Raw genomic sequence first — 271,643 nt, forward strand, 5'->3', positions numbered from 1 at the left:
GCTTTATAAACCCACTTCACGCCAACCCGGGAAATGTCTCTTAAGTTACTGGAGAATTGTACAAACCCATCTGCAGATTCCTGCGAGACGATGGGACGATTTGTGAGACGTTGAGTCACTTTGGCCAGACTCTGAGATGTCCTAACAAGAGCTGCACTAAACCTAAACCCCAGACAGAGAAGAGAAGAGCTGAAGGCAGGACGTCCCAGACGGTGGATCTAAGGAAAAGACCATCCAAAGCCCTAACCACCTACGATAATGAGTCTATAAACACAAGTGCAGGCACGCCAATCTTCCCATAACGTGCGTGCTGCAGACAGTACAGAGGGGACTGTTCTGTTTGGGACGTCCTATAACCGTGCGTGCTGCAGACAGTACAGAGGGGACTGTTCTGTTTGGGACGTCCTAACCGTGCGTGCTGCAGACAGTACAGAGGGGACTGTTCTGTTTGGGACGTCCTCTAAACGTGCGTGCTGCAGACAGTACAGAGGGGACTGTTCTGTTTGGGACGTCCTAACCGTGCGTGCTGCAGACAGTACAGAGGGGACTGTTCTGTTTGGGACGTCTCCTAAACGTGCGTGCTGCAGACAGTACAGAGGGGACTGTTCTGTTTGGGACGTCCTAACCGTGCGTGCTGCAGACAGTACAGAGGGGACTGTTCTGTTTGGGACGTCTCCTAAACGTGCGTGCTGCAGACAGTACAGAGGGGACTGTTCTGTTTGGGACGTCCTAACCGTGCGTGCTGCAGACAGTACAGAGGGGACTGTTCTGTTTGGGACGTCCTAACCGTGCGTGCTGCAGACAGTACAGAGGGGACTGTTCTGTTTGGGACGTCTCCTAACCGTGCGTGCTGCAGACAGTACAGAGGGGACTGTTCTGTTTGGGACGTCCTAAACGTGCGTGCTGCAGACAGTACAGAGGGGACTGTTCTGTTTGGGACGTCCTAACCGTGCGTGCTGCAGACAGTACAGAGGGGACTGTTCTGTTTGGGACGTCCTAACCGTGCGTGCTGCAGACAGTACAGAGGGGACTGTTCTGTTTGGGACGTCTCCTAAACGTGCGTGCTGCAGACAGTACAGAGGGGACTGTTCTGTTTGGGACGTCCTAACCGTGCGTGCTGCAGACAGTACAGAGGGGACTGTTCTGTTTGGGACGTCCTAACCGTGCGTGCTGCAGACAGTACAGAGGGGACTGTTCTGTTTGGGACGTCCTAACCGTGCGTGCTGCAGACAGTACAGAGGGGACTGTTCTGTTTGGGACGTCTCCTAACCGTGCGTGCTGCAGACAGTACAGAGGGGACTGTTCTGTTTGGGACGTCCTAAACGTGCGTGCTGCAGACAGTACAGAGGGGACTGTTCTGTTTGGGACGTCTCGTCAACAGACTACGTGCACTGTGGGACGTACTCTGTTTACACAGGAAGAGATGGCTTTCTATTCCCTCTAAACGCTCTCTCTGCGAGGAGAGGGAAGCATGCGCTCACGCATGAGTGGAGGATTGTTTTTTTTTTTAAATTGCATATGCTTCACATGGCCGCTAGCTGCGAGGGGAGGGGAGGGGAGGGGGGGGGGGGGGACGGGCAGGGGTGGAAGGGTTTGCGTGTCTGGCCCTTCGCCAGTTGACAGCTCAGCTGGATATCAGTGAACACTGCCAACCTCCCCCCCCCCCCCCCCCGCCTCGCAGCGTGTCACTTTGGAATTGTTTCCGCATAGAAAGTTTATTCAACCTCTCTCCCCCCTCTCTCTCTCTCTCTCTCTCTCTCACACAATCTCTCTCTCTTCTCTGTCCCTCTCCTCCCCCTCTCTCCATCCCTCACTCCCTCTCTCTCTCTCTCTCTCTCTCTCTCCCTCTCTCTCTAACAATCTCTCTTGTCTCTCTCCCTCTCTCTCTCTCTCTCTCTCTCTCTCTAACAATCTCTCTTGTCTCTCTGTCTCTCTGTCTCTCCTCCCCCTCTCTCCATCTCTCACTCCCTCCCTCTCTCTCTCTCTCTCTCTCTCTCTCTCTCTCTCGTCTCTCTGTCTCTCTCCCTATCCTCCCCCTCTCTCCATCTCTCACTCCCTCCCTCTCTCTTCTCTGTCTCTCTCCCCCACCTCTGTTTCTCTCTCCTTCTCCCCCTCCCTCTCTCCCCCCTCCCTCTCTCCCCCCTCCACCTCCCCCCCCTCCCCCCCTCCCTCCCCCCCTCCCCCCCCCCCCCCCCCCCCCTCTCTGCTGTGTCATCAGGGGACAGGCAGGTTATTTTCCTGACAGGGCTGAGACTGCTGTGTGATCCCTAATGAACAGCTTGATACCAAGTGGAATTCTCTAACCGTTCCTAAGCCTTTAAATGTGTTGTCCCAACAAGCCCAGCCCACCACTCGCCGGACGGACGGACGGACGGACGGACGGACAGGGGTCAGCGCTCTGTGTGCACACACACACACACACACACACACACACACACACACACACACACACACACAGAGGAGACGGACGGACAGACAGACAGACAGACGGACAGGGGTCAGCGCTCTGTGTGCACATGAGGTGATACCGCACAAGTGTCAAACTGTCAACCAACACACAACAACAACAACAACTTGGAACTGAAAGAATATATATGTTCAAAGATTTGCACCACATTTTCATCATTTTTCAAAAATAGCAGATCTACAAGCTTGTAGCGCGGCACCGATGAGCTTGTAGATCTGCTATTTTCTGGTGATACCGCACAAGTGTCAAACTGTCAACCAACACACAAGAACTTGATCTGAAAAAATATACGTTCAAAGATTTGCACCACATTTTCATGATTTTTCAAAAAATAGCAGACCTACAAGCTCGTAGCTATATGAGCTTGTATTGTAGATCTGCCATTTTTTCAATAGATAAAGCATAATATAATGCTTAAAACACCAACAGGGGTTCCCGTACAGGATGGGTTAATCAAACTAATTGATTACTGTATATAAAAAAGTTCATGATAATTGATCATTTCAGAGAGAAAGCGAGTGAGTGAGTGAGACAGGGGAGGAGAAGGAGAAGAAGGAGGGATAGAAGTGGAAGTAGTCTTAAGTAGGCTTTGGTGTTTTCTCCTGATTACTGTGGCATGGCAAAGTTTACACAAGAGTTCTGGCCCCGTGAGCAGGACCATGGAAGCACAGGGTTCTATAGGGGCAGCGGTGGCCCAACGGTTTGTGGAGCGCTCTTGATATCGGAAGGTCGCTATAGTTCGTATCCCCGGACCGGCACGTTAAAAATGACCACCGCTGAAGTGCCCTTGGACAAGGCATTGAACCCCTACCATGAAATGCTCTATGAGCAGGGCCTGGCTGTAAACCAGTTCTTGAGCTTAGTCCAGTTACCCTGGACCCTTTCTATAGTTGAGCCCTGAGCCCGTGAGCAGGACCATGGAAGCACAGGGCGGCGGGCGGCCTATAGAAACACTCACACACTGACTGCACCTCACAAGGACGACGGGTGAATCTTCTTAGAACTTTGACCAACGGAACGCGTTCCTCCAGCTCCTCAGGCTTTCACCTCGCGTAGTGATGTGGTCTGACTCTGTGTCAGTGTGTCAGGACTCATCACCGTGCATAGTGATGTGGACTGTTTCTATAGACCAGGGGTCCTCAACTAGAAATGATGAAGGTCCACAAATATTTTTTTGAATAAGACCGAGGTCCGGTCCCATGCGCGGCGTCCATCGGAGAGCGGGGCTCTATGCCCGTTTAGTATGGTCAAGCCAAGCTTATACAAATCAGATCGCCTTCCACCCAACCAATAATGGGGTGCAGAGTGCAGGCCCGGAGTGGAACTCCAAATCAGGCCGGGAGTTATACGCCCTGGCAGGCCACACTGCGCGCGCGCATAGCGCGCGCCAGAATTTTGGGGGCCCTTGGGGGACATTTTGGGGGCTTTGCAGCAATTTCACATGAGAAATGTACCATCTGATGTTATTTATATTATTAACTTAAAAAAAAGTTGGGTGGTCCGCGGTCCGGTCGCGGACCGCGGACCGCCAGTTGAGTACCCCTGCTATAGACCGTTCACTGAGGTGTGATTTCAGCGACATTTAGAGGGGCAGGTGCTGCACAAAAAACATTTTCTTTTGTGTTTGTTTTTTTAAAGGGAACATTGCTGTCCAGAGGGCAAAGGGCAGGTGGTGCTCTAGCAGCCCCCTAGTGTCTATCTGTGCACGCCACTGTGTGATTCGCTGTGTCCCTTTAAGCCTCGGTTATTGCGTGCCGGTGCGTGTCGTGCTCCTGCTCATGCAGTGAAATAAATAGCAGATCTACAAGCTTGCCGCCCCGTCCCGAAAGTGGAGCACGGTGAGCTTGCATGTCTGCTGTTTGAGGGCATGCAACGCGCCGGGCGTGCAACCCAAGCCAGTATACATAACCCATTCTGACCGGGCACCCATTTTGGTGTCAGCATCATGTTATGCTTTAGCTATTTAAAAATAGCAGATCTACAAGCTCATATCGCGCCACCGAGTGGCGCGATACGAGCTTGTAGGTCTGCTATTTTTGAAAAATCAAAGAGCGACTGACATTTTTTTAATCTGATCTCAGGTCAGAATGGGTTCATCAGACCAGTGTGTGTCCGGCGGAAACCTCGTATGAATCTGATCTCAGGTCAGAATGGGATAAGTCAGGCCTCTGGCGGGTCACATGCTGCTGCCTGGCCCGGCCTGGCTGAAGTGGAATGGAAAGGAATGCAGAGCCTGCCTACCTTTACTGCACATTACTGGGGCTGGCTGTGATGGACGCCCCCCTCCCTCCCTCTGTGATGGACGCCCCCCCTCCCTCCCCCCCCTCCCTCCCTCTGTGATGGACGCCCCCCCCTCCGTCCCTCTGTGATGGACGCCCCCCTCCCGCCCTCTCTAATTGCCCCTCTTTATTTTTACGCTGACCTCAGATACACTCTAAAAGCACTGGTTCTCTCTTTTTTTAGTTTTTAGTTTTTTTTGAGCAGTGCACACCTGAGGACGATTCTACAAAATGTTGTGTTCTAAATCCTGACAGTTTTCAGAAAAACTCATGTTTCTCATGTCAGTCGTTCAGCGTTCTCAAACAATTTCATGTCAAGGACTCCCAAAAATTTGGCCGCCGACCCCCCATCTGAAAATATGTTGTTACATCATAAATGGTGCATTCATATAGTGCCTTTATCCAAGGCGCTTTACATAGATTGTGCATTACATTCACACACACACATTCATACACCGATGGCGGTGGAAACCATGCAAGGCACCTGCAACCAGCACATCAGGAGCAATTAGGGGTACAGAGACTTGCTCAAGGATACTTCGACACTAACTCTGGGGGAGCCCGGGTTCGAACTGGCAACCTTGCGGTCACTCTACAGACAGGTCATACCTGGTCTCTCCTTCCCCGTTCCTTTGCTCTCGGCCAGCTTCTGGATCAGGCTCTCCACCGACGTGTTCTCCATGTTCCTCACAAACTCATTGTGGACCTACAGCATGCAACACAAAGAGGACATCTCATCAACACGTTTCTATACCAGTGGTTTTCAACCCCTTTCACATAAAAACATAACACAAACCTCTTTTATGGTGCACTATTGCTTTCAGATAATACAGGATACAGGATTGTGTGTGACACTGTGGTCCCATGAAGTAGGCCAGTAGGGAATTCATTTATAAAAATAAAAAAAAGGAAGAAAAAAAAAAAAACGTTGAAATATGGAGATAAATGGAATAATAAATGGACAGCATTTTTTATAGCGCTTTCCTCCAAAGCGCTTTAGAATGTACTTCACATTCACCCACTCACCCATTCACAATTTCACACACACACACACACACACACACACACACACACACACACACACACACACACACACACACACACACACACACACACACACACACACACACACACACACACACACACACACACACACACACACACACACACACACACACACAGATTAGGGGTTCAGAGTCTTGCTCAAGGACACTTCCACACATAGCCAGGAGGAGGAGCCTTCAGCCCTTCAGATAGCTTCAGAGCTACCGCCGCCCCACGAAATACAACGCTTCTGCCCGATAGCAACTATATGTGAATGAATATATATATATACACACATTTATATATATATTTTTTATGTTGAAGGTAGGACTGTTTTCTTGAAAAAGCTATGTTTTTCTATGTCAGTAGTTCTCAAAACACTTTCATGTCACTTTTCACGATAAAAAAATAAAAAAAATAAAAATAGCAGACCTACAAGCTCATAGCGCGCCACTCGGTGGCGCGCTATGAGCTTGTAGATCTGCTATTTTTCAATAGCTAAAGCATAGCATAATGCTAACACCAAAAGGCTGCCGCTTAATCGGTCCAGCGGTTTTGCTCAGAGTCAGCACTGTTTCCCTCCTACAGTCACATGTATGGACACAACATGCTTACATAATACATTCAGCCATCATTCCATCCCGGGTCTCCAGATGCCCCCCAAAAAAAGATAGGATTCTGTTTTGTTTGTTTGTTTGTTTTGTGAAATGTGCAGTTGTGTGTGTGTGTGTTTTTACTGGGGGGGGGAGGGTGGACTTGGATATTATATATGTATATATGTGCGTGATACTGGAAGCCCCCCCCCCCCCCCCCCCTCTCCCCCCACCCCCAGTGTCCCTGTGGCGAGGTGGAGTGCATTAGCCCTTGGTAGATATACAGGGGTGGGGGGGGATGTGGTCGGTTGCCGTGGAGAGAGACAGAAGGAACACTCCTTGTGTGTGTGTGTGTGTGTGTGTGTGTGTGTGTGTGTGTGTGTGTGTGTGTGTGTGAGAGTGTGTGTGTGTGTGTGTGTGTGTGTGTGTGTGTGTGAGAGCCACACGCGAGCTGTCAAGTGCAATGGGGAGGGAGGGAGGGAGGCTGCTGTGGTGGTGGTGAGGTGATCTCATACAGTACATGCTATGTTCTCCATATGCATCTAGATATACACGCGACGCACGCATACACACACACACACACACACACACACACACACACACACACACACACACACACACACACACACACACACACACACCTCCTCTCCAGCTTAATTAACGTTTCCTCACACACACACTGAACATGCATCTGCCTCGTAGACAGACAGAGGCACGCATAGCGCCACTCACACCTGTCTCTGTGTGTGTGTGTGTGTGTGTGTGCACACACACACACACACACGCCATCTCCACTTTACTTCCTGTTGTATCCGTGTGACGTACAGTCTTAGAGTATATATTAATAGAGACAGTTGGTATAGTGCTGACGCCTCACAGCTAGAAGGTCCTGGATTCGATTCCCGCTGGGGGCGTGTTCTCTCCTCCGTGCCCATACCCTAGGCGGGGTTGGCGAAAGGGCCTTTCTGTGTGGAGTTTGCATGTTCTCCCCGTGTCCCCGGCCTATAGGGTAGGTACCCTCACAAAAACATGCAGTAATCCTGGTCACTAAACTGTCTCCCCCTGGCCAGCCTGATGGAGGGGAAAGGAACTGGTTGGAATAACGTGTTCCTTCCACGCGCTACGTCCAACCAGGGAAACTCCCCCCCGTCAGGTGTAAAGGAGCAACTTGGACACTCAGGCATGAAGGAAGCATGAGTTCAAGTCCGTTGCTCTCCCCATGTCCCCCATATAGAGCGTCGCAGTCCCGCCCCCTCGAGAGACCCGGAAAATAAATCCCCGTTCATTTTCCTCATAGACTTTTCAGAAAGTATTTATTTAAAGACGTTTACGCCCACGAACAAAGCCAACTCTTGTCGTGACAAATCATGACAACAAACACAATATTTTGGACCAAACAAATAATTCGTAGGACGCTTATAAGGTCTTTAAATAAATAAGTTTTGAAATGTGGGAAAAATGCATTGGAAACTATTTCCTGGGCCTGGCGTCGTCATGAAAGGGGGGCGGCACTGCGACACTCTATATGGGGATGAGGTTAGCGGAGGGTGTGTAGAGCCCAGGATCACATTAGATAATTGACACAGGGGTGAAAAGTGGGTTACACAATCGTGGGATATATTTTTTTTTTAAAGAACAAAAAGAATCACACCAGTGTGAACCAAGTGGTGCAACTCCCGTCTATTGGTTCTCTGTATCGTTCCAATTTGTATCGTTCCAATTTCTTCTCTGTATCGTTTGCGTCCAGCAGGTGGCAGCCATGTCACATACTTCTCTCGTTCCAATTTCACGCATGCGCACACCACTCGTGCTCATGATACATGATACATGATACATGATACATGCGGACATTGCTGGATGTAGAAGTGGTTGCACCACTTAAAAAAGACAGAGGAAACCCTGAGGCGAAATGGACATAGTGGCCGAACTTGGTATTGCAGCTCGAGCCAGTGCTGGTCCGTTGACTATCATTGCGCACGTTCATGTTATTGGGCCCATGACACTCTGAGAGTGTACACATGGAACCAAATTTGACCAGATTTCAGCTTTTCACAAATATTTAAATCTTCAGAGCGTAAAATTTGGTTTAATTTTACACTCTCAAGAGTTAATGATCTAATAAAACTCTCCATCATTTAGCTGGGGACCACCTGGAACCCCCCTCAAGGACCACTGGTGGTCCCTGTAGCTGGGGACCACCTGGAACCCCCCTCAAGGACCACTGGTGGTCCCTGTAGCTGGGGACCACCTGGAACCCCCCTCAAGGACCACTGGTGGTCCCTGTAGCTGGGGACCACCTGGAACCCCCCTCAAGGACCACTGGTGGTCCCTGTAGCTGGGGACCACCTGGAACCCCCCTCAAGGACCACTGGTGGTCCCTGTAGCTGGGGACCACCTGGAACCCCCCTCAAGGACCACTGGTGGTCCCTGTAGCTGGGGACCACCTGGAACCCCCCTCAAGGACCACTGGTGGTCCCTGTAGCTGGGGACCACCTGGAACCCCCCTCAAGGACCCCTGGTGGTCCCTGTAGCTGGGGACCACCTGGAACCCCCCTCAAGGACCACTGGTGGTCCCCGGACCACTGGTTGAGAACCAATGACCTAGTCAACCCACTGGGCCGAAAACACTGTTCCATACAGACGCACGTTTCTTTAGTTTACGGTAGGATTGTATCATCATCATAACAATAATCTAAAAAATATATACAAAGCATATTGCTGAAATATACAAAGATGTCCCAATTATTTATGGTTCATAAGTTGACATATCCTATTTGAGGAAAGGCTGCTTCTTATTAGGAAGCACAGGGGGAAAAAAACATATCCCATAAACCAAGGATTAGGGTTACACAATGCCATGAATTACTCACAGATGAACTGTGTGTGTGTGTGTGTGTGTGTGTGTGTGTGCGTGCGTGCGTGCTACGTGCGTGTGTGCGCGTGCGTGTGAGCGTGCGTGCGTGCATATGTATATGTTTGTGTGTCATTTTGTTTGTGTATTCTTTAATCTTGCACAAAGAGGTCGCTAGTCTTCGTGACTACAGAGCTGGAGAGACACGTAGTGTTTCTGAATAAACACTCGTCTATAGTCTAATAGCAATGATTACTATCGGAATATAGAGCCGTTTAACACTGTTTTAAAGCTGTTTTTCAGCTAAATGTTTGGCTGACAAACAGCTCACAAGATCTTCCATTTGCGAATGGGTTCGACACATTTTGAAAGATGTCAGTACTTTTACTTTGGAGAGTTAGGGGACATCTCCATTCACTTCATGAGGCCAGTCCAATGGCGGCTCCGTGCGGCTATCAGGGTCGGTCGGCTATGGGGAGCTGAAGGGAGCTATGGGGAGCTGAAGGGAGCTATGGGGAGCTGAAGGGTATTATGGGCACATCTAAGATTCCATGCGCGGCCAAAGGAAGCCGACTCCCGACGTCTTTTCCGGGTTTTTAGACCGCAGGTGGATGGAAAAGAAGCTCCACCCACGCGGCAGGTTTCCATCCACCAGCTGTCTAAAAAAAACGTAAATGACGCAAAACACAGCTTCTTCTGTCCGCGCATGGAATCTAAAGTGTGCCCAGGCTGGAAGAGTGACAAAGTCATGCAGGCCCGGAATAAGTTGGCAGAATGCACTGGACTCAGGCAACGGCCCAGCTTTAATGACCATAAATCCCTTTATTTTAGATAGTTTGTTAGTAATAAGTACTACATAAACATCACAGAGACTTTAGTTGTCACTGTACAATACTTTAAGACAGCTGTCATGTTGCACACACGTGCCGAAAAATTCCTGAGATTTGCGGCGCTCTCGTTGAAAACAATGCATTTCAAACTCCAGCTTGTCACACTAGCTCGAGCGCAGTTTTCTGCCCCCTCAATGACACTCTTCTAGTCTACACCACTCTGCTCTCTGACCTAACCAGCTATAGGCCTCAGCTACTCATGGTGGAGCTCTGTCTCCCCCTGTGGACACAGATGGCACTGCAGCAGCAGCTTAAAAGGGACAGCAGAGTGATCGTGTGCAGTGGTGGGAAAAAGTACTGAAATGTTGTTGTCACTTGTCAGGTAGGCTGGTGTATTTCTGTTAACGCATTCTGACCTGAGATCAGATTCATACAAGGTTTCCGGCGGACACACACTGGTCTGATGAACCCATTCTGACCCGAGATCAGATTCTAAAAATGTCAGTCGTTCTTCGATTTTTCAAAAATAGCAGACCTACAAGCTCGTAGCGCGCCACTCGGTGGCGCGCTATGAGCTTGTAGATCTGCTATTTTTCAATAGATAAAGCATAACATGATGCTAACACCAAAATGGGTGCCCGGTCAGAATGGGTTAAATACATTGACCCACTTATTGACCCACTGAATGGGTGCAAAGTTCCACTGTCCACAAATGGGAGACAAATATTTACAAAAATATGAAAAGAATGCAGGATCTACAAGCTCATATCGCGCCACCGAGTGGCGCGATACGAGCTTGTAGGTCTGCTATTTTTGAAAAAAATCGAAGAACGACTGACATTTTTAGAATCTGATCTCAGGTCAGAATGGGTTCGTCAGACCAGCGTGTGTCCGGCGGAAACCTCGTATGAATCTGATCTCAGGTCAGAATGGGCTAGATGACTAGAAAAACGGAAATCAAAAATGTACCGTCAGAACTCAAAGGTGACGGCTGGAAGGCAGCGCTGCGTTTGGATTGGTGGAGAGAGGAGAGTTTTGATCAGTTTTTAATTGCTCGCTATCAGAGGCAGAATGGAACGCTTCCTGTCTCTCAGTTAGTTGATTACGCAGATCAAAGGCGACACTAATTGACGTGACACACACCGAGCGCGGTGTCAGGTCAACTAGACACCCGCCCCGCCCACAGGAATGTGTAGTGTGTGTGTGTGTGTGTGTGTGTGTGTGTGTGTGTGCTTGTATCACTATATACTTGTATACGGTGTAGTAGAATTTCAGACTTGTGAGGCCATTTGAATGATCAAGATTCAGATTGGGGTAAGCTTATAGATCGTCTATTTTTGGAGAGTGACACCTGCACAGAACCATAGCATAAAATGGAAAGGAAAGGTACTATGTTTACCCAGGGTAACTGGACTAAGCTCAAGAACTTGTTTACAGCCAGGCCCTGCTCATAGAGCATTTCATGGTAGGGGTTCGATGCCTTGTCCAAGGGCACTTCAGCGGTGGTAATTTTAACGTGCCGGTCCGGGGATACGAACTAGCGACCTTCCGATATCAAGACCGCTCCGCTGCCTCTGGACGGGATCTCTTCTCCACTAGTCCCTCCCTAACATTTAGTTCTACTGGATCTCTTCTCCAGTCCCTCCCTAACATTTGTGTTTGACAAAATTGTCAATATATTTAGTCTTAGTTTTAGTAATCATGGCTTAGTTTTTATTTCGTTTTCGTCAGTGAAAAAAGGTAGTCGGTGTACATTATTTTTTGTCTTAGTTTCAAACTGTGACACGAAAAATTGCCAATCTACAGTATAAGCTCACAGTGAATGTGTTATTGTGTTGTGAGCTTGTAAATCTGCTCTTTTCCAGTTTATTTTCCAGCTATTGTCAGCTATACTTTCAATGCGTGCGTAAAATGCTTATGTCCTCATCACAAGTAAACAAACCTGTGTGTGTGTGTGTGTGTGTGTGTGTGTGTGTGTGTGTTTGTGCGTGTGTGTGTGTGTGTGTGTGCGTGCTCACCTCTCCTATTTGAATGTGTGTTTCTTCAACAGACTGTGCGTATGACTGAATGATCTCCTGCATGTGAACGATGTGGCTTTCTTCAATGTCCTGAAATTTCTGAAAAGAAAAACGAGAAAAGAGTCAATTCTTCATGTACAGCATACTGACTTGGCTGTACGGCGGTGTCGCACCACGGAAATCTCACTATTATGGGCTATTTTCAGACTTTAAAATAGAAATATAAATTGTGCGGGCTGGGGATGAGACTTCAAATCAATATCACCATTAATTCAAGACTTTAAGGTTGGGTCTATAATGCATCATAATCACATTCGTAATGCATTCTCTAACATAAGGTCTCCAAACACTCGTTTTGAGCAGTTGAGACGAATAAAGTCCATAACAATTATCCATAATAATATATAAATTATGGATGGGAAGGGGTCAGGACAGGCCTTTTCAGGGAGGGGTCAGAAATGTATTTATGGACATAGAATGATGGTTAATTATGCATGACAACGGTTTGCAACGACCATTAATGTGTGCACAGATATACAGACACAATGTGAACATACACTGTACAGGTCAGAAGAAGTGAATAATATCACGGGTGCAGTACTTAGTTTAGACAGTTTTTGGTTTAGACTAGTCATTGCCATTGGTTAGACCAGTCATTAGTCCTACAACTACAACCTATCTCAAACCCTCACCCTAAACCTAACCTCCCACGGGGCAGCACACCTGTGGGTGTGTCTAACATAGGTACCTACCAATACTGATGAATGTCATTTTGAGATTGAGGCGGAAACGAGTGGAATGGTACTGTAAACCTAACCTTAACCCATGGGGTGAGCACACCTAAACCTAACCTTAACCCATGTCTAACCAATGACTAGTCTAAACTAAGTATGCACCCCTAATATCACAGAATGAACGTCACTGACTGTGCCATAAGATACTGCAGAGGTGTCGCTGAATGGAATGTCAAAGGCAATATCAACACCACCATGTCCCAATGATTATAATATTGTTTAACGAGAAAGGAGAACAGAAACAGACAGACAGACAGACAGACAGACAGACAGACAGACAGACAGACACGAGTTTGAATATTACGGAGATAGGATAGGTTTCTGCCTTGACAGCGACCAAAGTAGCACATCCACAGATTCCACACCCTTCAACATTATGACATTCAGTAGTGGAAAAACTAGTAACACATTCATTCCCGGGGCGAGTGAGCGAGCGGCTGCGCCAGCGAGCGTTCGATCATAATAAAAAACACACACACCACCAACAAAGGAAGTTTCACTTCCCCGTTCGTTCTGTTCCCTAGCTGCCACTTCCTGTGTGCCGTGTGTCAATGTGGGTGGTCTGGTAATGAAGATGCTCCGTGAAAACATGTGACAAACATCTTTGAGCGTGTATGTACAGTATTCTATGTACGGTTGTACCAGACAGTGCAGTTATCTGGGGTGGGCTGCGTCCCAGAGGGTCTTATTAAGACCCTCTGGCTGGGCTGGCTGTCCTCTGGATAAGAGCGTCTTATCAGTGGTCAGAGTGGGCGTGTCACATTTGGCGGTAAACTCCACCAGAACCGTCCACGTCGGGTGGAAACCTCACATCTTTTTTTCAGTAAGACGTTATGGTTGATGTCGGGCAAAAACCTCTTATCTACATATTTTAAAGTGATATTTCACCTTAAAAAACAAAAACAAAACACTTCTGGTCATTTTATCGTCTACTCAGGTTTATGTGAACCCCAGACCAGACCAGACCAGCCCAGACCAAAACTAGACCAAGACCAGAACAGACCCCAGACCGTTTTTAAGTTGCTTGGCTCAGTATTTAGATATTAATTTTAGCTGCCCCGCCCCCCCCTTCCTATACAAACCCATTGTAACTTCAAACTCCATTTTAACCATGATAGATTCATCGAAAACACCTTTTTTCTGGTGACTGATTATTATTTTTATTACTTAGAAAATTGGAAAATCAAAAGCATCAAGGAAAGAATTAATTATTAATTATTATTATAATAATAATAAATTACAAATGCATTGTAATTCATCATAAATGTGATTATAATGCAGAATAATATTAACATACCACTGTTACCAGTGTTAGCATTTAAATAGTCTTACTTTCATTACTTTTGTTCATATAGATCACTTTTCATTATATAGATATTCCACTGTTACTTTCTTAGCTTACGCATGTTTCATGATATTGATAAATGCTTTTATGTGATGTATTCCCATGCTTTTGTTCTTGCTTAAATGTAAGTCGCTCTGGATTAAGAGCGTCTGCTAAATGCCTAAATTGTAAATTGTAAATTGTAAATTGTAAATTGTACACTCTTTCTTGACCAAGTAAGCTAGGGCATTAATTTACGAACAGAACAAAAATCCTAAAAAAAAACCCAACAACAACAACCGTAGAAATATGAAGATACAAGGTTTCTGCTCGTCTCGGGCTCTGTAAACCTAAAACTATAGGACTATAAATAATCACAGTGCGGAGCAGACAGTCCACTCGAGATGATGCATTTCTGACCACAAACATGTACTAAATGGTAAATGGTAAATGGTGCATTTATATAGCGCCTTTATCCAAGGCGCTTTACAGAGATTGTGCATTACATTCACCCATTCTCACACACACATTCATACACCGATGGCAGCGGAAACCATGCAAGGCACCAACCAGCACATCGGGAGCAATTAGGGGTTCAGTGTCTTGCTCAAGGACACTTCGACAGTAACTCTGGGGGAGCCCGGGTTCGAACTGGCAACCTTACGGTTACCATCCAGGCACTCTACCCCTGAACCACCGCCGCCCCTGCATATGGCGCACAGACTACATATGGCGCACGGACACACACACACGTACTACATACTGTATGTACACATGCACGGACACAAACATGTACTACATACTGTGCACGCACGCAGGCACAAACATGTTTTATTACTATACTTATTTTTTAAGATGGCAATTACATAAATGGCATTTTACCTCTTTTTGTTTGGTTGCCATTTTTAAACCTAAAAAAAGGTCCATTCATGCAACAACAACTCACGAGGACGAGGGAAATGGTCCCGACAATGTCTGTCTCTCAAATTCCGCTATATTTGTGGGGACGTTTGGCCCTCACAAAATAATACACACGCACACGTACACGCACACACACACACACACACACACGCACACGCACACAAAGAAAGCCCTTGGCAGTGATATGTCTCTCGGCACAGAGCACACACACATGTGTGTGCGTGCGGTGGTGTTTATACGCGGTGTCCACATGTGCTGCGTTGGAGATGAGCCGTTCGTAACTTGTTTACTGTGATGTGAGGAAGCAGAGCTGCCATGGTGCTCCTCTCTGGGGGGAAAAGTAAAACCTCAGAGGGGTGTGTAAGTGGAACCATCTCCTCTGTGACGGGACGGGAGGCCAGCTGGACAACCTTGTATGTCCACAACATCATCCAGGGCTGGAGAAAGTACTCGCTCGTTTTGGGCCTTTTGGTGTTTTTAAGCATTATGTTATACTTTTTTAGCAAGTTTAGCTATTGAAAAATAGCAGACCTACAAGCTCGTAGCGCTGCACAGATTTTTTTTTAATGGTGAAAATGTGGCACAAATTTGGAATATACTGTATATCCTTTCAGAGCGAACATTTTTAACTCAAATCTTTGCGTCGGGGGGGGGGGGGTCCCTGGAACAACATATTCTTAGAATACATATAATTCTAGGGGTCGGTGACATGAAATTGTTTGAGAACCACTGACATAGAAACATGTTTATCAGAAAACAGGTTTATCAGAAAAACTGTCATGATCTAAATGATTAAAGTATCAATACTGCAATCTAGAAATACTCCGTTCTGAGTAAAAGTCCGGAGTTCAAAATATGCTCGAGTAAAAGCATAAGAAGTATTGAAATAAAAATGTACTTAAAGTAACAAAACGTAACGTAAAAGTAAAGTACTCATTATGCAAGTTTTCATTCAAAAAAGTTAAAGAAAAAAAGAAAATAGCAGATCTACAAGCTGTAGAGTGTAGATGGTCAATTTCCAAATGGCTGAAATGGCTGAAGTGGGTAATGTATGTTTTGTGAATGAAAATCTACAAAGTAAATAAAGTTGTCAAATAATTGTAGTGGAGTAAAACGTACAGTACAGTACAGTAGTAGTGAAGTAGAAGTAAAAGTATTGGAAGTTGTTTCGCTATAAGTACTTAACCCATTCTGACCGGGCACCCATTTTGGTGTCAGCATCATGTTATGCTTTAGCTATTGAAAAATAGCAGATCTACAAGCTCATATCGCGCCACCGAGTGGCACGCTACGAGCTTGTAGGTCTGCTATTTTTGAAAAATCAAAGACACTTTTAGAATCTGATCTCAGGTCAGAATGGGTTAATAATGAAACTGTCAGGATGTAATAGACATTTTTAGAATCTGATCTCAGGTCAGAATGGGTTAAAGTTTAAATGTACTTAGTTAGTTTACACCATCGATGGGTACGGCATTCATTTCCGGGAAAAAAAACTAAAGAAAAGAAAGAAAAACAATAAAATAGTTGAAAATAAAGTAAATACGAGGTTTGCTGGCCGACCGCGACGGCATGCGCTCCACATTGCCTCGATCTGACTTTAGTTTTGGAGTTTTTATCTAATCAGTTTCCTTCAGATGGATCCAATCAGGCCTTTTCCAAAACCATCCCGTTTTAAGGGGAGGAAAAGAACACAAGCTGGAGATGTTGTTATTTGGGCAAGGAACGAGAAAAAAAAACACACACACACACACACACACCACACCACACACACCACACACACACACACACACACGCAAAGAAGCAGTTACCATAGACATGCCAATAAACATTGACATTAGGGGGGGGGGGGGGGGGGTCCCTGGCACAAAACAGTATCAGATGGAGGTTCATTCATGGCCAATTATTGTAAATTAATGTTGTCAGTCTTTGACATGACACAAAGCTTCAGAACAATGGAACTACTGTACCTGTGCCGTCTCTGCCATCTTCAGCTCAAACTCTGACTTGGCGCTGGCGTATTTCTCCACGTAGGACTTGTAGGACTCTGTGGCTTTTTTGGACTTCACTCCAGCCTGTAGTAGATTTGCGTTTTGGACAAAACAAGGGATGAATCATGAGATATACAGTAAGTCAGTGGTTTTCAACCCGTTTCATATCAAAGCCCATTATTTATCCCATTTAGGCCTGACGTCGACATAAAAAAAAGTTCACTCTGAAAGAATATATATTCAAAGGTTTGTGCCGCATTTTCACGATTTTTCAAAAATAGCAGACCTACCAGCTCAGTGGCTTTGTGGTTAAGAGTGTCTGCCCTGAGACTGGGAGGTCGGGGTTCGATCCCCGGCCGGGTCATACCAAAGACTCTAAAAATGGGACCCAGTGCCTCCCTGCTTGACACTCAGCATCAAGGGTTGGATTGGGGGTAAGTCCCTGTGACATACTAGCGTCATGTCCAGGGGGTGTACTTGTACATCAAGCTGCCTCACGCTACAGAAACAGGAGATAGGCTCCTGCCCCTATGGGCCTCATGGCTCGGCAAGGCTACTTACTTTATACTTACTTACTAAAGTATAACAATGCTTAGTTAAAACACCAAAAGGGGTTCCCGTCCAGAATGGGTTATTCTGCATTTGAGCCACGGACCACCATTTTGATGAGATTTATCCTCGCAGACCCAAAACCAAAGAATAATTTGTTTTTCGCTGGATAAGATTTTGTCCACAATTCCATGCTGCATTGACAGTGGTACCATAGGAGATATAAGGCAGATGTTGATGAGAAAAATAATTATTTTACATGGTCTAATTGTGTAGACATCTTGAAAAATGATATAGAATAAAGCACTAATTAACGCAGTGTTTAACAATAATTTAACTCTTGAGAGTGTAAAATGTAAAATGAAACATGATTTGTTTCATGTTACACTCTCAAGAATTAAAAATCTAATAAGGGTCACTACATTATGGTTACCAACTCTCCATCATTTATCTGGGGACCACCTGGAACCCCCTCAAGGACCACCGGTTGGAAACCACTGCAGGAAGTCATAACAATATCACATCATCCCCATTCGGCCTTCTGGGTCCACGTGGCAAAACAGCCGCTAAAAGCTCAGCTTCATTTAACTATCCTAGAGACAGTTTTTAACCGCATCAACTTGAACGCTATTCTGGGATGAACGTGAATGAAAATAATAAGTGCATAATAAACTCAATTTATTTTGTGTGTGTGTGTGCTCGTGCTCGTTTGCGTGCGTGTGTGTGTGACCTTGTCCAGGCTGTGTGTGTGTGCGTGCGTGTGTGACCTTGTCCAGGCTGTGTGTGTGTGTGTGTGTGTGTGTGTGTGTGTGTGTGTGTCTCTAACCTTGTCCAGGTCTCTCTGTGCTGCCCCCTCCTTGCGGAGGCTGTGTGTGTGTGTGTGTGTGTGTGTGTGTGTGTGTGTGTGTGTACCTTGTCCAGGTCTCTCTGTGCTGCCCCCTCCTTGCGGAGCCGTTCCTGCTCAATAGTCTTAGTGTTGTAGAACTCCTTGGACTTCTGCAGCGCTCCAGAGATGCTCTGGATGTTCTGGACCGCCTCCAGAGTGGACGCAACCTCCTCCTTCGTCTGCACACACGCACACGCACGCACACACACACACACACACACACACACACACACACACACACACACACACACACACAAATGTAACACTGCATCTTTTTACGTGTGCATAAACAATGTCTTCATAGACACCCCTAGTCACCCCTAAAGGACCACTTCACCACTTTTCAACCCATCTTCATATAATTGGTCCTCACTAATGTTCATGATAAAATGGCACAATTTGTTTTTCTGTGTCTCATAGGAGGGCTGTGGGCAGTTCAGAAACCCGTCCACCAGTGACATCATCGATGGGGAATCCAAGCTAATAGAAACCGCAGGCTTTCTATTCCTTGCTATAAGTTGCGATAATGGAAGCCATCGTTCTCACGATAAAACAAAATTTGCACGATAATGTCACTGGTGGATGGGTTTCTGAACTGCCCACAGCCCTCCATGAGCCCTCCATTGTTGAGCGGAGTGAGTCTCCCATGGCTTGACCCCCTCCTTTTTTCCCTTTACACAATATTTCTCTGCCAAAAATAGCCCATCTACAAGTTCACGTTGGAATGCAACTTTTTCCTTGAGAGAGACAGGCTGTCCTGCTATGCACAACATTTCCTTGAGAGAGAAATGCATTCTTGCGATGCGCATTGAGAGAGAAATGCATTCTTGCGATGCGCATTGAGAGAGAAATGCATTCTTGCGATGCGCATTGAGAGAGAAATGCATTCTTGCGATGCGCATTGAGAGAGAAATGCATTCTTGCGATGCGCATTGCGCGGCCTTCCCTTGTATTGTGAGATATGCAGTCTTGCTATACAACTTTCCTTAAGAGATTATTTGTGAGGCGAGACAAGAACGCAGACAGACACAGATTCAGACAAGAGATGTTTCACTTTAAGTCTACAGTCACACATCTGTGTCCGGAACCGGTGTCGCCAAGGCAAGCTGAGGCATGTGAATTTCCCATGATGCCTTGCAGGTTGTAGCACTGCCGTGGTGTGATAGTATTCTACATCGCCGCTCTGGCAAGTCCCGGAAAAGATGCGCTGTGAATGTCCAGTAGTCACTTGGAGCCACTTTGAGCGACAGTTGTGGCAAACGCTCACCCCAAAACATGATGTCACGGCCTGGGCCGGCCGAGTGACTCAGGCACTTGACAGCGTGTCGCAAGTTCGAGTCCCGATCCCGACGACCTTTGCTGCATGTCTCCCCCCCCCATCTCTCTCCCTTTCCTGTCAAACTACCCCCCCCCCCACCCCACCCCCAAAATAAATTATATTACGATTCTGTGCATATCTGGTGTACACAACGTCGAGTTGTTATGTCTCAAGTGAACTTCGCACCGCTCAGCATGGCGACTCGCTCGCTTTAGCTCGAGACGTCACACAACAAACCCGCTCCACCATGGCTGCCATAGAACGGACGTGAACAGGGGAGCTGGTACGCCCGCCGTGCATGAAGACAGCCTAAAGGTCTCTGATTTGACATGAAGACAACCTAAAGGTCTCTGATTTGACATGAAGACAACCTAAAGGTCTCTGATTTGACATGAAGACAGCCTAAAGGTCTCTGATTTGACATGAAGACAACCTAAAGGTCTCTGATTTGACATGAAGACAACCTAAAGGTCTCTGATTTGACATGAAGACAACCTAAAGGTCTCTGATTTGACATGAAGACAGCCTAAAGGTCTCTGATTTGACATGAAGACAACCTAAAGGTCTCTTATCTGACGTCAACGGGCCCGTCGGGCCGTACCTTTTTGTGCGCCTTGGCCTGGTCGTCCACATACTTCTGCACCTCCTTGATGAGCTCCTGCAGCTTCCTCACTAGTTCTAGATGGCAGGAGGCCAGCTTCTCTGTGGAGCTCTTGAACACGTCCCACACCGGAGCGAACGTCCTGCCACACACACACACACACACACACACACACACACACACACACACACACACACACACACACACACACACACACACACACACACACACACACACACACACACACACACACACACACACACACACACACACACACACACACACACACACACACACACACACACACACACACACACACACACACACACACACAGGGTTAAAAAAAAAAAAAAACGCTATTGTTTTCTGGGTTAAGTGGGCTATCAATTCTATGCTTCAGACTAGTGGTCTTGGCTGAGGATTCAGTAGAACACATCCAAACATCATTGCAAATGACCACTAGTCTCTTCACTGTATTTTGTAAATACACAAACACACACACACACACACACACACACACACACACGCAACTTCAAGGCTTCAAACAAGCACAGAACATAAAGTTAACCTGAACCCATCTACGCTATAGTGAACTGCATTCACACTTATCTTCCCCCATCTACGCTATAGTGAACTGCATTCACACTTATCTTCCCCCATCTACGCTATAGTGAAGTGCATTCACACTTATCTTCCCCCATCTACGTTATAGTGAACTGCATTCACACTTATCTTCCCCCATCTACGCTATAGTGAAGTGCATTCACACTTATCTTCCCCCATCTACGCTATAGTGAACTGCATTCACACATATCTTCCCCCATCTACTCTATAGTGAACTGCTTTCACACTTATCTTCCCCCATCTACGCTATAGTGAACTGCATTCACACATATCTTCCCCCATCTACGCTATAGTGAACTGCTTTCACACTTATCTTCCCCCATCTACGCTATAGTGAACTGCTTTCACACTTATCTTCCCCCATCTACGCTATAGTGAACTGCAATCACACTTATCTTCCCCCATCTACGCTATAGTGAAGTGCATTCACACTTATCTTCCCCCATCTACGCTATAGTGAACTGCATTCACACTTATCTTCCCCCATCTACGCTATAGTGAAGTGCATTCACACTTATCTTCCCCCATCTATGCTATAGTGAAGTGCATTCACACTTATCTTCCCCCATCTACGCTATAGTGAACTGCATTCACACTTATCTTCCCCCATCTACGCTATAGTGAACTGCATTCACACTTATCTTCCCCCATCTACGCTATAGTGAACTGCAATCACACTTATCTTCCCCCATCTACGCTATAGTGAACTGCATTCACACTTATCTTCCCCCATCTACGCTATAGTGAAGTGCTTTCACACTTATCTTCCCCCATCTACGCTATAGCTTCCACACTTCCACACTTACCCGAGTTGAGAGAAGTTTCCTGCTGACTTGGCGAGTTTGGTCATAGACCTGGCGTAGGCTTCCTCTATAGTACTCCTGGAGGACACAACATGAACAGCATGTGGATGAATAGATCACACAAATATAATGAATGCTCATGCTCATTACAAAATAACATTAAAAACAATGGCAGCAGCACTTTTTTATTTTATATATATGTTTGTTTTTGTGGCTTTCTCCTTTATTTTATATTTTTATGGAGGACAGACAGTAGAGTGACAGGAAATGGGGAGAGAGATGGGGGGGGAAGACATGCAGTAAAGGCCGTCGGGATCGGGAGTTGAACCCGCGGCACACTGCCAGACTGGATTACCAGCCAAGGTGCCTGGACCGCTGAGCCTTTATAAAAAACACAGACAATACATATCAATGAACAAGAATACTGTGCAAGGAAAGGAAGAAGACGGCTGACTTATTTGGAATCCTTTCCTGTATGGAAGAGGCCATCAAACTAAATCATGCGAGGAAGAACTACAGGCGAGGAAGAAATAATATGTTACTTTAGATGTTTCTTGAATATTGGCAAGGAAAATGAGGACTTAACGAGACAGACAGACAGACAGACCACTCGATATTTATCCCTGTTGGCTAAGAGTAGAGAGCTATTAATATATAATTATATATATACACACATATATGTGTGTGTAGATACACGTAAGTGGGGACCACCTGTAACCCCCTTTAAGGACCACTGGTGGTCCCCGGACCACTGGTTGAAAACCACTGAAATATGTAGACTAGAGTGCCAGCCAGCAGACAAAGACTATTGACATTATTACAGTATGTGTGTACAGTCAGTCAACAGCAACACAGTGGAACAATAATGAGCCATATAGACCATCTGTCTGTGGTCAAACATTTACAGCGGTTCACTGAATCACTCAACCCTCCTCCAGGGCCGGGAGGCCCAGGGGGGGACAGTCACAGCACATTTAGATTTTAGTCACAGTCTCTTGAATTATGTTGAATTTAGATTTTAGTCACAGTCTCTTGAATTATGTTGAATTTAGTTTTAGTCACAGTCTCTTGAATTATGTTGAATTTAGATTTTAGTCACAGTCTCTTGAATTATGTTGAATTTAGTTTTAGTCACAGTCTCTTGAATAGTGAGTGTTAACCCATTCTGACCTTTTGAAGTTGACAGTTTTGAAAATCCATTCTGACCTTTTGAAGTTGACAGTTTTGAAAATTACAGTTTTCTGAAAAAGCTATGTTTCTATGTCAGTCGTTCTTCGATTAAAAAAAATAGCAGACCTACAAGCTCGTAGCGCGCCACTCGGTGGCGCGCTATGAGCTTGTAGATCTGCTATTTTTAAATAACTAAAGCATAACAATGCTAACACAAGTCTAGTTTTAGTCGACTAAATATCATACGATTTTAGTCGACTAAATCTACAGTTGATTTTAGTCGACTGAAATGTATTTTGGCGGGCCTTGATGCCGTCGTAATGACTGATTACTGATTTTCACTTGCTGAAAACGCGTTGCAGTGAGCTTGTAGATTGGCTATTTTCAGCATGCAACTAATTGTAAAATTACTTATACAGGATCTCTTATTCTCTAACCCCTTCCTAACATTTGAGTCTAGTTATTTTTTGCTCTTTTTTAAATTATCTTTTTTTTTAGATGTTATCATGTTTATCTTTGATATTTTCATGTAGGTACACCGAGCATTTGTGTACCTTTTCATTTAGCTTCCTTAACCCATTCTGACCGGGCACCCATTTTGGTGTTAGCATCATGTCATGCTTTAGCTATTGAAAAATAGCAGATCTACAAGCTCATATCGCGCCACCGAGTGGCGCGATACGAGCTTGTAGGTCTGCTATTTTTGAAAAGAAATCGAAGAACGACTGACATTTTTAGAATCTGATCTCAGGTCAGAATGGGTTCATCAGACCAGCGTGTGTCCGGCGGAAACCTCGTATGAATCTGATCTCAGGTCAGATTTGTTTTCGGCAGTGGAAAAAGGCAGTCGACGGACATTTTTCTTCTTGGTTTTAGTCGACGGAATAAACACTGGTCCCCCCAGGCAGCTAAATAGGCCCGTTGTATGTTTCGCCTATTCAGAAATAGCGGATCTACAAGCGGTTGTACAACTTGTCCCCTGGTACAACCTCTTTTCAAGTGGGGGTCTGTGGCCGAATTCATATCAATTTGGGGGTCCTTGACGTCATGAACCACTGCTTTTAAGTGTACTCTCATTCTAAAATGAGAGTAAATACTATAATAACTTTAAATATTGATAATAATTATTCTCCAGGATTCACATGCGCCACATAGTGTGTATTATATGAGTTACATTACTGGCATAATAATAATACATAAACGGCGCTGTTATAATGATGACATTAGATGAAATGCACATTTCATGCAATCATTGCAATGTGTTCATTTGGCCATCAGATGGCGCCATCGTGCTGTATTTCAGAGTTCAAAACCCTAGTGAACCTGCACTCAAATGCTCAGTGTAAGTACATGAAAAAAGCAAAGATAAACATGATAACATCTAAAAACAAAAGTAAAGCAAAAAAAAGCTCCTTTCTTTCACCAGTACATTATCTGACAATATCTATAGTCACATCACACATCTGAATGAGCACTTCACCCTGGAGACTAACGTTTATGCAAATACCTAAAAAAGTATTATGCCTCAAATTATTATTATAGTATTATGCCACAAAAATACATCATTTATTTTAAGCTATCTGTAACAAGTTAATTGAACAAATATGACTTGAATCATTTGTCCAATTAGCTGTTGCATACCTAGTATGACTTCATATTATACAGGACATGATGTAAGCCTTTGTCAATGTAGGGGTTTCTGTAATAATTTGTTCTTATGCCTTGACCCGGGGCACAGAACATGGTGCTAATAATCAATCAATCAATGATCCAATCATTTTACAGATAAACAGTACATTAAAAGGTAGGACGTCTGCTCTAAAGAGAGAGAAAGAGAGAGAGAGAGAGAGAGAGAGAGAGAGAGAGAGAGAGAGACAGACACACAGAGACAGAGAGAGACAGAGACAGAGACAGAGACAGAGACAGAGACAGAGACAGAGACAGAGACAGAGACAGAGAGAGAGAGAGAGAGAGAGAGAGAGAGAGAGAGAGAGAGAGAGAGAGAGACAGACACACAGAGACAGAGACAGAGAGAGAGAGAGAGAGAGAGACACACAGACACAGAGACAGAGACAGAGACAGAGACAGAGACAGAGACAGAGAGAGAGAGAGCAATGAGTCCAGATATCACAGATGTGTGTTGGACATGATACCGTTGGCTACGGTGCAGTGATTCTGAAGTGAAACACATGCAGCACATTGTTTTGGAAACCTGTCGTTTCAATGTTTCCATGAGAAACCGCTATTAGATATATATATATATATATATATATATATATATATATATATATATATATATACACACCGTTATATATATATTTATTTATTTTGCTATTCGAAGAAAGAAAATACAAATATACAAGCTCCTAACGAATTGCAATGCAATTTTCAAATGTTGACGATGACATGAAAAGTATTTTCGGAATGGGGATCCCTGGCACATATTGTCTTTCCAGCTGGGTGTCCTCAGCCAAATGCAGATAAATCTGGGCGTTCTTGACATGAATATGTTTGAGAACCAGACAGTGCTCTAAACTAAAGCAGTAGTTTTCAACCCTTTTCAACATCAAGGCCCATTATTTGTTCAGCATTTGAGCCACACGGACCACATTTAGCCTCGCAGACCCAAACCTAAAGAATATATCCACAATTCCATGCTGTATTTATGTTGAGAGATAACAGGCAAACATCGATCAAAAAAACAATTCTTCTACATTCTCTAATTGTGTAGTTACTTCATGTAAAATGAACTTAAGTAATGCAGATGTTTAGCAATAACTTAACTCTTGAGAGTGTAAAATGAAACCAAATGGACCTGTAAGGGTTCATTTGGTTTCATTTTACAACTCTCCATCATTTAGCTGGAGCCCACCTGGAACCCCCTCAAGGACCACTGGTGGTCCCCGGACCACTGGTTAGAGAACCAGCGCTCCAAACTAAACATTTATTCGAGTGTTGAGTCACATTACAAAACAGGTCACCAACAGGTGTGTGCCATTTCCACTGCGTAAACCAGAAGCCACAGAAAGTAATCAGTGCAAGAGAAACAGGACAATCCGGTTAATGGGTCATTGTACTCGACTACCATTAGTTGTGTGACCGGCCATTGTTATTGGCTACATACTGTAGGAGGCATTCTAATGAGTGGCGCTGCATTGTTATTGGCTGGGAGGCATTCTGATGCCGCTTTGTTATTGGCTGCGAGTCTGCGGGAGGCATTCTAATGAGTGGCCATGCATTCTCATTAACCCATTTAGACCCGAGGGCGATTCTACAAATGCCTCCTAAATCCTGACAGATTTCTGAAAAATCCCCCCCCCCCCCAGGAGCAAAGCTTTTTGAGTTAAAAACGTTAGCTCTGAAAGAATATATATTCAAAGATTTGCACCACATTTTCACGATTTTTCGAAAATAGCTAAAGTACAACATCATGCTTTAACACCAAAAGAGGTACCCGCCCAGAATGGGTCACAACGCTACTCCAAACAATTCCACCTTGTATGTTTGCCTTTCCTGTAACCTAGCAACGGCAGCCAGCAGCCGTTTCATTTAGCCTTTTTTTCCCCTGCGTTCTAATCAGAGATATTATTGATTAAAGTGTGATATGATTGTAATAATACACCCCCCCCAGGCCCTCCCGTCATACAATGAGGTATTATGGTCAGTGGTGTGGTATGACTCACCGGTGCCAATATGTCATGGTTTAGTTAGTATGACCTCATTACTGCTCAATAATGTGTAATGCACATTTTGTAATTAACCCAAAATTGTTACCGTATTTGTGCCGAATATCAAATTGATTACCGTATCGAGCCGAATACAAGACGACTCTGATTATAAGACAACCACCCATTTTTCAAGACTCATTATTTTGTGGAAAAAGAACATTGAATGTCAAATAGTCAAGTCCACGACTCCCATGTTTTTTTAGGATATTTCCTAAAATATAGAAAACAAACGTCTTATATTCAGCACAATAGGGTATTTGTTTTATAAATCAAGTCAATCAATTAGTTAATCAATTAGGTTTACAGTCTAGTTGGACTTACCGTTCTCTGATGAACTCTGTGAGCTCCTTGGAGGAGATCTGGCCATGCTTCATGTTGTGGTAGAGCACGTCGAAGCCATTGTTTTTCTCCCCCTGTCGTCCACAGACAGAAAAGAGAGAAAAGAGGAAACACAATGTTGACAGATCAGGATTCAGTTTCCAAAAAGAAACAACCTTAAAATAATCACTTCTTCGTATTCAACAAGTTGTCCCTCTTGCTTATTATTATTTTTACCATGGAGGCCTTCTCAAACAGCACCATGCTCATGGCTTGCATGGTGGCTCCCAGCTGCATTTGGAGCACTTTCTGGTCGACCATAGACATCCCGGCCATGGTTTTCTGACGTTAAAATGCCCTTGTTTCAGAAGCGTGATGAGATAAGACGGGTCTATATAGTACCGACTATGAACCGTCCCTAAAGAAGACCTGCCTGTGTGTTTGAGCAGCAACCACACGGTCTGCTCTGTGAAGGTGTCTGGTAGCACTGAGGGCTTTAAAAAATGCATACAGCACGTACCGTGCCCAATTAATAATGCATAGAACTGTGTGTGTGGGTTTTTTTAAGATAATTAAAAGAATATATAAATTTTAGTGATGCACCGAATATTCGTCCGCAGAAAATATTCGGCAGAAAATGGCTAAAAATGCATTTTCGGCCTATTCGGCTTCGGCCCGAATAGGCAGAAAATATATCACAGAATATTGTATGCAATGAATGCATTCAAAAGAGCTGAATAAATGTTTTATGGACCCGTAATAGTGATTATTAGTTAACTTTTGCCATAACCATTTATTTTGCCATAAATCAGGTAGCTTTAAGGTACGGCCATGACAGAAATGGTAGGAAAAAATGATATATAATATTAATCATATTCGGTATCGGTAGTTTTCGGCCAACTGTTTCCTATATTCGGTATTCTGTTTCGGCCAAGAATTTCCCTTTCGGTGCATCCCTAATACATTTAGCATGCATCATACAACTGAACACACATGCAAAGACGTTATGGTAGAACCAGGGGGCAGTCAGCCAGATATTTCGTGAAGCCTCATTTGAAATCGGTAGTTCATATAATGGCCTGTTGTGGCGCTGGACTGGACCCAAAAAGCCCCATAGCTCCATAGAGGCCCATGTATTTTGGCCCAACTTCACCTAGACTGTATTACCTTAATAAACATGGTCATGAATACTTTCTGCTTCCAGTCACTAGTTTAAAGTCTCATTTCTAATGTCATAATATTCTTTTTGGAAAATTATGGTCCCATTTATTTAAAAAAATGACCATAAAGTCGCGCATGTTCTGAGGGGCGTGGCTACCGTTACAGTCTATGATCGGGATTCCCCTCCCACTCGAGTCAAAATAAAAACCAACGGAGAAGAAGGGGGGAAGTCCCGCCTCGTTGTCTGGGCCAGCCAATGGCCAGCTGGTCCAAAAGGGAGCCAGCCAATGGCCAGCTGGTCCAAAACGGATCTAGAAAGATGGCGACTTACAGAGCATTAGAATGCAAGGGATTTCAGGCTTCATTTTACGTTCATGTTAGACCCGGGGAACGCTTTGTCCATATTTTTTACAGTCTATGGGTAGAACGTACACTGAATTAAATAAAATACAAAACTATCTGAAGGTTATAATCACACGGTCAGCTGCCTGGTACTGTATGTGGAATTCACATATTTTATACATACAATCACAATGCAGTTCTCAACCCTTTAACCCATTCTGACCGGGCACCCATGTTGGTGTTGGCATCATGTTATGCTTTAGCTATTGAAAAATAGCAGATCTACAAGCTCATATCGCGCCACCGAGTGGCGCGATACGAGCTTGTAGGTCTGCTATTTTTGAAAATCGAAGAACGACTGACATTTTTTAGAATCTGATCTCAGGTCAGAATGGGTTCATCAGACCAGTGTGTGTCCAGTGGAAACCTCGTATGAATCTGATCTCAGGTCAGAATGGGTTAAATGTCAAGGACAACCATAACGGGTACAAATAACTGAAACCTTACGCTTACGGGTCCCTGTGTGTGTGTGTGTGTGTGTATATTAATCGTTAAGAAATCGGACCGTTAAGAGGGAACACCAGAAGGGGTTCCCACTTCCCACACAGAATGGGTTAAACATGACATCATGGGCCACTATATGCTCGATAAGCCCAAAGCTAATCGATACCACCGGGTACTCAATAAGCTTGTCATCGGGTACTTTCGGGTTTCGGGTTTCAAGCTCCATCCCTACTAATGACACTATAGTTGTCTATGACATATTATCTGTGAAGGTTTCAGTCCGTTGAGTCCAATCAGAGTCACTTTGGGATTCTATTAAAAAAAACTAAATTTTACGAAAATTGGTGGCAGCTATTCTGGGTTTGCAAAATGAGAGACAGACAGACAGACAGACAGACAGACAGACAGACAGACAGACAGACAGACAGACAGACAAGACATTAAACGGCTATAGCCTCTTCTAGATCCACACTGTAAACAAATTACATCGGTCCAACCAAGTGTGCAAAGACCTTTAATTCTGTGTAGGGAATTATACAATTATAACTAAATTAATGTTTTCACATCGTTCTAGCAGCAAACAACAGTTTGGTGTGAAGCGGATATGATCAGGAACACACCTCATGTTAAACCCTGACAGAGGTAACGAAGGTTCATCCTCATTCCTGTGTGCGTGCGTGTGTGCGTGTGCGTGTGCGCGCGCGTGTGTGTGTGTGTGTGTGTGTGTGTGTGCTGTGCGTGCGTGCGTGCGTGCGTGCGTGCGTGCGTGTGTGTGTGCTGTGCGTGTGTGTGTGTGTGTGCGCGTGCGTGTGCGTGTGTGTGTGTGTGTGTGTGTGTGTGCGTGCGTGCGTGAGAGATATCACAGTGTGGTTCACAACCTCAGCCCAGAATCACTGACTCCACACACACACGTTTCCTGGTTCCTGAAGCCGCTCACAGTCAGCGGTTTGCTGCATCACTTCTGCTTTTAACCCCAGGTTTTTTCCACATAAACAAAACAGATCAATCAGACCAAACCAGATCAAAAGTCAGGAAAACCTCCTGCCAAACATGAAGCAGGCGGTGCTAAATAAGGTTATATTTACCGAGCAAAGACGGGCCAAAAAAAGAAAGAAACTAACTAAAAACAAAATGAGTTAACAGAGTTAACAGAGTTAATTAGATTAACGCAATCAATCCATGCTTGGATGACCCGCCCCCCATACATCCCATAATCCCATCGACTCTGCACTATCTGGATGGGGAGAAAACACATAAAAGGCTGCACAATTTACTGTACATACAGTAGGCAGCGGCTCAAATCACATACTGTACACAGAGCACGACAACGAGACAGATACATCATCCTGCCACACTGGATTTGTTATTAAGAATTAAATAAACATACGTATGTTTTTGTATGTATGCTAAATGCATCAGCCTTTTATCTTTCCATTCCCACAACACTATACAGAAAAAACATGGTTATATTTTGGACATCGAATGGTGATTAATGCTGTGATTTTAATCATTTGCCAGCTCTAAACTAAACATAAACTCTTTTGCCTAGTATATAGGCCACGTTCGTATTGACCTTCACCCTATTTGTGACAATTCAAAAATATTTGTGACAATAAAACATAAAAATAAACATACCGGGTGTTATGACTGCTGTATAAAGCACATCCTGCACCATTGATCTGATACAAAATACAGCAGACACAATCACATTCTTTGATAACAGAGAACAGAGTAACAGAGAGGCCGGGAACACAATGAACATGGCAATAATAAGACCATTAGGCCACAGAACACTAGAGTTCAACTGAGACCAGAGACCAGAGTAACAGAGAGGCCGAGCACACAATGAGGCAATAATAAGGCCACAGAGTTTAACTGAGAACTTGTCTAGAGCAAGCCAGGGGTCTCAACCTTTTCAGGCCGTGATCCCCAAAATAATGATATGTGTGAACTGGGGACCCCCCCCCCCCAACCGGACGAGGAGTTGAGGCATTCAAATTAGCTTCAGCCTTTCGATTTAATTGTGAAAGTAGCAGATCTATACGCTCACAGCAAGCTCACAACGCCTCGCACTGAGGCGTTGTGATCGGCTATTTTCACAATTATTTCAACTATTTCTTATATAATTTGACAATTTGGCCAATGTTTGACCAGTTTTTATAGTTTGTTGATAACATTTGATGCAGTAATGGCCTTATTTTCTTTGTTTTGTTTAGGCATTAAAAAGGTCTTAAAAGTCCTTAAATTGTCACTTCACTGTCATCTGATGACAAACATCATGTGAGGACCCCCTCCCCCCTTGGGGGTCGTGACCCCCAGGTTGAGAACCCCTGGTCTAGACCGCCACCATTATTACTCATGGAATAAAGCTAAATAAAATCTCCTGACTGAACCACTTTGCCCTTGTCTGTGATTTGTGACTAAGTGTGTTCCGTTTCCTTCTTATTTGTGAGGTCCAACTGTCGTCTGTGTGCAAACACAAACCTTGTCCTGCACATTAAATGCCATTGACAATGATTTTGCAACCCATTTTTTTCACCCAGTGTAAATTATCTAATGTAATCCTGGGCGCTACACTTCCTCTGCCAGGCTGGGGGGGGGGGGATCAGACTGACCTCATGCTTCCTTCTATGCATGAGGAGTCCAAGCTGCTTCTTTTCACCCAACAGGGGGAATTTCCCCGGCCGGACGTAGCGCGTGGAAGGAACACGTTATTCCGACCTTTTCCTTTCCCCTCCATCAGGGTGACAAGGGGGAGGCAGTTTAGAAACAGGGGGGCAGTCAGACAGATATTTTGTGAAGCCACTAAGGAAATCGTAGTTCATATAATGGCCTGTTGTGGCGCTGTCATTGGACCCAGAAAAACCCATAGCCCCATAGAAGTCCATGTATTTGGGCCCAACTTCACCTAGACTGTATTACCTTAATAAACATGGTCATGAATACTTTCTGCTTCCAGTCACTAGTTTAAAGTCTAATTTCTAATGTCATAATATTCTTTTTTGAAAATTATGGTCCCATTAATTAAGAAAATTACCATAAAGTCGCGTATGTTCTGAGGGGCGTGGCTACCGTTACAGTCTATGATCGGGATTCCCCTCCCACTCGAGTCAAAATAAAAACCAACGGAGAAGAAGGGGGGAAGTCCCGCCTCGTTGTCTGGGCCAGCCAATGGCCAGCTGGGCCAAAACGGAGCCAGCCAATGGCCAGCTGGGCCCAAACGGATCTAGAAAGATGGCGACTTACAGTGCAGGAATAACAGGCTTCATTTTACGTCCATGTTAGACCCGGGGAACGCTTTGTCCATATTTTTTACAGTCTATGTTTAGAAACCAGGATTACTGCATGTTTTCGCCAACCCCACCTCGGGTACGGGCACTGATGACGCGGAGGAGAGAGCACGCCCCCAGCGCCCGCCCCACAGCGTCCCCAGCGGGAATCGAACCCAGGACCTTCTAGCTGTGAGGCGACAGCACTACTGACTATACCACCGTGCCCCCATGAATGGACAATTTTTTGTGTTTGTGTAAACACAAACATTGCGTAACACAAACATTGAAGACGAAGGTCGCAAATTCTGATTGGCCGGAATGAGATGATATATGATGATGTACGATGATAAGAGCGCCTTCTCACAGCCAACCAGAAATCACAGGTTGAGGTTTTGACCTTTGCTTTGCTTTTTATGACACAATAATTTAATATCAAAAGACCATTCATGCTTCATGGAAGATCATGCTTCAATCTGAAATTCTGAACATGTATGCTATTGCTATAGTTTGACCACTTTAAATAATCTATCATCTTAAAACGATTAACTGTGTGCGACATGCTTCGGAATCCAAACAATCACTCGTGACGACAGAGAACCCATATTTTCTTATAAATGTGAAAAATTTAAGATTAATTGCACACCATTTCTATTTTTTAATAAAATAAAAAAACAGCTGATCTACAAGCTCACACACAACCTCACACACATCTCAATGAGACGTGTGTGAGGTTTTTTTTTTTTTAGAATGTTCCTCTACTGTATATATCGACATGACCAAAATAGAAATAACATGTTAGTATGGAAGTGGTTAAAAAAAAGGAAAGTCAAATCAAACGATGGCCCGATATATATATATATATATAATGGCCAAAACCGATACTGGCTGAAAACAAAACAGGGAAGTGAGGAGGAGAATGCGGGCCGGAGTGAGAGAGCAGTTCAAAACACGGCAGAACAAAGAGTTATGGGAACAGGAAGAAAGTGCATTCTGTGCAGCGTAACATGTTGTGTGGAATGCTCTGTATCAAAGAGCACTAAATACAATACAAACACATGCAGGAAACTGTTTAAGGGCGTTATTCGTTTTTGATATTTTTCTGCCGCCGAAACCTTCTTCACCACATTTCAACTTTGATTTAATTTATTTTGTAATAAATGTTCTACTCAGTTGTACCTGAAATCGAACACTAGATTTGAAATAATTAGTTAAATAAATATTTTAACAATGTAAAGTATTACCAAGAAGTTGCGACAATAACTACACTGGATCCAGGTTCTGTTTCTGTCAATATAGTTTGACATGCAACATTTCTGCTCGACAGCCACGATATATCTGCGAGGAGACTTTTTAGCTGTGTGAACAAGCCTGAAATGGCCTCCATTTGTACGTGAGCTAGCTTAGTTGCGACTGTGACACTGGCCTGAGTTATAGCAGCGGTTCTCTGAAGTGGAGTCCGGGGACCCCCAGGGGTCCTTGAGGGGGTTCCAACTTCCAGGGGGTCCCTGGCATAATGAGTTAAGGAACCACTTCACCCATTTTCAACCTATCAACATATAATCGGTACTCACTAATGTAAAGGTACAGTTTGGTCTACTTGGTCTGTGTCTCAGAGGAGGGCTGTGGACCGTTCAGAAACCTGCCTACCAGTGACATCATCGATGTGGGGAACTGCAGCCAATAGAAACTGCAGCATTTCTTTTCCTGGAAAGTTAGCATGCTATAATAGAAGTTAGTAAAAAAACACAAATAAAAAAACACTTTAAATCTGGTTTGAAATGGCCTAACCTGCCACTGGCAGGCTGAACAACTGTCCACAGCCCTCCTCCGAGACAGTGGATTGCCAAAAATTAGGGATGCACCGAAAGGGAAATTCTTGGCCGAAACCGAATACCGAATATAGGAAACAGTTGGCCCGAAGGCTACTGAGGTTACAACGTTAGGGTCTATATTACGACCTTCATCAGGTGATACCTGATGGAGGTCCGGTACCTATGGCCAGTTACACCTTGGCTAGCGTAGTGCTGGTGGGCAGAAGAAGCGGTTCAAAGACCTTTTAATGAAGACCACGCTGAAGAGAGGCCGGATCAACCCCATCTTCACTGGAGGACCTCGCTTCCTGCCGCAACCTCTGCATGGCGTTCTCACTCACACACAGGGAGTGGAGTATATAGAAAGCCAGCGCTAAGTCGCTAACACACAACACACCGTGCAGCAAAGCCTGCAAAGAGGCATGGCCTCAAGGCCACCCCTGCTCCCCGGCCTCAGAACCACGCCTTTTACATGCCCCGGTCTGCTCCCCGGCCTCAGTACCACGCCTTGTACATGCCCCGGTCTGCTCCCCGGCCTCAGTACCACGCCTTTTACATGCCCCGGTCTGCTCCCCGGCCTCAGTACCACGCCTTTTACATGCCCCGGTCTGCTCCCCGGCCTCAGTACCACGCCTTTTACATGCCCCGGTCTGCTCCCCGGCCTCAGTACCACGCCTTCTACATGCCCCGGTCTGCTCCCCGGCCTCAGTACCACGCCTTCTACATGCCCCGGTCCCCTGCTCCCCGGCCTCAGTACCACGCCTTCTACATGCCCCGGTCTGCTCCCCGGCCTCAGTACCACGCCTTTTACATGCCCCGGTCTGCAACCGCAACTGTGGATCCAGGATGGGACTACAGAGCCACCATTAGACTCACACAGAGGAGAAGGCGGTCATCATCGGACACACGATGCACAACCACAAGCAAGCAGGACATAAGATACCTGATGAAGGTCATAAATAGACCGAAACGTTGTAACTTCAGTAGCCTAATAAACTACTGCTATAAGTCAAGACAGTGTGCGGGACAACATATATATATATATCCCATTCTGACCTGAGATCAGATTCATACGAGGTTTCCACTGGACACACGCTGGTCTGACGAACCCATTCTGACCTGAGATCAGATTCTAGAAATGTCAGTCGCTCTTCGATTTTTCAAAAATAGCAGACCTACAAGCTCGTATCGCGCCACTCGGTGGCGCGATATGAGCTTGTAGATCTGCTATTTTTAAATAGCTAAAGCATAACATGATGCTAATACCAAAATGGGTGCCCGTTCAGAATGGGATAAACTACTGCTATAAGTCAAGACAGTGTGCGGGACAACATATATATATATATATATATATATATGTCCCGCACATAAATTATCACAGATATCACACATCTTCTATGGGAGTCCCTGGCACAAGATATAGGTCGGTGTCCACGGGCCAATTACACGCAATATAATTTGAGAGTTCTTTACTCTTTACTTGAGAGAGTGTGAGAACCACTGGCCTAGATTTGTAAGTAAGCTATTAAACCCAGTGCTGGTGTGAGAGCACTAGCTTGTGACTGAGTGGCTTTCCTTCTTTCATTAGAAGAAGTGAGACAAAAAAGAAAAAGAAAAAAAAAAAGGATAATGATTATTTTCTCTGCATCCACCTGCCACCATAGTGTTACTGTTCAGTTGAAACCTTGTATGTCCAAAACCGTTCCTTTTTTTTTTTAAGAACAGTTAACTCTAAAAAATGAAAATATCAGATCTACAAGCTCACAACATCGCGAGGCATTGTGAGCATGCAGAGCTGCTATTTAAAAAATGTAGCCTATGATGAAGTAGTAGGGCATTTATTTACAAAAACAAACAAAACATAAAACATTGAGATATTGGAGATAAGAGGTTAGTGCCCTACAACAAACCCTAAATGAATGGTTTTGTAGCTGGGCCCAGGGACGTCGCTGACCATTTGGTTGCCCTAGGGCGGCTACTCGTAGGATATCTGTGACCCCCCCCCCACCCTCCCCAACGAGAGTGCTTTGTTTCCTACTACTACTACTACTACTACTTTTGGCGTTTGCGAGGTTATTATGAGGGTCGGCTTGGCACTTTTTTACACATTTTGTTGCCCCCCTCGGTGTGTTTGGCGCATATACGTAAGGAGTCAACGACGGCACTGCCCGGGCCCAGCCAGCGTGGTCTGACGGTCAGTCTGCCAACGTCAGAACAAAGAGACAGTGAAAGGTGCATCCAGCTGTCCTCAACATGATTTGTTTAAATAATTCATGCTGCTCTGTGGGTAGTCAGTCTGGGTAGTCAGCGCCATTTGGCTTCACTCACTCACAGAGACACTTCTTAAGAGCTAATATTTTGTATAGCAAGAGAGGGGCTCTCGCAGTAACAGAAAAACTAAATGTTAACCAATTTTTGGTGTTAGCATTATGTTATGCTTTAGCTATTGAAAAATAGCAGATCTACGAGCTCATAGCGCGCCACCGAGTGGCGCGCTATGAGCTTGTAGGTCTGCAATTTTATTTAAATCGAAGAACGACTGACATAGAAGCATAGCTTTTTCAGAAAACTGTCATTTTCAAACAGTCATTTTTAGAATCTGATCTCAGGCCAAAATGGGTTAAGTATATCAAGCACCACTTGAGTGGACGCTCGCATGGCGCTGGCAAGTAGGTTTCCTCCTCATTGTTATACAATCATCATGTCCCGAGATGTTTTTAATTTAGTTCATTCGGTTTCAGCTTTAATGTTTTAGGAGCTGGCCCAATAATCATCTGAAGACAAAACATTGCCTTGAGTCCAAACTGCAATCTCACCAAATCAAACTTAGGCCTAGATACTCTTTATGAAACTAATCATAAAAGACAATCTTTTTTTTCATAGAAATCTGACGTAATTACAGAAATATATATATATATATATATAAATTCACCAAGTCTCTGTGTGTACTGTGTACGTAACTTCGCGGCCACCAACTTCCAATTCGACACACCCACAGGGAGTGCACTGATAGCCAGTTGTCCAGAACCAACACAAAAGCCTCTGCCCGGGCTCTGGACCTGATCACCCCTATATATATATATCTCCATATATGGAGCTGGCCTGTTCTGCCATCAGAACGATTGTTCTTGACATTTGCACAGACAATAACGTTCCAAACTGTAGGCCAGTGCCCAAGTGGTCCCGCTCGATTTGAGACAATGTAAAGAAGATATACAGTAGTTCTGGTTGTTGAATGGGGTGCTGTGTGTGGCATCATGGAGGTCATGTCAGGCTGCTGAACGTAGTGGCGTGTGTGGCATGGAGGTCATGTCAGGCTGCAGTGCTGCTGATCAAAGGTCATGTTGGGCAGCTGATCTGCATAATACTGGACCGTCTATCTATGGGTACAACAACTAAACTGTCCCGTCGAGAAACGAGTCTCTTCCGGCTTTTTTAAAGAGCTGGTGGATGGAAATGCATCCACCAGCAACTTGACGCAGTGCGAAAAAAAAAAAAAGGCAGCGCTGCCGACGCTACAAGTTGCAGCCGCTCTAAGGCGCTTTATTTGTGTTTACTTTGTTTTTATTCCTTTTTACAGGTCAATACATATTACAGGCAGACAGGCGATTCAGTCAAAACAGTTCATTTTTCTTTTTCTGTTTTTCCCCCTCCCCTGTACCCCACCCCACCCACTCCCCCCGTCCAGAGACAGCAAACAGATGCAAGCCAAGGATAGAGTATATATGCACAAAATGTATATAGAGAAATATGATAGCACACAGAATACAAAAAAACAAAAAAAAACAGAAAACAAAAAAAAAGACAATAAAGGTACAAAGACTGTAATAGTAAAAAATATAGATAAAAAGTCAAAAGTAACCGCAATCGTAATCCCGGTATATTCCGGCCACATCGACCCCAGTCCCCACTAAGGGGTTAGAACATGGGGTCTAGTTACCGGTGTATTCATCTGTGGGAATGTGACGTTTTCAGCATATGAGATAAACGTAGACCAGGTTCTGTCAAACTTCTCTCGTGAGCCATGGACATTATACCTAATTCTCTCCAGCTTTAGCATAGACAGGACTTCTTGGATCCATTGGGCCACAGATGGCGGTTTATCTGCCTTCGAGTTCTTTAATATGAGCCTTCGCTCGGGCCAGCAGTGAGGCGAAAGCAATCGCACTTCTCAGGCGCTTTATTGCCGTTTCTTCGCGCGCATAATGTGCCCACACTGACAATGTTACCGTGGAAGGAAGTGTTGCCAGATTTTGTGCGGGAAACAAGCGACCAGGTCTACGAAAACCAAAGCCCCGAAAAGAAGCAACTAGGCCCCAGACATGATCAGACACGCCAACTACCAATATTTACAAGCAGGTTTATAGAAAAACAAGCCCAAAGTCGCTTGTAATAAGCAGACACGGCAACATCGGTTTCGTGAGACGTTGAAGCCGGCGGCTAAGAGCCAATTAAAGTACTCTAAAGATCAGCCTCTTATTGTAGAAGAATGTATTTATGAGCTTATTACTGTACATTTCTGTCAGAAAATTAAACCAATTACGAGCTGAGAACACGGCATCACCTCTACAGTATATAGACGCTTGCATGGCAATTCTCCTGCCTTGCCTTTCTAGGTTTAGGATGCTGCAAGAAAAGTCTTCTGAAAGAATATATATTCAAAGATTTGCGCCGCATTTTCACACTTTTCCAAAAAATAGCAGACCTACAAGCTCATAGCGCGCCACCGAGTGGCACGCTATGAGCTTGTTGATCTGCTATTTTTCAATAGCTAAAGTATAACATAAATTAATGCTTAGTTAACCCATTCTGACCGGGCACCCATTTTGGTGTCAGCATCATGTTATGCTTTAGCTATTTAAAAATAGCAGATCTACAAGCTCATATCGCGCCACAGAGTGGCGCGATACGAGCTTGTAGGTCTGCTATTTTTTTTAAATGTAAGAGCGACTGACATTTTTTGAATCTGATCTCAGGTCAGAATGGGTTCATCAGACCAGTGTGTGTCCGGCGGAAACCTCGTATGAATCTGATCTCAGGTCAGAATGGGTTAAAACACCAAAAGGGGTTCCCGTCCAGAATGGGTTTTTAAGACAGAAATATGTTGTAAATCCATTTCCGGTGTCATTTTGGAGAATTTGATCAACATCAACCAAAACACAATGAAACGATGTATTTCCACTGAAGTAAAATGTGTCTTAAAATTCATATTTAGATAATGTTTCAGATGTCAAAAATGAAGATGATGGAATGGTGATGGATGATGGTGGTCATGGAAGGAGAACCGTCTGAAAGCTTCATAGGCAAAGAGAATCAACTTCAAAATCTTAAAAAAATGGTCAAAATGACCTCTCAGTCATGCTAGTGTTAAGAGGTGAAGTTAATCCAGCATATTAATTAGAAAATACAATGAACAAGAACATGTTTAATCAATGATAACATTTCATACAATATGTATAGTGGGAGTCCCTGCTTCATCTCTCTCTCGGCTAAAAATAAATAATAATGAATTGTATTTTTATAGCGCTTTTCCAAGTGCTCAAAGCGCTTTACAATGGTTCATTCATTCATACATTGGGAGGTGAAGCGGCGAACAGTCGACGCCAGCGTCCTCACTTCCCACATTCACACACCAATGGTGGAGAGCTCACACCGACCGACTCATTGGAGGCAAAGTAGGGTTCAGTGTCTTGCCCAAGGACACTTCGACAAGTGGACAGGAGGAGCCGGGATTCGAACCGCCGACCCAGGGATCATTGGACGACCTGCTCTACCTCCTGAGCCACAGCCACCCTTATTAAAAATAAATACAAAATAAAAACAACTTGAGGAACGCTGCACTAGGTGTCTGCTGAGTCCAGGAGTTAGTAGACAGGCAGTCTCATTGGCTAACCTCTCTCCCAGGTTCTTAACCTGCACCATAACTAAATCAAACTCTAACCTAATGCCTAAACACGGCCACTGTAACCTTATACCTCCTAACTTATGTTAACCATCTTTAACATAACCGTACACCGTCCGAAACTTAACCATATTTAACCTCCACAGACCAATGCCTAACCCCCAACCCTTTATAACTTACCGTACACCGTCCGAAACTTAACCCATTTTGGGGCGGGAACCCCTTTTGGTGTTAGCATTATGTCATGCATTAGCTATTGAAAAATAGCAGATCTACAAGCTCATATCGCGCCACCGAATGGCGCGCTACGAGCTTGTAGGTCTGCTATTTTTGAAAAATTGAAAAACGACTGACATAGAAACAGCTTTTTCAGAAAACTGTCAGGATGTAGAAGACATTTTTAGAAACTGATCTCAGGTCAGAATGAAAACTGTCAGGATGTAGAAGACATTTTTAGAAACTGATCTCAGGTCAGAATGGGTTAAAGTGGTTCTCAAAGTGTGGTCCGGGGACCCCCAGGGTGACCTGCTCAAAGGGGTTCCCCAGGTCAACGAGACAGACGATCAACACAGCTGCTCACAAGACGTTTGCATGACAACGCTTTTCAAGAATCTTGAAAATATGTGAGGAATTTGGATACTTAGTTTTGACATTTCTTGGGAGTGTCTCAATCTTTTCAGAGAGGGGTCAAACACAGGAACAAACTGAGCCACAACACTAGAGGAAGTGAAAACGATTTGGTACCGCACCCAATATAGAACAATCATGGGTAAATTATCATTGTGTTACTCTGCCACCAAATGTGGAATGCCCTGGCTGACACCATCCATTAAGTCTATAGACCGTTAATGTTTGTTTAGAGCCCTATCCCAGCCAAAGTCTATATGGACTTTAACCCATTTAGACCTGAGGACTATTCTATAAATGTCTTCCAAATCCTGCCAGTTTTCTGAAAAACCTCATGTTTCTACCAGTCAGTGGTTCTCAAAACTATATCATGTCAAGGAGCCCCAGCATTATGTATGTAATTGGCCCCAGACGCCAATCTAAAAAAAAATTGTTCCAGGGACCCCCATATGCGCCACATATTCACGATCTTTCAAAAATAGCAGCTCTACAAGCTCGTTGAGCGGCACTCGGTGCCGCGCTATGAGCTTGTAGATCTGCTATTTTTCAATAGCTAAAGTATAACATAATGCTTAACCCATTTTGACCGGGCACCCATTTTGGTGTTGGCATCATGTTATGCTTTAGCTATTGAAAAATAGCAGATCTACAAGCTCATATCGCGCCACCGAGTGGCGCGATACGAGCTTGTAGGTCTGCTATTTTTGAAAAATCGAAGAACGACTGACATTTCTAGAATCTGATCTCGGGTCAGAATGGGTTCATCAGACCAGTGTGTGTCCGGCGGAAACCTCGTATGAATCTGATCTCAGGTCAGAATGGGTTAAAACACCAAGAGGGAGTTCCCGTGTCATAGTAAATAGGTGCCATGTATATTCTGAAGAAGACATGGAGACTGACAGTCAGTAAGGATACACTGACAAGACCAAGTCTTTTCCACGGACACATAACTGTATGTCCGTGTATGTACAGTACATACGTACGTACGTACTGTACATTGATGGCCCCCCTGATCAAAACGGTTCGAGAACCACACACTGCTGGTCGTGCACAACAAACTGTGGCCTACTGGTGTAGCCTGTGGAACCAGGAAGTCTGCCACTTCTTCTTGGCGCACGCACTGGGGAGGATCCACCATTAAGAGTTTCATATTATGCTCTCTATGGGAGGAACGTTTGCTTTTTAATTGCACCATGAGCACAGAGCACCATGAGCACAGCATGATAAAATAAAATAAAATATATTTTTCTAAGTCTCAGTCTAAGGAGTTTTACTTCTTTTTCTATACGGTGAGCGAGTCTTTTCCAGTCAAAGTTTTCCTTATGTTTTTGAGACCACCGCTACCGTAGTTAAGTTTGAAGAGAGAAAAAAAGGACGAAGAAAGGCGCAACAGTTTTCTCAGTGCCTCTATGGGAGGAACCCAGACCCAGTGACATCATCATCATCATCATCATCACTCAGCCCTGCCCCCGCCCCGGGTCATGTGATTTTAGAGTGGTGTGTGGGAGCGCGGAGCATTGAGCTGTCACAACTCATCAGAACTCACAACAAAGAGAGGCACATACTTGGGCAAATCACACATTAAGCTTGGCTCTCAGTCGCGGTACATGATTTACCGTGTAAATTAACAGAGAAAAAGGGCTCGTCTCTCTGGTTAGTGGTTAGGAATGCTCCGTCATTCATTGGGTAGGAATGCAACGTTGTAGGCTATAGGCTAAATGTAGGTGCCGACCCCGTCTGTCTGCTATCTTGACCCCTGTGACCTTCTATCCCGACTGCAGTTATTATGTAACTATGGACTACTTATGTCTGAAATCTTATATGTAAAAAAAGAAAGAAAAAGAAACCGGTCTTCCAGTGGATTGCATGGATTATTTTAGTCATTGATCTAGTTCATTTCAGTTAATTATTCATAAAACCCACAGACAAAAATAGCAACAAAAGAACCCATACCCTAGCAGATCTGCAAGCTCACGAGTTGCATCGCTGCTACGGTGTGTTCATTTACAAAAAGATAAATAAATTGAAATTGAAATATGGAGAGGCAGCAGTTGTGTTTCTATAGAAACAGAGGATGTTGACCAAAACATCCTCGTCTCTCACTTCTGAGGTCATGATTCTAGTGGTCCACGACACGTCACAAAGACATCCCAAGCAGTGGAAACGAAGAAAAACTATCTAGCAAGATATTAATTTACCGCAACCTCATTATAAGGCTGAGACCTTCCATCAGTTTTCTCTTTTTAAGTTGAAGCTTTTAGCCCTAAAAACGAGCAGAATTTATGTTTATTTAATTTATATGGACATAACAATTGCATTGCTCATTGCACAGTTGTACAAATTGTAGATGCACCGTTTACAGTGTGTTAGCACATGTGCTAATTTTCACCACTTTTCTAAAAAATACAATAACAGCCAATCATATACAAAAAAAAAGAAATACATTAATACTATTTACAGCTAAATTACAATACCCATTACATAATCTCCAATACACGAGTAAATAATGAGTCAGTGATTACTGACTCATTGTAATTACTGACTCATTCGAAATAATGAGTCAGTGATTCATGAATGGTGGAGCTCAAGCACACATGGCTTTGAAGGGTATCTATCAGCTCTACAATCTCTCAACATGTCATGCTGCAATGCGTTGTGGGCTTGTAGATCAGCCATTTTGATTTTTTTTAAATTAAACAAATCAAATGGAAAGAAATCAATTTCGATTTTCTTTTTCATGTTCGGATTTCGTGTCATCGAACAAAGCTTCAAATATTCAACTTTTTTTGGGGGTCAGCCCTAAGTTTAACCTCATATCACCTCATGATTTAAGATAAATTTCAGCAAAGCATCCATCATTCTAACTTACTTTACTGCACAGACTGGGAGACCTGCAGATGCATTGTGGGATGTGTAATGGGGTGCATACTTACTTAGTTTAGACTAGTCATTGGTTAGACATGGGTTAAGGTTAGGTTAATGCACCCTTGCGAACTGAGCGGTGCAACTATACTTTTATATTGTTATAGTTACTGTGTGTGTGTGTGTGTGTGTGCGTGTGTGTGCGCGTGTGTGTGCAGGGGTCAATAGGTCGTAAGGGGTCAAAAGGCCCTTCTCTAAACAGACAGAGGCACGTACGGACAAACAGAGAGACAGGCACAGAGAGGGACAGAGCTACAAAATGGGTATGAGGCAGATAGGACAAATAACTTAAATATAAAACATTTACATAGCTGATCTACAAGCGAACAAAGCATCACTTTGTGACCCGTTCGCTTGTAAATGGCAAGATAATTGCAATTAGACGAGTATGGGCAGGCCTAGAAGAGGCATGACGTTTAAAATGCATCTCGCAATTGGTTGTTGTCAAGTTGTATTTCTTCATAGCAAAAATAGCAGATCTACTAACTCACAACATGTCAAGAAGACGCAATGTGTTGCGAGCTTGTAGAGGTTTTATTTTCGCAAATTCGACGCACACCCCGCATTTCGCCTTGTGCCTGGAGGGACATATATAGCCAACCTGCCTAGCAACCTGGGCGCAGTATGGCATATGTTTTGGCTTCTGCGGGTGAATTTTGATATGAAGTGATTACCCGCGGCGCCGCAGGTTGGGCTATCAAAGGGTAATCATGATTACCCACGGCGCCGCGGGTCATGGCGACAAGGGTGTTAAGAGGTTTAAGTCAAGCACTTTGATGTTGTCTGTTTTAGATCCACAGTAGTTGGCTCCAGGTGCCACATTTTTAATGTAGTAATAATGTTCAGCAAGCAGCAACTATACAGACTAAAGACAATACATATTTTCATGGAAAGAATGAGAATCATGTGAGAATCACACTTGAACAAGAATCGTGCAGCACCACTGCAAACAATTCAGTACAGACCAACTTAACTATCAAACATATCACTCAATGCAACTTTAACACAGCTTAAATATGAGTGTGTGTGTGTGTGTGTGTGTGTGCGTGCACAGTATTAGTATACAGTACTTGCACAGACAGAGATGTGAAACCAATCACACACACACACACACACACACACACACACACACACACACACACACACACACACACACACACACACACACACACACACACACACACACACACACACACACACACACACACACACACACACACACACACACACACACACACACACACACACACACACACACACACACACACACACACACACACAGAAACGGTTGGCTTTCATTGTTTGCGTATGACACTGACAGCTTATTTACTCAAGAGATTCTAGGGGGGGAAAAGATCTCTGTTTGTTAGGACACATAACCTACTAAAACATCAGTATGTCAGCCGGTCTAGCACTGTACAACTCAAACCTACTAAATACAGGTCATATGTTAATTGGAAATAGCCACTCTATAAGCTCACAAAGCATTGCAATGTAACACGTTGCAAGCTTGTATATTGGCCCTAACCCTAGAGCTACACTGGCAAGTAACTCATTATATAATAAACCATTGTTAAGCTCAGTGATCACCTCAATCGCCCAGGACGAAGTTCACCGTCCTTTCTATTAGTAAAGCCCGACGCCCAAGACGAAGTTTCATCCAAAAGACGAAGTTTATTGATATGAAAACGGATCGCATCGCTCCACAGCCTGGAATGGTGCTGCAAGAATTGAGATCAAACAAGTCTCTAGTTTTTTTCATCTTTTTGATCTTAGTTTTTAATCTGTAGTTTTTAATCTGTAGTTGCTGAACATTACTACATTAAAAATGTGGCACCTGGTGGCCAAATACTGTGGCTTTGAACAGACAACATCAAAGCCTGACTCTTAAAGTCTCTCTTGTAGCAAAAACACAAGAGTAACTAATAAAAATGAATTGGACAGCCAACTAGTGCTGCACGATTCTTGAATCTGCGTTTAGGTCTGAATCTAGATCACAATTATTTTTTTTCGATTAATTCGACCAGGAGGAGGAGTCTCTGGACTTGGACTCAAGTACTGGTGGGTTTGAGCACGTCGTCCAGCCCTGCGTCAGAGCTGGGCTCAACGTATTATCCGGGTCATGGCACCAGTGTGACCACCATGCAGCGCTGGTCACATGGTCACACACTGCATGGGCACTGTGTTGTCCAGCACTATGAGGCCTGGCCTGGCTTCAACTTCTGTGTCACTGACCAGAGATTAAAATAAGGTGCATTTTGCATCCCAAAACGAGTTTATAGTTAAGGGACGTAATACAACAACAACCTCTGCATCCACGGGATGCACTACTGTACATTAAAATACTACTGTACAGTAAAAATAATAAATACATTATAGCCAAAATAATATGAAATATGTAGAGCATTTATTGTATTCTAGTTTATTTTGCTAGCTGTAGTTATAAATAATAATCATTTATTCTTCTGTTTTCAACATGAATATAACCACATTATAACCATATGAAATGAAATGGGAGTTAATTAAAAGCTGCAATTTGTAAAAAATGACAAAATATGACTCTTAACGTTGCTGAAGTGCGACTCATCAAATGTCCCTGGGACTCATCTAAAAGACCACCCCTGCATCCATTACATTGAAAACCCATTTACATCTCTGCTGACACATCTGTGTCACCGTATAGCTTTTAACCACTTTAAGTATTTAAAAACTTTAGCTGTTGGAAAAATAGCAGATATACAAGCTCATAGCACGGCACTGAGTGCCACACTACGAGCTTGTAAATCTGCTATTTTTGAAAAATCGTGAAAATGTGTCGCAAATCTTTGAATATTATATTCTTTCACAGTGAACGTTTCTAACTCGTATCTTTGCTTCTGGGAGGTCCCTGGAACAACATTTTTTCAGATGGGCGTCCGTGGCCAAATACAGATAATTCTGGGCGTGCTTTGACAGGCACCACTGACCTGTGTCAGTGACACAGGACCACTGACCTGTGTCAGTGACACAGAAACATCGTTTTTTTAGAATCGGCCTCAGGTCTAAATGGGTTAGAATACTCTTGTTTTTACGCAGAATGTGCCATTTCACACGTTTTTAAAATGTATATCAATATTTTGTTGCAATAAAGTACAAGTAACTAAAAGTAAAAGTACAATATTTGGATCAGGATCTTTAAAAGTCTTTAAACCAGAGAGAAGATTTGTGTGTTTTTTTTACACAAATTCTTTGATACTATAGCTGATGCAAGCGTGCACGCGTTGGGAGCTGGTTGTAGGGTAGTCTATTTTCGAATACGACTGATGAAAACATCTGATTTTGATGCCTACTATATTATCAACTTTTTTTTTCTTTCTGGGGGACCCCCTCAAGGGTCCCTGGGGATCCTTCCCTGGGCCCCACTTTGGGAAGCACAGACTTTAGGAGAACAGAACCTCATTGTATTTGAATTACAGTGATTCACCATGGCCAGTGGATGTGTATAATCAGTTGTCAAATAAGGGGAAGTGGCGCATCGAGTGATGCAACCTTAAGCTGGCAGACAAACTCTACCGCCTTCATGTCTGACGGTTCATTCTTAGAAACTACTTGTTTATTCAGCTGAGAGGAGATTCTGTCCAAACGCTATAGTCCCGACTCACGAGTCAAAAGACTGCAACCAATAAAGCAAAGAGTATCTAAAACAGTGGCTTTCTTTCAACCAGTGGTCCGGGGACCACCAGTGGTCCTTGAGGGGGTGCCATGTGGTCCCCAGCTAAATGATGGAGAGTTGGTAACCAAATGTAATAATAATAATGCTTTATTTGTATAGCACCTTCTAAAAGGGCTTAACCTGTCTGTTTGAAAATGACAGTTTTCTGAAAAAGCTATGTTTCTACGTCAGTCGTTCTTCGATTTTTCAAAAATAGCAGACCTACAAGCTCGTAGTGCGCCACTCGGTGGCGCGCTATGAGCTTGTAGATCTGCTATTTTTCAATAGCTAAAGCATAACATCATGCTAACACCAAAAGGGGTTCCCGCCCAAAAAGGGCTTAAAAGAAAAATATATATAGAAACATAGCATGGATCATAGACACACAAAGACACAATACAATAAAATAAATGTGTCAATAATGCATAAGACCAACAACAGAAGATAACAATTAAAAAAAAAAATCACAAATCACATGGGTAATGGGTTAAACGCAGTAAAAATCTTTAGAGTCTTTAGGAGTGATTTTAAACGGGGCACAGACTCGGCCAGCCTGATCTCCAGGGGCAGGGCGTTCCAGAGTGATGAGTGGTGCACGAATTGCGAATGCCCGGTCGGTCGCCTACAGTTTTTTTTGCAGCCTGATTTTATTGAAAGAAGGGCCTTGCCGGATGATCTTAGCTCGCGAGTTGGCTCGCAAGGGTCGAGTAAGTCAGACCCAAATGGACCCCTTATAGATCTTTAACTCTCGAGAGCGTAACGTGAAACCAAATGGACCGGTACGGGTCGATTGGGTTTCATGTTACGCTCTCAAGAGTTAAGAGTAATTATTGTTAAACATCTGCATTACTTCATTTACAGGAAGTCTACACAATTAGAGAACATAGAAGAATTGTTTTTTTCGATTTTTTGATCAACGTTTGCCTGTTATCTCTCCTATGGTGCCAACATCAATACAGCATGGAATTGTGGACAAAATCTATCCAACGACAACAAAATATTCTTTAGTCTTGGGACTGAGAGGCTAGATCTAATTGAATGGTGATCCGTGACTCAAATGCAAATTGAGTAGTGGGTGGGCCTTGACAAAAAGGTTGAAAAACCACGTGCACTGATCTAAAAGACTACAGAGAAATGATACAGTATGTTTAAAACAGCAGGACTCCTGACTAACATTTTACACAGCAGTGCCACTCCACTGGTTTCTTAAAGTGTCTGCCGTGGCACCCTAGGGTGCCGTGATCAGTTTAACCACTTGGGACCATAGAGTTATATATCTATAGAGAAGACACCCGAGTTCTCCTCCCATCCACTTGCATTAAGTTGCTCAAAAGCGCATGAGGCGGATTCACTCCTCCTTCCTGGTAGGAACAGAGTGCATTCTGGGATTGATTGGTTACAAACACATGAACGCGCTGCCGTTGACTATCATTGTGCCGTTTGTGCGCGTTCACATATGAAACATTCGTTCACGTGTCATGGCCCCAATCACATGAACGCGCTGCCGTTGACTATCATTGTGCCGTTTGTGCGCGTTCACATATGAAACATTCGTTCACGTGTCATGGCCCCAATCACATGAACGCGCTGCCGTTGACTATCATTGTGCCGTTTGTGCGCGTTCACGTATGAAACATTCGTTCACGTGTCATGGCCCCAATCACATGAACGTGCGCACGTGCAACTATTCATTTATTGTTATAGTTACTGTACTCTACTGTGCTCTGTACTGTATTGTAGTGTAACTGTGCAGGAGTCTCCGGGAACATCCAGACCCCCAGGAACGCGTACAGGGTTCTGGGGAGCCACCCCACGTCTGAAACGGTCGAGGAATGACGGAGTTACCATGTGGGGGGGTCCCCAGGGGGGTGGGTGGGGGTCCTGGGTGCTGTACTGGCTACTTTAGCCCATTCTGACCTGAGATCAGATTCATACGAGGTTTCCGCCGGACACACACTGGTCTGATGAACCCATTCTGACCTGAGATCAGATTCTAAAAATGTCAGTCGTTCTTCGATTTTTCCAAAAATAGCAGACCTACAAGCTCGTATGGCGCGATATGAGCTTGTAGATCTGCTATTTTTCAATAGCTAAAGCATAACATGATGCTGACACCAAAATGGGTGCCCGGTCAGAATGGGTTAGGTGTTGCAGTTTTCCATGCTCGGATATACAGACAGAGAGACAGACATACGGACATACAGACAGACATAGCTCCGTAATGGAACGGAGGCACCGCTCCAAAAAACAGAGCTGAGTTGCACTGTACTTACTGTACTTAGTGCCTTCTTTTTCGATCTACACCAAATCTCGTGCAGTCTTATTTACTCGCTACATATGGCACACGATAATATTGAATTGCATTTTTATAGCGCTTTTCCAAGTGCTCAAAGCGCTTTACAATGGTTCATTCATTCATACATTGGGAGGTGAAGCGGCGAACAGTCGACGCCAGCGTCCTGAATTCCCACATTCACACACCAACGGTTGCGAGCTCACACCGACCGACTCATTGGAGGCAATGTAGGGTTCAGTGTCTTGCCCAAGGACACTTTGACATGTGGACAGGAGGAGGAGCCGGGATTCGAACCGCCGACCCAGGGATCATTGGACGACCTGCTTTACCTCCCGAGCCACAGCCACGATACATAGTTCGTACTGAAATATGACAAAACTGTAAAGTGAGATAAAGTAACAATGTATTATGTTATATAGATGTAGCTGTTTACAGAGCTGCCCTGAGCCAAAACATTTTGAGAATGAGTAACTGGTGGTTCTAACTATCTAGCTATATAACTTCATTTTTTATTATACACATGGATTAAAAAGCTGAATAACATTTCACGACAGAAAAATAGTTGCTAGGAAAGGCCAAGTCCTAAATATGTCATTTGTGAAACGGCGTGAAAGGAGCCACCACATACACTAGCACTGTGCGTCCTACACACTTAACACAATTAAATGTAAAACTATGATGTTTTGGTAGCCATACAGCTAACCAGTTGAAGACATTGCAGATTGAGGCGTTATTAACGATTGCAGTTATGAAATATGTGAGATCATTATCATCAGAAATAACTAATGACATATGATGAAAATAGGCCATCTACGAGCTTACAAACACGTCGCACTGCGACGTGTTTGTAAGCTTGTAGATGGCCTAATTTCATGTTGTAAGCTTGTAGATCTAGTCTATTTTCAGTGCAGGACACACTTCTATAGAAGAGTAGACATGATGCTGACTTCTATGGAGTCCAAAAGGACTGAAATCAGTCGTGGCGACTGAGGACTTTAATCCATGTATACATGTTTTGTTTTGTGACTGGCAATGCCGACCACCATCCTGAATACTCCTGGCTGTCACTTTGCACGGGGAGAAGGCTGTCATGCTGGTAGAACTTAGTCTTTATGGCACAAGTCAGAGACATGATGGAAATAAATGCACCGGGTAGGTGGGTAGGTGGGTAGGTAGTACTGTAGGTAGGTACAAGAAGGAACTAAATCGGCCAATTGTTTGAACAAAATAGACTTTAGGATTTAAATCATTATAATAACCACACTAACATGTATAGAGAATCACTGTGTGCATTTTATTTGTACATGCACTCAGCTGAGAATGTGTGAATCAAAGCGTTTGCGTGTGTGTGTGTGTGTGTGTCTGTGTGTCTGTCTGTCTGTGTGAGTCTGACTGTCTGTGTGTGTGTGTGTGTGTGTGTGTGTCCTGCATGTTAAAGCACAGCTGATGAGGCTGTCACTGGCTGCTCTTGTGGCTCATCACAGAGGCACAAAGGGCAGATTGAGGGATCATTGGGTGCGTCCCTTTTTTTTGCTCTCCTCTCTTGCATCAAGTTAACGATGAAAAGAAACCCCCATATTCTTCCTTGTAAAAGAAAAACGGCATTGGACGTAAATAAAAAAAAAAGTACACTTCCAATGTTACTTGACCATATTATGCTTTGGCAAACACAGCGGAATGAATGGACGTTCAACGAAAATAGCATGTCCGTAAGCGTCGTGGTTACGCTGTGTTTGTTGTGAGCTTGTAGATGTACAATGCACTGATTTAAAATGTCCTTGCACCTAAGCTAACGCCCATAGCATATGATGTACACTACAGTATAGATCTGCTGCTAAGATCTCTCTCACACCTTATTTCTTACCTCAGGCGGGGGGGAAATATATCTGCTGCTAAGCTCACGCATCTTATGTCTCCCAGCCCCCAATCCCCCAAAGCCCCCTAGGCCCAGGGCCTAGGCTTGTTTGGTTTCCACTGTGGTCCTCTGTATTCTGAAATATCGTAATCAGTCAGAATCGGTATCGGCAGATATGACCCTGCAAATAATCGGAGCTCGGATATCGGTCATAATTTCATAATCGTGCACCCCTACTTTTTTTGGCTAAGGGCACCACATGCAAATAGCTTTTTTTCATCCACAGGCAGCACCCCTGCCTGAATGACATTGTTATTATTACTTTAGTGCACCTTACATTACATTAACATGTCCCGTGAACGATTCCAGGCCTGGCAGCCAGCAATACGTCGTTTATGACCGGTCGTCAAAGTGTCCTTGAGCAAGACACCGACCTAACCTACAACTGCTCTGCTCTGCAACCCTTGTGGGGAGCTGAAACCGAATCCCCCCCCCCCCCCCCCACCTGTGCGAGTAAGTAGGTCAATATTATTATTTTTATATTATTTATGTCATATTATGGCATGTAAATAAATACCTGCATTGTAAAACTTTCCCTCGTCTCTAGACTAGAGAAAGTAATTCACGAGTAAAAACGTATCTGTTTTATATCCGTTTCTATTACGGCATATTGAAAATAATGTACGTTAATACTTTTTAACGTTTAACCACTTGAACCCCAGTCAACCCCAGTCAACCCGAGTCATCCCAGCATCCCTAGAATAGAGCGTCGCCCCCTCGAGAGACCCGGAGAAGAAATCGCTGTTCATTTTCCTCATAGACTTTTCAGAAAGTATTTATTTAAAGACGTTTACGCCGCGGACAAAGCCAACTCGGATGACAATAAACACAATGTTTTGGGCAAAACAAAGAATTAGAAAGTAGAAAAAAACGGCAGGTTACTTTTTTGTTGTTTTTCTTCTTATAAATTATTTGATCGGCCCAAAACATTGTGTTCATTGTCATGATTTGTCACGATCCGAGTTGGCTTTGTCCGCGGCGAAACCATCTTTACATAAATACTTTAGGAAAAAGCCTATGGAGAAAATTAATGGAAAATCATTTCCTGGGCCACTCGTTGTTCTGAAAGGGGGACTGCGATGCTCTATAGGGATGCTTGGACTACAAAGATAGCTTGTAGAGCTTGTAGATCGGCTATTCTTTGGCACCTGGACTTGTATGACGGCTCCCACTTGCACTACTAGGCCCTCTCCTGTGTTCACTTTTACACCATCTTCGGCGAAATGGCAGATCTACAAGCTGTTCACAACAACGCAACGCATTGTGAGCTGCCTTGTAGATCTGATATTTTCAACAAAGAATAGGGACGGCGTGCGTCCGAGTTAAAAACTAAAAACAAACGAGAAAAAAAGATGACCACGTTCACATCCACATAGATTACAGCATTACTGTACAGTTTGACCGGACTTGGTTTGAGTGTGCAGTTACCTCCTAGAAGTAGAATATGAGGTAGGGATGATGCACGGTATTGATTTTATGAAACCGATATCGATAACGTCCTGCTTCTCAATGTAACGCGCGCAGGATTCGAACTCGGTTCTGCCGCGTGAAAGTCCAACATCGAGATATTAGACTTTTAAAGGTATATTCAGTGATTTCACTCAAAAAACCTTAGGTTTCGTTTTTGGCTGTGGGACCCAGCCTTTCGTCCAATCAGGATAGAGAGTCAAAAACGAAACCTAAGGTTTTTTGACCCCCAGGGGTTAACTGGGGACAGGGAGGAACTCCTTATATGGCCAGCACACTCTATAGTAGGGAGGATTATCACAACAAAACAAAAAAATAAGTGATATTTGAATTAAGTGAAATCACTGAATATACCTTTAAGGTGCTGATCAGATTGAGGCTCTGAGCCACTCTGCTATACACTCACCCCACCTTTTGACCTCACCCCCCCCCCCCCCCCCTTTTGACCTCCTCCCACAGGGAAACACGATCCGGGTCATTCACGGCACCATTGTAACGCCCGGGATACGAACTCGGGTCTCCCGCGTGAAAGTGTAACATCTTAAGCACTAGACCAAAGGGATATCCCTATGGACCAGGGGGGAGATATTAGACTTTTGAGGCCCTCAGGCTGAGGCTCTGAGCCACTCTGCTACATCGAGACCGATACCGATACGAACAACCGATTAAATATACACATAAAAAAAGACATACTAAGTGAGCAGCACGGTACAATTTTAACATGGCTTTGACTTTGAGCAAATACAGTGTACCATTCACACCTATGACACTCTTTAAAGAGAGATCCAGAAACCTCTGGGTGCTTTAATTGTCAGCAGATAAAAAACTAATCATTTAGCACAACTGCAAGCACATGAAAATATATTAAAAGTTATTAATGATGTACAGTACATGGCAGGCCCCGTCTCAGTTCCGTGCATTAAAGTGTGATGTGATGCCTCTTGGAACTATGACTGGTGGCCTTCTGTTGGCACTGTTTCTTTATTGTCTATGTACTGTGTGATCTGTTTGTTTGTATGTTTGTATGTTTTCTGTATCCTGATGATGACTGCTTGGCACAAAACAAATCTCCGAAAAGGACAAAGTATCTATCAATCTATCTATCTATCGGATTTATCGGGACGATGTCACAACTCCTATCCCTATCCACAGCCAGGCACTATTTCAGTGCACAACACGCTTCCAGGCACTATTTCAGTGCATATATAAGCATCGTATCAGAGTTACAAAGGTTAGACAGATAGAGAGACAGGCGTAGATTGAAAGACAGATATACAGGCAGACAGAGGCAGACAGAGAGTCAAAAGATTGAAAGACAGATATACTGTACAGGCAGGCAGGTGCCTGGCAGACAGACGTGGATTATTGTAACTATAGCAGTCAAGACTCAGAATACAGTTTACCATTAGAGTTACAGAGTATTATATATGTGTTTTTTTTCAGGATTACTATTAATGATATAGCCTCTCGTAGATGTAGTTTTATCAAGATTGAAAATGTGAAGAATCGATAAAAACAAATCTTAGGCTAAGACACACACACACACACACACACACACACACACGTAGCTATACAGCTGGCTGCCCTATTATGTGAATGCTACCAGACAGTGTAACAATTGAAACCTGCTACAATGTAGCCACGTCAAGTTGTAACATAATAACCCAGGAAGAAACAACATGAAAGCTGCCCCGGCGAGAGACTTGAAACATTGTAAACACTGTTAGCACATTAACAGCAGCACTAGCAGACATTATTATGACATGTTCCATAAGCCAACAGTTACATTGACAGGACTTTATGTTTGACGTTAAACAACAACAACGTCTCGGTTCAAAACAAATCAAACAATTAAATCGGGACAATTCACTTATCTAAAAAAAAGTTTATTATTACAACATCTGGCCTCTCACTGAAACTTTGTTACGTGACGCAACCACACGGGCCTTGAGTGACGGCCGACGAGAACCAATGGGAAGCGCGGGGCCGACCATAAACATTCCAAGACGGCGCGTGTCAGCCAATGAGGAGGCCGCAGCCAGCTCTCATGTTAGAATGCTTTACCCAAAAAAAGCCCCCCTCCCCTCCCCTCCAGTGGGGTGGGGGGGCACGAACAGAACACACACACACACACACACACACACACACACACACACACACACACACACACACACACACACACACACACACACACACTAGGGGTGAAAAAAACATCAGCCAGCAGGCAGCGACACTTGTGTGACTTAAATTAAAATACGTCTGAAATACCGTAAAAAGAGAACAAACAAACAACACACAAATAAACAAATAAAAAGAACCAGCTGAGTCAATAATTGAACCCGGGGTTGAATAGTTGCAATTCCAGGCTGACATGTAAAGAGAAGGGAACTAGGGAGGAGGCACGCACACACACACACACACACACACACACACACACACACGTAGAGAGAGAGACAATACATAAGAAAAGTGCCACCCGGGGGAGGTTTCTCTCTCTATCCACAATCATAACAACATTAATTAAACACATGAGGAAAAGAACCACCAACAGCAACATAACATACCCAGAAATTCTCCAGGAAGAACGGCGTTATCATGGTGCAGTTTAAGTTGTTATTCCTTCTTCTTGTGTTGTTAAAGAGTCGTGGTGTTGTTATTTTTTGTTGTTTTGTTTTAAAGGAGGAGTACTATTATTGCTCCCACTGCCTGCCGCCGTCCTCCTGTCCTCCCCCCGGTTTGTGTTCTGTCCACTCCGCCTTTTCCCCGAGTTTTTTTCTCCTCCTCCTCCTCCTCCTCCAATGCCCCATGCACCCCCCCTCCTCTCTCTCTCTCTCTCTCTCTCTCTCTCTCTCTCTCCCTTTTCTTCTTCCTCCCCCCCTCCCTTCCACCATGGAGGCTCACTCTCAGGCTCCACCTCTCTCTTGTAACCGTTCAGGAGAAATGAAATAGCCAATCTACAAGCTCACAGCGCCCCGGCGGAGGAGCAGAGATACGGCTTGTAGATTGGCTATTTTCAAAGAGACTGCCCGAGAGAGAGAGAGAGAGAGAGAAAGTGCGACTGGCTTTGAGCACCAGTGCAGAAACAGCGACGACTGGTGGCTAAACATACACACTACTACTACTGGTACATAGACCTGGCAGGTTTGTTAGAAATATTATGCTATACTATATATAAAGTGTGTGTGTGTGTGTGTGTGTGTGTGTGTGTGTGTGTGTGTGTGTGTGTGTGTGTGTGTGTGTGTGTGTGTGTGTGTGTGTGTGTGTGTGTGTGTGTGTGTGTGTGTGTTGGCTCCACCTTCATTAAATAAATGAAAATGAACTACCGGCAAATACATTCTTAAAAATGGTACCCAGAGTTCACAGGACACCACTATTCAATAAAATAGCACCTATAAATCACCCCATACTTGGTCAAACCATACTTGAACACACACACACACACACACACACACACACACACACACTTGCTTGTGGTTGTCCATCGTGTCCGGCTGTATAGTCCGACACACACACACACGTGCAATAATCTACCAAGAAAATCTTCCATCTTACACATTTGCATCGAGCCAGTCTTTTATTTAACTAATAATAACACCACTTAACTGTTAGTCTAACTTGTGGACGATAACCATTAACTAGCTTTTCTTTTTAGATTACTATTTCCAAGAATGATTTACAAAGCAGGATCTCTGCACGAAACCTCAACTGATGTATCTGATGCTATCTTTTCCTTTGCATTTGACAGTCAACAGTCTCTCGCTGGGCCCCTTCTCCTCGCAAACCTGACCTGGTGGGGGCGCTATTCAGCATCTAACTCCTGTTGGAGGTCATTATGTTTATTCCATTACTGCAGGGATCTTCAACAAGGGGTCATCAGGGGGTCATCCCTATTTTGAAGTTAACATTAGCCAAAAATATAGCAGATCTACAAACAGGCGTTGTGAGCCTGTAAAATAAATCTGCTATTGTACTGTACTGTACTGTACTGTCACTGTACTGTCACACCCGAAATCATCATATATACAGTTAATGTGTGTGTGTGTGTGTGTGTGTGTGTGTGTGTGTGTGTGTGTGTTAGGCTGCACAACAGTGACACTTGGTTGTGAAAACCAACCAAACGCTATTTTCGTGCTCGGACACAGCCAGGGACGGACACAGCCAGCCAGCCAGCCAGCCACAGACACACACAGCTGCGTAAGGAAGTGGTTGCACCACTTAAAAAAAGAGAAAACCTAGTACAAGTGTTCGAAATATTGAGGGTTTAAGTGGCTATGACTGTCTGAAAATACACATTAACATGAACCAACTCAAAACAATGCTATGATAATGCTGACAAATTCTATGAAATCTATCTAATTGAAAACGTTTATCTCAAACACAATATGAAGTATAGTGGTGGACCCCCTGCACTACATATTTCTCTCAGCTGAGGGGGTCCTTGGCCTGAAAAACGATGAAGACTTGCTGTATTTGAAAACAGCTTTGTCATTGCAAGAAAGTGCACATACCTGTAATCAGTTATGTATGTAGACAAACAAAACGTGTTTATGTAAACAATTTATTCTGAACATTTTACAGACTCAAGCAATGATAACCATTCACACAAACTACATTGTCTTACAAATATTGTTACAAAATTACTACAGTACAATATAGATTCTTTGCATGATCCAAAATATTTGGTTAGTGAAAAGATGAAAGGCAGACATTCTAATCATGTTTCGAGACTAAATTATAAATCAGGATACAGCATTTCTTTTAAATGACAAATTATATTAGTTGGTGCTGCATAATAAAAGTCGAAATTTTATCTAAAAAGTTGCTTAGTCCAAATTAAATCTGGAAATCACATTATGCCTTTAGTAAGCTGTCATCATAATAGCTTTTTTTGCCAAGTGTCTCTTTTCATCTTCAAATATATAATTGCAAAACCAACAAAAACATATTTGCTCACAAGGCATTTTGTACTTATTATTAGACTTCATACCTACCAAAACTGTTTACAATCACTTGACAAAAGAAATACAAAATATGTGCAAGTTACAATATTTCCAATTCACTGCCCCCTCCCCCCCGGCATCTTGTCATTTAATAATTGCTTGTGCCGTGTGACCTAAGTGTCACATTGCACGTAATACGCATAAATGCCTGTTTAGGAATACTCGCTGATATCAATTTCATGCAATACCTCACTTATAATCTGCCGTACACGACGGAATATAAACTAGACTCCAGTCAGTGGGGGAGGTTTTGTTAAACTATAGTCCACTTGCCAGAATGTGAACCCCGGCATTTTGAGTACCTTAACGTTTTTATGTTGCAAATGTTGAGTATGGGTTCCCAGCATTTAGAAACTGTTGGATCCTAAACTTGCATATGTTGAGCAATTTTCATAATTGGCATAATTTGTGATCATAAAATTAACAACCGATATAAGGCAAAATAAATCTAAATGTCGTCATGCTTTAAGTAACCCCCTAGTTTTCACATGAAAACTAGGGGGTTTTCATGATTCTGAATCCATTCCAAGCATTAGTTTTGCACAAAAAACATTTGTTAAAAATGGCCATAGCCGTTTTTTGTGGGGTTTTTTGTGCAAAAGTAATGCTTGGAATGTATTCAGAACCCCCTAGTTTGACACCTCACATGCTTTGAATTGTTTGCCATAGGTTGTTAATGTGGTATATGGTCACATAATGTGCTAATTGTGCAAATTGCTCAACATAATGCAAGTTGGCATCTGCCAGTTTCTAAATGCTGGGGAGTGGGACCCAAACTCAACATTTCTAGCATAAAACTTTATTATGGTACTCAAAATGTCCGGGTTCACAATGGGGCTCTATGGGCTGGCAAGTAGTTAGTTGGTTAGTTTAACTAACTAACTAAATTAGTTAGTTAGTTAGTTTAACTAACTAACTAAATAGCAAGAAGACCATAAAGGGAGATGGAGAAGAAATAAAAGGCATACATAATGCAGAAGAGAAAAAAGAAACGGTAAACACTGACGACCTGAGGTGACTACAACACATATTCAAGTAGTGAAATAAAACTATTATAACGTATAGCAGCTTTTTCAATTCAGAAATTACAGCACAGACATGGTGATTGTTTTATTCTATATGTGTTTTAAGCCTATTAGGGATGGGACGATATGCAAAATTACAATAATTGCGATTATTAAAAGACGTTATCACAATAACGCCAAAATATGCTTAGAACCTAAAAAGCCACTTTTGTTAATCACTTGAACCCTAGTCGGGTAGGGGGGGGGGGGGGGGGCTTCACCAAAAATAGCAGATCCAGATCTAGATTGAGCTTGCAGATCTGCAATTTTTGGCAGAGTGATTTTTGTGTAGAGTGAAAGAGCATTTTTCTCTATACAGATCCTTAAAGGTCCTTCACAGGTCTGTTTTTATCATGTATAGTGGTATTGGATTTGCAGCTCAACAAAAGCTAATTCGTCTTAGTGCATGACGGAGGACAATTTCACAATGAATTAAAATCTTCACTATACGATTATTGTGAGCTTTGTTTTATCACGATAAAAAGTTGTAACAGTTATCGGCCCACCCCTAAAGCCTATTACTTCTAACCAAATCAAGATTAACGGCACACAGTCCATGAAGCGTTGCTTCGTAATTTCTTTCTTCCTTTTTTTTTCTCTTTTTCTTTTTTGCATGCCAAACCATTTGGAATGTGACACAGACAGACAATCGTTTTCAAACTTCAGGACACAAAAGATGTTTTCGCAACACACGAGCACAAATAAAGCATGTTCATAATATGCTTATGTATTCCATGATGCATTCTGTAGTGGTTTTCCTTTACCCTTGTATATCGTTTCTAAAGTTTTATAAACTTAAAGGTGGTTGCACACCGGCCGCGTTTTTCGGGAAAACCGATGGAGCAACGCCGCAAAAAATCCGAATTCGCATCCGATTCGTGCCCGGTGTGTGGAGACCTTTACTCCACGTTTAGTAGAACAGTACGTTGTTCTCAACCTTCTCAAACTGTGACAGTGTTGGGAATTATAGGAGCCGAGGCATTACATTTTAATTTGACTCGGTTCCACAGATAAACATTGTGAAAATTCAAGCTCACAACAATGCCTCGCAACGTAGATCAGCTATGTTTGCCTTTACTTATATTATTTGACAATTTGGCAATTTCTTTATAGTACAGTTTGTTGATTTATTTTGATGCCGTAATGGTCTTCTTTCATTTCATTTCATTTCCTTTTTTGTATCTTAAAGTCCTTGACACTTGACTTTCATCTGGGGACCCACAAGTTTAGAACCACCACAGTAGCAGACCATTAACAATGAATCATCTGCCAACACTAGTCCACCCATTTTCAACCTCACATTTTGGGACATTTTGGGATATTAGGCAAATTAATTACCGTATTCTATTTTACTTGTTAAAAAAAATTCCAAATAAAATATGTGTTTCTTTCGTGCTAAATTAGCAGATCTATAATCTCACAAGGACTTGTACTACTGTAGGGTTGGCTATTTCTTTTTGCATATAACACGGTGACATCCTATGATGTCATATAAAAACACTGCATTGAGATTTATTTTAGATTGTTCCATTATTGCGTGACGTCATTAAGAAATTCATAGTAATATAGAGATGGTTAATAAATTCTTATGGCCAGACACAGGTTTTTTTTTAAACCCATTCTGACCGGGCACCCATTTTGGTGTTGGCATCATGTTATGCTTTAGCTATTGAAAAATAGCAGATCTACAAGCTCATATCGCGCCACCGAGTGGCGCGATACGAGCTTGTAGGTCTGCTATTTTTTGAAAAATCGAAGAACGACTGACATTTTTTAGAATCTGATCTCAGGTCAGAATGGGTTCATCAGACCAGTGTGTGTCCGGCGGAAACCTCGTATGAATCTGATCTCAGGTCAGAATGGGTTAAATACTGCAATTATCACTCTGACCCGCAGAGAACAAAAAGTGATTGACCCTCCCTCCACGTTAACTGTGACCCTCCCTCCACGTTAACTGCAGCGCCATCATGGAATACATTCAGATTTGCCTTAATTAAAAAAAAACAAAAAACAAAACAAAGACAAAACAAAGACAAATACGAATAATTTCAAGAACTGTTTCACATTATCTGAAAAGAATATGTAAAGCTGTGGGGGAAAACGTTTTAGGGAGAACACTCATGCAGGAGGTATATGACATTGAAACCCATTCAGGACGGGAACCCCTTTTGGTGTTATTACAGTATGTTTACAGTATGTTTTTATGTTATACTTTAGCTATTGAAAAATGTTTTTGTTGTTTTGTTGTTTTTAAATCTTGAAAATGTGGGCGCAAATCGCAACATTTTTTAACTCAAATCTTTGCTTCTGGCGGGGGTCCAACATATTTTCAGATGAGGTGTCCGCGACCAAATACAGATAATTCTGGGGGTCTTTGACATGAGAACCACTGACATAGAAACATAGGGGTTTTTCATAAAACCTTTAGGATCTAAGGTCATTACACACTGGCGAATTAGCGCCGCGATGCGAATAAGCGATCTGAAAATGCGAAATATTGCATGTTGCAGTTCGCCTGCGAATCTCTGCAAAATGCGACACCAGCGCGAACAAATAAAGAGCGAAAACGGTCGCATTTTCGCACATTCGCACATTCACCACTGATGTGGAAGCTTGCATGGACTTCAATTGTTTTTTTTTTAAATGCGAATTATTCGCACAAATATATCGCGTCGCCAATTCGCCAGTGTGTAATGACCTTTAGAAGACATAATTATGTTTAGAATCGGCCTCAGTCCTAAATGGGTTAATTGCCAGCTGTGGCACTATGTAACTTTTTTTTTTTAACAAATAAAATAAAAGTGTGTAAATACAATATAACGTATGCGATTGGGGGTGGTTGTATTTTGTCTCTTCTATTGAAGACATCTATATGGTGTCAAAGGTCATGTCTCACCTATAGACACAGCCGGATCGGACACCAATTCCGACCCGATCCGGTCAAGATTACATTTATCCCCTGAGCAAGCGGGCAGGTTCTATTAACTCAATGGATAGAAGAAGAAATAGTTAAATAGTGCAGCTTTAACTAAATGATTAACCACATGAACCCCCGTATTCTTCTTCTGGGGGGGGGGGGGGGGGGCGAACATTCTGCGCCAAAATAGCGGAACCGGCTATTTAGTGTAACGCATAAACAGGATGGGGCTTTAGTACAGAGCCCGTCTAGAGGATGACTCTGGTCAACTAACTTAAACAGGGTTTAAGGGGATATTAAGAAACCATCATTTATCATTTAATTTCATCTTATTGCAGCTCCCCCTCCCTTCCCTTCCCCACCCACCCAACACCCGCCCACCTTTCCCAATCTATGTCGGGACGTACAGTACGTACTGTAGTACAGGCCAGGGCGACCATCATGCAAGGGGTCAGGCATCCATGTACTGTATACCCCCATAAGAACAACACAATCATCCTACAAATCATGCGTTTAGGACCCAGAAAAGGAGAACCACTAATAACAAAAACTTCCAGTACGCAGAAACAAAACAAAAATAAACTTATGTTTTAAACATTATTTAGATGTTTTTTTTTTTCCGTTAGGGAATCGACAGCCAATATCACAAACACGTCAGTAGGAGGAGTCACGGGACTTAATTGTCCCGTTTGTTGCAACAGTCGAGGAGAGAATTATGACCATTGTTTCTATACCTTTTATGCTATTTCCTCCGGTCCTTAACCGTCCTTCCGTAAGCTCTGACCACAGAAAGCCTTGTAAGCATCTTACACTTTGATATGCTTGCTGAGTGATAAATGTATTTGCACACACACACACACACACAGCGCGCGCACATTTCACAGCACAAAACCGGGTAGAGGGGGATTTACTCGGTTACAAACTGAACGCACACGTTGTCTGGCTAACATTATGGCTAAAGTCTGTTTGTGGATCCGGTCTGGCTACACTATACAGTTGAACACTGTATTTCTCTGCGTTGATAAGGACAAGGACACATTTTCTTATTTGTTTCAAACTTATCGGCTGAAGTAGCTAGAGCCTTAATCACAGAGGCAATGGTGACAATCACAACACAACGGAACACACGTCACTCTACCGCTGTATAGCTTAGCTTCTCATTTTAGATTAAAGCATGCTACCTTAATTAATTGTCCAATTTTAAGTCCCAGAAAGGGACAAAGACAATGTTATGGACTCTAGTAACAATAAAATCAACAGCCTTTGCCCTGATTAACCCATTCTGACCGGGCACCCATTTTGGTGTTGGCATCATGTTATGCTTTAGCTATTGAAAAATAGCAGATCTACAAGCTCATATCGCGCCACCGAGTGGCGCGATACGAGCTTGTAGGTCTGCTATTTTTGAAAAATCGAAGAGCGACTGACATTTTTTTTAATCTGATCTCAGGTCAGAATGGGTTAATAATTAAACTGTCAGGATGTAATAGACATTTTTAGAATCTGATCTCAGGTCAGAATGGGTTAAGAATATTGAGTCTTCGTTGAGACACAATTTGGCTGATAGCTACAGAGAGTGTTGCTCTCTGAACCAGTGTGACCGTTATCAGCTTTAGATACAGTCTACTTTCACTTTAACACATGTATTTATTTATTTATGTTGGACCTTATTAAGCCTAGTTCTATCCCATCAGCGATTTCCTGATTGTTAACCATCTCTTAACTTCTATTATATAATTCAGTGTAATTCAATGCTATATCATTTATCATCAGCATAATTAAGTGCCGGCTAACAGGATTTTATATATAAAAAGGTAATCCTTCTTCCATGAAGAATGATTCCAGCAACAACCCCCATGTACTGTATGTGTTTACCTGTCTTCCCCCCCCACCCACAAAAAAGGCAAATGCTTTGCAGAGGCTTGCAAAACCATTGCCAGTTTACGGTTTGTTTTGTTGTTGTTTTGTCTAGTTTTTTTCTCCATACAGTGTTAATGTTTTAGCCCAAGGCCAATGTTTCTGAACTAAAGTGAAAAGAGAAACGAGTGGCCTCGATCGCTGAATACAATATGGCTCCTGATTGAGATGTGAATTACTTGTTCTGCCAGTTCCATGCCCCGCCCCCTTCCCTGTGCATTGGAGGAGGAGGCGTTGTCCCCGGGAGCTCCGCCCCCATCCAGCAGGCGGTCCCCCTTTACCCAGCAGTCCCCTCCCCCATCCCCAGGCCAGTATAGGGTTAACTGGTGACATGTCCCCTGGTGAAAAGAGGTTCACTACTGTCGTCCCATAGTGAGTCTGACCCTGTGGAAGAGAAGAAAGCATCCGTTAGACCAGTGACACCCAGGGGTGACAATGTAAGGACCTCAACAAAAAGTCATCAAAAATTATCAACAAACTATACTATAAAAACTCTCTCCTGTCACATTACTGTACTCTATCAAATAAATAAGGCAAAAAAAAGCCATACTAAATATCTTTAAAAAAAAAGGGTCAAACATTGGAAAATTAGAAAATAGCCAATCTACAAGCTCACAACAACTCCTTGCGCTGTGAGGTGTTATTTTGTTATTCTCTGACTTGTTGCCCCCACGGGCCAGGGTTTATAGTGATTACATCACAGGGCTTAAAACTCCATGAACTGTAATAAAATCACTGTAAAGCATAAACCATGGCCTCATGGAGCTTGTACAGTAGCTCTTATAGAACGGTGATTGCCAACCGGCAACGCCGTTGGTGCAGTCATAGCTGTGTACACTAAAGCAATAAGCCACAGGAGGTCTCAGGTTACCGGGGATTTTATAACGGGTGAGAGGCGTGGTGAGACACGAGCACAGCGAGTGTCTCAGCGAGTGTCTCCAATTCCTTGTTTTCAGTCAGCCAGTGTGGGGGGAATAGGAGGCGCTTGATGTCTTTACGAGGCCGCCCGGAGCTACATATTCACAGTCATATGAGAGCGGGCGGTGCTTAGACGCCCGCACGACATGGGCTTGTAAGGCAATCAAGTGCTCCCCTTCCCCAGTACAGCTACAGAGCTGCGGGATCAGCTGGGAATGATATAAAGTGATTGAAGGTGTGGATTATCGGTGAGATTTACAACGGTCACGTGACGGTAACCAGCCAATCAGAAGTATTGGGACTAACCGTTTTAGAATGTTCATTTTACAACGGCTTTGAACACGACTCCACCAATCATAATCATGGACCAGAACTATGATGAATGTTATGAGCATAATATGCATAATTATAAACCTTTATAATGAGTGTTGCCTTATAAGTGCATTATAATAATGCATCGACCCGAACCGCAATATACAGTCTTACCCAAATTCTGTTTGAAAACACAATAACATACTAATAATAATAATAATAATAATCTTTTCCCTAGATTGGGCAAACACAAGATTAGTAATAACTGACCCCAAAGAACGGGGCCATTGACCATGGAAGCAGTTAGACCCCGTAGAAGGTTGCCAGGCGTTCCTTCAGGGGCTGGGGGAACTGGTCAGAGAAGCGGCCCCAGTTCTCCTCACCCACCTGGTTCTTAAAGCCATGAAGGATCTGAAAAGGAGCAAAAACAGAACAAAGGCACCACCAGGCAGCACTTCAGACCGACTTCAATTCAATTATTCACTCTCTAAATAGCATCTATTCTATGTTGTATCTTGGAAGGTCACAACCATAAGTAAACCAAAACATTAAAAAAGGTTGAAATGGAAGAAAGGCTAAGCCCTGATTGATGCATCATCGTACGATGATATGTCACACGTTTCCATTATAACCAGAATCACCCCTGAAGGGAGAGCTATCTACGTAATAAAAAATAAACGTTGAAAAGCCAAAATAGCCAATCTACTGTACACAATGCTCACAATGCATTGTGACGCATTGTGAGCTTGTAGATTTGCTTGTGAAGTATATAGTCTAGGTTCAACCCCAGAACTCAGGCAGGGTCAAATTAGGTTCAAACCTGAGCTGGGCCCAAATTAAGTTCTGATAAACCAGCCGTAGTGTATGGAAACAACTCCAAAACCTCAAATACTTGACACAGCACAGCCGCACAGCACAGTTCACTTAAGAGTAGTTAATGTAAAAGAGTCATTAGTTAACCATAATGCCGTGGGTGTGTAGCCTCGCAGTGAGGAAACATGTTTACGAGTAGTTAATGTAAAAGAGTCATTAGTTAACCATAATGCCGTGGGTGTGTAGCCTCGCAGTGAGGAGACGTGTTTACGAGTAGTTAATGTAAAAGAGTCATTAGTTAACCATAATGCCGTGGGTGTGTAGCCTCGCAGTGAGGAGACGTGTTTACGAGTAGTTAATGTAAAAGAGTCATTAGTTAACCATAATGCCTTGGGTGTGTAGCCTCGCAGTGAGGAGACGTGTTTACGAGTAGTTAATGTAAAAGAGTCATTAGTTAACCATAATGCCGTGGGTGTGTGGCCTCGCAGTGAGGAAACGTGTTTACGAGTAGTTAATGTAAAAGAGTCATTAGTTAACCATAATGCCGTGGGTGTGTAGCCTCGCAGTGAGGAGACGTGTTTACCTTGCCGAACATGTCCCTTAGATCATCCTTGGGACTGACCCAGGAGGCCACGGCGTCACAGAAGAATATGAAATCCTAAAAGAGTGAAGCAGGAAGCTGAGGCAACACAGGATTTACTGTACATCAAGGGATTAAAGGTGCAATAAGTGATTTTTGTGTAAGTGCTAGCTCTACATTCTGATAGTAATCGTTGCTATAGACTAGAGTGTTTGTTCAGTGTCTCAAGCTCTAGCAAACGGATAATGTATTTTCATGTCGGGATAGCGATTCTATCCAATCGGGAGACAGAAGTCGTACAGGATAATCAAATTAAATTGGAAATGATGACACAAAGAAATGAGCAGAACACTCAAATTGAAGCTGATAAATGCCAATTTGATCCTCTCCTGATTGGATGAAACTGGCAACCCATGTGAAAATGTATTTTCTGTTTATCAAACTAAAGAGCTGGAGAGACGGTTGCTTAAAAAAACTAGTTTCAACCATAAACAATATCACTCACCCTACCTTTAAACACATTTGTTTTCTTTAGTTCTACCAAGGGGAGTCTCTGGGATACAAGAACGGTCGGTACAACAATCTATTTGGACCCGGTCAAATCCGGTGACATTGTTTGGAACGGTCACCACCAGATATTCCTAAATGTAACCTCAGTAAAACTATGTCTAAACCTAATCTTATTCCTAAACGTAACCTCAGTAAAACTATGTCTAAACCTAACCTTATTCCTAAACGTCAGCTCAGTAAAACTATGTCTAAAACCTAACCTTATACATAAACCTAACCTCAGTAAAACTATGTCTAAACCTAACCTTATTCCTAAACGTAACCTCAGTAAAACTATGTCTAAACCTAACCTTATTCCTAAACGTAACCTCAGTAAAACGATGTCTGAACCTAATCTTATTACCTCAGTAAAAAGAATACAAGAACCCTAAAGTAAAAAAAGGTCTGACTAGGTTGTTGTAGCAAGCGTTCCAGTCTCTGTGGCGTGGCTCACCTGCACTACACCTCCAGGATTCACACTGATCATGGTACAGATGCCGCGGAACGCCGAATCTTTCTCCTCATTGTCTCTTATGTTTCGTAGAGAAGTGCACCTGGTAATAAGCACGACCACATTAAGCACCAACGACAATCCACAGGCCATTAGTGCAAAATTAGTGCAAACAAAATCAGGGATTGTCAGGTTGGAAAACATTCTCATCATTCTTATTGCAGGAAAAGGTTGAGGAAAGGTATAAATGAAATCTAATGCTACATAAGTAAGTTGTATTCATTTAAGTAGTGTATAATTGAGCAACGTCCCTTTTCTACTCCAGCATGTAAACTGCAAATATCAAACTTTCTTGTGAGGAGAAAAAATACTTCTTTCAAATAGCCTAAGAAAGTAGCAAATTTAAGCATGCACATCAAACAGATTTTAAAACAATAGAAACCTTCCTATTATTATTATTATCATTATTAATATTAATATGATTTATTTTTTCATTCATCAAACGATTAGCCTACTTCCTGCACTTTGACAATAACTACGCTATAGCTGTGTCGAGGAGCAAGGCATTCAGCAAAGATCTACTGTATTGGCACTTCGGCAGTTAACCACTTTTTGGTGTTAGCATCATGTCATGCTTTAGCTATTGAAAAATAGCAGATCTACAAGCTCATAGCGCGCCACCGAGTGGCGAGCTACGAGCTTGTAGGTCTGCTATTTTTGAAAAATCGAAGAACGACTGACGTATAAGACATTTTTAGAATCTGATCTCAGGTCAGAATGGAAAACTGTCAGGATGTAGAAGACATTTTTAGAATCTGATCCCAGGTCAGAATGGGTTAAACCCTATATACTTAGTTGACCGGAGTCCCCCAGGGCCCTATACTAGGCCCCCCTCCTGTTTTCATCCACTAGGGTCGATGTGGTTAAATTAAGCTTAGCCTTCGACTAGAGAAGGTTGGGGGTGTTCTAGGATAGGCACATGCAGCTGGACAACCACTAAATAAGAAGGGGATGCTCTCGTTGAACCAGCATGCATGTGACAGTCTGATCCCATGCATCGTGTGGGTTGTTAGCGACAGTTAACAACGACAGAAAAGTGGAACTCAAAACACAAATCAAACGCAATAATACATGACAGTGCTACAGAGGCAAAACAAATCACAAATAGGACCTTGGAAGTAGGACAGGATTAGTAACATGGTTTGGCAATGATTACAAAATCGATTCATTAAAGTAAAACAATATGTGGTAAAGCAAACCAACGGGAAAACAAGAGAAGATTTTCTCTAATAAAGAAAGCGAGAAGGAGGTAGAAGAGGTAGAAGAGGAAGACAGCGACAGGAAAGAGATTATAGGTAAGGGTCCATGTCCACGGAAAGACATTTTGAGAGGAGGAATGTTCTGGATATCAATTAATTTACAGAGCGCTTCTTACTAAGTGCATGGAACCATGTATTGATCCCCATTGGAACCATGTATTGATCCCTGCAGCAAGTCAGTTCAAATCAGTGGTTGCTGTGCTCAAACGATCATAACGTCTGCATTATTAGCACAAACAGCCTCGCTGAAATAACAGTAAACATTGGACTTCTCATGGCTGCGGTCTTAATGAATTGACCAAAATGGAAACATTATATGTTATCCGTTTAACAATCATTGTAAACCGTACCTCTGTACAAATTGCAAACTGTTAATAATGTATTCAGTGGTGGATAGTAACTAAGTGCATTTACTTAAGTACAACAAAAAAATAGTTCAAATAGCCAATCTACATCGACCGGTTGTAGAGCTTGTAGATCAGCTACAGTATTTGTACTATTTTTCTAATGTTTTTCAACAACTGCCCCAAAAAGTGAAGGCATAAGGGTCAAGGTGGCGTGCAAGATCAGATTAGAGTGCCAGCTAAAAAAAATGATAAAAGACAGACTGAACGGCGAGAGCTCTGAGATGCGGACACTCTGTGCTGGGAAGACGAGTGCTCCTCCAGAGCATCTTTATGGCGGAAAAGGCACTGGCATCTAAAAAAATTAAAAAATACAAAGCTTTCTGTGGACATGGCCCCCTGAGAGACATACAGATAGGAAGAGAGAGAGAGAGGAGAGGAGATGAATTAAATAAAAGATTGAATAATACACACCAGGGTCTTATAAACTGCTGTAGCATGGGTGCCACCTCTTGAGGACAAACGTAACCAAGACGACCAATTGTTATTGCTAAATGGTAACGCAATCAACGGTTATACACCACCAAACGCCAACCAAGACATGAGCAATGAAGAGGAGGGGGGGTGGGGTGGTGGGGGGGTAGGGGGGGGGAGAAAAATAAAGAACAAAACAAACAACTCAGAAACAACATAAATCAACAGAATCTGTGTGTGATAGAACAAACAGAAGACTTCACTAGTGTTGATTATTAATACTAGCCCACATAGCTAATGGGCTAATTAACATAAATAATGGGCTAATTAACATAAATAATATGACACTCTAGTGACTAATTTGTATGCCGTCGTATGGCGGTGTCCCACAGGCTGCAAAATAAAAAGAGCCAATCTACAAGCTCAGAAAAGCATTGAGATGCGACGCTTTGCGTGCTTGTAGATGGGCTGTCATTTTGGCCCCGGGGACATTGTCGTGCGACAAAGTACAAATCAGACTAAATAAAACAAAGACGTTTAAGGGAGAACACTGACGACGATATCATGAGGCAAATAATGGGCGTGCCAATTAAATCATCTCAATCAAAACAATAACCTTTATGTTTATAATATACTTAAGTCCGTGACATGTTCAATTAACGTAGCTTCAGAGATGTCTCCCTTAAAACTCACAAAATGTTAATTCTCCCTATTAAACAAACATAAATATGTGGTTGTTGTTTGTCTGCGGGTTTTGAAAGAAATGAAAGATTCCTCCAAGCCAACTACATGGAAGGAGAATAGTGTCCCGTACTGTACAGCCGGTTCTTATGAGGCACAGAGGAAGGAGGAGGAACCTACGTTTAAAAGACACAGAACTATGCAACATTCTCATTAACAAACAGGCATTTATGAACAATCCAATGACACATGCAGAAAGCAGATGATAGGCTAAATTAGAAACAGTTCAGTGCAGGATCAACAGATATCGGAGACAGATGTTAATTAACCTGTGACCTTACTTAGGTTACGCGGGTCTCAACATGTCTTTTGACGCCACTTCCACCGTTTGCTGTGGTATTATGTGACTCACTCCATAGACTTATGGCCAATACATGTTCCTTCCGATGTTTCAAAACTGCCTTAACTACTTTTCCAAAGTGCGCGACACCCACAGCCACGACACTAGAGGGATGGTCTGGTTGTAGCACCCAAATTTAGAACAAACTTTTGTACATTATGGTGTTTGTATTGTAATAACAGATCATTTTGTATGTATGCTATGTTGATGAATTGAATACATGTGGCCACAATGGAAACAAGTTAGTCCCCAGTTTTTTTTTCCTTCGTGTTATACTTTTAGCTTCAATGTCTTACTGTACCATGCACCATTTACATTTCGGATCAATCAATTGATAAATCAATCAATCAAAAAATGCCATCAAGTTCTAGTTACAATATTTTGCCTGATATGCACATCCCCAGTTTTTACGATGCAGGACCCAAAAATGATCAAATGAAGAAAAAAGGGAATGTCCCACACACGATATGTTTGCTCCCCGTCCTGTCTATATTTGAACCAAACATTTCTCCCATCCGGGAAAGCCCTTTTTTCAACAACATATTGCCTCCCTCTCCGGATAAAAGGTTTGGACATGGGAAGCAGCATGTATCGGCCATCAGCATACATTTTAGACCCAGTGGTGGACTAGTCTTGCATAGCCAGACAATCGGAGATCTCTAGCTAGTCATGATCATAACATCTTGTTTGACGATTCATTCTCATACAAATAATCGCAATTTAATTCTGTTTTTGACATGGAAAGGTATAAATAAAAAATACATTTCTGTTTGCATTTTAGGCTTTCTAATCAATACAATTGCACATGGCAGGACAAATAACTAAGCATCCAAAGCCTATTACTCAAATATACAAAAATTACTGACAATGACCGGTACCAATAATCAAAATAAATAATGTACTGTGGCCAAAACAGGCCATACTGTATACTTAATAATTCAATTTTATGCTTTCATACATTTTCAAAGATAATAGCTGACCTAAAGCTCATGTCACACCATCGCAATATACGACGGTATATGCTTTTCCCCCAAAATGTTGGCACAGCATACTAAGCTTGTAGATCTGTGATTTTTTTAAATCGTGAAAATGCTGGCACAAATCTTTGATTATATATTATTTCAGAGCGAACATTTTAACATATTTTCAGATGGGGGTCGGCTAATTACTAATTACTAATTATCATTTTTTGTGTCCTTGACATGAAATCGTTTGAAAACCACTGACAGAAACATAGGGTTTTTCAGAAAACGGTCATGATTTAGATGACATTTGTAGAATCTGTTCTCAGGTCTAAAGTGGTTAAGAGATTGGACAACGATGTTTTTATATGGACGAATGTAAACTATTCTAACGTTTAGGCAAAAATAATTGCTATTGGCTCAGATAATCACGATCAGGAGATTATGTAATAATTGTGACAACTGGTGACATTCAAGTTCAATGTAGGGGATAAAACTACGTGGAAACAATTAGGAGATTCAAAAACTAATTGTATTGGTTTCCAAAGCAGTAGGCATATGCTTGATAGTATATGGTTTTCTCTGTCGTTCAAACCCATACATTGAATGTAATTTCCCTAAACCCAGTGGTTCTCAAAGTTAATAATAATAATAATAATAATAATAATAATAAAAGGTTTGCGAACCACTTCCCTAAACATATCTAGGTGCTTATCTCTGATCGTCTGGCTATGCAAGGCTAGCGGAGGAAGTTCTCTATTCTAGAGCTATAGATTTACACAGTCAATCGTTCCTGTTCATGAGCTAATCTAGTTCTATAATCTAGACATTCTATGAATGATTTGCTAAATTGGTGGCTGTGTATGTATCCTGCATTAAACATTTGCCATTCTTGACAACATTCAACATCTATTGGCAGATATGCATTCACATTTAAAGAACAGTAACTCAAAACAACAAATAAATAAACTGACAACAAACAAACAGGAACACAATCTACAGACTAGTCCCTAATGTTCTCGTAATCGAGCAGGTTACACTTCGCCCTTCAATTAGCTTATTGTTAATTTAAATTGTAATTTAGCACAACTTTCAATTGAATGTGCAGGGCAGAAGTGTAACGGTGATTTATAAAGTCATAGGCGACGTGCCTATACGTATGTCTTTTTTCTCAACACCACAAGAATCAGTTTAGGTATTTCCTTTTTGTATTACTTAAATTAAGAGCAACTATAATCTGCAAATTTACAAACATTATTTTAAGTGTTTAAGGTATAATAATGACTGTAAATGGGGTTGTGGAACACACTCCTCTGTCCTGCCACCTATCTGTGCTCTCTTTCATTCATACAAGCTATACTTAACCTGATGCTGACTCCAGATCAGTTCATTCCAAGCCTGGGCACTTAACATGGCTCGCTTGATTCAAGAACCCAAAAAGTATTGAACCCAAGCCCAAAAGCACCTTCAATCTAACCCTCAGAACCTGTGAGGGCCAGGGCTTGGGGCAGGTTTTCAGATCAATCTAACCCTCAGTACCTGTGAGGGCCAGGGCTTGGGGGCAGGTTTTCAGATCAAGACTAAAGGGTCCAGAGTAGGGTTGCAACTATCAATTATCGTCTTAGCTATTATTCTATCGATTGCATTTTTGAAAGAAAGATTTTATGTATAATATCAACAAAATGATTAACCACTCCAGAAAGGTTTTTTATGCTTCGCCTAGGTTAGTTACCAAATGCACCCTTATTAAATCTTTAACTCTTGAGAGCATACAATGAAACCAAATGGACCCGTACGGGTCCATTTGGTTTCATTTTACGCTCTTAAGAGTTACATTTTCGTTAAACATCAGCATTACTTAATTTCATTTAATTTAATGTCTTATTTAATTAAATGACAATTTATCAATTATTTTCTATGTTGCACCCCTACTCCGGGACAGGGAATGTACTGTTGTGCGTGCGTGTATGCGTGCCTGCGAGCGCTCGCGTGCGTGGTCACCTCCCTCCTGTGTGTGTGTGTGTGTGTGTGTGTGTGTGGCGGCCTGGCTAGCTCAACAGCGCCACCGTGTGGTACCTGTATTCTCCAGCAGAGTCTTTGGGGTGTTTGGCCTGTTAATGATCTCCACCAGCTGTTGCAGCACCACGGCCACATAGGGCTGCATTTCAGCCCCTGCAAAGGTGCCGAGATATAGATTATAGATTAGATAGAGATATAGATTATAGATTAGATCAGGGGTCTGCAACAGGCGGCTCTAGAGCACACCCCTAGTGGCTCCCTGTAGCATTAAAAGTAGCAATAAATTATTTTTCATTTATGGTTTCTGTAGGAGGCCAAACGTGACAAGCATTCTTAATATTTATTCTACACATTTTTACAAAATCGGAAAACTTAACTTAAATTTGCGTCATAGCATGCGACACACTCAGTGCCGTGCCAGCCAGGTGTCTATTATAAACAAACATTTTGCTTGTCAGGCTGCTGCCTGCTACGCTATGGCTTCTACAGGGAGAAAAATAAAGATAGCCGACGGAAAACAGAGGATTTAACAGTTCGTGGACAGAGGCTTTTGCCTTCACAGCCAATGCAGATTGACTGCCTGTATGTTTAATCTGCAGTGAGAAGCTATCAAACAACAAAAAAAGTAATGTTGAACGACATTTCCAGGGAAAGCATGCTAAATTCTGCTAGTTTCGTTGCAACCCGGGAGATAATAAAGCTTGGCAAGCTGCATTACAATGCGTAATTTTCTTTGCGGCTCCAGATAGATTTTGAATTTATTTTTGGTCGAAAATGGCTCTTTCAACATCTTGGGTTGCAGACCCCTGGATTAGATAGAGATATAGGTGCCGAGATATAGATTATAGATTAGATAGAGATATAGATTATGAAAAAGAGTAAAAAGGTGACTGATCATTCAAGAGACAACTCCTAATGGCATGAACACGGTCTGGAAAGCGAGGCAACTCACCCATTTGTATAGAGATCTCTCCGATGGCCCATGTGGCGTTGTTGCACACGGATATCAACTCCGGGTTTAAGTTAGTGCCGAGTATGGGCATGAAATCAGCTGGAGGAGGAAGACGTGAATATGATTTAGGAACCGATCGACGTACAGGGCCATATTAAGCAATATGTTATACTTTAGCTATTGAAAAATAGCAGATCTACAAGCTCATAGCGCGGCACCGAGTGCCATGCTACGAGCTTGTAGGTCTGCTATTTCTTTTTAAATAGTGAAAATGTGGCACAAATCTTTGAATATATTCTTTCAGAGCGAGCATTTTAACTCAAATCTTTGCTTCTGGGTGGTCACTGGAACTACATATTTTCAGATGGGGGTCGGCGGCCAATTTATAATTTTTGAGAACCACTGACATAGAAACATAGGTTTTTAGAAGACATTTGTAGAATCTGGTGTCAGGTGTGTTGATTTTGTCGATTAAAAAACGATGGTGAAAAATGTTCGTCGACGGCCGTTTTTCACTGACGAAAACTAAATGAAAAGTCAAAACTAAATAACAACCAAGCTACGATGACTAAATATATTGTCAATTTTGTCAACAAATAATAACTAGACTAAATGTTAAGGAGAGATTATAGTGGAGAAGAGATGCAGTAGAACTAAAAGACAAGTCATTTAACCCATTCTGACCGGGCACCCATTTTGGTGTCAGCATCATGTTATGCTTTAGCTATTGAAAAATAGCAGATCTACAAGCTCGTATCGCGCCACCGAGTGGCGCAATACGAGCTTGTAGGTCTGCTATTTTTTGAAAAATCGAAGAACGACTGACATTTTTAGAATCTGATCTCAGGTCAGAATGGGTTAATCAGACCAGTGTGTGTCCGGCGGAAAACTCGTATGAATCTGATCTAAGGTCAGAATGGGTTAATGCTTTTAGATCGGCTATTTTCAGCACGCTAGTCTAAAATCAGGCATTATGAATATGATGCCATCAAGGCCTGCCAAAATACAGTTTAGTCAATCTTATGATAACATTTCAGTAGACTAAAATGTGACTAAAACCAAATTAAAATCTATTCAAAAGACTTTGACTAAAACTAAATGAAAAGTTGCTATAAAAATCGACACTATAGCCATAAGTCAGTGACAGTCGGTCACACAGCGGAGAGCAGATCAGTGTGGCTGTATGTAATGGTACTGTACATGGCTGTATGGTACTGTACATGGCTGTATGGTACTGTACATATGGAGATATGGTACTGTACATACCGATGCATGGTTTGACGTGCTGGAAACAAGCTTTGGTCAGATCCCCCAGCAACGCAAACGAACTCTGACGGACCTCTGGCATCTTGTCCTGAATATCGTGAACAGAGAAGAGAACAATTACCGCTATGTTTTGGAGTCCCGCCGAGTGAATGCAAGGGAAACGTTAAGAGTCTTGGGTTACGTTACGTAGTTTACTGATACTGTTAACTCCAAATACTGGCGAGATATCTTCTCACCTGCATGCATGCCATGGCGCATTACTGTGTGTAGTCTTACCTTGCATACATTGGTGCATTAGGGTGAGTTTGTAGTTCTTACCCATAGATAAAGAATTATTTTTGAACTTTTCTGCACTCACTTTTATCTTCAATGTTTTATCTTTGCTCAGCCAATCAAATCATCGCTATATGGGGTGATCAGCCAATCATCAGCCAATGTTTGTGTTCACACAAACCCAGAAAGCTGGGCATTGGAGGGGCAAGCGCAACAAAAAAATAGATGCCTCATTGGCCGCTGCAGTTTCTTTTGAGCCATGTGTGTCGACGGGAAGGCGGCACAATTTACACTCTGGGGGCGGAAGTGCTGAAGGCACGCTACGCCACGCTGCCACTCAAGTGACTACTGGCCAATCACAGCGCATCTTTTCCGGGACTTGTCAGACCCGAACATGCGCTCTGTGACACACGCGGAAGCTTCTGTGAAGCACCAACGCGGACGTTTGCTCTCTCTAGAGAGCATTCGCCCCACAGCCGGATTGGTGCATTAAGGATGTTTGTAGTTCTTACCTGCATGCATTGGTGCATTAAGGGTGTTTGTAGTTCTTATTTGCATGCATTGGTGCATTAAGGGTGTTTGTAGTTCTTACCTGCATGCATTGGTGCATTCAGGGTGTTTGTAGTTCTTACTTGCATGCATTGGTGCATTAAGGGTGTTTGTAGTTCTTACTTGCATGCATTGGTGCATTAAGGGTGTTTGTAGTTCTTACCTGCATGCATTGGTGCATTTGGGTGTATTTGTAGTTCTTACCTGCATGCATTGGTGCATTTGGGTGTATTTGTAGTTCTTACCTGCATGCATTGGTGCATTAGGGTGTTTGTAGTTCTTACCTGCATGCATTGGTACATGAGCGTGAGGATGTTACTCCGGGCGACCAGCTGTTCGATGTTGCCTCCCAGTCCCTCAGCCAGGCCACTGAGCAGGTCCAGAGCTACGATCATGAAGTCCTTGTCGGGGGCCTCGTACTGGTCTGGCTGAGACTGGTGGAGCTGGAACCAGAGGGAGGACATGAGAGAGGAAAATGCTCATGGAAGTATATGTGTTGGAGTCATGTTGTAGAAAGAGGAGGAATAGGATTTATTTCATATGGCATGACATAATAGTTGCTCTATACTAGGGCTAACCTGACGGAGGCTCTCCATACTAACCGAATGCTAAAAGGTAAATTGGCGGTCGCTGCTTTCATATATGGAGTATACGGTTGTCTACGAACATACGCGTAGATAGCACCAGTAGGTACCGTTAGCCTAGCTACGTTTATAAACGTAGATAGCACCAGTAGGTACCGTTAGCCCAGCTACGTTTATAAACGTAGATAGAAGCGAAAAAGTCATAACGGCTGATGTGACCGCTGACACACGCACACACACACACACACACACACACACGCACACACACACACACACACACACACACACACACACACACACACACACACACACACACACACAGCACACACACTCACCACAGCCTGGGCCAGGGTCTTCTGCACCAGGTTGACACAGCGCTGGTAAACGGGCTCACAGTAGGGCAGGAAGCCGCTCTGCAGCGCGGTGGCCACGGAGGACAGGCACTGTAGGGAGGAACCACAAGCTGACAGTCAGTGTGTGTGTGTGTGTGTGTGTGTGTGTGTGTGTGTGTGTGTGTGTGTGTGTGTGTGTGTGTGTGTGTGTGTGTGTGTGTGTGTGTGTGTGTGTGTGTGTGTGTGTGTGTGTGTGTGTGTGTGTCTAACTTTTTGTTTCATCAGAGTCATGACTCTGATGAAGACCGCATAGGTTTTTGTATACTAGCACTTAATAAAAGGCTTAAAATGTCTCCATGCTGCTCCAGTGTCCTCTCCTCCTTGTCCTTGTTCCTGTGATGCACCGGACCAGCCGTGCCAGGCTTGAGGCGTGTTGGTAGACTCCCTCAAACCGTTTCAGACACTCACCTCTAGCAACGGGAAGAGATCTTTGTCTTCATCCTTCAGCTGGTTCCACTTGGCGATGAGTGGAGGCATCAGCATCTCAATGTATTCCTGTCCGCACAACAAGGAGGGATCAGATTATAGCCACACAACCTACATGCTGTAGTGTACACAATGACACAATGGCCAAAAGTGTAATATTGACTGTATATATACAGGTAAATGTAAAACGTGAGTGGAAGATCACATGTATCCTGCACCCTGCGCAATGTACAACAATCAACGTCTGTGTTTTACACCGGCTATTTTGGGCAACGGAGGCGTTTCATGAAGCTTAATACGGGCTTGTCTATAGGTTAGGAACCAAATGGACCCTTATGAGTCTGTACCTCAGAGAGTTCACAAATGGAACCTGATTTATTTGTCTATTTGTTTATTTCACTGCATATTCTCACATTTCCACTGGGATTTCTGGGGCGAATGAATGAGTGTGGCAACAGAGTATTTGGCTTGCAACAGACCCATCTTGTCTCTTTCTGTAATAGTGACATTGTCCTGCATCAGATCATGTGTAACTATCTAAATCAGGTTCTCCAATAGCCTCTTCTGTTGTTGTTTTTTAAACTAAATTAACATTGATACAATATAAATGGGGGTTCCAGAGTTAGAAATGCCATTAAATGGGGGGTCCGTAGCTTAAATGGGGGGTCCGTAGCCTAATAATGCATGTCAAACTGCATGTCCCTGGCATATATTTTCAAATGGGGGTCAATTTGTGTCTAATAATAAGTGTCAATTTGGGGGTCTTTGACGTGAAAAGGTTGGAGTCTGAAGTTGGCCTCGGAAGCAGAGTTCTTACGGGCTTGTTGAGGTGGTGTTAGAACCAGAAGCAGAGTTCTTACGGGCTTGTTGAGGTGGTGTCCCACGCTGTCCGCCAGCGTCCCGATGGCGTCGTAGAGGATCAGCAGGTTCTTGTGCTGGTACTTGTTGAAGGCAAACACCAGCGTGTCCAGGATGTAGGCCAGGTAGGGCACCAGCTCTGTACACGCCTCCTCCTCCAGGGTGGCAAAGGCACTGCGTGTGTGTGTGTGTGTGTGTGTGTGTGTGTGGCCAAGAGAGGACATTAGGAGCTTTATCACTTCAATATCATATAAAGAAGTCACACACAAGTGAACCTGAGTGGTGCAGTATGTGTGTGTGTGTGTGTTGTTTGTCCTACTGTATTTGCCTGTTGTTCCATTATTGAGTCCATTATTCAGTCTTCTGCACTGAATTGTACTGTATTTTATTGCATTGTATTGCATTGTATTGTATTGTATTGTATTGCATTGCATTGCATTGGTAAATGGTAAATGGTGCATTTATATAGCGCCTTTATCCAAGGCGCTTTACAGAGATTGTGCATTACATTCACCCATTCACACACACATTCATACACCGATGGCAGCAGAAACCATGCAAGGCACCAACTAGCACATCGGGAGCAATTAGGGGTTCAGTGTCTTGCTCAAGGACACTTCGACAGTAACTCTGGGGGAGCCCGGGTTTGAACTGGCAACCTTACGGTTGCCATCCAGGCACTCTACCCCTGAGCCACCGCTGCCCGCATTGCATTGCATTGCATTGCATTGCATTGTATTGTATTGTACCCACAGGCTGTCAGGCTGCTGAATGAACAACCTGCCCCATGTTAAGTGTGTGACAGCACATACTGACCTGCAGGCAGCCTCCTGGACCCGTTTGTTAAGTGTGTGACAGCACATACTGACCTGCAGGCAGCCTCCTGGACCTGTTTGTTAAGTGTGTGACAGCACATACTGACCTGCAGGCAGCCTCCTGGACCCGTTTGTTAAGTGTGTGACAGCACATACTGACCTGCAGGCAGCCTCCTGGACCCGTTTGTTAAGTGTGTGACAGCACACATACTGACCTGCAGGCAGCCTCCTGGACCTGTTTGTTAAGTGTGTGACAGCACATACTGACCTGCAGGCAGCCTCCTGGACCCGTTTGTTAAGTGTGTGACAGCACATACTGACCTGCAGGCAGCCTCCTGGACCCCTTTGTTAAGTGTGTGACAGCACATACTGACCTGCAGCCAGCCTCCTGGACCCCTTTGTTAAGTGTGTGACAGCACATACTGACCTGCAGGCAGCCTCCTGGACCCGTTTGTTGCCGTCCAGGATGCGTTTGAGCAGCTCGGTCATGAGGGGCTTCAGGTAGGTGTCTGGAGGCTGGCTGACCACCCAGTGGGCGTAGCGGCTCAGGGTCCAGCAGGTGATGGAGCGCACCAGGGCCTTCCTGTCCGACAGACACTGCACCAGATGGGGGATCAGCTCGGGCAGGTACTGGGTCATGCCCTGCATGCACCCTGGAACACAGAAACGTGAACGACACTTATAGGCAGGCACGTTGAACATGTAACGCCCGGGGATTCCAACTCGGGTCCAACATCTTAACCACAACTTTTTAGGGATCTGAACCAATTCATTTGGTTCAAAATTAGGCAGAGAAAAAAGAACGAAACCGGTTCAACCCCAGTGGAAAAGGGGCCTTTAGATTGATTAGATTAGATGTCGCAGAACCAGGCACATTGTTTCTAACAATTAAAAAGGGGAGTTCTTCCTTGCTACAGTCACAAAGAAATGCTTGCTCTCAGATCTGGCCCAGAAAACCAACATAAAGTCTACCCACTAAGACGGACATCCCTGGTCAGATTGACTTCCGGAGCGAGAACTGTCCTCCGCTCCGAGCCGCTCCGAGCCGCTCAATGCACACGGCACGGCTAATTTACATCATGCTCCAAAAAAGACCGCATGTTGCTGCAACATGCTTCAGGTTTAATTAGCCAATTTCAGGAAGTCAGCATTTTATTTTTCCCCCGTCATTTCTTTCTGCTGAGCGGAGTGGGCATCTGAGTGTAGCCTCGGAGCGAGCACGGAGCGGGGAGCACTCCATGCGTAAATGAAGGTGAGCGCTGAGCGAGCGAGGAGCGGCGTGGGGGGAGATGAACGTGAGCGCGGAGCGAGCGTAACAAAAGCCGTCGAGAGCGAAGAGCGGAATTATCGGCCGCTCCGCTCCGCTCCGCTCACATGCTCTGATTATAAGACGTCCTGGAAATGACGTAAAGATCATCCCCTTATGGGCTGTGAACTGGCCTAGTCCTGAACGTCACCGGAGGACGTCACCATAACGTCACCATGACGTCATTTGGCTTGCTGGGAATGAAAGGTTCTAAAAACGAACAATGTCAGTGAGTGTCGCCGTGGATGATACAGTTATTTATTACAGGGGTCTTTATTACAGGGGTGTTGTGAGCCAAAAACCAGTGCTCTACTGTCAGCGCAGGCACACCTGAGCCACTGCCAAAAGCTGCTGTCTGCCTGTCTCTTCCCGGTTTTTTAGACAGCTGGTGGATGGAAATGAAGCTCCACCCACGCGGCAAAATGCCGCGTCGGCCAGATTCCCGGAAAAGCTTGCCGGAAGAGACGCCGGTAGACACATGGAATCCCAGGTGTGCTTACACCCTGTTTGTCTCTCTCACCCTCTGCGATGGCTCCCAGCACAAGGATGCTAGACTCCTTCACCAATCACCAGCCACTCACCCTCTGCGATGGCTCCCAGCACAAGGATGCTAGACTCCTTCACCAATCACCAGCCACTCACCCTCTGCGATGGCTCCCAGCACCAGGATGCCAGACTCCTTCACCAGCCACTCAGGATGGAACAGCAGCTCTTTGAGCAGAGGCAGGATGTGCAACAGGAGGTCGTCTCTGAACACGTTGGCCAGCACGTCCAGCGCCGCGGCCGAACACTTCCCTATTAGTGACCACACATACACGCACACGCACACGCACACACACACACACACACACACACGCACACACACACACACACACACACACACACACACACACACGCACACACGCACACACACACAACAGAATAACCCATTTAGACCTGACCCCATGCAGAGTTCAAAACATTTGCAATTCTTTGCTCCAAGAATTGGAATTGAACACATTTTCCATGACTTTTCAAAAATAGCAGATCTACAAGTTCATAGTGCGGCACTTGGTTGCCATGCTATGAGCTTGTAGATCTGCCATTTTTCCAACAGCGTGTAAAATAATGGTTGAAGTGGTTTAACCCATTCTGACCGGGCACCCATTTTGGTGTCAGCATCATGTTATGCTTTAGCTATTGAAAAATAGCAGATCTACAAGCTCATAGCGCGCCACCGAGTGGCGCGCTACGAGCTTGTAGGTCTGCTATTTTTGAAAAATCGAAGAACGACTGACATTTTTTAGAATCTGATCTCAGGTCAGAATGGGTTCATCAGACCAGTGTGTGTCCGGCGGAAACCTCGTATGAATCTGATCTCAGGTCAGAATGGGATAAAAGGCTAAGGCGACAGACAGTCACAGATGCGTCCTCCTCAGGTCTAAACACAACGCTCTACTCACGGAGGTTCCAGTCAGAGATGGTGTCAATAAGACCCTCTACTCACGGAGGTTCCAGTCAGAGATGGTGTCAATACAACCCTCTACTCACGGAGGTTCCAGTCAGAGATGGTGTCAATAAGACCCTCTACTCACGGAGGTTCCAGTCAGAGATGGTGTCAATACGACCCTCTACTCACGGAGGTTCCAGTCAGAGATGGTGTCAATACAACCCTCTACTCACGGAGGTTCCAGTCAGAGATGGTGTCAATAAGACCCTCTACTCACGGAGGTTCCAGTCAGAGATGGTGTCAATAAGACCCTCTACTCACGGAGGTTCCAGTCAGAGATGGTGTCAATACGACCCTCTACTCACGGAGGTTCCAGTCAGAGATGGTGTCAATAAGACCCTCTACTCACGGAGGTTCCAGTCAGAGATGGTGTCATTAAGACCCTCTACTCACGGAGGTTCCAGTCAGAGATGGTGTCAATACAACCCTCTACTCACGGAGGTTCCAGTCAGAGATGGTGTCAATACGACCCTCTACTCACGGAGGTTCCAGTCAGAGATGGTGTCAATAAGACCCTCTACTCACGGAGGTTCCAGTCAGAGATGGTGTCATTAAGACCCTCTACTCACGGAGGTTCCAGTCAGAGATGGTGTCAATACGACCCTCTACTCACGGAGGTTCCAGTCAGAGATGGTGTCAATAAGACCCTCTACTCACGGAGGTTCCAGTCAGAGATGGTGTCAGTAAGACGCTCTACTCACGGAGGTTCCAGTCAGAGATGGTGTCAGTAAGACCCTCTACTCACGGAGGTTCCAGTCAGAGATGGTGTCAATAAGACCCTCTACTCACGGAGGTTCCAGTCAGAGATGGTGTCATTAAGACCCTCTACTCACGGAGGTTCCAGTCAGAGATGGTGTCAATAAGACCCTCTACTCACGGAGGTTCCAGTCAGAGATGGTGTCAATAGAACCCTCTACTCACGGAGGTTCCCAGTCAGAGATGGTGTCAATAGAACCCTCTACTCACGGAGGTTCCAGTCAGAGATGGTGTCAATACAACCCTCTACTCACGGAGGTTCCCAGTCAGAGATGGTGTCAATAGAACCCTCTACTCACGGAGGTTCCAGTCAGAGATGGTGTCAATAAGACCCTCTACTCACGGAGGTTCCCAGTCAGAGATGGTGTCAATAAGACCCTCTACTCACGGAGGTTCCAGTCAGAGATGGTGTCAATAAGACCCTCTACTCACGGAGGTTCCAGTCAGAGATGGTGTCAATAAGACCCTCTACTCACGGAGGTTCCAGTCAGAGATGGTGTCAATAGAACCCTCTACTCACGGAGGTTCCCAGTCAGAGATGGTGTCAATAGAACCCTCTACTCACGGAGGTTCCAGTCAGAGATGGTGTCAATAGAACCCTCTACTCACGGAGGTTCCCAGTCAGAGATGGTGTCAATAAGACCCTCTACTCACGGAGGTTCCAGTCAGAGATGGTGTCAATAGAACCCTCTACTCACGGAGGTTCCAGTCAGAGATGGTGTCAATAGAACCCTCTACTCACGGAGGTTCCCAGTCAGAGATGGTGTCAATACAACCCTCTACTCACGGAGGTTCCCAGTCAGAGATGGTGTCAATAGAACCCTCTACTCACGGAGGTTCCAGTCAGAGATGGTGTCAATAAGACCCTCTACTCACGGAGGTTCCCAGTCAGAGATGGTGTCAATAGAACCCTCTACTCACGGAGGTTCCCAGTCAGAGATGGTGTCAATACAACCCTCTACTCACGGAGGTTCCCAGTCAGAGATGGTGTCAATAGAACCCTCTACTCACGGAGGTTCCCAGTCAGAGATGGTGTCAATAGAACCCTCTACTCACGGAGGTTCCAGTCAGAGATGGTGTCAATAGAACCCTCTACTCACGGAGGTTCCAGTCAGAGATGGTGTCAATAGAACCCTCTACTCACGGAGGTTCCAGTCAGAGATGGTGTCAATAGAACCCTCTACTCACGGAGGTTCCAGTCAGAGATGGTGTCAATAGAACCCTCTACTCACGGAGGTTCCAGTCAGAGATGGTGTCAATAAGACCCTCTACTCACGGAGGTTCCCAGTCAGAGATGGTGTCAATACAACCCTCTACTCACGGAGGTTCCAGTCAGAGATGGTGTCAATAAGACCCTCTACTCACGGAGGTTCCAGTCAGAGATGGTGTCAATAAGACCCTCTACTCACGGAGGTTCCAGTCAGAGATGGTGTCAATAAGACCCTCTACTCACGGAGGTTCCAGTCAGAGATGGTGTCAATAAGACCCTCTACTCACGGAGGTTCCCAGTCAGAGATGGTGTCAATACAACCCTCTACTCACGGAGGTTCCCAGTCAGAGATGGTGTCAATACGACCCTCTACTCACGGAGGTTCCAGTCAGAGATGGTGTCAATAGAACCCTCTACTCACGGAGGTTCCAGTCAGAGATGGTGTCAATAAGACCCTCTACTCACGGAGGTTCCAGTCAGAGATGGTGTCAATACAACCCTCTACTCACGGAGGTTCCAGTCAGAGATGGTGTCAATAAGACCCTCTACTCACGGAGGTTCCAGTCAGAGATGGTGTCAATAAGACCCTCTACTCACAGAGGTTCCAGTCAGAGATGGTGTCAATAAGACCCTCTACTCACGGAGGTTCCAGTCAGAGATGGTGTCAATAAGACCCTCTACTCACGGAGGTTCCAGTCAGAGATGGTGTCAATAAGACCCTCTACTCACGGAGGTTCCAGTCAGAGATGGTGTCAATAAGACCCTCTACTCACAGAGGTTCCAGTCAGAGATGGTGTCAATAAGACCCTCTACTCACGGAGGTTCCAGTCAGAGATGGTGTCAATAAGACCCTCTACTCACGGAGGTTCCAGTCAGAGATGGTGTCAATAAGACCCTCTACTCACGGAGGTTCCAGTCAGAGATGGTGTCAATAGAACCCTCTACTCACAGAGGTTCCAGTCAGAGATGGTGTCAATAAGACCCTCTACTCACGGAGGTTCCAGTCAGAGATGGTGTCAATAAGACCCTCTACTCACGGAGGTTCCAGTCAGAGATGGTGTCAATAAGACCCTCTACTCACGGAGGTTCCAGTCAGAGATGGTGTCAATAAGACCCTCTACTCACGGAGGTTCCAGTCAGAGATGGTGTCAGTAAGACCCTCTACTCACGGAGGTTCCAGTCAGAGATGGTGTCAGTAAGACCCTCTACTCACGGAGGTTCCAGTCAGAGATGGTGTCAGTAAGACCCTCTACTCACGGAGGTTCCAGTCAGAGATGGTGTCATCGTCGTCCAGGTCGTCGTCCTCGTCGTCGTCCTCGTCGTCCTCGATGCCGTCTCCCTCGTGCTGCTGCATGGCCACGGTGCGCGAGCGGTGGAAGCGCGGCCGGATGTCCTGCTCGTTGTCGGGGACCGCGTCGTCGTCGTCGTCCTCAATGTCACCCTGTTGTCACACACAGTTATACACGCTGCAGACAGGACCTCGTTTATCATCAGGCAACAACAACCATTGTCGTTTTTTGGCAGTTTTAGTCGTTTTAGTCTCCTGAATCTCTTGAAGTTTATTATTCTTATTATTATCAGAATTTAGTTTTAGTTACATTTTAGTCCACCTTGAATGTTTTGATGTTAGTCTAGTTTTATAGGCGACTAAATGTCATGAGATTTTAGTCGACTAAATATATGGTTGACAAAATCAACACCTGCATCATGTAAAGATGCATCAAACTGTCAAAATGCTCTCCATACTGTAGGTCCTTAACCAATGGGATTGAGCTGGGGGAAGGGGAGCTGTTTTCACCTAATTAATGTATCCATAAATGTATGTAAATCAACTGTAGATTTAGTCGACTAAAACTAGACTAACACTAAAGCATTCCAGGTGACTAAAATGTGACTAAAACTGAATGAGAACTATTCAAAAGACTGTGACTAAAACTAAAAATCAAAAACACCACTGCAGGGCTTCACGGCCATGACTCAGTGTTTGCTGCCTGTCTGTATCCTGATCTGTTAAGACGGCGACTAATTCAATTCAGGCCACGTACAGGACGGCTCTCTCTCACTGCAGACATCAAAGCCCCAAAGCCCTTTGTTGCGGATAATGCTACTGTAGCGGCCAACGCTTCTCTGGTAGCCTAGTGTGGGTCCTGCTCGCTCGGAACCCAGAACTATATCGTACATCAACTCAGTACTACATTATGTTTAGGCCTGTCACAACTCACAAGTATTACATAATCGCCTAATCGTTTGGGATAATCGTAATTCTTTTTTGTATAATCATCATCAATCGTTTCCATGTTGAAGAATGTCCATGGATACATTTTTTTTTTTAAATAGCAGATCTACAACCTTCGTGACACGTCACTTTGTGACATGTTGTAAGCTTGTAGATCCACTATTTCCACTATTTTGTACAAAATGTATAATAAATACATTTATATATCAAATTATTAAATGTGACTTATTGTATATTTAAGTTATTTGTCATATTATCTGTCCTGTGCAATTTGTGATTACGAAGCCTAACAGGCAAACACAAATACAAATTTTAACATTCCAGTGTTGAATTATTTCTGTATTCCTTGAAATTAAATAGGGTTCAGAATCACTGCTTGTTGTGAGCCACTTCGTCCTGGCCTGAGTCGTGGAGCATATCCGACCTTGGAGAGGAGAGACTGACCTTGAGCAAGATGATGTCTATCTCCGAGTACTTCATTCCGTTGACGAGCACTGGAGTGAGCCTGGAGCACGAGACAGACATTGGAGTGTAAGAAGTCGTTCTCAAACATTTTCATGTCACAAGGACCCTCGAAAATATGTAATTGGCCGCCGACCCCCATCTGAAAATATGTTGTTCCCCCCCTGAAGCAGAAGATTTGAGTTAAAAACATTCGCTGTGAAAGAATATATAGTGAAAGATTTGCACCACATTTTCAGGATTTTTCAAAAATAGCACCTCACATCTACAAGCTCGTAGCGCTGCACTCGTAGCGCTGCACTCGTAGCGCTGCACTCGTAGCGCTGCATAGCTAAACTATAATATAATCCTTAAAACACCAAAAGGGGTTCCCGTCCTGAATGGGTTAAATGTCAAGAAATGCCTATAGACCACGCCTAGACCACGCCTATAAACCACGCCTAGACCACGCATCTCTTCCGGGTTTTTAAACAGCTGGTGGATGGAATTGACGAGTCGGCAAAAAAAAGTGCTTTGCTGACGCGTCAAGTTGCAGCCGCGCGCTGCAACGCGTCAATTCCATCTCACCTGCTGTTTGAGAACCAGGAAGAGACGCGCGGTGGTATAAGGCACTTTCTTGACGCCTCTTGACGCCAATATGTGCCGACCACCATTCGTAGAGACAGATGACTAGACTAAACACATCAGGTTCAGGGGCCCGGGGTCAGGGTCCACGGTGCAGCCAGCCAGACAGCCACTCACTCCTTGTGTCATGTGCTAGTGTGGTGGTGTGACTGACAGCTGATCTGGCCCAGGTTCAAAGCCATGTGCTAATGTGGCGGTGTGACAGCTGATCTGGCTCAAGTTCAAGGCCAAGAGGCCGTCTCAGCCACTTGAACCCTATAGCGTCTCTATTCTAGGCATGACATAATGGGAAAAGCTTCGGCCAAAAGTGTGTCGATCGGCAATTATCGGCAGGGAGTGTTTCCCAAACGCCGGGTCGGGACCCATTTGTGGGTCGTGGACTTTTTTTTTGGTTTCCTGCATTTTGTTTTTAATTATTATTACTTCAAAACAGTCGCATGCCGGTGAAAGGAATACCAAGACAACAACAATAATCATAAAGATGGACACATTAACGTTGTGTGTTAAAGGTGTGTGTGAATGGGTGAATAATGGAATGGGTGCGTGTGAATGGGTGAATAATGGAATGGGTGCGTGTGAATGGGTGAATAATGGAATGCACAGCATTGTAAAGCACTTTGGATGAAGGCGCTATATATATAAATACAAGGTTTCTGACCGTCATCATCAGCAACGATATTATGAGCAATCTCAGCCAAGGTCTGCCTGGAGGGCTGTCATTCATTTTATATGCACGGCAAGGTCTCTGTGTGTGTTGTGTGTGTGCGTGCGTGAGTGCGTGGCGTGCGTGCGTGACTGCGTGCGTAGAGCTGAGGTGGTTTATTGTTTTTTCTTTTTTTTTATCATTTTTATCATTTTTATCCCACGATTTTGTAACCCAGTTTTCTTTTCACCCAGTGCCAATTATCTAATGTAATCCTGGGCGCTACACTTCCTCTGCCAACCTGGGGGGGGCAGCGGACTGACCTCATGCCTCCTTCTATGCATGAGGAGTCCAAGCTGCTTCTTTTCACCTGACAGAGGGGAATTCCCCCGGCCGCACGTAGCGCGTGGAAGGGACACGTTATTCCGACCAGTTCCTTTCCCCTCCATCAGGCGCCCCGGCTGGCCAGGGGGAGGTAGTTTTTTAGAGACCAGGATTACGGCATGTTTTTGTGAGGGTATCTACCCTAGGGGACACGGGGAGAACATGCAAACTCCACACAGAAAGAGGTGGTTTATTGTAATGGTTTCTTATAAATAATAATCTAAATCTACAAAGCAACTGTAGTGGAGTAGAAGAAAAACTGTTGAAAAATGATGAAATACTGTGTGTGTGTGTGTGTGTGCGTGCGTGCGTGCGTGCGGTGTCTTACTGGGAGAGGTGTCCACACAGTGCTGTGTGTGTGTGTGTGTGTGTGTGTGTGTGTGTGTGTGTGTGTGTGTGTGTGTGTGTGTGTGTGTGTGTGTGTGTGTGTATGTGTGTGCGTGCGGTGTCTTACTGGGAGAGGTGTCCACACAGTGCTGTGTGTGTGTGTGTGTGTGTGCGCGTGCGTGTCTTACTGGGAGAGGTGTCCACACAGTGCTGTGTGTGTGTGTGTGTGTGTGTGTGTGTGTGTGTGTGTGTGTGTGTGTGTGTGTGTGTGTGTGTGTGTGCGCGCATGCGTGTGTGCGTGTCTTACTGGGAGAGGTGTCCACACAGTGCTGTGTGTGTGTGTGTGTGTGTGTGTGTGTGTGTGTGTGTGTGTGTGTGTGTGTGTGTGTGTGTGTGTGTGTGTGTGTGTGTGTGTGTGTGTGTGTGTGTGCGTGTCTTACTGGGAGAGGTGTCCACACAGAGCGTCCTTGCAGACCGGCTGCTCGGCCAGCGTCAGCCAGAACTCACAGGCCTCCAGAGCTACGTTCTCATCCTGGTCCTGAGTTCTGAGTAGCATGTACTGACACACACACACAACACATGCACACACACACACACACACACACACACACACACACACACACACACACACACACACACACACACACACACACACACACACACACACACACACACACACACACACACACAGGTTCTCAGCAGCATGTACTTACTGACACAAACAACAAACACACAACATACACTTTGATTTGCCTGAAATAATCAGTCATATGTAGTCACAAAATGTTGCATACTCAAAAGGAGCACTTTTCCAACATATGTCTTCATATATTATTTGCTCCCCCAGCCAGGCCAGATGTGGAGAATTTACCTCTATGATGTACTTAATTATTTCTCTGCTAAGCACAAGATATCTCGTGCTTTCCCTCTATACACCCGTTGTCTGCTAAGTACGGGATATCTCGTACATGAAGCTTTACACCAAATCTACTTTTAACTTTGGCCCAGGTTGCTAGGCAACGCCTTCGTCACCCCCAGGACCAGGATTTCTGCGCATCGCCCCCATAGATCTCCAGTCAAAGGCTTAACTACCTTCTGGGGCCACCAGGTAGTGCATGTGTTAGCGTTTACCTCTATGATGTTGTGCATGTGCGGCAGCAGGCGGTCCATTCGGACCTCCAGCAGCATCACCAGGGCTCGGCACACGTTCTTCCTCACCTCGGCCTCCTCGTCCCCGGCCAGAGCAAACAGGTTCTGGGAAGAGGTTCTGGTGTTACCTCATTCACTGCCAAAACCGACTTTGAGCAACTTTTGTCTTTAGTTTTTACGCTAGATGGAACTCTTAACTAACCTATGAGTCACTGTTTGACTCTCATTGAAACCACGAAATCTCGGGATTGCCGAACAACAGCTGCCATCCACTCCCTAGATACTGCACTTTTAGAAACACCTTTATCTCGTCCCTCTAACACGTTGGCCAGCATGGTATTTTCAAGGCTTTGGTTCTCAAAGTGGAGTCCTTGAGGGCGTTCCCGGGGGTCCCCAGCTAAATGATTGGTAACGGGGGTCCGTGGCCTAATGCATATAAAGTGGGTGGGTGTCCTTGTTTGAGAACCACTGTCTTAGACAGTGTCCATCTGAACAGACTGCTAGCGTGGTACAGGGGAGAGGATTTCTAGACTGGACTGGGGTTGCTGTGGCAATGGATAGTCCATGCTAGGGAGATTGACTGGCTCTCCTGATTGGTCAGTCCAACCCTTTGGATTTGCGGATTGGCCAAGCCTCACGTGACGTCGGTGCCGCTGTGCGATATAGAAGGCAGCACACGTTAACACGACAGCATTCTTTGACAGAGCAAGACCCCAAAAGACTTTGGTGCGTGGCATGTTGAGCTGGACAGTTTATGTGAAAGGAGTGGGACCAAAAGGGGTCCATGCTGCTGTGACGGTCGGGCACAAGGTCTACGCCTTCGGTGAGTATTGTGACGGGGCGAACTACCATTATGACCAGATCGATGTGCATGTCTTCAACACAGTGTCTCAGCGCTGGACCAAGTTGGCCCCGGCGACAAACGGAAGAGGAGAACGAGCGCCCGAGGTTCCCTCCATGCGCGACGGCCACACAGCTGTGCTGATAGACGACATCGTCTACATCTGGGGCGGGAGCACGTACACGGATGAGAAGTGCAACGTGCTTTACGGATTCGCCGTCGACACCCACAGATGGTTCAAGCCCAAGGTCTCTGGGACTCTTCCCGAGGAGACAAGTGGCCACTCGGCCTGTGTGTCGGGGGAGGTCATGTATATCTACAGCGGATACAACCGGCTGACCAAATACTACACTAACGACATCTACAAGCTGGACACGACCACGATGGTCTGGTCCTTGATTACACCCAGAGGCACTCTGGCACCTGCTTCAACATATCACTCCGCCACCATGATCGGGGCAAAGATGTTTGTATTTGGGGGCCTAGGGGACCATCAGATCCACTACAACATTGTCCGTGTGTTTGACACAGAGACCAACTGCTGGTCGAGAACTCCTTCTAAACAGTTGCTTCCAGAACGACGCACGTTTCACTCTGCCTTCGCCTACAACGGAGAGCTGTACATATTTGGTGGGCACAACTACCAGCTGGTCCGGATCTTCAGCGATCTGTGGAAGTTCAACCCAGACACCTTCTCCTGGAGGAAGGTTGAGCCCAAGGGGCAAGGCCCGTGTTGGGTGACTAAGATGTGCTGTTGCATGGTGGGAGATCATATCATCCTCTTGGGAGGACACAGATACAGGTCCGTTGCATTGGACAGAGGCTACAATAGGTACACGCCTGCCAACGACCTGTACATCTTAGAGTTAACTCCTAGTCTGGAGGCGATATGCGAGCGGGCGGTTATTAGGTATCGCCTGAAGCAGGTGGGACTCCCACACGACTGGACAGTTTCACTGCAAGGAGGACCAAAAGGAGTCCATGCTGCTGTGGCAGTGGGGCACAAGGTGTATTCCTTTGGAGAGCACTGTGACGGAGAGGACTACAATTACAGTCAGATCCATGTGCACGTCTTCAACACAGTGTCTTTGCGCTGGACGAAGTTGCCCCCGGTGATAGCTAGAAGTGGAGAAAGTGTCCTCGAGGTCCCCTCCATGCGCGACGGCCACACAGCCGTGCTGATAGAAGACTTTATCTACATCTGGGGAGGGTGTACGTACACAGAGGAGTCGTACACAGAGGAGTACTGTAACGTGCTTTATGCGTTTGCCGTCGACACCCACAGATGGTCCAAGCCCAAGGTTTCCGGGCCTGTCCCAGAGGCGACAGGCGGCCACTCGGCCTGTGCGTTGGGGAAGGTCATGTATATATACGGCGGATACAACCGGCTGACCAAATACTACACCAATGACATCTACAAGCTGGACACCACCACAATGGTCTGGGCTTTAATAACTCCCAGAGGCACTCTGGCACCTGCCTCAATATATCACTCGACCACCATCATCGGGACAAAGATGTTTGTATTCGGGGGCCGAGGGGACAATCAGATCGACTACAACAACATCAGTGTGTTCGACACAGAGGCCGACTGCTGGCTGAGAACTCCTTCTACACAGTTGCTTCCAGAACGGCGCACGTGCCATTCAGCGTTCGCCTACGACGGAGAGCTGTACATATTCGGCGGGCACAACTATCAGCTGGTGCGGACTTTCAACGATCTGTGGAAATTCAATCCAGAGACTTTTTCCTGGAAGAAGGTCGAGCCCAAGGGCCAAGGCCCGTGTTGGATAACTAAGATGTGCTGTTGCATGGTGGGAGATCGCATCGTCCTGTTTGGGGGATACCGATACAGGTCCGTTACGGTGAATAGAGGCTACAACAGAAACAAGCCAGCTGACAACCTGTACATTTTAGACTTATGTCCTAGTCTGAAGACGTTATGCAAGATAGCGGTCATTCAACACGTTCTGGAGCACTCTGAACTCCCGCACGACATCAGGTGGGAGCTGGAGGCCATGACGGCCAGCCACAATAGACACAAGATAGGGGCTAATAATGGCATGGCTTCCTTTCTGAATCACTGACATTACATTGATGACATCAGTCTTGACCAAATAGATGGTGGATACCTTCATTCCACCCACATAATAAACAGCAAGCCCACGTACCAAAGGAGAAACAAAAAGATGCTGTGAACGAGTTCCAGGTAATGGAACAGAAGAACAGGAAAGACAAGGAGATTGCCACGTTTGAAAAGGATCCCTTCATTCAGATGGGAAGGAGCAGAGCACAACGATACCCTCCAGGAACTAAGCAGCACCGTAAAGGAGAACAGAGAACGAACTGACATGACTAGAATCTTATCAGGAAGGAATGCTTTGGCCAAATGAACAGACAGTGATGGAAGAGGAAAGAGATATTTTTCTCTTTTTTTCAATTTTCTGTTATTTTTTTCTCCTCTGTTGATCAGCTCTGTCTGACTCAAGTACAATTCATATTTTGTCCAACGCCAGGGTTCGGGCAGTCTTTCCGAACTGTTAGTTCGGAGAGTCGGGACATCTGGAGGTGCACAGGCTCCAAGGAAAGGTTCCAAGGTTTGGAAGGATGTGGATTTGTAGTTATATCGCCTGCCTTTTCCAAAGACGTCTAGACCGTGCTTTAAGTGTCCGTCTGACACTTTCACAAAAAAAAATAATAATAATACGTTTCTATAAACGTCTTTCTCGGGTGGAAACCTCATGTCTAAAAGTGTTACTTTTCAGGATTACTGTAAAAACGCCAAAGTAGCAGATCTACAAGCTCAAGCTCTTGCGGATCTATTACTTTTGATACTTGTGTGTGACGCTGTAGTATGATCAAGTAGCATGTTAATTTACAGTAGGTAAAAAAACAATACAAGTTCAAATAATATTCTAACTTTTTTCTCCCTAAATGAATCATCTCCATATTATGGAAATGAGAGGTTTCTGTACCTCAATGAAGGCGTCGATGTGCAACATCAGAGCCTGAGTCCTGCTGATGATGAACTGGTTAACACAGGCGATGGCATGGGACCTGCAACACGCACACGCACACGCACACGCACACACACACACACACACACACACACACACACACACACACACACACACACACACACACACACACAGTACGGGTGTAACGGTTAATAAAACAAATGGGGGGGGTACATTTTCCTTTTAAGAATGGTGATCAAAAGGCGTAAGCCGCAAAAAAATATCTTAAAAAAAAAAAGAAAAAAAAAAAGAATGGTGATCTACGACTACAAGCTCATCGTATCTAAATGCAACACATTAAAGGGACACTTCACCCTTTTTGCAAAAAAATATATGTTAATGACGTTTAGAAGCTTTAGATCACTTTCCTGGGGGTATTTATGTGTGTAATGTGGTTTTAGTTATTTTAGATTGTAGCAGTGAGCCTGTTGTCTCTGATGTCATGGACACTGGTCTCACTACCTTCCTGGACTACAATTCCCATAATTATTTGGTGCACTGCTCCTCCTTGTGGATAGGGGGAGAGCTGTCTTACTGAGACAACATGTAGTCCAGGAAGGAAGTGAGCCCAGTGACCATGACATCAGAGACAACAGGCTCACTGCTACAATCTAAAATATCTAAAACCACATATTACACACACAAAGATCTCCAGGAAAGTGTTCTAAAGCTTCTAAACGTCATTAACATATATTATTTTGCAAAAAGGGTGAAGTGTCCCTTTAAGCCCTGTTTTAAAGGGCTTAATATGTGGCATTTAGATACGATGAGCGGCTTTGGCTATTCAAAAATAGACAATCTACAAGTAAAGCTCACAAAGTGTTTCATCGCGACTCGTGATCTGCTATAATTTGAAAAGGTTTGACCATACATGGCATCACTTAATGTGGCCCTCTCAGGTTAATACCAGAATACTGATATGGTATTGATTTCAGCTAATTACTAGTATAATTTGTATTATTGTCATTTTTATGTCCAATGTACTTTGTTCATAAAGTTAACATAACTAAATGCATTTGAAATTAAATAAAAAAATTACTTTCAGTATTCCAATTCAAAAATAGCAAAAAATTTAAGATTAAAAATAATAATAATCAGGATTTCAATTAAAATGTAATAATATCTGATCTACAAGCTCAAAACACATTGCACTGCGACACGTTTTGAGCTTGTAGATTGGCTATTTTTGCTTCAATAGCTATATGCAATGTGGCCGCCTGAAGCAGGTGATTGTGGAATTATATTGGCCCTCTCATCGTCAAAGTTGCCCACCCCTGGTTTAGACTGATGATGATAGGTTCTTGGTTTACCATTATTTATTGCAAATTGCTCTGTATTAAGAGTGTCTGCTAAATGCCTAAATTGTAATTACTAAGCTGTAGAGTAGAAATCCATCGCATGCACCTGATTTTGGGGCTGCTGTGCTTGAAGAACTGCAGGAACTTTGGGATCATGATGTTGAGAGGACGGTCAAGGATGTCACTGTCCAGGATCTCTGCAGAGTCCTCACATATCTTCTGGAGGGCCCCGAACGCTCCCTGGAGGACAACGCACGGAACATCGAACGGGTCTATTAGACTATTCATAGTCCAGATTTCGGGTGAAGAGGTGACCACCCTTTGGTTGGTCTCCGCTCGCACAACACATCTCTCTGTTTTTACTAGCCTCTCCGAAAACTATGATTAGGCGTTTAGCAGGTTAGCAAACATTTTTACACCTTCTTCCAGATACAGTATCATCTACAACAGTGGTTCTTCCAGATACAGTATCATCTACAACAGTGGTTCTTCCAGATACAGTATCATATAATCTACAACAGTGGTTCTTCCAGATACAGTATCATATCATCTACAACAGTGGTTCTTCCAGATACAGTATCATATCATCTACAACAGTGGTTCTTCCAGATACAGTATCATATCATCTACAACAGTGGTTCTTCCAGATACAGTATCATATCATCTACAACAGTGGTTCTTCCAGATACAGTATCATCTACAACAGTGGTTCTTCCAGATACAGTATTATCTACAACAGTGGTTCTTCCAGATACAGTATCATATCATCTACAACAGTGGTTCTTCCAGATACAATATCATCTACAACAGTGGTTCTTCCAGATACAGTATCATCTACAACAGTGGTTCTTCCAGATACAGTATCATATCATCTACAACAGTGGTTCTTCCAGATACAGTATCATATCATCTACAACAGTGGTTCTTCCAATCCAGATACAGTATTATCTACAACAGTGGTTCTTCCAGATACAGTATCATATCATCTACAACAGTGGTTCTTCCAATCCAGATACAGTATTATTTACAACAGTGGTTCTTCCAATCCAGATACAGTATTATTTACAACAGTGGTTCTTCCAGATACAGTATCATATCATCTACAACACTGGTTCCCAATTATCTTTCACTCGAGACCCAAAAGAGAAACCAGGACCCAAACTAGTGAAAATAGCAGATCTACATGCTCCTAACACGTCTGCTAATTTCACTACTTCTTTAAACATTTGTTTTCTATCTAATTCATGAAATTTCATTCATTTCAGAACATTCATTTTCTACAACATGCCGTGATGTGTCGTAAGCTTGTAGAACAACTATTTCCGCTACTGTATGTGTCAGTGATTTCTTTGTATATTGTATAAGTTATTTGTCATATCAGCTCAGTGCAATTTGTAATTGACTAACCCAAAAGGCAAACACAAATTGTAACGTTTCAATGATCAATGCATAAAAAACACAATTAAATCGTTAATCGCAATTATTTGTGTGATAATTAATCGTGACAGGCTAGCCCTACCCAGAGCCTTAGATATAGACAAAGCTATATCGACATCGTAACTCTTCTATTAGATGGCTCTGGCCCTATACCTGAATGATCAAATAAGACCGGCGACCTGAGAGACACGACAAGGCGACGATGGAGAGCACAATGTTGTCAATGTTCTCTGTCTTCCTCAGTGACAACAAACCTGGCCCTGACTGGGCGCCACTACTAGCGCACCTGCCGTCCAGCTGTCATTAATCACAACAGCGGAGCTGCTCTTGGGTATCGTCCATCGGTCAGCGCTCTGAGCACTTGGCATTCCACACATTTGCTTCCAGTCTTTTAATAGAACTACGATACAGCGTACCGTACACGTACAGTACAGTGTGGCACCTACAACTCGTTGCAGCGAGCCCATTAAGCCATTTAGACCTGGGAACAAATGTCTTCTAAATACTGACAGTTTTCTGAAAAGCCCTATGTTTCCATGTCAGTCGTTCTCAAACATTTGCATGTCAAGGACCCCCAAGATTATCTGTATTTGGCCGCGGACCCCCATCTGAAAAGTATACACAAAATGCTGTGTATACTGTGTACTGTATGTGAGGAGGACACATTTGCACACACACTCACCTGTAAACCTCCTGTTATGCAAAGTAGACATTTTGGTACTGATGCGTGATCATGGCATTAAAGAAAAATGGCGGAACCAACGCTGTGGTGTCGTGTGAAGCGACCAGTCACACGGTGTGTGTGCCAGGATTGGTCGTATTATAGACACAGCACAGACATACGTAAATATAGGCCTACAGTACAAGTAAGACGCGCAAACGCGTGAAGCGAACGCAGCTCGTGTGTGTGTGGTTGTGTGTGTGTGTGTGTGTGTGTGTGTGTGTGTGTGTGTGCTACAGCTGCGCCCTGTGTGTGTGTGTGTGTGTGCTACAGCTGCGCCCTCTGGTGGCGGGCGGGTGGTGTAACAGCGGGACAGACACACAGACAGACACACACACACACACACACACAGACATTCAGCCCTTGCTGTCATAGTAAGTGGCTCACTGCGTTCGCAATAAACCCCCAGTGATATGCTGAATAATCCAGAAAAGTGCTGTAGCGTATTACTATTCCGACCATATCCGACCCTCAGTTTCCATTAGGACTTATTGAATAATTGTTAGGCATTTAAGCGTATGACGTATGATCATCATCACACTGTACGCCTGTCATGAAGAAAAAGCGGAAACTAGAGCGCTGCCTTACGATCTGACCCAGAGGCCCTTTGCTGTATGACCTTCTCCCCCCCTCTCTCTCTCTCTCTCTCCTCTGCTTTCTCTGACTGTCCACTCTCCACTGACCATGACCTTCTCCCCCCCTCTCTCTCTCTCTCTCTCCTCTGCTTTCTCTGACTGTCCACTCTCCACTGGCCATGACCTTCTCCCCCTCTCTCTCCTCTCCTCTGCTTTCTCTGACTGTCCACTCTCCACTGACCATGACCTTCTCCCCCTCACTCTCCTCTCCTCTCCTCTGCTTTCTCTGACTGTCCACTCTCCACTGACCATGACCTTCTCCCCCTCTCTCTCTCTCCTCTGCTTTCTCTGACTGTCCACTCTCCACTGACCATGACCTTCTCCCCCTCTCTCTCTCTCTCCTCTGCTTTCTCTGAGTGTCCACTCTACACTGACCATGACCTTCTCCCTCTCCTCTCCTCTCCTCTGCTTTCTCTGACTGTCCACTCTCCACTGACCATGACCTTCTCCCTCTCTCTCTCTCTCTCCTCTGCTTTCTCTGACTGTCCACTCTCCACTGACCATGACCTTCTCCCCCTCTCTCTCTCTCTCCTCTGCTTTCTCTGACTGTCCACTCTACACTGACCATGACCTTCTCCCTCTCTCTCTCTCTCTCCTCTGCTTTCTCTGACTGTCCACTCTCCACTGACCATGACCTTCTCCCCCTCTCTCTCTCTCTCTCTCTCTCTCTCCTCTGCTTTCTCTGACTGTCCACTCTCCACTGACCATGACCTTCTCCCCCCCTCTCTCTCTCTCTCCTCTGCTTTCTCTGACTGTCCACTCTCCACTGACCATGACCTTCTCCCCCTCTCTCTATCTCTCCTCTGCTTTCTCTGACTGTCCACTCTCCACTGACCATGACCTTCTCCCCCCTCTCTCTCTCTCTCTCCTCTGCTTTCTCTGACTGTCCACTCTCCACTGACCATGACCTTCTCCCCCCTCTCTCTCCTCTGCTTTCTCTGACTGTCCACTCTCCACTGACCATGACCTTCTCCCCCTCTCTCTCTCCTCTGCTTTCTCTGACTGTCCACTCTCCACTGACCATGACCTTCTCCCCCTCTCTCTCTCTCTCTCTCTCTCCTCTGCTTTCTCTGACTGTCCACTCTCCACTGACCATGACCTTCTCCCCCTCTCTCTCTCTCCTCTCCTCTGCTTTCTCTGATCCAATTATGCTGCTGCTCTGACAAAGCCCTGTCTAATCAGCACAACTGCTGATATTTCTAATGTGATTCATCCGTTCTTCAAACATTCTATTAATGGCTAGGTGTGCTGTCATGGTCATTTCAGCACGGCTGGATAGCCAGTACCACCAGTGGTACTAGAACCAGTGGTACCAGTACCACCAGTGGTACTAGTACCAGTGGCTGGGAACCTCTGGAATAAAGGCTCGAAATTGCCGTAATTTAATTTGTCCTTGCTTTGGAGATCATTCTCTTAATACTTCTTTCACATGTGTGATAATAAAGCAGCCCTGACACCAAGTGAGGTGGAGAAAATGAAAGTGCGTGTGTGTGTGTGTGTGTGTGTGTGTGTGTGTGTGTGTGTGTGTGTGTGTGTGTGTGTGTGTGTGTGTGTGTGTGTGTGTGTGTGTGCGTGCGTGCGTGTGTGTACACGTGTGTGGGTTAGGAGAAATGATTGCAAACACATGACAGCACGGGCAGCAGCAGCAATAACTGCCCCACACAGGAGGGTCATATCACAGTTTATAAATTAACAAAAGCAATCAGTGTTCGCATGAGCAGCAACACTGTTCAGTCAGCTCCTGTTAACACAATGAGTGTACATTATGGATTCATATCACAGCCTGAAGCCACCGCCAGCCAGCATTATGGTATAACCATTTTAGAATGCTATTTTAGGAGCTGTTGCATCTGAGCATGTACTAGTCTACAACACCATGGAGCAGTGTGATATGAACTTGACATTGTCAGCGCTTCAGAGATTAAAATAGGGTGCATTTTGCATCCCAAAACGCAGTTTATAGTTAAGGGATGCAATAAAACAACGACCTCTGCATCCACGGGATGCACTACTGTACTGTTTTTTTATTCTAGTTTATTTTGCTAGCTTTAGTTATAATAATAATTTCTTCTTCTGTTTTCTACATGAATATAACCCCATTATAAGTATAACCATATAAAATGAAATGGGAGGTAAATGCTGCAATTTGTAAAAATATGACTCCTTGTGGGACACATCAAATGTCCCTGGAACTCATTTCTAAAAGACCATCCCTGCATCCCGGGACTCATTACATTGAAAACCTATTTACATCACTGGCGCTTGCACGGAGGCGCACACAAGACACACCGCACGCACGCACGCACGCACGCACGCACGCACACACGCACGTCGCACGCACACACACACACACAGAACGATCAAGGATTAAGATTCCTAGGTCATAACTTTGGAAAAGCGTCCAATGAAGCGTGGACCAGGCTTTACCTCGCATGTGTTGTAGTCCTCTGAGTCCAGCAGCTGGCAGAGTTTGGGCAGAAGGTCTGGCCAGTTCTGGAGCTCTCCCTTGGAGGCCACAGTGGTGATGAGGATACCTATAATATGAATGAGAGGATAGAATTCACTACAGTCAAACTACGGTACACTAGTTTAGCAGGGACGAATCCCATTCCCATAGCCTGGAGGGACCTTCATCCCATGGTCTGGTGGAGGGCCATGGGATGAAGGATGAAGGTATAAAAAGTTAACTACTGTCTCTGGGATGCAAATGGGAACGTCGAGGCTCCGATGTGGATCTGGGACTACCGTAGCTTCCTGATGCCAGTATGCCATCATGTAAAGGTACAGCTCTCCACCAAAAAGAATACTAACGCTGCAACGCTGCAACCATTAATCCATGAATCATAATAGAATGGTAATCGAGTTACTGTTACCTTTTACACAAATTTGTAGCTATTCTTTAATCAAATCTATCAGAATATGAGTAAAGGTAGTACCTTTACTGCCTTTAATCTATTTTGATTTAATTTCTCTTTATATTTGAATAGCAGCCTAATCAGCAGCTGAGCAAAATGTAATAAATGTATTTTTTTAATGAATTACTCACCTGTAATGTCATTTCTGTTAGTTAGAACCTAAAATCTAATATATAAGGTGATAGCTAAATAACAAATAAGTGGCATAAGGAAATCGTATAGGAAATACTACAGGTTACTACACACACACACACACACACACACACACACACACACACACACTGGCGGTGGAATGAAGTGGGGAGATGGGTCGGTTGGAAGGTGTGAAGAGAGGTTGCTGAATCATGTGCACCTGAGGAGAACCGCCGCTGACAGACGGCTGCCCTGGAGCTAAAATTAGCATACTGTATGACTTGATGTCTTTCTCAACATTAGGCCTGACGCTTAATTCCCTGCAACCCGGCGCGACAGTGTACCCACCACCCATTCAACAGGCATTTCTTTCTATCTCTGGGACAACAATTTATATTGTAACATCAATGTTGATTTAACTCTTGAGAGTGTACAAATGGAACCTAATGCACCCGTACACTCTCAGAGTTACAGGCCCATAATGGTCCATTTGGTTCCTAACTATCATGACGCCCCTGGAACTCCCTCAAGGACCCCTGGGGGTCCACGGACCCCACTTTGCGAGCCACTGAACATACGAGAGGGCGAGGTGACGAGGGCGAGGTGCCAGAATCAAAAGGAACTAGATATGTTGTGACTCACCTACAGTTGCCCGGATGAGGGGAGAGGAGTCACCAATGTTCTGAAGGCATTCGCACTTGATGAACTCAGACACGCCACTGGGGAAGTTCTGATAGTGGGCTTTCACATTGTTCTTCAGGATCAATCCACTCAAGGATCTCGTCGGTTCATCTGATGGGCATGAGGAAGGAAAGAGATCAGGGATTCCCAATGACAATGAATGGAGACATTTACGTCATAGTGTCTGAGCAAATAGGCTTAGTGTCCTTTATTGTCCTACACAAACATTAAATTCCCATTGACAATGAATGGATAATTTTACGTCATAGTGTCTGAGCAAATAGGCTTAGTGTCTGTCTACTACTGTACACCGTTCCAATAAGAGCGCCTGTGATTAGGGGCGAGCCATTAACCCATTCTGACCTGAGATCAGATTCATACGAGGTTTCCACTGGGACACACACTGGTCTGATGAACCCATTCTGACCTGAGATCGGATTCTAGAAATGTCAGTCGTTCTTCCATTTTTCAAAAATAGCAGACCTACAAGCTCGTAGCGCGCCACTCGGTGGCGCGATATGAGCTTGTAGATCTGCTATTTTTCAATAGCTAAAGCATAACATGATGCCGACACCAAAATGGGTGCCCGGTCAGAATGGGTTAATACAGACTGACACAAGAAATAATGTGGATATTAAAAACATACCTTCTGATTTCAACTTGGTGAGGACAAATATTAAATAGTTGTTGAAGTCTGGATATTGGTTCAGCTGCTCGAGTCTCTGTAACAATGGTTGAGGAAAACAGTGCACCTACACAGGGAGAGCATGTACGGACGGTCGCAACACAAACGGAGCATGCACCCGATTTTGAGGGGCGCTGCCAATAGCCCCGGCCCCCCTCCTATGCCCAGCTTTGATTGAAGTCAGGACGCAAATTGTGATTGGCTGGAATGAGATGATCTATGATGATGTATGCAGCATCAACCTCTGCATCCGCGGGATGCACTACTGTACTACTGCACAGTAGTTTTTTTATGTTTTTTATTCTAGTTTATTTTTGCATATAGTTATGCTTTAGTTATAATAATCATTTCTTCTTCTGTTTTCTACATGAATATAACCACATTATAACCACATAAAATGAAATGGGAGTTAAATGCCGCAATTTGTAAGAATGGCAAAATACTGTATGACTCATCTAAAAGACTCATTACATTGAAAACCTATTTACATCACTGCAGCATCCCAGAAGGAATACAAAAACATTAGGGTGGTCCTTCATACGGATACAGTATCAGATTCAGGACAGTTTGTGTAGGTTTGTTTAGCTGAATTTATACTGTATGTCCCCAAATGTACTGTATCAGTAATTATAGGCAGAGATCTCTGATTGCGAACGCAGTGAGCCACTTACTATGACAGCAAGGGCTGAATGTCTGTGTGTGTGTCTGTCCCACTGTTACACCACCCGCCCGCCACCAGAGGGCGCAGCTGTAGCACACACACACACAGGGCGCAGCTGTAGCACACACACACACACACACACACACACACACACACACACACACACACACGCACACGCGCACACACACACACACACACACACACACGCACACACAACCACACACACACAAGCTGCGTTCGCTTCACGCGTTTGCGCGTCTTACTTGTCGTCTGGCTATGTTAGACTATAATCATTGTCACGATACTTCTGTGTTGTCAGGCTAGAATCTCTCTCTGTGCGTTCATTATTGTCCTATACCGTCCTTAACTTCACATTGAGGCGAGCAAGTGGTGATACTAATGCTATGGTTGGAGTAAGGAAGAATTAGGAAACGATGTCTAATTTCATATCGATATCATCACGAGTCTCGTGATGTGGTCTCAAATATCGTGGGTGCCTGGCAGCACACAACCTCGCGTCATATACTTTCCACCTCGGAGGAAAGCATGGTCTGTGTTCCTAAATCGCGTGGTCTAGACCGGATGGTAAAATCTTATCTAAAATAATAATAATAAAAATATTATATTCCAGTAAGGTATTCTTTTTTATCCCACGATTTTGTAACCCGTTTTTCACCTCTGTGTCAATTAGCCAGTAAGGTAGTTTAACCCATTTTGACCTGAGATCAGATTCATACGAGGTTTCCACTGGACACACACTGGTCTGATTAACCCATTCTGACCTGAGATCAGATTAAAAAAATGTCAGTCCTTCTTTGATTTTTCAAAAAAATAGCAGACCTACAAGCTCGTATCGCGCCACTCGGTGGCGCGATATGAGCTTGTAGATCTGCTATTTTTCAATAGCTAAAGCATAACATGATGCCGACACCAAAATGGGTGCCCGTTCAGAATGGGTTAAGGTAATTTTTTTTCCAGACGTCGCTTTGTTTTGGTCCCCCCTGTTTGTTTAAAGTCTCGCCAGTCGTTACGAGTTGGAATAAAATATATACCAAACAAACTATTCCAAGGAGTACTTGAAGAAACGTGTCATATTCAAATGCCGCATCAAGGCTTTTAGGCCCTAAAAGTATGATGCCCTTGATGATCACGGGGAATTTTTGATGATAGTGGTGATTCCGGTTTGGTTGTTCCGGCCTGATGATGACTACAAACTACAACATGACGCAGGTTACCATCCACTCTACAAACTACAACATGACGCAGGTTACCATCCACTCTACAAACTACAACATGACGCAGGTTACCATCCACTCTACAAACTACAACATGACGCAGGTTACCATCCACTCTACAAACTACAACATGACGCAGGTTACCATCCACTCTACAAACTACAACATGACGCAGGTTACCATCCACTCTACAAACTACAACATGACGCAGGTTACCATCCACTCTACAAACTACAACATGACGCAGGTTACCATCCACTCTACAAACTACAACATGACGCAGGTTACCATCCACTCCCGACCGGATCATAAACCCGAAAACGGCATGCCTCCCAGGCAGAGATGGGCAGTATTTGAAATACATGTATTTGAAATACGTATTTGAAATACTTTTTTGTATTTTGTAATTTGTATTTCGCTGAGATGGAAGAAATTAGATGTATTTTGTATTTAAATACATTTTTTGACCCAGTATTTGTATTTTGTATCAAAATACATTTTCAATATATTTTGCCCATCAGACATGGGTAGTATTTGAAATACATGTATTTGAAATACGTATTTGAAATACTTTTTTGTATTTTGTAATTTGTATTTCGATGGGGATGGAAGATGTATTTTGTATTTAGATACATTTTTTGACCCAGTATTTGTATTTTGTATCAAAATACATTTTCAATGTATTTTGCCCATCTCTGCTCCCAGGCTGGGCGGCACAGAGACTTAATAGTGCACTGACTGACCAGCTGAGCTCAAGTCTGGCTCCTGTCAAATGTGGCATGTCTCTTCCTATTTCCCATCCCTTTCCTGTCTAACTACACGGTCCTGTCTAATACAAATGCCAAAAAGCCCTAAATTATATCTTAGCCACTTAAACCCTACATACTTTGTTGTCGGAGGACCCAGGGCTTTATACTTGGTCAACTCCTTTTTTTCCCCCTGTATACACTTCACTGAACATAGCCGATCTACAAGCTCACAAAGTGCCACGCTGCGATGTGTTGTGAGCTTGGAGAACGTTAGTTTGCCCAGAATATGGACACTAGGGTTGGCTAAAGGGGGTGCCTGACTGGTAGCTTAGTAGCCTGGGTTCCAGCCTGAATCGATGCTTTCCGTGAATCTGTTTTGTCACTCGCTATACTCAGTCTGGAAACCGTCCTATCTCCAAGGTAGGCGGGACATGTAAATGGGTGAAATCGATCTGTGGTTTCTGTTTGGTCTGTGTGGAAGAAAAAAAAACACCAGTTTGACGTCGTATGACTTGTATCAATGCGCACTGCGCAGCCACTGCACTGTTGCCCTGCAACTTACGTATCATTCTGTAAAACTCACCGCACACAGCCGTCAGGTATTTTGTAGGCTACTACTGAATCTGACATAGTGGACTACTGAATAAATGTAGTGTTTACTTAGTTTTTACCATAGTTTTTGAGAAAAGCATGGCTTGAGAAAAGCTTGATTCTTCCGCACCCGAGTACACTTCAATGTTTTTCACATTGCAGTGATCCGTATCCGAGTACACTTCAATCGGTCCCGACCCGAGACTACCTCCATGCGCTCCCGGAGACGGTTGGGTGACCCGCTCCGGGGAACGGCATGCAGCATTCACACTAACCACAATGTCTGCCAAGTGGTCCCGAGTGCACACCCGGGACCATAGTGTGAATCTGCCCTTAGTGGACTGACCAAGGGCAGGACCCGCATTTTAATCCACCTCCGGCCTTGTCATGTGTCTCCAGTCTCCACTCTCTCTGCCCATAGCTTTCCTGTCTCTCTACACACCTTAAATTAAATGAGAAAACTAAAATATCTTACTTAAATATGACTAAATAAACAAGACTACCGGTATGTCACTGACATTACTCACAGTCACGGTCTAATTAGGATCTATAAATGACGGCTATAAGACCCAAATCTAGTTATAAAGTAGGTCTGTACTGTAGGTCTGAATTTAATTTCAACTCACTATGATTTGTGAAATTGTTTTTTGATTTAATTTAAATCCCTCACACTATATGGCATTATGATACTGGTGGTGATTTGGTGGATGTGACAAAGCTCGACAAATTACACATGATGTCCTTTTAATTATTGTAATATTGAGGAAGTCTATTGTTGAAACGTTGGATTCCTGTTCCTTTTAGTATGTCTTTGCATCGTGGAAAGAGTTGCGCGGTCTCATCCTTCTCAAAACTATTGTAATATTGACATACGTACATTTTTTAAAACAGTATGTATTCTGGCTTTTTTAATACGTATAAATAATATGAAATGTTTTAAATCACAGCGATCAAAGTTACAGTAAACCGAATGACTTCTAAACGGGGCTCATTGGGAATATTATCCGAAAAACAAAATCCTGCCTGCACTTTGTTTTGAACGTTTGAAATTGCTTTTGTGGTGAAGTTGTCATTTGATAGAAAACCACATTATGTTAACTCGTGATCGAGAATTTCCTGTCTCATGTTTTCATTTGTGTGATGTTGAGTCGAGACAGTCTAGTTTCTGTTGCCAGCAAGTGAGAGATGAATGATAACGATGGATAAGGGTTCTTATTACAATGTAACGCTTTGCAGGCGATCACAACGTAAACAGTCTTGAAAGTTACACTACTTTTAGCACGTTCTCATTCCTAGGTATACGGTAGGTATATCAGCTCAATCTCTAGCTATGTTTACAATTTAGACTGTACACTTAAGTACTGTAGGCCTAGCAGAGGTGTTATCCAGAGCGACTTACAATAAGCTAAGTAAACACACACATCAAATAGGCCATAGAGAGACCGTGTATAGTCAGTGCCTCGGTAAACTATAGCATCACATGCTCAGGGGTACACCAAGGAACCAAGAACCAAGCAGTCTAAACAATATAGGCTAAAATAGTATATAGGATATCAGGTAAACAATGAATCTATCTAAATAACATGCTGTCTGTCTTGCTATCTACATTGTATTGTATAATTTGCAGCACAGTGGTCAAAATATTATATCTCCCCATATGTGTGACAACTATAGCTAATAGACAAATGCAGTTAATAAATTCTGTGTGTACCTACACAATAATAAGCACAGTATATATATATATTTTTTTTTTGGGTGCACTGCATGCAACAGCCAGGCTGACCAAGCATGTCAACAAGCACCTATATAGACCGGGCTCCGCATGCCCTTCTAGTAACCTAAAACCATTGCCGTGATGTCACTCGACCAAAAACAAATGATTTGATATCAATTCGGGCTCAACACCATCTAGCCTCGTCCAATAACGAGCGATAGGACCTAATCATCATAGCCGTTAGCTTGTTAGTTACTACTAGGCCAGAATGATGCAGCCATCAGAGTGTCACACACACACTCTTAAGCACATAATACCCACAACACAAGATCCATGACCATGACGCCCGTGCTGTGTGCTGTGCTGTGCTGTGGGCCACTATATAACACTATAGCTATCCCGGGGAAAAGGATACTTGCTGGACCGATCTCTGCGTGGAGGTGTCCGGGGACTGGGACTCTCGGAGCAGCTGAAGGATCTGCTGGAGCCCCTGCTCGTCTGGCTTCCACTCACACTCCATCTTGGCTCGCTGCTGCTGCTGCTGCAGCCTTCACTAAAAAAAAAGAAAAAAAACAGAACCGAAAACACAGTAATATTAACAGAAATGTGTGTCAACATGTCTGTGTCAGGAGGACATGGACACTATAACAGCGCGATTGAAGAGGAAAGGACCGCGTACTTAAAGCTTGACTTGATTTATTAATTAGTTCAACTGTCCGACATGTTTTTGAGTGGAGTATATATTTTGTACTTACACGACATACACGACAATAGTAGAGTTTTTCCTCTGGAATAATAACACAGTCTGTCTGCTCTGCTGGGTGGACGCTATAACATGGGCCTGTGTGTATATACTGTATGTGTGTGTGTGTGTGTGTGTGTGCGTGCGTGCGTATACGTGCGTGTCGTCTGCTGTCAACGCACCAGAGTGGTCACCAGATCTTGCGAGAGAAATAAGCAACCGCGGCTCTATGAAAACAAACAGGCCCAAAATAAGCAGTACGTGCGATCTGTATTGTCTAGTCTCTAATAATCTGTTGTTTAATTTTAGAGCCATATTGGTTCTCAAACATTTTGATGTCAAGGATCCCCCAAATCAATTTGTATTTGGCCACACCCATCTGAAAATACCCCCAAGATTTATTTGGGGAAATAGCAGATATACAAGCTCACGTAGGCCTACGTGTGGTGTTAAATTTTTGTTTTTTGTATTTATGTAGTAGAGTATGTATAAATAATATAATTTATACCATTGGGCAGTTATATTTTGTCTCCCTTCTCTTCTATTTTGATCGTGTCAAAGGTCATGTCTCATCTATAGACACAGACTGGATTTATCCCCTGAGCAAGCAGCTCATTGGTATGATTAGCTCTCTCTCAATGGTAAATATTTTAGCACTTGTGAAGGAAAGCGGTTTCAATCAAATCCAGGGTAGAAGAGGAAAGTTATAGTGCAGCTTTAAACCAAAGAAAGCCCAATTATCCTATTTAGACCTGAGGACGATTCTACAAATGCCTTCTAAATCCTGACAGTTTTCTGAAAAACCCATGTTTCTATGTCAGTCGTTAAGAATTAAAGGCTCTGTTGTCAATACATTACTGGGAGCTTTTAAAACGGTGTGCAGATCTCCTTTCTTACTTTTTTGGATCCTGCACCCGTTCACATTTGTGGATGTGCGCACACCTCTTGACCATTGCACTCTATGTCAGTCGTTCTCAAACATTTTCATGTCAAGTTAAAAACGTCCGCTCTGAAAGAAATTATATTCAAAGATTTTCACAACATTTTCATGATTTTTCAAAAATAGCAGATCTACAAGCTTATTTTTCAATAGCTAAAGTATAACATAATGTTTAAAAGACCAAAGGAATTGACTCCAGACTCCAGACTTCCCAAAACAAACTGGTCAGGCTACTACTAGGCCTCACTCCCAGAACGCACCTGCCCATTTTGACAGGCTGGAATGGCCTAGGGTTGATGACAGTACAGCATCTTGCAATGGGCCTGCATGGTCTACATTCACTACACCAGTAGTTCCCAAAGTGGGGTCCAGGGACCCCCAGGGGTCCTTGAGGGAGTTCCAGGGGTCCCCAGCTAAAGGATAGTTTGGAACCAAATTAACCCTTATGGATCTGTACAATTAACATTGATTGTACAATATAAACTGGGGGTCCCAGAGATAGAAATGCCATTAAACGGGAGTCCTGGCATGTATTTTCTAATGGGGGTCCGTGGGCTAATGAGTGTCAATTTGGGGGTCCTTGACATGAAAGAGTTTGGGAACCACTGCGCTACACCACCATGATACCCCATGTACCTGTCCAAATACTTCCTTAATGTCAACAAAGTCCACACTCGCAGTCGCAACACCAGAAGGAGTTCAACAAACCATGTGTAACCCATATTCGGCTAAGGGACTCAATTAATTTTGCTCCTATATGCCACCAAAATGTGGAACGCCCTACCAACAGTCATTAAAGGTTTTATGACATTCATTTTCATTTATTTTTCTTTTTCTTTTTTCTTTTAGGTTTTATGACCTCAATTACACCCAAAAAACCTGAACTTTGAACATTCAGTGGATTTTCTGTGGTCTGAAGTTTTCTTTGGGGTTTTTTGGGCCTTTTGAGCTACAATGAAAACAGGCAACACAGTGAAACAGTGACATCTGCTGGCAAATCCCATTGACATATATGGGATTTGCAGTAAGTGATGTCACTTACTGCCGGCAAATCAGAGCACCTGTTTGAGCCAGAAAACCCCAGATCACAGAAAATCTACTGAATGTTAAAAGTTCATGTTTTTTGGGTGCAATTGAGATTAGAAAACCTAAAAAAAACCAAGAACAATTCCAAAACCTTTTTTTTAATGTCACAATCCCTTTAAGACATGTGAATGCCTTGACTCCTTCAAAACCGCTCTTAAAGGGCATCCCGGACGGCATGCGATTTGAAACTGGCCCCCGTAAATAAAGTCTGAGTCCCCACCCCTTTCTCCCCGTTACATGTTTTTTCCTTTTTTCCCAGATTGTGATTGGTCGGAATGGGATGATGTATGATGATAAGAGCGCCCCTCACTTCACATGGGTGTGATTTCTTTTAATTATTATTAATGTGTATTTATAAGTGTGTATTTGTAAGTCTGTAACGTCTCTAAATGAATTGAAAATGGTGGACCCTGTTGTAAAGAAGTCTCAGTGCTTTATCATGGTTTGTCCACAAGTAACACTTTTTGTAATGACTTGTGCTTTCATGTGAAATATACCCACTTACTTACTGTGGAAAAAAAATAAATATCAATTAATCAATCACTTTAGAAACAATACGGCCAAAAAAAGCCAAGCCCAAAGTAGCTTATAATAAGCAGACATGGCAACACTGACGCACACGTTCAACTGCTGCACTCCTCTGGGTCCTAGTGTTAGAAGTTCTGTAGAACCATATCATGCAAAAGGACTAGGCTTGCCGTACACTCAGAATACAGAATGCCGAAATCTTAGATATTAAATTAAAAACAAGTCCTTAAATTGTCAGTTCACTGTCCTCTTGACAGTGGACCCCCCTGGGTGTCCTGGCCCACATGTTGAGAGATCCACTGGTAATGGTTTTCAAACTTCTTCATATCAAGGCCCATTATATATTTGGCATTTAAGCCACAGACCAAACTTCGAATATTTTGTTGTGGTTGGATAAGATTTTGTCCACAATTCCATGCTGTATTGAAGTTGGTGGAGTGATACCAGCCAGGCACACGTTGATCAAAATAACAATTATTCTACGTTCCCTAATTGTGTCTACAGACTTCTTGTAAATGATTAAGTAATGCTAATGCAGACGTTTAACTCATGAGAGCGTAAAATGGACAAAAAAAAACAAATTAAACTTTCATTTTAAACTCTCATGAGTTAAATATCTAATTAGGGGCCCATTTGGTTTACCAACTCTCCATCATTTTAGCTGCAGGGGACCACCTAGGCTGGAACCCCCTCCTCAAGGACCACTGGTGGTCCCCGGACCACTGGTTGAAAACCACTGGATACTGTAAGTGTATAGTACTTCCAGTGGGGGGCAGCAAACCTGCCCACCATGGGTGTGTGTGTGTGTGTGTGTGTGTGTGTGTGTGTGTGTGTGTGTGTGTGTGTGTGTGCAATGTGCACGAAGAAGAAGAAGAAGAGAGAAACAGAACAGAAGAAGAAAGCATTCAGTTTAGTGTTAAGTTCTCCTCTCTCTCTCTCCGGCGTGCCTGCGGTATCATAACAACCCCATTTACCAGCTCATATTTAGCCTTTTTTTAATCCCAACGGTCGTGCCAAGTGTTTTTAGGCGACATAAATAACCGGACCTCCAAGTCGACAGCAGCTCTGTGTGGAGATTTTTTAATTTTTAAACTGAAAAAGCCACCCTTCTCTGCCCTCTCTGCTGCCTGGCTGCTGCTACTCTCTGCGCTATTTCACCAGGAAGGAGTTCCTCTGGGTCTGGTTTGGTGGAAGAAGAGGAAATATGAGCTTTCTGTTGTGAGTTTCTTCGTGTTGATTGTGATTATATCTATGAATGTATTAATAAGACTATAGTACACACACACACACAGACCTAACAACACACTGAGCTAAAAGCTAAATGATAGCTATACCCTATACCCGGGGGGGGGGGGTTGTTTTTTTTTAGGACGGGGCTACTTCCTGGATGGCTGGAGCAGCTGATATGATGCACACACACACCGGTCACAGTAACACCAAAACAATAGTTACAATGGAATAGTAACGTGTAACTTACTTGCAGCTGCAGCAGACCTATTATCAAAAGACACAATGGATTGCATTTGGATTCAAGCATTGGTACAGGTCAGTTCCAAAGTCAGGCCTGACTTGACTGTCCTGCATGGCTGTAAATTAAATGTAAATCAAATTAAACTAAATTGGATTAATTAATTTAACTCATGGAGACTGCAAAGAGAATGCAAATTGTTTTTTTTTTCTACATGTAATTTCTGCTGACCTAGTTTTCATCAAAACGCTTTGAAGAGACACATCATGGATTTAAACAGTAGCTCCACACACAGTAAGGCCCCGGTTTGTCTGCAGTTATTTTATAAATTAATTGTAAATTAAATTAAATGATCTCTTGAGTACAAATGTAATCAAATGGACCCTGCTTCCTTCTGATTACATTTTGTACTAGTGTCCCGAGGGCCCAGATTCACAAATAGATCAAATCGAATGATTTATTTCCAAACCACAAAATTGATTTAAAGAAGAAAATAAATCTAATGTTTTTAATCCAAACCTATGACAGCCTTTTTTTTTATATTTACCAATCAGTGCTTCTAATCTCCTTTTACACAATGCACCATAGCAGAGAATCTGGGCGCTTGGTTGGCACAGTGGTAAATGCCTGTGCCAACTGCCCTGGAGCTTGTGTTATGGGTTTGAATTTAATCCATTCTGACCTGAGATCAGATTCATACGAGGTTTCCGCCGGACACACGCTGGTCTGATGAACCCATTCTGACCTGAGATCAGATTCTAAAAATGTCAGTCGTTTTTTTAGATTTTTCAAAAATAGCAGACCTACAAGCTCGTATCGCGCCACTCGGTGGCGCGATATGAGCTTGTAGATCTGCTATTTTTCAATAGCTAAAGCATAACATGATGCCAACACCAAAATGGGTGCCCAGTCAGAATGGGTTAATCCACAGTGTGTACCACTGTGGATTCGTGTCTATACCAGTGCTTTTCAAGTCTTTTCATATCAAGGCCCATTATTTCTTCGGCATTTGAGCCACACGGGTTGTCATAGATTAAAATAACATTTCTTCTACATTCTCTAATTGTGTAGACTTAAGTAATGTAGATGTTTAACAATAATTTAACTCTTGAGAGCGTAAAATGAAATGCTTTCATTTTACACTCTCAACTCAAGAGTTAAAGATCTGTTTGGTTACCAACTCTCCATCATTTAGCTGGGGACTACCTGGAAACCCCCCAAGGACCACTGGTGGTCCCTGGGCCACTGTTTGAAAACCTATTGCTCTATACGGACAAAATTGGCCCGTGTTCGTGGGAGGGAAGCCGGGTAGGGAGGGGGATATTTGTCACTGTATGTACTCCTACGGGCTGGGGGGGGGAGGAGTAGGACGAAGGCTCTTCTACGTCCTCCTGGTGGAACCAGCAGTGACAACACAGACATGTGTGAGAGTGGTTCCAATTGATTCCTAGGAATCAATTGGCATAATGACTAAATTGGGGGAGAAAATGGTGTAAAATGCAAGAAGGAAAAAAAGGTTAAGGAGGAGTAACCAGATTTAATATCGGATTCCCCCAAAAGCACACTTGAATAACTGACAGAAGTCGTGTTTTGCACTTTTGATCATAAAACCTACTATGTGATTCAAAACTATTATTTTGTATACGAGCAAATGAAATGCCCATCAAATTTGACAATGTAAACATAAAAAAAATAAAAATACAGTTTATAATCATGGTAATGACGTTAAGCAAAACTATTTTTTGTTTGTTGCCTTGTCTCATCAAGAAGGTCCCGGGTTCGAACCCTGGCGGGCGGCTCTGGCCTTTCTTTGTGTAGTTGTTAGTCTCTCCGCCGTGCTTGTGTTGGCTTTCCTCCCACACCGGCGTGAATGCATGCTAGGCAGGTACTCCTGCCCGTGCCCTTGACCAAGGTACACAAGGACCAAGGTGCATTACAACTACAACAGAGAGAGCTGTGTGTGTACGGTGGTGGTGGGTGCTCGCGTCATTGCTCCTTAGGATGCAGAGGACACATTTACCCAAGAGGATAATACAGAGCTTGAACAAACGCTCCATCTGTTTGTTCGTTTGTTGTTAATGGGGACAGAACAAAACAAGTGTCCATCTGGCTACATATTAATTTCCTGTCCGAACCTATTATTGGGACATGGATTCTATTGAGTTCCATTGTGCCGTTCCATTCAGACTTTTTGTATACCTGCTATTTCTGAACAAAGATTTTGTGAAAAGTGGTTAAATCTGTCTGTAGGACTTTAGGTACTTTTTGAAACAAAGTATTAACTTTGGCTTGACTAAATAACCGGACCAACAGCTTTTTTTTATTTTCAGAAAAGTTGGACATATAAGATTTCCACGTGACAGCTACGAACTTTGACACATTCTTTCTTTTTTTGGTTGCTGGATTTTGTGACACACGGTTCCCCTATCTGTCTTTAGGCTCATGTCAGCTCAATGACTCATATGCACCTTGCTTAATCAACCAAGCAATTGTTTTTCCTCTTTTTCTTTCTTTCTTTCTTTGCATGTGACTCACACAGTGGAAATCGTTCATCCAAGACGTTCAAGCCTAAGAAGAATATCCCTGAGGGTTCACATCAATATGAGCTGTTGAAGCACGCCGAGGCCACCCTGGGCAGCGGCAACCTGCGCATGGCCGTCATGCTGCCTGAGGGCGAGGATTTGAACGAGTGGGTTGCAGTCAACAGTAAGGGCTAAACATCCACTCCCCTTTTCCATAGATCTCATTCAGTGTTGTTTTTGACAGCAATTGTTTTATTTTAGTTTTAGTCAGTCCCTTGGACAGTTTTCATTTCGTTTTAGTCACCTGGAATGTCTTAGTGTTAGGCTAGTCTTAGTTGACTATAATAATATTTTAGTAGACTAAATGTACAGTTGATTTAGTCGACTAAAATGTATTTTGGCGGGCCTTGATGCCGTCACTTGCTGAGAATAGCAGATCTACAAGCTTGTAGATCTGCTATTTTCAGCATTCAACCATGTGTAAAATGACTTATACTGGATCTCTTGTCCACTAGTCCCTTCCTAACATTTTAGTCTGTTTTTTTATTTGTTGTATGAAATTGCTTAGTTTTCATTTCATTTAAATTTTGTTTTCGTCAGTGGAAAAAAAGGTAGTCGGCGAACATCTTTCGTCATAGTTTTAGTCAACAAAAGCAACACTGCCTCCCCACCACCCGCCTTTTCCGTAGATCTCCAAAACGGCTGGCTACTTATCAGGATTCAAATAAAAAAAACTAGCAGATCTACCCGCTCAAAATGTGTCGTAGATTTGCCTTTAAGGGCGACCATCTCTAAGTCTAAGGCATCTAGAAGTCACATATAATCCCTTTGGCCTTTGGGTGGTGGGTGAAGATCCATTGTGAGTCGCAGGCCCGGAAAACACATGCTAACACAACAGTGATATAATGTTACCATGCATTCTGAAGTTTATTACACACAGAGTAATATATACAGTAGGACAGTAGATCTATGACGTCCTCTAGTAGATTATAGAAACCATGATAAGAAGGAGCAGGAACACGCTTGCATCTCATATCATACTGTACGTACAGTCCGTCCCTCTGATACAGTAGTAGACAATTATATCATGGTTATCAATATGCTTATGCAGCTAAATCACAACACTGTAGTATGCCTAAGTAGGGCATTAATTTATTTACAAACATAAAGCGTAAAAATATGGAGACATGAGGTTTCATGCCCGACACCAACAATCTGCAAGATTGCACTTTATCTACGTACATCAACATCTTTGTCCATAGCTTTCACTTTTGCCGGTTAAACATGTTGCAAAGACACCTAGACTTGTTGAACAAGTTGAACATGTTCACGAGTCAGTCGGCTTAAATCGTACAACAATGAGACGACAAAGGTCAAGTTTACTAAGTATTGGTTTAATGTCTGAGAAACAAACCTAAAACTGATGACAGTGCTGTCAAACAAGTATTTACCGTTTTAATCTGCAACACAATTTTATGCAGTATGTAGTGGGGGTCCCTGCTTAATCTCTATCAGCTAAGGGCTGAAAAAAGGTTGACACACTATTTTAGTGTGTTTGCCAGACCTCTAGTCAGTTGACTTAATCACCACACTACCGCACACAATGTGGTGTTCAGTGATGTAAATAGGTTTTCAATGTAATGGGACCCAGGGGTGGTCTTTTTAGAGCTAGGTCTTGGATTTAATTCAGTGGCTTACATACCGTTAAATGAACATTTCTTTGTGTGTGGTTTTCAGCTGTGGATTTCTTCAACCAGATAAATATGCTCTATGGCACCATCACAGACTTTTGCACTGAGGAAAGCTGTCCGGTCATGTCTGCTGGCCCTAAGTAAGTGCACGGGTTGTGAATGTGTGTGTATAGGAATGTTTCGTTGTTTTTGTGGCATGTACCAGCTTGATGTAAATGAGGTGGTGAAGCCGTTGTCTCTGTCAAATAAATGAGTTTGTACACGGATGGCAGCACTGGTGCTAACATAGTGAATGCTACAGATTTACGTTCTAGTGGTTTTCAAACTTGTTGTACCCACCCGTGGGCCCGTCAGAATCTCAAGTAAAGGCACCCGGTATCCGGAGAACTCGCCAGTTTACCAACTCGCAGCGATTTAGTGCATTTTAATTTTTTACTTCACCTTCATTTAAATTGCATTGGATTGAGAGAGAGAGAGAGAGAGGATAGTTGTTTAGAGTTAACACTAGAGAAAGTAGGAATGCTAAAAGTTTAAACGCCAAAGTACCGAAACAATGTAATTCATTAGTAAACAATATCCTGAAATGGTAGGCCTATACTTATCATTGGTATTCAGTCACATACTCAACTTTTTTTTATCATTATCTAGCTGACCATTTAATTGTACAAAATAATTTGATCACTTTGGAAATGAACTATAAACATCTGTGAGTTTGACATAGATGGATAACTTTATTGTCATTCAGCAGATACATAAAATCATTAAAATGCATTAGAGAACGCATAGTACACTGATGAAGACAGCATGTTAGCATAACTAAGACATTGATGAAGAATGTTCGCCGCGGCGGCGACTTGGTAAACCGGCGAGTTCTCCGGTATCCAGGCACCCTGTATTCAGAGCTGATCTGCAAATGCAGTAGAATGCTTATTACGGTTATTTTTGGGCGGTCGTGACCTGAAAAGTTTAGGAAACTCTTGGTCTACTGACAGAATGCAGTCTAATGGGTGAGATGTGTGTGTGATCTGTCTCATAATGTAGGTACGAATACCACTGGGCAGACGGAACCAACATCAAAAAGCCCATCAAATGCTCTGCTCCCAAATATATCGATTACCTTATGACCTGGGTGCAAGACCAGCTCGACGACGAGACACTGTTCCCATCAAAGATCGGTATGAGTTTATTGAATTGCTGTATGATTATCCCATTCTGACCTGAGATCAGATTCAAAAAATGTCAGTCGCTCTTCAATTTTTCAAAAAAAGCAGACCTACAAGCTCGTATCGCGCCACTCAGTGGCGCGATATGAGCTTGTAGATCTGCTATTTTTAAATAGCTAAAGCATAACATGATGCTGACACCAAAATGGGTGCCCGGTCAGAATGGGTTATTGGTGGCAGCCTGGCAGGCTCCTATTCTGCTGTAGTATAAGCCGCTGTTGTTGTCAGTCAAGTTTGTAGATGGTGCATGAACTAGCGTGCCTTAAATGTAGCAGTTTTAACTTTTGGAACAGATGTACCAAAGCAAATATGATTGATTTCATATTTTGTTCATATGAATGAAGATTCATGTGGACGTACAGTATGTGATCTCATTCAGGTGACTCTTAAGCCGAGTGGAGCCAAGTCTTATGTGCATAGAGGTCTGTTTGGTCCGTCCAACAAAAATGCAATGACAGTGGCATTTCAGGAAATCAAACGCAGTTATTTCAATATGGATGGGTATTCCGCAAGTGATTTGAACATTGTTGTTGTTCTGTTGCCCCGGTAAATGCCTTTTCAGGTCTTACACGTGACTCACTCAACATTGTAAGTAAAATTCTGCACTTTGTTGTATGTATCCCAAGGTGTTCCCTTTAAGCGGAACTTCATGTCTGTGGCCAAGACCATCCTGAAGCGTCTGTTCAGGGTCTACGCCCACATCTACCACCAGCACTTTGACTCCGTCATGCAGCTGCAGGAGGAGGCGCACCTCAACACCTCATTCAAGCACTTCATCTTCTTTGTTCAAGTAAGTAAGGAGTGCTTTGTTGTTCCTCGCCTAGCTAACGCTAGACCTTTCTGGCCTAGGTGGGAGGGCCGCGGCTCATATTTGCGCACACCCTGATTGGTTCAACGAGCTGTCTGTCAGCCCTTGGACCCCCCCCCCCCCCCCCCCTGTGCAGCACAGTTATTGTGTCGACCAGAAGCAGAAACCACTGGTTGCTGGAGTATACCATTCTAACGGACTGTCAAAGTTATTTCCACAGAGTCGGCACACGTTGGTTTTTGTCTTAGACGGTGTGGTGGGTTCTTCAGCCATTCTTCTCATTTTCCTTGCATAGCCTCGTTTGAAGTTCCACTGGTAATGATTTCCTCACAGTGTTATTTTGAGGCGTGCACACCGCTCAGAGCCCTGACGTCACATCATTTGGAGTGATCCCACTTTTAGGCCAGTGCAGCCCATGCGTATCGAGGCTATTCCTCGCCTTAATTGTTATATCAACAACAATGTAAGTCGAATAAAATATTGTAGGCCTCATGAAACGGACACTAGATTAGAAACGAGAACATTTAAGTCTTTACTGTGAAAATAGGAAGACGAGCAATAGCGCTGAACATGTGTTATTGTCGAAGGTAATTACATGAATTGCGGGTGTGTTTCATTTCGGTGTCACTGTGTCCCATCATGGACAGCTCCTGTACTGTTAATTTCATGCTGGCACACAGTATCACCTAAATGAAACACACCCTCAATTAACCATACCTTCAGCTGTGCTTACCTGTCGAAACTGTTTCAGTGAAAATAGTCAAGAATATACTGGCACAGGGACATGGAAATGCATGTAACGGCCAGGCTGACGCACGCCAGTCCCGCATATATGCACACATGTACTTCAACTCTTAACGAGCTTACACTTAAGACGGAGGGTGGAGGTTGGAGGTGAGATTTATTGCAGATGAATTGATTACAGTATGGAGCTGGGATTGAGTGAATGGACAGAGAAGTGACTGACAGTATGATAACAGAATGATAACAGAATGATGACGGTACGAGGAGGAGACAGTGGAGGAGCTTTGGCGTGGGCCCCCTGGGGACGGACCAGAGCCTCGGTTCGGATCCTGCCTGGCGGAGGCAGGGGGGGCTCTTGAGCCTGCCCCCCTGGGGCCGACCTGGTGGAGCCTGCTGCTGGGCGGTCGTCGGGGAGGTGGCGGGTACCTGAACGGAAGCACAGATGAGCGAAGGGAAGTGAGGACCGTTTATAAAGGGGTGCGGACAAGGTAACGCAGATCTGATTGGAGCAGACGGATGATGGAGCATTACAGCTCTAAGTTGAACTAACGTTAACAACTAAAACTTCAACTCTTAACGAGCTTACACTTAAGACGGAGGGTGGAGGTTGGAGGTGAGATTTATTGCAGATGAATTGATTACAGTATGGAGCTGGGATTGAGTGAATGGACAGAGAAGTGACTGACAGTATGATAACAGAATGATAACAGAATGATGACGGTACGAGGAGGAGACAGTGGAGGAGCTTTGGCGTGGGCCCCCTGGGGACGGACCAGAGCCTCGGTTCGGATCCTGCCTGGCGGAGGCAGGGGGGGCTCTTGAGCCTGCCCCCCAAAAGGAATTAAATAGTGCGCGCCTGGAGGAATGGTGCAAACGTCTGGAGGAAGGAGTAAATTAAGGTTTACCTGGAAGGGACTATACAAACGATGTTGGAGAGATTCCCTCGACGAGCCGGGGCCTTTAGCGAGAAGGGATCCGTGGGAGAGTGAGGAAGGCCCCGCGCCGTTGGAGCCTCACGACGGCTGGTGCCGCCGACATGGGAGCCTTCGCGGAAGGGGCTTGTGGGAGAATGGTTAATAGGTATGGTTGGTAGGCGAACAGCCCGATGGTTAGCGAGCCTCTGGATGGTTGGCCGGAAATCGTTTGCCGGCGGAGTCTGTTTGGGATGAGAGTAAGGTTGGTTAGCATGGCATGAATGAAACGTGAATGGAATGATTGTTTAGCAGGCGTCCTCTCGACAGAGGGCAGTGAGTGAGAATTTGATTAGCAGGCGTCCTCTCGACAGAGGGCAGTGAGTGAGAATTTGATTCGCCTGGCGGGACAGGGAGACTCCCGACGGAGGAGGCCTGCGTGGCCGGAGGACGGGTCGACCGTCGTTTTGGAGGAAGTGAGTGGGCGTCCTGGAGAGGGAGAACATGTTTAGAAGAGGGCAGAGGAGGAGGTACCCGCCACCCGACACATCCACCAGTCAATGTAGGTACCGCGCTGGAAGACACCATGGACTTCTGGGCATCGAGCACGGAGGCGGAGGAAGGTCTGACATAGGAGGAGAAGGCGGAGGACGACCAGTGGCCCGAGGCTTGCAGGATCAGGACGGAGACGCTGCTGGCAGCAGCGGTGGTGGCGGCTCCGATTCTCAGGGAGTGGCTGGAGTATAGCGGTCAGGAGGGAGACCACATCTTAGGAGCAGCGAGCGTAGATGGGAGGCGAACTCTCTACGACGACCTCAGACGAGCCCTCCAACGACGACTCCGGTCATCTCGGTCCTTCGTACATCTGGCCAGCTCCTTTGTGCTTCCGCACCGGTATCTTTCTTTAGTGCGTCTGCCTAGGAAGGTGTGGGACGTCCTCTCGATCGACGCCCAGCGTTGGTTCCCGCGGTGCGGCCTTGGCCGGGAGTTCTCGATGGCGGTGGCAGTGACCAGCTAGTCTCCTCACTGCTATCTTCTCTGTTATACTTGGTAATGGCCCGTACGGATGCTCGTTGGTGATGTGCTCATCCTGGTTGATGTCAAGTACCACGGAGACATCCTGGTGCAGCACCCGTCCAGGGATTTCCGTGGGGCGGAAGTGTCCGGCATTCACGGTCGAGGAGGAGGACGGTCTCCGCAGTAGCAGGGAAGAAACTGGTCTTAACGTGGAGGGGGAGGAGCACGGAGGAGAGGTACCTGACCACGGTGCCGGACTAGTAGACGCCATGGATCTCTGGGCATCGAGCGAAAGCTGGGCGTCGTGATGTTTGACGAACGCGGCAGACCCGAGGGGAAAGGTTTGACGAACATAGGTTCTTGGGCTATGGCTGACGCAGTGGACGTGGAACCGAAATTATTAATAGTGATATGGCCGACTGCGGGAAACTATTCCGCTTGGAATTCCCCCCCAAAACTGAAGTGGGAGCGTAGCACGGTGGCCTGAGCTCTCCGAGCAACGGAGGCTGTGAATAGGTTATGGCTTAATCCATTTAGGCCTAAGGCGGATTCTAAAAACGCCTCTGAATCCTGACCTAAGGTTTCTGAAAAACTTCAAATATTTATAAAGCAGCATCGAAATTTTACATTTGAATACTGTACGTACTGTATGGGTTCCCGGCCTGAGGGGGTAAGATACCGATAGGGGTTCCCGCCCGGAAATGGGTTGAGGTGAGTGGTTTGAGACGTTGAGTGGGTGGTTACCTATGAGTTTAGACATTACGGCGCAGTTGAGACGTTGCGGTGCGTGGCTGTCGAGCTTAGCTGGTGCAGTGCATGGCTGCCAGAGAGTTTAGCTGTTGCAGTGCGTGGCTGCCGACTGAGTTTAGCTGTTGCAGTGCATGGCTGCCGACTGAGTTTAGCTGTCACGGTGCGTGGCTGCCGGCTGGGTTTGGCTGCTGCAGTGCGTGGCTGCTGATGGGATTAGGCTGCGGTGGATGGCTGACGAGTTCAGCTCGGTGGGGGTCCGTGTTGAGGCCTAGCCGGGAACCTGGCCTTCCAGGCATGCGTGAACAGTGCTCGTTTCCCTGATGATCGCCGAGCAGGTAGCTGGACAGGAGGGGCACAAGCATGGAGTTAGTATGGTCGGACCGACGTGGCAGTTGGAGTGAGAGTAGAATATTAAGACTTAATTGACGGGAGAAATAATGCAGTTGACGGGTGAGTAACAGAGAAAATCTTAATTAGGTACGGCTCGGTGAGCACGGTCTCGCCATCGAGAAGGTCGACATAGGCGGACCTGAATCCTGAGAGAAGACAGACTATGCGCCCACTGCGCGTGAATGAAGTGGAAAGCGAGCTACGCTTTCTAACCATGTGTTGAACCGAGACGTCAGAGACACGTACTTCCCACGGATTACAACTGGAGATTGAGAACGTGACCCGTGGCGAAAACTCCCATATCTGCTGGGCGAGGTACGACAATGTGCAAACGCGGCAGCAGATTTGAGATTTGCTGTGAAAGGAGAGGAATACCAGATGGAACACGGCCGCCCTGAAGACAAGCCATTTGTATGTTTGCACTATACCTGCGTCGAGTTAGCGTGACTGACGCGTTGAAAGCTCGAGTTAACTAGGTGATGAAAGGTCAAGTGAACGAGCGGTGCCGGCATGAACATTAAATGCCGTGAATGATAGGAACAGAGTGGCGGAAAGAGGGACAATATGGCAAGCATTTTCCCTTCATTGACAATGTAATAATGGAGCGTTCTTGAGGGTCTAACGTCGATCAGGGGGTTAGACATGGAATGAAAACCCGGGAATAAACCACAGCAAAATGTGACTTATTGAGCTGATAGTGGGAGCTCCGACCTGTGAAGCTCACGGCTTGTAGATCAGCTATTTGAACGTGTTCACACTGACCTGGCCTCTCTTCTTCTCCTCTTTTTACTTTGTTTCTTTTCCTCCTCCTTCTCTTTTTTCTCTTTCTCCCTTTCTCTCTTCTCTCTTTTTCTTTTTCCTATGATTACGCTCAACATCTCATCACAATCCACATGATTGAAGCATGAATCCAGAGCACTAGTAGATTGCCGGGGCATGAATGAATGGGGCACCGAGTTGCCATGTTGGAGGAGACAAGCGCCAGGTCCGCGAAAACAAGTCACGAAAACTAACTTGAATCATTATGAAAACGATCCGACAGCGTCAGATAATTTACCAACATGTAACACTGAGGGTGCTTCGAATGAACCGTGGGTTTAAACAACGGCGTCCACCCGGCAAGTGATTAAATAAAACAAGCCTGAGACGCTTATAATGAGCGGACGTGGCAACCTGACGGCACCGGACATGCTCAGAGTAGTCTAGGAGTCTAAGATACGATAGTGGTGACGCTAGTGTAGCGCCGGCCGCAGCTAGAAGAAAATGCAGGCTTTAGACTCTCTTTATAAGGATAGATGACGAGGAGTTTATCATTGGAACGCCACCGGTCGCTCCGTTTATTATTATTCCATCCAACAGCTCATCACAGCCAACACTGGCGCATCACAACACTGCGTCATCAAAGCACGCCAGCCTTCAGGCAAAAGCAAACGATCCTCGAGCCTACACTAGTGTTGACTCCCGTGGCAACGATGGAATGCGGAAGTGCTCGTTCTATCTCGGGGGAAAGTTCCGCCAAGGAACAAAAAGTTTGGAACTAGACAAAGCGTGTCGCCACTCTACACTGTGGACGAACTAAAACGCCGTGTATGATTTTAGACCTGCAGCCTGATCTATGCTACGTTCACAGGATGACCAGTAGCTTACTGCCGTGAAAGCAACGTTTAATGCATGATCGCCCAGACGCCACCTGAAGCAGTAGCGAGACTCGTGGCATGAGGCATTAGCAGCAGTATACACTATACAGCATAAGCAGCCTGTAACGGCAACGCACGACATACAAAGCACTGAGTAGCAGCAAGCAAGCAGGATAAAAGTGGCGATTGCGTGCGGAGGCAGCATCGGAACGGAATCGAAATGAGGCTGTTAGCAGTTACGTTTGTTTGAAGGTTGAACCAATTAGGTGGATAAATAGCAGTGGCGAGCAATTAGAATGATACTGTATCTGATGGAGGCATGCAGGGCCTGGGACGCTGGCGAAACACCCGTCGGTGTGTCCTGGGATGAAAGCTGCGGCCGTGGAGAAGTTTGTTGACTCTTGAACTTGGATGGAAATGACGGACGATGAAGGTGAGCTGCGAGCTCGATCGTGTCTGTGTGCTACCTGTCACCTGAACGGAAGCACAGATGAGCGAAGGGAAGTGAGGACCGTTTATAAAGGGGTGCGGACAAGGTAACGCAGATCTGATTGGAGCAGACGGATGATGGAGCATTACAGCTCTAAGTTGAACTAACGTTAACAACTAAAACTTTTATACCTAGTCCTATTTTAAAGCCTGCGTGCCGTATGCACGGCTCGCGTATCCGCCTGCCTGGTGTAGCTGCCGGTATCATTGCTATCTTCCGAACGCGCTGTACACACGTATAGTCGCATACGTGTGCTTTGAAAAGCCTGGTGTAGCCCAGCCGGTTTGTTTGGACAAAACATATTCTGTATAAGCTCTGTGTGCAGGATGAGTCATCAACATTTTCTTTTTTTAAATAGTTTTCCAGGAAATGACCGAACACTTGAGAGTGTAAAATGAAACCAAATGGACCCTTATAAGGGTCCATTTGGTTTACGCTCTCAAGCGTTCAATTATTGTTAAACATCTGCATTACTTAATTTGACCAGAACAACGCAATTAGAGAATGTAGAATAATTGTATTTTTTTTATCGTTTGCCTGTTATCTCCCCAATGGTACCATGTCAATACAGCATGGAAATGAGGACAAGATCGTTTCCAATGACAACTCTTGGGTCGGAGAGGCTAAATCTCATCAAATGGTGGTCCGCGGACCACCAATCCGAATAAATAATCCGAAATCCCGAATAAATAATGGACCTTGATATGATACGTGTTAAAACACTGCTCTAAAGTGATAAATCAGCTTGTTCTGCTCTTAGCAGGAACTTCCATGTTTAACCCATTCTGACCTGAGATCAGATTCATACGAGGTTTCCGCTGGACACACGCTGGTCTGATTAACCCATTCTGACCTGAGATCAGATTAAAAAAATGTCAGTCGTTCTTCGATTTTTCCAAAAATAGCAGACCTACAAGCTCGTATCGCGCCACTCGGTGGCGCGATATGAGCTTGTAGATCTGCTATTTTTCAATAGCTAAAGCATAACATGATGCCAACACCAAAATGGGTGCCCGGTCAGAATGGGTTAATAAAGGAGAGACAAATCTATATGTAGGAGTTGCATACTTAATGGTTTATTCATACTGTACGTATCTGTTCCTTCTCACTCGTCTCTTTCAGGAGTTCAACCTCATTGACAGGAAAGAGCTGGTCCCGTTGCAGGAGTTGATTGAAAAACTGACGACCAAGGATAGATAAACCACAGCCATGTCATTCTTCTTTCTGTGGTCTCCTATTCATTTTTGCACAGATACCCACCCCACCCTGGCTGTGTGTATGCAGTATATACTATATTTCCATTTGGGGAAATGTTTTTTTTACAAGGCCAGGAACAAGGAAGGGTTTTCGATAGGTTTAAGGCACTACCACTAAGGCTATCAGGGATTACAGACACAATTTAACGAACCACAAAAAAGCAACAACAACATAATAGTTGTACATCTTTGGACAGAACCCCACAACTCATGTTATCAGTGTTGAGTCATGTAGTCATGCTTACATGTAGTACACTAGAGAGGTCCCATCCATTACGTTGACTCTGTGTTTCTGTCAACTGGAGTCATCACAACTAGTCTTGGGCGGTAATTTTTCATACCTTCATCCTGACATTTTACCAGGATATATACGGTAGGATATACGGTATATGACGGTATTTGTGTAAAACAAATATTGACTAAATAAATACAAGCTGAGCTGCTCATGGCAGAAGTCATGGTAGCATGTTGTCTCTGTCGGGTAGAGACCTTGTCCAAACCGGTTAATTTCCATGCAGGAAAATGGAGAACATGTGATCCAATGTAGTTCTCGTTGATACTTCAATATCTTGTTCAATATCTGTAAAACCCACTGGCAGACGTAACCACTTTCAATTTGAAAATGGCAAACATTGCCCATCTGCGAACATACAGCGCGGGTGCGTTGTGTGCTTGTAGAAAAGGCTATTTTGTTTTGCTACTTTTGTGAGACACCATACTATGATGAAGTAGGGCATTAATTCATGAAACAAAGTTGAAATATGGAGGTGCAAGGTTTCTTTCAGACGGCAACGATGTATGACATTGTCTAGCAGAGCCTACAGTGCCATGTCTTTATATCGAATTTACATAGTTGGGCAAGTCCTGACCTGGTGAGACGTGTTGTCGACACAGCAGATGCCGACACGGTCACGTCAGTGGTCAGAGATGATGTGGTGATGGTGACAGACCTGGCCGTTGAATAAACGTGTGGCTAATAAACTACTTTTGTACTTGGAAGTAGTCATAATTCTCAAGACAAAGTTATGTGTGGTCATATTTTTAATGATTCCATATCTAGTCGTATTTATTTAATTCGCTATTAGACCTATAAGAGCAGAAAGGGTTCAAAGGACCGGCTTATTATTTAACTCTCAAATAATGATTTTATATTGTTTGTCTGTCAGTAATATTTTGGGCCGGTATTGAAACTTACATTTGGGGGTTTTCAAAATACTCTTATGCCGTCATACCTTGGTACCGCCCAAGACTAATCACAACACTAGATGCTGTAGGTATGTCCATCCATGCCACATGTTTTCATGTCCAAGCTGACCACAGGTGAGCGTAGGGTGTGAGGAAAGTTGATGAGGAAACATTTACGAAAGTTCTTTTGCTGGTGTAAAAAAACTACTTAGGCCAGTTCTTCAGCAAAACCAATAACTAGTTTCTAAATAAATGAACACTCTATCTTTGTATTTAGAGCTGGATCAGGGTTTCTTAGTTTTCAAATTGGTATTTCCCAAGTATGTCAGTATAGTATACAAGTATGTCAGTATATTAAGATTCCTAAGTGCCTGGCATGGCTTTTAATCACTCCGTATGACTGGCAGGGACAGAAAACCTTCATGCTAGCTGAAGCAGAGGGACTAAACGTGATAGCTAAAGACCATATGATTTAGTTATTTTCTTTACAAAACTATTGATTTGCCATTGGATATTATTTCAGTTGCCCTCCCCATTGTTTGGTCCTGAATGCCTACCTTTGAAGACAACATCTGATCTGATGTACTTTTTTGTCATTTAAATATTTGTATATGTTGAAAATGTACTAGCCATATACTTACCCTAAGGAGTTGTTTTGTTTTATTTAGTTTTCAAAACTCCTTTGCCAAGTGCTGGCTATGATAAATGAATGTGTTGAGAGACCTGGAACGGGGTAGCAGTCTAATACCGTGTAGCACTAGCAGGGGATCAAAGATGGATGGTCTTATCTGGTGTTCTGTACACTATGCTGGTTTGCGCCTCAAATAGTTGAGGATTGAGGCAGTTTCTTTAACCTGATATCCTAGGGTTAAATATGAACCAACTCTTTGGGGGATCTTTAACATTGAACTGTACATAGACTAATGGTTCACACATGGAATATAGAGTATTGCCCTCGAGGTCACAAACTCTGATGTTAAAAGTAGTACTGTTATTGATTATTAATTGGATAATGCTGCATCCCTTGTTCTCTTGAATGGCCGTGAAGCACTTTGAACAATTTCCCTGATCTCTCTCTTTTGCCTGAATGTTCATCCATGATCCCACATAAAGACTGCCTGTGTTATCGATTTTATCATAGTCCCCCCCCCCTCCCGATGAATGTTACTGCAATGCTTAAGCAACACTGCAACGGGCTATTCGGCATATGCAAGTGAGATTTATTCTGCTTATGTATGGTCTGACTTGTGTTGCTGTGCTTTCAGGCAGCATATGCATGAATGAATCTTTTTTCCCCCAAAATGTAAATGTAGTTTACGATCACTATGCAATAATAATTGACAGACATTAGACTCGAAACATAATTCATACGTTTATCCATTCTGCTGTTAATTTGTTTAGCGTAGCTTTTGCTGTGTGTGATAGGAATTAAATTGATTGATCCGACTGCCCCCCCCCCCACCCCCCCCTTATTAAATTGAGGCTCAAAAAGTGTTTGCTATATATTATCTTCCAATTTGTTATTTTCAGGAAGACGTATCAGAAATGCAGACCTGTAAATAACCAAAATTAGACATTTTGATAACCTTTTGGGCAGAGCATGGTGTGTGGTAGCTTATTGGCTAAAGAATGTGTTTTGGATTATAACATTTTTGTCATTTTGTCAACCCTTTCCATTTTGTTTAGATGCTTATGAATGTTCTCAGAAAATCTAGTAGTAAAAGCAGGTAGGCAACCGTAACGCATCTCATCCTTCTGAAATGAACATAGCATAATAGCCTGTTGCCTACTCTTTTCTCCTCGACTGTAATAATGACATTGAAATGTTTGTAAATAATGGCTTGATTGATTATAGGGTTTTCAATGCTACTGAACTGAATTGTGCTGTTTACAAATAAAAGATAGTCTTTGACTCTGTTTTGTAATCCACATTTCTACAAGGACCTTACATTTGTAGTCATGCAAATGAGAGTTAGAAGTTTTTTGCAAAAAATGTAATGCAAATCATTGTGTTTTTTAGGTTAAATGCTTATAATTAGCTCTGGTTAACACTGCCTAAATAGATTTTAACAAGATAAAATATGTCGGTGAATACCCTACTCTATAATTTAAGCTTTTACATGAGACTACAGCAGGGTCTTCAACAAGGTCTGGAACCCCTAGGTCAAGGTCACACTGATAATGATAATGATAGTGCTATCTATGAAAAGGTTTAATCTGCAACACAATTTTACACAATATCTCTCTGTCGGTCTGTGCTTAATCGCTCAGCTAAAGTGTCCTCATTTATTGGCTTGGCATGAAAAAAGTTCCCTGGAATAGAGTAAATCAAAGTATAAATCTGGACTACAGAGATTGGTTGTCGGGGACATCACACGTCATCACGGTGACGTTTGGTTCACGCGACTGTTTTGTAGTTCATTTATATGGTAAGCTTTTCGATTGCATTTTATTTTTTATACTTCTAAAATTATAAAATAGGGATTAATTTGTAAGATCATATTGAAGACGTGTAAGTATTATAAACTCTTATTTTCAGACAAACATGTCAATGTCAAATATGACTTTTTTGTTTCTTGAACCAATTGGGAAGCTTTGGAGAAACCAAGGGGAGGAACCAGGAAGGCTCAGAAACGTCTGGAAAATAGCAGATCTACAAGCTCACAGCGCGTCGCGTTGTGACGCGCTGTGAGCTTGTAGATCTGCTATTTTCGGCATGGGACGCGCCACCAGGCGCAACTTCCGAGGCGGAGCCATCATGCAGAGCTGCGTCAATGACAGCAGCTGCCGCCAAAGTTCAACATTCGCGCTTTGTGTGTTGTCAGTTAGTGTGTGTATACAGTACTGATACTGTATTGTCACCACTGTAATAAACTGTTTTACTTAAAGAGACTTGATCGTTGATAGAAATGACTCCAACACCCCCCAAGAAAACGTGTCCAAGTCCCCTGGAAGACGGCACGGAGAAACGAATAAAGCGCATTTCCATCGAGGGAAACATTGGTAAGTTTTCAATCATTTAATAATAGTAATTATTAATAGCCACATTTATACTTAATAATCGCATGTATGTCGACGTTGCTCGCGGCAGATAGGGCCTATACAAGCGATGTGACATTGGCATTCTTTCTTGTGTTACTATACTGTTCAACTGTTGTTAGTATAATTGTGTGTGTGTGTGTGTGTGTGTGTGTGTGTGTGTGTGTGTGTGTGTGTGTGTGTGTGTGTGTGTGTGTGTGTGTGTGTGTGTTTTTTTTAAATGTGTTGGAAAAAGTCAAATTAAAACAAATTCACCTGGACAAACAACAAATTGGCTTTCCATGTATCTTTTTAGTAGGCCTACGTTTTCTACATGATTATTTTTTCGTTATTACGAGATTGTGTGAGTGAGTAGTAGGCTTTATAAAATATATAACGAAAAAACAACAGCAGTAGCCTAGTAGTTCTGGACCTTCTCATCGCTGTCTGCCCCACTAATGCCCAGGAAAATATATCATACAGAACATAATGAGTATATGCTATTCTGTGAAACCTAAATATGGTTAAATGTAATCAACGTCCTGTCCTGTCCACTCCTCTTCCTCATATCAGCGGCGGGCAAGTCCACGTTCGTGCGCCTCTTGGAACAGCAGAGCTGTGACTGGGAGGTAGTACCGGAACCCATCGCTAGGTGGTGCAATGTCCAAACACAGCACAGTGAATTTGAGGTAGGTTATTGGTTGGTTGGTTGGTTGGTTGATTGATTGATGGAATACTGTATTAACAGTTTGCAGATTGTACATACTATGGTTTACAGCCCTAGGGGCTTAACCCCACAATATAAAAAAGTAAAAGGCATATTAAAATCGTACTCAAGTAAAAAAAAAAACAATAAAAAAAACAATGTCCAGCTGCTTTGATAGCTTGAATAGCCTATTTTTTATTAGATGACAAATGGGCCTACTTAATATTGTAACAATAATAAAAATCGGCAAAGTAACTTTCAACCACACAATATTTGAATGTGAACTGTTCCACCACTGCCTTCATCATCTAACTTCACTCTGTAGCACTCAGTGATGGGATGTGGCTTTTAAAGGTATATTCAGTGATTTCACTTAATTAAAATATCACTTATTTCTTTGTTTTGTTGTGATAATCCTCCCTACTATGGAGTGTGCTGGCCATATAAGGAGTTCCTCCCTGTCCCCAGTTAACCCCTGGGGGTCAAAAAACCTTAGGTTTCGTTTTTTGAGTGAAATCACTGAATATACCTTTAATTGAATGATTGATTGATTGATTCATGTTGCCATGCCTGCCTCCTTGTTGTTGTGAACACAGATTTAGGCCAGATGGGAACCCAATTTGGTATGATTTAGTTTTAGTCTGAGACCCCAACCCATAGAGATTTGTATCATTATGATTTGGCCCAGAAATGTGTCTGTTGGTAGAAAGGGCATTCTGGTCAAAATATTCATTCGTTCACTAATTGTATTTAGTTGTATAACAATGGTGAAGATTAACTATATCAATCCCTTCACTGGGGACCCCCTGGACATTCCCCCACCCCTCCCCACTCAGACAGGGCCCCTGGGGTGTGGGGACCCTTCCCCACTCAGACAGGGCCCCTGGCCCCTGGGGATTCCACATTGAGAACCAGTGGCTTAACCCAATGGCGGAATTTGATCAGATTATCTTTCTTGTTTCTTTTTATCCTTTTAGCCTCACTGTATAATCGTACCACTGTACTACTGTATTTGCAAACGGTTAATAAAGTATTCAATCAATCAATCAATCAATCTTGAAACTGCTGCTAGAATGGAATTGGTCAGTCAGCAATCCCTTGTGGAATGAACTATCTTCTCCCATTCTGGAACAAACTTCCCATTGCAAGTAGAAGTGCAGACTCACTCCCCGTCTTCCATCGTAGATTGGTAATCTGAGGACTCACCTCTTCGGACTCCACTTTAGCCCGCACTTGCCCTAGCCTTGATGGCCTTGCAGGCTTATGCAATGGTTAAATTCTAATTCATATAGTGTGTTATGTAGACAGATGGCAGGTTTATTTGTTGACTAAAGGATGCTATATATACACCCTTTTAGTTTGTATAGTTTCAATGTACAGATTAATATTAGTTTTTTAAACAGTGTAATGAAAAGAATAATAATAATTTGCAATGGTTTATGCAATACCGATGATAAGTTCTTATAGTTTACCTATGATCCTAGATGCCTATTTCTACGCATTTGAGGTATTATTACCTCATGTTTACGTTGCTTGCTTGTACGTAAATCGCTCTGGATTAAGAGTCATTTTGAATGAAATCCCTTCCTGCCGTGCCTTACAAGGTTTCACCCAAATTACTTAAGGAGCCAGAAGAGTCAGTGGGATTCATAATACATAAAGCCAAGGCAGGGAGATTGTGTCTTCAAACTGCATATATAGCATACAGCTGCCATCTGTCCACATGGACCTCCAAGGCACCACCACCACCACCACCACCACCCAGGGCGCCTCGGGCTAGGATTACACACCCTAAGCAACAGATGGTCCATCCCGGACAGATGAACAGATATATCAGTCTTGTGGGGCAACATCCCTGTCGATTCCCCGACACTCAGTCATTCAGTCAGCACTGCAGCAGTCATTTATTACTGCATTATGATGACAAACGTATAAATCTGTCTTGTCTTTCAAATACAATATGGTATTTGAAGCTGTTTGGCTCAAACTCCTTTATGGGTCGGCATGCAGTGGGTCAGGGGTAGAGTGGCCGGTTAGAGCAGCCGGAAGGGAACGGCATGGTCGGTGTCGAAGTGTCCTTGAGCAAGACGCTGAACCCCTAATTGCTCCCGATGTGCAGGTTGGTGCCTTGCATGGTTTCCTCCGCCGTCTGTTTATGAATGTGTGTGTGAATATAATGGACTATATCTATGTAAAGCGCCTTGGATAACAGTGCTATATAAATGCACCATTTACCATTCATGGTTCTGTGACTCTGAGGGCCCCTATATCATTTGACGTTCGCCCAGTGCAATGTTGTTGCGCAAAAATACTGCTTATGACTGAGCGCAGGCCGCGTCCTCTCCCCAACAACACTCACGTTCAAATGGAGGTGGCAGTTCAGCAGCAGGCCCTGAGAATTAAAACAAAAATGGGTGGCCACCGTGGCCTAATGCATATTAAATTGGGGACCCTTGAAATAAAAAAAGGTTGGCAATCACTTTAACTTTTGTTTATTTTTAATACGTTTTTAGTTCATTTTTGGATGAAATGCACAGGTACAGGGCAGGCATACAAAGAAAATGCACACAAAACATAATTCAAATTCTTTGCCAACTGCAATCAGTGGCTTGCCCCTTGCCTAGATAACACTACTAAATCTTATTCAGCTTGTGATGTATAAAACATCATTGTGTTATATTTAAGCAATAGAACACATGAGTTATAGGGCTGTATTTTGCTTGTCTTAAGTACCAGGTCTTATTACCTAACTTGAGTAAACTAAAGACCTGGAGGTGTGATCAATGCCATTTGGCTATTCTGAGTGGCCAAAGAGCATTGATCACGCCTCCAGGTCTTTAGTTTACTCAAGTTAGGTAATAAGACCTGGTACTTAAGACACGCAAAATACAGCCCATAGTGTGTAATATAATAGTACACAACATCACAGAGTGTGTTATGGACTCTACAGCATGAACTTTAGTGTTCTGTTGTTTCATATTGTGGCGTTAATTCCGTTTTCTATTTAGGTGAAACTTTTTGTTCTATTTGTTTAACTTTTGACCGTCTTCCATCTGTCACACGGTATAGGAGTTGACCACATCCCAGAAGAGTGGAGGGAATGTCTTGCAGATGATGTATGAGAAGCCAGAGAGATGGGCTTATACGTTCCAGACCTACGCCTGCATGAGTCGGGTCCGAGCCCAGATCAAGTCCAACAACGGGAAACTCCGAGAGGCTCAGAACCCTGTGCAGTTCTTTGAGCGCTCCATCTACAGTGACAGGTACAGTACTGTATAGGTGCAGTGTCACCAGAACAGAACCAAATGAAACCAGAATCCTACACGATAGAATCCTCAGCTATACGGGCCTGTCGGAGCTGAGTGGGTATATAGAGTAATATCTGGTAATTGGAAGGTCACCGGGTTGACCCTCGACTCACCCAATCTATGTGTCGATGATGTGTCCCGGAGCAAAACCGGGGACTGGCCCATTCTGACCTGAGATCAGATTCATACGAGGTTTCCGCCGGACACACACTGGTCTGATGAACCCATTCTGACCTGAGATCAGATTCTAAAAATGTCAGTCGTTCTTCGATTTTTCAAAAAATAGCAGACCTACAAGCTCGTATCGCGCCACTCGGTGGCGCGATATGAGCTTGTAGATCTGCTATTTTTAAATAGCTAAAGCATAACATGATGCCAACACCAAAATGGGTGCCCGGTCAGAATGGGCTAGGGTAGACAATTCTCCCTTTGCCGTTTAATTTAATTTTGAGTGTCCAAATGCAAAGGTCAATTTGGTTACTTTTGTACACTCTCAGAGTTACAGAAAGATCAATGAACACTGGGGATTTTACTGTATACACTTTTTTTTATTTTTAAACTTAAAACCTGATCTGTGCTAATTGTGCCTCCCACCTCCGTCCCCTGCATTATCATCCTCATCCTACTGTATAGGTACGTCTTTGCAGCCAACCTCTATGAGAGCGAGTGTCTGAACGAGACAGAGTGGTCCATTTATCAGGACTGGCACGGCTGGCTCCACAGCCAGTTCGGCAAGCAGATCCAGCTGGATGGCATCGTTTACCTCCGAGCTGCACCCGAGGTATTACAACTAGAGCTGGGACTCGATTAAAAAAATTAATCTAATTAATCAGAGGCTTTGCAATTCATTAATCTAGATTAATCGCATTTTAATCGCATATCAATATTCAACCCGAACAGCGAGAAACCTTTTTTTTTAAATGTTTTTTGGTATCCCAGTGAATCAACGAATAGTGACTACAGGATACCACTCATTTTCAACATTTTGCTGTCATTAATATACCTGTTGTGGAAATAATAATAAAAAGTCACCCCATTCTGTGTTGCCTAGAACTGGAGGTCTGAAAAAAAATTAGTAACAGTAACAAGTACATCTCAGTGACATCACAAAGCTGTACTTACTTCATATTGTTACTGTTTTTTGTCAGACCTCCAGTTCTAGGCAACACAAAATGGGGTGACTTTTTATTATTTCCAGTTTTCAGTACTATAGAAAAGCGCCCAGTGAGAAACGTTCCGCTGTGAAAAAAAAGGTGCGATTAATTTATCTGTAGTTAATCGCGATTAATTTTTCTGTAGTTAATTAATCTAAATTAATCGCAATTAGTCCCGGCCCTAATTACAACGCTTGTTAAATATCACTGCTTCTTGAAGTGGTGTGTACACTCAGAGTTACAGTTACATTCAATTTGTACACTTTCAGAGCAATGGGGGGGGCCCTTGAAATGAAAATGGTTTGAGAACCACTGTGTTATATGTAGGCCTACTGCACTAGAGTGCGCGAGAGTTAAATATGATTTGATTCGTTTTTTATATGAAATTAAACCAGCAGGTTACAGCTGTTCAAGGATAAACACAACTAAGTCTTAAGACTTATGTCCATTGTGGTTCCTCTCACAAGCAGCACACTTTATTATTAAAGAAATGGCAGTAACATACATAAAAATAAAATACCACCCGTGTGTGTGAAGTGATGGGCGCTCTTATCATCTTACATCATCCATTCATTGTCAATGGGAATTTGTGTGGGACAAACGTAGCCGATTTGCTCGTCCACATATGACGTAAATTATCTTAATGTTAATGAACTTAATGTTTGTGTAAGATGAAAATCTACTAGCGGCCCCCAAAAACCACACATCATGTGAAGTGAGGGGCGCCTGGTAATGTTTGTTTAACCCATTCTGACCTGAGATCAGATTCATACGAGGTTTCAACTGGACACACACTGGTCTGATTAACCCATTCTGACCTGAGATCAGATTCTAAAAATGTCAGTCGTTCTTCGATTTTTCAAAAATAGCAGACCTACAAGCTCGTATCGCGCCACTCGGTGGCGCGATATGAGCTTGTAGATCTGCTATTTTTCAATAGCTAAAGCATAACATGATGCCGACACCAAAATGGGTGCCCGGTCAGAATGGGTTAAAGTTGTCTGTCTCTCGATATGCCCAAATATAGAGATGGTTGACATCATAGTACTGATGTCATAAACTAGCCTCCAAATACTCACAAACAGGCACTGTATAGTAAAATGAAAATGAAAGGAATTGCAGTTAATCTAAGACGATAGCGCTGCAGAGTGAAAGGCTGCATGCAATGGAGCAAAATGGAAGAACCGGGCCTTGCTCAGCTGGAGATGCTATGCTGGCAGCTATACGAGTCTACCGACACGACTGTCCGGCACCAGGCGGAGAAAGCGTTGGCGGAATTCACCAACAGCCCCGATTGTCTGAGCAAATGTCTGCTACTGCTAGAGAGAGGCACCTCGGCCTATCCTCAGCTGCTCGCTGCCACCTGTCTGTCTAAACTCGTGTGCAGAACTAGCAATCCTCTGCCCCTTGAACAGCGCATGGACATCCGGAACTATGTGCTGAACTATCTGGCGGGGCGGCCGAAGTTACCCGCCTCTGTCACCCAAGCCCTCATCCAGCTGTACGCCCGCATCACCAAGCTCGGCTGGTTCGACTGTCGTCAGAAGGACGACTATGTCTTCAGGAATGTCATTGCCGACGTGACGCGCTTCTTGCAGGACAGCGTGGAGCACTGCATCCTGGGAGTCACCATCCTCTGCCAGCTGACCGACGAGATCGATCGCTTTGACAAGACACAGCATACGCTGAAAGAGCACAGGACGATAGCCGTGTCATTTAGAGACGCGTCGCTTTTGGACATTTTCAATTTGTCCTGCAATTTGCTGAAACAGGCGTCGGGGAAGAACCTTAATCTGAACCCCGAGTCTCAGCATGCACTGCTGATGCAGTTGTTGAAGCTGAGCCACAGCTGCCTCAGTTATGATTTCATAGGAAACTTGTATGTGGATTCGGAGCGCTTGGATGGTAAATTCCACAGCGTGCAGATCCCGAGCGTCTGGAAATCGGCATTCCTCGATTCCTCCACCCTAGACCTCTTTTTCAACTTGTATCATTCCACCCCTCCGTCCCTCTCCCCATTGGTGCTGTCATGTCTCGTTCAGATAGTCTCATTTCGGAGGAATCTATTCAGCAGAGAAGAAGGGGAAAAGTTCCTTTCACAGTTAGTGGAGGGAGTTAAGAGAATATTAGAAAACCCCCAGTGTCTGCCAGACCCTGATAATTACCATCAGTTTTGTCGGCTTCTGTCGCAGCTGAAGAGCAACTACCAGCTGGATGACCTGGTAACGGTAAATAACTACCCTGAAGTAATACGCCTCGTAGCCAACTTTACGGTCAGCGGTCTGCAGCACTCAGAGTTTGCACCCAACAGCGTTCACTACCTGCTAGATCTCTGGCAGCGCCTGGTTACGAACCTTCTCCACGTCAAAGACTTCCCGCGTCCACACCTCCTGGACACGTACACGCCCGTGGTCACCAAGGCCTACATCACGTCGCGTCTCGACTCGGTCCACAGGATCCTGAGAGACAACCTCGAGGATCCTCTGGACGACGCCGCCGTCGTTCAAGAACAGATGGAGCAGTTCTCCACCATAGGGAGATATTGTTACGCGGGGACCTGGACGTTGCTGATTCAACTCTTCGACCAGTCGGCTCAGAAGTATCAAGAGCTGCTGCAGTCGAGAACCTCCAACCAGGCAGACATCACCGTTCAGGAGGGTTGGCTGACATGGTTGGTATATATGATCGGAGCCGTGATCGGAGGACGGACTGCGTTCAGCAGTAATGAGGAAACGGACGCCATGGACGGAGAGCTTGCATGTCGCGTGCTCCAGTTGATGAATCTGACAGACTCTCGGTTGGCACAGGCTGGGAACGAGAGGCTCGAGCTGGCCATGCTCAGCTTCTGTGAGCAGTTGAGAAACATCTACATAAATAATCAGGTGCCTAATAAATCCAACCTTTACACGCGGCTATCGGAGGTTCTCGGAATTAATGATCAGAGCATGGTACTTAATGTCTTCATTGGGAAAATCACCACCAATCTGAAATTCTGGGGCCATTCCGAAGCAGCCACATCCAAGACACTTCAGCTACTCCATGCCCTCTCTATAGGGCCCACCAACAGTGTGAGAGAGCTGGCAAAGCTCGATGCTGTGCAGTTCATGTTGAATAACCATGCAAGTGAGAACTTCTCGATCCTCGACAGCCAGTCTAATCTTAGCGACATGCGCTGTCGAACCACTTTCTACACTGCACTTGGACGCCTGGTCATGGTTAACCTAGGTGAGGACGAGAACCAGTTTGAACAGTTCATGCTGCCGCTCACAACCGTGTTTGAATCTGTGGCTCGGATGCTCGCCACCAACCAGCTGGAAGCCAAGAGGGCTTTGGTGGGGCTAGTCCGTGACTTGAGAGGCATTGCCATTGCCTTCACTGGTAAGAACAGCTTCATGATGCTCTTTGACTGGATCTATCCAGCCTACATGCCCGTCCTGCAGCGGGCCATAGAGTTCTGGTGGCACGACCCAGAATGCACCACGCCTGTCCTCAAACTCATGGCAGAGCTCGTTCACAACAAGTTCCAAAGGCTCCAGTTTGGCGTCTCCTCGCCCAACGGGATCCTGCTGTTCAGAGAAATTAGCAAGACGGTCACCACGTACGGGAACCGTATCCTGACCTCGGGGGAGGTACCTAAGGAGCAGGTGTACGCGCTGAAGCTGAAGGGAGTGAGCGTGTGTTTCACCATGCTCAAGGCTGCCCTCGGCGGCAACTACGTCAGCTTCGGAGCGCTCCGTTTCTACCGCGACGATGCTCTCGAGAACGCGCTGCAGACCTTCGTCAAACTGTTTCTGTCCATTCCGCACAGCGACATACTGGAGTATCCCAAGCTCAGCCAGGCATTCTATGCTTTGCTGGAAGTGGTGACTCAGGACCACATGTACTTTGTCGCCGGTCTGGAGTCGCATGCTTTGATTTACATCATGACCTCCATATCGGAAGGGCTTACCGTGATGATGCCCAGCGTGGAAGCCACCACCACCATGACGATGGTGTCGTTAGCGAGCTGCTCCAGTCTGAATCACATCGTAACCTACTTGTTCTGCTTGTTCTCACGCTCTGCCATGAAGAAACGGCCCGCTCCCATGGCGGAAACGGACATCCGCTTCCTACACGTCATGCAGCAGCAAACTGAGATGCTGAAGCAGATGCTCCCCATGGTTCTGAACTTCGTCGTCGTGGACACCTGCCGGAACCGGGACGTTTGGGCCATATCCAGGCCTCTGCTGGGGCTGATCCTGCTTAATGAGGCGTATTTCGAAGACTTGAGGTACAGCATTGTGAACAGCCAGCCTCCGGAGAAGCAGCAACTGATGCTCTTGTGCTTTGAGAATCTCATGAGGGGAATAGAACGCAACCTGCTAACGAGGAATCAGGACAGGTTCACCCAGAACGTGGGCGTATTTGTGCAGGAAGTACAAAAAATCAAGACGTCTATTATGAAACCCCTTCTGTTATAGAGAGGATATATATAGGTTTGTAACAACGTCAGTGAGCTGACACTCCCCAAAGCGCTCTTAACCCTGACTCGTACTATGAGGAAATTCCGATCTACAAGCTCACGACGCATCGCGGATGCGATGCGTTCTGAGCTTGCCCCGTCGCGACACGTCATGTAACAAAGTATAAATTAGGAATTTTCCGTTAGTGCACCCAGAGTGTCCCCTTCTCCCTATACCTCCATCGTTTCTGCACCCCCGTGTGGGGACTGGGGGTGCACCCTGGCTCCACCTTCCCACTTTTAAATGGGACCCTTTCTTATCTTAACCTGCATGCTCAGCAGCCAATTGTGGACATCGATAAATAGATGAATGAACCATTATGGCATAATAGAAAGGATTGACAGCATGAAGAACTTCTTAAAGGTTCAACACAAAATTCCTTGACAATACGCGTTGAGGTACTGTTCTACTAGTGTACGTTTTCATCCTGCTGCTCTATGTTGAAGGTCAGACCATGTATCCCACACATCCTCCTAATCACTGATAACGTAACTCTTAGACATATCCATTATATTTGACTTTACAGACTGTACGTTTGGCGATAGGTGTATATTCATTCATATATTCACTCATTCAGAGATGCAGTGCCCATATCTTCAGAGCAGTATTTTATTCTATCGTTTTATTTATATTTGTGACTGAGGGCCGCTAGCCACTCCTATATACAGGTTTAATGATTGTTTTTAGTTCAATATTTGTTTTAGAAACGCCATTGACAACGAAGAGAGGTTTAATGTTTGTTTTTAGTTCAATGTTTGTTTTAAAGACGCCATTGACAATGAAGGAAAAATGTATGTCATCTTGTCCCCCTAACACGAACATTACATCCCATTAGTTAACAATAAAGAGAATTTAATGTTTGTTTTGACACCGTTTGTTTTACATCATCCATAACATCACCTAATCGTAGCATGATAAGAGCGCCCCTCACTTCACACGGGTGTGATTTTTCTTAGCATGTGACTAAGTTAATTTAGCAGAATCCCACAACTTTTTGTTCACGAGTTGTTCTGTAGTTTATTTTTGATGAATGCTTTCCGGGTTTGTGTGAACACAAACATTGGCTTGTGATTGGCTGATCACCCCATAGCCATGATTTGATTGGCTGAGCAAAAAGTACATATTGAAGATAAAAATGAAGTGATTGGCTGGAATCACATTTTGTGATGATTTGTTTGGCTGAGCACGGAATGTGATTTATGATGATGTATGACGATAAGAGCGCCCCTCACTTCACACGAGTGTGATTTGTATTATTATTTCAAAGGGGGCTGTCTGTGTCTGTGTGTTTGTCCACAGCTAATCTCACATTGTGCGTGCACACTCACTGATACACATTTTTATTCATGTTTTTTATTGAGGGGCGCTAGACCCTCCTATGACCAGCTTTCCGGCTTAGAGTAAACACAAACATTGAAGATAAAAGTGAGGACGCAAATTGTGATTGGCCAGAATGAGATGATTTATGATGACGTGTGATGATAAGACCGCCCCTCACTTAACGGGATGTTCTATACTTTTTTAAACATTTGGGACTCGGTTATCTACAGTATTAGAGAACGTTAAGTTATATGATACCTAATACAAATATTAGATACGTCAAAAACTACTGACGTCTGAGATTACTCCATTTCTTGCTATTATATTTATTTACTCTTACCTTCTGTGTTTCATTCTCTCTGCTGCTACATGTACGTATAACACCTGGGTTTCCCTTTCAGGCTTCAATGTGTTTTTCTCACTCATTGTTCCTTTTGTTTGTTGTGTGTTTTAGAAATGTTTGCATAGGTTGCACACCCGAGGCAGAGAAGAAGAACAAGACATTCCTCTGGAGTACTTGGAAAAGCTCCACTTTAAGCATGAGAGCTGGCTACAGCACAAGACCATGCGGTAAGAAATGCACTCACAATCACCCTAGTTTTTCCACAGAGTTGAATGACTAATTAAATGCATGTACTACATAGTACTATACGTATCTCCAATGTCCAATACTTGTACCTCTACTAAACTACATCTCGGATCCAAATGTGACCCACCTTGGCTGAGGGGCTGCCATTGGAGCTTTGGTCATTTTCGTTTTTTTCATGTCATGCTGCTGGTTCACAAATATTGTACTTATTACTTAATACTCTATTTATTTGAAAACTTTAGTTACTATAGTTACTTTGTAGATTCTGATCATTATTACAAAACATACATTACTCACTTGACATCCGTTTTCAAATGTACATTTCGTCCATTCGAAAATAGCCGATCTACAAGCTCAACATTCCTGCAAAAATGCACAGTTCTCCAATGTCTCTCGCAATGTCAGACAGTGCGTCGTCGGTACCATATACAGTTATATATAAACGAAACGGATGGAACCAGGTCGAGTATTTTTGTTTTAGCAGATTTCTTATGTAAAGCTTGGGAAAAAAAGGCAGAATGTTTAGTTTGTTTGTGTGAAAGGGAGTTTTATTTTATTTCAATATTGAAGCAATGATTTGTATGGTGTGTCCTAAAGTCCATGTGGGCTGGGCACCTCTGGTGCATGACACAAATAAAGAATCTATCTGAAAAAGTACAAAGAAAAGGGAAATTATTATTATGTTTGTGAATTGTGATACATAAGACCTACTACCAGTGCCAAATCTGAGGCTTCAAACCGGTAAGACAACTACGAGATTAAAATAGGTTTCCTGACACTGTGTCTTTGTCTCTTCGAGGGGTTCTTAGAAATGAACAAGGAAATTAAGGAAACACATTATTTCTTTGGCTTTCTTGTGACTTCCTTTAAATGCTCAATTGCTTAAGGAAACGATGATAGCAAAAGAAGCATTGTTGTTTAATGTTTAATTCCACCTCTGACCCACAGCATGGAGTTCCAGTATCTAAACAGTCTGCCAATCCTGACAATGGATGTGGATGACGACTTTAAAGGGAACACGGCCAAGTGTGCCGACATGATTGAGAAGGTGAGAGAATATTAACATTGAAATTAATCAAATATATATATATTGTATATTGATTTTAGAAAAGCAAATGGTTAATTATGTCTTTGAAAATTGTGTTGAAATAGTACATACAGTATATTGTAAGTTGTAAGTATAGGACAATAGTAAACCATTTTGGTGCGGGAACCCCTTTTGGTGTTGGCATTATGTTATGCTTTAGCTATTGAAAAATAGCAGATCTACAAGCTCATAGCGCTATTTTAGAAAATTCGAAGAACGACTGACATAGAAACATAGCTTCAAGACATTTTTTGAATCTGATCTCAGGTCAAAATGGGTTAAAAGTCCTGCTGAATAGATGAATACTGATACATTTGTCCAATGGACAATTATTCTATCAAGTGTTTGGTGTTTTTAATATGTTTATATGTGTATGGAAATACATCCATTTGTAACTCATTTTCCCATTTGTAAATGACGGGCGGTCCACAGCTAAATGAGTCGTTTGGAGCTAACGGGATCCTTACAGTTCTGTAACTCTGAGAGTATACACATGGAACCAAATGGACCCCTGCAGGTGGTTCCATTTGTATAAAATTAAAAGATAAAGGATTTTGCAATGTGTAGGGCTTGTTTAATTGCCCCTACTAGCCTTTCTTTACCTTAGCATACAGTAGATAGCCACACACAGGTTTGACCTCTGTAGGCTGAGGTGTTGCTTGTGTAGCAGTTTGGTGTTGAATAAACACAAGAGTTCTCATGGCAGCTCAACTCCCATTTGACTAGTCATTAGCAAGGAAGCAAACTGTCGCTGTCGGGTGGAAAAACCATGTATACGTCCAAAACAACCCTTACTTATTAGTTAGCTACGGGGGCGGCGGTGGCTCAGGGGTAGAGTGCCTGGATGGTAACCGTAAGGTTGCCAGTTCGAACCCGGGCTCCCCCAGAGTTACTGTCGAAGTGTCCTTGAGCAAGACACTGAACCCCTAATTGCTCCCGATGTGCTAGTTGGTGCCTTGCATGGTTTCCGCTGCCATCGGTGTGAGAATGGGTGAATGTAATGCACAATCTCTGTAAAGCGCCTTGGATAAAGGCGCTATATAAATGCACCATTTACCATTTACCATTTAGCTACAATCTTCTGGAAATTATTTGACAACATATTAGCATATGTAGTCAGAATGGAAGATCAATTAACGGTTGGATTTTGAAACCATTTAGTTTCATAAACATGTAGCTATTTTGTACTCGGATGTCAAATATGTTGCGACAATAACTAACTCTAACTAACTGATTTTATTTTTCCAAAAAATTGTAGATCTGATAATTGTCGATTTATTGCTTTATTTCTCCAGGTGAAGGAGTTCTTAAGCAAGTTGTGAATAAACCACATGCGATGACAATCAATCATTTTTGGAGAAGACAAAGGAGGACGACGTGGAATTAATTTACTTTTTATTAGTGTTATCATATGTTTCACTTTGATTGTTTATATTATTATCGGCAGTGTTTGTTTTTATTTTAAAACCTGATTTAAAAACCATGATTCGGTTGTTGTTGCTGCAACAGCACTACGCGTGAAACGCAACATACAGTACAGTACAGTACATACAGCTACAGTATGAGTAGAACAACAGCGGTTCCCAATCTGTGGGCCGGGGCCCCACTGGTGGGCCGTGAAGATATTGCAAGTGGGTCGCCTAATAAACTGGCCAAAGATTAACATTTTATTGATATTATAACATTAACCCATTCTGGGCGGGAACCCCTTTAGGTGTTTTAAGCATTATGTTATACTTTAGCTATTGAAAGAAAATTATCTACAAGCTCATAGCACGGCACCGAGTGCTGCGCTACGAGCTTGTAGATCTGCTATTTTTGTGGTGCAAATCTTTGAATATATATATTCTTTCAGAGCAAACGCTTTTAACCCAAATCTTTGCTTCTGGGAGGGTCCCTGGAACAACATATTTTCAAATGGAGGTTGGCGGCCAATTACATATAATGTTTGGGGTCTTTGACATGAAATATTGAGCACCACTGATATAGAAACATAGGTTTCTATATCAGCCTAAATGGGTTAAAGAAGCGCTTTGTAACTTTCCTCTTAAAGTTTCCTATTCAAGTGCTGTGATCTTTTTTTTAGCTAAAGCCGGCCTGCTTGTTCGGAGGATAAATTGAATCTTGACCATCAGGTCAAAATCTGTGTCTTTGACACAATCTAAATGTCTCAATAGAAGAGAAGGGAGACCAAATACAGACACCCCGATTGAAAGTGAAATTTGGTCTCCGCATTTGACCCATCTCTTGGAGCAGTGAGTTGATTTGACCACCAATCCAACCCATTGATGCTGAGTACCAAGCAGGGAGGCATTTGGGTCCCTTTTTTTTACAGTCTTTGGTATGATCCGGCCGGGGATCGAACCTCCGACCTCCCAGTTTCAGGGCGGACACTCTAACCACAAGGCCACAACCAGACAGTGTATGAACTGTTAAATTGTACAGTAATCACAAAAATCACATTATATTCATTTCTAAACGTCACATAGTGATACGATAAACAGGAATACGTTAGTTCCAATGATCCAAGCTGGAACAGAATCAATTGATTGATCGTTAAAATAAATATGCTCTGATACAGGAAAGGTTGAGAACCACTGCACTAGACATGTACCTGTATTGGTACTGATTATTAAAGGGACACCCTTTTTGCAAAAAAGATTATATCTTAATGACGTTTAGAAGATTTAGAACACTTTCCTGGGGGTCTTTATGTGTGTAATATGTGGTTTTAGATATTTTTGATTTTAGCAGTGAGCCCCAAGTGTCTGTGATGTCATGGACACTGGGCTCACTTCCTTCCTGGACTACAATTCCCATAATGCTTTTGGTGCACTGCTCCTCCTTGTGGATAGGGGGAGGGCTGTCTTGAGGGTGTAAGCACACTTGAGATTCCATGCGTGGCCAAAAGCCGCTCGTTGCGGGCGTCTCTTCTGGGTTTTTAGACAGCTGGTGGATGGAAATGAAGCTCCACCCACACGGCAGAATGCTGCGTCGGACAGATTCCCGCCATCCGCCAGCTGTCTAAAAACCCGGAAGAGACGCCTGCCGCTCGGAGGCTTTTGGCATCTTCGTGACGCTCAGGTGTGCCTGCGTTGTTACTGAGACAACATGTAGTCCTGGAAGTAAGTGAGCGCAGTGCCCATGACATCACAGACACTGGGGCTCACTGCTAAAATCAAAAATATCTAAAACCACACATTACACACATAAAGACCCCCCCAGGAAAGTGTTCTAAATCTTCTAAATGTAATTTTATTGCAAAAAGGGTGAAGTGTATATTATTTTAAATTATTGGATCAACAGCAGTGCCTTCACCTTTTTGAGGTAGTCTTCAAATGCTTTCTCTAATATGTTGTTGTTGTTGTTTTTTTAACTCAATGTGTGTGTAACTGTAAATGTATACATGCAGGTATAAACCAAATAGTTACAAAGTCTGAAATTCATCCACTTTTAAATGTTTTGGCCATTTTTAATGTGTCACAGCACGTGTAGTAGCTGTCCTGGAAATGAGATCTGTGAAATAAATTATTTTGGAATAAGTATACACTCTGAGGTTTATTTAACGTGGTGTTTTGAAATGTGTGACGTCAAAATAACGAATACCGGAAGACTCGACCCGGTGCTTGGCCGTTTTTCCTCCCGGAATTGTCACCAGTGAGGGGGATAACTTTGTAATATGCTATTGGCTGTTTGTATTCTTTTTGGAAAAATATAAAAAGATACTCCTGTAGAAAGGCTATATTATTTTACTTATATTGACCCTATAAACAATTTAGTATTATTTAGTATATGTAAGGTTTTGCACACTCAAATGGTACCTCGTCAGATAATCCCCACATATCCTACAACAACTTCTGTGAACAGACTTCAATGTAGTAGATTTTCATAAATTATATTTGTACTTAGGCTGTCTGCTGTCATGAAAGTTTATAGTTAGAGAAATTCAAAGTCCAGCCGTCTGCTGTCCAGCCTCTCCCACCCCTCACTGGGGAAAATTCTGGGAGTAAAACAGAAACGGGGCGAGTCATCTTGTTACCAAAATAACACCAGCAGAGAGAGAACCCCATTCACTATAGAACCTGTCTGTCAAGTGCAAAGACCATGCCAGTCCAGAAGGTGGCGCAAGACTCTGCAAGGGATCACATTCACCTAGTAGGTCTTATTATTGGGCTATAATGTACTGTATGCTGCAGCAATCTGTTTCTCAACATTCCTGTCTTAAATCTGCCGGCCTAATTAATCAGTGGTTATCAAACTTCTTCATGTAAAGGACCCCAAAATTGACAAGGACCCCCATTTTTTAAAAGATATGCCTGCAGGGACCACCCCATTAGAGACCCCATGTCCAGCAGTGATTCTCAACCATTTTAATTTCAAGGACCTCCATGTATGACATGCATTAGTTTACGGAGGACCCCCCCCCCCCCCCCCCCCCATTTAGTGGCATTTCTATCTCTGGGACCCCAATTTATATTGTAAAACAAATGTTTTTACTCTGAGAGTGTACAAATTAAGGGTCCATTTGCTCCCTATCTATCATTTAGCTAGGGACCCCCATCAAACCCTGTACACTCAAGACAGACACGCTTCATATATGGCCAGTACAGAACTCATTCCATATGTTGATCTGACCCCCCCATGAAAACCAAGTGCTCTAGATCCCTAAATCAGGGCAAGTGTCTGCATGCCGTGGCACCCTACCATGCCTTGACTCAAGTCCAGTGGTGCCTCCGAACACTTCATCCATTCTGACCTGAGATCAGATTCATACGAGGTTTCCACTGGACACACACTGGTCTGATTAACCCATTCTGACCTGAGATCAGATTCTAGAAATGTCAGTCGCTCTTCGATTTTTCTAAAATAGCAGACCTACAAGCTCGTATCGCGCCACTCGGTGGCGCGATATGAGCTTGTAGATCTGCTATTTTTCAATAGCTAAAGCATAACATGATGCTGACACCAAAATGGGTGCCCGTTCAGAATGGGTTAATATATATAATATAATAACATAATATTTGGAGTCTCTTCACCAAAAACAGTGCAGGTCGCGTGCACGCCACCTCGCCGAGGGTGACGGCAGACATGGTTGCTGGGCGAGCGCTGGCGCTTTTTCATGGGGGGGTCAGATCAACATATGGAATGAGTTCTGTACTGGCCATATATGAAGCGTGTCTGTCTTGAGTGTACAGGGTTTGATGGGGGTCAAACCCTGTACACTCAAGACACGTTGCATAATAAATGATAAGTTGTGACCAACTTGACTTGACACAAGTAGAGTTTGTCCACCACTGGATGTGAGCCAGTTGAAGCTCTTGGCAAACAAAAGTTTACCCTTTTAAAATATATATATATTATTTATCCATGCAGTTGTCTATCTATAATGGTCAGCTGCAATACATATCAGTGTTCTTGCAGTTGGGCCTGTAAATCAGCCATATGGACACTTTTAATATAATTCCATTGGCAAATATGCGCTATAATATAAGTGCAGGTGCATTATATAATGTATATCTTTACACATACATAATACAGTAGGCTGTTGATCCATCTGCACAAGTTGTTGCATAATAAATTGCTTTGTTTTACAAAACACAGAACATTGTGTGTTAATTCCTTTACACACACACACGCACACACACACACACACACACACACACACACACACACACACACACACACACACACACACACACACACACACACACACACACAGTCACACACAGAGAGAGGGGGGGGGGAGAGAGAGAGATGTGATGATGGCATCATTAGAGCTCAGTCTCTACTTTTTGACCTTCACCTCCTCCCACTTGTGTCGCGTCGCGTCACGGTTGGAGGAGGGAGGGAGGATGGTTCTTTAAAAATGGAACAGGACACGCTGCCTGCAGACTGCCTGGTGGTGCACACACAAACGCACACGCACACGCACACGGCTCCCTCACACAATACAACAACTTAACTTCTCTCAGTCGCAGCATGACCAACAGTTTAAACCGGGCGCGATAATATGAGTCTTCAGCGTTTAAATGTAAACATACTTTGGATATTTATAGATAATAATACTAGCGCTTTTACACTAGTCCGACCTAACGAGTCCCACCTAACGAGAGGAGGAATCAGCTGGTGATCTTGCAGGTTTCAAAAGCGCGTAAATCAAACACAACACCGTGTGTGCAGTAGTTTATTCTTTTTATATTTTTTATTTTATTGGACCAACACAAGACGAGATCATTAAGAGGACTGGACAAGCTGGTAACGACTAGTAGCCTACTTTGGTACATCTTTCAACTAAGTTTGACGAGATGAGCGCGGCGGACAAAAGCAAGTGAGTTTCCCCGGCGTTTGCTTTCCCCGTGGAATGTATAGGATCTTCACTTTACACACACCTATTTAACTCTGGTTGTGTGCACAGTGTAACCAAATGGACCCTTTAACGGGTCCATTTGGTTACATTTTGCACGCTGTCCGAGAGCTATACAATCTATATGTGAATTTTTTTAGGCTCATGCATGCTGTGCTTACTGCTTAGTATTGGGTTACATGTGACATCTGGTAAACCAGCCGTACCGGTATATAGCATTGTACTTTGTAAACGACACTTACTTAGCAAAGTTAGCAGTAGGCCTATCATATTCATATATTATAATATTGTCATTCATGATTTAAGTGTACAAACGATATATGTTGTTATAGATTTAGCAGCAGCAGCACGTGCTGCAGCTACAGTATGACTGCCTGATGGGCTGAGCTGTTGCTAATCTGGTCCCCAGAGCCTGTCACAGTCAATTAAAATGACTGTGACACTGTGTGACACTGTGTCTAATAGATCAATGCTTCTCAACCCCCTTTCATATGCAATAAAGGACCCTATTTAGTCCACTGACTGAGTGACCCCGTCCCTTTGATTGAGATTTATTAGTCTCTCTGACAAACCTTAGAATATGTTATCTTTTTATTGTTGGATATGGTTGTGTGACATATGAGTCCATGTCACCACATGAGGCAAAAAATAATTAACTGTTCTTCTCATTGTTGTTCTCTTGTAAATTAAGTAATTATAATACAATGGTGATATTTGGTAACCTACACCAGTGGTCCGGAGACCACCAGTGGTCCCTGAGGAGGTTCCAGGTGGTCCCCAGCTAAATGATGGAGAGTTGGTAACCAAATGGACCCTTGAAGATCCTTAACTCTTGAGAGCGTAAAATGAAACCAAATGGGACAAGAGTTAGATTATTGTTTTAAACATCTGCATTACTTACGTAAATTAACAAGATGCCTATACACTATGAGAGAATGTAGATTTTTATATATTTAAAAAATATTATACAATTATTTAGTTTTGGTAATGAGAGGCTAAATCTCATCAAATGGTGGTCCGTGTGGCTCAAATGCAGAATGAATAATGGACCTTGATGTGAAAAAGGTTGAGAACCACTGCCTACATGGCAACCCCTGACTCACACATGGACCCCATGGGGCCCTTACCCCATTCTGACCTGAGATCAGATTCACATACGAGGTTTCCACTGGACACACATTGGTCTGATTGACCCATTCTGACCTGAGATCAGATTCTAAAAAAAATTCAGTCGTTCTTCGATTTTTCAAAAATAGCAGACCTACAAGCTCGTAGCGCGCCACTCGGTGGCGCGCTATGAGCTTGTAGATCTGCTATTTTTCAATAGCTAAAGCATAACATGATGCCAACACCAAAATGGGTGCCCGGTCAGAATGGGTTAAAGTTGAGAACGACATTGTTGCTTTTTTGAGGGGCGCTAGCCCCTCCTAATATACAGCTTTTGTCCCCACAAAATGTCCGCAACACAAACATGAAATGCCATTGACAATGAAGAGAAAATGTATGTCGTCTTGTCCCCACCCACACGTAGAAATTGGGTCAAATATCCGCCAAATATGACACATTTGTGGCAACAGGCATTTTGATTGGCCAGTATGAGATGATGTACGATGAGAAGAGCGCCCGTCACTAGATTTTTATTTTATTTAGAGCAGTGGTTCTGAGACCGTTTTGGCTCGGCTCTGGTCAACCCCTGCTGTAAATACATTTTGGATCCCCTGTCTGCACCACTGAAGGACATTGTTGTCGGTACATAACGTAGATAAATGTCAATCTTTCCCCCAAAGATACAGTTTTGTCACGAGGAGGAAAACTGGAGAGAATATTTTTTTCCATTACTAGGACAGAGTAGACTGAAAATAACTTTATGCTTGTTAAACCACTAAACCTCAGCATTCCTATTCTGATGAGGAGAACATTCACCAAAAACATTCACTATTTTTGGTGAAGAGACTCCAAATATTATGTAGGGTGCCACGGCATGCAGCCACTTGCCCTGATTTAGGGATCTAGCACTTGGTTCTCAAACATTTTCATGTCAAGGACCCCTAAATTGGCATTATTTTGCCCAGGGACCCCCATAAGAGAAGATTTTCACGGCTCTAGTAGTGACTCTCAACCATTTTAATTTCAGGGACCCTCCCAGTTTGACATGCATTAGTCTACGGAGCCCCCATTGAATGGCATTTCTAACTCTGGGACCCCAATTTATATTGTAAAATCAATGTCGATTTAACGGGTCCATTTGGTTCCATTTGTACACTCTCTGGGTTGGGTTACATTTGTTTCCTATCTATCATTTAGCTGGGGACCCCCTGGAACTCTCTCAAGGACCCCTGGGGGTCCCATGACCCCATTTTGAGAAACACTGATCTAGAGAGAACTAGGCTGGCACATGTAAAGATATTGCTCAAGTGCTCAGGTGATGTGGTCAAGTGTGTGTCACACACACAGTGACACACAGTGACATCCCCAAAAACGTCTACTTCATATGCAGGCCTGCCTCCTATACTACTGCAGGTCAACACGAGTTCGCATATTGCATAATGACCTGGATGACTGTTCCGCGATGATTGTTGACTTAATCTGTTAAATCTGTGTTCATTCACAAGTGGATAAATGAACTCTAATACAGTGGTTCTCAAAGTGCTGTCCTCCCTTGGTGGTCCCTCCCCCCTAGCTACATGATTGATAGTTGGGAACCAAATGGACCATTACAGGGTTGTACCTCTGAGACTGAACAAATGGAAGTAAATGGACCCGGTTACATTGGGTTCCTTTTGTCCTGTTATTGGGGGGGGGGGGTCCTTGAGCTAAAACATTTGAGAACCACCTGGCCTACGGATGCTCTCTTTGCCCCTTGACAGAAGCCAGTGAATGTGAAGTTAATATATGAATCAAATGCATTGTCTATGGCTGAATTGTTCTGGATGAGGCATACTGCTAGAATTGCCCAAAGCCTACTGTATGTACATTGAAATTGAAATTTATTGAAAAGATTTCCAGCACAGGATGAAATCCTCTACGCCAGACTCACAACAGACATAAATACATATTAAAATTCACAAGTACATACATACATAAATACATTCGTATTCTTTTTTCTTTTTCTTTTTTTGTACACTTTAAAACAAACCATGTTCATGTGGACCCGCCCTCTTTGGTTTTTTCTTATATCTTATACATAATACACTTTAAAGTCCCGTATTTACCAGTCTATGACCTTACAAGCCAGCCCTATAGTTATACAAAAAACCTTTTGTTGACCAAAATCTGTCATCAGTACTGTATACATCGTCACTGTGGGGAGAAACCTCTTTACTCTATATCCCTTTCGTAAATCCATCCCTCCATCTTCAACCGCTTATCCGTAGTCGAGTCATGGGGGCACCAGAGAGCTCCAGACTTCCCTCTCCTTTCGTAATTGAACGCCCTAATCGATCATGCGACAGTGTTGCACAAAAGCATCGAAGGTAGCAGTCCCACAGGCCTTTTTTTTTTTTTAACTTGTAGATCTGCTGCTTTTGCTATTTTCTGAATTTCAATCCTGGTAAGTAAAGGTGCGTTCAGACTCTGATTTAAATATTCGCCTCGGTTCGTCCCGTTTGTTCTGCGCCTGCAGGTCGCGCCGCACCCGTTTCACGGCGCTCGTGCAACTGCTCGTCTTTGTATAGACTTACTATAGTAATCGCGCCGCTCTAACCATCCAAGTCTAAACTCACCTTAACAGTTTTGGACAGTTTTCACCCGATAGAGACGAACGTCATGATCTAGTCTCAGCAGGTGTGTGCGCCCACGCGCTGTGTGTGTGACTGTATGTGTGTGTGTGTGTGTGTGTGTGCGTGTGTGTGTGAACCTTTCACAAGAGCAAGGAATTGATGCGCATTCTTCAATGCCTTTGTCTTTTTAGAGGGATTATTATTATGAAATGTCATTAGTCACAGCGCTGCATGTGATATGCTAGTGTGGCATGCATGCTTTTTGTCTGGCGTTTCCTCCTCATATACTGTCTGCACCTTGGGTAGTGTAGGCCGGGGATTCCTTCCTGGCTGTCGCATGAATGATCTTTTGTGCCTCGCAGGACAGTCAGCAGATAAGCGTTTTTTTTCTTTTCTTTTTTACATGTTTCTTCATCATACCTGTTGATCCGTTCCAATGTTCTTTTCAAGTCAAGCCCCAAAGTAAAGGGCACTCATTCCCAGTTCCCATTGTTTAAAGTATTGTGTAAAAAAAGGTTCCCCAATGAATGGGCCTATACTTGAGGTGTGTAGACCTGCACACCTGACCCTTGTTTGTCAATCATCAGTCACTAATTGTACTTGTACTGATCCTGCGTGCGCGCACACACACACGCACACACCGCTGATTTTCCTCCAAAGCAGTACTTGTCTTCAGATTCCTTTATTTGCCATTGTGTAAAACATACTGTAGGAATTTGTTTTGACAATTGTTATGGAACATAGTGCAAACATGTCCGGTGTCGTAGTGCCGGTGGTGACAGTTTGTGGCCGGCTTTTGTAACATTTCGGCAGCAGCAACCTTCTTTGTACTACTTGTCAACCGCTAGTACAGGAAGCACCATGGGCTAACCACCAACCGCTAGTACAGGCAGCACCTTGTTTTAGTACAGTCAGCACCAGGGTCCAAATGGCTCCATGGAAGACTAGGGAGCAAACAGAAGTATAGTTGATACAGCATCACAATCATTTTAAGTTAACCACTTTATCCATGAAAAATGGCAGATATACAAGATCACAGCCTGTCACTTTGTGCCACACTGAGAGCTTGCATATCTCTATTTCTTTTTTTTACTTTTTCATTTTCTTTTACACAAATCTTCTTTTCTGGGGGTCCCTGCCTGTACAAAATCTTTTCAAATGGGGCTCTGCGGCCAAATGCATATTGGCAGAGGGCAGTGGATCTACAAGGCAAGCACACACCGCGTCATGCCGCGTTGACATGTGAACTTGAATTGTTATAATATAGTTGGTTTTTTTGGGGGGTGGGTGGACTACTTCGCTAGGGTTTATGTGGTTATGCTGGTCCCCATTTGATTTCAAATGGGGGTCCGTGGGCTAATTAGTGTCAATTTGGGGGTCCTTGGCATGAAAAGGTTTGAGAACCACTGCTGTAATGATCCTGATCCCTGGAGAGCTGAACCAGTGTCCTCGGCTCTCCGTTCATAACAGCAGGAGGGCTTTACTGCGTCCTGGAGGAGTATAGTGGGAGGCTCACAGTAGATTGAGGACCTACTCGGATCTTAGACCCAAGTAGCCTAAATGTAACAATATACCACAATATAAAAATACTAGTAAAACACCTGTATTCATAATTTAAAAAAGGGAAGATACACAGGCTGTGTCACGCCCATGTTTTAATAGCTGAAGTATAAAATAGGGCTTAAGTGATTCATAATCTAGACGTCAAATAATTGTAGTGGAATAAAAAGTATATTTGTATTGCCTAATGAGATGCATTGGAAGCACAAAACGGTATAACAAAATGGAAATAGTATAAAGTAAAGTGTAAGTGCCTTTAGCGTTTTATTTAACCCATTTAGACCTGAGGCCGATTCTTAAAAAAAAAAAGAAAAAGTTTCACCAGGGCCAACGTTCAACCACCAATCGCCTGACCCTCACTCGGGGTGAGAGCGAGCCATAGCAGGAAATGAAAAACGAGATTCTCTGCAATAACGACGGAGTCCAACTTGTGGTTTTCAACCAGTGCTCCGGGGACCACCAGTGGTCCTTGAGGGGGTTTCCAGCAGCTAAACGATGGAGAGTTGGTAACCAAATGGATCATTATATAGATCTTTAACTCTTGAGAGGGTAAAATGAAACCAAATGGAACCGTAAGGGTCCGTTTGGTTTCATTTTGAGGGGGTCTAGTAGGGGGTCTAGTAGGACTATAGTAAATAACGTAATCACCCTAAATCTTAAAAAAAAAAAAAAAAAAAAAAAACTATTTATTTAGCCACTTGTTCAAATGCCCCCGCCCCCCTGTCAAAAATAGCTAAAAACGAAAGAATGCAGCAAATGGCTTATTTTGCATTCTCATCTTTTACTTTCTCTTACAACCTAAAAACATGAACCCTGGTTGAAAAAAAACTAAATTTGTCCGTTAAGTACTGCCATAGCCTAACAAGTTGCTGCAAATAAATATTAGGCATTCAGTGTGTGTTCTCTGTCTACAGGTCTCCTTGGGGGCGCGTCAGCGTTGCGCTGCATGATATTTATATTCCTCAAAAGTGTCCTTGTTGCCACGCAGCCCTCAGCAGCAGCAGCACGTAGTTACTGTAGCACGGTCCCAGGAGGTTGACTGTACCTGGCTGGTACAGATTTTATGAAATATTACTCATCCTTGTTCCTCTGTAAGGACGTACTGAAGGCCTGGACCGATATACATGTACATGACCTGTTTTTATAGCAGCTCCCAGTCGGCTACAGCAGTGATTCTCAAACCTTTCAGGCCACATCACCCCCCCTCAAAATAATCATATTTGAACTTTAGTTCAGATCTGATCTGATCACATCCATCATCCATCTTTAACCTGTGGCACCCTTCGTTCCAAGGCTAGTGAGTCAATGTGTTTCCTCCAACTGCGCCTTCGTCTGCCCCGGGGTCTCCTCCCAGTGGGACGTGCCTCGAGGACCTCCCTAGGGAGACGCCTAAGAGGCATCCTAACCAGACATCGAGACCTGGCCAAAGCATTTCCGGGGGTCCCCAGCCAAAAATGTTGAGAACCCCTGCTGTACTGTACTTTTCATACTGTACTGTACTGTACAAGCCCTCCTCCCAGGCCTGTGTGTGTGACGCTGCGCAACAGTGCCACCCAGTGGTATTGCTGAGGTGTTTCAGCTGTCCGTGCTCGGACGGACAGTCGGACACAGCCAGCCAGGGACACGCATAGCTACATACCGTAATGGAACGGAGGCACCGCTCAAAGATGGTGTCAGTCAGTCAGTCAGTCAGTCAGTCATAAAGATTGAACTTGAGAAACCAAATCGTATTTGCCTATACAGTCTGAAGAAAGCCTTTTACTCTGCCCGTTTGCCGGTTGTGGTCAGATAATGGTTTCTTTCCATTTCCTGAAGCGGACGACGCACAGAGAAAGGGTTGACCTACACTGTGTCGGTTACACCTCAAGGCACCGTTGTTGTTGTTACTGCATGGGGTTGGTCGAGGCAAAGGCCTTCACAAAGTCAACACAAGAGACACTGTGACTAATTGTGTGTTTGTCACACAGATGCAGTATAAAGGGAGATGCAGGTACGGACATTGTGTGTGCACTACTGCACTGTGCACGTATAGTACCCATTTTGACCTGGGAACGATTCTACAAAATTTTGTAAGAATCGCTATGAAAAAGCTATGTTTCTATGTCAGTCGTTCTTCGATTTTTCAAAAATAGCAGACCTACAAGCTCGTAGTGCGCCACTCGGTTCAATAGCTAAAGCATAACATAATGCTAACACCAAAATGGGTTAAATAATGGTTGATGCCGAGTCTAAACCTTTTACCATGATCAAGCTTCAAGTGCTCCAGTGCTCAAGCTTCAAGTGTTCCAGTTTTGTCAGCTCGTTTTATTTTTGGCTTATTTATATCACTCAACACGTTAATGCTTATCGTGTGTCCTGCTGGATGAGTTCTCTCTGCTGGTAGGATGGAATTGGTATCCCGACCTGAAAATGTATTTCATGTTTACTAAAGAGCTAGAGAGACTGTTGTTAGTTACTAACTGAGTATCACTTGCACCACCTTTTAATTGACCTCGTAATGAAATATTGAGCCCACAACCCACTAAGGAACCCCTTTTGGTGCAATATGTTATACTTAGCTATTGGAAAAATAGCAGATCTACAAGCTCATAGCGTGGCACTCGGTGCCACACTACACGCTTGCTATTTTCTTTAAATCGTGAAAATGTGGCGCAGATCTTTGAATATATATTCTTTCGGAGCGCACATTTTTAGCTCATATCTTTGCTTCTGGGGGGTCCCTGGAACTACATATTTTCAGATGGGGGTCCGTGGCCAAATACAGATAATTCTGGGGTCCTTGACATGAACACTGTCACTGACATAGACATAGGATTCTTTTCAGGATTTAGAAGGTTTAGTGTGCAAATAACCAAAATAATCCTGCTGGGTCAATTTGGTTACATTTGTATGCCATCAGAGTTACAAATGGATAAATTAAAACACAGGAGGATTTGGCTGAGTGTTGCGTCAATTCGTAATTTCTTTGTCGTAGCTTTTGTATTTGAGTGAGTGACGACATTAACCCCCCCTAATCTTGTTTGAACTTTCTTTGACCTTTCCTTACACATGATATGCTGCGTGGGAACTCTGTCTATCTTTCATTGTTTTCTCCTTGAGCGACAATAGAAATAAACGCAGGGTATAAGAAGCTTAGAGGCGTACAGGTATAATATTGGCATAGCTCGACAGACTGGCACCGCGCCAAGCCACTCCTCGTCATCTGTTTGACCGGCTGTATTCTCTACACGCACAGGCAGTAGTGGAAACAGTACTCGCATGTTTTACTTAAGCATAAGTATCAATGCTGCAATGTAGAATACTCTGTAACAAGTCAAAGTCCAGAATTCACAGTTTACTCGAGTAAAAGTACAAAAGTATTGGCATTAAACTTAAAAGTTTAAGTTTTCAAATATAGAGGAATCTTTTCAAATAAATACAAATACCGGCAAACACAAATAGCTATTTGATGGGTACCGGTAACTTGTTTTTGATTAACACAATGAACAAGCAAACGAGTATACACATTCATAAAGTACACAACACGCACTGAATTTTATTTCATTGAACCATCCGAGTTTCTGACAGCTCACCATCCTTCCATTCAGAGCTTCAAACCTCCTACAGAGAAGGAAATCATGGACATAATTATGTGCATGAAAGACACAGCTGCTAGTCATGATGACGTCAGATCTAACTTAATCATTAAAACTAGAAATTCAATTGTTAAGCCTTTGACCCACATTTTCACCAAATCTTTAGAAACTGGAATAATGAAACCCAATGACCTTAACATTGCCAAAGTAGTTCCGGTCTACACATCTGGAGACCATAGTGTATTTAGTAACTACCGCCCTATTTCTGTTCTCCCATGTTTCTCAAAGATTCTGGAGAAATTAGTCTTTAACGGAATGATGGAACATCTGCAGGACCATAACATACTGTACGAACACCAATCTGGATTTAGGAAAAATTCTACAGAAATGGCTATTTTTCAATTGGTTGATAAAATTCATACTGCATTCAATAATAATGCATACGCTTTGGGAATTTTTCTCGACTTATCTAAAGCATTTGATACCTACCCTTGAGCCTACCCTTCTTATATTTATATGTTCACTGTGTTGTTTTTTTATACTGTGCTAAATAAAAAAAAAAAAAAAAAAAGAGGCAATGCATTTATGAGATTACAGAACTGTTACTTTAGAACACGTTTAAAAACATGTTTTAAATCATTACCACAGCCTTGTAGTTAGTGTCCACTGTCCGCCCTGAAACTGGGAGGTCGGGTTTCGAACCCCGGGCCGTGTCATACCAAAGACAGGGGCCCAAATGGGACCCAATGCCTCCCTGCATTAGTGGGTTGGATTGGGGGGTCAAATAAACTAATCAAATGATTCCCGAGCGCAGCTCACCGCTCCAAGAGATGGGTGAAATTGGGGGAACAAATCCCACTGCGGTAACGTGTGTGACAAATCGTATGACTTTGCCTTTGCCTTTGAAAACTCGGACACATCGGCTATACATACAACAGTAATTGCGGTTGTGTTGTGTTGTCAAACTAGTCCGATAATAGCCTGCCTGTACACAGTATTTTGCTAATAATTATGAATTTGTGGCCGCACTGGGCACTACTGGGCAGCACTATGGAGCCAGATGTACACGCTGTGTACCTCCATCTTTCTCCAGGCTAGAGATATGAATGTATAAGAAGACCATGCTGCTCTGAAGGAATGTACAGGTCTCCATCTTTCTCCAGGCTAGAGATATGAATGCATAAGAAGAGCATGCTGCTCTGAGGGAATGTACAGGTCTCCATCTTTCTCCAGGCTAGAGATATGAATGGATATTAAGGAGAGCATGCTGCTCTGTGGGAATGTACAGGTCTCCATCTTTCTCCAGGCTAGAGATATGAATGCATAAGAAGAGCATGCTGCTCTGAGGGAATGTACAGGTCTCCATCTTTCTCCAGGCTAGAGATATGAATGGATATTAAGGAGAGCATGCTGCTCTGTGGGAATGTACAGGTCTCCATCTTTCTCCAGGCTAGAGATATGAATGGATATTAAGCAGAGCATGCTGATCTGAGGGAATGTACAGGTCTCCATCTTTCTCCAGGCTAGAGATATGAATGCATAAGAAGAGCATGATGCTCTGAGGGAATGTACAGGTCTCCATCTTTCTCCAGGCTAGAGATATGAATGGATATTAAGGAGAGCATGCTGCTCTGAGGGAATGTACAGGTCTCCATCTTTCTCCAGACTAGATACATGAATGTATAAGAAGACCATGCTGCTCTGAAGGAATGTACAGGTCTCCATCTTTCTCCAGGCTAGAGATATGAATGTATAAGAAGACCATGCTGCTCTGAGGGAATGTACAGGTCTCCATCTTTCTCCAGGCTAGAGATATGAATGCATAAGAAGAGCATGCTGCTCTGAGGGAATGTACAGGTCTCCATCTTTCTCCAGGCTAGAGATATGAATGCATAAGAAGAGCATGCTGCTCTGAGGGAATGTACAGGTCTCCATCTTTCTCCAGGCTAGAGATATGAATGGATAAGGAGAGCATGCTGCTCTGAGGGAATGTACAGGTCTCCATCTTTCTCCAGGGTATGAATGGATATTAAGGAGAGCATGCTGCTCTGAGGGGGAATGTACAGGTCTCCATCTTTCTCCAGGGTATGAATGGATATTAAGGAGAGCATGCTGCTCTGAGGGAATGTACAGGTCTCCATCTTTCTCCAGGGTATGAATGGATATTAAGGAGAGCATGCTGCTCTGAGGGAATGTACAGGTCTCCATCTTTCTCCAGGATATGAATGGATATTAAGGAGAGCATGCTGCTCTGAGGTCTCCATCTTTCTCCAGGATATGAATGGATATTAAGGAGAGCATGCTGCTCTGAGGTCTCCATCTTTCTCCAGGATATGAATGGATATTAAGGAGAGCATGCTGCTCTGAGGTCTCCATCTTTCTCCAGGGTATGAATGGATATTAAGGAGAGCATGCTGCTCTGAGGTCTCCATCTTTCTCCAGGGTATGAATGGATATTAAGGAGAGCATGCTGCTCTGAGGTCTCCATCTTTCTCCAGGATATGAATGGATATTAAGGAGAGCATGCTGCTCTGAGGAAATGTACAGGTCTCCATCTTTCTCCAGGATATGAATGGATATTAAGGAGAGCATGCTGCTCTGGGGGAATGTACAGGTCTCCATCTTTCTCCAGGATATGAATGGATATTAAGGAGAGCATGCTGCTCTGGGGGAATGTACAGGTCTCCATCTTTCTCCAGGATATGAATGGATATTAAGGAGAGCATGCTGCTCTGAGGAAATGTACAGGTCTTTCTCCAGGATATGAATGGATATTAAGGAGAGCATGATGCTCTGAGGAAATGCGGATGAGCTTAAGTGTTATCAGAGGAACAAGTCGTATCCTTCCTGACTTTGTTTACTGAGTGGTTTGTGGTTTGTGGTCTGGGGAAATCTAAATGTGATTGGATCAGACTTCCTTCGGATACATGGCCAATGCATTTATTCCTTGCACTGTGCCTACACATGTTGCGACCGAAGGTCTCTCACTGTGATGCCCATCGGGGGGATTAGTGGGTCAGTGGGAACTGGGAATCAGGGACGTAGCTGACCATTTGGTTGCCCTACTCGTAGGATATTATTTTGTGCTGCCCCCCCTCCCCTCCTCCAGACGAGAGCGCTTCATGCAATTCCTCATGCAGATCGGCTATTTCATCCGTTTGCGAGGACGGACGCACACACGGCCACTCGTTATTATGCGGCGGAAGCCGCGGGGGAAAATTGTTATTTTGAGGGTCGGCTTAAGGCACTTTTTGGCACATTTTGTTGCCCCTCCTCCCCTCCCCTCGCCGTGTTGCCCTACTCGCAATGCGTATAGGTAGCGACGGCACTGCTGGGAATAGAGAAGATTCTGGTGTCTATTATTCCAGTGGTTCCCTCAAACCTTTTATTTATTTAATTACATTTATTTAAACCCCAGTTTTGGTATGCATTATTGGGCCACGTACGTCCCTGAATGGTGTACTAATTGGAACCCAAAAGTGGTTCCATTTGTACACTTCTCATAGCTAGTCATAGATCTCTATAACGGTCCTTTTAGTTCCTAACTATCAATCATGTATTAGCTGAGGGGACCCCCCCCCCCCCCCCCCTCAAGCAGTCCTGGGTGTCCCCCAACTCCATTTTGAAAGCCACTGGTCTATTAGGTTCTTTGTCAATCACCCCCCCCCCCCCTTCCCCCCCAACCCTTACATACTGTGTAGATCCACAATATTGTTAGATTGATCCATTGATTTTATATAAATCCCTATGGTAATATACCCAGCACATGTAGACCCTGTTTTCGGGCAGGACACATTCACAGTGGTTCTCAAACTTCTCAACCTGTGGGTCGGGAGTCGGGACCCCCACATGATTTTAGGGAGGGTCCACAACTCCTACATTCCAAGTGCTTAATCAGGATTGGGGGAGTTCCCCAGTTCAACCAGAAACGCTACCTGAAGCTCATAGTTTTAGCGCAATATCTCCCCTCACAAAGTGTTGAATGGTATACATTTGGTCTCTCATGCGGAAGAAAAGGTTTTGAATTCCGGCTAGGACATGTCAAGTTATGAAACACTTACTGACACATCTCACCTGTTTGGGTCTGAGATGAGAATATGATATCACAGCAGGCTCTCCAGTAGTAAGTAGAATGGTATGCAGTCATCATTGTGTTGTTGCTGTGAGGCAAGCATTAACGGAATATCCATTTTAACTTCCTTGATGTTGTAAGATCCGGGGTTACAAAATCAACCGAAACTGTGATGAGAAATGTTTGTCGGCTACCTTTATTCACTGATGAAAACTAAATAAAGGTTAAGCTAGGATGACTAAAACTATGTCTTGTAGATCGGCTATCGGCAAGCAAGTGTAAAATAAGCCATTACGACGCCCGTCGAAATTCATTATTGTCTGCAAAATGAACTGTAGATTTAGATGGCAAAATCCTATATTTAGTCACCTAAAACTTTTGAGATTACAAAAATATGACATAATAGGAAATACATTTGTATTCAAAAGACTATGACTAACTTAACTAAATTGGGGGCCATGTTTGGCCTGTACTGTAAATGGTGCATTTATATAGCGCCTTTATCCAAGGCGCTTTACATAGATTGTGCATTACATTCACCCATTTACGCACACATTCATACACCGATGGCAGCGGAAACCATGCAAGGCACCAACCAGCACATCGGGAACAATTCGGGGTTCAGTGTCTTGCTCAAGGACACTTCGACACTAACTCTGGGGGAGCCCGGGTTCGAACTGGCAACCTTGTGGTTCCCCATCCGGCCACTCTACCCCCTGAGCCACCGCCTGCCCTAACTGTACTTTCCTGGACTGGAGCAACCACATTCCTAAAGCTTCCTGGAAGAGACTGCTACATGTGCAGCTAGCTTTATTACCAAAGAGGGGAACTGTCAGTCACTGCCAACAAAGTGCAACGAGGAACTAATCCTAAACCCTTCCGCATACACCAGGAACCTGTGTCTCGCTGTCATCGACACCATAGATAAGGCAGGTCAGAGGTCAGCTCCATTGGGATTAATATGTAGCTAAGGCTGTGTGATCGGCAAGAATGTGGTGAGACGGTGGTGAGACCAGCTATGTTGTATGGTTTAGAGACAGACAGCTATGTTGTATGGTTTAGAGACAGACAGCTACCTGCATGTTGTATGGTTTAGAGACAGACAGCTACCTATATGTTGTATGGTTTAGAGACACAGCTACCTGTATGTTGTATGGTTTAGAGACAGACAGCTACCTGTATGTCGGACCATCGCATGTCACCGCGCTTCGGACCTTTGGTGTGTCGGATCTGCGTGTGCACCCCGATAGGATCGGGAACGAGTAGGATAAGGGATAGTGAGTAGATCGGTAGAAGGATGTTGAGGTTGGAACTGCCAGGCAGGAGGCCTAGAGGAAGGAAGACCAAAGAGAATATTTATGGATGTATTGAAAGAGACATGAAGTTAGTTGGTGTGAGAGAAGAGGAGGCAGAGGACAGGCTGAGATGGAGGCAGATGATTGGCTGTGGCGACCCCTGAAGGGAAACGCTGAAAGGAAAAGAAGAAGGCCGTCACGAATCACAATTACACACATTTAAGTTGACGATTAATTGCCACACTAGTAATAATTGTGATTATCTCAAATCATTTTGATTAGGCGATTATGTAATAATTGTGACAGGCCTATATGTGTACTGTACTGGTACTGTACTCGTACTGTACTGTATTGCATTCATACAGATGGCGTGTGTGTGTGTTGCGCAGCGAGTTGAGAAAACGGGCTTGAAAGGTTCTGTGGACATTACACCTAGCTATTATGTTTAAGCAGCTGTTTCATATTCACATGTCAATTTCAGCTCTGACATTTATTTCAGACATGCTCTAGTATGTGAAGAGTCTGCCTGTGCTATTAACGCATTTTGGATAATAAAAACAGTTTCTGCCCCTCAGTCAAATCTGGTCACATTGATATTAGCATAACCTATACAGTCAGAATGGAAGACAAATAACTAACGGTTGGATTTTGAAAACATTTAGCTGCACAAACATGTAGCTATTTGTACTCAGATTTCAAATACAGTATGGTGTGACAGTGACAGACAGAGAATTCTGTAAATTCGAATCTGGAAGTTATCCGAGTTATATTTTTGTAATGAAATGCTGCATCCTCTGTCACACAATGAATATTATAATATGCCGTGGAGAGGACGACATAATGGATACATGTAAACGACATCTCATTTGAGGAGGTGCAGTGTTGATTTCGTCGACTTAATACTAAGACGAGAAATGTTCGTCGACTACCTTTTTTCACTGATAAAATGGAAACTAAGCTACAATGACTAAAACTAAGACTAAATTATTGACAATTTCATCAACATAAAAACTAGACTAAAACTGTTAAACTGACTAAAAAAGAGATCCAGTATAAGTCATTTTACACTTGGTTGCATGATGAAAATAGACTATCTACAAGCTCACAACGCGTCGCACTGCGAGCTTGTAGATCAAGCTATTTTCAGCAAGTGTAAAATCAGCCATTACGATGGCATCAAGGCCCTCCTAAATAAATTAAGTCGACTAAATCAACTGTCGATTTAGTCGACTAAAATTAAATCTTATGATATTTAGTCGACTAAAACTAGACTTAACACTAAAACATTCCGGATGACTGAAATGTTTCTGAGACTAAATGAAAACTATTCAAAAGACAAAAACAACACAGCAATGGTGCCAGAGTCGGAGACGGAGGGTGTGGGAGTGGCAGGCCCAAATGAAAGAGAATCGATTACTCTTTGTCATGCTGCTATACATGCAGTACAGTGCAGTACAGTACAGTACCGTGGTGGTTTTGAATAGAGGTGATTATCAAGCTTGAGTTTCATGGTAACCTAACATTGACCGTACGGGTCCTAACAGTGGTGGGTCCATAAGGAACTTGGTGTCAGTGATTTCCATGTGGTAAATAAATGATGTTTGGTTATTTAAAACGACAGTCTTTTTCACGTCCTATATCCGAGTCTCCCCACCCGTTTGATTTGGCGTTAACAGTGACCATGCAGTTGGTGACCACATTTATTTATTTAACCCATTTTGGGGCGGGAACCCCTTTTGTTGGCATCATGTCATGCTTTAGCTATTGGAAAATAGCAGATCTACAAGCTCATAGCGCGCCACCGAGTGGCGCTCTATGAGCTTGTAGGTCTGCTATTTTTGAAAAATCGTGAAAATGAGAACCCCTGCTTTACTGTACCCTGTACTATTTGCACCTCATTGTCTAATAAAATGATCAATCAATCAATCAAAACAGAAATCTCTACACGTTGATTTCTTCCAGTGGATAAGAAACCTTACTTGAGTAAAAGTGCAGTACTTAAGTACTGGGAGGTACTTAAAGAACCAAAAGTAGAAACAATATATTCTTTAGTTTTGGGTTTGAGAGGCTAAATCTCATTGAATGCCACAGACGAAAAACAGTCTTAAGTCCACACTATTTATCCATAATGTATAAATGATAGATATAAAGGGGTCAAGACAACGAGGCCTTTTCGTGGAGGGGTCAGAATGAAATTTGGACTTGGGACAGTTTTTCGTCTGTGGTACTGTACTTGGTCCGTGGCTCGAATGCAGAAGAAATAATGTTGACGTGAAAAGGGTTGAAAAATGAAAACCACTGATTTGTTCCCCTTTGTGTCTTTCAGAGCGTCTGAGGAGGATGATCCCGTTCTGGACCGCGGAGCGTCCTTCGTCAAACACGTCTGTGATGCAGAGGAGGTAGAAGGTGAGAGGAGATGATTACGTTTGGGCAGGAACCCCTTTTGGCTTTAGCTTTATGTTATGCTTTAGCTATTGGAAAAATAGCAGATCTACAAGCTCATAGCGCGCCACCGAGTGGCGCGCTACGAGCTTGTAGGTCTGCTATTTTTGAAAAATCAAAAGAACCACTGACATAGAAACATAGCTTTTTCAGAAAACTGTCAGGATGTAGAAGACATTTTTTTAGAATCTGATCTCGGGTCAGAATGGGTTAAGTCTGAGAGAGTGTAAACTGTCAGTGGAGTTTATTTGTTATAGCACATTTCAACAACAAGGCAGTTCAATGTGCTTCATGTGTAAAACATTAAGTAAAGGAAATGCATTATACCAAAATGCACTACTACGGGTATTTCCAATTCAGTAAAAAGGAAGAAGAGAAATAAGTTAAACAAAAAAAACATCTATTTCCCTAGGGAAGTCCTCTTCAGGACATGCATGCTCCTTTTCCTCTGGGGTTGAACCAGTTCTTTTGGTGGAAAAGGAGCCACAGCGAGAGAGGGAAAAAAGCTTTGTAAAAAGACATTTGTATTTTGAATACAGCAAAATCCTGACCTGAGGTCTGGATGGATCAGGATATCGTATTTTGGCCCAGAATTTTATTTTGGCCCAAAACCATATTATACCAGAATATTTTTACGGCTCTAGCAATGATTCTCAACCCGTTTAATTTCAAGGACCCCCAGTTTGACATTCATATTATTCTACAGACCCCCATTTAATGCCATTTCAATTTATATTGTAAAATCAATGTTCATTCAACTCTGAGTGTGCACTCTCAGGCCCAATCCCAATCCGCTCCCTTGCTGACTCAATGAGCCCTGACTTAGCTGCGTGTTAATGTGTTAATGTGAAGTCTGCGAGGGCTTGAGGGATGTCCCATTTGAACTCGGTAAGTCAGTGAGGGCTCAGCCCCGCCCCTTTATCTTCCCTTTGCCAAAGTCAGCATCGATGCTGACTTTGGCTGACTTTGGCAAAGAAATTACCCACAGTTCATAGCGTTACCAGGGGAATGAGGGGGATCCCCCGAATGTCAATCATTTAAGTATGCAAATTAGTTATGTATCGCGGTTAGAATGTCAACAAACACAATAGTGCTTTATCACTGTTCTCAAAGGGAGACGGAATGGAAGGATATAGGCTATATATTTAATAACAATAATAATAATAAGGGAAACATGATGAGAAATGACTAATGAGCTAAGTAAAAGAATATGGAAATGCAATTTATAATGAGTATTATTAAATATGAATATTACAATCCATATCACACAGGAAAGTGTATTTATGAAACTAATAATAAAACAATCAGGCTCTCGGCTTGTATACTAAAATAGACATGATAGACATGTATAAATAGGCCAAGCATGTAGGCACTGGCTGTTTTCTTTATAAAGTGCTGCAAAGTGTTGTGAATGGCGGACTCGTCTTCAAAGTGCTGTCCCATTCCTTCCTTTAACAACAATGTGGAGCCCTTGCAGCCTCTCACCCTCAAGCAGTTTATAGCAGACGTCACTAAAGTCAATGAGGGTTCAGGGCTCAGGGCTTTGAGGGAGGCGATTGGGATTGGGATACTGACCCATATTGGGTCCCATTTGGTTCCAAACGATCATTTAGCTGGGGACCCCCTGGATGGAACTCCCTCAAGGACCCCTGGGGGTCCCTGGTCGACCTCTCCTCTCGTCACAGTCTGTCATGTGACTGCATGGCTACACCATGGCAGATGTCCCCCTTCCATTGCTTCATCCCATAATACTATTACTAGGTATCCCAGTTGGTTCAATGTAATGTTATCTTCCCACTACCGTCAGGATAAGACGGATTAAAATCCAAGACGCTATAGTACAACACAGGAGACAGCATTAATTGTAATCCGGTCACATGGTCATAGATTTGGTTTTTTTGTAAAGACTTTATTTATTGACGGTGTACAAAGTACAACCATCCAATTTATTTTCGTTTTGTTTTTGTTTAAAAACAATACAGGAAAAACTAAAAAAAAAAAAAAAGACAAAGGGAAAAACAAAAGCAAAAAGACAGAAAACAGTCCTTAATTCCCCCAAGCTCTGATATATTGATATGGTGAACAGATTGTATTTAACCCATTTAGACCTGAGATCAGATTCTAAAAATGTCTTCTACATCCTGACAGTTTTCTGAACGAATGTCAGTCGTTCTTCGATTTTGAGCTTGTGGATCTGCTATTTTTCAATAGCTAAAGCATAACATAACACCAAAAGGGCTTCCCGCCCAGAATGGGTTCAAATGCTTCTGTTGTGCTAATAATATAATAATACATGGATGAACTACATACAGTAGAAGCCAGCTACATCAAGCTTCTGGGAAATGTAGTTAAGCTGGTAGCGAGGTGGGTGTTCTATTATTGCCTATATGTCAATAAAAGACCACATCTTTGAGCCAATTACAAATAAATCTTTGAATCTGTATCTGAGTACAGTGTTTCCATATATATTGTGAGAGAAATGAGCAACCAGGTCCATGAAAACGAGCCCAAAAGAAGCAACTATTAGGCGTAGGTGAGGACGCAAATTTTGATTGACCGGAATGAGATGGTGTATATGATGATGTACAATACTAAGGGCTCTGCTCACTTCACACGGGTGTGATTTATAACAAAAACCATCGCATGGATGCACCTGGGACGTATCCTCAGTGATGTATCCTGAGGTCAACGGGGTTCTGGGGTCTGTAGCCAAATATATATTAATCTGCCGTTTTTTTGAGAACAAGAGTTCAACAATAATTACGAAATTTGAAAGCAAGCCTGCCACTACCAACGTTTATGAGCCACTTTACAGAAAGACGAGCACAAAGTCTCTCTGGCAACACTGTGCAAGTCTTCAGTCTTCTGTGTATTCTTCTCCCTGTAGACCTCGCTCTTACTATCCAAAAATTACTTCCTTTAGTCATTTCCTGTAACTAGTCTGCTGTACAAGAGCAATTGTTAGTATTTATTTAAAATCAAAAGGGTTTCTATAACTGTCAACACATTTCCTCTTGGCTTGAATTTTAGGAAATTACCGGGAACGGAATACAATAGAAAAGTAGCTAAAGCAGGTTTCGACTTTTTTAGTTTTTTGGACCATTGTTTAGTACATTTCTCCATCAACGGTAGTAGTAAATCTTTATTTCGGTCCATTTGAAAAAGCAAAAAAATAAAATAAAAATACATGCATACATTAGATACATTAGAGTCCACTTATACAAGTGGGACCGAAAAGGTGTAGGCTGAAGCCGAGGCTTATTTTGCCTACCCTTTTAAGCTTCAAAGAGCTTAATTCATCAGATAAATTGAAAAGAAAAACAAAGAAATCTAGGCAACCCTAGGTTTTAACAAACTAAGACATATCTAAGCAAAAAACTATTTTTACATACTCTAGTTTGAGGAGTAATGAAAGTTCAAAAATTAACTTTCCAGGCACAAAAAATATATATAATTTGATTCTGTGATATAAAAATATAATTTGATTCTGTGACGGTGATGCGGTGGATTACCAGAAATGCAGGGAACAGGGGGGGGGGGGGGGATTAATGACATTTCCTTTTGGTTAATGTAATCTTAACATGATGTAATCTTAACCCATTCTGACCGGGCACCCATTTTGGTGTTGGCATTATGTTATGCTTTAGCTATTGAAAAATAGCAGATCTACAAGCTCATATCGCGCCACCGAGTGGCGCGATACGAGCTTGTAGGTCTGCTATTTTTGAAAAATCGAAGACACTTTTAGAATCTGATCTCAGGTCAGAATGGGTTAATAATGAAACTGACAGGATGTAATAGAATTTTTTAGAATCTGATCTCAGGTCAGAATGGGTTAACATGATGTAATGTGAGCGCGTTGCTTGTCGTCTGCAGGTCACCACACGGTGTACATCGGCGTTCACGTGCCCAAGAGCTACCAGCGCCGGAGACGCCACCGCCGCAGGTCCAGCCACAAGGAGAGGAGGGGGGAGCGGGGGGCGGCGGGGGAGCATGGCGACGAGGACGACGACAAGACGTCGGACGCGGAGAACGCAGACGAGACGGCACGCAGCGTCCCCACCCAGCCGCTCAGTGAGTGTCACTATAACCACCAACTACTGTAGGGTCACGCAGCGTCCCCACCCAGCCGCTCAGTGAGTGTCACTATAACCACCAACTACTGTAGGGTCACGCAGCGTCCCCACCCAGCCGCTCAGTGAGTGTCACTATAACCACCAACTACTGTAGGGTCACGCAGCGTCCCCACCCAGCCGCTCAGTGAGTGTCACTATAACCACCAACTACTGTAGGGTCACGCAGCGTCCCCACCCAGCCGCTCAGTGAGTGTCACTATAACCACCAACTACTGTAGGGTCACGCAGCGTCCCCACCCAGCCGCTCAGTGAGTGTCACTATAACCACCAACTACTGTAGGGTCACGCAGCGTCCCCACCCAGCCGCTCAGTGAGTGTCACTATAACCACCAACTACTGTAGGGTCACGCAGCGTCCCCACCCAGCCGCTCAGTGAGTGTCACTATAACCACCAACTACTGTAGGGTCACGCAGCGTCCCCACCCAGCCGCTCAGTGAGTGTCACTATAACCACCAACTACTGTAGGGTCACGCAGCGTCCCCACCCAGCCGCTCAGTGAGTGTCACTATAACCACCAACTACTGTAGGGTCACGCAGCGTCCCCACCCAGCCGCTCAGTGAGTGTCACTATAACCACCAACTACTGTAGGGTCACGCAGCGTCCCCACCCAGCCGCTCAGTGAGTGTCACTATAACCACCAACTACTGTAGGGTCACACAGCGTCCCCACCCAGCCGCTCAGTGAGTGTCACTATAACCACCAACTACTGTAGGGTCACGCAGCGTCCCCACCCAGCCGCTCAGTGAGTGTCACTATAACCACCAACTACTGTAGGGTCACACAGCATCCCCACCCAGCCGCTCAGTGAGTGTCACTATAACCACCATCTACTGTAGGGTCACACAGCGTCCCCACCCAGCCGCTCAGTGAGTGTCACTATAACCACCAACTACTGTAGGGTCACGCAGCGTCCCCACCCAGCCGCTCAGTGAGTGTCACTATAACCACCAACTACTGTAGGGTCACACAGCGTCCCCACCCAGCCGCTCAGTGAGTGTCACTATAACCACCAACTAATGTAGGGTCACGCAGCGTCCCCACCCAGCCGCTCAGTGAGTGTCACTATAACCAACCAACTAATGTAGGGTCACGCAGCGTCCCCACCCAGCCGCTCAGTGAGTGTCACTATAACCAACCAACTAATGTAGGGTCACGCAGCGTCCCCACCCAACCGCTCAGTGAGTGTCACTATAACCACCAACTACTGTAGGGTCACGCAGCGTCCCCACCCAGCCGCTCAGTGAGTGTCACTATAACCACCAACTACTGTAGGGTCACACAGCATCCCCACCCAGCCGCTCAGTGAGTGTCACTATAACCACCAACTACTGTAGGGTCACACAGCGTCCCCACCCAGCCGCTCAGTGAGTGTCACTATAACCACCAACTACTGTAGGGTCTGGATCCTTTTTAGGTTTAGGACCAGGTTTGGATTCCGCTTCCTCTCAAAATGCACCCTTGAGGTCTATTTGGTTCCATTTTGTACACTCTTACGATGGTCCTTGAAATTCTACAGTTCAGTGATGGTCTTTGACTTTTAGATGGGTCCCAGAGACATTTTATGAGTCCTACTTCAATGACGTTGTAGTACAGTACTGAGTACAGTATTGCATCGAGCGGCGGTGGTTCAGGGGTAGAGTGGCTGGATGGTGACCGCAAGGTTGCCTGTTCGAACCCTGTGGGTCCTCGAGCAAGACACTGAACCCCAAATTGCTCCTGATGTGCTGGTTGGTGCCTTGCATTTGTTTCCGCTGCCATGGGTGTATGAATGTGTGTGAATGGGTGAATTGATGCACTTAACCCATTCTGACCGGGCACCCATTTTGGTGTCGGCATCATGTTATGCTTTAGCTCTTACTCTCAGGTCAGAATGGGTTAATGCACAATCTATGTAAAGCGCCTTGGATAAACCCCCCGAGGGTGACATGATTGCGTCCTTTCTCAATTTAGTGAGACTTGCAGGATATTTACATCCCTGCAGTTTGAGAACGAGCGGTATTGTAATTGCAGAGCTACCAACCTGCACACATTTTGTGTACCAACCACGCAATTCTAGGTGTCTATACGCCTAGAATTGCGTGGTTGGTACACAAAATGTGTGCAGGTTGGCAGCTCTGGAATTGTATAGCAGACCTGAAGTCCACAACCGGTTCTAAAACCGGTTCCCCCGAAACGTAACCACGTCCTCTGGGACCTCCTTAACTTTGGGCCGGGGGGGGGGGGGGGGGGCATAGCTGAATGGCTAGAGAACCCACCTTCCCTGGGAGATCCCAGAGGTCCCAGGTTCGATTCCAGGCCTTATTAGCCACCTCCCACCCCCACACCACGGGAAGAAAAAAAAAAAAAAAAAAAAAAACCTTTGCTACTAACTTCTCACCAAGTTATGCACATAATGCTGACAAAGTATGAATACCTATGCCAAAACCGAGAAGCGGCAGTCTCAGTCAGAACCAAAGGAATCTGTTTGCTAAAACCGGAGAGCTCAAACATGCATAAACATTAAAAACCATTAAGAGAAATTATAGCTTAAAACTTATTTGACATGCATCTCTCGCTCTCTCTCTCTCTCTCCCCCCTTTGTAACACGCTGTAACAAATAACCCTCATGCTTCAAAATTAATTTATTGTCGACGGAGGGACCGCTACTGTACTGTGGGATAGAGGATGGTTTTCTGAGCGTGCAAAGGTTTAGGTGCAACTAGAACAGAACTTTGACATGTTGTAAGTAATGTAGGCCAACAGAACAGCATCCAACAGAACAGCATCCCAACAGGCTGACAGACCGTCCTTAGCATGCTGTTATACTGGTTGAGTTCAGTGTCACACACACACACACACACACACACACACACACACACACACACACACACACACACACACACACACACAGCTAAAGTAGCTGACAAGGTGTAAGAGTGAATGAAGCTGTCTGAAAGCCAGTTTGTGTCCTGAGGAAGTTGGCAGCAATGGAGTTGAAGTTAAGGAGAGAGCCACAGTATTATTAAACCCATTTAAATGCGGGAAAGGCATCCGTGTAATTGTTTGATATTCGCGTCGGCTATTCAAAAATAGCACAAGGTACAAGCTCACAGTTTTCAAAATGTGTGAAAAGTGCTGATTTGTTTTTAAATGCATTTGAATAGAATAACTGGACCCAGGTGCTAATATAAACCGGGGCTCTGTAGAACCTACAGTACAGGGACAGGTGCGTCGGAGCAGGCAACAAGTGCGAATAACGAGAGAAAAGAGGTCCCACACACTGTCTTCACTTATACAGTATAACAGTAGTTTATTAAAGCTAGTTTCGGTCGTATGACCTTCATCAGGTATCTTAACCCATTCTGACCTGAGATCAGATTCATACGAGGTTTCCGCCGGACACACACTGGTCTGATTAACCCATTCTGACCTGAGATCAGATTCTAGAAATGTCAGTCGCTGTTCGATTTTTCAAAAATAGCAGACCTACAAGCTCGTATCGCGCCACTCGGTGGCGCGATATGAGCTTGTAGATCTGCTATTTTTCAATAGCTAAAGCATAACATGATGCCAACACCAAAATGGGTGCCCGGTCAGAATGGGTTAAACCAGGGATCTCAGATTACCACGGAACAGCCACCAGACCAGTGTACTGTACTTTATTTCAAAAGGCCAACCAAACAGATGACATGACATTTTTACAACTCGAGTGCTTATTGACATGTCAACAAAGAGAACACAAGATTCCCTGGAAATAGAAGCCTGGTCACAAGACGACATGTGGATAGACGACTTATAAAGCATGTAAACATATTAAAGATCATCGATGCATTCCTGGCATAGCGTTTTTAATGGCACTCTTAGTGAGCATCTTTGAATTTGCAATGGGCCAAATTAATATGGGACATATAATTGAATAACATTTAGCTGTATGGCGTGTGAGAGTGTGGTGACGGTCGGTAGGATGCAAGTCACTGTTTCCCGTGACTAAGTTCCATCGAGGAGGTCACATGACATCAAGCACATCTGCTCTGCCTTGAAATCAATGTCCTTAATTTGCACTGTGCAGTGTAAACATTTTACACAACTCACGACCACGTGGCTCGTGCACTATACAAATATGACAACGCCATATGACAACGCTGTCATCATTGCAGCTCATCATATAGTAATCAACCCCATCTCACAGAAATCCAGCAAAATACGCCTAGAAAACCCCAGAATCCGTACATATGACATGACTATACTGTTTTGACCACGACGGAGGCGTGGCTTTCACAGTGGCTGGGTCGGGCTGGGTGAGTTCAGTATAGATGTGCTATTTCACCGTGGCTGGGTCGGGGCTGGGTGAGTTCAGTACAGAAGTGCTATTTCACCGTGGCTGGGTGAGTTCAGTACAGATGTGCTATTTCACCGTGGCTGGGTCGTGGCTGGGTGAGTTCAGTACAGAAGTGCTATTTCACCGTGGCTGGGTCGGGGCTGGGTGAGTTCAGTACAGATGTGCTATTTCACCGTGGCTGGGTCGGGGCTGGGTGAGTTCAGTACAGAAGTGCTATTTCACCGTGGCTGGGTCGGGGCTGGGTGAGTTCAGTACAGAAGTGCTATTTCACCGTGGCTGGGTCGGGGATGGGTGAGTTCAGTACAGAAGTGGTGTTTCACCGTGGCTGGGTCGGGGCTGGGTGAGTTCGGGTTTGACATTCTGTCCATATCTGGTTACAACTCGGACGGGGCTGAGTCGGCTCTACCGAACTTCGCACCGCTCGCCGTGGCTACTTGCGGCCCTTTAGGGTCGCTCGGTGGCGTCTCCCGTGGCTCAAGTTCGGTAGAGACGACACCCCTCCGTCATTGTCTACGGGGGAAACACACGTCAAACACACGTCCAGTGGGATCACGAAAAAAGTCTTCGATATTAATGTCACATCACTCGTAAAGAAGAGATGATCAGCCATATGTCGCCTTTTCTGTTGTCTATGGACTTTTATGCTGGCTCCTCGCACCCGTCTTTAGCCTTTAGTTTAGAGAGCACACTTTTCCATCTTTAGAAGGAAAAATCACGCAAACACGGAGAGAACATGCAGACTCCACAGAGGGAACATACAGGGCTCCATTTTCGTCACCGCTAAACCCCTTATCCCTAAACTTCTTTGCCTTTTTTTTTTTTTTTTTTTTTTTTTTTTTTTACTATTTTGCAAAACATTTTTGAATAGTTAAAATGGCCAGTCTACAAGCTCACAACGTGTCTGTCAATGTAGTTTGGCTAGTTGAACTATTCAAAAATGTTTTTCAAAATAGTAAAAAAAAGGCAAAGAAGTTTAGGGATAAGGGGTTCAGTGGTGACGAAATGGAGCCCAAAGACATACAATTACAGACTCCACAGAGACAACATGCAGATTCCACAGAGAAGAACATGGGCCATAGGCCATATAAGGCCAACACATTATAGGCCCTCATTTATCAACGGGGTTATGGGTGTACACCAGGTGTACACAAGGTGTACACCAGGTGTACACAAGGTGTACACCCAAATGTGGGTGTACACCGCGTTGATAAATGAGGGCCATAGACTCCACAGAGACAACATACAGACTCCACCGTCACCACAGAAGTTCACCAGCTATAGGGCAGGCAGGAGGACCTTGCTGCTGCTGTGAGGCTAAACGGCACTAACCACTGAGCCACGTACTGTACTGTACTGTACTGTGCCATGGGTGAAGGAACTGCAGTGTTTGCTGCATGGAACCCCCGGGGGAGGGGAAACTGCTTAAGTGTTTAACCCAGCATGATGACCGCTCAGATGGGTCAGATCGTGTGTGCACAGGGTTGGGTGTCGAGGGTTAAGTGTCTTGCTCAAAGACAATTAAACATATCCTGAACCGAGGGTCAGAACCGCGGTGACCTTCAGATCCCCCAGATGGCCTCTTTTCTAACCCCTCGTCTACGGCTGCCCTTTGTTATCGTTCAGAGTACACCAGCAGTGCTGCTTAACTAGTTAACTTATCATTCAGAGTACACCAGCAGTGCTGCTTAACTAGTTAACTAGTACAGAAAGTAGTGAAGTGTTGACAAGGCTCACGAGGTAGAGTGGCCGTTTGGGAAACCAAAGGTTTCCGGTTCGATCTCCAGGTGCGCCTGGCTTCGTTCTGAAGTGCCCTGGAGCAAGACACTGAAACCACCCGATGGGCAGGTCGATGGTGATTCCTTGTAGTAGCCTTGCAGTGACCAGAAGCCGATCGCTGTTCTTCATGGTGCCTGATTGGCCGAGCGACGCCAACGACATACATACTCTGTCACTGATTGGCCGAACGAAAATAACGGCCCTCACTGAAGACACGCTGGCAGTGGCGGAACAATGAATTAATCAAAGTGTTTCATATGTGAAAAGCACATAATGACACACACACACACACACACACACACACACACACACACACGCACGCACGCACGCACGCACACACAATCGCAGTCAGCGCGTACAGAGACTTTCTGCCGTTTTGCCCTCCAGCTGAATCGACTTAATCCTGTTGATTCTAGCAAACGCTATGAGTCTGGACACTTAGGTTGTCGGTAACGACAACAAAGACCTGGGTTTTCACAGATAACACTGGTTGTGATCAATGCACTTTGGCCACTCAGAATAGCCAAATGGCATTGGTCACGCCTCCAGGTCTTTAGTTTACTCAAGTTAGGGAATAAGACTTGGTACTTAAGACACGCAAAATACAGCCCATAGTGTTGTAAAGTTGGCCTACTTGATAGCCGTAGTAGGCCAATGGTTCTCGATGTCTGAAAATAGCCCATCCGCTCACAACTCATTCACACGTGTTGTGAGCTTGTAGACAATTATTTAATTGTGAGAAAAATCACCCTTGTGTGAAGTGACACTATATAATAATTCGCTGCCACTATATATGTTAGGAGACATGAATGCAGTGTGTTATTGTATAAACACGGTCCGTAGCCTAATGCATGTCAAACTGGGGGGTCCTTGAAATTAAAATGGTTGACGATCACAATCTTCTCTTATGGGGGTCCCTGCCTCCCTGGCATATTGTTTCAAATCGGGGTAATACGCGGGCTAATAATGACATGAAAAAGTTTGAGAACCACAGCTGTACGATACAGGATTTATCTGGGTTTTAAGGCCAGACAGGAGAAGGTATAAGACATCCACACGCTGGTTTAATGCTCTCAAAACGGATTGTGTTTAACCCATTCTGAACGGGCACCCATTTTGGTGTTGGCATCATGTCGTGCTTTAGCTATTGAAAAATAGCAGATCTACAAGCTCGTATCGCGCCACCGAGTGGCGCGATACGAGCTTGTAGGTCTGCTATTTTTGAAAAAAAGAAAAACGACTGACATTTTTAGAATCTGATCTCAGGTCAGAATGGGTTCGTCAGACCAGCGTGTGTCCAGTGGAAACCTCGTATGAATCTGATCTCAGGTCAGAATGGGTTAATGGCACAACGTTTCGACCGTATACACCTAGGTCTTCATCAGGCAAATTATGCAAATAATGATTTGTCTGATAAAGACCAAATAAGGTTTAAATAAAATTAAATAAAATACGTTTTGGGAGATTTAAGCCAGTAGTGTGCAGATCTTTTTACCACCTCCTTGATTCTTGCCTTTCCCAGCAGCACCTGGCCTAAATACAGGTACAAGATATGAGAACGCGCACAATCTCCTCTGTGACCTTGTAGAGGCCAGACACCCTGGCTTGGACAGTAGATGATGAACTCGCTCCCCGATGGGATGTTGGAGGGTGAGTCTATAGCAGGGATGTGCCGATGAGACATTTTGGCCGATGTCGATATGATCTCATTCTTTATTAAAAATGTATAATAATTTAGTAATGGTTAATTCTGAAAAATACATGTAACAGCGTATCTGCACTGAAGGCTTAGGCAAGTCAGATTTAACTTTCATACATTTTTATATTTAATATTGTGAGCTTGTAGATCTGTTCAATTTGTTACTTTAGCCTTGTTTATCAGTAAAGACAGACCGATCAATCGGACCGATTAATTAATTAATCGTTCTGATTGATTAATCGAACCGATGCCGATTAATCTAAAAACAACTAGAATCGGCCGATACTGATGTGTTTGCAGATTAATCTCCCATCACTAGTCTATAGACGTCCTGGTAATGATGCGTGTCCTGTGAAGGTCTATGGTTTATTTTAACTGAACGGGCACCCATTTTGGTGTCAGCATCATGTTATGCTTTAGCTATTGAAAAATAGCAGAACTACAAGCTCATATCGCGCCACCGAGTGGCGCGATACGAGCTTGTAGGTCTGCTATTTTTTGAAAAATCGAAGAGCGACTGACATTTTAGAATCTGATCTCAGGTCAGAATGGGTTAATCAGACCAGTGTGTGTCCAGTGGAAACCTCGTGTGAATCTGATCTCAGGTCAGAATGGGTTAAAGGTAGAGTGACTAGAGTCCTGAAGAGGTCTGTGTCCTGTCTCGTACCCCCGAAAATCAGCGTGCGCTGTGCGCCAGAGCATGTGAGCGGAGCGGCCGATAATTCCGCTCTTCGCTCTCGACGGCTTTTGTTACGCTCGCTCCGCGCTCACGTTCATCTTCCCCCACGCCGCTCCTCGCTCGCTCAGCGCTCACCTTCATTTACGCATGGAGCGCTCCCCGCTCCGTGCTCGCTCCGAGGCTACACTCAGATGCCCGCTCCGCTCAGCAGAAAGAAATGACGGGGGGAAAAATAAAATGCTGTTTTCCTGCAATTGGCTAATTAAACCTGAAGGCCTTCGTTTCAGACCGCATGTTGCAGCAACATGCTGTCTTTTTTGGAGCATGATGTAAATTAGCCGTGCCGTGTGCATGGAGCGGCTCGGAGCGGCTCGGAGCGGAGGACAGTTCTCGCTCCGGAAGTCAATCTGACACATTTAAAAACCCGCTCCGCGCTCACGTCAAAATCCCCCCGCTCCGCTCCTCGCTCGCTCCACGCTCCGCTCCGCTCACATGCTCTGCTGTGCGCACATGTTCCCTTTTTCTTGAGTTCGAGCCCCTGCCCCCTCAGTGCTCTCTGCACTGCCCTGGTCCTGTTTTCCAGTGTCCTGTTGTCCAGTGTCCTCCTGTCCTGTCCTGTTGTCCAGTGTCCTGTTGTCCAGTGTCCTCCTGTCCTGTCATGTTGTCCTGTCCTGTTGTCCTGTTGTCCAGTGTCCTCCTGTCCTGTCCTGTTGTCCTGTGTTCTGTTGTCCTGTCCTGTTGTCCTGTGTCCTGACGTCCTCGTCTTGAGAAGAGTACTGTTGGAGGTCCCGGGGAGCGTTGCTGGATCTGGCTGCTCTCTGGGGGATGCTGTGTCCTTTATACACTCTGTTAAGGTGCTTGTCTCGTCTCTGTGATGTCACAATAAGTCAGGCATATGTCAGACGTCCACGTGTCAGCGAGCACCGTTTATACGGACTCCATGACGGGGATTAGGCTAGCCTGGAAAACCAGATTAATCTAGCCATGCAGCCAGGCTAGACATGGATGTAACGACCATGCCAAAATGGGGCTCTGACCTGTCGGACAAACCAGATAACGTGAAGGCCTTCGTAAAACAACTGCCATAGGCTATGAACTCTATTGTCTAATGGAGCAAATTAGAAGATTATGATGGTGTTTGATGTGTTAAACATGATAACGTGTCGGGCAGAGAGTCACCACACACGCACACACACACACAAACACACACACACACACACACACTAGACAGCGGAAAAGACATTCCGCTGTTGCCCTCCAGCTGAATCGCTTTAATCCTGTTGATTCTAGCAAACGCTATGAGTCTGGACACTTAGGTTGTCGGTAACGACAACAAAGACCTGGGTTTTCACAGATAACACTGGTTGTGAGCCTTTAAGAGGTGAACGGTGTTGTTGTGTACACCGTGCCTTTAAGAGGTGAACGGTGTTGTTGTGTACACCGTGGCGTGTTAAAAGTCATGGTTCCTACGAGTCAGACGGCTAGCTTAGCAAGAGGACAAGAGACCCGCTGTGTCCGCCGGTGTTGTGTCTTGGTCCGCTGATAAATCCCTCGGCGACTATATAAGCTGCACTGCAACGTCTTGTCTACGGTGCATCCGAGATAACATGCCAGTGTTTTCCCTGACATTTGTAAATTCTCAATTTTACATTTTAAGGACCCCCAGTTTGTTATGCATTAGGACACGTACGGACGGACCCCCATTTGATACTTATTTTGTATTTATTTATTAATTAATCTTTGGGACCCCAATATACACTGACCGCAAAGTTAATGCATACAAAGTTAACCCATTTTGACCTGAGATCAGATTCTAAAAATGTCTTCTACATCCTGACAGTTTTCTGAAAAAGCTGTGTTTCTGTGTCAGTCGTTCTTCGATTATTTTTTTTTTAGCAGACCTACAAGCTCAAAGCGCAGATCTACAAGCTCATCAACCGTCACCGAGTGCCGCACTACGAGCTTGTATGTCTGCTATTTTTCAATAGCTAAAGCGTAACATAATGCTAAAGGGGATCCCGCCCCTAAAATGGGTTAATTTAAGTCTTGAGAGTGTTTACATATTTTGTACATTCTCACAGTTAAAGCAAGTATCCATTAGGACACTGTCCTGGTAATCCCCGGACCCGACATTGCTGAGAACCAGTGATTAAGTCCCAACTAGAGTCTGCAACTCTGCGTGTAGAATTAGTTAATAAGTAGTATAGTTATCAGGTTGCTCTTTTCTGTGTGTGGCTGCTGTAAAATATCCGCCTGCTCATGCTGGGACCAGGATTAAAAGCTCCTGGTGACGTGTGTGTCAAGGTGTCATTGTGGAGTCCCAGCACTGAGATATTAACCCATTCTGATCTGAGATTAGATTCATACGAGGTTTCCACTGGACACACACTGGTCTGATTAACCCATTCTGACCCGAGATCACATTCTAAAAATGTCAGTCGTTCTTCGATTTTTCAAAAAATAGCAGACCTACAAGCTCGTATCGCGCCACTCGGTGGCGCGATATGAGCTTGTAGATCTGCTATTTTTCAATAGCTAAAGCATAACATGATGCTGACACCAAAATGGGTTCCCGTTCAGAATGGATTAAAGGAAAGTTTCACAAATAGCACCAGGGTGCTTTACAGCTTAACGTCCTAGTTTGTGACATCATCATGGATTGCACAACCCATTATTCACTGTCCTTTTGAGGTCTTAAAGGTAGGGCGGCAGATAAGGGACAAACTTCATGTTTACATACTGGGTCATATCTCTAAGAGTAGACCACGATATCAGTTGCTTAACCCATTCTGACCGGGCACCCGTTTTGGTGTTGGCATCATGTCATGCTTTAGCTATTGAAAAATAGCAGATCTACAAGCTCATATCGCGCCACCGAGTGGCGCGATACGAGCTTGTAGGTCTGCTATTTTTTGAAAAATCGAAGAACGACTGACATTTTTTTAGAATCTGATCTCAGGTCAGAATGGGTCAATCAGACCAATGTGTGTCCAGTGGAAACCTCGTATGAATCTGATCTCGGGTCAGAATTGGTTAAGAATGCAATCAAAGGGAAATGGTAATGGAAATGATAATGGGTCTCTCCATTACGGGCTGTCTGCGTATGAATGAAGAATCATGACATCACGAGTACAGGACGTTGTTAGTTCTGCATGCTGTATTGACTGTACTTAGTGTAATTTGGCCTTAAACCCTTAACCCATCTAGACCTGTTGTAACCTATACATTGTTATGGGTTTTAGAAGGCGTTCTTAGAATCGGCCTCGGGAGTCTAAATGGGGTTATCCCTCAATCCCTGGAATCCCTCAGGGTATTATAAGAGTGCATTCTCTGTTTTCACTGTTTTCGCTGAAAATGGCCAATCTTGAGCTTGTAGATTGATGCTATTTTTGAACATTTGTAGGAAAGTCCTGAAAGTGTGAGAACAGATTTTTTTTTATAAAGCATTCATAGAATCGCCCCCCCCCCCCCCTCGGGGACCGTCTAAACGTCTAAATATTTCTCCTACATGGCATGTGGCATTTTTTCGTTTTCACCTCATTTAGACCGTTGCAGACTGAGTGAATATACACAGCAGGCTTTAATTAGATCCATCATAGGTCAGTTCTGTGTCTCGGGCATAGACTGTAAAAAATATGGACAAAGCGTTCGCCGGGTCTAACATGGACGTAAAATGAAGCCTGTTATTCCTGCACTGTAAGTCGCCATCTTTCTAGATCCGTTTGGTACCAGCTGGCCATTGGCTGGCTCCGTTTTGGACCAGCTGGCCATTGGCTGCCCAGACAACGAGGCGGGACTTCCCCCCTTCTTCTCCGTTGGTTTTTATTTTGACTCGAGTGGGAGGGGAATCCCGATCATAGACTGTAACGGTAGCCACGCCCCTCAGAACATACGTGATGTTTTTTTTTCTTTATGGTCATTTCTTTAATTAATGGGACCATAATTTTCCAAAAAGAATATTATGACATTAGAAATGAGACTTTAAACTAGTGACTGGAAGCAGAAAGTATTCATGACCATGTTTATTAAGGTAATACAGTCTAGGTGAAGTTGGGCCAAAATACATGGGCCTCTATGGAGCTATGGGGCTTTTTGGGTCCAGTCCAGCGCCACAACAGGCCATTATATGAACTACCGATTTCAAATGAGGCTTCACGAAATATCTGGCTGACTGCCCCCCTGGTCTCGGGAGCTGGAGCGGCGTCGTGTCCAGCCCACCTGTGAGTGCGTTAGTACTAGTGAAAGCTACTTCAGGTCAACGTGACTTCTTGGAAGGGAAGTAACCGGCTTCCTGCATTTGGCAGACATTATTATACGCTGCTGATGGAAAAAAAAAAGGAGAAAGTTCATTCTCATGACGAGAAAGGGTGTGTTGTCAAAGTCCTTTCCTCAACGTTTCCGTCTGGTGTTTTACAGAGAGATCGTGGTAGATTGTAATAGAGTTCTCAAACTCTGCCCGAACCCGACCAGGCCCGACCCGACCCGACATTTTAGGGCCGGGCCGGGCCTAAAATGTATGCTAATCAGTAGGGCCGGGCCGGGCCTGGGGCTCCATGAAAAAAAAAATATATATATTGAATTTGTTTAGAATAATAAAAATAATAGTTCTGTTCTGTCTGTTTGTGTATTTATCTATTATGAAGATGGTGCTGACTGGCGTTTCACTTTTACTCTGTGTAGAGTTCTCAAATTCTGCACAAACCCGACCAGGCCCCACCCGACCTGACATTTTAGGGCCGGTTCGGGCCTAAAATCTATGCTAATTAGTCGGGCCGGGCCGGGCCTAGGGCCTGATCAGTTAGGGCCCAGTTAGGGCCGGGCCTTAATTTTCGGGCCCGATGAGAACTCTAGATTGTAATAACAGATAACTTTTACTGGAGGTTAACCTTGAGTGGGGGTGGGGGGGGGGGGCTTGGCAGGTGAAGGGGCACGCCTTAGCGAAGCATTGTTGAGAGAAGTGCCAATAGAGCCTAGGGGTAAAGAAAGCTCATCGTTCTAATGCCGATCAGCGGTACACATCTTTACCTAGAAGTTAGTTTTCTCTGTGCACATGATCAACTTTAAGCCATTCTGACCTGAGATCAGATTCATACGAGGTTTCCACTGGACACACACTGGTCTGATTGACCCATTCTGACCTGAGATCAGATTCTCAAAAATGTCAGTCGTTCTTCGATTTTTCAAAAATAGCAGACCTACAAGCTCGTAGCGCGCCACTCGGTGGCGCGATATGAGCTTGTAGATCTGCTATTTTTCAATAGATAAAGCACAACATGATGCTGACATCAAAATGGGTGCCCAGTCAGAATGGGTTAAGCCCTACTTCAGGACAATTTTGTATTGTTGCTCAATCACTTATAAAGAACTTCTAAACCGTCTGCCACGTTCAGAGCATCAGCATGGTACATTTTATTTATTTATTAATTTGTTAATTTAGACAATAGTAATGGGACATTACGTTATATATTACAATGTAATTATTCCGGATTTAGCAAAGATGCTCATTTACATCTGCAGTCCCCACACAGAACATAAAATCACACCCGTGTGAACTGAGTGGTGCAACTCCCCTCTCTCTCTCTCACTCTCACTCTCTCTCTCTCTCTCTCTCACATTAGCAGGCAACAGTGCCTGCTAATGCAGGCACCAGTGCACCAGTGGGGGCACAACAGCGCCCCCACTGGTGCTCATAGTCATACTGGTGCTCATATTCACATAGGTAGGTTAACCAACACGGACATTGCTGTTCCTTGGAGTGGTTGCACCACTCAAAAACAGAACAGCCAGACAGTGGAATGCATTACATTAGGAAACAAAGCATAAAACGTTAAACATAATGTACATACAGTACACAAGAACAATGTACAAAGGTACATCTATACTGTATAATGGTTTAGCAGCAGTTTCTATCAGGATGTTGTGCATCGTTTAAAGGACCACTTCACCACTTTTCAACCTATCTTCATTCATATAATAGGTCCTCACTAATAATCATGAAGAAATGGTGCAATTTTTTTCCTACTCGGTCTGTGTCTCATAGGAGGTCTGTGGGCAGTTCAGAAACCGTCTTCCAGTGACATCATCGATGGGGAATACAAGCTAATAGAAACTGCAGGCTTTCTAGTCCTGAAAAGTTGCAATGCGAAAATGGAAGCCATCGTTCTCACGATAATGATTTTTGTAAAAAAATCTTCTTAAAAAAAAAAAATCTGCCTAATGATGATGTCACTGGAGGACGGTTTCTAAACTGCTCACAGCCCTCCTATGACTATGAGACACAGACTGAGTAGAAAAAAATTGTGCAATTTTTTTCCATGATTATTAGTGAGGACTATCTATGAAGATAGGTTGAGAAGTGGTGAAGTGGTCCTTTAACCCATTCTGACCGGGCACCCATTTTGGTGTCGAGTGGCGCGTGGCGCGATACGAGCTTGTAGGTCTGCTATTTTTGAAAAATCGAAGAGCGACTGACATTTTTAGAATCTGATCTCAGGTCAGAATGGGTTCATCAGACCAGTGTGTGTCCGGCGGAAACCTCGTATGAATCTGATCTCAGGTCAGAATGGGTTAAGGTTTCCAACGTACTGTACACGCAGACACACACACACACACACACACACACACAGTCAGAGACACACGGACGGACGGACGGACATGCGGACGGACGGACGGATAGATGAGACACCCACACAGACATCCATCCTGGGATTATCAGTAATATTTCTGGGGGAGGCTTGCAGCTGTGGCAGAGAGAGAGAGGCCGTCTGGGAATCAGAAGGTGGTCTGTTTGACCCCCCCCCCCCCCCCCCCCCCCCCGAGGTCACCCAGTTGACCCGCTGGCTGAAGCAGTTAACCAATTTAGGCCTGACATCGATATTTAAAAAATGTCTTTTTAAAATGTCTTTTTTTTCAGTGGTTCTCAATATTTTATGTCATAGACCCCAAAAATTATATGTAATTGGCCGCCGACCCCCCCATCTGAAAATATGTTGTTCCAGGCAGGGACCCTCCAGAAGCAAAGATTTGAGTTAAAAACGTTCGCTCTGAAAGAATATATATTCAAAGATTAGAGGCACATTTTCACGAGTTTTCCAAAATAGCAGACCTACAAGCTCGTAGATCTGCTATTTTTTACAACAGCTAAAGCATAACATCATTAAAACACCAAAAGGGGTTCCCGCCCAAAATGGGTTAAAAGCAATTTCCCCTCCTCCCCCCGCCCCCCCCCCCCCCCCCCCCATGGGACCAGGAAATACTCCCTTTCCTTTATAGCCACGATTAAACGCTACACCGCCGATTTCAGCTTCGCACAGACAGATGGTCTTTGAGTTACTTACTGCAGTGAGGGAACAGTGGTGTCCGGGGACTTAGGGAAGTGGTTCCCAAACTTTTTCATGTCAAGGACCCCCAAATTGACACTTATTTAACCCGCCTGGCCTGACCCCCATTTGAAAAGATATGCCAGGGACCCCCAATAAGAGATGGTTTTCACGGCTCTAGCAGTGATTCCGAACCCCCCGTTTGTCATGCATGGATGACCCCATGGCATTTCTATCTCCGGGACCCCAATTTATATTGAAAAATCAATGTTGATTTAACTCGGAGTGTAGAAATGTAGTGTAGAGTGTCCATTTGTACACTCTCAGAGTTACAGACCCATAAGGGTCCATTTTGGTTCCAACTATCTATCATTTAGCTTGAGCTTGTAGATCTGCTAATTTCAGAGCACAACACCCTAGCACAACCAAACACAAAATTATCTCTTCTCCACTATAGTCCCTCTCTAACATTTGTCTAGTTTTTTTTTTTTATTGATGAAATTGTCAGTATATTTTATCAGTTTGTTTTTTTCAGGTCCGCCATGCTTTTAGGTGAGTTTTGGGTAGTAGGGAGTCGAGAACCTTGATGTCTGTCTTTTGGTCGGGCATTCGTCATTTTGGCGATGGCACGGTCAAATGCATTTTTAGTTAACCATGAATTTTGCGTTCGTTTTTAGTTTTCGTGAGTGGAAAAAAAGGTAGTTGAAGAACATTTTTCCCTGCTCCTCTCTCTCTGTGCAGTCTCCCCAGCAGAGAGGGAACAGTCGGCCAACACTCGTGGTTGGCCGACTGCCCGTGTGGCAAGTCAATAAAACTTTCGGGGCAGGTGGAATTTGCTTTCAGGTTGCCTGACGGGCAAGTGCGTTTGAGCGGGGAAGAAACTGTTCACTATAAACAACACAACAGACTTTTGGAGATATTAGGCACATTGAGTCATAAATATCACACAACCTCAAGAGCCTCTGAGACCTTAGTGTCAATCCCTGGAACTCCTCTCTCTAGATCCGTCTCTGTGCAGTCTCTCCTCCAAAGTAGAGGGAAGTAGAGTTGGTCCATAACTTGACATGTCTCTCTCTGTCTCTGTCTCTTTGTCTCTCTCTCTCTCTCTGCAGTCTCCCCAGCAGAGAGGATCCGGTTCATCCTGGGCGAGGAAGATGAAGGCCCTCCTCCTCCTCAGCTCTTCACCGAGCTGGACGAGCTGCTGGCGGTGGACGGACAGGAGATGGAGTGGAAGGAGACCGGCAGGTCAGCAGAAACCAAACAAACTCACCCCAATGTTGGTCACGGACAATATTATGCTCACGCAACATTTTGGAAAGAACTTGGGGCCCCTTCTCTACTTCCTTCACAGGTGTTATCGATGATGCTAACGAAGGCTAGCCGTTCCATTCTGGTCAAACAGAGTCAGGGTGCTGCTAATGAAGGCTCTGTTCCATTCTGGTCAAACAGAGTCAGGGTGCTGCTAATGAAGGCTCTGTTCCATTCTGGTCCAACAGAGTCAGGGTGCTGCTTAATGAAGGCTCTGTTCCATTCTGGTCCAACAGAGTCAGGGTGCTGCTAATGAAGGCTCTGTTCCATTCTGGTCAAACAGAGTCAGGGTGCTGCTAATGAAGGCTCTGTTCCATTCTGGTCAAACAGAGTCAGGGTGCTGCTAATGAAGGCTCTGTTCCATTCTGGTCCAACAGAGTCAGGGTGCTGCTAATGAAGGCTCTGTTCCATTCTGGTCAAACAGAGTCAGGGTGCTGCTAATGAAGGCTCTGTTCCATTCTGGTCAAACAGAGTCAGGGTGCTGCTAATGAAGGCTCTGTTCCATTCTGGTCCAACAGAGTCAGGGTGCTGCTAATGAAGGCTCTGTTCCATTCTGGTCAAACAGAGTCAGGGTGCTGCTAATGAAGGCTCTGTTCCATTCTGGTCCAACAGAGTCAGGGTGCTGCTAATGAAGGCTCTGTTCCATTCTGGTCCAACAGAGTCAGGGTGCTGCTAATGAAGGCTCTGTTCCATTCTGGTCAAACAGTCAGGGTGCTGCTAATGAAGCCTCTGTTCCATTCTGGTCAAACAGAGTCAGGGTGCTGCTAATGAAGGCTCTGTTCCATTCTGGTCAAACAGAGTCAGGGTGCTGCTAATGAAGGCTCTGTTCCATTCTGGTCAAACAGAGTCAGGGTGCTGCTAATGAAGGCTCTGTTCCATTCTGGTCAAACAGAGTCAGGGTGCTGCTAATGAAGGCTCTGTTCCATTCTGGTCAAACAGAGTCAGGGTGCTGCTAATGAAGGCTCTGTTCCATTCTGGTCAAACAGAGTCAGGGTGCTGCTAATGAAGGCTCTGTTCCATTCTGGTCCAACAGAGTCAGGGTGCTGCTAATGAAGGCTCTGTTCCATTCTGGTCAAACAGAGTCAGGGTGCTGCTAATGAAGGCTCTGTTCCATTCTGGTCCAACAGAGTCAGGGTGCTGCTAATGAAGGCTCTGTTCCATTCTGGTCAAACAGAGTCAGGGTGCTGCTAATGAAGCCTCTGTTCCATTCTGGTCAAACAGAGTCAGGGTGCTGCTAATGAAGGCTCTGTTCCATTCTGGTCAAACAGAGTCAGGGTGCTGCTAATGAAGGCTCTGTTCCATTCTGGTCAAACAGAGTCAGGGTGATGCTAATGAAGGCTCTGTTCCATTCTGGTCAAACAGAGTCAGGGTGCTGCTAATGAAGGCTCTGTTCCATTCTGGTCAAACAGAGTCAGGGTGCTGCTAATGAAGGCTCTGTTCCATTCTGGTCCAACAGAGTCAGGGTGCTGCTAATGAAGGCTCTGTTCCATTCTGGTCAAACAGAGTCAGGGTGCTGCTAATGAAGGCTCTGTTCCATTCTGGTCAAACAGAGTCGGGGTGCTGCTAATGAAGGCTCTGTTCCATTCTGGTCAAACAGAGTCGGGGTGCTGCTAATGAAGGCTCTGTTCCATTCTGGTCAAACAGAGTCAGGGTGCTGCTAGCCTCGATAGCCAGGCTTTCATTTCGTCTGCGCGAAAGATGAAAGCCTGGAAAAAGCCGTGGGCTGAACAAGTCTAAAAGTGGGAGTCAACCCTTCCGGGTGGGCGTCGCTCTAAATGATGTGACGTAGCGCTGCACTAGGGGGGAGAGGAGGGGCCGGGGGTGACGGACAGATCGATGAGATCCAATCAGGGTGCGCGCATTTCTGAGGCGCGACCCGCCCCTCTAGACGAGAAATGTCTCGCTCTGGGTCAGGCTAGGGTGCTGCTAATGAAGGCTCTGTTCCATTCTGGTCGAACAGAGTCAGGGTGCTGCTAATGAAGGCTCTGTTCCATTCTGGTCCAACAGAGTCAGGGTGCTGCTAATGAAGGCTCTGTTCCATTCTGGTCCAACAGAGTCAGGGTGCTGCTAATGAAGGCTCTGTTCCATTCTGGTCAAACAGAGTCAGGGTGCTGCTAATGAAGGCTCTGTTCCATTCTGGTCCAACAGAGTCAGGGTGCTGCTAATGAAGGCTCTGTTCCATTCTGGTCCAACAGAGTCAGGGTGCTGCTAATGAAGGCTCTGTTCCATTCTGGTCCAACAGAGTCAGGGTGCTGCTAATGAAGGCTCTGTTCCATTCTGGTCCAACAGAGTCAGGGTGCTGCTAATGAAGGCTCTGTTCCATTCTGGTCCAACAGAGTCAGGGTGCTGCTAATGAAGGCTCTGTTCCATTCTGGTCCAACAGAGTCAGGGTGCTGCTAATGAAGGCTCTGTTCCATTCTGGTCAAACAGAGTCAGGGTGCTGCTAATGAAGGCTCTGTTCCATTCTGGTCAAACAGAGTCAGGGTGCTGCTAATGAAGGCTCTGTTCCATTCTGGTCAAACAGAGTCAGGGTGCTGCTAATGAAGGCTCTGTTCCATTCTGGTCAAACAGAGTCAGGGTGCTGCTAATGAAGGCTCTGTTCCATTCTGGTCAAACAGAGTCAGGGTGCTGCTAATGAAGGCTCTGTTCCATTCTGGTCAAACAGAGTCAGGGTGCTGCTAATGAAGGCTCTGTTCCATTATGGTCAAACAGAGTCAGGGTGCTGCTAATGAAGGCTCTGTTCCATTCTGGTCCAACAGAGTCAGGGTGCTGCTAATGAAGGCTCTGTTCCATTCTGGTCCAACAGAGTCAGGGTGATGCTAATGAAGGCTCTGTTCCATTCTGGTCAAACAGAGTCAGGGTGCTGCTAATGAAGGCTCTGTTCCATTCTGGTCCAACAGAGTCAGGGTGATGCTAATGAAGGCTCTGTTCCATTCTGGTCAAACAGAGTCAGGGTGCTGCTAATGAAGGCTCTGTTCCATTCTGGTCAAACAGAGTCAGGGTGCTGCTAATGAAGGCTCTGTTCCATTCTGGTCAAACAGAGTCAAGGTGCTGCTAATGAAGGCTCTGTTCCATTCTGGTCCAACAGAGTCAGGGTGCTGCTAATGAAGGCTCTGTTCCATTCTGGTCCAACAGAGTCAGGGTGATGCTAATGAAGGCTCTGTTCCATTCTGGTCCAACAGAGTCAGGGTGCTGCTAATGAAGGCTCTGTTCCATTCTGGTCAAACAGAGTCAGGGTGCTGCTAATGAAGGCTCTGTTCCATTCTGGTCCAACAGAGTCAGGGTGCTGCTAATGAAGGCTCTGTTCCATTCTGGTCCAACAGAGTCAGGGTGATGCTAATGAAGGCTCTGTTCCATTCTGGTCCAACAGAGTCAGGGTGCTGCTAGCCTGACCTAAGCAGAGACATTTCTGGTCAAGAGGGGCGGGTCGCGCCTCACAAATGCGCGCACCCTGATTGGATCTCATCGATCTGTCCGTCACCCCCGGCCCCTCCTCTCCCCCCTAGTGCAGCGCTACGTCACATCATTTAGAGCGACGCCCACCCGGAAGGGTTGACTCCCACTTTTAGACTGGTTCAGCCCACGGCTTTTTCCAGGCTTTCATCTTTCGCGCAGACGAAATGAAAGCCTGGGTATCGAGGCTAGGGTGCTGCTAATGAAGGCTCTGTTCCATTCTGGTCCAACAGAGTCGGGGTGCTGCTGTTGTGCGCGTTGGAATGACTGGAAACACTCTGCTACACCAGTGGGTCTCAAAGTGTCCTTGAGTGGGTTCAAAATGGATTGGAAATTGGAATAACGTGTTCCTTCCACGCGCTACGTCCAACCCCCCCCCCCTGTCAGGTGACTCCTCCTCATGCATAGTTCAGGAAGCATGAGGTCAGTCCGTTGCTCTCCCCAGGTTAGCAGAGGAAGTGTAGCGCCCAGAATTAGGGTACATTAGGGAGACATTATTTTTGCTAAATCGTGGATGATAAGAAATAAAAAAGAAGGAATCTGTAGAATCATGCCTCAGGTCTTCAGTGGTGAAGGAAGGGAACACTTCACCCATTCTGAACGGGCACCCATTTTGGTGTCAGCATCATGTCATGCTTTAGCTATTTAAAAATAGCAGATCTACAAGCTCATATCGCGCCACCGAGTGGCGCGATACGAGCTTGTAGGTCTGCTATTTTTGAAAAATCGAAGAGCGACTGACATTTCTAGAATCTGATCTCAGGTCAGAATGGGTTCATCAGACCAGTGTGTGTCCGGCGGAAACCTCGTATGAATCTGATCTCAGGTCAGAATGGGTTAAAGCCCACGGCACGGACAGGATTTTAGCTGTGTGTGTGTGCGTGTGGCGCCGTGCGCGTGTGCGCCCTCACTCCCTCCCACTTGAGTGTTATCAGGTGGAGTTATGTGGAGCCACTTCTGTAAATTTAGAACAGAATTTAGGCAGAAGCTCCCATGTGGAATGGACCAGCTACGCACCTCGTTGTCAAACTCTGCACATGGATCTGGAGCTATTAACCCATTCTGACCTGAGATCAGATTCATACGAGGTTTTCCACTGGACACACACTGGTCTGACGAACCCATTCTGACCTGAGATCAGATTCTAAAAATGTCAGTCGTTCTTCGATTTTTTTCAAAAATAGCAGACCTACAAGCTTGTATCGCGCCACTCGGTGGCGCGATATGAGCTTGTAGATCTGCTATTTTTCAATAGCTAAAGCATAACATGATGCCAACACCAAAATGGGTGCCCGTTCAGAATGGGTTAAAGTTGTCTCCTCATTTATATTTATGTGCAATTTATATTTATGTGCAATAGATTATTAGATTATCACATTGTTTACAGTATAGGTCCTCTACTGCAGCCAGAGTGTTATTTATTCACGAAGAAAATGTAATTGGATAATAAATATATTAAATTTTGTTTTGGTCAAAGAGGAACTGACCACAAAATGGTAGTTCCACTTATATTTTCCCAGTGGTGTGTAGAGGGAGGGAGGGAGGGAGATGGCCTTGTGGTTACACAGAACATACCGTTCTGTCAACCGTTGAAGGCTCTGCTTTAATGGTTCCTATATGGACCCGGATAGAATCCAGTGTACTCCAGCCAATGCAGCCAAGTCTATGGACTTTTAATGGTTTTTTTAGAGCCTAATTATAAATTCCCTGTCCCCAGCTATGGACTTGTATATTTGTTGGTTAGAGCCTAATTATAAATTCCCTGTCGCCAGCTACAGCTATGGACTTTAATGTTTGTTTCAGGTATAGTTATGATGACATTGTTTGCCAGCCAAGTCTATGGACTTTTCATGTTTGTTTAGGGATGGCAACACCAGTGTCTCCTCAGCTGTGAATTCTCCCAAACCATCTTGCAGTCGCACACACTCACATTTTTATTCGCACAGACAAAAATGGACGATGAACATTTAAAAGGAGCTAGCACACGCATAACCTCTTGCACGCCAGGACCCCCAGTTTGACATGCATTAGGTTACGGACCCCCATTTAATGGCATTTCTATCTCTTGAGACCCCAATTTATATTGTTAAAATCGATGTCAATTTAACTCTTGAGAGTGTACAAATGGACTCTCAGAGTTACAGACCCATAAGGGTCCATCTGGTTCCAAACTATCATTTAGCTGGGGACCCCCTGGAACTCCCTCAAGGACCCCTGGGGACCCCCTGGAACCTCCCTCAAGGACCCCACTCTTGAGAGCCGCTGCTGTACTGAACTGATGTCTGACTTGGCGGTGTCTTGCGTCCCGGTGTCTGACTCCCATCAACAATCATGTACTGTGTTAAGACTGCGTGAGATAGCGGGTGAATCAGTGAACCCCCTGAGGTTTTTATTTTCCGCCCTCTGCTCTTCAAGATGGCTGGGTCCGAGCGAGGCGTGTGGAGCGTAGCCAGAGGGATGGATACCTTATCCCCAGAGGAAACCCCATCCTCATGGCTCCAGAGAATGGGCCATTGTATAGCGGAGACGTGAGAGGGCATTATTAAAGCAGAGCACCTCAGACATGCCTTCAGGGTTGAGTTATATATGCATGGTCTGAATTAATGCTCCTAAAGACGGGCGGCGCCGTCTTCTGCAGCACGTGTTCCAACGCCAAACGTCACCTGAACTCTAGCCTCAGAAACTCTGATCAGTCAACATGGGTCACAGAACCTTTTATTTTATTTCATCGGTCACGAATAGGAATATTATTTTTTTACTACTACTAAAAAGGAAACGTCTAGTGTATTTTCCAAAAAATAAATACATTTGTTTTTTGTCAAAAGCTTTTCAAAAACATTTCGGAATAGCAGATCTAGCTTGTAGATTGATAGCAGACCTACAAGCTCGTATCGCGCCACCGAGTGGCGCGATACGAGCTTGTAGGTCTGCTATTTTTGAAAAATCGAAGAACGACTGACATTTTTAGAATCTGATCTCAGGTCAGAATGGGTTAATCAGACCAGTGTGTGTCCAGTGAAAACCTCGTATGAATCTGATCTCAGGTCAGAATGGGTTAATGCTTATTGAAAAGTGGTTGATTATATTCATAATGTCTCTCTGGGTACTGGGAAGAGAACACATGTCTCTTTTGGGTCTCCAGCTGAGCGTTTGCTAATCCCTGTTTTTATACATTCTGATCCTGCATCCCGTATTTTCTCTCCATGAACTGTGAACGATTCACAACATGGTGGGATTTGTTGTGTAAAGAAAAGGGAGCTCTCCTTGTCGCCTTTTGTTTGTAGCCCTTATTTGGCTGTAAAAATATATGAAATCCTTTGTTTGGTTTTATTTCTGTCCCGCATTTACTTTCGGCATGGGTAGCTTCCTGGGAAAAAATATAATTCAAGCCTATAACCCTAAACACATTCCTTCTCTCTGTCTCTTTTCTCTCGTCTTTGGTACAAGGATGCTTTATAAACATTTCTGTCTAATTAACGAAAACATTGTTTTTATCATTTTAGAATACAATTGAGACTGGATAATGTTCATGTTTACCCAGGACGGGTTTAGTAGTGCAGGAACCCCCTTTTTTGGGGGTTGTTGACTGTACCTTTACACGTACAGTACACTGAGGTTTTTGTTTTAAGCTGTGCTTGTCTCGCTGTCTCACTTGATGTATTGCCAACTATGTGACTGGGCATTATTTTAACCACATGGACCCTATAGCCACCATGTCCCTCTCCCCAGATGACAGTGAATTAACAATTTAAGGACCCATAAGACCTTAACCCATTTGGGGCGGAACCCCTTTTGGTGTTAGCATTATGTTATGCTTTAGCTATTGAAAAATAGCAGATCTACAAGCTCATAGCGCGCCACCGAGTGGCACGCTACAAGCTTGTAGGTCCGCTATTTTTGAAAAGTCGTGAAATTGCTGCACAAATCTTTGAATATATATTCTTTCAGAAGACCTTTTTTTAATTTCGACGTCCGGTCTAAATGGGTTAAGGGACCATTTAACCTTTAAGGAACATTTAAGGAACCATAAGACCAGAAAGAAAGAAACTGCTTCAAAAGTATAATCAACGGACAGTATAAAAACTGCTCAAACATTGGCCAAATTGTCAAATAATGTAAAAAGAGGCAACATTTTGGTAATAGTCAATCTTGTGATATGGTAGATCTATAACTAGAATCTAGAACTATTTCCACAGTTATCTGTGGAACCGAGTCAAAGTAACTAAATGTACTGCCCCAACTCCTACAATTCCAAGTGCTTAATAAATTGTCAGTGTCCCCAGTTCAAATTAAAGTGACCATTTCTGAGGTGCCGCAGCCAGAGAACTAAAGCTACATCTCTCTGGCCTTTTACTCCTATTCCTGAGGTGTCGCAGCCAGAGAACTAAAGGTACATCTCTGTGTGTCGCAGCCAGAGAACTAAAGGTACATCTCTGTGTGTCGCAGCCAGAGAACTAAAGGTACATCTCTGTGAGGTGTCGCAGCCAGAGAACTAAAGGTACATCTCTGTGAGGTGTCGCAGCCAGAGAACTAAAGGTACATCTCTGTGTGTCGCAGCCAGAGAACTAAAGGTACATCTCTGTGTGTCGCAGCCAGAGAACTAAAGGTACATCTCTGTGAGGTGTCGCAGCCAGAGAACTAAAGGTACATCTCTGTGTGTCACAGCCAGAGAACTAAAGGTACATCTCTGTGTGTCGCAGCCAGAGAACTAAAGGTACATCTCTGTGAGGTGTCGCAGCCAGAGAACTAAAGGTACATCTCTGTGAGGTGTCGCAGCCAGAGAACTAAAGGTACATCTCTGTGAGGTGTCGCAGCCAGAGAACTAAAGGTACATCTCTGTGAGGTGTCGCAGCCAGAGAACTAAAGGTACATCTCTGTGTGTCGCAGCCAGAGAACTAAAGGTACATCTCTGTGAGGTGTCGCAGCCAGAGAACTAAAGGTACATCTCTGTGTGTCACAGCCAGAGAACTAAAGGTACATCTCTGTGTGTCACAGCCAGAGAACTAAAGGTACATCTCTGTGTGTCGCAGCCAGAGAACTAAAGGTACATCTCTGTGAGGTGTCGCAGCCAGAGAACTAAAGGTACATCTCTGTGTGTCACAGCCAGAGAACTAAAGGTACATCTCTGTGTGTCACAGCCAGAGAACTAAAGGTACATCTCTCTGGCCTTTTTTCCTCCACCAGGTGGATCAAGTTTGAGGAGACGGTGGAGGAGGGTGGAGAGCGCTGGAGTAAGCCTCATGTGGCCACGCTGTCCCTCCACAGTCTGATGGAGCTGAAGACCTGCATTGAGAAAGGCACCATCATGCTGGACCTGGAGGCCACCACACTGCCACAGGTCGTCGGTAAGAGGCCTAGCTTTCTTATTGTCATTCATTTCATTTTGATGGCCTGGTGGTGGGTATAATGTACTGTATGTTTTATCCCTGCTCCTGGGCAGGTTAATTAACTCATTTAGACCTGAGCTCATGTTTAGTTTGTTGTCAATGTCTTGCTTCAAACTGAAAGCTGTGTCCTCGTACTCTGTTATAATTCGGTCACTAAATATCTCTTCAGCAGCTGCAGATAGTCGCTCACTGACCAACGACTTGTGTTTTCAGTAGACGGTGTTTGTAGTATTGTAGTGTTTGTAGCCATTTCTCAAAGCTAGCTCTCAGTGAGAGGAGTTCAACACTGATTCCTTGATATTAACGAGATGTTGCATATACCTGTGTATACTGTATATATTCTCATGTACGTGTTCCTCCCCCCTCAGAGCTGCTCACAGACAGTCAGATAGAGAGCGGTCATCTGAAGGCGGACATGAAGGAGAAGGTGATGTTCACGCTGCTCCGGAGGCATCGCCACCAGACCAAGAAGTCCAACCTGCGCTCGCTGGCCGACATCGGCAAGACGGTGTCCAGCGCCAGTCGAATGTTCTCCAACCAGGAGAACGGTAGGTCGTCATGCCGAAGGGAACTTTAATATTGCAGCCATTTAGTTAGTTCTTATGTCGGTTTATGCCACATTCTATATTCTAACGTTTTCTTTAGTTTAGTTTTTTTTTTTTGTTAATTAACATCCTATACTTGGATCATAGTAGGCTTGACTAGTAGTAGTATGCTACTTTTGAATTTTAATCCCAAAAAGTAACGGCAATATTACATTTATCAAAGATTGCATTGCTGCTTATTGTCTTGTAGTAGTAGTACTAGTATATTAATAACATATGAAAGGTATGAAAGTATTCACCTCCCAACAGAACTGCATTAATAGTGTTTGGAAATCAATACTCCGTAACTAGTAATATGCTTTGAATGTCATTCGAGCAACTGTTATCTACAGTATCTGCAGCTACAGTATCTGCTGATTGTTTCTTAGCCTAAGTCTTGACTTATACCTTGTTGCGCACAGTGGTGTGTGTGCTGCGTGTGAACTTATCCGGCCGCTGTACAACACCAGCGTGCCACCAAGTATAAATTAAGCCCAAGCTTTCTTTCTTTTCATTCTTTTTATGCAGCTTTTAATTCTTTCTGCTTTTAATTTTTCAAAAAAAAAAAAAAAGTGACTCCTGTTTCTTATCTCCTTTTCCAATCTTTTCCCCTCTTTTCTCTTCCTCTGTGGGACGTCTCTGTCCTCCTGTCCTGCACCCTGTGGGACATCGCTGTCTCTGTCTCTGTCCTGTTGTCCTGTCCACATTGGGGCATCGGGGGGTTAAAGCGCGCAGCCCCCTGGAACCCTCCGTGCCTTGTATATTCCCCCAAGACCTAGAGGACACGTGTGAGGCGTTCAAGAGAAGCTCCAGCATTGGAGAGAGTAAGTCAGGATACAAGACAAGGGTCACTAGCAGCATCACTCCTACAGGACAGTAGCCTGGGTCACTAGCAGCATCACTCCTACAGGACAGTAGCCTGGGTCACTAGCAGCATCACTCCTACAGGACAGTAGCCTGGGCCACTAGCAGCATCACTCCTACAGGACAGTAGCCTGGGTCACTAGCAGCATCACTCCTACAGGACAGTAGCCTGGGTCACTAGCAGCATCACTCCTACAGGACAGTAGCCTGGGTCATTAGCAGCATCACTCCTACAGGACAGTAGCCTGGGTCACTAGCAGCATCACTCCTACAGGACAGTAGCCTGGGTCACTAGCAGCATCACTCCTACAGGACAGTAGCCTGGGTCACTAGCAGCATCACTCCTACAGGACAGTAGCCTGGGTCATTAGCAGCATCACTCCTACAGGACAGTAGCCTGGGTCACTAGCAGCATCACTCCTACAGGACAGTAGCCTGGGTCACTAGCAGCATCACTCCTACAGGACAGTAGCCTGGGTCACTAGCAGCATCACTCCTACAGGACAGTAGCCTGGGTCACTAGCAGCATCACTCCTACAGGACAGTAGCCTGGGTCACTAGCAGCATCACTCCTACAGGACAGTAGCCTGGGTCACTAGCAGCATCACTCCTACAGGACAGTAGCCTGGGTCACTAGCAGCATCACTCCTACAGGACAGTAGCCTGGGTCACTAGCAGCATCACTCCTACAGGACAGTAGCCTGGGTCACTAGCAGCATCACTCCTACAGGACAGTAGCCTGGGCCACTAGCAGCATCACTCCTACAGGACAGTAGCCTGGGCCATTATCAGCATCACTCCTACAGGACAGTAGCCTGGGCCACTAGCAGCATCACTCCTACAGGACAGTAGCCTGGGTCACTAGCAGCATCACTCCTACAGGACAGTAGCCTGGGTCACTAGCAGCATCACTCCTACAGGACAGTAGCCTGAGTCACTAGCAGCATCACTCCTACAGGACAGTAGCCTGGGCAGCATCACTCCTACAGGACAGTAGCCTGGGCACCATTTCATTTCGGTATATGATCCGGGCGGGAGCGGATGATATCGCTGCCCGTCGACTTACAAAACAACACTACAACATGACGTAGCGATATCATCCGCTCCCGAGCCGTTCATATACCGAAATGAAACAGAGAACAGGCTTTCCTCCAAAGGTCGTGGAAAGCCTGGTGGGCGAGCTTAACAGGACATAGTGTAGTAGCAGGGTTTCAAATATCACGGGTGGGTAAAACAAGATTGGTCTTAAAGGTTTTATGACATTCATTTTCATTTATTTTTCTTTTTCTTTTAGGTTTTATGACCTCAATTACACCCAAAAAACCTGAACTTTGAACATTCAGTGGATTTTCTGTGGTCTGAAGTTTTCTTTGGGGTTTTTTGGGCCTTTTGAGCTACAATGAAAACAGGCAACACAGTGAAAACAGTGACATCTGCTGGCAAATCCCATTGACATATATGGGATTTGCAGTAAGTGATGGCACTTACTGCCGGCAAATCAGAGCACCTGTTTGAGCCAGAAAACCCCAGATCACAGAAAATCTACTGAATGTTAAAAGTTCATATTTGGGTGCAATTGAGATTAGAAAACCTAAAAAAAACAAGAACAATTCCAAAACCTTTTTTTTAATGTCACAATCCCTTTAACCACTTAAACCCTGCTTATAGTTCAAATCCGTAAACGACAGCTATTATTTTTTGTGAATTAATTATTTCTGCACCAAATCCCTCCTCTGTGAATAGCTGAGCTACGGGGCTCGCAGAATAGGGATGCTGAGTGGCATTTAAATGGAACTTGCCTAAACCTGCAGAAACACTTAGTGCGGAAAGGAAACCGTACCTGACATCATTTAGCATGAGATCATCACAGAAGATATACGAGGATGTCCCACAGTACAGTATATCTCTAACCCACAGTCAATAAACAAAAGAAAAAATAGAATATTGTTGAGAATAATGGCCTCAAGCCTTTAATAATTACTGTTGTTGACACGACTGTAAACTTCAGCAAAAATAAAAGATACAATTAACATGCACCTCTGTACTTTGTGGTTACAGCAAACTACACAGAAAGCCTTACTTACCCCGATGACCTTACAACAGGTCCGTTTCGTTAGATCTTATTAACACTGAGAATTTTACACAACTGTTACAACGTTTCTTTATTGTTCGTATCTTGTGTACGGGTACAGTACATGAGAGTAAAACATATTTTGTTCTGCTACAATGTCTGAGGAACCAGAACAATATAATGTAGGAATGTTTGAACAAGAATGAATCCTTGAACCAAAAATCCTCAGTATTATTTTACTAGTGTACACTGTACAGTATATATGTACCTACTGTTCTAGAGCTTTTTTTAAATGAAGTGCCATGTTTTTATTTTCTAGATCGTCATATCGACATTAATTAATTTTAATGACACCACGTGAAAAATTCCAACATTTTGCTTGTCCACAATTAAAAAGTTTTTCCTTTTTTTAAAGATTTTCTTTCACGTTGTTATAATGATCATTAGACTCAGGGCAATAACAGAGTTCAGTTTTAATGAATGTAGAGTGCAGGATGTAATTTACACACAAATGAGAGGGACTTAATTTATTTGACTGCATTTTTTTTAAATAGTTTATTCAAAACCAAAAATACTCTCTCACACACTTGCCAGTGTGCCAGTGATCACCCTCCTTTCTGCCAATGTTGGCACTGGTGCCTAAGGTTGCCTACCCCTGTTCTAGAGAGTTGTCTTTATCTATGGAGTAATTGCATTATTGTCCAGAATATAGTTGTCAACAAGCAACGACACTCCTTCAATATTTCTTACACGTTATGACCTGAGATCGATTCTACAAATTCCTTCTAAATCAGTAGTTCTCACACTGTTCATAATTCAAAATTATATGTGTATATTAAAAAAAAAGATTTCGCCAAAATGGCACAAGTTCCCAGTGTGGCACAAAGTGAGCTTGTAAAGTACAATCTAAAATGCCACAGATGCTCTCCCGTTGAAGACAGGTCTTGTTGTTAAGACTTTTAAGCCTGCCCACAATAAAATGGCACATTAACAATAACAAAAGCAAAGATTAAATTCCATCATAAGCTGCTTTTGGATGTCCAGACAGTGCAGTGGGTTCCACTCAAACATGACCACTTATTTTACAATCGGATAAAATAATAAAAAACTAAAATAAATCCTCCCAGAATTATTGGGAATAGGCCTATAAAGATTTTGTTACAAACAGTGTTATTGTTATGAATATTATTGCAGACGGACTAAGACAAGGAGAGTTTCCAGTGATATCCCCTGAATAAAACAGGGCAGATATCTCTAGAAATGCTCCACATCTCTGTACTGTACGTCTGTGTACAGTACATCTGTAAATCTGTAATCCACATAACTCGAGAACACAAAAAGCTCAGGTCAGGCTCTGCCAGTGCAGGACCTCACCTGTACATCCCATGACGTCACATTGAGATTAGGCGACACACTTCATATTTGGGCATGGCTGACACAGAACTCCATATATACAGTAGGAATAAAGGGACACAGAGAGACGGATACAGACATCTCCATTTATGGGCATAAAAGGGACACAGACAGATGGGTGGAACGGGTACTCTGACGCGGGTACAACGGGTATTGCGTAGCCGGGGTGGGGCATGGACCTCCATCTTTATCGTTACCCACCCGGTGCTCTACAGCCAGGCACCGGTCTGGTTATTGTTCATAAATGACGGCTATCTTTCTGTTATTGATATTTAGGTTGTTGGAATGGGAGCTTCAGTTTTTAACTCTCATTTAAACTCTCCATCTAACGATGTTGTGATTCAAACGGTTTCATTAAGGCTGATGACTGCAGAATTAAAGAACGTCTTACATCTTACATCAAATCTTACATCAGTGTTAAACTATTTGCTTTGCAACTGTCCCCCAAATATTTCTGTTTCTCTTCATCACTTCTCCTGGGAGAAATTAGGGTCTCTTGTCTTTTTCTGCTATTTCTGTCTCTTTATTCAGTATCTTCCAAAAGCAACGATGAGGTCAGAGCTCTTCCGTTGAACCACTTGAACCCTCTATGGCAGTGGTTCCCAAACTTTAACCACTTGAACCCTCTAGGGCAGTGGTTCCCAAGCCGGGACCCAAACTAGCGAAAATACCAGATCTACAAGCTTGTAGATCGGCTATTTTCACTACTTCCTAAACATATGCTTTTTCTAATTTATGGAATTTCTTATTTATATATTTCTTTGATTTCTTCATGAAATTACTGACAAAAAACATTTTTTATTTTATTTTTTGAAATGATAATATTTGAAAGCAATAGAATACATCCGCACCCTGTGTATTTGCTCGGTACATGAGTATTTTCTTATTTAATGAAGCAACGTTTCGGTCCCTCCGGACCTTCCTTTGATGCCTGAGAAAGGTCCGGATGGACCAAAACGTTGCTTCATTAAAGGTATATTCAGTGATTTCACTTAATTCAAATATCACTTATTTTTTTGTTTTGTTGTGATAATCCTCCCTACTATAGAGTGTGCTGGCCATATAAGGAGTTACTCCCTGTCCCCAGTTAACCCCTGGGGGTCAAAAAACCTTAGGTTTCGTTTTTGACTCTCTATCCTGATTGGACGAAAGGCTGGGTCCCACAGCCAAAAACGAAACCTAAGGTTTTTTGAGTGAAATCACTGAATATACCTTTAAATAAGAAAATACTCATGTACAGTGTGTGGGTGTATTCTATTGCTTTCATTGATGTCCACTGGCCTACGCACCTGTGCATACGCCTGATTCCTAGGTGTGCGAAAGTTTTCTCCTACAGACAATAGTTAAATACAAAATGTAAGAAAACAAAAATAAAGGGACCCATAAAAATGTGTCTGCAAACTCACAAATGGGTCCCGACGTTTGGGAAACGTTGCTCTAAACTTAGTAAAAAAAAACAGAACAGAGATGCTGGGGTTCAAGTGTCCTTTTCCATCCTCTACAGGTAGCCCCACCACCGCCCATCGAAACCTCACCTCCACCAGCCTGAGTGACTTCTCAGACAAAGCAGAGAAGGATCAGGTAAGATTTATGGCTTCAAGTATATCTGTGCGTTTACAATGAATCCAACTCAATGACCGACTCTCTTGTGTGGATGTTTATAGCCACTATTCATGCTGTATGTAGTTTGGTGATTCTCAACCTTTTCTTTCAAGAACCCCTAGTTCAATGTGGACAATGTACAATCAGTTGACGAAACGGGAGCGAACTAAACCATAGCCGCTATAGCGCTGTGGTTCGGTTTTAGTATTTTCATATATTCATATTTTAGCTGTCTTTTATAATTGTGTATAGGCTGCACTTCAATACATGAGAGAACATTGAGCGACAGTGAGTGTCCTGTCCTACAACATTACATCATGGGACATTCAAATTAAGTTGACGTGCAGAGGCCGGCATATCAGGATAATGAGGATATCGTTGGCAGCTGTGCATAATACTAGGCTACTTGATCAAATAAGCAATTGAACAGTTAGATGATTTCAGGAGGAATAGACACAGGAGAGCAGGAGAGAGAATAGGAGGCAAAGAATAAGGTAGGCTACCAGAATGCTTTATTTACCCCGGAATGCTTTATTGCCCCCGCGACCCGTAGTCGGGTCCACCAGAGAGCTCCAGACTTCCCTCTCCAGAGCAACATTAGTGACTTCCTCCTGGGGGATCCCGAGACGTTCCAAGGCCAGTGAGTCGATGTAATCCCTCCATCCGCACCTTGGTCTGCCCCGGTCTGTCCATCGAGGACCTCCCTATAGGGAGACCCCCGAGAGGCATCCTAACCAGATGCCCCGAACCACCTAAGCATGGCTCCTTTCCAGGGCGAAGGAGCAGCGGCTCTACTCCGAGTCTCTCCCGTGTGACTGAACTTCTCACCCTAACTCTAAGGGAGATGCCAGCCACCCGTCGGAGAACACCTAAAGATAGTTGTGAATTCTAGATGTGGGTTTCCGGGGACCCCAGTCTAGACTGTAAAGTCCTCTGTGTTCATTTAACTCTGGCAGTGTTCAAAATGTGGTTCCTTTGGTGACATTCCCATCCTTGAGGTATTGAACGTTCTTGCAGGGAGGAGAGCTTCATAGTGCAGTCATTTAGGTTTAACAGAGAAGGGCTATCATCCGCATAGCAGTGGTAAGAGACGCACTTAAAACGGCTATAATTAAAACACATGAGGAGGGGCATGTGTGCAGGGAGAAGAAAAAGGGAACCAAGGATTGAACCCTGGGGCGCACCACAATGTCAACGGAGCAGACAAGGACACATGGTCGTTGACAGCCACAGTAACACTCCTAAATTATGACGAGTAGGAAGCAGACCGGTCTAAAAATGTTCTTCTAAATTCTGGCAGTTTTCTGAAATACCTATGTTTCTGTATCGGTGGTGCTCAATATTTCATGTCAAGGACCCCAAAAATGATATGTAATTGGCCACCGACCACCATCTGAAAATATGTTATTCCAGGAAGGAACCCCTCGGAAGCAAAGATTTTAGTTAAAAATGTTCGCTCTGAAAGAATATATATTCAAAGATTTGAACCCCCAAATTGAGACTAATTACCCCCATTTGAAAATATATGCCAAGGACCCCCATGAGAGAAGGCTCTAGCAGTGATTCTCAACCTGTTTAATTTCAAGGACCCTCAGTTTGACATGCATTAGTCTACGGATCCCCCACTTAATGGCATTTCTATCTCTCTGACCCCCATTTATATTGTAAAATCAATGTTAATTTAACTCAGAGAGTACATTTGGTTCCAGTTGTACACTCTCAGAGTTACAGACCCATAAGGGTCCATTTGGTTCCTAACTATCATTTAGCTGGGGATCCCCTGCCTGACCCCACTTTGGGAACCACTGTTCTATTCTATTGTGTCAGAAGCTGTGCTTCAGTCCAGGAGCAACAGAACGGGAACAACTCCCCAGAGTCAGAAGCTGTGCTTCAGTCCAGGAGCAACAGAAAGGGAACAACTCCCCAGAGTCAGAAGCTGTGCTTCAGTCCAGGAGCAACAGAAAGGGAACTAACTCCCCAGAGTTAGAAGCTGTGCTTCAGTCCAGGAGCAACAGACAGGGAACTAACTCCCCAGAGTCAGAAGCTGTGTTTCAGTCCAGGAGCAACAGAAAGGGAACTACTCCCCAGAGTTAGAAGCTGTGCTTCAGTCCAGGAGCAACATAAAGGGAACAACTCCCCAGAGTCAGAAGCTGTGCTTCAGTCCAGGAGCAACAGAAAGGGAACAACTCCCCAGAGTCAGAAGCTGTGCTTCAGTCCAGGAGCAACAGAAAGGGAACTAACTCCCCAGAGTTAGAAGCTGTGCTTCAGTCCAGGAGCAACAGACAGGGAACTAACTCCCCAGAGTCAGAAGCTGTGTTTCAGTCCAGGAGCAACAGAAAGGGAACTACTCCCCAGAGTTAGAAGTTGTGCTTCAGGGATGTACTGTACTTCAAGCCGCTTCGCAGACACAGGAGATGGACTCCTACCTTATAGGCTGTGTACAGACACAGGAGATAGACTCCTACCTTATAGGCTGTGTACAGACACAGGAGATAGACTCCTACCTTATAGGCCGTGTGGCAAGGCTTACTTCTCTAAAATGTTGGCGAGAAAAGGACGTTTGGATAAGAGTCTGTAATTACTAGGAACTGAAGGGTCAATGGTCCTTTTTTCCCCTCTTGCCAGTGAGGAGGCGAGCATGGCAGCATTCTGCAGGCGCCTACGCTACGCTCTGACTGGTCGACGTCTAGTCTACACACAGGCAGTTAATCTGACTGGTCGATGTCTACACACAGGCAGTTAATCAAGCCTCTGACTGGTCGACGTCTACACACAGGCAGTTAATCAAGCCTCGAGGAGGTGAATGCGTGGATCACCCTCTCTTAACTAGGCATGGAGCTCGTTAATTTGTATTGATAACGAGCACCTCATCGATCAGGCTTATCGAGCCCACTATCGAGCATTTTCTGTCATCTTGTGGAAAGACGGGAGAAGAACTATCTTTTACTATGGCCTTCAAATACAGTACTTTTCTAACAGACTTTTTACGAAGATAATATTGAAGAAACTGTGAACTGGTTCACCCCTTTTGCAACCAGATCTTATTTTAATGACGTTTGGGAGACTTTCCTGGGGTTTTTATGTGGGTAATATGTATTTCAGTATTTCCAAGTGTCCATGGACTACATGTTTGCCCTCTCCCTATCCATTAGGAGGAGCAGTGGACAAAAGCATTATGGGAATTGTAGTCCAGAGAAGGAAGTGAGCCCAGTGTCCATGACATACATCATGGAGTCCGCATGGACACTTACATGGACAAATACTGAAATATCTAAAAAACACTATTATTACCCACATAAAAACCCCCAGGAAAGTGTTTCTTGTCTCCCAAACATCATTAAAATAAGATCTGGTGGTTGCAAAAGGGATGAAGTGTCCCTTTAAACTTTCACCAGGAGTCATCAAACTCCCTTCTTCATATTCTGTGGGTTGGTCTCATCCACCCATGCAGGTTTAATATCTCTGTAGATACTGTACTCTGAGGCTCTGATCAGCACTAGCTCATTAGTACAGTAGGTGTATTTAATGAGCTGCTTTTGGCCCACAGACATACCGTGCAAAGATAAGGCATCGCGAGGTATTCCTCATCGGGCGGGCCTGTTCATTCGTTTGGTCGTTGAGGTAATGGAAAACACAGGAATTACCCTGACGCTAATAGATAATGATGACGTTGGATATTTGTCAAAATGACCTGGCCTTTGATGAACCTCCAAGGCCTTAGTTAACCATCTCTACGAACCCTGGTATCGGCTACACACTCTCTGTGTGTGTGTGTGTGTGTGTGTGTGTGTGTGTGTGTGTGTGTGTGTGTGTGTGTGTGTGTGTGTGTGTGTGTGTGTGTGTGTGTGTGTGTGTGTGTGTGTGTGTGTGTGTGTGTGTGTGTGTGTGTGTGTGTGCGCCGCACTACTGCTCAGCTGATGGGTTTTGATCAAAGCAAAGAATGTGTCCTTTGCGTGTTACAAAGGAGCAACACTCACTAAATTAATAACGGTTCTCTTTTCTGTTTACACACGCTCTGTTGTCTGCAGTGTTGTTTTTGGCAGCAAATTTCGGTTTTAGTCATAGTCTCTTGGTTAGTTTTAATTTAGTTTCAGTCACATTTTAGTCACCTGGAATGTTTTTTGTGTTAGTCTAGTTTTAGTCTTTAGTCAAAATCTACAGTTTATTTCGGCGGGCCTTGACGCCGTCGTAATGACTAATACTGAATATCTTGTCCACTAGTCCCTTCCTAACATTTTAGTCTAGTTATTTGTTGACGAAATCGTCAGTTTATTTAGTCTTTTACCATTTTTAAGTTTATTATATATCCTTTTACTGTACTATTTACATAAACTGTAGATAAAGTGTCAGGCCTCGTTGATCATACAGGTTGGCGCGTACAGTACAGTGCACTATAGCAGACGTGGTTCTCAAAGAGGGCCCTGGGGGACCGCCAGGGGTTTTTGATAATGTATGTCAACACCGTTTCTGTGTCGCCACCACAGCTGAAGAACAAGTTCATGAAGAAGTTGCCCCGCGACGCGGAGGCCTCCAACGTGCTGGTGGGAGAGGTGGACTTCCTGGAGACTCCGTTCGTGGCGTTCGTCCGTCTCCACCAGGCCGTCATGCTGGGAGCTCTGACCGAGGTCCCTGTGCCCACCAGGTGAAAAACCACTCCTCGTTAACACTAGTCATTGATCAATTAACCCATTCTGACCTGAGATCAGATTCATACGAGGTTTCCACTGGACACACACTGGTCTGACGAACCCATTCTGACCTGAGATCAGATTCTAAAAATGTCAGTCGTTCTTCGATTTTTCAAAAATAGCAGACCTACAAGCTCGTATCGCGCCACTCGGTGGCGCGATATGAGCTTGTAGATCTGCTATTTTTCAATAGCTAAAGCACGACATGATGCCAACACCAAAATGGGTGCCCGGTCAGAATGGGTTAATACACACCAAGAACACGTGGCCCCATTCACACTGGCAGCCAAATCTACGTAAAAGTAGCAAAAAAAAAAGCCGATCTACAAGCTCATTGTTTGTTGCATGTGCTGTGAGTGTGAGCATGCAGATATATACGCATATTCATTGCTGTTGGCTGCCATGTGAATATCGTTGCAAAAACCTCCATAATTCAACCTTTTGCGTCAACAAATGCCCTACTACTTCCTCATACTACAGTGTCACACAAAAGCAGCCGAAATAGCCGATCTACAAGCTCACAATGCGTTGCGATGCGACACCTTGTGAGCTTGTAGATTGGCCATTTTGCCAACGGTGTTCCATCCAGCAGCAACTATGTGGTCTGAAGTGACAAATTGATGTGATTCATCAGCTGATAAATAATCCCTGAAGTTGGGGTTATTTCTTATGTCTTTCTTTCCCCTTTTCTTTGTTGTAGATTTCTGTTTATCCTGCTGGGACCCAAAGGAAAAGCCAAGTCCTATCATGAGATTGGACGAGCGATGGCCACCCTGATGTCGGATGAGGTACAGTACATGACACTGCTAGGCCTTGTCACAGTTATTAAATAATTGCAATTTTTTTAGATAATTGCATTTTCTTTTTGCATAATTGAGTACTACAGACAAATAACTGTTTAGGTCCACACTAATTATCCAAAACTAGCCCTTACCCGTTGTGAAATACTTGCCGCCTTGTGGCCGTGGGGGGTACTGTGGCTGGGAGTACTGCGCCCTGGGTGCATTTTCACATTTTTAATTCACTAATAAATTCATTATTAATTTATAATTTGTTAAATTGGAAAAAGGGCTTGGTTAAGACCTCCATATTATTTTTAGTCAATGCCTGTGTGAAAAGTGGGAGCGATTGGTGCAGGCAGTGAGGAGCTACGGAAGTGTTTCTGACAGACACACATTCAGACAGACGTTGTCAGAATTATAGGATGAGGATGATGATGATGATGATGGATAAGGGGTCAGGACAACGAGGCCTTTCCGTGGAGGGGTCAGAATACCATTTTTAAACAGTTTTTCGTCTGTAATACTCAATTGTCAATGTTGAAAATTTGGTAAAAAATAGCAGAACTTGCACATCTTGTGACGTGTTGTAAGGTTGTCGATCAACTATTTCTGCTCTATTTTAGATTTATTTTTTGGAAAGAACATTTTTGATTAAATGTTATTTGTCATATCTACCCTGTGCAACATGTGATTACGAAGCCAAACAGAAATATAAATTGTAACGTTAATTAACGTTTTGATACAATGCTGTATATGTTTTCTTAATAATGAGACATTGCGTGAGTCCACTACAGAGTGTAGATAGAATGTAATTTGATGGAAGAGAGCATCAACCACTTAAGCCCTATTATATATATATATATATATATATTATATATGTATATATACTTCATTTTATGACAAGTCTCTTTGAAACAATGGAGTATTCTTATTTTTAACGTGTTTTTAATATTTTATTTCCGTCTGTAATAATGGTACACTGTGGTCTGTCTGCGTACAGGTGTTCCATGACATTGTAATAACGGCACGCCGTGGTTCTGTGCGTCGTACAGGTGTTCCATGACATTGTAATAACGGCACGCCGTGATTCTGTGCGTCGTACAGGTGTTCCATGACATTGTAATAACGGCACGCCGTGGTTCTGTGCGTCGTACAGGTGTTCCATGACATTGTAATAACGGCACGCCGTGGTTCTGTGCGTCATACAGGTGTTCCATGACATTGTAATAACGGCACGCCGTGGTTCTGTGCGTCGTACAGGTGTTCCATGACATTGTAATAACGACACACCGTGGTTCTGTGCGTCGTACAGGTGTTCCATGACATTGTAATAACGGCACGCCGTGGTTCTGTGCGTCGTACAGGTGTTCCATGACATTGTAATAACGGCACGCCGTGGTTCTGTGCGTTGTTACAGGTGTTCCATGACATTGCGTACAAAGCCAAAGATAAGGAGGACCTCCTGGCGGGCATCGAGGAGTTCCTGGACGAGGTGATCGTCCTCCCCCCGGGGGAGTGGGACCCTGACATCAGGATAGAGCCGCCCAAGACCCTCCCGTCCTCCGACAAGAGGTACTGGACCATCTGGACACGATAACTAACGTCACTGTATACTGTAACTATTACTGTATACTGTAACTCGTGTCACTTGAAACGTCGTTTGACTTTTCTTCTACCTAACCCATTAACCCGTTCTGGGCGGGAACCCCTTTTGGTGTTTTGGCACCGAGTGCCGTGCTACGAGCTTGTAGATCTGCTATTTTTTGGAAAATCGTGAAAATGTGGCGCAAATCTTTGAATATATATTCTTTCAGAGCGAACATTTTTTAACTCAAATCTACAAATCTAACTCAAAGTCCCTGGAACAACATATTTTCCTCAAAAATAATTAAAAAAATCTAAATGGTTTGTAATTGTGGTCTGTGTGTGTGTCTGTGTTTGTGTTTTTCAGGAAACAGCACATGTATGCCGGGTCGGAGACTCCTCAGATGAACGGCGACGCCCACCACGACGGGGGACAGGGGGGAGGGGGAGGTCACGCAGTGGGGGAGGAGCTTCAGTTCACCAGGCGGTAAGAATCACTTCCTCCTCCTTCCTGATCGAAATATAAACCTTTAGCGAGAAAGATGGCGTGAGCTAACACTAACATTAGCGAGCAGGGAAAACGGAAGTACTGTATTAATCCAGTAGTAAAGCTCCCCAATTCCGGCCCTGCACAAGCTACGGTATTTACTAGAGATGTCCCGATACTGTATTGGTATCAGAAAAGTATCGGATCGGCCCTTATTTGGTCATATCGGTATCGGCAAATATGCCAGTCTAACCACCGATCTGACACAGGGGTAAGGGGTTGACGGGTGCATCTGGAGTTTGCTTTCGAGTTGCCCAAACTGCAAGTGTACATTTGAGTGAGGAGAGGTCTGGTATAAACACAACAAGAGATATATAGCTAGATGGCTATAAACACTATTCCCGGTCGGTGGACTTCAAAATAAGACATTTTTTCTTTTTGTAAATATTATTCTCTGGTATCGGTGTCGGCTATCACAGAAATTGTGGTATCGGGATCGGATCGGAAACAAAAGAAGTGTATGGGGACATCCCTAGTATTTACCACGAGAGGTAATGTCTGTGATTGTGTGCTGCTGAAGGTTTTGTGGAGGCCTCGTCCTGAGAGGTAATGTTTGTGATTGTGTGCTGCTGAAGGTTTTGTGGAGGCCTCGTCCTGGACATCAAGAGGTAATGTCTGTGATTGTGTGCGGCTGAAGGTTTTGTGGAGGCCTCGTCCTGAGAGGTAATGTTTGTGATTGTGTGCTGCTGAAGGTTTTGTGGAGGCCTCGTCCTGAGAGGTAATGTTTGTGATTGTGTGCGGCTGAAGGTTTTGTGGAGGCCTCGTCCTGAGAGGTAATGTTTGTGATTGTGTGCTGCTGAAGGTTTTGTGGAGGCCTCGTCCTGGACATCATACAGAGACGAGAGGTAATGTCTGTGATTGTGTGCTGCTGAAGGTTTTGTGGAGGCCTCGTCCTGGACATCAAGCGGAAGCTGCCGTTCTTCGTCAGTGACTTCACCGATGGTCTGCACATCCAGTCTCTGTCGGCCATCCTGTTCATCTACCTTGGCACCGTCACCAACGCCATCACGTTCGGTGGCCTTCTGGGAGACGCCACGGAAAACATGCAGGTGAGACTCTTCAGTTTAGACTGATATTGAACCAGGGACCACCAGTGTGTGAGTGGTCCTTGAGGGAGTTCCCCAGATAAATGATGGAGAGTTGGTAACCAAATGGACCCTTATTAGATCTCTAACTCTTAGATCTCTAACTCTTAGATCTTTAGCCCTTGATGGTGTAAAATCATAACAACAACAACAAGAGTTACATTATTGTTAAGCTGCATTAGGCTATACTTAAGAAGTCTACACAAAAATAATTGTTATTTTGATCGTTTCCCTGTTATACCTCCACAAGCTATAGGTAGATTGTAGATGGGCTATTTTCACACCTTTTTGAAATGTACGTATCATTTTGGAATGTAGTGTTACAGTAGTTCTCTAAAAATGTGTATTATCTGCTTCAGTAATGTTGTCTAGTAAAAACAATGATCTGCACCCATGGGGACAGTTGATCTGTATCTAAAACAAAGCTCAGCCACACTGGTGATGTACAGTAGTTGACAAAAACAAAGGCTTTCTCTTTGACATTGAAGCTTTGTTATACAGTAGGTGCTTCTAAAGCCTGAGCCAGACCCAGCCCTGGCAACAGTGATGTTGTTTTTTTCACTGGAAAACGTACAATTAGAGGTATTTTTTATGAAGATAGTTATGGAGTAGGAGAGTTCATAATAATTCAAGCTTCAAGAGGTTTATTTGTCTGTATGTGCAGTCAAGTGTTGCTGTGACACACGCCACCCATTGTGTTATCAATAATACAAAACGATCTATAATAGTTTAAAACGTCAAAACAACTTTATGTACTATACTATAGGCCTGTTTCAATTGCTGGAATGGTTTTATATTTGAAAGCGGAGGACAAACGCATACAGTACGTAGTAATCTGAACCAGTCACTAATGTCGTGTCCTCATCGAGGCCTTTGGGCTGAAACCACGTTTTTCCATATTTGAACTTTGTACTGTATGTCTACTTTTTGTAAATTAATTTATCATTATACAAGAGTGTCCCACAAAAGTCGTGAAAATGGCCCATTTAGACGCTCAGATATTTTAATTTATTTAAATTTATTTGTAGCCTCTGCCTCAGGTCTTTTTGGGTGAAAAGAAGAAACATTTTGGACACGCAAGGTCGCGGGATGCAAATGCAGGTGTAAACGCATCTCATCACTATGCAGCAGATGCAGTTGTTTTCATTCGTTTCATTAATGGTGAAATATTGCTGTGGTTTAATGAGAGGTCATAGCTGGAGAGTATCACTCTCGTAATGTGTTGCCTTGCGTAGGCAAACAGGCATAGAAGTACAGCACTACAAATCAGTACTGTTGGTTAATAAGTAAATGTGGCCAAGTAAACCCCCAAACCATGTCCACATTTTAATGAGGAACAAATAGGCCTGTGTAAACTTGAAATCGAACCCATTGTTTGACTTCCGATGCGATGCGAGTGTGGACATGCTTGTTAGCCTGTGTTATTTCAGCATACATTTTCTTTTCTTTTTTCTTGTGTGTGTGTGTGTGTGTGGGGGGGGGGGGGGGGGTGGGCGGGATGCATACATCACAACCATACATTATTGTACACACACACACACACATCGTGGCACATTGTCAGCTTCTAAAACAGCTATTTTTGCGATTTGTGTTTGTAAGTATAACGTAAGGCTTAAAAGATCCTCCGTGTGCAAAGGCTAAACTATGTAATTTAGAATAGATGGCATGTTGTGCGCAGTAGGAGGATACCAGTAGTTTCAATGTATGGATATTTTACAGTTGATGATAGATTCGTCTCTCTCTCTCAACGTTGTCCTCAGACGAGCCCTCCATCGGCGTCTCCAGTCATCTCGGTTCTCCGTACATCTGGCCAGCTCCTTTGTGCTTTCTGCACCAGCATCTTTCTTTAGCACGTCCACGTAGGTATAGGTGTGGGACGTCCTCTCGATCGATGCCCGTGTGTTGGTTCCCACAGTACAAGCTAGCTGGCCAGCTAGTCTCATCCTCCTTACTGCAATCTTCTCTGTTACACTTGGTAATGCCCCGTACAGTGGCCATGCTATAGTCTCATCCTCCTTACTGCCATCTTCTCTGTTACACTTGGTAATGCCCCGTACAGACGCTTGTTGGTGATGTGCTCGTCCTGGCTGATGCTCAGTACCCCACGTAACATTCTGGTGTAGCACCGGTCCAGTTCTTGGTTTACTAGTTATGATCCTAGATGACTATTTCTATGATTTGATGCATTACCTTGTGGTGTCACTCTGGATTAAGAGCGTCTGCTAAATGCCTACATTTTGAGGCCCTTTCAGGGCTTCTCTGGTCTCTCATAGCCAGACAACTATTCCACAATCTCCGAATGCTAGTGTATGTATAGAGTCTGGAACTACAAATGCTAGTGTATGTATAGAGTCTGGAACTACAAATGCTAGTGTATGTATAGAGTCTGGAACTACAAATGCTAGTGTATGTATAGAGTCTGGAACTACAAATGCTAGTGTATGTATAGAGTCTGGAACTACAAATGCTAGTGTATGTATAGAGTCTGGAACTACAAATGCTAGTGTATGTATAGAGTCTGGAACTACAAATGCTAGTGTACGACTGTATGTATAGAGTCTGGAACTACAACCCCACGAAATCCCGAGTAAGGAAGCTGACATTGCCGCTCACGAAAATATATTTTAAAATATTTTAAATTTTTCATTTCTGCTAAGCGACAAGCTTATTATGCATAGATTATTTCTATTTATAGGATACTTTTTTGTTTTTGTTTTGTAGGATACATTGGATCAGCGGGGTCGCACTTCACTCAAACAGACCCATAATGGGCTCTATGCACACACGCCATTTTGGAAAGAACTTGGGACCCCTACTTCCTTCACAGGTGTTACCGATGATACTAACGAAGGCTAGCTGTTCCATTCTGGTCAAACAGAGTCAGGGTGCTGCTGTTGTGCCGTGTCGGAATGACTGAAAACACTCTGCTACACCACTGGGTCTCAAAGTGTCCTTGAGTGGGTTCCAAATGGCCTCGTACCGTACGGGTGTGTATCTCTGAGGGTCCATTTGGTTCCATTTATACACTCAGAGTTATGGGCGTCCTTGAAAAAAAGAAAAAAATTGAGAACCACTGCACTAAATGAAACGGAGTCTTTATCATCGGTAACACCTGTGTGTGTGTGTGTGTGTGTGTGTGTGAGAGAGAGTGTGATTGTGTGTGCGTGTGCGAGAAACGACAATCGCAACCCGCTTTTCCCGCTCCGCCCCTTCAGATTGTCGACTAGGCTCGCCTCTCATTAAAAAAGAATTACTAGGCGGCGGTGGCGGCGGCGCGTCAATCGCTTCCCTTTCCCCGTCTGAAAAAGCCCGGCCTCGATTGAGTGGTTAAATTCCATTTTATTTTTAGTTTCTCTCACTCCGAGTATGATAACACATCTGCTTATTCAGCTAAAAACGACTTGTTTCCCCTCCAAACACATCCCGGAGCTGTCAGGCCGGCCGTTCAGGAAGAGCCTGTCTTTGACTGTTGTTTATATATACGGTGCTATTATTATTCCTACAGAAGGATTACAGAACACAGACACACAAACTGGGGGAGTTCAGTGTGCTGTGCTTTTGAAACATTCTTAAACCTGAGCTAAGCTTGCCCCGGAGGCTTCTGGGAGAAGGTCATCCCAGTGCAAGCCAGGGGGGGAATCCCACCGCAGTTCTTATGAATTAAGCATCACACACACACACACACACACACACGCACACACGCAACACACGTACACATACACCCATGCTGTGACAGGGTGCTAAGGAGGGATGATGACGGTTGGGGGGGGGGGGCATGATGACAAGGCTACTGGTGACTTCATAAGCCGGGGATCTGTGGTTATTTACAGCTCTGGTGTAAATCCATGGCTGGGAGCTCCTGCAGCACATTGTCCTCCTCATGCGTTCATTGCACGCTGCTGCTTTTTCTGGGATAATAGAGAGACACTTAGATAGGATGAACCCACCCACTGCAGGGCGGATTGATTGATTGATTGATTTTGATTTGATTGAAAGTATTTATTTAACCGTTTACAGAATGAGTACGTTTCACATGAAAGCACGACTCGATACAAAGGACTCTTACTGTGGACGACACGGTAAGAGTCTTACATTACACTCGTCCACCATCTTCAATTCATCAGAACATTTAGAGACGTACAAATATACACTTCTACAGTATATTTAAAAAAAAGAGGAGGGAAAAGAAAATACAGTAAGGGAGTGGGGGGGGGGGGGGATTCAGATTTTACGGGGGCCAGTTTCGAATCCCAGCCGTCCATACAGTAGGTGCCCTTTTGAGAGTCGAGGCATTGATTTGATTTATTTTGATATATTCATGATACAATTCATAGAAGAGCAGTATACAGAAATCACCAGGATTGCACAAAAAGTGCAATTAATTTTGTCCCTTTGTTTGTGCCGAATCTGGGTTGCACATGTTTTGTTCTACTCTTAACCTCTAGTCCCAACTATGCTACCTTATACTCTAGAACTATAGAACATTCTTATATACCGTAACCCGACACCACTGTTTCTCCACCCGAGACTCCGCGGACCATTTAGGCCACAGCGCATGTCATCCTGAACAGGTTTTGGCCCGACGGCAACAATATGCATTTACTAACGCACACATGCAGCATGCACATTCTGCACATTAAGATGCTAAACCTATAAACAAGCTTTTATTTTTTTGCATAAAAAACAGTGAGTGTTTAACTGTGCCCCGTCTGTGAGATTTATATGTATATATATATTTTTTTTTTTCACGATTTTGTAACCCTTTTTTTCACCCAGTATCAATTATCTAATGTAATCCTGGGCGCTACACGTCCTCTGCCAACCTGGGGGACAGCAGACTGACTTCATGCTTCCTTCTATGCATGAGGAGTCCAAGCTGCTTCTTTTCACCTGACAGGGGGGGAGTTTCCCCGGCCGGACGTAGCGTGTGGAAGGAACACGTTATTCGGACCAGTTCCTTTCCCCTCCATCAGGCGCCCCGGGTGGCCAGGGGGAGGTAGTTGGTATAGGAGACCAGGATTACTGCATGTTTTTTGTGAGGCTACCTACCCTAGGGGGACACGATGAGAACATGCAAACTCCACACAGAAAGGCTCTTTCGCCAACCCCGCCTCAGGTATGGGCACTGATGACGCAGAGGAGAGAACACGCCTCCAGCGTGGCAGTGCCCACAGCCTCCCCAGCGGGAATCGAACCCAGGACCTTCTAGCTGTGTGGCGACAGCACTACCGACTGTGCCACCGTGCCCCCAAGTTTTATAAATACTTAAGCGATTAAAAGGATTAACAAGAACTTGCGACTAGTGTTAACTAGTGCTGCTGTGTTCCAGGGAGTGTTGGAGAGTTTCCTGGGTACCGCGCTAACTGGCGGTGTGTTTTGTTTCCAGGGAGTGTTGGAGAGTTTCCTGGGTACAGCGCTAACTGGCGGTTTGTTTTGTTTCCAGGGAGTGTTGGAGAGTTTCCTGGGTACTGCGCTAACTGGCGGTGTGTTTTGTTTCCAGGGAGTGTTGGAGAGTTTCCTGGGTACAGCGCTAACTGGCGGTGTGTTTTGTTTCCAGGGAGTGTTGGAGAGTTTCCTGGGTACAGCGCTAACTGGCGGTGTGTTTTGTTTCCAGGGAGTGTTGGAGAGTTTCCTGGGTACAGCGCTAACTGGCGGTGTGTTTTGTTTCCAGGGAGTGTTGGAGAGTTTCCTGGGTACAGCGCTAACTGGCGGTGTGTTTTGTTTCCAGGGAGTGTTGGAGAGTTTCCTGGGTACAGCGCTAACTGGCGGTGTGTTTTGTTTCCAGGGAGTGTTGGAGAGTTTCCTGGGTACAGCGCTAACTGGCGGTGTGTTTTGTTTCCAGGGCGTGTTGGAGAGTTTCCTGGGTACAGCGCTAACTGGCGGTGTGTTTTGTTTCCAGGGAGTGTTGGAGAGTTTCCTGGGTACAGCGCTAACTGGCGGTGTGTTTTGTTTCCAGGGAGTGTTGGAGAGTTTCCTGGGTACAGCGCTAACTGGCGGTGTGTTTTGTTTCCAGGGAGTGTTGGAGAGTTTCCTGGGTACAGCGCTAACTGGCGGTGTGTTTTGTTTCCAGGGAGTGTTGGAGAGTTTCCTGGGTACAGCGCTAACTGGCGGTGTGTTTTGTTTCCAGGGAGTGTTGGAGAGTTTCCTGGGTACAGCGCTAACTGGCGGTGTGTTTTGCCTGCTGGCCGGGCAACCACTCACCATCCTCAGCAGTACCGGTCCCGTTCTCGTGTTTGAACGGCTGTTGTTCACCTTCAGCAAGTGAGTCCGTCTGTTGTTATTATTCCTTTTGGCTCTCTCTGGTCATAAACTCAAAACGATCACACGATGGCTATTAAAATAACACAAATGACGAAAAACACAGAGGCCAACCGGGGCCTCATCACAGGGGGTGTAAATGTAGAGGGATAGAGGTGTATTGAAGGTGCTTCTAGGATCAGCGGGAATGTAGACTTGAAGTAGGAGATCCGAGCGCGAGTAAAGTGTAAAATGAAATGTATTCTACAGAAATGCCAACACGTTTCAACCGTAAGTTAGTTATCATACAATGACACAACAAGTAACCCGTGTGAAATCAGTTTGATACCAATATATACACTGTATTCTTTATTGTGATTTCTTCATAACAGACTGTAGTGTACATGGCATAAATGTCTGTTATTTTCAACCTGTTTTAGCACCAATTATCTTTCTTTTGACTCTGTCTGCATTTCAGGCTTGCATAGATAGAGACATACTGTACATACAACCAGGAACTGTTGTGGGAAAAACAACTATTGGGCCTGAGTGGCGTTCAAAGCATGCAAGCGCCATCATTAACACTAGCATTACTGTATATGATGTGTATAATCAACCTAATGTATAATGTTGAACGTCACTGAGATGTTATTTTCAAGGCGTCAAATGGAGATTACCCTGGCCTTCCAATCTTTAGTCTTTCATCTCTCCTCGCCACCGTGTGGGGCAGGACCGACAGTCTTCTAAAATTACCTCCCACTGAGCTGGTGGTTATGTTCCATTATAAATAATTCACTTTCATTTAATTTCACACTGTGCATGAAGTCTGTCCAGGCTTGCATGTCCTCCCAGTGTTTCCATAGTAAACACCGTGGCGTGCAGTAGCTGCGGAGGCTACAACTTAACCCATTTGAGCCTGATTTCGAAATGTATGTCTTCTAAAATACCTATGTTTCTATATCAGTGGTGATCAATATTTCATGTCAAGGACCCCAAAGATTATATTTAACTGGCCGCCGACCCCCCCCATCTGAAAATATGTTGTTACAGGGACCCCCCCAGAAGCAAAGATTTGAGTGAAAAACGTTCGCTCTGAAAGAATATATATTCAAAGATTTGCGCCACATTTTGACGATTAAAAAAAAAAAGAGCTTATGAGTTATGAGCTTGTAGATCTGCTCTTTTTCAATAGATAAAGTATAACATAATGTATAAAACACCAAAATGGGTTCCCGCCCAAAATTGGTTAAGCTACTGTATTGAAAGATGCATACAGCATAATCATTCCAAACATGATGCAATATTGTTCTGGAGCACATGATGGGCAGAGATGTCGTCAGATTTTTGCAAGAGAAGCCAATGGTCGAATATAATTATGAAAACGAGCCCAAATGAAACTACTTGGCTACGTGATAATTGTTTGAAAAAATTTAATAATTTTAACAACACTTTTATGGAGATCCCTGGCATAAAGAAAGACGTTTCACATGGGAGTTTGTGGACAAATACATTTGGGGCTTCTTGACCTGAATCACTGGTTCATACAACATTAGGAAGCAAGCCCAAATAAGCAACTACACCCCCCTCCCCCCCCAAAAAAAAAAACCAAACAGAAAGAACAAGCCTAAAGTCGGACTTGGCAACACTGGTGATGAGCAGTTAACTCTTTTTTTTTTGTGGCTTTCGCCTTTATTTTATATTTTTTACGGAGGGACAGACAGTAGGCTGACAGGAAATGGAGAGAGAGAGATGAGGGGTGACATGCAGTAAAGGCCGTCGGGATCGGGAGTCGAACCCGCGGCACACTGTCAGACTGGATTACCAGCCAAGGTGCCTGGACCGCTGAGCCATGGCCCAGGCCAAGCAGTTAACTCTTGACTTAAATACTGAGCTGATTCTATACGCCCGTCCTTTTTCCCTCTACATCTGGATGCTTCAAGTGCTTAAAGCTTAAAATATATATATATATTATTAAAGGGGCAGAGTAAAGTTTCAATTGTTTACATTCATCAGAGACGAGGAGTCTTTGATTCTGAAGATGTTAACAATTGAAACATACAGTACACCTGCAATTAGAAGAAAAGAAAATCACACCTGTGTAAAGTGAGGGGCGCTCTTATCATCACACATCATCTCATTCCGGCCAATCACAATTTGCGTCCTCACTTTTGTCTTCAATGTTTATGTTTTACACAAGCACTCAAAATTGGCCATTCATTGTCAATGGCATTCAATGTTTTTGTTAGGACAATGTTTGTGTTTACACAAACCCTCAAAGCTGGACATAGGAGGAGCTAGCGCCCCTCAAAACAACGTTGAGCTCCAGACAGTATATTATTTCTTCAACATCCTGCTCCTGTTATAATGTGAGCTGCCTGTTTATAGCTGAGGTGTGTAAAAATAACCCGTTCTGTAGCTCACACGAGCTCTGAGGCTGAAACACGTTGCCATGTTTAGGATTCATCGTTGGCATCTTGTCACTGGAATTCTTCAGGGCCACAACGTAAACAACATTTATTTCCGTTACCTTGCACAAACCTGTAAACTGGCCTCCTCAGGGGCTTCCAGGTCGCCACAGAATCTAGGTCAAACAGGAGTGAGACTAAATGGAAAAGATGTGCCTTGAGATTGTTTTGTTCGAATAAGCATTATAGGATGGTATTAAAAGACTACCCCTTAAGCCCTAAAATAAGAAAATGTATAAATGTTCTCTGCCAAGAATTGTCATTAAAATTGTAAAGTGAAAAGATGTGTGTACGCCTATCTGATAGTGATACTAGTTAGTTATAAGCTTTATAACAGGTCGTTATTGCAAAGTGTTACCATATTATTTAATGGATGTCTATCCATGATTATGGTTCCCTCGAGTTTGTGATCTATGTGTTTATGGTAATATACTAATATGAATTTAAATGTAATAAATAGCCTATCCACAAGCTCACAATACACATCATCACGTCACGTTGTGAGCTTGTAGATCTGAGGTCGATTCTACAAAATGTCTTCTAAATCCTGACGGTTTTCTGAAAAACGTATAATATCTTTCTATGTCAGTGGTTCTCAAATCTTTCTATATCAAGGACCCCCAGAATATGTATTTGCCTGCGGACGCCCATCTGGAAATATTTTGTTCCAGGAAGCAAAGATTTGTTTTAGTTAAAACCGTTCACTGCGAAAGAATATTCAAAGATTTGCGCCACATTTCACATTATTACTTTTTCAAAAATAGCAGATCTACAAGCTCATAGCGTGGCACCGAGTGCAGCGCTATGAGCTTGTAGATCTGCTATCTTTTCAACAGCTAAAGCGTACAATAATGGTTAAAGTGGTTTAAAGGTTTTATGACATTCATTTTCATTTATTTCTTATTTTTATTTTTTATTTTAGGTTTTATGACCTCAATTACACCCAAAAAACCTGAACTTTGAACATTCAGTGGAATTTCTGTGGTCTGAAGTTTTCTTTGGGGTTTGGAAGCCTTTTGAGCTACAATGAAAACAGGCAACACAGTGAAAACAGTAACATCTGCTGGCAAATCCCATTGACATAAATGGGATTTGCAGGGTCTTACATCACTTACTGCCGGCAAATCAGAGCACCTGTTTGAGCCAGATCACAGAAAATCTACTGAATGTTAAAAGTTCATGTTTTTTGGGTGCAATTGAGATTAGAAAACCTAAAAAAAATAAGAACAAAAAAAAATAAGAACAATTCCAATCTGATCTGCACGCTCCTCCACAGAGACAACGGCTTCGACTACCTGGAGTTCCGCCTGTGGATCGGCATCTGGTCGGGGGTGTTCTGCCTGCTGCTGGTGGCCACGGACGCCAGCTTCCTGGTGCAGTACTTCACGCGCTTCACGGAGGAGGGCTTCTCGGCGCTCATCAGCTTCATCTTCATCTACGACGCCTTCAAGAAGATGCTGAAGCTGGCCCACCACAACCCCATCAACACCGCCTACGACCCCGACCTGGTCACGCAGTACGACTGCCGCTGCGTGGCCCCGGCTGTGTACGACGGTAGGAACGACTGTGGTCATCTTATCTATGAATGCACCACGTCTCTGTGTGTACTGTACTGTACCGTACGTCTGTAATGCACCACGTCTCTGTGTGTACTGTACTACTGTACCGTACGTCTGTGATCCACGTAAATCTACAAAGTAACTGAAGTTTTCATCTAATTGTAGTGGAGTAAAAGTACAACATATTGTGTTGGGGTAGAAGTAAAAGTATTGGAGACGCCTATAGAAACATGTCTGTGCAGCCTGGGCCGTGGCTCAGCGGTCCAGGCACCTTGGCTGGTAATCCAGTCTGGCAGTGTGCCGCGGGTTCGACTCCCGATCCCGACGGCCTTTACTGCATGTCACCCCCCCATCTCTCTCTCCATAAAAAATATAAAATAAAGGCGAAAGCCACAAAAAACATTAAAAAAAAATCAATATCAGACCTGTCTGAAGTGAGTGGTACTGTACTGTACTGTACTGTACTGTACAAGCCCTCCTCCCTGGCCTGTGTGTGTCTGTGTGTTAGGCTGTGCAACAGTGACACTTGGTGGTGAACAGACGCTATAACGCTATTTCCGTGCTTGGACAGACAGACCCAGGGACAGACATACAGTATCTGCAGCACTCAAAAAAATACCCTTATTCACCTGTGACCAAGTCCACAGTATAGACAGTGAATGCTGAGGTCACAGATGGACGCTATTATGAATTAAATGTTAGATATACTATACACTCACGAAGGCTACACGCCGAAACATGTACGTTGTGCTGTCTGCTCCGCAACATACCATGACAATTATTAATTAAATAATAATAAAGTGCCTTAACCCATTCTGACCGGCCACCCATTTTGGTGTCAGCATCATGTTATGCTTTAGCTATTTAAAAATAGCAGATCTACAAGCTCATATCGCGCCACCGAGTGGCGCGATACGAGCTTGTAGGTCTGCTATTTTTTGAAAAATCGAAGAACGACTGACATTTTTAGAATCTGATCTCAGGTCAGAATGGGGTTAATCAGACTAGTGTGTGTCCAGTGGAAACCTCGTATGAATCTGATCTCAGGTCAGAATGGGTTAAAAAAGGACAGAGTGCTGGTACTCTCTTCTTAGAGATGTTTTTGAACAGTTACCTTCCTGAGCGGGCGATCCGTGCACCCACCCGGTAAGAATGCTCCGAGAAATTGAGACGAAATGGAGTCGTGACATGCTTCCTTGATTTAAAGCTATGCAGAATGTATCACGATAACCCCCCCCCCCCCCCCCCCCCCCCCCATTTCAAATGTCACCCAATATCTGCCACCGTTTGCACTTTTACTGTAGATAACAGATTTATTGGCTTGTACAGTAGCTTGTACAGTAGATACCACTGTTTGCTTTCTCAACCGCCATTTACAGTAAGCCTCTGTTTTAACCCATTTAGGCCTGACGTCGAAATTTAAAAAAATAAAAGTATTTTCTGAAAAACCTCATGTTTCTATATGTCTGTGGTGCCCAAACGTATATCAAGGACTACAAATATATATGACATTTTCCGCTGACCCCCATCTGAAAAAAGATGTTGTTCCTCCAGGGACCAACCAGCAAAGATTTGAGTTATAAACTGGCTCTGAAAGAATATTATATTCAAAGATTTCAGGCACATTTTCACGATTTTTCAAAAATAGCAGACCTACAGATAAAGTACAACATAATGCTTAAAACACAAAGGGGTTCCCGCCAAAAAATGGGTTAGTGCGTAGGTTGGCAGGACCGGGGATGATGCAATAGATAAAAGAAAAGAGTGATTCTGCAAAAAAATTAAATTAAAAAAACCCATTTCTTTTCCCCTCTCACAATCAGGTAATTCTACTGACATGTACAGTGATGATGTCTCCTCCTGGATCAGCAATAACACCGAGCTGGTGATGGTGAGTAATGTAATTACGTCATTGTAACATGATTAGTCATACTGTACGACTGTACGTTACCCAATCATAATATCTCTTTGAGGATGAGTTTTTCGTTTTTTTTCTTATCTCACAAACAAATTGTGCAGTAGACAATTTATTTTTTTACCTCTGCCCTTTGGAATTTGGAAGAGTTATGCTTAACCACAAGTACCCTATAGAATCATAAGAGTTATGCTTAACCACAAGTACCCTATAGAATCATAAGAGTTATGCTTAACCACAAGTACCCTATAGAATCATAAGAGTTATGCTTAACCACAAGTACCCTATAGAATCATAAGAGTTATGCTTAACCACAAGTACCCTATAGAATCATAAGAGTTATGCTTAACCACAAGTACCCTATAGAATCATAAGAGTTATGCTTAACCACAAGTACCCTATAGAATCATAAGAGTTATGCTTAACCACAAGTACCCTATAGAATCATAAGAGTTATGCTTAACCACAAGTACCCTATAGAATCATAAGAGTTATGCTTAACCACAAGTACCCTATAGAATCATAAGAGTTATGCTTAACCACAAGTACCCTATAGAATCATAAGAGTTATGCTTAACCACAAGTACCCTATAGAATCATAAGAGTTATGCTTAACCACAAGTACCCTATAGAATCATAAGAGTTATGCTTAACCACAAGTACCCTATAGAATCGTAAGAGTTATGCTTAACCACAAGTACCCTATAGAATCATAAGAGTTATGCTTAACCACAAGTACCCTATAGAATCATAAAGGTCATTACACACTGGCGAATTAGCGACGTGATGCGAATAAGCGATCTGAAAATGCGAAATATAGCATGTTGCAGTTCGCCTGCGAATCTCTGCAAAATACGACACCAGAGCGAACAAATAAAAGCGAAAACGGTCGCATTTTCGCACATTCGCCACTGATGTGGAAGCTTGCATGGACTTCAATAGTTTATTTTTAAATGCGAATTATTCGCACGAATATATCGCGTCGCCAATTCGCCAGTGTGTAATGACCTTAAGAGTTATGCTTAACCACAAGTACCCTATAGAATCATAAGAGTTATGCTTAACCACAAGTACCCTATAGAATCATAAGAGTTATGCTTAACCACAAGTACCCTATAGAATCATAAGAGTTATGCTTAACCACAAGTACCCTATAGAATCATAAGAGTTATGCTTAACCACAAGTACCCTATAGAATCATAAGAGTTATGCTTAACCACAAGTACCCTATAGAATCCCCGGCCTATAGGCTATATTCTAGAGCAGGGGTTCTCAACGTTTTTGGCTGGGGAGGGACCCCCGGAAATGCTTTGGCCGTGTCTCGCGACCCCCGGCCCCCTCCCCACCCCCAATACAACTTGCCCGCTACAATAAACTTAGAGAAAATACATCATCAATAAATAGTGAAACCAGATATAATCATTAAGGAAAGTTTATGCATCCACTATGAACTACTAAACTCTTAAAGGTTTTATGACTTTCTTTTTCTTTTTCTTTTTCTTTTTCTTTTTCTTTTTCTTTTTCTTTTTCTTTTTCTTTTTTCTTTTAGGTTTTATGACCTCAATTACACCCAAAAAACCTGAACTTTGAACATTCAGTGGATTTTCTGTGGTCTGAAGTTTTCTTTGGGGTTTGGAAGCCTTTTGACCTACAATGAAAACAGGCAACACAGTGAAAACAGTGACATCTGCTGGCAAATCCCATTGACATATATGGGATTTGCAGGATCTTACATCACAATCTGCCGGCAAATCAGAGCACCTGTTTGAGCCAGAAAACCCCAGATCACAGAAAAACTACTGAATGTTAAAAGTTCATGTTTTTTGGGTGCAATTGAGATTAGAAAACCTAAAAATAAATAAGAACAATTCCAAAACCTTTTTTTTAATGTCACAATCCCTTTAATTTCCATTTCCCAGCTATTCGGTTGCAAAAAAAGCAGTTTTTTTTTTCCTTTTGGGGGGGACGGGGACCCCCAAAATAATTTGGCGAACTCCCAGGGGGTCGTGAGTTGAGAACCCCTGTTCTAGAGGGAACATTTAGCTCACAACACAACAGTTTGTGAGCTCGTAGATCAGCTATTATGGGCATAGACGTTTGGAGGGGAAAAAATAAGTTGACCTTCGGTCAATAAAGTATAATGGATTTTAGTGGTAAATGTAGTAATGGAGGGTATGCGCATGCATAAAGTGAATGGCAGAACGAGTGGCAAAGTGATCGACAAAGTGAATTTAATGTTGTTTAAAGTCATTTAATGCAATCAGACGGGACTTTTCTGTTTGGATGTATGGTCAAGGCCAGGCAGTAGTTTTTTGACACTCAGTAGGCGTTCCCGCATAACTTCCAGGTATGATGATGGTGTCACGCGCATACCCTCTATTATAATAATAATAATATTTTTGGGCATATGATCCCAGTGTGCAAATGGTAATAATAACCAGTCTCATAATTGAACATGAACTTGCTTTGTGCCACCGTAACGTCCACAGCCCATGAATGCCACCTGGTCGTCCCTGGACAGGACGCAGTGCGAGTACTACGGAGGGCAGCTGCTCGGAGAGACGTGTGGCTTCGTGCCCGACATCACCCTGATGTCCTTCATCCTCTTCTTCGGCACCTACACCTGCTCCATGTGTCTGAAGAAGTTCAAGTTCAGCAGATTCTTTCCCACCACAGTACGTGACATCTCGCACCATCTAGCACCTCATGTCTGTTTCTGCGCACTTTGTTTACTTATTGTTTTTAAGAGAGCAGATTCTACAAATGTCTTCTAAATCATGACAGTTTTCTGAAATACCCGTTTCTCTATCAGTGGGTCTCAAATCTATTTCATGTCAAGGACCCCCAGAATTATCTCTATTTGTCCGCTGACCCCCATCTGAAATTATGTTGCTTCAGGGACCCCCCCAGAAGCAACTATTTGAGTTAAAAACATTCGCTGTGAAGGAATAATACCATATATTCAAAGATTTGCGACACATTTTCACGCTTTCTCAAAAATGGCAGATCTACTATTTCTCAACAGCTAAAGTTTAAAAATAATGGTTAAAGTGGTTTAAAGCTATGAGGTGACACAGATGTGACCTCAATGACCTTAGACCTCAGGTCTAATTGGGTTAAAGAATTGGTGCTGAACGTTTACTACATTGTAGTCCTTTTTGGTCAGTCCTAACATTCTAGCTAACAGATGCTACAGTAGCTTCATATAGTTTCTTTACTGTACTATTTACCCTGTTGTATTTTGACAAGAGTTTGTGCTTATACTTGAGAGTGTCTGCTCAATGTCTCCTCCAGGTAAGGAAGCTGATCAGTGACTTTGCAATCATCCTGGCCATTTTCCTGTTCGTTGGTGTGGATGCCCTGGTGGGAGTAGACACTCCCAAGCTCATTGTGCCAAGTGAATTCAAGGTACTTGTGTGTGTGTGTGTGTGTGTGTGTCAAAAATATGTAGATATTTTTTGAGGGGCTATGTCCAGCTTTAGTGTATGTGCACTTGCTTTGTCCTACCCACAAACATTAAATTCCCATTGACAATGAATGGAAAAATGTTATGTCGGTGTCTATTTTAGACCTGCATCCACACAGAATGCAGAATGCTAATGTTTGAGAACCAGCAATTCAACCCATTCCGTAACAAATAGAAATCTGTCTTGAGAGATTAGAAAACCACTGATCTGTATGAATAGTTTTGATGCTATTTTTGGTGTTGTCTATTCATCACGGTCCCTTGACTTCCAATGTGAGGGTCATTACTCGCACACTATAAAACTGATGAGATTTCCACATGGATGTTGGAGTATTCTGACAAGAGCTTATTTTTGCGAGGCGCTATAAGCTTCTGCATGGCTTTTGATGATTACCTTAAGTCTTTATGGGGTTTTTAAATGTTTTCTTATAGCACTTGGGACTAGGTAAATTGTTTGCCAGCCAAGTCTATGGACTTTAATGTTTGTTTTGGGCACTAAATGACATGGTCATGTAATGTCATGTGGCCGATATAAACACAGTGGGCGCCCCTCGCCTTTTTTAACGATTGTTTTGGGGGGGATTTTTTTGCCTTTATTGATAGATTTAAATTAGGTAGACAGGAAACGGGGAGAGAGATGGTGCGGGGGGGGGGGGGGGGGGGGGGAGACGCACAGTAAAGTTCGTCGGGACTCGAACGCGCGGCACACTGTCACGCTGGACTAGCTCTCCGTGTTTGTGTAACAACAAACATTGAAGACACAAAAAGTGAGGACAAGAAAAGTGAAGACGCAAATTGTTGTGATTGGCCGGAATGACTTTTGTGATGATTTGATTGGCTAAGCACAGAATGTGATGATGATTAGAGCGCCCCTCACTTCACACGGGTGTGATTTTTTTTTTAGTAGTCGGTAGATTTAGTAGATAGTTGGCCAGGTGCGGTTTCTTCTCATTGCCAAGACAATGTTCCGTTTTACTTCTAGAACATGGAGTCTCTTATAATCCGTCTGTAAATTCCCCTGTGTAATGTCTTCCTCGTAGCTAAGCCAGTAAGTGATAGATATCACCTGAATCCCAGACACAGTCATTCTTTGAGATTACTTTAGCGAGACATACCTTAGCTGGCCCACACTTGACGCCGGGGAGAGGGAATGATAGGGTATAGAGGGGAGAGAGAGAGGGTATACATGCATCAAATAACAGCTTATAGGTGAAGTGTGAGAACAGAGGGGAGCCTTATGGGCTGCGAGTACAGACTCCGCTTTGTTTGGCTACACAGACTAATTCACTGCATTCTGCCACATCGTAATGCAGCTGGACCCCTGCATCAGTTCAGCGCTATAAAGACATATTGCACGCAATCACAAAAAAAAAGAAAAATAAACAATCTTAAGGTAAATACGGTTCTTGAGGCGAGGGCCAGTCGAGATTGACTTCATTCATTCCAAAGGAAGTGTTGTTTTGGATGCAGCACAAAACAATAATGCAAAAAACAATGTGTTTTTATGTCCGGATACCCTGTCCAGGACAGGCCTCAGAATGCACCTCCTCAGGAGACTTGGCTCAGATCTGAACCCATTTTGATTTGGCGTTAGGAACCCGTTGCGACCACATGCCCAGGTTGCTGACGTCGACCCCAGGCAGGGATCGAACCCACAACCTTCCGCATGAAAGGCATATGCTCTAACTAAGGCAACTAAGGCACCTGACATGTCATAGTAGATTTATCCATCGGTTTGAACTATTTTAAATCAAGACTTTGCAAGTTGACTAGTTGGTTTTTTTTATGCATTAGTTTCACTATCCATTAGCCGTGAAATCAGAATGTTCAGTTCTCAACCTAATCAACCTGAAAAGGTTGTTCTTTGTGTTGTGATTAGCCGACTTAAGAAATGTTGAACTGAACTCAATAAATTTAAGAAAACGTTTATAATAAAGGTTTAAAATATAATAAAGGTTTATATCTACTATATTATCTATAATCTATTACTAGTATGTGAAACTTCTACATTTTTGTCTTTGGTATCAACGTTTTGCCATGGTTTCGGTTTTATATATATATATAAAGAAAAGGTAGGCATTAAGCTATGGCTTCAGCCTACAACTTTTCGGTCCAGCTGATGTTTTTGTGCCGTTTTCTTGTGACTGTTTTGTAACTCTGTACATGGCATTCATTTGTATTGGTCGTACGCAGCAAACACAATTTTACAGGGTTGTTGACCGCCAAATCGATTCCTCGCGGACAGCCCTAGTATATTACAGTTATGATAATAATTCATAATTGATGAGGTTATGGCCAGAGACCGTCATATGTCTCCATGTATATTATGTATGATCTGCATGGCTTTCTAATTGGTACTGTGTGGTTGGTGGTGGTGTTGTTGTTTTGCAGCCCACCAGCCCAAAGCGGGGCTGGTTTGTGAAGCCTTTTGGGGGCAACCCGTGGTGGGTGATCCTGGCGTCGGCCCTCCCTGCGCTGCTGGTCACCATTCTGATCTTCATGGACCAACAGATCACCGCTGTCATTGTTAACCGCAAGGAGCACAAACTCAAGGTCGGAACTCAACCTTTCTCAACATTTCACTCAACATTTTCATGTCAACGACTTTTAATTTATATATATATATATTAAGATTCTAAAAATGTCTTCTACATCCTGACAGTTTTCTGAAAAAGCCATGTTTCTATGTCAGTCGTTCTTCGACTTTTCAAAAATAGCAGATCTACAAGCTTGTAGATCTGCTATTTTTCAATAGCTAAAGCATAACATAATGCTAACACCAAAATGGGTTAACCCACTGAGACTGGGAACCCCAATATGTCACTATACCTTTCAATACGAGAACCCCTTTTGGCGTGGTTGTTGCTATGTACAGTATACATATTAAAGAAAAATGGGACCCAGTGCATCCTTGCTTTGCAGGCAGTGGCACTCGGCATTAGTGGTTGGATTGGTCCGTAAGTCCCTGCGACATACTAGCGTCATGTCCAGGGGCTTTTGCTTGGACATCTCATGCCTCATGCTACAGAAGCAGGAGATGGCTTGGCCAAGGCTTATTTACTTACATGCAATATAAATAGTGCTAAAGAAAATAACTAAGTAAACCAAAATCAAGATAGATAGAAGATAGGTCAACAAATAGAAATGGTGCATAAATGTAGTCTAGTTTAAACTAGTTCATTTTTGTATAGAGGAGGGACAGACAGTAGGCTGACAGGAAATGAAATGGGGAGAGAGAGATGAGGGTTTACATGCAGTAAAGGCCGTCTGGATCGGGAGTCGAACCCACGGCACACTGCCAGACTGGATTAGTGGCCAGGCCACTCTGCTGTGGGCTTGCCCTCAACTTGTAGTCTTGTACTGTACCTTATGTGGCCCAAATTGTACAAAACCTCCCTTCACTATTCTTCTACCCCCCCCCCCCCCCCCTCCATCTCCTGTGTCCTTGCAGAAGGGGGCGGGGTATCATCTGGATCTGTTCTGGGTCGCGGTTCTGCTGATCCTCTGTTCCTTCATGGGCCTGCCCTGGTACGTGGCGGCCACGGTCATCTCCATCGCCCACATCGACTCTCTGAAAATGGAGACCAAGACGTCGGCGCCGGGCGAGCAGCCCAAGTTCCTGGGTGTCAGGTAAGGAAGGAAGTAATGCCCCAATGGCTTTCTTCACAAAATGTGTGCATAAAGCCTTAAGCTGTCTACTGTCTACTATCACCTCTCAATTTGTTCCAACCAAACTCCCTTGGGAAACTTTGTGACAGCTGCTGAAAGTCGGGGGAACCGTTAACAACCTATTATGCAGGCAAAAGTTACAAAATATCTTCTTTAATTAGCATGTGACGGGTCAAACTAGGGGATTTCATTCATAATTCTCCCTCCCTACCCTCTTGTCAAAACCGCCATAAAGGAGCACCTCTGCAATTTGCAAAAATTGCCAAAATACCCCCCTGTCTTTCTGTAACTATACTTGTACTGCTCCTACTATTTATTATTATTGTCTCCACCAGGCCGAAGGCATGGGGGGAGAGTATGTTTTGCACTCCGTCCGTCCGTCCGTGTGTCCGTTCGTCCGTGTGTGTGTCCGTGAGCAGCTAATCTCGGCCACCGTTAACCCGGTCGATGCCAAATTTTGCACACACACTCCCTGGATGCCAACGATGAACCTCTGCCCCAAGATTTCCAGAACGGCCTGTTATAGCACAGTACACCTACAGATTTTGTCCAAACATCGCGCAAATTGGTACACAGTCTCTCTAGTTTAAATAATAATTCAGATTGTATTAATATTAACTACTACATACTTTCTTATGCTTACTCAAGTAATTATTTACAAACACTCCTATCCTCCTGGTGGAGACCTGTGCCCAGAAGGGCACTTTGTCTAGTTTCTTGTATAGTATTGTATGTATATCATCATAGTTTTTCGACCGCGGTCGAGATCATGGATTTGGAACCTCATGATCTGCTCTGTAGCAGTGGCCGGCAAACTGTGTTCTTCTGGATCGGACTAGTGAAGAAACACGGGGAAGGTTGCCGTACTGTATATTAGTGAAGTCGATGGGTGGCTCTTCCAGGAGAGATTGTGCAGTTGTACATCAACGTTTTTAAAACGCAGACAAAACGATACACAATAGCAGCATTGAACAAGGTATAGTATCACAAGAGATCAGTGCAAAATTGCAATCGGAGAAGGTATATGAATATAAAAAGTACAAGAGTATTCACAAGGTATTGTAAATGGACCCTACAAGGTCCATAATGTCGTTCCGTCATGTGTACACTCTAGCTAACGTTGAAGGAGAACCTATTTTCAACCTTAGCTTCATATAATTGGTCCTAATGCTGATCAATTAGCCTATAAGATGCCACTATTTCTGTCCGCTCACTCACTGGCCTCTCATTGGTTCTTCTGACGGTGCAGAAACCTGTCCAATGACATCATTGACGGGGATTCCAGTCTAATCGAAACTACAGCCGTTCTCTTCCTGGAACATTGGCGTGCTGAAATAGAAGACATTTGTCTTGCAGATTTGCAGATGTCACTGGTAGGCAGGTCGGTGTTTTCACCTCGCTTCCTGCTGGCTTTCTGGACCACAGAACCTCCTCTGAGACACAGACCAAAATAAAGTACAACGAAAGTAGAACGAATTACATCAAGATTTGTATAAATTGGGTGAAGTGGTGCTTTTTCAATGAGGATTGTGTGGATTTCGGTCCCAGAGATCAATTTGTTTTTGTTTGTTTTGTTTTTAATCAAGTAGGGCAGGGGTTCTCAACCCTCGGGGGGTCGCCAAATTATTGGGGGGGGTTTCCCCAAATTATTTTAAAATATATATAATTTTTTGCAACTGAATGGCTGGAAAATGGAACAGTGTACGCATGTACACATAGTACATGCATACACCTTCCCCAATGATTATATCTGGTTTCAGTATTTATTTATGTTGTATTGTCTCTATTATTAAGGTTATTATAGCAGTCAATTTATATTGGGGGTTGGGAGGGGGTGGCGGGGCGGGGGTCCCGACTCGAGACATTGCCAAAGCATCTCCGGGGGTCCCCTTAGCCTAAAACGTTGAGAACCCCTGAAGTAGGGCATACATGGGCATCTGGCGGCCCGGGGGGCCACATCATGTGGCCCCCACCATCACTTAAACATGTAATTTTAAAGGTTGAGAGAATCGGAGTGATAATGCGTCATTCTGTTTGGAATTTGTTTCTCCGCTCCCCCCCCTTCCCACCCATGCAGGGAACAGAGAGTCACTGGAGTGATTGTGTTCCTCCTTACCGGACTCTCCGTCTTCATGGCTCCCATCCTCAAGGTAATTGTTCAAAAACAAGTTTTTTTAACCCATTTAGGCCTTAGTTTTCTGAAATAAATATTTTCACGATTTTTCAAAAATAGCAGACCTACAAGCTCGTAGCGCGCCACTCGGTGGCGCGCTATGAGCTTGTAGATCTGCTATTTTTCAATAGCTAAAGCACCAAAAGGTTGTTTCCGTCAAGAATGGGTTAATTCCTCCGTGCAAATGTGGATTAACGTCCTTCTCTTTTAGAAATGCCCCCCCCCCCCCCCCCTGTTTCTCTTCTTTTCAAATTCAAAATAATTTAGCTGGGGGGTTTTATTCGTCCAATTAGGGAGTGCTATGGTTGAGGTAATGCAATGTGAAATAAAGCATGTTCATCGTGGCTTAAGCTCAGATTGCAGCTTAATGAGATAGTTCTCCAGTTTCCATTCCCTTGTTATTAAGCTGCCCGTCAAACATGTTAGGTCACACATCGTCGGCTGTTGGAGCTCTTCTGCCTCCTTGTGGTCAGTTGTTGGAACTGCTACTCCTCCTCGACTGGTCCTGTGCTCATACAAAGCCAAAGTAAAGCAAAGTTCTTTGTTTACCCAGGGAAGTGGACTAAGCTTGAGATGCTTGTTTACAGCCAGGCCCTGCTCATAGAACATTTCATAGTAGGGGGTTCAATGCCTTGTCCAAGGGCACTTCAGCGGTGGTAATTTTAACGTGCCGGTCCGGGGATTCGAACTGGCGACCTTCCGGTATCAAGACCGCTCCGCAAACCGTTCACCCACAGCCAATGTGCAACTAATGGGCTATAGTCTGCACACACACCATTTTGGAAAGAACTTGGGGCCTACTTCCCTACGTACTTCCTTCACAGGTGTTACCGATGACACTAATGAAGGCTAGCTGTTCCAAGAGTCAGGGGACTGCTGCTATTGTGCGTGTTATTGGCTCTCTGGAAACACTCCGCTACACCAGTGGGTCTCAAAGTGTCCTTGAGTGGGTTCCAAATGAACCCCGTACGGGTCTGTAACTCTGAGAGTGTACACATTTGGGCGAGTAGCTACCGTCCTACTTACCCCAGGAAACTACAGCTGGCCACAGTAGTTGTTTTCTGTGTGTCTGTATGATACTAGGGAGCTGCCATACTGCGTGTCGAACTGCTCGATCGTCAGTTTGTCACATCTCCCTTCTGTGTGTGTGTGTGTGTGTGTGTGTGTGTGTGTGTGTGTGTGTGTGTGTGTGTGTGTGTGTGTGTGTGTGTGTGTGTGTGTGTGTGTGTGTGTGTGTGTGTGTGTGTGTGTGTGTGTGTGTGTGTGTGTGTGTGTGTGTGTGTGCAGTTCATCCCCATGCCTGTGCTCTACGGTGTGTTCCTCTACATGGGTGTGGCATCGCTCAATGGCGTTCAGGTAGGTGGAGTCTGTCTGTCTATCATATACAATGCTTAAAAAAACCCCATCTTTTCACCATGATCATGTAAGATGACAACTGAATTTATGCGAGCTGAATTAAAACGGTTTCACTGTTTTTAGAAAAGCCAAATTTGCTCGTCCACTTGGCATTTAATGTTTGCGTTAGGACAAAATGTCCTATATGTCATATATGTGGACAAGCCGTTTTGCTTGTCCACATAATATGACGTAAATTCCCCTTTCATTGTCTGGAATTTAATATTTGTGTTGATACAAAAAGCCGATTTGTTCAGACACACATGAGCACACATTATTTTTTATCTCCTATTATATTCCTTCTTTTTTCAATGGTTTTCTTGTGACCCATGGCTGCAGTTCATGGACCGACTGCAGCTGCTGCTGATGCCAGCCAAGCACCAGCCAGACCTGATCTACCTGCGCCACGTGCCCCAGAGACGCATCCACCTGTTCACCTTCATCCAGGTGCTCTGCCTGGCCCTGCTCTGGATCCTCAAGTCCACCGTCGCTGCCATCGTCTTCCCTGTCATGGTGAGACTCACACTCAACCAGTGTTGTTTTCCTCAACTTCTAAAACTAAGACGAATAATGTTCGTCGACTACCTTTTTTCACTGACGGAAACTACATGAAAACTAAGCTATGATGACTAAGACTAAATATACTGTGACGATTTCGTCAACAAATAAAAACTAGACTAAAATATCAGGAAGGGACTAGTGGACAAGAGACCCAGTATAAGTCATTTTACACTTGGTTGCATGCTGAGAATAGCCGATCTACAAGCTCACAACGCATCGCGGGCTTGTATATCGGCTATTTTCAGCAAGTGAAAGGCGTTTATTACGACGGCATCACGGCCCCCCAAAACTTTTTTGTTAGACTAAATCAACTGTAGATTTAGTCGACTAAAACTAGACTCGCACTAAAACATTCCAGGTGACTAAAATGTGACTAAAACTACATGAAGACTATGACTAAAACTAAAATACAAAATTTCTGCCAAAAACAACTTTATTGTCACATCATCACAGGTTTACGGATGTAAAACAGTGTTTTTGTCCCACGTTTCGAACATTCTCGTATTTTCCATCTACACCTGTTGTACGGGATACCTCGTACATAAAGGCTTTAAGCTTTGCACCAAATATGAAACGGTTTCGTCGGAAATTAACTTTTAACACTGGGCCCGTGTTTATTTAAATTAACTTAACACTGGGCCTGTGTTTATTTAAATTAACTTTTAACACTGGGCCTGTGTTTATTTAAATTAACTTAACACTGGGCCTGTGTTTATTTAAATTAACTTAACACTGGGCCTGTGTTTATTTAAATTAACTTTTAACACTGGGCCTGTGTTTATTTAAATTAACTTAACACTGGGCCTGTGTTTATTTAAATTAACTTAACACTGGGCCTGTGTTTATTTAAATTAACTTAACACTGGGCCTGTGTTTATTTAAATTAACTTAACACTGGGCCTGTGTTTATTTAAATTAACTTAACACTGGGCCCGTGTTAAATTAACTTAACACTGGGCCCGTGTTTATTTAAAGGTATATTCAGTGATTTCACTTAATTCAAATATCAGTTATTTTTTGCTTTTGTTGTGATAATCCTCCCTACTATAGAGTGTGCTGGCCATATAAGGAGTTCCTCCCTGTCCCCAGTTAACCCCTGGGGGTCAAAAAAGCTTAGGTTTCGTTTTTGACTCTCTATCCTGATTGGACGAAAGGCTGGGTCCCACAGCCAAAAACGAAACCTAAGGTTTTTTGAGTGAAATCACTGAATATACCTTTAAATTAACTTTTAACACGTGTTTATTTAAATGAATGTGTTTATTTCCAGATCTTGGCTCTGGTGGTGGTGCGTAAGGCCTGTGTTTTAACCTGTGTTTATTCCAGATCTTGGCTCTGGTGGTGGTGCGTAAGGCCTGTGTTTTAACCCGTGTTTATTCCAGATCTTGGCTCTGGTGGTGGTGCGTAAGGCCTGTGTTTTAACCCGTGTTTATTCCAGATCTTGGCTCTGGTGGTGGTGCGTAAGGCCTGTGTTTTAACCCGTGTTTATTTCCAGATCTTGGCTCTGGTGGTGGTGCGTAAGGCCTGTGTTTTAACCCGTGTTTATTCCAGATCTTGGCTCTGGTGGTGGTGCGTAAGGCCTGTGTTTTAACCCGTGTTTATTCCAGATCTTGGCTCTGGTGGTGGTGCGTAAGGCCTGTGTTTTAACCCGTGTTTATTCCAGATCTTGGCTCTGGTGGTGGTGCGTAAGGCCTGTGTTTTAACCCGTGTTTATTCCAGATCTTGGCTCTGCTGGTGGTGCGTAAGGCCTGTGTTTTAACCCGTGTTTATTCCAGATCTTGGCTCTGGTGGTGGTGCGTAAGGCCTGTGTTTTAACCCGTGTTTATTCCAGATCTTGGCTCTGGTGGTGGTGCGTAAGGCCATGGACTGGCTGTTCTCCCAACACGACCTGAGCTACCTGGACGACGTCATCCCAGAGAAAGACAAGAAGAAGAAGGAGGACGAGAAGAAGAAGAAAAACAAGAAGAAGGGAAGCATTGACAGCGAACTGGAATTTGTGAGTAAACCATTTAAAAATGTCACGTAGTTATTATATCGACGCTGTCGGGTGTTTCCACTCTACGAGCTCACATGGTGTTGCCATGCGATCCGTTGTGAGCTTGTAGATTGTCTCTTTTTATAGCCGTTTTTGAAATGTCTTGAAAGTGAAAGTGGTTAAATATCGAACCAATGAAAGGTATTTACAAGAGTTAATAACAAAAGGTGACTAAATAACTATTGACTCCATTGGAATACTGGTTACCGGGTACCGTCCTAAAGTAGGCTCTTCGTTGCTACTGAAAATTTCTGATGAGCCGAAATTATTTCGGCTCTACAGCGCCGAAACAGCGGTAAAATAAGAGTATGAATCGGCCCTTAGGCCCTCCTCTTCCGGCCGGGAGCCTTTGTTTTGTCATTCCCACCAACAACAATGTATTCTGAATGCTCCTGACGACAGATTCAGTAGCGTAGCTCGGAATCCGTTTCATGAGCGAGTAGAGCTGAATTATTAACACTTAGGGTTTTTACTGTGTACATGATTTATTCTGTCATATGTGTATTACTTTGTAAAGGCCATTGAAATGTTTATATGATCTCCCTCCTCCCCACAGCCTGAGTATCCCTACCATGACAATATCCCCAGTATAAAAATCTCTATGGATATGATGGAACAAGAGCCCATGTTGGGGGATAAATCCTTGGATAGTGAGTACTAGCCAGGGCCTTCAAACGCTGCATGGGTGTGTGTCTGTGTGGGGATGTACACTATCTATGTTTCTGAAGATGTTTTTTGTTAAAAATCAGGATACCGGTAACTTGACGTCTTTTCTGTCACCTCTTTATGCCTGATTTATTTATGCTTTTTGCATACCGGTGTCACACTCTGAACAACATCTAAAAATCTCCCAGTGTGTTAATTGCGACTGGCGATGAACAAAATATAAATCAAGCAGTAGGCCTACCATTAACACGCATTAACAAAATGTAATCAACTTTAGGAGACTATGATTTTAACCTGCTCTTACTGTACAGTATTTAGTTTTTTAGTTGTTTTTTTAATCTTTTTTGCAGTTAACTAATCCTGAAATAATCTGTGTTCTGAAATACTTCACTTACAACGATACTAATGATGAATTTTCAACTGAAAAATGTGTTGTGGTGGTGGTGGAGTGGTGGTGGTGGGTCTTGTCTTGTCACACTTTTCAGTTAAAAATGTATTTGCCTTGAAGCTGCAATCTGTAACTTATTTTAAGGAATATAATTTGGAGCGATAAATAGTTTTATGTCCTAGTATAGGACATAAAACTCACGGATTGCAGCTTTAACTCTTCGGCTATGACTTAAGCCCTAACCACACCAAAGGGTCACCATGCAACTCCTTGGGTCCAAACGGTTGCAAGGAGTTAACGCTAAAACCGCCTCGACCCTTTGGTGTGGTTTGGGCCGTTGAATTCCATGCGTTGTACGGTCAATGTGCAACAAGACATATCACACCGCAGGGACAAAGCCTAAAACCGTCTTGACCCTTTGGTGTGCTTTGCTGTACATACTGTTACTGTACGTAGCCCCGTCTGTGACTCCCCACTCCCATGTACAGTTCACGTCCGACATGCATGTCTAATTTGTAGCTTTTGTTCTTCTGAACATGGTATCAAAAGTACAAAGGTAGTCCTGGTAAAATAAGGCAGGGGTTCTCAATGTTTTTGTCCGGGGACCCCCGGAAATGCTTTGGCAATGTCTCGGGACCCCCGCCCCACACCCTCCTGACCCCCGATATAAATTGACTGCTATACAATAACCTTAATAATAGAGACAATACACCATAAATAAATACTGAAACAAGATATAATCATTAGCAAAGGTGTATGCATCTACTATGTGTACTATATGTAAACTCTTAATTTCCATTTCCAGCCATTCAGTTGCAAAATAAACATGACGAAAATTATTTTTGAAAATAATTTGGGGACCCCCCAAAATAATTTGGCGACCCACGGGTTGAGAACCCCTGAAATAAGGTAAGAATTGGACATGTTCATCGGACTCTAACTAACTAATGGGATCTCATGGGATCTCATCCCCTAGCTATACAGCAGAGGGGGAGGTCACAGATGGGGCTCACATTACTGTCTGTAGGACAAGGGGTCTTCAACAGGGGGTCCTCGGGAGCTACTGCAGGCGGGCCGCCACATTTTTGTGTGACAGTTCTTTTCCCCAAAAATTAAAAGCTGATCTACAAGCTCACAGTGCTTCGCAACACTAAGGGTTGGATAAGGTTGGAGATATGGACCATTCCCCCCCCCCCCCCCCCATCAACACCAAAGCACAGTACAGATAGTCTCAAATCTCTGTCAACAGACATTAATAAGACAATCACTTAAAAAAGCCTCTTATCTTGCAAAAGAAAATGTTTAATATACAACACTGTTTCACACAATCTGTGGTGGCGGGGGGTCCCTGCTTCTTCTCTCTCTCTCTCTCTCTCTCTCTCTCTCTCTCTCTCTCTCTCACCTAAGAGGTCCTTGGCCTGAGGAATGTTGAAGACCCCTGCGGTAGGACATTTCGTGATGTTTAAGAACTATGGTCTATGTTTGTTGTGTCTTTTTTCCCTTCTCCAGAAGATGAGTCGCAGACTCTCCTTAACCCACACTCCGCTTGCTGATCAGATCACTACTGTGGCAGGGTGAGTTGCACAAACACGGCTGCACATTTCTTAAAGATTATTGTATTGATTTATAAACAATTGTAATGTACATCATCGAATCAAAAGTGAAAACTATTCTAACAACATTATTGAAATGGACTAAGTCAATTAGTCTGATTAACCATTTTACTTCTATTTCATATTTACTCGTACAACTTTGTCACACAAACATATCCAATCTACATGCTCACAAGGGGTCCCTTTGCGACAACTTGTGAGCTTGCTATTTTAGGATATTTTTGACACTTGATTATTTTTAATTTAAAGGTATATTCAGTGATTTCACTCAAAACCTTAGGTTTCGTTTTTGGCTGTGGGACCCAGCCTTTCGTCCAATCAGGATAGAGAGTCAAAAACGAAACCTAAGGTTTTTTGACCCCCAGGGGTTAACTGGGGACAGGGAGGAACTCCTTATATGGCCAGCACACTCTATATTAGGGAGGATTATCACAACAAAACAAAACAAAAAGTGATATTTGAATTAAGTGAAATCACTGAATATACCTTTAAATAGATGTTTTTTTTATATATTTAGGCACATGACATTCATAGTGCTCATAATGCCTTTCCTTTTTGTCTTTGTTCTAGTCAAACAGATCCACATATAAACGAAGTGCCTCAGATTAAAATAGACGTGGAAACGGAAGACAGACGTGTTTTCTGGATGCCTGCTCCGGGACCTGAAACCGCTTTGTAAACCATCGCTAAAACCATGTGTTAATTACAATCAAGTGTTAATATTGTCTCCACGGAGTGTACAACGGGTCCATTTGGTTACTTTTGTATGCTCTGGGGAGTTAACAAAAAGGATAAATTAACACGGAGGGTTTTGGTGGTATACCAGCCCAACACGATGTACATTTATACTAAACTTAATTATATATTTGTATTGTTCAGAAAGAGTACTTTAACGTTGCACACAAGTGGGGGGAATTTAAATTTTGCCCGCTGATTTTAATTATTTTTCTTCGTTTTTTTTAATTATTATTTTTATTTTATTGAAAGATGTTGGTGGCATTTATTTGCGAAAAGAGAGCAAAACGTAAGAGCACAGGAGATGTGTGATACTGCAGTTTTTATTCTTATTGTATATTTATTTACTTGACATGTTGATGGCGAACAAAGTTATTTCGAAGTCAGCTATGCAGTCCTCATTGAACATTATAGGCGTCTGCACACTGCTGCGATTTTCAGATATTTAGCAGCGTTTTTCTGAAAAATAATGCGTTCAGTCTTGCTTTGTTATCGCGTGTGAGAATACACAACCAGCTAAACCTGCTCATTCATCATACCACACTTTTAAAAAGTTAAAATGGACTAGTGTATAATTGTCCCAACAAGAACAAAAAAACATACTCATCGAGCACATCATGTGGTGTTCCGGTTTTATCGCGTACCTCGATTATGTTTTAAGTGTATTAGCAAAATGTTGATATATATTTTTTACCTTAAAAGGACCGAGTCCACTTTGGTAGAGGTTTGGGCTGTGTAGTTACAGTGCCTTGCCATGATGCAACTCCAAAGGTGGACAATACATCTGAATCCCATTGATTAGAAATTGATAATTCAAAATATGTCCCTCATTCACTTACAGTAGATTGTACGGTGAACCAGCTCTCAAAGTCACTCTCTTAGCACGTAAACAAACATAAACAAAGCTGATTATTCAGACAATATAGAACATCACCAAACCCAGTAAGCCTACGGTTTATTGTATTAATTGTTTTAATAAAAATGTCAATTCCTGTTTTTTTTCTTCCAAATCAAAATATCAAGTTAACATATTTATTTTTAAAAAACAGTGTTTTTTGTGATGTTATATATTGTCTGAATAAACTTTATTTGAATTTGTTTATGTGCTCAAAGAGTGACATTGAGAGCTGTTTCACCGTACACTGTGAGCCCATGAGGAGCATGTTTTGAATTATCGGTTCATAATCAATGGGTCAATTATTTTTGATTTCTTGTCCACCTTTTGGAGTTACACCATGGAAAGGTAACTACACAACCAAAATCTCTATCAAAGTGGTCTTGCCCTGTTAAATGGACATTTTGACCATTTTGAACTGAAATCCCATTGTTCTGATAAGAAATAGTAAAATATATATATATAAAAAACAAAAAAAACCTTCGTCTTAATTCTCTGTGTTTCTCTAGTGTAATTCAGACGTGTAATGCTCGTTACATCAAACGCATAATTTCCTGTAATCGATCACAAGAAGTGACGCGCCCGATGCCAACATGTTTGAAGACACGGGCGTACCCGTATGCATTTCATGGAAGAAATACACAGAAAACAACACACACACCGACACACTATTTATGAAATCTCAACCATGCAGAACAAATGGGATCAAAATCTGCAAAATGTCCCTTGAATTCTCATCTATTTGAGGCTCCAGAAGGTGTATATTTAGGTGCTGTAGCTCTCCGGCTACAGTACAGAAAGTTTCCCTGTTTTGGGGGGAAATAGACATATAATATACTGTACTTCTTAGCTCTACCTCTTATTATTTATGTAGGTGCCAGGCAATACACATTGAACACATTTATTTTTTTGATCAAGTATTGTAATCTATTGTTTCTATCTCTAAATCTGTCACTTTAAAAAATGATGATGTGCTCTGTAAAACTTTTTTTTTGTGTGATTTTACAATGATGTATATACTTACATACACAATTGCCGGTTTTAGTGGGTGATTCCATCAAATTCCATTAACTTTTTATGCGTTTTTTTGTTTGAAAGGAGTCATTTTCCTATTTTACTATTTGCTTTCCAGATCGAGGACCATGTGATCTCATATCAGATTGCCTTGCCTGCGATAACTGAAAGGACATTTTATTATTCATTTATACACGGGTCGTACAAAGAAGTGTATAGGTTATAAGTGGTTAAGAAAATGCTTTCTTTCATAAATTTTAGGCAAAAGAAACTGTATGTCGGGTAACTTCTTTGCTGAATGAAAACACTAAAGTCAATTTCGGTTGGAATTATATTCTTTTGAGAATGTGATCAAACTGAAATGCCATTAATGATCAAAGAGCAAAATCTATAACAAATGTCTTCAATTCATTTGTATTTACAATGTTTTTAAAAATGCAAATCAACAATAATCACTGTGATAAAAAAAAATGCATGTTGAACTCTTGACTTGCATTCCTAACCGTTTTCTAGCGCACATCCTGAGGGTTTGGACTGTTGTCCTGAGGTTGATTTGTACTTGCTGGCGTTCCGGTTTGGCTCACCTTCTATCTAAGGTGTTTGACGTGGGCACGCAGCGCTATCAAGTACTGTATAACTCGGGCACCAATGGCCAGCTCATTTCCTCTTTCAAACATACCATTGTGCTAATACTATATATTTTATAATGTCTAATATGTTTTATGATGAGTCTTATGGTGATTGTCAAATCTGGTAGGAGAACAATTTCCTTTTTTTTCTATTTGAAGCAGCTTTGGCTGATAATGATTGTCCTGTTGATTGGAATGTATAACTATATCTGATTCCAGGTCACTTTAGGGAACTTGGTATCGAATATATGACCTATAACTTGCTATTATGATTCCTGTCAATCATTTGAAGTTCCAACATATCCTAGTTGAAGAAAGTGACACACTTGTTTGATTAGAACAAATTTATCCAGATTTGTGTTAATCATTTTCCAATCACAGTGTATATATATATATTATCAGGTGATAATGTGAAATAAAGGAGAAAAAAGGCTTCAAACCAAACATTGCACACGCAATAGTCTTCCAGTTACCTGTGTTTATCTGTATTTCTTGACTTCATATTTCCATGTATGATTCCATAATTACTGGAACATTTTTGTTGTCCTAATTATGAAACCATTTTATACAAGTATCTTCTATACTATACGTTTTTGTTTTTTTAATTAGACCAATAAAGATATTGGAATATTTATTTAAATTCTTGAGTTATATTTGTATTAGCCTCCGAAACCCAGACGTTTTTAATATTTGTATTAACTATGAATTAATACAGTTCTTGATAGAGCTTTAAAAAATATGAATTAACTTAAATAATAATGGTATAAAGATACTACTATCCTCTTTAGAGTCTGTGTGTGTGTGTGTGTGTGTGTGTGTGTGTGGCTGGTGGCACAGGTTACCTTGTGTAGATGAATGAAGGGATTTGCCGTTGATTTTGTTAAATTTAGGTAAAGAATCACACCTGTGTGAAGTTAACTTCATTATATAATTATACATCAACATCATACATCTCATGAACTGAATTTATGTGATTGGTTAGTGGTTGGTTAGTTGATTTGCTCGTCTACGTATGACGTAAATGTTCCCTTCATTGTCGATTTGCATTTAATGTTTGTGTTGCCACAAATTTGGTGGGTCGGTTTTACCCATTGACTTCACATTCGTCACACGTGCTCCACACCCACAGGGAGTGCAGTGCCAGGTATCGAGTCGGTCGGACCCACGGTTCTTCAGAACCACCACAAAAGGCTCTGCCAGTGGGCCTAATGAGGCCAAGTCCTTAATTCACCTTGGCCAGGCTCTGCCAGTGGGCCTAATGAGGCCAACTCCTTTCACCTGTGCAATTTCTAGCCTCAGCCAATTGAGGCTCAACAGGTGCTATGACAACGCATTAGGTTCACAAGTTGTCATACAAGTTCTTGTCCATCAGTCAGAACAGGTCAAATGTTTTAAATTAAATTATTAAAATCAAAACATACCGGTAAATGTCATCAGGAAGATGTTCAAGCAAACATGGTCCCTCTTCAGTTGAAGCCGAGCGCCCTCTGGTGGTAGCAGGTAGCGTTAGTTATTTATAGGGAGACTAATAGCTTCATATGGCAACAGCCAGGGCTGTAGAGGAGTCACCGCAAGGTAGCAACGCTCCCTCACTTGGATTTTGTTTTTGGTTGATTGCCATTGATGCGGGTCACAGATGTCCAGTCCTGGACATTTCTGCACGCCTATCACAGACAGAGAGACATGCAACTTGAACGTGAATGCTTTAGAGGTAGTACGACACTACAGTGGAGTTTGATCTCGATGACCTTGAGGTCATCAAATCTCAAGTTAACTTTCAAAAGAGATTTTTGTCTCTGGCTTTCATTGCAGTCAGTATGTCCGGATGCATCCATGTATGTGTGTGTCCATGTGCACATGTTCAAACAGATGGTACACCGCTTACTAAAAGTCACAAAACATTGTGCAAATGTTCCCAGAAATATTTTTTTAATTATTATTTATCCTTTATTTACCCAGGGTAGTAGCTGAGCACAAGTGCTCATTTTAGCAACGCCCTGCACATAGAAACACACATTAACCCTTAGGCCACCGCTGACCCTAAATGTATGCACACTTGAACCGTAGGTCATACAGTTCAAGTGTATGCCCCGCCATAAGCGTCATGATCCAACAAATCCATGGGGAAACATTTATGCTTGCACGTACACACACACACACCTTCCCTACCATCATGTCAATATGTTTCCCACAAGAAAAACATGAACGGCCTTATAGGTTGTTCAGTTCAGTCGAAAATACACCAAAAACGCTCATATCCTTCTCGTTTTCATTATAACAAGTGTAGTGGATTATTTAGAACTCACATCAGAGTCTTTAGGAAATAATCAAGGTAGAGAGTGGACTGAAACAATGTCACTTTTATTACAAAGACTGGTCTGTACCGAGCCCAGGGAGACTGCACGTATGCAAGCCTCCTGAGCCCGTTTCCTTTCTCTCTTATACACAATCACAGAGCAGAGAATACATTGGAGGTATGGTCAGTGTGAGTGGACATGGTCAAACATTCTTGTGTAAGAATAGGTCACAACCAACAGGTGGATAGTATTCTCATCTTCCAAAATCCTATTACACAAGTAAGGAAAGTAAACTTTTGGCATAGCGAGAAATTATGGACATATAAAGTGTTTGAATGACGCATCAGCTTTGAGCTTTCTCTAGATTGCAGACTCTCCTTTCCATTTCATTGCCCTCCTCCCTTGCCCAGAGAGTAAATGGCTTTGTTCTCCAGGATCTCTGTCTTGTTCCGAGGCTGGTGCAGAGTGTTGGTCACCATGGCCTTGGCCACGGCCTGGATGGGGACGGACATGAATGCTGGACTTATGACAGAGAAGACACCAAAGAACTTCCTCGCCAGCCACTCGGCAGGCCGACTCTCCTGTCTGTCTACCAGCAGCAGCGCGGGCCTGTAGATGGAATATCTGCCGAACCCCAGCGCCCCAACACCCGCCTCCACTTGTCCCTTCACTCTGAAATAGAGGAAGCCACTGTTCTTGTCGGCACGCGCGGAGGTCTCCAGGTGGAACTGTGAGCAGCCTCCTGCCTTGGCGAGCTCCGCTGACTTGAGGACATAGTCGTGATCGACGCGGACGAATCCCGACGAGCTCCCTGCTTTGTACCTGGTCGTTCCCAGGCAGCAGTAGCCGACATCGTGGCCCCGGAACGCGGCAGCGTAGTCTTCTAGCTTTTCAAAGTCGACCACCTCCTGCACCACCTCTACTGGGCCTGCATGCAGCGCTTTGTCCTCGAAGGTGAGCCGCGTCCTCCCGATGAGAGTTATCCTGGAGAAGAGGCTTCTGTCCAGGAGCTCCTGAAGCAGCGCCTTCCCCGTCTCCCCCGAGGCCCCGAGGATGAAACAGCTCCTGTTCTGTTGCCGGAAGTTCTCCTCCAAGGATGCCATGTCCTCGGCCATGATGCTGCTGCTTGTGGCGAACATGAGGCCTGTCCGAAGCCTGATGTTCTCAATCGTATGAAGATGGAATGCTTTATATAGCACACAGTTCAACTCAGATATGCCCATATATGGACTGGATATTCATTACGTATTGTCACACAATAATCCCGGCAATGACAGATAGTCAGTGTCAGTGACCGTGGAAGTGTGTGGTGTTAGAGAAGAGGTTCCCAAACTTATGAGCTGAACCACTCAGCACTGTCTGGGTAGGCATACTTCTTTAGTTACGTAGGCTACATATGAGCACTTTAATGTGTTGTTAGATGATAATTGTCTGGATGAAGAATTTGATTTAACATTGATACATGTTTTCACAATACATGTTTTATCCTGGTGTTCTTATTTCAATATTATTAGCCTGCACTTGTATTAAATCTCAGCAGACAGGCTAGACACGTATAGTGTCTAAGTGAGTGGTGATGGATGGTATATGTGGGTGTACTCTCCATGGGGTGGAGGCTAGTAGGTAGAGTACTTTTGTTTTCCTGAGGCAGGCACACACACACGCACGCACACGAGCACACACACACCTGCCTGGAGCCTACACCGTGCCTGTCCCTGTCAGCTGATACTCCTGGAGACCAATGAGGATACAGTACTGTAGGCTACAAGGCGTCGTGCGGGAGATATGAAATACACGGAAATGTCTGCACAGTCAGCAGCAACCATGTAGAGTCTGTGGGGGGCCGGGCCGCAGCCCCCATGAAGACTCCCAGGGCCCCTTTAGGCCCCCATGAAAATTTTGAAATTACACTGACAAAGTATGTGAACTGCTTCACTGTGTGGTGAGCAGTGAGGCTGGTAGGTAGAGTACTTCTGTTTTATTGAGACAGACACACAGCTGGAGCCTACACTGTGCCTGTCCCTTTAAGACCTCTGTCAGCTGATACTCCTTCAATGATACTGTAGCCTACGTACTGTACAAGCTAGGCGCGATAGTGCGTGCGGGCGGGATATATGAAACCAAACACACGGAAGAGCACACACGGGGGGTACTAGTAAGTGAGGGACACGTCACACTCTGATTGACTGGCGAGTTAACCAACCCAACGAAAGGAACCAGTTGCACCACGTATACAAACCAATCAGAAGCGACGTAGGGCGGGCCATAGCGCCTCAATGCATAAAGGAGGCAGGGCAGTGCTGATATGCGCGATTTTTCTTCTCTGAGTGATACCAAAATCATACCATCAAACATATTGAGGAGTTGAGCCCAAACTATCGCTAAACTAAAGTAAACTAAACTAAACATGAACATTGACTTCAACGTCGTTCTGCTCCAGATCTCCAACGAACTGGACGGCAGACAACTGGACAACATGAAGTTCCTCTGTAAGAACATCATCAAGAAGAACCCGCTGGAGAAGATCGACACGGGACTCAAGCTGTTCCAGAGTCTGTCCGAGAAGGTAAAGTTGGACCCAGAAAACACCGACTTCCTCAGGCATCTGCTGACCAACGTCGGACGCGACGACCTGGCTCTGAAACTGGACCAGTATGAATGTACACAGTGAGTTGTTTTTACTACGGTATTCATTTATTTCAAGAGCCTGGAACACTCCTCCGTCATAGGCTGTAGTAGCCGCAATTTGCAACTCTAGATTTTTTTACAATCTGTTGAATCTAGAGTTGCAATACCCTCCATCCACTTCCTATTCATGATTTTCGGTTTCTGATCTGCTGGTCTTAAATGACGTTAAACTCACCAACATTGCAGCTGTAGTCCAAGCTTGAATTATCCTCTTTCAATCTGCCGAGCTTGTTTTTCATAAAAATCCCCCGTAGACATGTTATGAGTTACTTTCTGTCCAAAATATTCCAAGAGTGACATTTCCGAGCCGCCATTTGTATTTTTGCAACGTGCCGTAAAACAAGATGTGAGGGGGAGCGCTTGTTTAATAGAATCTTACCTGCGCAGGTAAGACACCCAAAGAAGAGGCAGACACAGTGCGACGCCCCATCACACACACAGCCTTCTATTAAACAAGCGCTCCCCCTCACATCTTGTTTTACGGCACGTTGCAAAAATACAAATGGCGGCTCGGAAATGTCACTCTTGGAATATTTTGGACAGAAAGTAACTCATAACATGTCTACGGGGGATTTTTATGAAAAACAAGCTCGGCAGATTGAAAGAGGATAATTCAAGCTTGGACTACAGCTGCAATGTTGGTGAGTTTAACGTCATTTAAGACCAGCAGATCAGAAACCGAAAATCATGAATAGGAAGTGGATGGAGGGTATTGCAACTCTAGATTCAACAGATTGTAAAAAAATCTAGAGTTGCAAATTGCGGCTAAGGCTGTAGCACAGAACGACGCAGCAGCCCCTAGCCGCAATTTGCAACTCTAGATTTATTTTACAATGGGTTGAATCTAGAGTTGCAACAAGCTCCATCCACTTCCTATTCATAATTTTTGGTTTGTGATCTGCTTGTCTTAAATGACGTTAAACTCACCAACATTGCAGCTGCAGTCCAAGCTTGAATTGTCCTCTTTCAATCTGCCGAGGTTGTTTTTCATAAAAATCCACCATAGAGATGTTATGAGCTACTTTCTGTCAAGACATCCTCTGCAAATGATTATTTTTTTAAGTGTTGCAGTTTGGAAGCACTCGTTTCTGTTAACGGGTCGCCACTCAGTTTAGTGATTGATTGTAGCTCTGGTCCATAGCTCTAATGCGTTTCATTTAGAGCAGGGGTTTTCAACTGATTTTGACCCAGGGACCATCATTCTGACTAGGAGCAGCCTGGGGACCACCACTATTACGATGTGGGGCGTTCATGCACCATGGGTTAAGATTGTTTTTGTTTTCTTCTTGTTTCTCACTAATCACACTATCACAGCTGTAGGCTACAACAAAATCCAATGTTTCAAATAATTTTATTATCAAAAGTTTTTTTTTACTTGTACTAAGCAGGACTAAAATTAAGTCTCAAAATAATAATCCATTTCAGTTAATCACCCAAACACTGAAGACACATTTGACAGTCACAGTAGGTTTGTTTCTCATGCAGCATTATTTTTGTTGATAAACTGGTCCTTCAAACTCTGTGTCATATAAAACAATCTCATTAGTTAATATTGACTTGAAGTGTATAAAAAGGTTAAAAAATAAATAACTGATGGGTTTAAGATTTATTTTTCCTCTCTTCTGCAGGTCCACCATGGAAAATAATGAAGCTACACATGCAATCATCAGGCGTAATAAAATAAAACTACATAGCATTCTGGGTGTAAACTTCGAATACATCCTCAACAGTGTTCATCAGATTCCTCTGATAATGGATCACGAGTTCAATGATCTGAAAGAGAAATGCATCATCAGCCTTTTGGAAAGAATTATGGGTAAAGGAGAAGAAACTTGCAAACGCTTCCTGGATCTACTACAAACTGATCCAGACATCCAGGGTACTTTCCCTGCCTTGAAGACGATGCAGTGGAAAGATCCATTGAAACGTGGCTTAGATGATCCCAAGCACCAAAATCATGGTAAAGTACATGGTATAGCACTACAGAATACACTGTAGGCTATTTCTTCAACTACGAAAAGTACAGAAATGCACAGTGCATTTCTGCATTTCCCTTCAATTCCTGGATAATATTCTCCAATCACAATTCATGATCGGCCTGTACACACACCTAACCACACCACATTTTGTTTATTTCACCAGATGGTCCTGTCCAAAGCAAAAGACGCATAGGGGTGAGTGATTGTAGTTTAAATCCTGTCCGTGTAGTTTTGTCACTTAATTAATTTAAACCTGTACACAGTACTCATGCATGCACTGTTCTGATTAGTCCTGTACAATGACGTATTTGTGAAAAACTTAAATGTGTCTCTACTGTTTTTAGGATGACCAAGACAAGTTGACCAGCAATCCTACAAATCTCTGTGTGAACATCAATACCATCAACATCTTGTGAGTTTAAAATCTTTATTGGTTGCCTCAGTAGTGTTTAGCACCTCCTTAGTGATCACCTGAGATCAAACCCCACTCTCCTGCTCAGTAGCCCAGACTCTTGCCAATGGACAGAGTGGGAAACCTTTCGCGTCATAGTAAATGTGACCTGCTGTCGCAATTAAGCCCATATATGGAGATACCTGATGTCATCAATATTGGCCAGCAACTCTACATCTGACCTCAAACACTTAGATCTCCATATATGGATATATGTCGGAACCTGTTCTGACATTCCATTTGTTGATCCCATTCATCCTTCCTCTTCGACTTCCTTCCTTTTGACTTACCAGTCCATTCAAACTATAGACGGCCCTGCCCCAAAGTTATTAGTGCAGCCACACTCGGCTGCTGGCGAGAACTAGAGTTCTCAACAGGCCCGGAAAAGAGGATGTCCCCGCTACCACCCTTAGATCTCCATATATGGAGCTGACCTGTTCTGACATTCCATATGTTGATCTGACCTCATCAAAGCCTGTACACTAAAGACATGCTCCTTATACTGTATGGCCAGTACAGAATTCATTCCATGTTGATATGACCCCCCCCCCCCCCCCCATGCCAAAGCACCAGCGCTCGCCCAGCAGTCTGCCGTCAACAAGGCAGATGTGTGCCCTTTAGAGCGAGGTCGCTTCTCGCCCTTAGGCAGCCTGTGATCCGTGCGCAGAGGCTTGAACGTCCCATAGCGTTCTAACGCTATGGAACAGAGCTAATTGACAACCTAAATCGAAAAAACATAAACATAATTTGGAATAATGGCAATTATACAGCTGTGCTTCAGATTAATGTGATTCCAGAGAATAGCACAACTAAAGCTAACCCTAAATTTCTGCTCCCCAGGTCAGGTGACGTGCAGCCAGGTCACCCTCAAAAGGGGCCTTCTCTGAAACACAAGTAAGTTTGCATACAAGAAATGATTGGTTCACCGTGCTGAGATCACTGCTCGGTAGCCCAGACTCTGACGTGCCAATGGACAGCAGAGTGGGAGACTCATGGACGTGAAGGTCGTAGGGACGGTGTACAAATCGACAACTTGATATATATACATACTTACATAATAAAAGATGGGCACATCCTTCATTATAATGAAATGAAATGAAACTTTTTGTTCATATTTACATGACTATTTAACACTACATTGATTACTTCCTCAGCCAAAAGGAGATCTTCAGCACACCCCAGAAGAGGCCAACAAACGATGACGGTGACGACACAGTGACTGGGTTTATACACGATGTGACTCCAATCAAAATATCAACGAAGGCAACGCGGGCCAAATACTTCAACGCTTGTCTGCAAACTGGCCCAGATGAATTTCACCATACAGTGATATTCAACCCAGAAAAACACACACCATTTACCCAGGCACAAATCACCTCCACCCCGGTGGAGCTCTCAAGAATTATTAAGAAGCGTAAGTATTGAACGTAAGGTAAGTATTGAACGTCATGCTATGCACCATAATGAAAACAATGCAACTATACTGTTCTGTAAACAGTTATTTTGTAATTCATGCCTTTTTTTCTCTGTCCCTGATGGAGATTCCTGACATATACTAGCTTCTAAAAATACTTAGATGTGGGTAAATAATTAGTGGGTACCGCGGCAACGGTGTGTGTGTTATGCCCCTGGCCTAGGAGTGCCAGGGAACATACAGAAACGCAGTTTAACTTGTATGTATTAAATCAGTGGGTTTTCAACCAGTTGTCCGGGTCCACCAGTGGTCCTTGAGGGGGTTCCAACGGGTCTGCAGTTAAATGATGAAGAGTTGGTAACCAAATGGAACCTTAAGAACGGCTGGATGGGAACCGCAAGGTTCCTCCAGCATCGGTGTATGAATGTGTGTGTGAATGGGTGAATGTAATGCACAATGTAGAGCGCTTTGGATAAAAGTGGTATATAAATGCACCATTTATCATTTATTTTAGCCTGGCTCCAGCCCTGAATCGCTAGACACGGCTAGCGAAAGATGTTCAGGCGATGTGAAACAAAAAGGAAATGAGTGTCAGGCTACCTTTATTTACCAATTAAAGTATATTACATAATATTATATCTTATGTGAATTACATGTTCTCATCTTTTCTGCAGGTTTCTCAGATGACTTTGATGTGGAGGTGAGATACAGATCAGTCATGGTCGAGACAACTGTAACATTCAAACCCAAGCAACCTCCGAATTCAGCGAAAATGGAAATTGTTGACGTGTTGAAATTGAAACCAAAATCGAAGGTACGCTTTGAATGATGTCGGAATTTCTGTTTTAGGATATTTCATATTTCTATGGTTCTTATTATGGGCATCAAACATTTTTGCTATTTAAATCCATCTTCGTCTTGATGTATTATTTATCCATAACTACTGTATGTGCATTTCAGATCGGCAAACTAGACGCACATGTCATCTCCAAGGATGCTGCCATTAAAATCGTCAACATCAGCGGAGAAGACCATGAAGTAAAGGAGTGCTTGATTTGTGACTCATCTGGACAAATAAAACTACAGCTGTGGGGCGACCGAATACATGACGTAAAGATAAACACATCCTATGAAATTTCTAACATCTCAACCAGACACAAACCAGGTGAAACACAACTGTACCTCACATGCACAAAAGATACCAGGATAACTACCATTGCCAACCTGGAAGTACCAAAACATCTGACGGTGCAATCTGTAGACGAATATCTAATTTCCATCTCAGGAGAGATCAGTGCCATAGATCTGATTGGCAAGCAGCGTTGTGGCCGTTGTGGCAAATCACAAATGGTCACCCAATCTGAGTATCACAAATGTGAGGGTTGCATTTTTACACAACCTGTTGATTCTTTCACATCAAATGTGTCTGGTACAGTTGTGATGACCACACCCACGGGAGAGGCCCACCTGACCGTGCCACCGTCCGTTCTCACTGCATACCTCACTTCATGCAATCTCTTGCACCTGTTGAAGGACACTAACGAGCTAATGAAACACTTTCTTAAACATAAATACTTTAAAGTCCGCCACAGTGCAGAAAACGTGGTAGACTCTCTAGAACAGGGGTAGGAAACCTTAGGCATGGGTGCCAACATTGGCACAGGGGAGAGTAATCACTGGCACACATGTGAGAGAGGTTTTCTCCTTACGAGTTAGTTAAATATTAAACGGTTAAATTTAGTCCCCTCACATCTGTATGCAAATTACACCCGGCACACAATGCTACATTCATTCAAACTCCTAACTCTGACTGGGGAGATAGGTTGGTTATTGAGTAATGATCATTACATCCTGATATATATTTCTAAAGAAGAAAATGGATATGTTGGAAATATTAAATTTTACTTAATATTGATATGGCAGTTAATGGCACACTGACTATCAAGAAAATAAAAACATGGCACTTCATGTCAAATATGTTGCAGAGCACTGCGCTAGAATCCATGAAACATCCACCATGAATTTCGGAAGCAAATTTCACAGTGAATTTACAGGCATATTTTGTATTTTCCTGTATTAAATGTGCATTATTATGCATTTGTAGTACATAACGGTCAAAAGGATCAAAGTAAAAAACATATACAAGCTTGACGGCTGTTCAGTGAGGGTCTGACCAAACTGTTTGAAGAGTAGCCTATGCTGATTTAACCCATTCTGACCTGAGATCAGATTCTATAAATGTCTTCTACATCCTGACAGTTTTCATTCTGACCTGAGATCAGATTCTAAAAATCTCTTCTACATCCTGACAGTTTTCTGAAAAAGCTATGTTTCTATGTCAGTCGTTCTTCGATTTTTCAAAAATAGCAGACCTACAAGCTCGTAGCGCGCCAATCGGTGGCGCGCTACGAGCTTGTAGATCTTCGATTTTTCAAAGCTAAATTATAACATGTTTAAAACACCAAAAGGGGTTAAGACTAGAGAACTGCTCTAATCATGCACGTGCACAGATGGACACAGGGTGGTGTCACTGAGTGCCTTCTTCGCAAAAGAAGAAAAATAATAATATATATATATATACGGTTTGCTCTGGTGTGTCATGACGTTTCTAATTTTGGTCCATCTACTTCCTGTAAATGGACTTGCAATTGGATCTAGTGAAAGATAGATTTCTGCAAAACTGTCTTTTAATTAGTTTTAAATTTTGAATTTTAAAATTAATTAACCACCATAATCTTCTGTATATTTGCAATTGTTTTGTAAATGTTTTCCCCTATTTTTTATTTTTTTATTTATTTTTTTACTTTTTTTTTGTATATACAATGATTTATTTTTATTTTCATATATAAGTGTATATTTAATAATAATAATAATGAATTGCATTTTTATGGCGCTTTTCTATGTGCCTACTCAAAGCGCTTACACCGTTCATTCATTCATACATTGGGAGGTGAAGCGGCGAACAGTCGACGCCAGCGTCCTCACTTTTATTTCTACGTCTTTAAATGTTCTGATGAATTGAGAATGGAGTACCCTGATGTAAACGAGCCTTAGTGCTTCTTCTGGTTTTTCTATTGACATGTACTTTCGTTGCAATTTACCCTTTCTACATCAATTTCAAATCGGTTTGAATCAATTCATTATGTACTCCAATCTGATCAGACCTTTACTTACTTGCTGGATAAAGGTCTGACAGAATTGCAGGACTCTACCTGTGTATATAAAATAAATCTGTATGTAATAAGTAACTGTAATCACTTTACTTTTTTCTAACCTTATCACATTAAAACTGGTGTATGAATATAGGCCTTTATGGTAAAACTGTACGAAACAGATTCCCCAGACTTGAACGATGCTTTACAACAGCAGAAGTTACAATATTTTGGATAAAACAAAATCAGCCTGGGAACAGGACCTGAATTTAGAGCTGGAGGAAGAGACGGGACTCTCTTTGAGGCGTATTCATACTACCTCTTTATTGCCTAATTCAATTCAAAATAGTACATCGTTTGCATTTCTCGAGAGAAAAACTATCTAAAATTTATCCTGACATTGACTCTACTTGTATAAGATGTCATCTGGAGCCAGCCTCTATTGATCATATGTTCTGGGGATGCACTTCCTTGAACCCATTCTGGAATAGTATTTTGATGCTTTCTCAACCATCTGTCATATGCCAATTGCGCCCAATCCGATAACTGCTATATTTGGAGTTCCCAACGACGATGCACCAATTACCTCTCCCCAAGCCAATTTCATAGCTTTTGCTTCACTCATAGCGAGGAGACTTATTCTCCGCAATTGGAAATCTGATAAACCTCCAACATTTACAAGTTGGGTCAAGGATGTTCTATCCTTTATATACCATTGGAGAAGCTCAGATACAACAGGTTCAAATCTCGCCAGAAATTTGTAAAGGCTTGGTCCCCTTTCCTTGAATTCACCCTTTCACTGTCTTCCGACTCACTGTCTTTTGATGATGTGTCCTAAGTGTTTTTCCTACATGTAATTTGGTTCACTGTGTAGCCCCTTAATCTAGTAAAAGGCTAATTTTATTGTATTTATTTATATCCTTTACTACCTGTTTATTTTATTTTATTGTTGTTTTTTTGTTGTTGTTCTTGTTGTCTTGTTTTGTGATGGAATCGGGGAGGGTGGGGTATATGTGGGGTTGTTTGTCTACAAAAATTGAAAATCTTATAAATAAAGTTATTTAAAAAAAAAGAAGTTACAATATTATGCATATTTCTTAATGGCTGTTTTACAGCCCTAGGATACTTTGAGGTTGTATTATGTTATGGACATGGACAAGGTAGACTCTTGTTGTGTACAGTTATAATAGGCCAACATACCATTTGAGTAGCCTACATACTGTACCATATATGTAATATGAATTACCATTATTGGAATAGAATAGAGCTAAACTAATTTGCCTTGAATTCTGTACAATGCTGCCTATTATAATGACATTTATTTTGGGGGATCATTTGGTTTTCCTTTGAGGACTTCGCGGGCCACAGCATTGAGTCCTTCGCATGTTGCTCTAGCGCCACCATTAGGCCAAGCGATCCACTTACACACACATTCTCTTAAAATGTACGTAACGGGCACATTCATGCTCCCTGCAGAATGAACTCCATGTCCTTTCCTCTGGGACGGAAAGGCACTTTGTAGCTTTAGAAAAAAAGTATAATTGTGGCGCTTTATTTTATTTCCCTTTAAGGTTTTTGCTGTTTACAAATGATGTCTTGGTTCTTCAGTGAATATACAGTATATACTGATGATAAGCCATATGCCACTCAGATATGCACAGCTTGTGGTTTCCTTTGTTAATTCCATAAACCCAATAGCCTATTCATAGGCTACTTCTTTTGTACGTCAAATAGTGAAAATACTTGATCTATAAGCTCACAAAGCTCCGTTTCTTACCTGCACGTCACACGTCATTTTGGTACCACGGCATGGTACTGCATTCTATGAGCATGATGCCACTGGTCCTGCGGCTGCCATCTGATGTTTAAGATAGAACGCAGGCATTGCCAGGCAACGTTAGTGGAAGGATTCTGAGCCATACTCTGGCTGGTGGGATAAAGTAGACCTGTAGAGCAGTTACCAGTGTGCACCCTAGCTGTGCTCATTGCTCAAGCAAGGTCACAGAGAGACAAATATTTCTACTATATAGTGTCTGAAAAAGTAGAGACACATCAGAATTCTCCAGGACAGACTAATTTGTGATGTAACACTAACAGGTCGTATTTGCTTTCATCTATGTCTTTGCTGTTCATGTGCATATCACATGGACATGATACCCATACAGTTTTTTGGTGGTTAGTCACAGTGAGTGGTTGTTGTACCATTGATTGATTGATTGAAATATTTATTAACAGTTTGTAGAATTTACAGTACATTTTAAGCACAAACTCAATACAAAGACTGTCAACTGTGAGTGGACGACCCAATTAAGCATTACACTTGTTTACAACAGGGTCCACATTGTTCAATTCATCAAAACATTTAAAGACATAAACATTTAGAGACATACAAATAGACATTTCTATGTAGCTAAAGAACAGAACAGGAATTCATCATATGGGAAGCAAAAAAGGGAAAAGATACAATATACAGTGAGGGAAAATGGGGTGGGGGGGTGGGGGGGATTCAGATTTTACAGAGGCCAGTTTCGAATTGCAGCCATCCGTAGGTGCCCTTTGAGAGCGGTTTTGAAGGAGTCAAGGGATTCACATGTCTTAATGACTGTTGGTAGGGCGTTCCACATTTTGGTGGCATAGGAGCGAAAAGAATTTAGTCCCTTGTTTGTGCCGAATCTGGGTTGTACATGGTTTGTTGCACTCCCTCTGGTGTTGTGGGTGTGGACTTCGTTTACATTAAGGAAGTATTTAGACAGGTACATGGGTATCTTGGTGCTGTATCGAATCTTGTGGACCAGACCCATTGCAAGATGCTGTACTCTGTCGACGACCCTAAGCCATCCCAGCCTGTCAAAGTGGGCAGGGGTGAGGTGGGTTCGGGGGGTGAGGCCAAGTAGGAGCCTGACCAGTTTGTTTTGGGAGGTCTGGAGCCTTGTTTTAAGGGCCTTTGAGGTGCTGTGGTACCAAGAGGTGGATGCATAGTCAAAGAAACCTTGTACGAGGGCTCCTGTTAAGGTCTTCAAGGTGTTTTTGCTGACCAGTGAGGAGATTCTGTAAAGGAATCTTGTTCTTTGATTGACTTTTTTGATTACGTTGGTGGCCATTTTATCACCGGAAAGATTGGCCTCCAGGATGGAACCTATAGGTAGGTAATTTGATCTTTTCGTGTGATATTGTCACCCACTCTAACCAAGAAGCCATCTGCCTTGCTGAGTTTACTATTTGATCCGAAGAGGATGGATTCAGTTTTTCCCAGTTGTAAGGATAGTTTCTTATCAGACCACACACGCATCATTTGAAATTACACTGACAAAGTATGTGAACTGCTTCACTGTGTGGTGAGCAGTGAGGCTGGTAGGTAGAGTACTTCTGTCTTCTTGAGACAGACACACAGCTGGAGCCTACACTGTGCCTGTCCCTTTAAGACCTCTGTCAGCTGATACTCTTCAATGATACTGTAACAGCATCATGCTGTACAGTAAAAGCTAGGCACGATAGTGCGTGCGGGCGGGATATATGAAACCTCAAAACAAACACGGAAGAGCACACACGGAGGGGGGGGGGGAGTTTATTTGGTTCACAGAACGGCGAACGCTAATATAACGACGCGATCGCCGATAAATCTAATTATATTTTTTTCCAAACGGTCGAGGGCTGCTATAGCTGATCTGCAAAATAATGCTGAACAACATATGAAAGCAAAGCAGTGCACGAAAGCAGCACTCCAGTACGGACCAACCGACCACAGTAGGTAAGCTAAATAGGCTATATAGGCTACCATGGGTTCAAGGTTCACTTCAAGTAAAGATTAATAACCTGCCAGTGCCAGGGCAGAACAGGCAACTAAATGTAAGCGATCGTTTGTTTGGCGTCGTGGCGATATAAAACTACAGAGGTAGATAGTAGTATGCTACTACTTGTACAAAAATATAGCCGCAATAATCAACTCCAGAGTCTATTATTAATTAATAATTATGTTGAATCTAGAGTTGCACTTGCAACACCAACCCTTGAGCCCAAGCAAATTGGGCTATGATTATCAAATGAGTGGGCAAATTGTCTAGGGTCAATATAAGTAAATTAATATGATATGATATGATAATTGATAACCCTTCCATAGGCGTAGCCGCGTAGCCTTTTCATTTATCACACATTTTCTTAGTCTCGAGAGTCGAGACAGCTATAGACTGTCACCTTATTTTGGCGCGTTCTCAGGTGGTTTATCGCCATGAAACCTCCCCAGTTGATTACTTAGCCTACATGAAGACACTAGACATTGATTTTTTTGTATTACAAGTTTTCGATTATACATTTAAATATGCAAATTAGGCAGACATTTGAGATTTATGCCAGAATTTGCATAACCTTCCAGAATCAAAATTGGAAAATTGAATAGAATCAACTTTCTTATTTCATTTTGTTTACATGTTGGAGTCAAAGGTTTTATAGACAGAGAGAGAGAGAGAGAGAGAGAGAGAGAATAATTGTCCACCAAGATGTGTTTCTTTTGTGCCTGCTCACAGTATTTTGTGAGTGATACATACAGATATTGAATATTCCCTCGTATTTCTATATGGATCTATGGGCTGTCAGTGGTTGGTGTTGCAACTCTAGATTCACCATAATCAAAATCAAAATGTAATCTCTATAGAGTTTCTTGCGGCTACATTTCATGGTCATTGGACCATGGCAGCACAATACAATACAAGGAACAGAAGCAGCTCAGGAAATCTAGCATTGTTTGTGAACCGATTGTCATCATAGGTTAAAACAAAAAAGGTTTTACATTGAGATTTATTTGTCTCCTCTTCTGCAGGTCCACCATGGCAGCTACAAATGCAATCAAGTGTAATAAAATAGAACTCCAGAAAATTCTGGGTGCAAACTTCAAATACATCCTTGACAATGTTTATCAGATTAGTCTGATAACTGATCTCGAGTTTAATGATCTGAATAATCTGAAAGAAATCGTCCGCCTGGTAGACAAGATTATGGGTAAAGGAGAAGACACTTGCAAACTCTTCTTGGATCTACTACAAACTAATCCAGACATCCAGTGTACTTTCCCTGACCTGAAGACGATGAAGTGGAAAGATCCATTGAAACGTGGCTTAGCCTTAGAAGAAGATCCCAAGCACCAAAATCATGGTAAAGTACATTAACATTATCACTACAGAATACACTAGGCTATTTCTTGAATCTAAGAACTACGACAACTACAGAAATACACAGTGCATTTCTGCTTTTGCCTTCATTTGTATTTTCTGTATTTCCTGGATAATATTCTCCCATCACAATTCATTATTGGCCTGTACACACACGACACACCTAACCACAACACATGTTGTTTATTTCACCAGATGGTCCTGTCCAAAGCAAAAGACGCATAGGGGTGAGTGATTGTAGTTTAAATCCTGTCCGTGTAGTTTTGGAAGTATCTGTTTCTGTACATACTGTTTTGATTAGTCTTGTACCATTGTGCAAAACTTCAAAATTGTCTCTGTTTTTAGGATGACCAAGACAAGTTGACCAGCAATCCTACAAGTCTCTGTGTGAACATAAATAACTTCCATATCTTGTGAGTTTACACTCTTTATTATTTTGTAATATGATTTTTTCCCTTAAATGTCTTTGCTTGTTTGTTTTTTGCTAGCCTCGATACCCAGGCTTTCATTTTCGCCGGTGCAAAAAACGAAATAGTTTTTTGCTAGAGCACTTTGGTTTTTGGTTTTATTAGGAAGGACTGGATCTGCAGATTTTCAAATAATTATATCAACAGGAAGTTTAAATTTGTTTTGCTGATTTATTATATAGCTTTATTTGCATTTCTTTATGGGCTGTAAGCCCATAAAGAAATGCAAATAAAGCTGAAAAAAATAAAAATGTCAATGGGGGCCATATTTTGAATAAATTTAATGATCAATTTCCAATAAATGTTATAAATTATTTTTTATTTCTTGCACACCTATGGAGTTACATCATGGAAAGGTAAACAACCCAAACCTCTACCAGTGTTCTCGCCCTTTACAGTTTAATTTGTCCACAGGGGTGGGTGTGCAACTTTGATGGAGAAGGGCCACTATAATTTCACACTCACTCCAGAGGGCAATATTTTATACTGTCGGGCAAAAAACTCTTATCTCCGTATTTTAACATTTAAGATAAGTAATGGTTCTTCCTACTAGGAGTGTGCAATGTGCAAATTAAGTTTCTTGTTCATCGTTTCAGCTGTGTCCAAGATTTGCTGCAAAGACTGTTGCAATATGGCATTATCTAATACATTGCAGTAGGCTCATTTCAATTGATGTTTGATGATTTGATTTTTTTTCTTTCTTCTTGTTTTGAGGTAAAAGTAGGAATATGGGAACCCCTATGTTAGACTTATTTCCATCACTCAAAAAAATTCTTTTATATATCCTCTCTTCATATAAATAGTATCCCAAGCGGCACACTTTACTACTTATTTCGATGGAAATAAGCAAATTAGCACAAAAGCCCAACCCCCATTGAGGGCTTATATTAGGGGAATAATGCACTTTTGCACAAAATAACACCTGGACCTCTTTGTTGGGGACGTAACAACTACAAATAAAGGTAAGAAAGCCTTCTAGCATGAAATTCTCCTTTAAGAAGTCCTAATGCTATATGGACCAGCTATATGGTCCTAAAATATTTAGGACGACCGTTAAGCCAATTCTACTCTATGGCTCCGAGACATGGACACTTTCAAAGAAATTAGAGAAACGGCCGAATGGCACTTAATTACACCCGCCTTCTAATGAGAGCGCAAAATCTCCTGGAAGACCGAAGAGCCACCCATCAAGAAGAACACAGTTTAGCACTGCTACAGAGCTGATCATGATGTTATATCTTCCATTCTTCTCTGGAATCTGCCTCAAAGCAGACCAGAGGTAGAATCTGTCGTTCCCTGATTTCATCACACATGCCTCAGTAAGGAGCAACTGGCCAGGGATGGCAATGAAAGACCGGGAAGTCTGGAGTGGCATTGTGAAATCCATGATCTCGACCGCGGTCAAAAAATGATGACGTATGAGCTATACAGCTGTGCTTCATATTAATGTCATTCCAGTTAATGAGAATGGCACAACTAAAACAAAAATTTAATTTCTGCTCCTCAGGCCACGTGACGTGCAGCCAAGTCCCCCTCGAAAGGTGACTGCTCTGAAACACAAGTAAGTTCACCGTGCTGAGATCAAACCGCACTCTCCTGCTCGCTAGCCCAGACTCTGACAGCATCAATTCAGCTGTCAGAAGTGGACACAGTTAAGTGGGAGACCTTTTTGTGTGAGTGACTCATGGATGTGAAGGGAGTCGGGACGGGCATAAAGGACAAGACCCGGGGTGGGAGTGTATACTATATATATATATATATATGTGTGTGTGTGTGTATATATATATATATATATATATATATATATATATATATATATATATGTGTGTGTGTGTATTTACACTATTGTACATTTTTGTTCATATTTACATGACTTAGTATTTAACACTACATTGATTACTTCCTCAGCCAAAAGGAGAACGTCTGGGGTGTGCACAGCATACCCCAGACACAGCCAGCACGCGATGACGGCGACGACACAGCGACTGGGTTCATACACTGTGTGACTCCAATCCAAATGTCAATGAAGCCAACGCGGGTCAAATACTTCAACGCTGTTCTGCAAACCGGCCCAGATGAATTTCACCGTATAGTGATATTCACCCCAGAAAAACACACACCATTTACCAAGGCACAAATCAACTCCACCCCGGTCAAACTCTCAAGAATTAAGAAGAGTTTGGGTAAGTATTGAACGTCATGCTATGCACCATAATGAAAACAATTCAACTACTGTTCTGTAAACAGTTATTTTGTAATTCATGCCTTTTTTGTCAGAGAGATGCAGATGCAGTTTAACTTACTATGTATTAAATCAACCAGTTGTCCGGGGACCACCAGTGGTCCTTGAGGGGGTTCCACTGGGTCCGCAGTTAAATGATGGAGAGTTGGTAACCAAATGGAACCTTAAGAACGGCTGGATGGGAGTTTGATCCCGGGCTCCCCCAGAGTCCTTGAGCAAGACTCTGAAACCCTTATTGCTCCCGATGTGCAGATTGATGCCTTGCATGGTTTCCTCCAGCATCGGTGTATGAATGTGTGTGTGAATGGGTGAATGTAATGCACAATGTAGAGCGCTTTGGATAAAAGTGGTATATAAATGCACCATTTATCATTTATTTTAGCCTGACTCCAGCCCTGAATTGCTAGCCAAGGCCATTAAAAGAAATTATGTTCTGGCGAAGTGAAACGAAAAGAAAAAGTTGTCTGAGTGTCAGGCTACATTTATTTACAATTTAAAGTATATTACATAATATAATATTATATCTTATGTGAATTACATGTTCTCATCTTTTCTGCAGGTTTCTCAGGTGACTCATTTGATGTGGAGGTGAGATACAGATCAGTCATGGTCGCGACAACTGTACCATTCGAACCCAAGCAACCTCCGGATTCAGCGAAAATGGAAATTGTTGACGTGTTGAAATTGAAACAAATATCGACGGTACGCTTTGAATGATGTAGGAATTTCTGTTTTAGGATATTTCATATTTCTATGGTTCTTATTATGGGCATCAAACATTTTTGCTATTTAAATCCATCTTCGTCTTGATGTATTATTTATCCATAACTACTGTATGTGCATTTCAGATCGGCAAACTACACGCACATGTCATCTCCAAGGATGCTGCCATTAAAATCGTCAACATCAGCGGAGAAGACCATGAAGTAAAGGAGTGCTTGATTTGTGACTCATCTGGACAAATACAACTACAGCTGTGGGGTGACCGAATACATGACGTAAAGATAAACACATCCTATGAAATTTCTAACATCTCAACCAGACACAAACCAGGTGAAACACAACTGTACCTCACATGCACAAAAGATACCAGGATAACTACCATTGCCAACCTGGAAGTACCAAAACATCTGACGGTGCAATCTGTAGACGAATATCTAATTTCCATCTCAGGAGAGATCAGTGCCATAGATCTGATTGACAAGCCGCTTTGTGGCCGAATACGTTGTGGCAAATCACAAATGGTCACCCAATCTGAGTTTCACAGATGTGAGGGTTGCAGGTTAAAACAACCTGTTTCTTCTTTCAAATCAAATGTGTCTGGTACAGTTGTGATGACCACTTCAACTGGGGAGGCCCACCTGACCTTGCCACCGTCCGTTCTCACTGCATACCTCACTTCATGCAATCTCTTGCACCTGTTGAAGGACACTGACGAGCTAGAGGAACACTTTCTTAAACATAAATGCTTTAAAGTCCGCCACAGTGCAGAAAACGTGGTAGACTCGCTAGAACAGGGGTAGGAAACCTTAGGCATGGGTGCCAACATTGGCACAGGGGAGAGTAATCACTGGCACACATGTGAGAGAGGTTTTCTCCTTACGAGTTAGTTAAATATTAAACGGTTAAATTTAGTCCCCTCACATCTGTATGCAAATTACACCCGGCACACAATGCTACATTCATTCAAACTCCTAACTCTGACTGGGGAGATAGGTTGGTTATTGAGTAATGATCATTACATCCTGATATATATTTCTAAAGAAGAAAATGGATATGTTGGAAATATTAAATTGGGGTGTGGTGTCATAATTGTACTTAATATTGATATGGCAGTTAATGGCACACTGACTATCAAGAAAATAAAAACATGGCACTTCATGTCAAATATGTTGCAGAGCACTGCGCTAGAATCCATAAAACATCCACCATGAATTTCGGAAGCAAATTTCACAGTGAATTTACAGGCATATTTTGTATTTTCCTGTATTAAATGTGCATTATTATGCATTTGTATTACATGACGGTCAAAAGGATCAAAGTAAAAACACATACAAGCTTGACGGCTGTTCAGTGAGGGTCTGACCAAACTGTTTGAAGAGTAGCCTATGCTGATTTAACCCATTCTGACCTGAGATCAGATTCTATAAATGTCTTCTACATCCTGACAGTTTTCATTCTGACCTGAGATCTGATTCTAAAAATCTCTTCTACATCCTGACAGTTTTCTGAAAAAGCTATGTTTCTATGTCAGTCGTTATTCGATTTTTCAAAAATAGCAGACCTACAATGGCGCTACTATGAGCTTGTAGATTTGTAGATCTTTGATTTTTCAAAGCTAAATTATAACATGTTTAAAACACCAAAAGGGGTTAAGACTAGAGAACTGCTCTAATCATGCACGTGCACAGATGGACACAGGGTGGTGTCACTGAGTGCCTTCTTCCCAAAAGAAAATAAATATATATATATATATATATATATATATATATATATATACGGTTTGCTCTGGTGTGTCATGACGTTTCTAATCTTGGTCCATCTACTTCCTGTAAATGGACTTGCAATTGGATCTAGTGAAAGATAGATTTCTGCAAAACTGTCTTTTAATTAGTTTTAAATTTAGAATTTTAAAATTAATTAACCACCATAATCTTCTGTATATTTGCAATTGTTTTGTAAATGTTTTCCCCTATGTTTTTCTTACTTTTTTTTGTATATACAATGATTTATTTTTATTTTCATATATAAGTGTATATTTAATAATAATAATAATAATTTTGATGGCGCTTTTCTATGCACTATGTGCCTACTCAAAGCGCTTACAATGGTTCATTCATTCATACATTGGGAGGTGAAGCGGCGAACAGTCGACGCCAGCGTCCTCACTTTTATTTCTACGTCATTAAATGTTCTGATGAATTGAGAATGGAGTACCCTGATGTAAACGAGCCTTAGTGCTTCTTCTGGTTTTTCTATTGACATGTACTTTCGTTGCAATGTACCCTTTCTACATCAATTTCAAATCGGTTTGAATCAATTCATTATGTACTCCAATCTGATCAGACCTTTACTTACTTGCTGGATAAAGGTCTGACAGAATTGCAGGACTCTACCTGTGTATATAAAATAAATCTGTATGTAATAAGTAACTGTAATCACTTTTTTCTAACCTTTTAAAACTGGTGTATGAATATAGGCCTTTATGGTAAAACTGTACGAAACAGATTCCCCAGACTTGAACGATGCTTTACAACAGCAGAAGTTACAATATTATGCATATTTCTTAATGGCTGTTTTACAGCCCTAGGATACTTTGAGGTTGTATTATGTTATGGACATGGACAAGGTAGACTCTTGTTGTGTACAGTTATAATAGGCCTACTTACCATTTGAGTACATACTGTACCTTCATTAATGGAATGCAGTAATGAACTCAAATGTTAAATATGAATTACCATTATTGGAATAGAATAGAGCTAAACTAATTTGCCTTGAATTCTGTACAATGCTGCCTATTATGACATTTATTTTGGGGGATCATTTGGTTTTCCTTTGAGGACGGCCACAGCATTGAGGCCTTCGCATGTTGCTCTAGCGCCACCATTAGGCCAAGAGATCCACTTACACACACATTCTCTTAAAATGTACGTAACGGGCACATTCATGCTCCCTGCAGAATGAACTCCATGGCCTTTCCTCTGGGACGGAAAGGCACTTTGTAGCTTTAGAAAAAAAGTATAATTGTGGCGCTTTATTTTATTTCCCTTTAAGGTTTTTGCTGTTTACAAATGATGTCTTGGTTCTTCAGTGAATATACAGTATATACTGATGATAAGCCATATGCCACTCGGATATGCACACCTTGTGGTTTCCTTTGTTAATTCCATAAACCCAATAGCCTATTCATAGGCTACTTCTTTTGTACGTCAAATAGTGAAAATACTTGATCTATAAGCTCACAAAGCTTCATGTAGTGATGCATTGTGTATTTGTGTGCTTGTAGATCTGTTATTTGTGCAGAATGTCTTGTCTTTTATCGCCAAATGTTGGCCTATTACCCTCTGGCCTTCTATGTCATACCCAGAATAGGAATGCTATGTGGTTAAATTGAAACATTGGAGCGTGGTGTTCATTTCTCAGTGGTGAATATTAACAGTTAGCTATAAATGAATCTAATATTTGCACGGATTCTCTGTGCAGCATACGACAACTAAATCCGGCCTAAGTCTCTGTGATAATACATTCACGTTATAATTTCTATTGCATTCATCCTGCATCTCCCAAGGAACTTGCACACCATTCCTCTCAAGAGATTGTCTCAACAATACATCCCATCATTTCCAGAAAACACATTGCTCCTCAATGTGCCGCTGTCTTGTTTTTAGTTGCCTTGGCGCTGTCCACTACAATGTGAGTGTAGAACAATTCATGTTCATATGATACAAATGTTCATCTTGGGTACCTTTTCACATAGCCAGTCAGATGCTGGCCAGTATCAAAAAACAAACATGTGTCTGGCTTATCCAGACTGATGATGTTTGTTTGTTTGTTTGTTTTTTGTATCAAAGTCTCGATCCCTTTTAAAAGCACATTCAGTTTTTGAGCAAACTAGTGTCCATTATTCCAGTGACTGTTAAAAAAAATCCAAGCTGTGTGATCATCTCCAGCTTTGAACACATACAGTAGGTACAGTAGGTACCATCAGTGGTTACTCTGGTCTCCAAAAAACTGCTTCAAGGAGGGAAAAATGCATGCTCCGAGACATGAAGGCATTTCATACAGTCAAATATACATTAAAAACAATCGTAAGAACATCTATTGAATCAATCACAGGGAACCACGGCAGGTAAACCATGAACAGATTAGGTATTAGAGACTAACTCAACAGCATTGTGTGCAGCGAGAGATGCACAAGATTATGAATGATGTGAAATAGCATTGGTTTTTTTAACAACCTTAACCACTTTGTTGACCGGGGTCCCACAGGGGTCTGTACTTGACCCCCTGCTATTTCCCCCTCTATTGTGACACAGCCAGAATAGGGACACCTAAAGGTTCATGTGCAGGTTTAAGTACCTTTCTCTAAGCAGTGCTTCCTATTTAAATATCAAATACCTTTCATATGCTTAGCAAATTAATACACTGAAAACGGTGTCGTAAGGAGAGGCCGTGAATAACGATGAGGACCGTTCAAGTTCATGTTTTGTGTTTTTGTAGCGTTATGGTATTGTGATGTTGTCTTCACCTCCATCCAGGCTTGATGTCTCATATAGTATTATGGTGGTGTCTTCAGTCCAGACTTGATGTCTCATAGTATTATGGTGTTGTCTTCAGTCCAGGCTTGATGTCTCATAGTATTATGGTGTTGTCTTCAGTCCAGACGTGATGTCTCATATAGTATTATGGTGTTGTCTTCAGTCCAGACTTGATGTCTCATAGTATTATGGTGGTGTCTTCAGTCCACACTTGATGGGCTGTATTTTGCGTGTCTTAAGTACCAGGTCTTATTACTTAACTTAAGACCTGGAGGCGTGGTGAATGCTCTTTGGCCACTCAGAATAGCCAAATGGCATTGATCACGCCTCCAGGTCTTAAGTTAAGTAATAAGACCTGGTACTTAAGACACGCAAAATACAGCCCGATGTCTCATATAGTATTATTGTGTTGTCTTCAGTCCAGACTTGATGTCTCATATAGTATTATGGTGTTGTCTTCAGTCCAGGCTTGATGTCTCATATAGTATTCTTTTGTTGTCTTCAGTCCAGACTTGATGTCTCATATAGTATTATGGTGTTGTCTTCAGTCCAGGCTTGATGTCTCATTATAGTATTATGGTGTTGTGGTATTATCTTCTAGATCCTCCAGGTCCTCATCGCTGTCGCTGTGGAGTCTCTTCACCTTCACCCTGGTATTCCTGTTTCGTTCTCCCTTCTTCTTGACCGTCTTCCGATGCATTTTTGATGTTTTCACTGGTTGAACAAGTAGATAGATTTAAGTTACATACAGTAGGTTAAAAACAGAAGTCCAGTCCAGCGTTATCTACCCCGGAAATACATTTTCGGTTGTGGCGACGACGTCGTGATGGTCTATATCATGTCATCTTTCCAGATTATTGTGTTATTTTTGTTTCTAGTTCGATATTTATTTAAAACTTGCATGAAGTAATTAAGGGGTCGCCTTTTTCTTTTAGCTTTTTTACGTTTGGCACCTTTCTTCTATGAATTATCCGGTTCAGTTTCAATTTATGCATTTAGCAGATGCTCTTAATCCAGAGCGATTTACATTAAGCAAGAACAAAAAGCATGGCAATACATCACATACATAAAAAGTAGTTAATTTAGTTTCTTTTTAAGCTTTTTCCACATTGCGGTTACAGTTGTACTGTTTCATTTCTTTATACATCCTGGGTTCTTTTTGTATGAAACAAAATTAGTTTCAAGATGTATTTATATCGGCCACATGGCGTCTTACGTTGTAATTTAGTGCCCTAAACAAACATTAAAGTCCATAGACTTGGCTGGCAAATGATTTACGTCGTAAGTGCTCTAAACAAATCCCATAGATTTGGCTTCCATATGACATAATCTTCAAAAGCCATGTATTGGAGTGCCCCTCAAAAGATAAATAATAACTTAATAAAAATTAATCTTAAAATTATATACCTGCTGATGGAATAAACTGTTTTTCACTTCCCCCACTGTTGTTACTGTGACTGGGAGTAACTGTTGATTTCTCATCCTCGTCTGTGACAATTCTCTGCCTTGCGCTCTCAAAAACAGACTTAATGACAATCGAATCTTCATAGATCTGAGGTGACACACACACACACACACACACACACACACACACACACACACACACACACACACACAGAGAGAGAGAGACGCAAACCAAATTAAAAAGTGGTGCCATTTAGGGATGGGACAATATGAAATATACGTCACGAAGACTCACGATTATTGTGGAAAGAAAATTGCAAAGATCAATAATCAAATTATGCTTACATTTTAAAATGGCACCTTTGTTAATCACTTGTAACACCAGCATCCCATAGGGATACATTTTGCAAATTTGATTTGTGCAGCGTGAAATAAGAACATACCAAATACGCTCTTTACAGGTCTGTTTCTATCAAGTATAGAGGGTTTAACCCATTTTGACCTGATACCAGATTCTTTAAATGTCTTCTAAATCATGATAGTTGAAATATCAGTGGTTCTCAAACTATTTCATGTCAAGGAGCCCCAGAATTATATGTAATTGGCCACCGACCCCCATCTGAAAAGATGTTGTTCCAGGGACCTCCAGAAGCAAAGATTTGATTTAAAAACGTTCGCTCTGAAAGAATATATATTCAAAGATCTGTGCCGCATTTTTATGATAAAATAGCAGACCTACAAGCTTGTAGATCTGCTATTTTTCAATAGCTAAAGTACAACATAATGCTTAGTTAAAACACCAAAAGGGGTTCCCTTCCAGAATGGGTTTAAGTGGTACTGAATTTTCAGCTCAACAAAAGCTTCATCCTACTGTAACGATTATCATCCCATCCTTATTTAGCCATTTTTTGCTTACCTGAGATCCCTCCAAGTTATACGTCTGGGCATTGTGACACAGAAGAATGATGTCCTTTTCCAGGTCGCCCACACTTCTGTACTTGTGATTACGAACACGTTCCTGTGAAACAAAGCATCATACAGACTCATTATCAAACTATGAATCCAATAAGACCTATAGGCCCATTCCACAAATGCCACACTTTTCAAGATTTTTCAAAAATGCTTTCATATGACATGAAAACAAAAATCCACAATAAAAGTAGTCACATATTTTTGCCTTTGAAAGGCAACAGACTAGACTAGAGTGACATACATTTCTCACATGGCATAAGTGTTTTAGTCGTTTTGTTGTTGTTTATTTAGGTATAGTCTACCAATAATGGCCTGGTGTCTGAATTGTTGACAAATCTGTTTGGACACAGACGGACAGTCACGAAAAAGCACAATGGATAGTTCCTAGTTATTTAGAAACGGCAGCAATGATAAAAGTAGCTCTACAGTGCATTTATTTGTGACAGAAAGCGCCATACGTTTATCACGGAGTACAGTATCGGAAGGGCAGCATTTAAATAGCAATTGTTTGTCATTATTATGTTTGTCAGTCAGGTCCATATAATATATAGGCTGGCTACCCAACAGTCAGGTCGGTTATAACTCAACATTAATAACATTGAGATCTCTGGATGAATGGAATGGGTCCGTTATGGTTTGGCTCCGTCATTGTGGACCCAGTGAAGAGCTCTACTACAAACTTCAGGTGCACATACCCTGATTCTTCTGAAGTCCACGGGCTTTCTAATCAGCTCATAATATTCAGGAACTTCCTTCTTAGATGGAAGTTGGACGAATCCTTTACTGATCTGTCGACCCAACCTGGAGGCATATGAAACATAGCTTTATTTAATCCCAAAATGTATGTGTAATTGTGTATATACATTTTTATTTAGAGTAGCCAGCAAATGACCCGTATGGCTGGCGTAGCGGTCTGGGCACCTAGTGCAGCCTGACCGTGTGTCACAGGTTCGAATCCCGATCCCCACGACCTTTTCTGCGTGTCACTCCCCATCTCTCTCTCCCCATTTCCTGTCGGTCTACTATAGCCTACTATCAATACAGGCAGAAAAGCAACAAAAAGAACTATCTTCAAAAATAAAATAAAAGACTAGCCAATGTTTTTTTTTTACGCATTTCTCCCAATTTAGTCGTATATATTTTTTTTAAATGTACTATATCAGTACTTAATTGTGCTCACTCCTTTTTTTATATATATATTTTTTTTATCCCACAATTTTGTAACCCATTTTTCACCCCTGTGTCAATCATCTAATGTGATCCTGGGCTCTACACACCCTCCGCCAACCTAGTCCCCATATATGGGGGACAAGGGGAGAGCAACGGACTTGAACTCATGCTTCCTTCATGCCTGAGTGTCCAAGTTGCTCCTTTACACCTGACAGTGGGGAGTTTCCCTGGTTGGACGTAGCGTGTGGAAGGAACACGTTATTCCAACCAGTTCCTTTCCCCTCCATCAGGCGCCCCGGCTGGCCAGGGGGAGGCAGTTTAGTGACCAGGATTACTGCATGTTTTTTGTGAGGGTACCTACCCTAGGGGACACGGGGAGAACATGCAAACTCCACACAGAAAGGCCCTTTCGCCAACCCCGCCTTCGGGT

The 271,643-nt window shown here is 43.4% G+C and overlaps 8 protein-coding genes and 1 long non-coding RNA gene across 10 annotated transcripts in view; 5 read left to right on the top strand and 4 right to left on the bottom strand.

Annotated features, from left to right (window-relative positions):
- Positions 1-55,834, bottom strand: part of fcho2 (FCH and mu domain containing endocytic adaptor 2) — a 107,566-nt gene extending 51,732 nt beyond the window's left edge. The window contains exons 1-8 of the mRNA XM_083794106.1: positions 55,581-55,834; positions 27,110-27,201; positions 21,894-21,968; positions 20,464-20,605; positions 18,571-18,723; positions 17,089-17,193; positions 12,083-12,181; positions 5,356-5,452 (exon numbers count right to left, since the gene is read on the bottom strand). Coding sequence (XP_083650232.1) covers positions 5,356-5,452; positions 12,083-12,181; positions 17,089-17,193; positions 18,571-18,723; positions 20,464-20,605; positions 21,894-21,968; positions 27,110-27,201; positions 55,581-55,613 — 796 coding nt within the window. The 5' untranslated portion in view covers positions 55,614-55,834. The remainder of the gene's footprint in view (positions 1-5,355; positions 5,453-12,082; positions 12,182-17,088; positions 17,194-18,570; positions 18,724-20,463; positions 20,606-21,893; positions 21,969-27,109; positions 27,202-55,580) is intronic.
- A 2,987-nt stretch (positions 55,835-58,821) lies between these two features.
- On the bottom strand, positions 58,822-62,212 carry LOC310879431. Its single transcript, XR_014571011.1, has 2 exons — positions 60,953-62,212; positions 58,822-60,701 (listed from the first exon to the last, which is right to left on the bottom strand). It is a non-coding gene; the product is annotated as an uncharacterized lncRNA (long non-coding RNA).
- A 1,336-nt stretch (positions 62,213-63,548) lies between these two features.
- On the bottom strand, positions 63,549-108,597 carry tnpo1 (transportin 1). Its single transcript, XM_083794267.1, has 25 exons — positions 108,505-108,597; positions 108,165-108,302; positions 102,761-102,836; positions 102,076-102,225; positions 100,814-100,920; positions 95,700-95,833; positions 94,254-94,335; positions 90,420-90,542; positions 89,729-89,847; positions 87,293-87,353; positions 85,870-86,053; positions 81,800-81,952; positions 80,279-80,504; positions 79,039-79,210; positions 78,161-78,247; positions 77,696-77,803; positions 77,061-77,219; positions 75,955-76,042; positions 74,689-74,787; positions 73,794-73,889; positions 69,675-69,750; positions 67,541-67,640; positions 66,541-66,615; positions 65,415-65,555; positions 63,549-64,298 (listed from the first exon to the last, which is right to left on the bottom strand). The coding sequence occupies exons 2-24, from the start codon at positions 108,267-108,269 to the stop codon at positions 65,448-65,450; spliced, it is 2,688 nt and encodes an 895-aa protein (XP_083650393.1). The 5' UTR covers positions 108,270-108,302; positions 108,505-108,597; the 3' UTR covers positions 63,549-64,298; positions 65,415-65,447.
- Positions 91,173-93,365, top strand: LOC310879575 (rho GTPase-activating protein gacHH-like; the record flags this gene model as incomplete). The annotated part of the gene is made up of 1 exon (XM_083794350.1): positions 91,173-93,365. One exon carries the CDS (start codon positions 91,173-91,175, stop codon positions 93,363-93,365), a length of 2,193 nt encoding a protein of 730 aa, XP_083650476.1.
- A 3,353-nt stretch (positions 108,598-111,950) lies between the features above and the next one.
- On the top strand, positions 111,951-129,049 carry LOC310878807 (MOB kinase activator 1B). The gene is made up of 6 exons (XM_083793208.1): positions 111,951-112,263; positions 115,053-115,219; positions 116,773-116,866; positions 117,768-117,901; positions 118,576-118,739; positions 125,819-129,049. Exons 1-6 carry the CDS (start codon positions 112,250-112,252, stop codon positions 125,894-125,896), a joined length of 651 nt encoding a protein of 216 aa, XP_083649334.1. The 5' UTR covers positions 111,951-112,249; the 3' UTR covers positions 125,897-129,049.
- A 911-nt stretch (positions 129,050-129,960) lies between these two features.
- On the top strand, positions 129,961-144,342 carry dck (deoxycytidine kinase). The gene is made up of 7 exons (XM_083794072.1): positions 129,961-130,140; positions 130,729-130,844; positions 133,931-134,124; positions 134,803-134,950; positions 141,600-141,715; positions 142,683-142,782; positions 144,117-144,342. Exons 1-7 carry the CDS (start codon positions 130,047-130,049, stop codon positions 144,141-144,143), a joined length of 795 nt encoding a protein of 264 aa, XP_083650198.1. The 5' UTR covers positions 129,961-130,046; the 3' UTR covers positions 144,144-144,342.
- LOC310879576 (exportin-7-like) lies at positions 136,499-139,783 on the top strand (the record flags this gene model as incomplete). Its single annotated transcript, XM_083794351.1, has 1 exon — positions 136,499-139,783. The coding sequence occupies one exon, from the start codon at positions 136,499-136,501 to the stop codon at positions 139,781-139,783; it is 3,285 nt and encodes a 1,094-aa protein (XP_083650477.1).
- A 4,402-nt stretch (positions 144,343-148,744) lies between the features above and the next one.
- LOC310879331 (electrogenic sodium bicarbonate cotransporter 1-like) lies at positions 148,745-243,001 on the top strand. 2 transcript variants are annotated; one of them, XM_083793920.1, is made up of 26 exons: positions 148,745-149,149; positions 165,733-165,812; positions 169,725-169,922; positions 186,890-187,022; positions 195,723-195,883; positions 196,294-196,473; positions 202,362-202,438; positions 206,944-207,101; positions 207,848-207,935; positions 209,347-209,501; positions 209,881-210,000; positions 210,935-211,109; positions 217,273-217,406; positions 221,124-221,401; positions 223,230-223,297; positions 225,811-225,996; positions 226,616-226,729; positions 229,179-229,340; positions 230,239-230,417; positions 232,534-232,606; positions 233,917-233,985; positions 234,364-234,537; positions 236,414-236,578; positions 237,174-237,267; positions 239,181-239,245; positions 239,855-243,001. In XM_083793920.1, the coding sequence occupies exons 1-25, from the start codon at positions 149,127-149,129 to the stop codon at positions 239,222-239,224; spliced, it is 3,288 nt and encodes a 1,095-aa protein (XP_083650046.1). In that variant the 5' UTR covers positions 148,745-149,126; the 3' UTR covers positions 239,225-239,245; positions 239,855-243,001. The 2 variants fall into 2 exon arrangements, with proteins under 2 accessions (XP_083650046.1, XP_083650047.1); XM_083793921.1 differs by having other exon boundaries at positions 239,184-239,245.
- A 2,239-nt stretch (positions 243,002-245,240) lies between these two features.
- Positions 245,241-245,969, bottom strand: LOC310878635 (oxidoreductase HTATIP2-like; the record flags this gene model as incomplete). The annotated part of the gene is made up of 1 exon (XM_083792988.1): positions 245,241-245,969. The coding sequence occupies one exon, from the start codon at positions 245,967-245,969 to the stop codon at positions 245,241-245,243; it is 729 nt and encodes a 242-aa protein (XP_083649114.1).
- Between the last annotated feature and the right edge of the window lie 25,674 nt (positions 245,970-271,643).

This window comes from Protomyctophum parallelum (genome assembly GCF_964188405.1).
Source record: "Protomyctophum parallelum genome assembly, chromosome: 21".
Lineage (NCBI taxonomy): Eukaryota > Metazoa > Chordata > Actinopteri > Myctophiformes > Myctophidae > Protomyctophum > Protomyctophum parallelum.

Bases quoted from the DNA above. Each gene is read 5' to 3' on its own strand.
- dck (XM_083794072.1), top strand. From the start codon at position 130,047: ATGACTCCAACACCCCCCAAGAAAACGTGTCCAAGTCCCCTGGAAGAC. The intron at 130,845-133,930 runs GTAGGTTATTGG...CACACGGTATAG, and splicing joins CACAGCACAGTGAATTTGAG to GAGTTGACCACATCCCAGAA. The intron at 134,125-134,802 runs GTACAGTACTGT...CCTACTGTATAG, and splicing joins CGCTCCATCTACAGTGACAG to GTACGTCTTTGCAGCCAACC.
- LOC310878807 (XM_083793208.1), top strand. The intron at 116,867-117,767 runs GTAAGTGCACGG...CTCATAATGTAG, and splicing joins GTCATGTCTGCTGGCCCTAA to GTACGAATACCACTGGGCAG. The intron at 117,902-118,575 runs GTATGAGTTTAT...ATGTATCCCAAG, and splicing joins ACTGTTCCCATCAAAGATCG to GTGTTCCCTTTAAGCGGAAC.
- LOC310879331 (XM_083793920.1), top strand. From the start codon at position 149,127: ATGAGCGCGGCGGACAAAAGCAA. The intron at 210,001-210,934 runs GTAAGAATCACT...GTGCTGCTGAAG, and splicing joins GAGCTTCAGTTCACCAGGCG to GTTTTGTGGAGGCCTCGTCC. The intron at 217,407-221,123 runs GTGAGTCCGTCT...GCTCCTCCACAG, and splicing joins CTGTTGTTCACCTTCAGCAA to AGACAACGGCTTCGACTACC.
- tnpo1 (XM_083794267.1), bottom strand. From the start codon at position 108,269: ATGGAGTGTGAGTGGAAGCCAGACGAGCAGGGGCTCCAGCAGATCCTT. The intron at 81,953-85,869 runs GTGAGTAGAGGG...GGTCACTAATAG, and splicing joins CATCTCTGACTGGAACCTCC to GGAAGTGTTCGGCCGCGGCG. The intron at 66,616-67,540 runs GTGAGCCACGCC...TCACTCTTTTAG, and splicing joins ATCCTGGAGGTGTAGTGCAG to GATTTCATATTCTTCTGTGA.